At 34.9% G+C, this 288,358-nt stretch overlaps 1 protein-coding gene and 1 non-coding gene across 2 annotated transcripts; both read right to left on the bottom strand.

Annotated features, from left to right (window-relative positions):
- Window positions 1-62,632: 62,632 nt before the first annotated feature.
- On the bottom strand, window positions 62,633-287,800 carry Stpg2 (sperm tail PG-rich repeat containing 2). The gene is made up of 14 exons (XM_090356573.1): window positions 287,604-287,800; window positions 280,604-280,704; window positions 279,321-279,476; window positions 277,424-277,588; window positions 267,271-267,386; window positions 266,589-266,700; window positions 242,211-242,318; window positions 239,731-239,914; window positions 235,485-235,645; window positions 233,148-233,261; window positions 207,350-207,509; window positions 165,349-165,464; window positions 64,528-64,684; window positions 62,633-62,881 (listed from the first exon to the last, which is right to left on the bottom strand). The coding sequence occupies exons 1-14, from the start codon at window positions 287,710-287,712 to the stop codon at window positions 62,874-62,876; spliced, it is 1,767 nt and encodes a 588-aa protein (XP_090212699.1). The 5' UTR covers window positions 287,713-287,800; the 3' UTR covers window positions 62,633-62,873.
- Window positions 165,043-165,168, bottom strand: LOC150047374 (U6atac minor spliceosomal RNA). The gene has a single exon (XR_016539465.1). It is a non-coding gene; the product is annotated as a U6atac minor spliceosomal RNA (small nuclear RNA).
- Window positions 287,801-288,358: the final 558 nt, after the last annotated feature.

Raw genomic sequence — 288,358 nt, 5'->3', positions numbered from 1 at the left:
GACCCAAAGGAACATAGGCTCCATGGTTTCCCCCATTTTTAATAATTAGTACACATCAAAGACTCTCCTAGCAGAGGATTACAATAGCACAAAACCTAGATACATAGGTCATACAGGATGAGACTAAATGAGAGGGTCTCTAGGATATGGAAACAAGTGTGAATGTTGTTCTAGAGTGCTGTTATTTTTTCTATTTATTTGCCCTTATGGTTAATTTCTTATGGTTACTGTTTCTGACTTTGTTACCTGGTATATTCTGTATATGTTTATCTGTTTATTTGAAATAGGGAGGGGTAAAGGGAGTCAAATGGGGAAAAAAAAAACCTGAGAAGGGAAATGAAAAAACCTCCCATGTTCCTGGATTAGAAGAATCAACATCATGAAAATGGCAATCTTGCCAAGAGATATCTACAAATTCAAAGCAATACCCATCAATATCCCAATATCATTCTTTAAAGAAATAGAAGAGACAATCCAACATTTCATATGGAATAATAAAAGACCTCATATGGCAAAAACAATTCTTAGCAGAAAGAACAGCACAGGAGGAATTTCAATACCAAACTTTAGACTCTATTACAGAGATATAGTGACCAAAACAGCTTGGTACTAGCACAAGAACAGGGCTGAAGTCCAATGGAATTGAACTGAGGACCCAGATATTAAACCACAGACCTATGGCCACCTAATCTTTGACAAGGGAGCCAAAAAAATAGAATGGAAAAAAGACAGCCTCTACAACAAGTAGTGCTGGCAGAACTGGTTAAGCACCTGCAAAAAACTAAAGTTGGATCCTTCTTTATCACCCTGCACTAGGATTAACTCCAAATGGATCAATATCTCAAGATAAAAACCGACACACTGAAAACTTTACAAGAAGGAATAGGAGAAACACTAAGCCTCCTTGGCACAGGTCAAAACTTTCTCAGTAAGGACCAAGAAACACAACAAATCAGGGAAAGGCTGGAGAAGTGGGACTGCATTAAACTGCAGAGCTTCTGTATGGCAAAGAACATAGCTAGCAAGTTAACTAGAAAGCCCACAGAGTGGGGGAATATCTTCACTAACCATACAATGGACAAAGGCCTCATTTCTAAAAATATCAAGAGCCCAAAAACTTGAATCACTCCCAAAGTAAGCTCCAAAGAAACAACCATTCCATTAAAAGATGGGCCAAGGACGTAAAGAAAGTCTCTCTGAAGAAGACCTATAGGCAAATGAGGAAATGCTCAACAACTCTGGTCATAAAAGAAATGCAGATCAAAACAACTCTAAGATTCCACCTCACTCCAGCTAGAATGGCCAGGATCAGGAAAACGGATAATAACCGATGCTGGAGGGGATGTGGCCAGGAGGGATCACTACTACACTGTTGGTGGGAGTGCAAACTTATTCTACCACTATGGAAAGCAGTATGGCAGTTCCTCAAAAGACTAAACTTAAAGATCCCCTATGACCCAGCAATTCCACGACTTGGCATTTACCCAATCATCCAGAAACAAGGGCATACTAAATCCACTAGCACAATGATGTTCATTGCAGCACTATTTACCATAGCAAAGATATGGAACCAATCCAGATGCTCCTCAGTTGATGAGTGGATCAACAAGATGTGGTATTTATACACAATGGAATTCTATGCTCCTGTTAGAAAGAATGGCATCGCCCCATTGGTAAAGAAATGGAATCACCGCCATCTTCCACTGATCTTGTGAAGTTATTTCTTTTTTCTTATTTTCCCCCTACATTTTACCTTATGTTGTTACTATACTGACTTGATACAAGGTGTATTGTATATACATTTGTTTATTTGAAATAGGGGAGGGGAAAAAACAAGATGAATAGGAGGGGGTAGGAGGAGGGAGAGTGGAAGAAAAACATGAGTAGGGGTATCAATGTGCAATAATTAATGTACCTACTTCCTGATGAATCTAACTGTATCCCCTCTAGATATAACCCTGCCAATAAATTACACTTTTTTTAAAAAAACTCAAGGTTTCTTTTCTGACTAGGCCATCTATGAAGGTTTGTCGGTGTGATTTCTCTACCCTTTATTTTCATTTGAATGACATTTTTCTCATAAGTCTCATTCCACACAATATTTGAAGCTAAAACCAAATGTCATTATCAACTGTGATAGTTTATCTAACATTTAGAATTTGATTGCAATTTTATTAATGGTCAAATTGCAAATGACAATGTTTTCTCAGCACTGTTCCAGCTCAGCTGTTCCTATATCCATGACATTCTTGGATTACTGAAAGACAGTAATTCCCATTAATTCTACCAGGGAAGCAAATGTTTGGAGGCTCCCTCTTTACCTGTTCATGTGACATGGTCAACAACTTATTTTAACAGATTAAAATGCATCATGCTTTCAAATTCTGACAAATAGATGACTCAGTGTTATTGATGTAATTCCACCAAGGTTTGGTACATTCTTCAAACACAACTTCTAAGCATTTTTCTGTAAGATTGCTACATATGAAATATGTAAGTGTATGTAGCTAACCGATAACTGAGTCTGAATCATTCTCTGTTAAAAAAAATCTGTATAACTGAACTCTCAAGCATCTGGCTACTAAGGTAGAGCTATTTCAGCAGGTACCAACATCAAGAATACTTCTAAATGCAAGCCACACTTCATTGGTAATAAATTCTGTTAAGTTGGTATTAAAGAATGTATTTCCCTCAAGCAGTCTTTTAGATATGTAAAACCTGATATTTCATCTTGTTTGAAAATCTTATATGAATATAAATCAACTTGAGATGGCAGAACAATATTGAAGTGAACAGTCAGCTATTTGCCCTTCCAATGTCTCAGACAAAACCCAGTATCAAATAGTAGATTTGAAAGGAACAGTGGGAATTAAAGCTAGATAAACTCACCCCTCGATTCCAAACCTTGTGCCTTTGTAATCCTAAATCCTTCTTTCTTAATATGTATGTTGCTGGATTCTTTTTTTAAATTAAATGTGACATTTAATTTCTGAGGATTTTTTTATTGCTGAGTGTAATCTACATTCATGCATAGCAATTATTGTTTTGTTGGGATTTGTTTTTGCATCCTGTTTCATTTTTCCTATTTCCCTTTATTTTCTATCTTTCCCTTCCCCTTCTTTCTTTAGATATCTCACTGATCTATTCAATTTGACTTCCACATTTGTTATTGTTACAGTATTTAATGTTCCCTAGTTTTTTCATCTTTTTCTTCCTAACAATGTATTTTCAGACTATCACAACTTTCATGTTCCTAACTTCTATCAGATCAGCATCTGCCTTGTAAATTGTTACCCTGTTCTCCAAGAAGTCTTTTGCATGGATATTGACCCGCATCAACTTTATTCTCCACGTGTTTATACTTTCTATATTTTTTAAACTATTTATATTATTCCCAGGGCCTTCTGTGAGAATTCCTCTCCTAACCACTGAAATAACTTTTTATTATGTTACTAATTTTCATGGTACTTTATTTTAAAAATAATTGTGTGAAGAGATAACACACATACTACAAAAAGATAAAACTACACATACTGCATATGTAAAGATATGCACCTCCATAAGCTTATGGTTTATTCACAATTGTAGAAACATCATCCATTTCTGATTTTAGGACATTTTCACTATACCAAACAGAAACCTGTTATATATTTCTTAATCCCTTAACTCTAGACAATTTTGATACATTTTTGCCTCCATAATTTCATTATTCTAGCATTTCAAATAAATATAAATATTCAGCAATCTTTTATGACTGGCTTCTTTCAGTAAGCCTAAGGTTTTCAAGGTTCAGACATCAACCTATCAACTTATCAGTCATCAACATTCCGGATACATAAATATTCATGTATTAATAATATTATATGACATATGTAATAGGCTGCCCTTGGGTAGGATAACAGATTCAGCCACTGAATCTAGATCTTCATTGAGAAAGGGTATCAGGCAAGACTACAACAGAGATCCTAACTTGTAACGATCACAGCTTCTCAGATATGAGCCACAGGCATAGCACAGATATGTGTCAGGCTCTGCTGTGTCCTTTTTGATCTTTTCTTTTTATTCCTGACACTGTTCTTTGGGCTGAACCGCTTCTCTCACTGCCCCCCTCTCTTAGACAAGGAGTGAGGAGAAGAAAATTCAGGCATTTCCTGGCTCTACATGATAATTTCTCCCCAGTTCACAGGGACCCAACTCTTAGTTTTGCTTAGTGTTTGCCTCTATTTTGTTGCTGCAATAACTGGTTTTTCTGTTCACAATGGTCCAGATTTAGCAAGTACCTCCCCACTACCAGTACCACTGTGGTATGTAAGAGATATGAAAAAAAGAAAAGGTAAAGCTACTGTTTGTAGCTTTGTACTATAGTAGCTACTGTTTATAACTTTGATTTTCCACCAAGTTCAACTTCCAGTGTCTGCATTGTAGATTGAATAACAAAGAACTTTTTCCCTGGAACCTACTTGCCACTTACCCTAAGTGGAAATTATATTGGGGTCATTTTCTTTTCTATTCTGTTTTATATGTCAGAGGTAAGCCAGCTGCCAGGCTAGTTCATCTTATCAGAAATTGGAAACATTTCATCCCGGTAACTGTTATTGGAAATTTCATCATATTCAAAAGATTCTTAGTCTGTATCTATCACTTGAGTAGCCTTGTCATTTTCCCCTAATGGTTTAATGACATTAATGGTGGTCTAGAAATAACCTTTAAAACACTGTTTATGAAGATGTCACCAGGGATTCATGCTAGACTTACTACTTAAAATACTTCTACTAATAATGTAAGGAAGATGGTGAGATGGAATTTGGAGAAATGTGCAGTGTGAAAGAACAGACTTATCCATATTGTGAATAAAATCTTAAAAGATTTTATCTTCTGATCATATTTTAGGAGGAAATAAAAGAAAGACAATGCTTTAGAAAGGTTTGAGGGTAGGTTGTCTTTCTGGTGCAATGGCTTTCCCATGTTGAGTGTAGCTCAGTGCTGTTACTAGATTCAGGTGCCTTTTTCCTGGGGTCCTTAATGGATTATACAGTTGATTCTGTAGTCTTAACTCCTGGCCTTCCCTCGTTCTGTCCCAGAGTCTTACCCGTCCATCTGAATGAAGGGATATTTGCACAGGGTTTCTCAGTCATAAGACAATTTTCTCCATTTTAGCTGTATCCTCTGATTCCTACCCCCTAATGAAAACTGGAAGGGGAGGGGACACAAGAGTCTCTCTTTGTAAATCTGTTTGTCTTTGTGAACAATAACAACTATATTTATGGGATGCAAGGTAATGTTTTCATCTATATCCTTCTAGTATTTGGTCTGAGCTGTTGTAATACACGTATCACTTTCATTCGGATCACTGTCCTGACTATGGAGATAGCTAATTGCACGGCAGCCATAAACAAGACATTGTGACATTAAAGTTATCCTGAAAGTTGTAAATGAAAAGAACCTAATACTTCCTCTCTCCAACCATCACCAAACTGAAAATGAAAACTTCAACCATTATGTAAGAATTTCAGCACCGTCCAGGTTTCCTTTTAGCATCCATTGTTAGCCAAAGAGATGCAAATATTTGTATAACTAGTAAAAGATTTCCTTAAGTAAGAAATTTTTCCTTAACTAGGAAATCTTTCTAAGTCTTCACAGACAATCCCATCTATTCCCCTCCACTCTGAATTCATGTGATATTTGTAACCCACAACTGTGGCTAATACATAACTTACACACAAACTTACTCTCTTTGCCTCAGATTTCAACCATCATGTGTGTTGTTAACCGCCTTCCTTCTGGGTTCAGGTCTTTGTATCTCTTCACAGAGTGCTAGCTCCAAGAATACAATTTGATGCTCATTGTATCCCTCTCCAAAGTGCTGTAACTAACTGTTTGAAGTTCAGTCATTCATTTTGACTTGAGAATTGTAAGAAAAATACATCAATGGATCACATCGAAACCAAACTCTGTCCAAGAGGCAATGATTTGCTGATAGGGGAACCAGATAAAGCCTTGATTAAACTAATAATTATGTTTTGATATAATTATAATTATGCACATATTTATTAGAAATAGGACAAAGATGAGGCCCCTTCATCTACTTTCCTTCAAAGATACCACCAGCAAAATGGTACACCATTACAACAAGATCTTAATACTGATACTATGTAAGTTCTGTTTTTCACAAGAATTCCTTCTGTTGCACTTTTGTAGACATATCCAGTACCACTCTGAAAGCCACCAGTCTGTATCATTTCTATAAGATTGCCATTTCAAAACAGCATAGATAGATAGATAGATAGATAGATAGATAGATAGATAGATAGATATAGATAGACAGACAGATAGATACATCATACAATATATAGCCTCCTGTGATTGGCTTTTGTTACTCAAAATAATTTCCCAGAGATTCATGCATATCATTGCATGTTTTCATAGTTCCTTCTTTCCTGTTGACTAAGACACTAAGGTATGCATTTGCTCAGAGTCCTAATTCTTCATGTATCGAAGTAACCTGGCTGGTTTCTAGTTTGGAGATATTATCCATTTCAATAGAATGGGTATAAATATTGTTGTATAGATTTTATCTGTAAACAAGTCTGCATTTATCTGGGCTTTCTGTTTCCTACTGTAGTTGTTAAGGGTTATCATACTTATACTGTCAAATTGTTTAGAGAGAGGCAACAACATCATTTTATATTCTTCCCCACAAGCCTGAGTAATCTAGTTTCTCCACACTCTTGCCAATATTTAGTATGCTCATTTTTTAAGTTATTATTTTATCTTTTCTGGCATGTATTAGTGTTATCTCACTGTGGTTCTAATTTTCATTTTTCTACTGCCTAATTGTATTGGAATGTCTTTTTCTGTCTTTACTTACCATTTGTATATCATTTTTAGTAAAACAGCTCTTTGTGATGTTCCATTTGTAGTGTTTGGGAGTATTTCTTACCTTTCTTTGAGATTTTGAGGATTTAAAAAAATATTCTAAGTACAAGTTATTTCACAATAAATGTCTCACAAGTATTCTCACTGAAAAGGTAGCTTTTCCTTTTATCATCTCTAGAAAATCTGTTATGGAGCAAATGTTTATTAATTTAGAGGAAATTGAATGTACTATTTAGAAAAGAAAAGGAATACATCTCATTCACTTGGCTATAGTGAAAGGTTAAAATACATAATGATAGCATAGTTCCTGATATATAGTAATTTCCAAAAACACTAATGTTGGTTTATTATTTATTATCAAATATTAGTTTTATTGGGCAGATAACAGAGAAGTATGTATTCATGTTATCTTAGTACCCTTATTATAGGGTCACTATCTGTGCCTTGGGCTTTTTGTTGTTGTTGTTGTTGTTTTGCTTGCCGGTCCTACAACTTGAACTCAGGGCCTAGGCACTGACCTTAGACACATTTTGCTCAAGGTTAGTGCTCTTCCACTGAATCTCTTTGTTACATGGGATGGGGTTATGTGGCTATATGACTAAGTCATGTGTGCTCAAGTTATTAAATTAAAATGTAATGAAGTAAATTGCTGTGAAACATGAGAGAAGCCGATGACATCACAGTCTCCAAATGTTTCCCAAAAAGCAAAAAATGTTATATTCCTCTTTATCTTTCACCAGGGAGCCTGGACTCTCCTAATGCCATCTGCATTTCTCTCAGGCCAGTGGATTTTGGACAGGTTGTGAGTATTGTCTTTGAATGGGTCACAGCCCCAGTTAGGAACAAAATTAGCCACTACCTCAGAATGAATGGTTCTTTTCACAGAAGGCTCCTTCTGAGTAGATTTGAATTGCAAATGTCAAAACCCCTAAAGAAAATAAAAACAAAATAATAAATAGGACAAGTTTGCTTAAAAGCAGCAGTAATTTATTATCAAGCAATTAACCTTGTAGTAAGCTTCCATTTTTAATTTAGATTATTTCATTCAATATTGAAAATATAATTGCAATAAAGGTTGGGGACACTGTGCAGTACTCCAATGCTAACCATTTATAAACAATTTGTCTTTAATGACAGACAGGAGAGCCATCTAATTACACTTTGCATTTTAAGAAAGCTGACAATTTGCCAAATGGCACTCCATTTGATTGCTTTTAAAATGCAACCTTGGATTATTAAAGAGAACAGGATTTGGGGGTCCCAGGTAATTAAATTTCCTAGCATTCCTATTGAAAGCCTTCTGAAGTCTTTATTATAAAGCTCACCCTCCAAAAATATAATCATAATGCAGAGACTTAATTCCTCCAAATAACCATTTCCTTTATCATTCGAGGTCAACTCTTCTAGAAGGCTTATCCTAAGCAGTCAAAGGGCCAGGAAGTGATCTGGGAGACAGGAAGAGGAGAACCAAGAAAGGAATGGAATAAATGATTGGAGTAGGAAAGGTAAACTGCTTTAAAAATCTAGATTATTGCAACAAAGACTTATGCTTAAGGTTTGATGGAGAAACGCTTTTAAATGAATGTAAAAATGGGCCAAAAAAGAGACCTATCTTCAAATGCGTATGTGACATGATAGGTTCATGGCTGATTGTGAGTCAGTTCACACTTAGTGACATCTACCCTGAAACAGAAATAAAGCCTAAGTCAGCCAGCACTGGTCAGCAGCATTTCTCTCAGAGATCACTTGATATATTTCTAGCACTTCTTTTCCTCAGAAGAGTCTAGCATTTATAGTATCTGAAGAGAACTCTCAAGTATATAGCACCTCATCAATTCTTGAAAGCTGTCTGAATCATGTGTCATTGTACCCTGAATTTCCTCAAACCTTTGCTCTTACTCAGGTGCAAAAGCAGACTGGGAGTCATTGATTGCCTTTGTTACATTTCCTCTGTTCCACTTCTGCAGTGTCCTATTTGAGATAGTTTGCCTAGACCTGATAATGAGCTCTCTAATTCTGACACATTTTGGCATCTTCAAGTCCTTTATCTATTTCTGGATATTCAGAAAAGAACTAGCATCCATGGAGTATATTCTATGTGCCTCAAAGGTTTTCTTGCCTGGCTTTATTCTCTCAGAATAAAAAGAGAATTTTAATCAGTTAGTCCCTTACTGGTTTCAGTTCTACTTGTCTAAACCTGGTATTCCATCACCAAAAAATGCCAGTGCTTGCTTTTTCCCTTTGACACTCCATGCAAATAGGCTTCCATTAAAAGTATTAGGGGAAATTCAGCTCTCAAAGCCATCTAGCCCTCTGCATTCCATTCTGTAACTTACCCCATCAGTTTCATTCCAATCATGTTTCTTTACATTTGCCTATCTCAATCTAGAAACATTCCACAGCCCTTGTCATGTTTAATAAATCCTTGAAGTCCTGTCAGCATCTCCCTCTCTCTCTCTTAAAATTCTATAGCCCAGAAATGGTGTTATACAAGCTTTAGTTCTTGCCCTTTGTCTGATGAGCTCCCTGAAATTTGATGATCATGACTGACTTTGGAAGTCAGTCACAGATCTATTCTCTATTTGTTCCAGGTACTAACCTGGAACCCTACACATATCTTGCCAGGGCACCAAGATGCACTCTCTACCTGCTTTCTTACCTTGATGGCAGTTCCAGCTCAGTCTCTTCTGCAATCTTCTATGTCCCTTCATAGCTTGACTTTTCATATGATCTAAATGTAATGCTGAATTGTTTCTCTCCATACATTACCTTCTTCTTAGTAGTTCTCCTATGTTCCTTAATGGTATCTAATCATGGGTGAAGCCATGTCTCACTTTTGAGCTCAACATCGGCTTTGGACCTGAATTACAGACCTATTTTTCCTTTTTAGTCACCAACCTCATTAAAAAACATTCTTATCCACTCACAAGAAAAGCCAGATTATAAAGTTTGCTCACTTTTAACAAAATCCAGGGGGCCAGACAATGGTGGGTCACACCTGTCATCCTAGCTACTCAGGGATGCAGAGATCCAGGGATCACAGTTCAAAGCCAACCCAGGCAGGAAAATCTATGAGACTCTTATCACCAATAAACTATTCAGAAAAAGCCAGACATGACCCTGGGGCTCAAGTGATAGAGTGCTAGACCTGAGCAAAAGAAACTTGTGGACAACACCAACGCCCATAGCCAATCAATCAATCAATCAAACAATAAAATAAAAATAAAGCTAGAGGTAATAATCATTGAACTTGGTCCAGTGTACGTTGTCTGGTGTATTCATAAACTGACAATAGGAAATACAAAGGCTACAAGAGGTGGGCAGGGCCCTTTATCTCCTATTTTCTTGCTCTTTAAGCCATCAATGGAGAGACACCTTCAATTTTATCTAATAACCAGAGAATAATAGAGCTCTGGGCTTGCTGTTCTTTGTCTATTGCTACATTTGCTCTCTCAAGCAAACTACTATACAAGACTACTCTGATACATCAGTGCCTAGACCCTGAAATTCTCAGTGCCCCGACACTTCAAACAACCTATTTGATCTGTGCCCCACTCTGCTGCCATTTATGTGCTCCTAGAAGCTATTTACAGGCAAGCCTAGACATGTTCTAACCAAGTCAGAAAATCCAGAGTTGTCTTTACTTTCTTCCTCTCTGTCACAAGCCACACTTGACAAATGATTGTCTTCTCACTTCTGCACACAAAATATCTCCTACCTACCTATTCTCTGGTTTTAAAGTTATGATCACTCACCTCAAAAAGTGCCTAACCCAACCTCAGACCTCAAGCCCTATGATCTCTGCAGTTCATCGGACATTCATTGGTCCTCCTTTCCAATTCCTAAAGGATTTCAAGTTCTTCAAGTTCATAGTAAATGTAGTTCATTCTCAAGCTTTTATGCTTTCTAAACTGGTGTAGGATGTTGGGGGCCAAGTAGCGCCATTCTAATAACTTTCTGCTGAGATCTGTAGTAGGGGTAAACAAGTGGACCTCTTTATCCTGCCCACCTGTTGTGCTGATAGGCTCCCGCACCCAATACAAGGAGGGGAGTTTTAGAGAGATAGAGATTCCTGCCTTGATGAAGCTGCGTGGCATTTCTGTTCCTGTTCGTGCTCCGGAGAAGCAAGGCTGAGTGCGGGAGGACAGTGGGCCCTCTTCTTTTGGGGCTTGGACTGGTTGGGGTGTGTTTTTCCCATCCCTCCTCAAGAGGGACTGGGGATGAAGGACCCGGACATAGGATAGTTCCCATTTTTGACAGAAAGTGCACTAAAAACTCTGTGGTCTTCCCGTGGACCCAATCTGCAAACATCACAGATCCCATTTTCAAAGTATGTCCAGACTTCAGCCACTTTCTTAACAGCCTTGCTCCTTCCAACCAAATTCAAGTCATCACGACCTTTCAAATAGATTCCATTAATATCCATCTACCTATTCTGTTCATTTCTGCCCTCTCCCAAGCCAGATTATATGGCCTCTCCAATGTCCCTGGGGAAGACATTCTAAACACTCTTAGTACATCTGAACATAGAAAAGAGTACATGTCATACTTTCCCCCCCATACATAATGTAGTAAAACTTAATGTATAAATGAAACACAGTAAGAATATTTTAATGCCTGGGTGAAATAGAGCAATGATAAAAATGTATTATTATAAAAGCTATATGAAAGACTTTTATTCTCAAATATCTCATTATACTTCCATCCTTTTAATTTAAAAACAAGGCATTTTCTTTGTAATATATACAAATTGTCAGGCTCATTAATCTCATGCTTTGAGGCATGGTTAAATAGAATAAAAAAGTTAACTGAAACATAAGTGAAATACCATGGCCAGCAGTTCCACACAGAGTGGAAATGCAAGACAGAAAGACAGAAAGACAAACAGAAGAAAAAGAAGAACAAGGAGAAGGAGGAGGAAGAGGAGGAGGAGGAAGAGGAGGAGGAGGAGGAGGAGGAGGAGGAGGAGGAGGAGGAGGAGGAGGAGGAGGAGGAGGAGGGAAGGAAGAGAGAAAAGAGAAGAAAGCCCAAAGAAGTGAAGTTACAGTTCAAAGCTTACATATTAGGTTAAGCAAAGTAATAAATTGAGTAGTCAAAGGTCATTGGCTTGGGCCAGTACAGTTACTTGTGGAAAAGTGACAAAATAAGTGTCCACTTGACAAGGTTTCTACTGAGGGTTTGTATGTCATAGATGCATATTAATCTATGTAATAAAATATTATATCTATAGAGTCATAAGTTTTTATGTCTATGTAGTTGTGTTTATATTTCCAGTATCATGTCCATAGTATTGGGTATGCAAATATTGACTCCTCGCTCTTGTACTGTTTGGATCTAATAGCTACATATTAAGGATACATGTGCCTTTTCTTCTTCTTTTATCCTAGTATAAGTTGGGGACCTTTCACAAAAGAGTTTTACCTCCTGCATTCACAGGTCATAATACACAGGGTATTTGCTGCTTTCAAGTATCTTTATCTCAAAATACAATAACCATACATGGAATTGTTATGTTAGGGTTGCATAGTTTGAACCCCTACAAAACAAGAAACTGGGGCCAGGAGTTTGGCCTAGTGGTTAAAGTGCTTGCCTAGCATGCATGAAGACCCGGGTTCGATTCCTCGGTACCCCACATACATAGCAAAAAGCCAGAAGTGGTGCTGAGGCTCAAGTGGTAGAGCTCTAGCCTTGAGAAAGTCCAAGGACAGTGCTCAGGCCCTGAGCTCAAGCCCAGGACTGGCAAAAAAAAAAAAAAAAAAAAAAAAAAAAAAACCAAGAAACTACATAGATCTGGTTCATTCAGTCACTATATCGTGTCACTATGATACTTCATTTGATAATGGCAGTTGACAACCTCTCTAAATATTCTCTATCTTCTTTTCTATCCTTTTTATTAGGATCTTTTACTTATACAAAGGAATTGCCATTTAACAAAACAATTTATAGAAAACAATTTACGAATATAATCTTGATGAACATCATCCCTTTCAACATTCTTACCCATCCCTTCTCTACCTACTTTCCATTTTCTCATCGTATTTAATTTTTCCACAGCTTCATAAAAATCTGACTTAAATTTTTATTTTTTTCTGATCTATTCCAATAAATGGAATCTTCATGAAAAGCAATATTAAATCTTTTGATCATGCTGTACTGGTAAAACAAATGTGAGTAAATAAAGAATGGATAATTGGGTGCACAGGTGAATATAATATTCTCCTTTTTTTTCAAAATGGATCACTTTTCCTTTTATTATTTTATTATTAACTAATTTTTTTCTTTTTTTCTTGTATATGTATTTTATTGTAATTAAATTTTTCCTCTGCTATAAACCCCAGGAAAAGAAAACTAAAATCTCATCACATTTTTTGTGATTCTGAAGAGTGTTTTCTCCCAAAACAAAAATCATTTGAAACAAAAATTATCCATTCCACAAGTTGTGGAATGGATAATTTATTGGAGCTGATATTCCAGTGGGAATCCATGTTGGAAAACCACTCTCCTCATGCAGCTGTGGGCTTCCTGGTCTGAGGAAATCCTCAAATACCATATTTGCTTCTATTTTCCTGCCTATATCAATTTCTACTTTGAAATAACCTGGGAGTGAAGCAATGAAAATAAGATTGTTTATACTAGGTATATTGGTTTCTTAGTATCACCGTAAGAGTGCAACATAAACCAGTGGCTATAGACAAGCAAAACTTATCATAGCTCTGCAGGCTCTAAAGTCCAAAGTCATAATACTGGTGGGGTACTGATTTTCCTAAGGGTCATAGATCCTCTTTTTCTGTCACTTCCAGAATCTCTCAAACCCAGGTGTTCCTTGACCCAATCTCTGGCCTTGTTCTTACAAGGCCATCAACTCATTTTGTCTGTCTGTCACTTCTTATAAGGACAGCTGTCAAGCAGAATTACAAACGCAACCTCCTCAATTATAACCTCATTTTAAACAACCCCATTTTCAACAACCTAATTTCCAAATATCATGTCCTGAAATCCTGGGACCCAGAATTTCAACACAGTATTTTGGAAGACAAGCGTTCAACTGTACTCTGGGAAAACAAAATACATTTTCTCTCACAGAGCTTGATCCTTTATTCAGTGCCAAGTTACTCACCTGGCAATTCTATTAAAAATTATAATGCTGTTATTCCTAGTGATAAAACTGAAGTGGATTTATTTCTTACCCAAAAGGAAATAGAAAACCATAAATACTGAACATACTACATTTGTGTTTGATAATAGTGATATCAGCAGATAGGTATTCAGCACCGAGAAAGGTGTGATTAAAAAAAAACAGCCCTAGAGATGAAGCAAGATGAAACAAGATGATTTCTGCGTTAACAGGGATGGAATGTAAGAGGTAGGTAGGTGGAAAGATCAGAGGATATATGTCAGAAATAAGTCCATTCAGTATGCATATACTGGGCACCTGCGGTATGCTAAACATAAGAGTTAGGAGCTGGCTTACATACAGATACAAATTTTTGCTAGTGTCTGGGGATATAGACATTAAATGCTCCTGTCTTGATGGAATATTAATTTAATAAAGAAAACAAAAAATAATCTTCACAGAATGTGAGAGATACAAAGCTGGAACTAAAGAACAGCAGAGGGAGAGAAATAATTAACTTCCAATAGCATGTGAAGTGACATGCCAGTGTTAAAAAGACAATTATTTGGGGAAAGGAAATGATTAAGCATTCTGCTGAAAATATTTTTAAAAGATTCCTTATAGAGCACTCAGTTGCAGAATGCAACCTATGTCAGAGAATGCAATGCCAATCATTTTCTCATTGCACATCCAAATTTTCATACATCCATATCCCCGTGCCCTTTGCTAGATGTGGCTGGCATGTTCTTATTTTTATCATCCACCATAGATCAATCACCAAAAACAAATGTCTGATAAGAAACAAATAAAGAAAGCAAGCTTCTATCTTTCCTATAGGCCATCAAGCTACACAAAAATAGAACTGTCAACTCAAAAATTCTTTGTTAAGATGAACTGCAACTTAAAGTTTTTCTATGCATTTGAAATGTAATAATCTTCTTTGGAATCACTGGGTTTCTTGGTTTAAAAAAAGAAGATTAAGAGAAAAATTCTCATTTTCAAGAATGCGCAGGTTTTTTAATAAACACATTGTTTTCATCCAAATCCTTTTGTTTCAAAAGTGCCTCAACATAGCTTTCTATGAATAGATAGATATGAAATACGATGGCTGAATTATGTGTTCATATACCATGACTCCATTTATTTCTATACCAAAATGTATATATACAAAAGCTTGGAATCCAACTAAAAACTTAACATTTAGCAAAAATTGCTAAGTATAAGCATAAAACCCTGTAAGAGAAGACATTTTCTTCTTTACTCTTTCTTTCCTTGGTGTCCTGCATTGAACTGACAAAAAGAGAAGATGAGTAAGAGAAGAGGCACATTTTGCTCATGATTGCACATAGGGATTTCACAAAGCAAGGAGACTGAAAAAAGGAATGTTTGGAGGTTAGAGCTCTTAAAACTTCTCATTGAGTAAGAGGAAGGGGAGAGAGGCACTTTTGGAAAAGCAAAGGGCAGCACAGATGACAAGTGGAGAAAGGACATTCATACAGGAAAGCAGATCTGGCTTTTAGAAAGATAAATGGGTATTGAAGAAACGATGGAAGATTAAACCATGTTTCTGTATATACAATGGCTCCAGGAGATTCATCAGGAGAGGATTTAGGACAAGAGAATCTTGTTGACTTCTTTGTGAAGGTTCTACAACTCTTCCACTCAAACTAATTTTCTATTAGCATCTATAAATTGTATGGAGGGGTTGGTTTCATTGTTTTATACAAATATAGAATATACTTTGAGTATATTCATCTCCTTATTATGTTTCATGTAAATGTAGGATATACTTTGAGCATATTTAATTCCTTAGAGTCTTATCTCTGCTTTTAAAACAATTTTAATAAGCTTTGTTATTCTATTTTCATGTAGGCAACTAACCTACTATAATGTACCTGTCAAATCCCCCCTCTCTCAGCCTATCCTAAGGTAATAGAACCTTCATTTTGTATTGAGCAGCCAGAGATGCAAACAATGATCCCATCTTGTGATTCCCAAGTGGTGTTTCCATAGTTGCCAATGTGTTTTTGTGTTCATAAATAAATAATAAATAGCAAAACCTGCAGTCACGTGAACAGATCATTGTTGTTCAATAGTATAGCACAGGTCTACACATATAAGCCTTAGCATACACAAAGCCTTAGACTTGATTCTTTCAAAGACAGAGATGAAAGAGAGAGGGGGGGAGAGGGAAAGGAGGGAGGGAGGACTGGAGGGAGAAAAGAAGGTAAGGAGAAAGGGAAGAAAGGAGAGAGGAGGAAGGGAGGGAGGAAAGGAAGGAGAAAGGGACCAAGGGAAAACCAGCAGTGGATAAAACGTGAGTTTTCTTTAGCATTTAGAAATGTAAGCATGAGTACCTTCGTTGTGTAGGAGACAGGAGGGCATCTGGGTTGTCAGAGTGAGCCCAGGCAGAGGAATGAGTATGGACCCTCAAGTGAACAGTGGCTCTACCCTTTGAACACAGGAAGAAGGTGAGGCTCAAGCAATGGCTTGAGGGCCAGAGCAGGGGGAAGGCACCTTCCCTTCACCTCTGCACATGCCTTCACCACCAGCACACGTTCTGTTTCGTTGTCTGTACTACCCATGTGGAATGTACATGGAAATCAGGTGTAGTTTTTCTTTAAAAAAACATTTAAAATATATTTCCTGTTTTTTCGCAGGCTAATGCTGTCTATATTTCTGTCACAAATTATAGAGCTGTAGCTCCTATTTTTTTTGCTCACTTTTATATACAGATGAGAGGTTTTTAAATGCATTCTCATTTGCTGAATGTAAAAACTGAAGTGCAACTGAAATCCTTAAGAGTGCGAACTACATCTATCACACTCCATTACTTTCTACATTGTCTGTGATTACTGGGCATGAACTTAACAAAACGCTTCCTTAGAAAGCAAGGGCAAGATCTTACCTTTCTGTAAGAATCTATTAAACAAAACCAAACCCAAGAGATTTGGAGAGAAAAAAGGAAAACCATAAAAGCAAAAACAAAGAAATAAACTAGCCTTTTTTCCAGCATCGCAAAAACAAAGCACCAGCACCATCTATGAGATTTCAAATAATTAGGGGAGAACAAAAACTAAGTGAGAGAGTGATTTGCATTAAACAGTTGATATTCCTTGTAGCCTTTAATTAATTAAATGCTTAGCAATTATTGTCCAGTTTAATTGTAAAAGACATTGTTTGCATGCATGAAACATGCGTGCATATGTGCTTATGTGTAGATCTAGTTTTGTGCATGTTCAGTGAAGGAAAACATCACACACACACACACACACACACACACACACACACACACACACCCTGAAGACTTGTTAAAGTGAGTCTAAAAGACACAGTGCAAAAAGATTTTCTCACATATTAAATGTGGACTCTGATTGTTGGGGTCACATGGCCCAAGATTTATAAATCTGTATCAATCAATAACTCTGTATTATCTCCATTTTGAATAAACAAAATGACTTTTTAGAGCCTATTACTAATCAGATTATGATCAGACTTGTGCATCACCTCACACATCTAGCAGGTAAGGTACTGGGTCATAGAAGAAAGTAGTAGGAATAAAATGAAGAGCTGCGAAGTGTGGCCAAGAATACCCACGGTTTTCATCACAACTTCTACAACTCTCATGACTGCTTTCTGTAGGTGACTGACCTTTTAGAAGATTGGGTTTCATAAAAAGTGAACATGTAACACATACATACAAATAATTATTGGATTTATAATCCAGATTAAAACTTTTTTTGCATTTCTTACAACTAACCCTTTTTTGGTATTGTTTGCAATCATCTTTCTTGGCCAGCACTTATATCTCTAATTTATTCTTATCCAGCCCAGAGCTCACAGTACCAATGACATTATGTAGCATAGTGTTTAACCCAGTCTCTTATACATACTGGTCCAAGCTGGTGTTTTGAATAGGTGGTAATTAGGTGGTGAAACACAAGTGACGATTCTGCAACCCAAAGATAAAAACCTTCTCTTCGCTGTATGCATGACCTTTTTCTTATTAAAATAGTCCTCAGCATTTGAGAAAGAGGTGTAAATTAAGAGTATAATTCGCAGAGTTCTAGTGTGAGTATAAATAGTCTTCTAACTCCTTAACATTTGCTGTAGAAGCTCATTAGAATCAACACTGTTAGGTTTAGGGAAAACGCAAAGCACAGCTTTATTGTCTTGCTATCATTCTACATTAAAAATGAGGTGTTTTACTCAGCAATATTCCATCCAGTCAGGACACAATGGGAATCATGATGGGTGATGGACAGGTGGATGATTGAGTTGTTTTTGACGTAAGAACTGCTTAGCAGAAGAGTTATGGAACAACATGGCCAATAAAACCATCTACAAAGACTAATGGACAGTGATGGCAGAGTTATAAGCACAGCAGGAGACATTTTTAGCTCCCTCTCCTGTGGTGGGGCTGCCCTTTCCTCTGCATTAGCGAGGGTTGGGTCAACACCTGCAATGTAATGCATTTTAAATCTCCAAGTCAAGATCAACCCTGCAGAAGTGCAAAAGAAAAATGCTGTGTTAAGAGTTTCCCTTCAGCTTCTAGAGACCTTGTGTTTGTATAAACTCTCGAAGAAAACATATGGGGGCCAGGCATCACAGAAGAAAGCAGGCCAAATGGCAACCAGTTCTTAACATGATCATCTCCATGTCTCTACATACAGAGCTTTGACAAAGTTACCTAAGCAACATGATAGAGTCCCATCCCACCCAAAGCAAAAAGTGCTAACTGAACACTTCTTCTCTCCCTAATTCCTAATTTTAGTTTGCTTTCTACCATTATATCCCTATATGGATATGGTGGAAAAGAGAAACGGGAGGATAATAGAAAGTCTGGCTTGAATCTACACTGCTTGAATGTTTGGTCATAACTGGAGTATTTGAAGAAAGCTGAATTTTACACAAGACTAAAGTTGCCTGAGAAAGAATTCTGATTTAGAGACCAGTTATTATTTGAAGAACATGAACAGAGATACAGTCACTGTGATTACAACCAGTAAGAATAAAGCAAATTAAGTTTTCCCCAAAATCATCATATTATATATATGTAAATATTCATGTTACATATAAACATATATGTACATGCTTGCATAGGAACAGAATAGACATTTAAATGCTGACCAAGAAATATGATAGCAAATAATACCATTCTACCACTCAAGCCACAGCTCCACTTCTGCCTTAGTAGTAGATTACAGAGATAGCCTTACAAGCTGGGCCTGGTGGCTCACCCCTGTAATCCAAGCTACTCAGGAAGCTAAGATCTGAAGATTGTGGTTGAAAGCCAGCCTGGGCACTGAAGTCCATGAGACGCTTATCTCCAATTAACCACCAGAAAATGGGAAGCAGCACTGTGGCGCCAGGGGGAGGGAGGTAACCTTGAGCTGAGGAGCTCAGGGACAACCCCCAAGCCCAGAGTTCAAGCCCTATGACCCACACACACAAAAAAAAAGTCTTACAAACTTTTTGCCTGAGCTGTTTTGAACTTTGATCCTCAAATCTCAGCCTCCAGAGATCCAGTAGGATTATAGGAATGAGCCACTGTAGCTCAGCTCTGCTTTAATTGTTCATATGAGGACTATCCAGCTTTATGTTCTTCAGTTGGTCAAGGCCAATGTGTCACTTCTGTCTTTACTTGCTGTCAGGATTCACAGGGTAGGTGAATGGTTTCCTTTTGTAACTTACCTGTGTAAATGATCTGAATACCTACCGTGTGTGGATTCCTGAAAAGAGTATCTCAAGACTCAAACCCAGGAAATGTCTGTTAGGGAAGTCCATGTCACCATAAACTTTCCTTAATTCACTTCCATGACAATAAAGTTCAATAAGTGTACATCAAGGTCTTGTGTCTATTTCCTAATTAGCTTTAATTTTGAGGGGAGGAGAGAAAAATATTGGCCAAATTACAACCATAACACTTGGTTTTGCTACACTCAAAGCTCAAGGCCTTGCTCCCAGAACAGTAGTGAGCCAGGAATTCCAGGAGGGATATTGAAGTGAGAAAACCCAAACACTGTGGCTGGCATTTTGAAACTGACTGCAAATGCATGTGTGAATACGTGAGATGGAAGCTCACAAAAAATTCTCCCAACGAACTTTTCAGGAGCAGATGTGGTAAATGTGCAAACTGTAGATCAAAACACTTCAAGGCATTATTCTGAGTTCTCAGGCTCGTGTAGCTGGAGAAATACAGGTAGCCTGTGCATACATCTTGCTGTAATAAACAACTTAGTTGCTGAAGACATTTATTTATACTATGTAAGAATAAGGATGTATCTGAGAAATAGACGCAAATTTTTAATTCTTCATATAGGGAACTTAAGCGTAAGGACTTAGAATGAATTATCCATGTTAGATGGCTAGAAAGAGGTATAAAAGGATTGAAAAATATATTTGTTCTCTGATTCTGGACTGCTTTAGTCATGTGTTACTTAGAATTCCTCAAGCCTACAAATCCTTTCACAGGAGTCATTCACACTGTCCTGGGATATGTAGCCATTTATACATAATTGGATCCAAAATATTGTACAATCCTCTGAGGCTAATTGTGGAGGGCAGATCTAAAATATTCTAAGATTCTCTCTGCTTCTGTGGAAGCCCTTCCAGATGAGTTCTCCAAGAACACAGGACTTACTTTCCCCAACAGAATAAAACAGATGATATATGCCAAGTCCACTATTCTTACTACATGCTCTTGTAATTTCCTTTTTCTAGCCAATTCTTACACTGACTCTTGTTCGTAGTGGTATTAGTTAAAACATTAGTATCTAAAAAAACTACATGGCAAAAAAAAAAAAACCTGAAGGAGTCCATTAGCTAACATCCAGTAAGGAACCTAATCCTGCCTACAGCCATATGAACTGGGATCTAGCCTTGGTAAACAGCAAATCCCATGTAATGCAGGCACCTTGACCTAAGCCTGGTGAGAGGTCCTAGTACAGAACTCCCAGGCTCTAATTCCTGACCACAGAAACTGTTAAGTTCCTGGTATGTGTGCTTTAAGCCACAATATAAGGCAATGAAAAATTACTATGCTGTGAAAGATAACCAAACAATAATTCATTTGCCTTCTTTTCAATGAAACAACAGAAATCTAATGGAAGAAAAAGCTACCATCTGGCTTTACCATCCTCTTGTTCCAGTTTTGCCCTGAAACCTTAGCTTGCCCTGGGTTCTTTTCTATAGCAATTCATTTATGGCTGGTGGGTCTGCTGTGCAGACAGCAAATCTCAAATGTGTTCTCTTTTACCTTCCTGGCAAAATTTAATGCTCAATTGTCTATTACCAAGCCTGGCAAGGCCCAAATCATTCATTTCAGCATGTTAAAGAACATTTCTGTATTAACAAGTCCTTGTGACATAAACATTAATGGAAAGCATAATTCAATCTCAAGGTAACCTATGAAACATTTATCCTGAATTGCTTTACCAAGGCCTAAAAACAGGTGATGAACATTTTCCTTGGTGATACATGTAGTCCAGGACTATTGTGACAGGAGAAGGAAGGGAGGGATATGAAAGCTAACAACTTCCTTATAGGTTGCCAAGCAGATTTTCACTTCGAGGGTCTATTTTATTATCTTCTTTATTAATCATATTCCTTTGCAAGTTCTGAAAATGAGGAAGAACTTGTTTTAATCATTTTTTCTGAAAAATCAGCTAAATTCTAATGTTGCTTGATTATACCCAGTTGCAAAAATGTCAAGAGGATTTCCATTTAGAGTGCTTGCTTAAACATCCGTGCAAATGGTGAACACCCGAAAATCAGCATACATCATGAGAGTGTTCTGAAATTTTCCTTCAACCTACAGTTACATTAATCCACTCTCTTCCTCTTGAAAATAATGCATTTTTTCCAGCACATCATTCCTTAAATGAGGGTGATCCATCAGCACCGGAGATTCACCAGAGAGGCCCATTAATAAAACCAGACAGCTTCAGTTGTGTTTTCTTTGCAAAGGCTTGGTCCTCATGAGTGCAATGTATGGTTGCTTGTGCCAAAAAAAAAAATACAACCCAGATGTTTTTATAATTTCTGTTTTCCTTTCTAAGGCATTTCCCTAGAGGATAATGTATGACAACCCTCATTCCAGTCTTCATTAAGAAGCCGTTCATCGAAAAATATTCAATTTAATGTAGAGGCATGTGTGTGTGGGGGGGGAATTACTACTCTTTACTTGAAATTGGGAAATTAAAAATCATGATAGCAACTATCTCAGATAGCCTACTCTCCAGTTAGCTCAAGAGTATAATGTGGTTAAAATACGTGCATACTTTCAAATGTCCATTTGTATAATGACTGGGACTCACTACCTGGAATGCAGCCAAATTTCAAATTTTTAGCAAATGCCTTTTAAATCTCTTCTGTGTGGGAGAGGGTATGTGTATGTATTCAAATGTAAAATAATGAGATCTAAGGAAGAATTCTACATTTGAATTGGTATTTAGATTAAGAATCAAGATGAAGTTTACTCATAAATGGACATGTTAAATTGAAACCCTTTGTACAACTACTTAATAATGAAAATAAATGTAAAACTCCACATAAGAAAAGAATTTTCTAAATGGCATTTTATTGAGTGAAATTAAATGGGAATTTTTCTTCTGATCAACCACAGTTTATTTTACTCTAACATGTAAGCATATCACATGTTTAGAAGTAGCATTAGTGACTACATTTAGTTTAATCTCTAAATTCTGTTCCTGTATTTTAGAATCTGAACTTTTCTAATGTTTCAGTAAATGCTGCAATATAACATTTTAACTTTAATGAAAAACAGAATTCATCTTCTCATATTCAGTTTGACAACTCAACACTTTAAAGTATACTGAGAATAAAGTATATCTATGCTGTAGTGTTAAATTAAATATTGAATTGCCTCAATAATATTGAAAGTGAAAATGTGCTAGTCTGCAAGTCATCAAATTATCAGCACTCAACCACAAAATAAATTTACAAAATTTAGGGCAAGAAAAAATATACTATTTAGCTATTAAGATACTTCCTTAAAATATCTTTTTGTTGTAATTCTTGGCAGATAGAGGCAATGATCAAGTAAAACCAATAGTGAGAATGCAAGTTAATTAATTACAGCAACAATCTCATAGGATAGTCACCAGGGCCGTGAACTATAAAATATTATAGAAAAGAATCTGTGTAGAAACTGTGCTGATAATCCAATTGCCTGAAGCTGCCAAGATATGGAAAGCACTTTACAAGAGAATACTACAAAACCCAGATTTAAGATCAAAAAGAGTTACACATCATTATGTCGAAAGTATTTTTTAAAAAACTATCCTAAAGAAAACAAATTAATTCAAGTCAATTGAGGAAGTCAGCGCAAGAACTCATTATTGAATATGGAAAAGGAGCACTGTAAAGAACAGAAGAAGAGATTTGGAATGGACATATATGTTTGCTTTAGTATTTTTCTTGCAATTTCCTGAATTTCTATTCCTATGAATTTTATAGTGTCCAGAACACCAGAGTTCAAATTAATACTGACTGGTTCCATCCAAGAAAATCACCAACTGGAGTTAGTACTTTAAAAGTTCTAAGTAAATACTCCTCCATCCAAATAAATAGAATGACCCCAGGAAGTTGAAGAAACAAAAATTACCATTTAAGAGAAAAATCAGAGATCTGAAAATGAAAGTAAACCCCCATGAATGAAAAGATTCAGGAAGCATTGTTGGGGCAGGTGGTTTCAGCCCAACAGTGGAATGAGATAAGAGTTTCCTGAGACAAGAGCAAAGCCTGTGGAAACCTGACCAATACTTAGTGAACTTCCCAACAATGTGAGGGCTGGGAATGACAGGAGAATCTCATGGAGTTCTCACCATAGTCTCTGTACCCATTTACCGAGACTTTGCCCAGGCATTCACCATCAGGTAGACCTGAACCTGGGACAAAAAAAACTAACAGATATTTACAAAGGATCATGGGACCATATTCAAGGGCAAAGTGACTATTTCTAAAATTAGTTTACAGTAGAAGAAATGATACATTCATAGAGAAAGTCTGGGCTTTTGATGACACTGTAATCTGCTGAAGAGAACAGTTCTCTGGCCACAGAGAACAGAAAAGGCCATCTGAGAAGAGCTGGCCCTAACCCATGTCTTCAGTAGCAGTCTTCCAAGCCAGAAGGCCATGATGCAGGACAAAGAGATCTTTGTTAATCCAGCATTGTAGAAGGGAGGCATCCCATGTCCGTTTTCAAAGCATTTAACTAAAGCTGTAAGAATCCTCCGACGGAGGATTAGGCTCATTGAGCTCTCTCTCATCACCCTGAAAAAAGGGCAGTTCTGTTCTGGAGACAAATATCATTTACTTTGTTCTCCTACCTACAATGTCTGTCGTTTAAAAAATAATGATGAGAGGAAAAGAAACAAGCAATGTGCCCTTTGGTGAGGAAAGTATATAATCAATGGAAATAGGATTGGAATTGGCTGTGAGATGGGAATTATCAGACAGCGTTTTAAACAACAATGAGCAAAAATGTGCCTAGAAGCAGAAAACTTGTACTCACAGATGATTTTCAGCAGAGAGGTAAATACTACCGAAAAAGAATCAATACAAAAAATACAATATTGGAAATTCCTTTTATGAAATCAACACCTGATGAGTGACAATGGAAAGCATCTTTGAATGAGACAACCACTATTAAAAGAAATTATACAGGCTTAAGATGCTATGTATATACATGAAAGTGTAACTGGGAGAACTGAAGGGATTAACGGGGGTCAAAAGCGATGAGGGAGAATGATAAGAGGGGCAACATTGATCAAGACGCATCGTATGCATAAATAGCCGTGTTGAATTGAAACTTCTTTGCATAATTAAAGGTAACGAAATAAATTATACAAAGAAAGAAAGCAAAAACAACTATGGAACAATATCATATTTGGGTCATTGAAATTCTAGAAGGAACAGAAAATGAAAAATAGGTTTAAGGAAATATTTGAAGAAATTGAAGCTGATATTTTTCTCCAAAACAATAAACTGTATCACCCTATAATCTGAGATGTCTCAATAAACCACAGGGAGCATAAAAGCAAAAGAAAAAATTCTATTTTCATGACAAACTTGTAAAAAGAAAAAAAAGAAAGATAAAAGACGCTGGGGAAAAAAAAGAATGATTATGTAGAGCTTTGTTATAGCTGGCTTCTCACCAGAAACAAGGGCTAGTACAATTGAGTGACATCTCTAAAGGGCTAAACGAAAGAAAACAATAAAAGAACTGTGAAATCTTTTCATATCCAGTGAAAATATTCCTCAAAAACAAGGTGAAAGACAGTTTTGGGCTAACAGTAACTGATGTATTCCTAGCAGACCTGTGCTACATGCAATGCTGAGACATTCTTCAGCAATTGATAATATTTGGAAGAAATAGAAACAGATGAGCAAGAGAGAGGAAAAAAAACATAGTTATATGCAAATCTTTTAGTTTTATTTATATACACATACAAAAAAATTTTTTTGCCAGTCCTGGGCTTGAGCTCAGGGCCTGAGCACTGTCCTTAGACTTTCTCAAGGTTAGAGCTCTACCACTTGAGCCTCAGTACCATTTCCAGCTTTTTTCTATGTATGTGGTACCGAGGAATTGAACCCAGGTTTTCATGCATGCTAGGCAAGCACTCTACCACTAGGCCAAACTCCCAGCCCACAAATTTATATTTTTAAAAGAATCTTAACTCATTAAGTACCCCAAAGAATTATATGACAATAAGAGTGTATTACACTATTATACATTTTTATATTTCTAATGAAGTAGAATAGGATACTGTTCTTGCAAAAGAAGCAGTGTTTTACAAATACATATTTTCCAGGTACTGGTGGCTCAAATCTGTAATCCTAGCTATTCATCAGGCACAGTCTGAGGATCAAAGTTCAAAGCCAGCCTGAACAGTAAAGTATATATGACTCTTACCTCCAAGTAACCACACAATAAAGTCCAGAAGTGGAGTTATGGCTCAAGCAGTAGAGCATTAGCCTTGTGCAAAACTGATGAGGAGAAGCAGCCAAGCCCTGAGTTCATGATCCAGGAGTAGTAACAATATAATAGATATTATAACACAAAACTGTAGTTTTAATATTGATGGACCTGATAAACTACCATACCAAAACCTCCTGAATTATACTAAACAAGAATAAAAACAGGTGGTTTACAAAAAGCAGATAGGATAACCGAAAATAAATATGAAGGTGACTTGGACCGGGAGTTTGGCCTAGTGGTTAAAGTGCTTGCCTAGCATGCATGAAGACCCGGGTTCGATTCCTCGGTACCATATACATAGAAAAAAGCCGGAAGTGGTGCTGAGCCTCAAGTGGTAGAGCTCTAGCCTTGAGAAAACCCAAGGACAGTGCTCAGGCCCTGAGCTCAAGCCCAGGACTGGCAAAAAAAAGAAAATATGAAGGTGACAGGCAAACCCAATTACATATATAGATATACCAAATTACAATGGATTAATCAGAGAAGTCATATGCATAAAATAGTCATATACAAAAAATACATAAAAAGATTTTACTTTGTTATCTTACGAATACTTTATGGAAATTAGTGAGATATATGCAAATCAAAACATTTTATAACCGAGTGAAATAACTACATCTGCATACTTGGTCAGAAATATTTTCTGCTAAAATTTTAGTAAGTATTAAGACAAATTTTTTATCTAATTTAATTGTCTCCTCTATTAGCACAATGATTTATTCTCCAGACTATTTCTATAATGAAAGTAACCTTGTTGTTTGATTTATGAAACATATAGAAATGTTTAGAGATTATTAAACATACCCTATATTTAAAAAGTCTAAACTAAAGAAAAGTACGAAGGAGATAAGCTGCTCACCAAATTATACTAGACCACTATCTTTCACAGTCAGTAGCTATCAACTCAGATTTCTTAGGTATGTAAATAAAAACTCATAGATGTATGTATATATAGAAGTTTATTATACATATATGCAATTATAAAATATAGATATCTTTCTATAATCTCATTTATTCATATTTCTGACTCTACAGTGAAGCAATATTTTAATATCAATAATTAAATGTGACATCTATAGCAGCTGAACAGCTATATGCTGGGTATCTTTCTCAGCATTTGACTGAAATTAACTTGCTTTATTCCTTGTGATAATATGTTAATTATAATTATCTTCAGTTACAGATGAGGAAAATGATGTGCAAAGAAGTCAGATCTAAGTTGTTCAAGGTCACATCCGTAGGAAGAAAGTAACAGAGGCCCCATCCTCAGTTGCTTAGAAGTCTATTCTGTACCAATGTGCCCTGGCCGATTTAACTCATCCCATAGGGATATTCATTTAAGCCTCTTTTTAATAGAAGAATAATCAGTATTGCAGTATTTTTCTTCATTATCTGGCATTTGAGAGCTTTCTAGTCCCAGAAATGACTCCTCAGGAAAAGCTAATCCTAAATTTGGTAAAGAATTCCCAGGCCCAAACCCACTCTTTACTAATTCTCACTGTTGTATCTCCTTCCTGAGGTCTCCGTATCAGGGAACCAAAGACCACAACCACAGCCAAAGTGTGCCAGGAATTAGCAAAAAGTTTAACCTTGTCTGCTCAGCTTACCCTGCTGAATCTTCCCATGAAAATTCAAAAACAGATCTGTGCCTTTTCCTGGCACTTGTTTGCATTGTGTCCTCCTTGTCATCTGGTAGGAACTGTTTTCTGTGCCCTTTTCATATGTCAATGGCACTCAGTGAGGTCACTCAGTCACCTTTATAAATTAAAATCCTGAACATCCACGTAAGATTTCTTTTGATATTCCCTTAGAAATATTTTAGGGAAAAAAAGCTCTAGGTCAAAGCTCATTAGTATTACTATTATTAGTGTTTTTATGCATCTCTTCTTAGAGTTCATCAGCTATCCATATTTACCTTTTGCAGAGGAATATGTTTTTATTTGACTTCTGGGATGGGCAGAGGAAGCAAGGCTAGCATTCCTCGGTGGTTGGAGTTGGGTAACTGTACTTCCAGTACTTTGGACTCTCAAAAGGAGAGCACATGTGCCCCATAACTCATCAATTAAAGTGCTAGGAGTTGGCCTCTGTGGGAAGAACACCTGCCTGGAACAGGAGAAAAATAGACTCATAAGCCCCCAAGAGTGTTCTGCTTGCCTGTACTTGTAATGCAAAGTTTGTTAATAAGAACCACCTGTCTTACAAGAGGCAGAGTTCTCGTACAGATCATGTTTACTACAGGGCCTGCTCAAAACAACTAACTGGGCAAATATCCTCAAAGCTGTTTTTACATGAAATAAAAAAAAGAAAGGAAGATACATTTTTAATTAATTATTGTATTTTATTTTCAGGGTGATGTATAGAGAGATTACAGTTATATTTGCCTGGTAGTGGGTACATTACTTCTTGAACTTTGATACCCCTTTCCATGTTTTTCTCCCAGTTTCCCTCCCCCTACCTCTCCCAACCATCTTTGTTACAGCTAGAAATTTCCCAGCAAAAGATCAAAATCTCTCAAAATCTATGTGTATATAGCCATATAGAATGAGGCTAAGGGAATTGAACTCCGGGATTTGGAAACAAGAGGTCTAACTTTGTGATTGCTGTTCTTAATGTACTATATGGAAGTTATTGCTTTTCTCTTTTTTCCCCCCTTAGAGTTGTTGTTACTGTATCTGACTTTGGTACCTGGTATACTGTATATACGTTTACTTGTTTATAATTTGAAATAGGGAAGGCAAGGGCAGGGCAACAAGAAAGATACATTTAATAGAACTCCTGTTGAACAACTTCAGAAAGCTTTCCAATAAATTTAAGATGGTACTCAGTAAAGGAAAAAAGATAATTCTGTCTGGAAATTACTTCAAGAGCTTAGAAGAAGGCTGAGCAGTACTTAAGACTGGCTGTTGTTATACACTTTCATTTGGACCAATTCACTGATGCAGTTTTCAGCCAGGTAATCATTCAGAGGGCTCTACTTACTCAAATACATATCTGCAATCCACTTTTTCAGTCTCAAAGAAAATAATTTAAAGAGAGTTGATTCTGAGTTCTAAAACTGGATTTCTTTAAGGACTTTCTCAAAACAAAGTTGTCACTCTTATCTAATGAAAGTGGTGTTTGTCTTATCACTTAAAAGAATAGCCTACAATTTCTTTCTCACACATTTTTATTATCCTCAACTAGTTGTACAACTGGATTTCATTTTGGTATATCTCTACATGCATGCAATGTACTTTCATCAAGTTCAACCCTTCTTTCTTCAAGCTCTTTGAGCCTTCACCCACACCAATAGTTTCCTGGAAAAAAAATATGCATGAGATGCATATTCAGGGAAGGAACATTATGGAAAAGAAACTGAGTTATCTAATGCATGGGCTGTGATTTGGAATATCCTTAAAAGTAGATTCTAGTTAAGATACCCTTCACAAGGAATTTACATACTAAACCATGTCCTCTCCATAGTGCTTGAGTCTACTTGATGGCACAAATTCTGAACAGTGATTTCCATGACAAGAAAATCTTATTGACTTCAGTGGATAGACTGAGTTATTGCCCACCATGTAAGAAAACCAAAATGCAAACTAAAGTGTAGCAAAACAGAATTACAGATACCCATTCTAGGGGAATGGTTTTCTTTCTCTGCACCCATTAAGGAATTAAAAAGTAGGAAAATGTTTAAAGCAGGTATTCACACAGAAGCTCCCAAAAGGAGTCCTTTGGAGGGTGGGCTTTTTCCATTATCTCTTCCCCTTGCTGGATGGCTTTTCATCGCTTAAATGGACACACAGGGCATTATGGGAAGAAGCACATTTGAGCCTGAGACATTGTGGGAACAAGAAGCACCAGGATAGGTTATATCCTTCCACTTTCTATCTCTGTCTACCTAACAGTTCTCCTTTCTTGCCCTCACTATTAAAAGATTTCCCTCAGTACTTAAATATTTCTTTCAAATCTGTAAGAAAATAAAAAGCAGTCAAAGGAAAAATAAAATAGAGAAGAAAGATAGAAAACCAGCATCAAGGATATGAAACTTATTAATGTTTATGTTCAATGGGAGAGGCCAACGGTATAGTGCTAAGAAGAATGGTCCAGACTGAGAACCTCCTACGGCAACATGGTTAAGGCATTCTGAATCTCATTGTCTTTTTTTCCCATAAAAGGAAAACAGTGCTAACCTCCCAGGGTTCTGTGAGAATTATGAGATGCATATATTAGTAGCCGACATATGGCAAAAATTCAAAAAGTGCTAGCTAATGTAAAAAACACTAAAGCAACAATGTTAGCTTTATTATTAAATCAAAGATTTAAATGATGCCAGCATGATTTTAAGAAATAAGCACACCACATACTAGAGGAAGTCCTCAGTTACAAAAGCAATATACAGTCAGTAGAAACCATATGACCAGCTTTGAATTTTGACCTTTACCCACACTACTTCCTCCAAATACTGGAAAGATCAGAAACCCAGCTGCCACAGAATCTAGGGAACACTGTTGATCAAGCTGATGTCTGACAGATTACATGAATTGTTCAATACATGAATTGTTCAATCCATTGGACAGGTTCTACCACAGTTAATATGTGAAAATCCTGTTTATTCTTCAAGGAATGATACAGAAAGATAAATCACAGATCTTTCTGCTTATCATTACTATTTCTTCTATAACAACTGATTTGTTAGAAAATTATACACTGAAACAAAATATGAAAAATTCATACTGACAACAAATGCAAATGGGAATCAAGTTTAGAAATTATTTTGAGATTTTTTAAAATCTGACAAATCAACATCTGCTCCTAGAAAGTTACTCAAACATGCTAATAAATTAAGATGAAGTTATACATAAAACCATGAAGCTAAATGAGACTTCAGGATAAGTACACCTTTATTATTTTGTCTTCTTGGAAAGAATTATATACATTTTTCACATAAGATACTCAGGAACAATTTTATAAATTTTTCACACAAGATTCAGATAGTCCATTCTTGCTAATCCCCAAAAGAAGATTTAAAAATTTCTTTGACAAGAAATTATATAATAATACTTGTTGGTTTCTATGACAAACCATTTAATAATTATTTATGTGGTCAAAGCCAATGGTGCCTACCATTTAGTTGCCAACTTCCATATTTATTTCTAAATTTCCTTTTCACTTCCCAGATTACTTTTACCATTTTCCCATTTCTGGGATCTAACTACTCTTAAAACTATCCCACAGTTATTCTATATACAAAGTTTAAGAATCTAGAATTTGGCCTATATAAACATTTATAAATTCAAAATGCACATACATACAACAACCCACCCCAGGAATCCAAGATTTTTACGTACAGCTTTGTTCTGCCGATGGTTTATCTGAATTCTAGTCATCAATAAAGAAAACTAGTGGCATAACAGATACTTAGATGGGTCAGTTCTGTTAATGAGGCATCCATGAGTGGTGGTGAACAAGATGAGTGATCTCAAAAATCTCAAAAAGGAGCTTATAGAATCAATTCTTGACAACTCAATTGCTTCCTGCTCCTTTGCTGATGTGATTTAGAAAAGAAGATGGTTATCATGCAATATTGTATAGGAAATACCAATCACCAAAAGCTGTGCTTGATTTTAAAAAGGAGGTATGTAAGGAGGAATAAAGGGAGGAAGACTGAAGGGAGGGATTAAGATGAAGGAAGAAAGAAGGGGGAGGAAGAGAGGAAGGAAGGAATAAAGAAAGGTAGAAGAAAGGGAGGAAGGAGGAAGACAAAGGGAGGAAGGAGAAAGAGGAGGGAAATGAGGGAGGGAAAGGAGGGAGGGAGAGGAGGGAGGAAAAGGAGGGAGAAAGAGGAGAGAGAGATTATACAAAAACATCCCAGAAATAGAGGTACAATTCCCATTAAAGGGCTTAGATAAAGTGAAAATAAAACATTATTAGTCGATTTCGATGCTCTTTCTGTATTTGCTGGCCTCACAGTCAAAATACTACCTTCAGAGACAAAGTTGCCTTGTCATTTCTGGCAATCTTGTCACAAGTGCGGTCACAGCACTTTACTCCCATCTAATGCCACAAAAGACAAAGGGGGATCTCTAGCAGTATCAGGACATGAAGGGCTCATGCTTCAGTATGAAGAGCTATCTAATAAGAACTTCATCTACTGAGGAGAATAAGAACAACCATTGAGCCATTTTCAGTTACTTTTACTAGGTTAGAAATGCTTTTGGCAAAGATACTGTATATTCAGGGTTGCGGTCATAAAATGGGAACAAATCATTCGAAAATTAAATCATAAAAGGTATGATTAAATTTATATTTTAACAAGACCACCTGTTAGGATTTTTGCTCATGTGTTACACAACTCTGTTTGATATACGAAAACTCAAAAGAAACATATAAATGACCTTCTATTTCTACCTTTCAGCCCAAGTGACTATGATTCAGAAGTGCTACATTCAGAGTATAATTCACAGACAATTATGTCCCATATTTGTAAGAAATCTGGTCATAAATCTTTAAATGGAACAGTTTAACCAACTTTAAACGAATGAACAGCTGAATGAAGTTGTAATGATATAATGTAGAAGCATAAAAATTGAAGGAGTATAGTCACCTTGTAAATTTTCCCCATTTCATATTTATACTCTCTCCTCTATTTATTGTATCATATATCAAATGATTCTGCTTCCCGGAAAACCCATTATTATAGCAACAGCACCAGCAACACAGCCATGCAACACTGGAGAAGGCACTTACAGAAACGTCACCTCATCTAGGCGCCACGTGGCCTTGTGACTTCTTTCATCATTTTGAAATGCAAAGAATCTCGATGACATCAGTCAAAGGGTGACATTTCAATGTTCACTAACCTAAGGTTTTTGTGGGCAAAGAACAGCTCTGGACAAATGTGCACATTTAGAAAGCAATGGAGTCCTGGCTACTTCCCATGGCCTCTACCGGGAACCATGAATAATGGGGTAGCCTTCCAAACACAAGAAGTTACACTGTACCTGAACCGATCCCTCATTTTGAGGGGCAAATTAAGTTGGTTAATATTCTCATGGTCTTAGAAACAGCCTTGATAACTGTTGATAAGATTGGATTATTTAAATTGCCACTAAATTGCCTTCTACAACTACTTTCTCATGATCACTAAAAGATTCAGTGTGCTGCATATGATGGTGACTCATCCATTCCACAAGGAGACATTAGTGTACCTTGCTTAAAACGTAGTTATCAAGAAGGATTATTTTATCTTCCTCTTGGTTGCTAATAACTCCTGGAGGTTGCTCTGAGTAACCATTACAGAATCTTTTTACCCTTCTATCACAGATTTCTGGCCTTTTCAACATTTATCCACGTATATCCTTTTATTAGAGAAACAGAAAGCATCATTTGTTAGTGTCTCAGAGAAAGTCCTATTACCTATTGTCATATACTTAGAATGATCATTCAGATGTGGAAAATATCTATCATCTGTAAATCAGTTGCATATTCCAAGAAACCACAGGCTATAAAATTCTTGAAGACAAAGCCAATCATTGCATGATATCTGCTTTACTCAGAAGAGAATATGAAGCACTGTTATTAAAGCTAATGCAGTGTGGGGTAAATTTAAAAGTTACATACATTTTTTCATATAAAAACTAGTAAAAGAAATTGTGTTTACATGGCTGGTTCAGACTTATCACCTAATCTCAGAATTATGTGTGTATACCCATAGAGCCTTAAGACATATTAATGTAAGAACTCTTACGATACGTTAGTTATTTATATCCTTTTAATTATTCCAACAACTTTTGTTTGTAGGTAGGGCAGAGATTTGGCACCTCAATTTTTTTGGCAGTACTGTAGTTTGAACTTAGAGACTCACTCTTGGTCAGACACTTCTAGGTTGGGTGCTTTTACTGTCACTAGTCCAGATTTTGTTGGATATTCTGGAGACCTATATCACAGACTATTAATTTACTTTATTGTTATAATGCAGGTGATGTACAGTCAGGTGGTAAATACATCTCCTTTCCTACAGTGTCTTCTGGTCCCTCATTTTCTCCTGTCCCTTTCTCCTGTCTCCACCCATAAGTTGCATATTTCATTTTAACTAGTGTCCAGTGAGCTCAATCACTGTTTACACATTTTCCCTCTAGTTCTGTAAACTGCCTCCAATCCTTCAAGATACACATTTGAATATTCCATACATAAGGTAAAGAAGACAATCATCAAAAACTAAAAATGAAAGAGCTCTCTTGTTTCCATATCTTGGAGTTCATTCAATATGTATATTTCTATATATATATATATGACGAGGCACTTAGGCATTTTGCCTATGTGTTTCTCTCCTAAGAGTATCCTCTTTGGTCTCACTGTGTTAGAGAATCTAAAATACTTTATATCATATCCCAGGGAATTTTAATATAACTTCTGTATATCAGAGAGGAGATAGACCATTTCTGAAGATAGACTATTTCTATCTCTGAGTTTGGCTTACCTTACTTAACATGATTTATTCTAGTTCCATCTATTTCCCGGTGAATGACATTATTTTATTTGTTCTAATGGCTGTGTAAAATTCCATTGTGTATAGGCATCCCATTTTTTGGATCCATTCATCTATTGTGGAGCATCTGACTGTTCTGCCCTCGCTGGCTGTGAACCATCTTTATCCTCCTGAACAGTTTAAAGGCATGAGACAGTGATACCTGATTTCAAACATTTTTATAGAAGCAGCAGCTGAGAAAATAATTTCATGGTTACAATAAAATGAAAGATTATAATAAAATCCAGTCCCTGATCTTAGAAATGTTAGACCAAATCTCTTCGCTGAATTATACACTAGTTAAATAGTTGTCAGAAAGGACAAAGAGCTATCAAGGACAAATACAGTGATAATATAGACAAGAGAAAGAACTATCAAGGACAAATGCAGTGGTAATATAGGCAAGAGGATTTCAATCATCAAATCAGACAGCAAATTCCTTCCCTAATTCTAATATATACTTTTTCTACAAAAATGAGTGTTCATAAATTTCATTACTATGGAACTTTTGAAAATAATTATCACCAAAAAATACAGCACAAATGTCTTACAATAAATATCTGCCAGTCTGTCTACCTGCCAAACTACCTATCTGGTTATTTATATATCTACCACGAGTAAAATATAAGAATAAAAAGCTGAAGTTATTTTTTGTGTATAATCATGTCTATAATAAAACTTGTTCACTGGGTGACAGTGATGGCTTGCTGGAATGTGGACCAGATGCCCTAGTAGGATGAAATTCAGTATACTCGCAAAGGATCTGAGCAGTATTTATAGTCACTCATTGGCAAAAATAAATTCCACCAAAATATATAAAGTCATACCATGGACCAAGCCTTACACTTCCACAACTGATGTGAAACCAAATGGGGCCCACGTGGACTAAGGAAAATATGGTTATAAGAAAAATTAAGCCCCCATCCAACACTTGATCTGTATGTTTGTGAACTCCTGATGTCATGCATGAACAAAAAGTTTCTAAAGATACAGAAGTATAATTGTTCAGCGATGTGTTATTTTGTATATGTTAAATGAGAATTAAATCAGTATTAAAGCAAGAATAAAATCAATTTTAGAGGATAAAGATTTAAAATGTGACCAATAATTAGAACAATTTTAAAAGCAGGAATTTGCGAAACTCAATTTTCCAAGAACTTTCTGTTAAAGAATTTTTTAAATGACTTAAAATGAGATGTATATAGTTAGTAAAAAAAAAAATCTCTTAGCATAGTAAATATGGCATCTATTTGGCAGACTGGGTTTTTGCTACGGATACAAGAGAAAACCAGTATGATTTTGCCCAGAAAGTAATTTTGACTCTTGTATAAGAAATAAGAAAAACCACACTACTAAAACAAATATATGAAATCTTCATTTTTTCTCTTGTTTCACTTCACTAAATAGATTATAGTTATCATTCCATCATTTCATTCCCACAGAAAATATTAGTCAGTAGGTTTCAGATAGTTAAACAATTAGCTTAAAATCTCCCAAGAGAACAGGTACTCTATTCCAATCTCATGTTAGTCCACCCCAGCGATTCTAACCATTTGCTTTAGTGGTCTCTGAATGTATATAGGCACCTTTTTAAAAAGCAACCCACATGTAGTTTTTCTTTTTGAAGCATAGAGATGCAACATGAGCAGCTTACCATACAATTTTCAGCCACTGGCACTCCCACATGCATGACCTACCCCCTTCCCACCAGCTTCAGAGTGAGTCATACTATGACTTGTTTCTAATTCACAGGTATTGAACACGGGCAGGGATATAGCTACAGGGATGATCGCTCACAGTCTGAAAACCAGCCCACATGCTTTAAGTCTTAAGCTACTTGGAGAAAGTGGGTGGCCATGTTGAGATCCTCACATTTGGCCAGGAGCTGCTAATGTTGCTTCTCTACGTAAAGAATCCTACTCCATAGAACTTACCTTCAGCCTTCTGCTGCCGGAGGACACCCATAACACATGAAGGCCTTCAGTCATTTATCCACGAGGAAATGAATCCACAAACCTGACTGAGCTTGAGACACTTTCTCGGTTGAACTTCCACATAAGAAAAGCCACTTCTGAGAAGGTAGTTCCTGTATGCTGATTTTAATTACCAAGGTCAAGACTCTGGATTGAAACAGGGCTGGCAGGAGTATTTCAGACAGAAATGAAGGCATTTCTGTTTCAGTTTATTTCCATCTAAATCATCTTCAGAAATCTGGGGTTACTTCCAATTGTTTTGGACTTTAGATTGGATCAAATCCAAAAGTCAGTAGTGTTCAGAGTACTCGTGTGAAGTAGATAAAAGTTCTTTTGCTATTCAAGTTGTTAAAATGTTTTTATTCTGAATGTTAAAGAAAAATCATCTCCAGAGTCATTGTTATTCATCAAATGTGCAGTGCTTGAATTGAGACTTTGCTAATTTACTTGAAAAAATAACAGTATTTAAAAAAAAAGTTCTTATTGTCCATTGACTACTCAGATGACTTTTATAAAAAGTCAAAACATATCTGGGGGTGGAGGGGTAACCACTGAATTTCGGAGACGTTTGATTCACTTATTTTCAGAGACTGTAAATGCTAGAGAATAGTCAAAGATTTAAAAATGTTCATAAATGATGTTCTGTTTGGGTTGTTTGTTTGCTGTTCTTGGGACTTGAACTCAGGACCTGGATACTGTCCCTGATTCTTTGTGTTCAAGACTAGCACGCACCAGTTGTGCCACAGCTCTATTTGTTTTAGGATTTTGGTAATTAATCAGAGATAATTATCTGCCCAGGCTGGCTTTGAACTGCAATCCTTAGATCTCAGCCGCTTGAGTACCTAGGTTTACAGTCATGAACCACTAAGGTTCAAGCTCCACAACCAAATCAAAAATGAAAAACACTAGGAACTGTCACCCACTTGGTTCAAAGGACTGTAAGTTCAAATCTTAAGTGTAAGCTACCTCAGTGTCATAATTCCCCCTCCTGCCACCCAATACACTTATTGAGTTGTAACCAATTAACTCTTACCTCAGTAATGCTGTTAAAATATAAAGCAGAGCAAAGCAATCATCAGCTCAAATGTGGCAATTTCTTTCACTCAAGTTCTTCCTGGAACACATCAGGCACAGAGATCCCATGAAGAAACATACTTCTTTCTTTGGACATTGCTCTATCATCGTCTTTCCCCTCTCTTATGTGTCTACCCCCACACAGAGTGTTCCTGAAAGTTCAGTCTTCAAATGCCCCCTTCTATGGAATGTCATTAGTATATGAAGGGAATTTGGTCTTACTCTTCCATTGATATGTTTAATGGATCAAGTCATTACTGAATATAAACTGAGTTGAAGGGTAATTAATCACTGCTATTTACAAGAATGACTCTAAGGGCATAAAAATATCTTTGACTCATAAAAATTGAATTATATTTGGTATGGCATAATGACTAAAGCAAAAGAGTAACCCTTTAATTTTGACAAGACTTTCCGTTGTAGTTATGACTATAAAGAGAGAATAGGGATAATTTAGGAGTAAAAAGCAAAACAGTTTGAAATATCTTTCTTTTTATCTCCTTTAGTTCAAGTTACATGAAGATCATCATGTAAAGCTATGTCAGAATGGGTAAAATGGCTGCTTCTGTTTATCTTATGTATGCATGAACATTATCATGTCTAGGGTTTTGTGCTGGGAAGGAATGTGATTGTGAGCTCAAAGATACATTTTATCTTTGCTACCTTAGGAACTGACAATAAAAACAGAAAACATATACAAGGATGAACATATCAAACCTTTCAACAAGATAATTGAATAATGCATGCTTTTATGAAGAAGTCTAGAAACTAGAGGGTAACACACAGTGTTACAAAAAATGGCCTTTGATGTATGATGGAGGATAGGCTAAAATACAATTATCCTATGTCAAGGCTCATGTCCAGTGAATCCATAAGTGCTATCTGTTCCTTGTCTTCGATATATTTTTCTCTCTCCATCCCGGCACCAGCACCTTGAATTATGCCATCATCATTCTGAAGCCCTGCATGCTAACAATTTCCTAAATGGTTTTGAAGACTCTCATCTTGCCCCTTTAAGTTCACTTTTGACATTGTCACTGCAGTAATATTTCTTAGAATGAAAGTGAATCATGCAGTGAAACCATTCCCAGCTTAAAACCCTTTAATAGCTTTCTAGTGGCCTAAGGAAAATGAAAGTGTAAGCTCCAAGTCTGACATGTAGGCCTCTGATGATCTGGTCTCTCCTTCCATCTCCACCCACCACTTAAATTCCATTTGTTTGGAAGCATCCATTTTATTCCTTACTTCTGAAATTATCATTCTTTCTGTGAACCCACATCTTTGCTCTTTCTTCTGTGGGAACCTACAAAGGCATTGGAATTTGTTTACTATCCAGTTATTTTTCTATGAATAAATTGAGATTCGAGTATATAAGAAATTATGGGTAAGTCACTAGATCGTTCCAGACAAAGTGAGATGAAGAGAACTATTGTGAATGGCCATGAATAAGAAGAGTTGGGTTGGGAGAAAGCCCAGTAGTATGTTTTGCTGTACAATAGAACATCGGCTAAGTTTAGGCTGGATATTCACACTCTAGCTTTCAAGTGTTAGTCAGTGAATAGATTTGACATTAGTTTTCTTCCCTAATTTTCTTCCCTAGAAGTCAAGGATAGCCAAAATGCACATAAAGAATCCTTGTGAAATGCTGGGGGTTACAGTGAATTTGGTGCTGATAATTTAGGATTATTGCCTAGATAGATAGATAGATAGATAGATAGATAGATAGATAGATAGATAGATAGATAATTGGCCAGTAGACATGCTGACAAACAGCCATATTTCAAACTACTAAGGAGGAGGAGGTAGAAGGTTTGTACTCTAAGGCCAGCCCACAAGTATGAAATTCTATCTGAAAAACAAACTATACTCAAAAAAGTGAAAGCATGGTTCAAGTGGTAGAGTACCTGCCTTGCAAGCACAACACCCAGTTTCACCTCCAGGACCACAAACACCCACACAAAAAGAGACTGAGAAATGTGCAATAGATAATTCAAGTTTCAGAGGAGGGGTCAAGTAGGGGACAAGACATACCAGGATAAGAATACCTCTGTTTATCTATAAGAATGTGTGCTCTCAATATATACATTATTTTTTAACCCTGTCAATTAGACTGACATCCTATGATTGATGTTTTATCATTAGGTAGGAAGTTGTGTGTAAATTTTTCATAAATGCTCCAATCTCATTTATGGAAAGTTCTCATATGGATTCTGAATTTTATCAAATGTCAGTCCTGATTATTGTTGAGATTCTTTTAATACTATTTTCTTAGTACAGGGAATTCAGTTGACAAAAAAAATAGTACTCCTATTTACCATAGCAAAGATATGGTACCAACCTAGATGCCCCTCAGTTCATGAGTAGATCAACAAGATGTGGTATTTATACACAATGGAATTCTATGCTACTCTCAGAAAGAACGACATCTCCCCATTTTTAAGGAAATGGAAAGACTTAGAAAAAAAATCAAATTAAGTGAAGTAAGCCAGACTCAAAGAATATAGGCTCAGTGGTTTCCCTCATTTGTCATAATCAGTAGAAACCTTGGGCTCTCCTAGCAGAGATTTGCAATAGAGGAAAATCTAGATACATAAGGCCATATAGTATGACACTAAATAAAAGGACCTCCAGGATATAGAAACAAAGCCATATAGTGAGTGATTGTTATCTCTCATCTCTATTGCTATCTCTTGGTTATCTCATATTGTTACAGTATCTTACCTTGTTATTTGATATATTGTATATATGCTTATTTGGTTATTTGAAATTGGATAGGGAAGGGGGAAAACAAGATGAGGGGAGCTGGTGGGGGAAGGGAAATGGGGAACAAGACATGAGAAAGGGTTATCAATGTTTGTGAAGTAATGCAACCTTCTATCTGGTGAATATAACATAACCCTTCTATTAATTACAATAAAAATATATGAAAAAATAGTGCTCAACAAATTTTATCGTTGCAGGAATAAACTCTGGATCAGAATGTATTATTCTCTTTTATATGTGGCTTAATTTGATTTGCTAGTATTTTGTTGCGCACTTCTCTGTTCATGATCAGAGGTTTCTGACTTGTCAAGTACTCTGGGCCTCAGTCTGTCATCCCAGTCTGTACTGTCTCTACCCAGATTATATTGGTTTATCAAATAGATTTTTCAAGTTTTATGTCATTTCTTTTATTTGTAGGAATTGTGCTCCTTTACTTTCTATAGTTTTCCATCATTTTTTCCTAATGTCCTTTTTTGCTCCTTATAACCTTTCCTCTAAAACACATACCATATGTCTCATTATTATTCTAAATCTTTGTCTCTAAACTCTAACATCTGGATCATCTCTGAATCTGATTTCATTGACTCCATATCATTAATGCCTTTTTTTTTGGTTGGTCATTGGGCTTGAACTCTGGGCCTGGGCACTGTCCCTAAGCGCTTTGGCTCAAGGCTACTGCCCTACCCCTTGAGCCACAGCACCACTTCTGGTTTTCAGGTGGTTAATTAGAGATAAAAGTCACATGAACTTCAGTGCCTGGGCTGGCTTTGAACCACAATCCTCAAATCTCAGCCTCCGGAGTTATCTTTTTAAATCCTGTAGTGAGCATAGGCTAAGGCCCCATATGTGCCAAGCAAGCACTCTACTACGATCTGTATCCCTATTCTACACCTAATGTATAAGAAAGTGGATTTTGGTATGAGTCTTGTAGTGCTTTCAGTTGGATTTGGCTAATCATTGGCTTCAAATTAATTGGCAGCATCAGGATGAACTTTCCTTCAGAAGTTGAGCAGGAAGGAATGTGAGGCACTATTTCTGAAAAGAGCATTATGATCTGGGAATCATTTGTGTAGATTCAATATATACTTAAGACTCCAAGGCACAGATTCTTGACCCATAGGCTTATTGTTTTAACTTGTGGAAAACTGAGCTAATAGTGCATGAGGCCTTATTTGGAAAGAAAGTTTCTGGAGGTATAGCTTAGATGAGGACATTCTGGTTTAAGACTATCTCTTTTTTTTTAGAAATATTTAGTGAATTTACTCAAATATAAGCAGTTTAAAGTATACATAAATGAAAAATATTAGACATTTACGTACAAAAAAGTGAATATAAATTAGTCAGCTCTGGATATTCCAGTTAAACATTCATAGATATATACACATTCACCTTTTTCTTTATATAGATAAATACATACATGATAGGAAAATTCTGGGAAAAAAAATAGAAATACTAAAATACACTCTCAAGTTTAAAAATTGCGGGGAATATATTTCACAGAACACTCTCCATAAAGGCAAACCCTGATTTAATTCCATGATTTTCATCATGCCAGAAGCATGATTGGTTTTAATTTTTTAAAAAGATATTGGTATCATATCACATTGGCTTATTAATAATTAAGGCATTTTGTATACATAGTATCAGCATGGACAAAAAACTTTTAATATTGATTTCTTACTATGATGTTTCAAACTTTCAAAGTCTGTTCAACGTAAGAAAATAACTGCATCCATTAGTGTTTCTTATAAAACACAAAAATTAATGATTGGTCTTTGTAATTCTAATAGTAAGTCCTGTCTTATCTTCTCATATAGTATAGACGATATTCCTTGGTAGCACTGCAGTAAGTTCTTAAACAATGTTACCAAATAACCAAGCATCCCAAAGCAGCAGGTGAACAATCTTCACAGTGCACTTTCACCTCACTAAAGTTGGAGCTGCTCCTTTTGGATATTTTCCCACTTCAATGTGAAGTAGATTGCTAAGATTTTTATTAGTGGTTTCATATGTGGCTTTTTAAAGAAAAATGGTTTTGATTCCCACCCTCCCACAGTTCACAGGTCACAGTTCACAGAAGAGATCTGTTTAGGGAAATCATATAATCCAACCATGTTCAGAATAACCAGATGCACTTCAGTAGATGAAATCTCTCAATGCAACTGTAATAAATAAGCATCTATGTCCTTAGCTATATTACCAGTATATCCTGGAACCAAAGTAAGATGGTTTTCCTGTTCCCACAATCCACTTAATTGTTGTTTTAAAATTTTAATATTTCCATCATTTATAACTTCTGTTTTGGATGATAGTTCAGACCACCACCTTTTTATTACTGCTTGAAGCCAGTTTAGGCCAACTATAACATACTCTTCAAATTTGCTTTTAAGTAATGACTTTACTAGAGGCAACAAGTCTACACAACAGCCAAGTGAGACATACTGTTAAGACTAGCTCTTAATCTAATGTGTACTGTATTCATCAGGTGAAATCCAGACTCATGGGTGCACAGGAGAAAAGCTGATGCACCAAGGAATGTCAAGAATACAGAATATGGAGCAGTGCAGCTGCAAGGCAAGGAATGTCAAGGCTTGTCAGCAATTACCAGAAACTGGGAAGAACCAAGACAATTTTCTTCCCAGTTTTCAGAGAATATTTTTCTTTCAGCACCTTGGTTTTGGACATCTAAGCTGTGAGCAAATGACTTGTCATCATATTAACCCACCCATCTTGTAGTCATTGGTTACAGCAGCTCTAGGAAATGATTACAAGTTCAATGGGAATCATCTGCGGAATGTGCAAAACTATGCTTGCCAAATTTCTATGGCAAAAGCATAATGAATAAGAGACTAGATCTGCGACACACACACACAGACACACACACACACACACACACACACACACACACACACACACACACACACACATATATATATATATATATATATATATATATATGTTTCTCCAAAACTATTAACACCTAGTCAAGCTGGAAAATTATTGAACTATGTGATTTTGAAGTTTGGATTCTAAAATGCAATGGCTTCAAGTCCTAATGATATTTTTCAGTGTATGAATTTATAGTTCTGCCATAGTTATTTATACAAGTACATTAAAAAATTTGCAATTGTTTGCATGAATACATGCATAAAACTAATTCGCTGTTTTATACATTAGTGGTGTTGAGTTGTTCATATTAAATTGTTTTTTGGAGGCATTAATACCAATTTTAAAGACAAGTGCATTTAGATTTTAATATATGGATAGTTTTTCTAAAGAATGGCATATTGTTTCTCCTATAAGTGCTCCATGAAGGATATCTGCCTAGATATTGCTGCAAATTTGGGGATCATGTGATAAAGAGGAAAATGATCAGAATCTGCCTCTCCAGCTTTTACTAAAACAATTATTGCAAGAATTGAACAGATGCTAAATACAAAAAAATCATAAACTCAGGCGGCTCTCCTGTGGATTCCAGGCATCACTTAGGGGGGTGCACTTACAAAGAGCTCAGTACAATTATTTTGTACTTCCCCAGATTGAAGCAGTGAGGTGAATCCTTTCTCTGAAACACCATGGCAACATAAGAATCTGAATGTCGTCATTTTTATCTGGCACTCAAAGGGCAAAAAAGCTATTATTCCTGTACAATCAGAGACTGGGAAGTCTTAAATTACTTTCCAAATAATACTGCTCTTATTTTTCTGTTCTCTATCGTCAGAACCCAACGCAGAGAAAATAAAATTTTCCTACTGAAAAATAGAGATTCTCAAATGTCTCCCCATTACTTTTGAAGGTAGAATCAATACAGGAGGCTAAGATAGCAACCTCAACACATGGGGTGGCAAGAAAGATTCCATCATTGAATTGACCAAAGATAAACCGAACAAAGTATGTTATACACAGGGGTGGATTTAACTTCCTTAACCAATTAACTGACAGTTTAACCACAAAATGAATTGCAGAAGCAGCAACATTTTTTATCTAAGGGGTTAGGACACAACAAGAGGCAGGACAGCTAAAGGCAGCGAGAAATGGTGATGGTGGTCATTTGTGTACAAACAGTGCATTTGTGATGGGTAACTTGAGGGATGGATAGGGTTGCAAGGGGTTGAGGAGAAATTACCCAGATGCACTGTACTCAGAAATTGCATGTTTGTTGAATTAAAACCCTCTTGTACAATTACTTAGGTGTTAATGAAAACATACCAAAGCGAGAAATGGGCAATTGACAAGTAAATTGAATTTAGGACTGCTATCCGCACCACACTGAGTAATTCAAGTAGCCACAAAAAAAAGGCTCCATGTCTAAGATAAGTGTTTGCAAACATCACTGCTCAGAGGGCCACTCTGGTGATGCTGTTTTCTACATGTGCAGGCTGGAGTCAGCAAAATGAGAACACAGGAGTCACATGGCTTCAATTACAGCCATCCAAGAGCAGAAAGGGAACCAGATACAGGGCTACGAAGGTAATTAGAACTAGTTCTTAATGTTACTTAATTGACGATCTTTATTAGTAGCAGATGGTCATTGAGCAGGAATTTGGGGGGAAAGCTACCTTTTCTGACATTACCTCTAATTAAGAAAGCTATCCTATCAGGATATATTTTGAAATCATCCTATTTTTCCCAGGTCAATATTAACTCAAAAGGTATAATGAAGTCTGTTCTCCTTCTGCCTATCATTTACTTGGCTGCTTCCATCTGTTCTAAGGAGAAAAGATGAACTATTCACTGATTTTAGGCCAGGCTGCACACTCAGGGCCCCCAGTGACTCATGAACACTCCTACTCACTGGGTAATTTTTAGAGAGGAACCAGCCTAACAATTCCATCGAGACAGGCCTAGAAGATGGAAAATTGGGTTCAAGTTTGACAGACTGTTATTTTTATTTTAAAAAAAACTTGCTAGAAAAACAAAGGAACAAAATGCCACTATTCAGCATTCACCATGAATACATATCTCTTCAGAATAAAGGTAGCCAAACCCAGACCAGCACAAAAACCAGTGATGGCTACTGAAGACTTTTGTATACTTCCGCAGAAATCATATACTCAACAGGTTCTAGGTAAGATAATAATGGCCCCAAGTTTTCTAAAATGTATCTTATAAATGCATGTCATGAAAAACATTTTTTTTCACAGCATGGCTACATTTCTTTGAGAGCTTCTCATTTTTGTGGAGAACCATTTTTTTGTCATTCTATTGAAGAGATTTTCAACATCTGGTCATCAAGCTAGCAGCTTCATCCTAATGTAAGAAGTTACGAGAAAAGCAGATTTTCCAGCCTCATCCTAGATGTACTCATTCAGAAAATCTGAGTGAAATTTGTCTTAACAGATTTTACAGTGTCTCTTATTCCAGCCAAAGTTTGGCGTTATGATTTGAGGAATGAGTATCTGCTACTGACAGGTACCGTACTCCATACCTGACAAGCAATGTTACAGTTGATCACAGAGTTAGCCATGAATCTGTGGCTTGTCAGTATAAAGTTACTTGGTCAAACCCACACAGCTGAAAAATGGGGAACTAAGTTTACAACCACATTCTCACCAATCTAATGCTTATACTTTAAACCAATTAAGAATACCTAAGGACAAAAGAAAAGTATAGATACATCTATAATTTTCTGTAGAGAGCCTTTAGAAAGTATACAATAGTCAATCATAGATCCAAACTTTAAAAAAGGCTGCACAAAACTTTCCAAAACTGCAAGCAGCTGAGGTTCAACAATTGGCCTAGTGCTAAGACAAATTTTTTAAAAAGGACCTCCATTAAAGAAATGAAAACCTCTATGTAGTAAAATTAAAAATTGTATCCAATTTTAATGCATGTTTTCAAGCTCTGTGAATAAGCATTTCCCATAATCTTAGATAGTAAGCAACTAAACTAACATGAATGTAAGCAGCCATAATTTTATAAAATGCACATGGTGACTCCCGTATTCCATAGTTCAGCTTCCCTCAGGGTATTCACTGTGAAACACTCAGCTAGGAGACTGTGATAAACTGACTTTGTCAACATTTTTTTAAAAGCCACAGACCATTTGTTTTTGGAACTTCATAACAGAAATGCTGAATATACCATTCAATGCCCTTTAAGAACCACACTAAACAAAACTTTAACATGAGTTGTCCATAAAGACATTTCATGATACAACACTATTTCTGCATGAGTTTAAGTAAATCTTCCAGAAAATACTGTTGTCCTGTTTTGAAGAGGTGTGTAAATACTAGATTTCCCTGAAGCGTATTTACATTTTCCTTGTACTTCTCAGAGGCATTAACATGCAATTCGAATTTTCAAGGAAGTTGTAATTTAGGGAAGGAATTTCCTGATTTTTTTTGTATCCTTTATGGACAGTCATTGTGAGAAATCAGGTATATTCATTCATTTGTAAGTGCTATAATTTAAAAAATAAAAGGTAAAACAAATATATAAACTTATAAAAAGCTTATCTTACTTGGAGTTCTGAAGATTCAAGAGCAGGGATGGTCCACCCACTGGAGTACGGTGAGGATCTTGTCAGCAAACAGCCATCACAGCTGACAGCATGATGGGTGGCATCCAGCCAGGGAAGAGCCAGGATGGGGCTTTTATAACATCCCTCTCCTAAGAATTAACCAGGGCCCCAAGAGAAGTACTTGAGAGTCTTCTGAAGACACATCCCTAACGCTTCTTACTAGGCTCTGCCTTTTATATCTCCAAATACCACCCACCTGAGAACCTGCCTCAAACATAAGAGCTTTAGATGAGGACCGGTAACATGCAAATCATTGGACTAGGGTTCTCCCAAATAAATGCTAGGATAGGTCTATAGATCTGAAACATCAATTCATTCTCTTTGTCCATTATTTTAGAGCTTCGAAGCAACTCACATGTGGTTTAGAAGCAAAGGCATGAACTCCAAACTTTCTATCTGGCTTCAAGTTGTAGTTATCAGAGCCTGAGAGCCTCTTGAGATGGCTTTGGATAGAACATTTGAGGTATGTTTAGACTATCTGGAAAACAGTCAATGCTGAGTTAACATTACTTAAGCATATGTTAATTCTCATTGATAATATTGTTTGATACCTTTCCTGCTTGTAACTTGTCTTATTAACCTCATGCAACTAAGTTATTGAGGGGTGGCATACTTTTTGAGAGTATCTAGATAATATTATAAAATGAAGCAGGTAGGATAAGAAGCAGTATTCTAAGTAAGCATCAGCTGGGTTGCAGGGACAGCTGAGAGGAGCAAATGTTGTCAGTTTAATTTAAATGTTGTTAACGAAAGCTCTCTCAGGTGATCTGATTCTCAGTGGCACACACCAAGCTCTGCCACACTCCTCCAAACGTACCGTCTTTCACTCCAGTTGTTCTGAGTTCAAGTACATCACATCAGCAGGCTTTCTCAAGAAAACCTACTTACTGGACTAAGACCCATTGTAGAAATATTCTAATATGCCAAGCATAACTTGGTATATCTATTGTTTTTATTTTCCTAGATTGGGTTAGTATATGAGTTTCCCAGGGTGAAACAAGGGAATGCTTTTATACTGGAAAAATGTTGATAGAAGTTTTGAAGGAAGCAGAAGCAGGGCCCACAAGCTTTTCACGTGGTCTTCTTTCATCTGGTTTACCTGCTGTTCTGTAGCTGCAGCTCAGGACACAGACATCTACTCAGCCAGGTGGATGCTTCAACCTTCATCACATCCTGGCAGAGGGGAAGGGGAGGGGCTGATGCAGGAAGTGAATGATTACAGACACGATGATACAACTAAAATTACCTGATTTCCTGAGACCATGGCTGTAGAACAGCTCTCTATTTTAACTTACCAAGGACCACTCAACTCTTTTAGTCCTATGCCAGTACAGTTTTGCAGCCAGGGATTTGGTGATGAAAGTATTATGTGAAGAAAACAGGTGTTTTGCCATTTGACAAAAGTACAGTTATAGGACAATAATTAACTCAAGATGGAGACCATGGTTGGAACTTGCCAATGTTAATGAAGATTTATTTGCTGGTGACTTTTGATCGGATCATCTGGGTGGATTCTTGGTTTCATTAGTTAAAGACATAAAGCAGTCTGCCTGATTAAAGAGGGAAAAATCAGTAGAGAACACCCATAAATTACCATAGCTCAATTAGGTGCTGACAGTTTAGTGTGTTTATTATTAGTACAGGGGAAGATTTTCCAATTAGACTAAAAGGTTTTGAACACAACAGTTATAGGCCCACTGATTTAGACCAATTGTGAGAATAAAACATCGCGAGAAACTATTGATGAAAAAGTAAACCAGTAACTTATTTGTAGTGTTCATTGTTTATCAGGAGATCTCCTACTATGAAGTTCAATTTTCCTGCCAAGATCAATGAAAGAGGACTGGGCTAATTTCTTCTCACCCTGAAAATTGATAAGAATATAAAGGGCAGCTACATCACTGCTGAAAATACCAGCATGATTTATTCAGGTTAATCATTAAGAAAGTGGCATTGCATAAATCACCAGGGATGTACCTTGCCACACTGACCTCTTCAGGCTGGCTGCACTGCCATAAGCTGGGCCCCCGGAAGACAAAACAGACGCTGAGGATTTCATCAGAAAAGCCTGTGTCTAGCACAGCTGTCACCAGCTGTTGTAAAACCTAGAAATGGTAGGAAATCAAAAGGAACTGGCTTGGACACCTTCTCTGATAGCGACCACCAGAATTTATGAGATTTGTTGGTTGGAAGGAAGCATAGGATACAGATTGGTAGTTTCTGTCTGTCTTGTTGCATCTGAATGAATTCCAATTTTTTTTTGGTAGGACTTTTCTGACATTGTCAGTAAACTAGTACTTTCTCCCAAGGAGAAATAAAGAAATCTGAAAAGAAGGAAATAGAAATAATGGACAGCTGAGAATCCTTGGAGTTTACATATGCAAATAATGTTAGTTTATGTGACATAGATATTGCAGCATATTACAAAATTTAGGTTCAGTTAGATTATCTTTCCTTAATACTCTTTAAAGGGTCAATTGTGGATAAGTAGGATCCCTTTTTTTCACTTGCTTATTGAAGACTATCTTGAATGTGTTTTGGGGAGATATTCCTTTTATGATTTCTACCTTTTTCTTCATTGTTCCCCAACTTGGACTTTCCTCACTGAAATTTTGAAGCAGGAAATAGTAGTGTGAAACATCCAAAGGACAGAATAGAACAAACTAGCAGTCCATCTGCTGAGACATTTAGTATTTGCTTTTGGTTTTCCTGAGAAACTGCGAAGTGAATTATATTCCTGTTGGCATCAAGAAATTAAGATCTTAAACTGGGCACTGTGGCTCACACCTATAAACCTAGCTATTCAGGAGGCTGAGATCTGAGGATCAAGGTTCAAAGCCAGCTGGTGCACAAAAAGACCTGAGACTCTTATCTCCAATTAATGTGAAGTGGGGCTTGGCTCAAGGTTACAGTGGTAGCTTTGGCCAAGGCCAAGTTCAAGCCCCATGACCCACAAAATAAAAAGAAAGAAATTAAGATCTTAGTTTACATTTTTCTGTCTCCATCTCTCCCTCTCCTCTCTGTCTGTCACTCTGGTTGTCTCTTTCTCTCTGTCTCTGTCTCTGTCTCTGTCTCTCTGTCTCTCTCTCTGTCTCTGTCTCTGTCTGTCTGTCTGTCTCTCTCTCTCTCTCTCTCTCTCTCTCACACACACACACACACACACACGACTATCATCTCTGAATCTGGGATCTGACTACCTGGTCTGAATGCTAACATTACTTTTCTAAATGCAAGTGTAATATATGACATTAGATTTAAGTTTTTGATCTAACATTCAATTTGCTAGTCTGTAAAAATAAAGATAGTAGTCTTTAATACACGTTTTGAGAATCATTGAAGATATAATATAGATCGATATATAGAGATAGACTTGCAGTACCCCTTTCAATTCTCAGTTCCCAGGAAGTGTTCAGTAACTATAATTATTTATTTATGTTACACTTTCCTGTTTTCCATAGCTGCTTTGAATAGGAATCTATTGGTGCAACATAAACAGGTTCAAATGTTTCATATCTCTAAAACTGTCATCATTAGTAGAATTCTTGTGCCTTTTCTTGTGTACAAGAGAAAAGCGTGTGCAGGAATAGGAATTCACCTCTTATTACATATTCTTAAATGATGCAATATGCTCCCAATCTGAGCTACATTCAGGAGGTTAGAGATTTAGAAAAACAGCAATCAAGTCCTGAAAGGTACATCAGGAAAACAAAAGGTACCATGTCACCTTGTACCAGCCAAATAAACCCTTGAAACAGACAGAAATCAATGACCAGTAAAAGACATTAGTTAAACTAACTAGACTGCTTTGTTCGAATGTAAGCACAAGAATGGAAGCAGAATTAAGCTATGAACTCCAGCCAGTAAGATTGAGAGCCAAGGACCCTGAGTAGAGATCAGAGAAAGGGGCCATTATTCATTTGCTAAGTACAAGTAGGTCCTAAGTGAGTGATTGCTTCCCCTTACAAACTGTACGGAAACACTGAGAACTCTACCACTCGTTTCATGGCTCAGCTGGACAACCTACTGAGCATTTGGTTTCAATAAATTCTTTGGCTTTACTCCCCAGTAAGTCTTCAGGAAAATAAATGTATTAGAGTTTGAAATAGGCTGCATGTGCTTTCCACTGCTACTTAAAATATTTTTAATTAATGAAATACAAAAACAACACATTGATTCAATTTCTGGTCTGGATTAAATTTTTTTAGTTCCTATGTGCATCTAGCTGTGTATTATTTCCATTCATTCCTGCAAAACTTATACCAAAACTGGATGAAGCTGAAAGAGATACAGAAGTGGAAGTGCCCATTTTTCTGTAGCTATAGCAGTGAAGCTATAGCTTCCTGAGTCAAAAGCTTCCAAGGTGGCTTTGGGACATATATACATGTGTATATACACATATATGTGTAAACATATATGTACATATACATATATACACGTACATATACACATATGGCTTTGAGCCATACTCACACATACATACACAGCTATGTATACATATGTGTGTATATACATATACATATGTGCACATAGATACGTATATACGTGTGTATATCCATATGTTTATACAGGTATATGTATATATGCATATATGCATATATACACATATATATGCACATATGAATACATATATGTATAGACATATATACATCTGTATGTGTGTGTGTGTGTAACCAAGACTGCTTTTTCCCTTCAAATGTTTCCAAAATTATGTAAGATTTTAAAATTAGGGTCTCCATTCTTAAACTAGATAGCATGGATAACATTAATTGCTCAAGAGTAGTTTATAGACAAAAATATATCTTTTAAAGATAAGAATAAGTGATGGTTTGGGATTCAAAACCAGACAGAACTACCTAAGACCATGCTTTACCTAGTACTGTATAAAATTATACACTGTCAACATTCTGTCCTGTTCTCCCTTGACATTTCTTAAAATATTTTGTCACCCAAAAAAATCATTTTACTTTCATTTATCTCAAGATCTTGTCTTTGTTCCCTCTCTCTCCTCCCCAAATCATCCTGCACTTTAGGTTTTCTGAACTGACTCCTGGTATTGTCTGATTTTATTGCTCTCACCACTTACTTTTTTTTCCCAGTCAGTAACTTTCCTCTGTGAGTCACATGTGCCATCCCTGCGGCAAATACTTGAGGGTAATAGTCTAAAGAAGCACAGTCCCAGAGATTTCCTTCCCCAATTTGCCTCATGCCTGTGGGCCTATGGTGAGAGGCACAGCATCACGGCAAGTGGTAAAGCAGAGCTGCTCACCTCACAGGGGCTAAGAGAGGAAGAGAGAAGGGGACCCAAGTTCTTTCAAACCCATGTCCCCAATGACTCCTTCTTCCAGTTCAACCCCTCACTTCCCATTGGCTATTCAATTTTTGGATCCATTGTAGGTTATATCTCTGATTAGGGCAGAACTCTCTTGGTGTCCTTATCTCTGGAAATGCCCTACATTCACAACTAACTTCTTAGGTTTGTTTCCATCCAACCAAGTTGACAGAATTAACCATCCAATATCCCAAGTTCTATCCATGGTTTGATGAGTATTCTCAATGATTCCTCAGAGAAAATATATTGAAACTTCACCTTGATTTCCTTTACTTAAATATTCCATTAACAGTTAAATATATACTATCTTATAACTTCCTTGCAATTAGATTATTGAATTTTAATATTTGTGTCCATTTTCCTCTGTGAGGAGATTCACAGATTGTTGGTAAATGAAGGTGTGTTCATTAGATTCAGCATTTGCACACAGACAGATGTCTCGACACTTGCATCCTTTATTCATATAATAACTCAGGATTGATATTTTTTCTTGTATGATTACCTTCCCACCTTTATACTTACTTTATTTTCAAGCCCAGCAACTCTTTGTCTTCCATGTCATCTATTCTGCTGCAGAAGCTTTTAACTTCGTTTTTTTTTTTAAATCTGTTTCAATGTGATCACTTTTCAGGATAGAATTTTGTACTCAAAAAGTAGGGAGGATGGAGCTGTGAAAGGGATGTAGATGAGTGAAGAGAAGAAGTGGGGGATGCAGTCATAAAATTCAATGCATAACATCAACATTGGGCGGAGAAAACTGAGGGATGATGTAGGGTTGGGAGGGATGAGAGATAATACATATAAAAATATATAAAAATTATATAAAAATATAATTTTAGAAAAGATTGATGCTTTTAAACATAGCTAACACAATTATTCTCCGGATACAATTTTGAAATATATTCTTTACCTTACTCTTAATTTTTTTAACCAAGGAAACTAGGAGTCTGTATTATTAGTTTTCTTCTGGCTGAAGCAAATACTGTTGATGCTGCGGTTACTTTTGACATGGCAAGGAAAATGATTGCTATATCATTTCACTTTTTATTCCTCCAATACCACTTCATTTGACTTCCACAATAGCTCTGTCAGAATTCTACAATTGTTTCCATGTTAAGATGAGTTATGACGTGTATGAAATTCAAATGTTTCTACCTGCTCCAGTAGGACAGTACACTAACAAGATGGAAGGCCAACACATTGAGGCCAAGTAGGTCAGAGGACTTTCATATATGTATTAAAAGAGAGCAAAGAAACTTGTTGGAATTGTTCAAAGAAGGGAGAAGGATGTGTGAGGAAGATGGCAGTGGAGTTTGATAGGGTTACATTCTATGCACTATGGAAGTTTCACAGTGACAACCTGCCTTGCACAAATAATACTTGCTAATAAAAAGCATTTAAGAATTCAAAACTAAAAATGCATTGCTCTTGAAATTGAGTATGGACCAGGTATTACAGCAACCTAATGTAACAAAACACTGGCATTGACATTTTGTTGAAAATTTACATTAAGAGCTCCATAGCTTAATATATATATATGTATATATATATATAGTATACAGATAACACTAAGCTAGTTTGAATAATAAAATAAACACAGGTAAAAATGTCTAAGCACTGCTAAGTCATGAGCATTCTGTAAAATGGTTTCCTACATTATTTTCACTGTCTCTAAAACTCTATTAAAAGTATTAATCTCTTCACAGGTAAATAAACACACTTCCCTGAGGTTGCACATGAACTACTAAAGATTAAAGTCTTGGCACTAAGTATGTGGCTTTCAAGCGTTGAATTTGGAGTGAACATGCAATACTTACCACATGTATTTCAGAGGTAATCTGCCAATGGCAGAGCTGCAGAAATTATTCTACAAAGACTAGGAAAGAACATCTGTATGACACAAGTTAAAATCAACTGGAACATTATAAACTTAGGAAGCAAAAGTTGAAAGCTAAAAGGAAATGTGAGTGAAATCTGAATAGCTCTGAAGACTACGTGGGGGAAAAATGGACTCAAATATAGTGAGTTTGTCTTGTTCAAGCACATTTAATTTAGATTTAATAAGATTTTATTATGGGCTAAATTATGCTTCCCCTCTCTCCAATTTTCTAGTAAGTACCTCAGAATGTAGGTTTCTTATTTTGAAAATAGGATTAAAACAGCAATCATTCTAAAAGAGCCATGTAGACAGACTCAGACATAGAAACACAGCACGTGAAAATGAAGGCAGAGATCAAACGATGCAATCCAGGGAAACCCGAAGACTATGCAAATAGCAGAAGATGAGAGAGTGGGGGAGAGATTTCTCCTATATAAAACTGAGAGGGGTCAATCCTGTCAACAACATTTTCAATTTTCTAGTCTCCACAATCTAAAGAAAAAAGTTTCTTGTCATTTAAGCCCCCAGTTTGTGATACTTCCTGACAGCAGTCCTAGCAAATGCATACAAACTGATTATTAACTTAAAATACAGGATGCAAACTTAAAGAATATATGTCACTACAAAGCAAGGTGTGTGTGTGTGTGTGTGTGTGTGTGTGCTTGTATTGGAGCTTCAACTCAAAGTCTGCGCAATTTCACTCAAGGCTAGTGCTCTATCCACTGCATCCAGCTCCACTTCTGGCTGTATAATGATTAACTGTTGATAAGAGGCTAGGAGGCTTGTGTACTTGGGCTGGCCTCACACTATGATCCTCACAGCTCAGGCTCCTGAGTGGCTATGATTAAAGGCCTATCCCCCCCTGCACATAGCTAATAATTTCTTAACAAAATTAATTTATACACCCTAAAGCAATAATGAGCTGAAGGAAAAGTTGCAATATCATTTATGCTTCTGTTCTTCACTGCAGATTTCAGAGGACTGGCTAGGAAGCATATAAATATTTTAGGTTTTATTTTAAAAAAGATAAACACTGGATATTTGTTATTTTGATAATGATCTATAAGAGTTGGGTAATTTCCCAGATTTATTCTTTAAAGAATTTCCTGGAAATATCCAATACCTCCCTGTACATTTTTATTCACTTTTAAAAGACAGGCGTAGTACCTTGGCTTCTTGTGAAAATAGTATATTCTTTCATGCCTTCTAGCACTCAACTAAAAATGGTGTCCCAATGTCCAGAGAGTTAATTTATATCCCAGATGCCTAACTCACTCCCTAGGACTGGATTGCTCATTGGCAAGACAAGGTCATTCTTCATTTTCCCTATTACTGTAACATTTTATATTGTCAAGTGCTATGTGGTTTTGCAATCCATGAAATCCCCCAGTGAAGGAAAGGGGATGACAAACACAATTATGTCTGATTTACAGACTAGGGAACTGGGACACAGGCTAGAGACAAAGCCATCATTGGTAGGGGCTATCCCAAAAGGCAGGAGCTGTGGCTCAGGTCTCTGTTTATTATGTGAAGTGCAGGAATAAACCTGAGGGATATTAGCTATGCATACAAATTCTTATGTTTCTTGGAATTTTAGCTCCCACCCAAGCTGATTCTTGTCAGCAGCCATCTGTCAAAGACTGAAGGTTCAAAGAAAGTTAAGAACAAGTTATGTACAGCATGTTAAATTTTAGTTATTCAGAATCACAGAAACTTGTGAAACTAAAATGGAAGGTATAAGAATTCTGAGTAGATTCTCTAAGCTTATACAAGATGATTCAGGACAAAAATCATTCTATTTAGACAAATCCAGTTAAAAGCATCAGAACAGCAATGAGTGGTGGGGCAGGAATTTTTGTTTAGAAATAAATCTAAGACCAAAAGTCTCGATTTCTTAAAATTCATCCTAAACTCCACATGAATTTAAAAATAAAATCACAATTTCTATTTTTTTCACTGAATCATATCTAACATTAACTTAGAATTTCTTCCAATAAGCACACTATATTACTTTTCCAACATATGAACTCAGATATTGCTTGTAAAACAACACTGGGCCTTTGGTTTTGTGTGAATGGTTTTTGGAGAGTACTTTCAAATTCAAACCTAGATGGAAAGATCCAGCTCTTGAACACTGATAAAAATTTCAAATGAAATATCTACAAGAGCTCTTCAGAGTAAATCAATATTTGATTCTCTACTGGAATCTTCGGCATGAAGCTCTAAGGTCAGGTTGACTGACAGGATTTCAAACTTCTGGAGTTGAATGTTTAATATATCAAGCTAGATCCAAAGACACAAGCAGCCAGTGGAGAAATAAATTTTTGTATGACAATGTTTACTTGTCCTTATTTCAAAAAGTTTGAAATGTTCTAGTCGATTTTCTACTTTTCTAATCAGAGAGTAGACATTGCCCTGAAACCTAAAAGCAATGAAGGCTGTACAGAACACGATGCTGAATCCAAGCAGACTGGTGGGTAAAAGTAATCCTTTGGAAGTTGGTCAGTTTTTACCACTACAAGGCAGAAGATGTGATGATTTGGTTACAAGGATGGCACTCAAGGCTAGGGATGTATGTCAAAAAGGTTTTTAGACTGAATTTATAGCTTTATTAGTAACAAGTTTGTTAGCCACAAATCTCAGACACAGAATATACCAAACTTATTTTTAATAAGTTGAAAATTTAACAAAATAAATACATAACTATACTTAAATGTATAATTCAAGTCATTTTCTTTAATAAAACTATTGAACTTCTGGTTTGGTGGTGGTGATAGTATCTAGTAAGCAACAAACTTGCTGGTAGAATGAACAAATGCATTAACCGCTATATGATATCATATATCAGAAGAGCAGAATCTGCAGATATTTGGCTTGAATTTTAAGATATCATCCTGGTCATTACATATATATCTAGAAAGAAATTTCCTTTTTCCTTCCTTTTATTTTGTGCTAGTACTAGTGCTTGAACTCAGAATGTGATACTCTCTCTTAATTTTTTTTTACTCTAGGCTGGCACTCAACCACACGTGACACACCCTTACTTGGGACTTTATGCTGATTCACTGGAGGTAAGAGTCTCACAAACCTTCCAGCTCATACTGGCTTCAAACCAAGATCCCCAGGTCTCAGCCTCCTGAGTAGCTAGGATTGCAGGCATGAATGCCACCTGCCTCCAGCAAGAAGTTTTTATTTAAAGGAGAAAATAAACTTCAAAATAACATAAATGATCCATTTATTTGGTTAAGCATTTAACAATAATAAAGATTTTTATCTTCATTTCACTGTGTTAAAATTTGCACCAGCAAGCCACCTTGACACTGTAATGCAATATCATTGCCCTTAGGTACTAATTTCAATGCCTTAAGTGAAAGCAATAGCTTCAAACACAGAATCTGGGGAAGTGATCATTCCTCTGCTAAAAATTCATTCTGTGATGCCTTAGTAAACCAACATGCAACACATTATTCTAGTACAAATATAATAATGCTGTCTTTGATTTACTTGTTTATTAGTATTTTTTAAAGCTTAAGAATTAGGCAAGAAAGAATCACTCTTTGAGAAGATTGGTTTGAATGCCATGTTTCTCACAATCCCAGAGTTGACATTGATGCTTCTGATTCACTTTACAAGATTAAAATTTAACTGAGACAAGTTATATTTTTGGAACACAGTCTTTATCATCATTTTGTTACAAGATTTAAGACATGTTTAATCCCTGGGAAGAGAAGATAATCTTTAGTAATGAACTTCTCTCACCTATGACATCATCCACCAAGACAACAGCAGATTTTATTATTTGGCTCTAGAGAAAACTATGTGTAGATTCCACAGTTGCTCAGGAAGATCTACCTCATGTGATGATAAAAATGATTGTCCTCCAACTCCATATCTTCTGGATGCCTAAATTACTTAAAATAGATGATCTGTAACTGCAACCAATTAAAATGTTTCATTGTTCATAATGGATGCTTGTCTTTAAGTCCATCTCCCTTTTTTTCCTCCAGGCCTGGGGCTTGAACTTTGGACCTGGGCGCTGATTCTGAGCTTTCTCAAGGCTAGAGCTCTACCACTTGAGCTACAGCACCACTTCTGCCTTTTTCTATGTATGTGGTTTAGGAGCAATCAAACCCCGGTCTTTGTGCATGCTAACACAAGCACTCTTATCACTAGGCAACACTCCTGCCCCTCCATCTTAACTCTTTGCTGCCATGTTAAGTAAAGCTCTAATTAAACTTCCTTCTTGTTATTATGTAATGGAGTGAAATAATGATTGTGTTACTCTGAACTAGATGTAGATCCTGATTTGGGGGGTTTTGTTTATTTGTTTCAGTTCATTTTCTAATGACCTGTTGTCTCATTAGAGAACGTGCCTTGTGAAAAGCCTGGGTTTATATTGGTAAAACATTTATCATCATGTGGCTTTGATACTTTTCAAACTATCTTATGTTTTACTATCCTCATAGCCATTATTTGAAGTTGTGAACATCTCCAACAGAGAAAGATTACGTTTTCTCCTTTATTCAGTAACTTGATTTTGATTAAACCTGAATATACACCTCACCTCAAAGTTTAGCCAACCCTACCTGCACTGTCCCCAGAACACTTCCACATATATAGAGATGTTTAATTTGTGGGAATTTACTACTAATTCCTACGCAAAGTGCTCAATGCACTGTCCCTTTGTTTAGAATAGATCGTGAGGATACAAGATTTAAAACAATAGAAAATATAAAATACAGTATCAACGACGTCGAGCACTTGACTTCTTTTGGTAGCTGTGTTTTACTATTATATCTCCAATGATTAATTCTACGATGCATTTGTGGCAAGGAGGAGCCCGGGTGCCGTCCTTTAATCTTCCTCAAGGTGATGGTCTACAACTTGAGCCACAGCTCCCAATCACTTCTTAGTCGCTAGTTAATGAAGAAGAATCTCACTAACTTTTCTGCCTAAGCTGGATTGGAATTTCAGTCCACTGGCACTCGGGCAACAATGTTTAATGATTCGTTTTGGGTGGATCAAGTTCTCTAAAATCGAGCACCTGGAAAAGTTTCGAGGAGTACTGTAATCTTTTGAAGTTATGTTAATTTTATCTGCTTTGCATACGTCCATTCCCATCAATAAAGTTTCTACAGCTTTAACCAAAATTTCAGAGGTTCTTCTTAAACATGAGTCGCTAATCCCAATTCTTCTTTGTGACGGATTTGTTTTTCAAATCAACATTAGAAGTAGAACATTAGCCCTGAAGTATGCAGATTCAATATTGAAATGCACTATGGCTAAGATGCCTGCCCAGTGCTGCCTTGAGCATGGCTATATTACCAGGAATTTGGAAAAAGGGTAACAAAGGAAGAGCTGCATTTTTTGAGGACAGCAACTGCGGAAGAACTGTGGAAGTGACAGAAATCCTCAACATTAAAGATAGTTAGGAAGGCAACTTAGGGAAAAGAACAAAGTGAACTTAAATCCTGGTGCTCTGTGGTGGGGTCCCCTGTGTTGCCGGGAGAATCCCATGTCTGCGGATGCCTCCAGTCCAGTTTGAGTTTCCGTAGCTGGTTTAAGAGTCAACACCTCTGTTTGGGAAAAAAAATGAACTTATTATGGACTTTGTTAATCCCCCAGAACCCAATTGGCTACAAAAGCCACCACTAGGTATTGTCTTGATTTAAGGACTAGCAGCTGCCCTCAGATGTCAGAGGAGAAAATACAATTGTTTTTAATAAACAGTGGTGGTGAAATTTGATATTCATATGCAGAAGATTGAAACTAAGCATCTTTGTCACATTGTATACAAAATAAATAATAAAGTAAAAAAGGAACTAAAATCTAAATGTAAAGCCTGGCCTTATGAGATTGCTGCAATAGACCACAGGTTGAATCTTCAGGACACTGATGTAAGCACTGACTTTTACTAGTTCAAACTTCAAAAGTGCAGGCAACAAAAATAAAAATAGACAAATGGGATTATACAGCTAATTAGCTTCTTTGAAGAAGAGGAAATAATCTCTATACTTAAGAAAACACCTCCCAATGCAACAGCAATACTCACAAGACACTATATTGGAAATGAATTTTACAACTTGGGGGGGTGATACCAGAGGTGGGGGGAGAAAAAGTGGGAGAAAAATGAGAGAGGGCTAACAGTATTTGACAAGAAATGTACTCATTACCTTACCTGTGTAATCGCCACCTCTCTGAGCAACACATTTAAAATAAAATTGAATTAAAAAAAAAAGAGAGAAAACCTGCAGACTTGAAGAAAATTTTTTCAAATTCTTCTTCCAATGAATATATATCTTATACATATATATCCAGAATATATCAAAACCCTGAACTAATAATCTGATTTTTAAACAAGCTAACAAAATTAATTGCTTAACTGCTTCTTAAAGAAATGCAAATCAAAACAACTCTAAGATTCCACCTCACTCCAGTTACAATGGCCAGGATCAGGAAAACGAATAACAACAGTGGAGGGGATGTGGCCAGGAGGGATCACTACTACACTGTTGGTGGGAGTGCAAACTCTTTCAACCACTATGGAAAGCAATATGGCAGTTCCTCAAAAGGCTAAACATAGAAGTCCCCTATGACCCAGCAATTCCACTACTTGGCATTTACCCAACCATCCAGAAACTAAGGCATACTAAATCCACTAGCACAACAATGTTCATTGCAGCATTATTCACCATAGCAAAGATATGGAACCAACCTAGATGTCCCTCAGTTGATGAGTGGATCAACAAGTTGTGGTATTTGTACACAATGGAATTCTATGCTGCTGTCAGAAAAAACGACATCGCCCCATTTGTTAGGAAATGGAAAGTCTTAGAAAAATTCATATTAAGTGAAGTAAGCCAGACTCAAAGGAACTTAGGCTCAATGGTTTCCCTCATTTGTCATAATCAGTAGAAACCTTGGGCTCTCCTAGCAGAGATTTGCAATAGAGCAAAACCTTGATACAAAAGGCCACATAGTATGACACTAAATGAAAGGATCTCTAGGATATAGAAAAATAAGCCATATAATGAATGATTGTTGTTCTTAAGGTACTATGTTATCTCTCATCTCTTTTGCTGTCCTTTGGTTATCTCATATTGTTTCAGTATCTCATTTTGTTACCTGATATATTGGATATATTTGTATTTGGTTATTTGAAATCAGATAGGGAAGGGGGGAAAACAAGATGAGGAGTGTGGATGTGGGGGAGGGAAATGGGGACGAAGACAGGTGGAAGGGTATCAATGTGTGGGAATTAATGCACCTTCTGTCTGGCAAATATCATGTAACCCTTTTATTAATTACAATAAAAATATTTTTAAAAATATGAAAAAAGAAGACATACAAATGACTGACAAGCATGTATTAAAAAAATTGTCAATCTCTCTAATCACCAGGGAAATGCAAATCAAAACAATGAATATCATTTTGTGTCAGATTGTCTATCATCAAAAAGATAAAAAAATAACAAATGTTGGAGAGGATGTAAGAGCGGGAAACTCATGTAATGGTGAAGAGTATGCAAATGAGTACATCCATTAAGCTGATAACTGCAAAAAATAAAAATAAAATTACCCCATGACTCAGCAATCGCACTTCTGGGTATATGTCCAAATGAAATCATTGTACAAGTAAAGATGCTTGTACTTTCGTGTTTTCTGTAGCACTGTTAACAATAGCTACAATATGGAATCAGCCTGGACAACCAAGAGAGGATGAGCAGAGCAAGCAAATGTGCTGAAAGATACTATTGAATATTATCCAGCCATTAATTGAATGAAAGCCTGTGCTTTGCAGCAGCCTGAAGATCATTATATGAAGCAAAATAAGACAAACACTGATACAGAAAGGTCATTAGTGTCCACTAATTGTGGAACTAAAAAGTAAATGCTTTAGACAAAGGATAATGTAGTTGTGATCACTAGAAGGCAAGAAGACAGAAAGCAAGAAGACAGAAACACATTGAGTGAGGGGTGCCAGATCACAAGGAGAGGAGAATTCATTGCATTTGCTCCAATAGCACAGAAAGGCACTAATGACTCAAACACTCTGTAATGCATTTTAAAATTACTAGAAGGGCACAAAGTCCCAAAACATAGAAACAACCAATATTTGAAGAGACAGAAATACTTACTAGCTTGAATGATTATTTCATGTTGCACATGTTTCAAGTTACCATAATGTTACCATGAAGATAGACTGTCTCAAGAAATTTTTAAAAATAGCGTTAGAGGCACTTGTCTAGCATGTGTGAGGCCCTAGGTTTGATCCATAGCTCCACAAAATTGAGAAAATAAATAACCATACTGATCCAACAAATAACTAGCTGTGGAATAAAATGTGTTATGTTACCAGAATTTAATCACTTTTTACTTGCTTTCTCATTTGTAACAAAACAATATAAAATAAACAAACTGAACCATTAGATTTTAAAAAAAAACAGCATAATAGACAGGAGGATAGAACATTCACATAGGAACATCATTTACATTGTTTCGAAATGCCTAGGTTAGTGATTAAATGCATTCTCTGCTGAGAGAATGAGATTCTAATCAAGTAAATAAATACATAAAATAAAGGAAGTCTTTTCATCAGATGTCTTTATTCAGCATTGTAGCTTATATGGAAGCATGAAGATACGATGAGCATATATGTGTACATATATATACTCTAATAGGGAAGACTAATGGGGAAAAGAATTAAATGTCTTAGAAGACCAGTTTTCTGTTTCTTGGGCTTGGAAGAATTACGATCCCTCGGGCACAGAAGAGAGAACTGCACTGGATGTGCTTCTCTGTGAGAGCCATCAGCTTTGAGTACACGATATTACAGATCTAGAAGAAGAAACACTGTTTCATAAAATTTTCATAGACAAAGTTGAAAGATAGAAAATGACAAAAAATAGACAATATAAACAGGTCCAATCACAGCTGGAGTTATCTAATCATGAACTAATTGTCGATATTACCACACACAATTCTGAATATTAGCAAACATCAAGCACTATTGATGGAAGGAGAATAAAAAAAGCTAGGAACATTACAGTATACTACCTTTTTAATGTATAAAAACTATTGTCAGTGGAATTATATAAAGACATCATGTTCAAAAGCAAATAATTCATCACAAAGCATGTTAGTCAGAACAAAATGAAATGATGTCTTCAAACTGTTGGAAGAAAATCGATCCTGGAACTAATGGGACTTGGCTACTCAGGACAGTGAGACTTGAGAATCATATTTCTAAGACAGAGCAGGAATGTCTGTGAGACTTCATATCTACCATTAACCAGCCAAGTGCTATACTGGCAGAGTGGTAGAAAGCTAACTATGAGCAAGAAAGCCAAGTGAGAGCTCCAAGCCCTGAGATCAAATTTTAAAACTAGCATGGAAAAACAAAGAGAAAGCACATTCCTTTTTGAAATATTTTCTGAAAGAAAAATATCCTGAAAAAAAAAGAAAATCCCCAAAGGTATTGTTTTTCTGTAGAAAACACTAATAAATTCATCCTTCTGAAACATGCATAGTCTAGATAATCACTAATAAAAATGGAATCTTGAACCCAAGAGAAGATGAAAATAAATGCAGTATGAATCAGATATTTTATTTAACCCACTATATCTGAAAAATTATTTCAATATTTAACAAAAATATTATTACTGAAATATTTCCACCTTCCTTGTACAAAAAATGTATTAAATATCTTTTGGGCATTTCAGACATAGAGTACAATCTACTTAAAATTCTCACATTTCAAGTACTTAGTAGTGCTTTTGGTCTCCATTGTAGACAAATTCTTGTTTGTAGTAAGAATCTCCTTACGAATTTGATCTATAACTCAGTTCATTGGTATATTATTTATTGAATTTCACAATTAATAAATATTTTAGAATATACTTCTTTGTAATTTACATAGCTACAGTGTGTTTCTCAAGTAATACAATGGCATTTAATGACATGCATCCTGAAATGAAAAGCAAAAATGAACAACAAGGCTGGGTGCCAGTGGCTCACATCTGTAATCCTGACTACTCAGGAGGCTGAGATCTGAGGATTGTAGTTCAAAGCTATCCTGGGGATGAAAGTCTGTGAGACTCTTAACTCCAATTAACTTATAGGAAACTGGAGGTGATGTTAGCCTTGAGCATACAGAGCTCAGGGACAGCACCCAGGCCATGCTCAAGCCCCATGACCAACAAAAAAAAAAAAGAAAGGAAAGAAAATTAAAAACTGAATTTGTAAAACCCACATGATCACACAGGTATTATGTGCAGGCATGCAGTAGATCCACTATCAAGAACTCTTAATTACGCAGTGGAGCCAGAAAGATAACTAACAAAACCAGTCACTAGAAGCGCAATGAGCAAGGATAGCTTTGACAACAGGAAAAGTAAAATCTGACCAAGAGGTTGTGTTTTAACAGTTGATGAATGCATCATAAATATATAACACCACATGACTCTGAGGACAGGAACACTCACCATAGAACAGCTTCTCATTTGTCTCCTGGACCTTTTCACTTGTCTTTTGTTTGCCTTTTTCTTTGGCAATAGTATTCTTTCTCTTAGTCAGGGAAAAATTTGGCAAAGTGACATTAAATGTTTTCTTCAGAACAGAATGTCTTAAAAACGTACTGAGCTGTGGAGAATCAAACAATAAAGTAGTATGCTGTAATTATGTCATTCACAAACTGAAAAATTACTGCATATAAATAATAAATTCACTAAATAAATTAACCAGTATCTTCCATTAATATCTTACATGTTTGGATTCCTGGGGTTAATATCTCTAAATATGCTTTTATAATGCAAAAAGGTAATTAATCATGAGCTTAACTAAAGTGTGCTTAATATTCTTGACAAATGTCACAGTTAAAAATACATTGGGGTGTCATGTAAGAAATCAGGATATCAACTCAAAAGGAACTCCACAAGATAAAGTTTAATTCCGCAGAAAGGTACCCAGGTCTTCAGTCAAAACTCTGGCAAGGAAGAATACAGAGCAAGAAGGTTGCTCCCATTTTTTTTTCCAGTTGTGGGGCTTGAACACAGGGCCTGAGCACTGTCCTTGGACTTTTTCTCAAGGCTACCACTTGAGCCACAGCATCATTTCCAGCTTTTTTCTATGTATGTGGTACAGAGGAATCGAACCCGGGCCTTCTTGCATGCTAGGCAAGCACTCTACCACTAAACTAAACTCCTGGCCTTCAAGGAGGATGTTTTAATCAAAGTGCAGCAGGAAAAGAATGTATATTTTAAAAATGCAATTAACAAGGTCCAAGTCTCTTGGCTAATGCAGAAAGTTTTCAGAAAAACAATTCTTTCAACATTAACAGAAAGGAAGCAAACTATTTTGATTTAAAAAAACAAAAGGACACTGTTCTCACAACATATATTTGAAACAGAATAAGAGGGTGAAACCTGTAACTTAAAAAAAAGATGTGTATATATTTTAATATGTGTATTTTAAAAATATGCATATTTATAACTTTTACAATAACTTTTTTGCCAGTCCCAGGCTTGAACTCAGGGCCTGGGAACTGTCCTTGAGCTTTCTCATGGCCAGTGCTCTACCACTTGAGCCACAGCACCACTTCCAACTTTTTCTGGTTATGTGGTACCAAGGAATCAAACCCAGGGCAGGCACTCTACCACTAGGCCATACTCCTGGTCCAACTTCTATTATGAAAGTAAATTTTGCTTTCAAGGAGGGCAGATACTAATTTTCCACGTGTCTTCTAGTCAATATTTATCCTTCCACCCAATATTTACGGTATGCATATCCTCTGCCCAAGACCATTTTAGCACTAAGACAGAATCTACCTGCTGTGTCCAGGCAACCTACCAACAACCTACCAATGAAATCACTGATAACAACAGAAATTTGAAACCATTTCTAACCTGTCTTAAAAAATTTCTCAGGGGCTTTCAATTAATATGAGGAAAGTCTACTAAATCTCTTGTGAAAAGATTATTGAAAAGTAAATTAGTAAAATATTCATTTGACTAGTATTTGAGTGTGTCTTTTGTTACAGGCCCTCTCATACCTCTCATTTTTATTCTCGTCCCCTCCCATGAACATCAGACAAAAGGAAGCACTGAAGAGGTTGAGTGCTAAACCACTGAAGTAGGTTGTAGTTTCTGAACACAAGCTAAGAATGATGAGAATACTACACGCTTGGATTTGTACTTGTCTCTGACTTATTATTAAGAGACAAAATCATAACCCAGACTAGCTAGGCATAAAGTAAGATTTCACCTTTAAAGTAAGCAATGCAAACGGGACTAGGGATGTAGTGTGAGTGGTAGAACACTTGCCTAGTGATTTTGAGTCACTGAGTTCAAACCTAAGTACCAAAAAAAGAAACAGAAGTGGAGTATTTCAAAGTTTCTAGAAAAAAACTGAATTTCTTAAAAATTATCATTGACATAGACAAACACTACCACGATTATTTTATACCATTAACATATTTGATTCCAAAACATGGATACTGTTTAGTATCAATCAAATGGTATGTTTACTATAAGACTTCAAGACTTAGTTAGGAAGCTAAGCAATGAAGACAGTGAGTATGGTACTGGTGGAAGATCAATCAGGCCAATGGGACATATACAGAGCCCAGAAATAAACCCATGCAAATGCCATCCTGCTGCTTGACAAGGAAGCAAAGACAATGCAATGGAGCACCAAAGATAAACTTTGGGATACCATGATCAGGTATCATAAATAAACAAGGCTTACTGGCTAGAAAAAAAATGATAAAGATAAGGCAATGACTAAAAAGCTAAACCGTAGTCATTAGTACTTAGGGAAATACCAGGAGTAATGTGGAACCAGGCTAATCATCTAATTAACAACTTGCTTCTTTCTGACACATATGGAAGTGGGGGAAATAAAAATCCTTCCTTACAAGAGAGATGAAAGCAGTTATTTTGCATTCAAAGCGTTTTTCACCTGAATATAGGAATGAATGCAAGTTGGGTCTTATGTTACTTGAGCTGCATAGAAATCATGTTCAGATTGTAGCTTTCAGAATGCAAAATATCTGAAAGTACTTGTCTGCAGCAAACAGTAGTCTAATGCCCACTTAGGCTTTTATACTCTCAGTTGTATGGTTTACAAAATTGATTTAAAATTAATCTGAACTTAAGAACAATTTTATAAACCATTTCATTAAAATTATGTTGAATGTGTTTGAACTATGAATTACAACTGAGGAATGATCAATACAAAGTTATGTTTGGCTTAAATTTGTAATGAAATGAATTAGAATATGTATGCCGATATTTATAGTTTCCACTAAAATATTATTAATGCTGTATCTATAGTATGCTGAATATATATGAATGTTGAATATATATGAATGCTGAAAATAGTATGTTTTATATTCTTATGTGCAGTAAAATATAATGCTTAAACTACTTTAATCACCAGAGATTATTTTTATTCATTCGTTTGGTAGTATAAAAACTATATATATATATATATATATGTATATATATATATATATACTTTTTCCCTGTGAATAGTAAGATTGAATTTGATGTATTATAGATAGCCGGGTGCTAGTGGCTTATACATATAATCATAGCTACTCAAAAGACAGATCTGAGGATCCCATTTTGAAGCCAGCCTAGCGAAGAAAGTTCCAGAGTCTCTTATCCTCAATTACGCAGCAACAAAGTGGAAGAGGAGTAGTGACTCAACTGCTGAACAAAAAACTAAGGAAGAAAACCCAGTAATCACACACACACACACACACACACACACACACACACACACACTCACACTCACATCAATGTATGAATGTTATCCAAATAAATTTTGGAGTTGGGTATAATGAGAACACTGTAATCAGAACACAAGAGGTAGAGGCAGGAAGATTGCAAATTCTAGGCTGGATTGGGTTGTGATGCAAGTTCAAAGTGAGCTGCTTCAGTTACACAGTAAGACCCTTCTCTACAGAAGTAAGGGCTAGGAATGTAGCTCCATGTCAGAGCCGTGTGCCTTGCAAATGCAGTACTCCATACCATGAAAAACTTGAAACAAAATATAATCTCAGGACAAAGTCTTTTCTCTGAATTTTATGCAGTTCAACTGTTCTTTAGTTTCTATGGTTACAATTCACCTTCACCTAAAGAAACAGAAATCTTTTTGCAAGTGTCAGCTTTTTGTTGCAGACATTATTGTTTTGATGCTCAGACTTGAACCCACAGCCTCATACATGCTAGGCACATGATACACCACTAAGTCACACTGTCAGTCTAATTAGGATGGTTTTGTGTGTGTGTGTGTGTGTGTGTGTGTGTGTGTGTGTGTGTGTGTGAATCCTTTAGTGCTTTACTTATTTTTATTATCTTTAAATAATTGTACACAGGGTTTGGCATTTAGAAAAATAATTTCTGAATACAATATGTCTTGACCAACGTCACCCCTTTCAACCTTGTATACCAATCCTGTCTCTGCTCAACCCTTTCCCTTATTCTTCCTAATTCTGTAGGATATACATTAAATTCTCAACTGACTTCTCCCCCTCTGCTCTTCATTCTCCTACCCCACTAGCCTTGTCCTCTCTCTGCCCCCACCAAGTACCCATTTCCTGGTACATATCTGTTGGGCTTTGACTTTGCCTTTCTAAGGAATTCCAGTATTTGAGTTCTCCCTTAGATGTCTTCAATCTTGTTTTGTTTTTGTTTTTTTTAACCTAGAGTTTTGTAAAACCTATGTTAAATGGATGTTTGGATCCTTCAATCATCCAATCTTATTTATATCAATTCTATATACTGGGGAGGAGCATAGCCTCTTTATTTCTTTGGATCATGCATTTTCTTTTGACAGTTTACGCTTGCAAATAATTAGAGAATGATAGTGAAATCATCTCTATGCTTTAAGTAGCCTTGCACATAATGTGTCATTTTAAACATCATGGCATTTACACACAGCCAAGTAATGAGAATTAGCTACAGTATCGGTAGACATTTTTAATTTTCTTCTATCAGTCCTCTTACCACTTACCCATCTCTCTGCATCTGTACCTGTATATTCTGCCTTTTTACATTCAGTCAGTCAGGTTTTCTCTGAAAACCTCTTAAGATTTCAGGATTGCTCTGCAACCCAAAAAAGGACAACCTTTTCTATGTATCACACTTTCACTTTAAATATGGTATTTATATCTTTCTCTTTCTTTTTTTTTTTTACCTAGGTTAGTAGGCTACCAGAAAGCTGTCTTTGTCCTTTTGTTCTATAGCCCTTTGAACTATGCCTGACATAGACACTTGCAATTTTGTTTGTTTAATTCTGAGAACTTTAGGTCCTCACTGATTTCTTAGAAAATTCTCAGTTAACATTGTTTTGTGATTCATCTTATTTATTTCCTATTTTGGAACTGTTACTTTTACAGTTTAACTTCTTTAAAGTACTTGTCATGTTAGTTTTAGGTAAACATTTATTAAAAGTTTAACATACATAATCAAAGTATGCAAATCAGTAGGAAATTAGGAATTCTCAAAAAGTGAACAATCCTATATAAGCAGCATTCAGATCAAGAAATGAATGTTACCAGTACTCCAGAAAGTTTCTTTATCCCCTTCATAGTCATAGCTCGGCAGAACAACTCCAGAGCCTGCAAGAGTCACAAGTATCTTCTAACATTATTAGAAGAGCTTTGGCTGATTCTGAACTTTACCTAATGCAATCAAATAGACCATTTCCTTTTGAGCCTGGTTCATTCTACTGACATTATGCTTATGATATGGATCTGTGTGGTTGTGTATAACATTAATCCTCAGTTCTCTTTTGCATTCCATTTTGTAAGTGCATTACAAAGTATTTTGTCCATTCTATTTCTGGTGACCATTTATGGAAAGTTTCCAATTTCAGCTACTAAAATAGTGTTGCTGTCCACATTAGTATGTGTCTTTTGACACACACATGCTGACATTTCTTGGTTATAAAACTAGAAAAGTAACTACTGGATTATAAACAATCTGTACAGTTAGTTTTACAGAATCTACTAAGCAGCTTCCCAGAGTATATAAGAAATTCACTTTTTTCTCCATCTTTTCCAATACTTGGCTGCCTTTTCTATCCCTTTCTAATGCTCTATGTTAGCTATAGTAAATATGTACTGTATATGCACACATACATACACACAATAACACACTTAGCTATACTAGTGTATATACTTCAATTACATAGTATGTTTACTATAATCATGTTATATATCTGATATATAGATATTATAGACTAATTATTGTGTACTATACATTACATGTTATATAGTCTACAGCATATATAGTATACTATGCAGAATATAAGTACCACTATATGTAATATGTATACTATATAGAGTATATACTATACTACTGTATATTATGCAGTGTGCATGCTATATATTCAGCAAAGCTAAAATATCCAGTACTTCTGGAGATTTTGTTAGCTACTATTCAGGATGTACTTTTTTAAATTTTCCCTAAAATTGCCTTAATATAAACATCTTCAGTTTAACTGTCTCTGTAGTCAGACTTCTTCCTCAACCTGTTTATGAAATAAAGGAATCCTCACTGCATGTCAGCTGTTCTCTTCATCCATCACCATGAAATCTGCTGGTCGGAACTAGAAATTTTTGTCCCAGTGGGGTCCTACTGTGATTCTCAGAATGTCTGCCTCTCCTACTGTTAACATATGTCCCACTCTCACAGTACTTTATGGAGTTATTTTTCCTGCTAGCTCTTTTTGAAAAGAATTAATTATACCTCCTTTTCAGTGGTTAGGTTAAAAAAACTACTCAAAACAAAATATACTCATAATAATGTGAAAATGTTGTGTTGGCCTCTACAGAGTACAAGATTTTAAAATAATCTATTATATCCACTTATTACTCCAAAAGCAGTAAGAATGATATCCATATGTGTGTTTTATCAAGCATATCACTTAAATTCCCCCTGCTAAATTCTCAACCACATCTGACCTCCACTAACTAGCCATTATATCCTATATCTGAGGATAAAACTTTTTCTTTTTTTGTTTTTTTAATATATAGAGGGGTTACAGTTATATTCGCCAGATAGAAGATGCATTACTTTCTACAGATTGATACCCCTTCTCATGTTTTTGTACCCATTTCCCTCCCCCAATCCCTCCCCTCATTTCCCCCTCCTATTTCAAATAAACAAATAAACATATATATATATATATATAATATACTGGGTAACAAAGTAAGATACTGTAACAATATGAGATTTACCCTTTTGTATGATTTTACACCTTTATTTTAAGTAGCTCATTTTTCATTCTGCCCTTTTACTTCTTACATACTTTTTGGATGATTTTGTAAGAGAATAAATAATATAGCCATTACTGCAAATGGAAAATGCCCATAAAGTTTACAATACAAGATGGTTGTGGTGGCAACAAGAGAAGAGAAAAAAAACATAGTACATTAAGAACAATAGTCACTCATAATTAAGCTTTTGTTTCCCTGTCTTGAAAGTCCATTCATTTGGCCTCATCCTATATGACCTTATGTATCCTGGGGTTTGAGCTATTGCAATCTTCTGCAAAGAGAGTCCTAAGTTTGTACTAATTATTTGAAATGAGGGAAACCATTGAGCATATGTGGATAAAACTTTTATAAACTTATGCAGCTCTTCTGAGTATGTGATTGACACAAGCTTGGATTTAATATCTACTGATTTTGCTTATTAATATTGGAATATTTCCTAACAGTGTTATTTATTTTCCTGCAATACAGCAATGGTTACACTGTACATTTCTATAGCACAAGGCTTTCCCCCATGCTATCCCAGTCCTTTAAAAACCACAGTTTAGGGCCACAGAATAATCCAGTGTATGTTATGTTATGTTTTATTTGAACATTTAGTTGATATAATTAAATTATTTTCAAATTTTCACTTTTAACAGATAGTCATTGATAGAGATTGAGTCATAGAGCATCGTGTTAAGATGGCTGGTTCACTCTTTTCTACATACTACTTAATTGATTCTGAAAAACAATCTTTTGGTTAACATTAATAAAACAAAGTTTCTTCTAGTTCTTTTAATGAGTTTGATTTGATTACTAGTCATGGGCACACTTTATTTGTTTTGACTCGTAAGAAGAGTCATGTGGTTATCCCTAAGAAAAGTATGTTCCCTGGGACTACCATCTGTAGATTTAGAATCAAACAATGACTGTGATCAAGCTTATGAATGGGGCCAGTGCAGCCCTTAAAAGAGGGGTTGGTGCATACTTACTGACTTACATCTATTAGTTGTTTGTAGTGTGTGCTAATTATATTTTTCTACTTCTTTCTTAGATTTAAGTGTGTTTAATTTTTAAGCCCAATTTTTAACTAGTCAGATAAATGTATTGTAAAAAAATATTTTTTGGTTGTGGGGCTTGAACTCTGGGCCTGGGCATTGTCCCTGAGCTCTTCAGCTCAAAGCCACTACCCTACTCCTTGAGCCACAGTGCCACTTCCAGTTTTCTGGTCGTTAATTGGAGATAGCAGTCTCATGGACTTTTTAGTGCCCCGGCTGGCTTTGAATCATTATCCTTAGATCTCAGCCTCTAGTAGCTAGGATTACAGGCATGAGTCACCACACCCATCTTGTATTGTAAACTTTATGGGCATTTTCCATTTGCAGTAATGGCTATATTATTTATTCTCTTGTTTACAAAATCATCCAAAAAGTATGTAAGCAGTAAAAATGCAGAATGAAAAATGAGCTACTTAAAATAAAGGTGTAATAATATTAGTAAATATAGAAAAAGGAAATTTGTAACCTTTTTCCATGTCCTTGCAGATGACTACATTATAGATTACTTCATGTCATAAATCATGCATTCAAGTATGAAATAAGATCAGCTACCTGTTTAAGTTCAGAAATAGCTGCAGAGTTTGTTAAAGATATTTGTAATAGACTTTCTGGTCCCCATGCTAGTATAGTCAAAACCCACAAAAGTGTGAAGAAAAAAAAATAGTTAACATTTTAGTGACATTTTTAAAAAGTTCACAACATTCAACAGAAATACTATCACTGGGAAATGGAAAATGACTAACTTATCTCTAGTATCTAAAAAAGGTCATGGGAATCACACAGCCACTGCATTAACCCCATGTTTCAGGGAAGCCTTACTTAACCGTGAAGAAGTTTGACATTCTGACGGGATATAAGTCAGATTCACTGATTATGATCAAAATCTTACACAAGGATCATGGATTGATTTTCATGGCAACTATAAAAGAAAATTTTCATTTCTTAAATTAAAATCCTGAAATATAATATTTTACTCTAATGATCTTAATATTTTAAATTTGATAAAAGCATATAAATTCTTAATTATATATTACCATAATCAAATACTCTTCTTCCTTTATTCATATTAAAAACCCAAAAGCATCATCATTCAATACTAATAGCAACAGTAAAACAGAATAACCAGAGAATGATTCACCAAGAGAAGTATTCAACTTAAAAAATAAAATCTATTACATGTATAATGAGTTCATTAATTTCACATTCATACAGTATTCATGTCATATGAACCACAAAGCATATTAATAATAAAGAGATTCTTCAAACCTATTCAAAGGAGACTAGTCCATGAAGAGATTATTCTACAAATGGAATTAGAAAGCAAATGAAAATGCAGGCAAATAGGTTTAAAAAGTTTAGACTGCTTTGTTGCTTTAGTCAAGAGATAAATGCAAACTCAGAGTAGACTAATGTAAAATAATCAGATTGTAAGCAGGAAACACTACCAGGAAATCTAGTATAAAGCAAAGTCATCTTGTAGTTTGAATAAGAATTTGGGTGATAGAGTCATTGAAACTGCTGTGCAATATTTTAAGAATAGGTCTTTCATACATTGCCATTAAGAATGGATTCTCTACAAAGCGTCTCTGTAAAATACTATGGTATGTAGAGAATAAACATTAGACTGTCTAAGAAATGCTAAGACAATGGAGAAAAGAGCAGTAGTGCCATGTTTAAATCATGTTTCTACATTCCTTCTTAAAAATCAATCCTATAGTCCAATTTTACTTTAACAGGCTGTCATTTCTCTCTTGCCTTATCAAGGGCAAGTAAAGGAAAAACTTCTACCTCTAGAAAAATGGCTACAAGACTCAAAGAATATATTTAGTGCCCAAACTACTTCTGACAAATTTATTTTTTTCTGGCTTTTCAAAAATTGCTTTTTTATTGTCTTTAAGTGATTGTACAAAGGAGTTAACATTCAAAGATCATTTTATGAACGTAATGCATCTTGATTAATGTTCCTCTTTTGATCCTTTTTCCTGATCCTCTCATTCCAACTGTTCTCCTTAATATGAGTTGGATATTATGACTCTATTCTCTTCGCCTTCCTCTCTTTATTCATTTTCTCTCCTCCCCTTGATATTCTCCCATTAGTTTTCTGGCATTCATTTTGTTGGACCATGAGTTAGTTTTCCTAAAGAATGATACTATTTGAATTTTCCCTTGAAAATCCCATATTTGGGTTAACATATTTGTGTACACTTGCATACAAGACCACTGTGTTTACTTCTCTATGCATAAATTATTTCTAGCTATCATATATGAGAGAAAACATGCACTCTTTGTATAGGTATGTCCAGTTCTTTGCAAATGAAGTAATATCATTATTGAAGTAATATTATTTTTCCTAATAGATGAGTACAATTCCATTCTGTATACATAATACATTTTTTTAATTTTTTTCCCATCCATTGAGAAGAATCTGAGACGTGTCTGGGGTAAATGGAATAGCAATAAATATGTTTGTATCAGCAGCTTTATTGTATCTATATACTATATACTCTATAAACATGTTTTATTAGATATATCAATATGTATCCATGGCATACAAACCCTCAGCTTAATTTTAATTATGTTCTAAAATCTATGTGCCAGTGATTGTATCTTGTATATTAAAGTTCAATAATATTTGAAACTGAAACAAGAAAGTTATTTCTTGGGGTTTGAAAAATTCATGTTTATATGCAATCAAGTGTGTTTCTTCGTTGTTTTTTTTTAACCAAGAATAAGCACTCTTTTTTCTGATGGACTATAGGGAAGAAAGCAAAGTTTAGACACTTTGGGTGTCTAGAGAAAGAATTTAATTGGGGAGGTTGCTACTGTTGATGTCTGTTAGAATGGAAATTCACTGGAGCATGTCTTCTTTAGTGCCACACTATTTTCCTCTCTCCAGTTTCTAAACCTATAGCATGCACTACTATATGAAAGTTCTATTTCTGGCACTTTTGAGCTTTGTAGAAGAGAAGGGCTCTCAAAAGAGTAATAAATAGTTCAAACAGTTTCTCTGGAGGTGGTCATTAGACACAGGATTTGGGGACTGTTCAGGTTTTCCTTCTGCCCTATAAATACTACAGAGAAGCAAATCACACCTTTCCAAGTTCAACTGCATCCCATTTGCTCCCCCATAGGCAGACAAAGTTCTTCTGTACATCACATAGCCTCGAGCTAATTTGGCCCATAGAATGAAATTGGGGATTGAAGAAAAAATATTTGAGAAAAGTATTTTATTTAGTCAAGTGAGTTTCAAGTTTCTCACAGAGAAATAAAAACTCTAAACAGCCTTCACTCTACCATCTAGCTTCTCCTCTGACAGAGGAATTAAAACTGTAACAGAACCAAAGTAAAAACGACATATGAAGAAAAGTTAGAGTTTTCAAACTACTGTAGAACACCAATCAAGTAATTGAATTAAATGCTAATTTTTCTAAGAAATAGTTAGCAGAAATGCAAACTTTGGAAACAAAAGTTTCCACACATCAGGAAACACTCTTTAACTCAGGAAAACAAAGCATCATGATATACCCAAACCTTTCTATGAAAAATCTACCTCCTTCTTGGCTTAAAATAACATTTGATTTTTCAATCATAAAAACCTATTAACATAAAATGTTTTAAAGTACAACTGTGTATTAAGATCCTGAGGTGATTCTAAAGAGTTTTGATTGCAAACAGCTGTGGTCATTCCCCATATCTACTGGAATAAAATGCAACCCTGAAACAAAGTAATATTGATCAGGATGAACTGTTGTAAAAGCTGAAAGTGTGGGAATAGCCTTGAGAACACAGGGCTGTCAAATTAGACATGACCGTGCCATAGAGGACTGATGAAACCTAACTAATGTATCTGTAACCCACTAACGGAGACAGCACAGCAAGAGAGAATCTTGAGGAAGAGAGTACTCTGTTCTATACATTTTGACTATGAGATGTCAACATACTAAATGTTATGATTTGATGAGGATTTTTTTACTTAATTTACTTAAATGCTTTAGAAAACAAAAATTTTTAATTTTTTTAACTACTGAGATAGATTATGATGGTGTTTCTTCCATTTTATTGCACCCTGGAAAGCAATGGTCAATACTGAGCCAAGAATGTGGAAGAGTGTTGAAAGTAGAAGTTGGGAGTGAACAGTGAACCTTCTGATTATTTATAAACATATTTATCCTTCTATCACATCTTGACCTTCCTCCCCATCAAGATAATCATCATAGTTTCAAGTCTTTCAAAACAATCTAGATTTCCCCATGTGAGAGAAAATGTGGTGCTTATCTTTTTGAGATTGACATATTTCACTTAACATGTCTATCTGCAGTTCCAACCATTTCCATCTAAATGACATAGTTTCACAGTTTATGAATGCACAATGCCCTAGTGTGTATGTTCTTTATACACATATCACCTGATGGGCACATGGATAATTCCATATGTTGGCTCTTATAAATAGTGTGACAATAAACATACTATTCAGGTATTTCTCAAGCACCGATTTTGAGTTCTTTGATACCAAAGGAGATACATCAGGAAAATATAGTATTTGTATTTCCAGGAACCTCCAAACTGATTTGCACAGTAAGTGCACTAACTTATATTCTTACCAACAATGTATACAGGTTCCCTTTCCCCTTGCAGTGTTTGTTATTGTTTTCTTGATGCCAGTCTTTCTGATTGTGGAATCTTAATGTAATTTACATTTGCATTTTCTTGTTAGATAAAAATATTGAGTAATTTTCTTGTGAATTTATTGTCCATTTGTCATTATTTGCATTATTTGTTATTGCTCTTCTATACCATTTACATTACTCTAACACATGTTTGTAAGTCATGTGATATATAATCTAAAAGGTACTTTGGATAAACATCAATGAAGTAAACACCAGTATGGCTTTTAAAAAAAGTACAGTCTCGTTATAGGATGAAATCATCACATAAATAATTTTTAAATGGCAGAAAGTAATATATTTATAATATAGAAGGCTCATCTAGTTAAGTAGATATTCAACAGAGGCCAGTATTTCTGCTTGAAGTATTGTACAAGTTAAAATCTAAAATGGACTTTGAAACATTAAATTGACTTTGGAAATGGAAACAAGACTAATACAGAAAACGTGAATGGAATGAGTAGAGTAAACAGAGAAAGAATACTGGGTCACATGCTATGGAAAATGGCAAGTGAGTTTGTTAACATGAAATTATGAAATGAGTTAGTAGGTAGTATACAAAAATATACTAAAATTCGTGTAGGAGCCAAAGAAAAAGAAAAAAAATCACAGAACAAACCTGTTATAATAAAACTTCTTTACAATAAAAAAGGAAATTTTCTTTATTGGTATCATTAATAACATTTTACTATTCTAAACTTGAGAAAAAAACTCTTTAAAGAAGCTCTTTATGTATCCCCACAAATGAAAAATATTTTCAGGAGATCTAGTATAACAAGAGTAGCAAAAATAATTTGCAACTTTTCATTAGATTTTCACGAGTGTAAGTCTTGCCTAGATGGGTATGGAGTTTTCACATTTAAACAGGATATCTTTTGTATCTCTAGGCAAACAAAACATAGCTACCTGGGGGAAAAAATTATTAAACACGCCCCCAAGACACACGCTGAACTCAGAATTACACAGCATGCATTTAGTTTCAAAGATTGTGATTTGCTTTTCAGTCAAATGTTTCCTGCTGCTAGAACAAATGTACCCTTTGTTTCATGAAAAGCTTTAACCTGAGAGTTACACTGCGTCTCCATGGTTCCCCAGTGGAATAAACTGCATAATGTAGAAAGTAGTGAGAAAACGGGTTTGGAAAATAAAATGTTCTTGTGGTGGCAAGTCATCAGATAGCCCCTATGCTAACGTAGAACGGGCGCCGTGAACACATACTCTCAGTAGCATCCTAAGTTCAAGGAAGTTCCCACAGAGCAGCCACCCAAGGCTCGCAGCAGCGACTGCATCATTTCTCTTATCTAATAATCTCCTGCAAATACACCTTTGCTTGCTGCTTCACTTCCTGAAAGGTAAGACCCACCATGGGGCATTCATTTTGTCTGCCAAATATGTCTTCAGAAGTTGTTTGTTTTGCTGCTGTTACACTCTAAGTAGAAGTTCCTGGATCCATGAAAGGAGACAAAGCAATATTCTTATGAAGATGCAAGGAAAAATAATTAAACAGATTTTTCATGTTTTGTCGCCCTTCCCCCCAAAGTAGAAGTTCCTGTGACTTTCATGTAAGACAAAAGAATTGTTATTGAAAATGAGGTGTACAGGAGAAATAAGCATTACTTAAAATAAAGAATAAGGTTTCATTTTGAAATTTTTCCTGGTTTTTATTTCTTCTCAGGTACCAAAGAGAATCAAAATAGAAATAGAATAGAATCAAAATAGAAAACATTTAGGCAGCCAGCATACACAATGAGCCAGTGGTTAATGCAAACTGGAAAAGTTAGATTTTACTTACACAAAACTGTTAACAGACATTCTCTACCATATTTCTCTATAGTATTTATGGAAACTAGAAAGGTGATGATGGGCAGTTATTCAACCATGTGGAATGGGCTGTATGAAATAGCAATATAAATGTTCCCATTGAGATCTATTACAAGAAAACACAATGCTATCCTGTTCTCACATATGATTTTCAAATTAATTTTTAATTTGAAGAATAACCTGCCAATAACAATATTCTTAAGTAGGCTGAGGATCTCAGGGGTAGCACCCAAGCCCAAAGTTCAAGTTCCATGATCAACCAATGATAAATAAATAGTAAGTAAATAAATAAATACTCCAGTTTTAACACTAAAATTACACTTCTGCCTTTATAGACACTAGGATAGAGAAAGAATGGGAGTGGGAAGCATTGGAAAAAGAGAGTGATTAAAATTATATCCATGGGAAATTATGAGAAACATTAAAACCCTTACAGTTTAAACTTTTCTGTTTTTGCCAGTCCTCGGGATTTCTCTACCCTTTGAGCCACAGCACCACTTCCAACTTTTTCATGAATGCTAGGCAAGCATTCTACCACTAGGCCAAGCTTCCAGCCCTAGTTGAAAATGTTTAAGCTACATTTTTACATTTAAAAAAAAAAAAAGATATATCCTTGTATTAAACTGTTCACTCAGTAGAGTGAATGTTAAAGTGTTCTATTTTACAGAGCCCCAACAGAGTTGAAGATTGAACTCAGGCCTTGCTTGCCAGCTAAATGCTCTTCCACTGAGCTAAATCTCCAACCCCAGCCTTGAAATCTTATCTCCAATAATCTTCTAAGAAAATTTAAAAGCAGGGCTGTGTCTCAAGTGGTAGAATGTTAACATTGGGCAAAAGAAGTCTAGAGATAGTCGTCAGGCTATGAGTTCAAGCCCCAGAACCAGAAAAAAAAAAAAGGTTAAAGAAGAATACTGATACAAAAAGATGTAAAAGAAAGAAAGATCCCATTATTATAGAATATAAAAGGTCCTAAATTATCTTTTGACTACTGTGTTTGACTAATGTGTATTAAAATTATGCCCTGATGAATATCTTCATGAATTATCCTGTGTGAATAAGCAATTTTATATCCTGATATGTAACTGTTGCACATATTTTAAATACTCCACTTTATATTTCTTATTCTTCTCACAGAGTATATAAGCAACCTTACCATAAGTGAGTAGCACTACAATTTTGAAACTTCTTCAACATATACCTAAGTGGTTCCCCTATAGGAAGGAAGTGAAGGACATATACTTACTAGTGGATTTGTTAATTAATAATTAATTCTGATATTTAGCTGTGTAATGAATATTTTTGTTCATTTTTAAAGATTTTTAAAATTGGCTGGCTACTGTTTTTTAGACTTTTTCTTACTATAATTATTAGAATGGTAATAAATTTTAAAGGAAATATATTCAATGCATATGTTTAAATAACTCTCTAACACCTGAGATATATATATGAATGTATTCATGAATGTGCATATACGTATATTCTCTCTACAGAATCTACATTTATTCAATGGTATTTTTAACCCCTGGTATGCTTAATGACATCTGAATAAGGAATAGGGCTCCCCACCGTCCTTAAAAGCATTTTAACTTCAGTCTATCAAAGTTCAAATCACATAACTAATTTAACCTACTGTGATTATATCCTCAGAAAGCAAGATTTCAATTAGAATGTAGTTTCTTTCATTGTACTTAGGAGGGAAATGTGTTTATTTAGAACACTCAAGTACTTGGTGCCTTAATATTTTATTTCTCACTTGTAGATTTTATAAACCATCACCTTGATTATGATTACATTTCTCTGGTAGCTTGGATTATTTGGAACATTTAGCAATGGTTAAAATGAAATTTTTAAAAGTTTAATGAAATTGTTTTTATCATTATGAGCACTGGATTCTCAATCTATAAAAAAATGGGAAAATGGGAAGTGATATTCTAAATTTCAATTAGGTTGAGAAAAATCTTACAAGAAATAGTAATCATGTCTTGTCTTATAAAGAACCATGAGAATTCATTAACACATTGTTGAGGGTATCATAGAAAATAACAAATATGAAAGAAAATGTGATAACAAATACCTCAATAAAGACATGTGGTATACAATAGGAAAAATTAAAATCAAAGTTTTTTAGGTGTTAACACTAGAAAGTTACTGATAAAATTTTAATTTATATGAATGAAAACTTTTATAAAACCAAAGTAGTAATAATTCACTACCATTCTTTTCTATTTATTTACATAGTCATACTGTGTTCCAACTCAGGTTTCATACATGTGTCAAGTACTCTACCACTTGATCCACACACTCCTGGCCCTTTTATTTTAGTTTATTATTCAAATAGGATGTCATGTGTCCCTTGCCTGAGCTGGCTTCAATCTGCAAGCCTACAATCTCTGCCTCTAAGCAGTTGTGATAATTCCCTGTTGATTTTCACTGTAAAGAGATGAGATGTTATACACTGTGAGGGGAGGAAAATTACAATCAGAATTGTAGATATCCTAAGTTGTAGATATCATAAATACTTGTTATTCCAGTTAACAAATATTATATACCTGGTAACTGGAATTATTTTTTGAAAACTGAAGGACATTGAATTACATATATCATCAAGTATCCACTGAGAACAAAGCACTCTGCTGAGTACCACAGAAGGTGCAATGAAATAAAAGCACCGAAATTCCATAATTGGGGATTAATTATATAGTAGTATGGACAAGTAATATTCCCTGAAAAGTTTCCAATAGCCACTTCAAATATTTCCAGCAAAAGTTGATAAGGCTTACACTGAAGCCATGCAGATTGAAAGTCGAAAAAGAATGGAGACCTTGTTTCTGGACGATTGGGTAAAGCCACTACCACAATGATGTTCATTGCAGCACTATTTACCATAGCAAAGATATGGAATCAACTCAGATGCCCCTCTATTGATGAGTGGATCAACAAGATGTAGTATTTATGCACTATGGAATTCTATGCTGCTGTCAGAAAGAATGACATCACCTTATTTGTAAGGAAATGGATAGACTTAGAAAAAATCATATTAAGTGAAGTAAGCCAGACTCAAAGGAAGATAGGCTCAATGGTTTCCCTCATTTGTCACAATCAGTAGAAACCTTGGGCTCGCCTAGCAGAGATTCACAATAGAACAAAATCTAGATACATAAGGCTATATAGTATGACGGTAAATGTAAGGACCTCCAGGATATAGAAACAAAAGCCATATAATGAATGATTGTTGTCTTTAATGTACTATGTTATTTCTCATCTCTCTTGCTGTCCCTTGGTTATCTCATATTGTTACAATATTTTACCTTGTTATCTGATACATTTTATCTATGCTTAATTGGTTATTTGAAATAGGAGAGGGAAGGGGGGAATCAAGTTGTGTGTGGGGGCAGGAGGAGGGAAATAGGGACTATGACATGGGAAAGGGTATCAATATTTGTGAAGTAATATACCTTCTATCTGATGAATATAATGTAACCCTTCTATTATTTACAATAAAAATATATGAAAAAAATAAAAAAAAGAAGAATGGAGGCCAAGTACTGACTTCTGACTATCTGTGAGCCAGTAAGGAATGACTGCTAAGTGTTGTTTCATTCCATGTGCTTGCCTCACATTTCATGCCCCACAGCCATAGTAGTTATGACACTGGCTCTAGAAATTCCACAATCTAGAGGCACAGAGAAAACCCAGCAACACAATCAAAACCCCAAGCCCTAGCTAGTGTGTGCACATGTACGCAACCTCACACATACAGGATCGTGAGCAAATGGACAAAGATCTAGGGCAAGGATGAGCACAGATGGTCACAGTGTTACAATCACCTTAGGAAACCACAAACACAGGCTTTAGAAAAGTGTGGATGGTGTTGAACATCAGTTTCTGCACAGGATTAAGTAAATCACAGACAATGGTATTTGTACTCCAGCAATTCAAAATATGGATAATTTGAAAAGCTGTCTCTTTTTGGAGATATCGGGTAGCTAAACTAAACTTTCCAGGAGACCTGATAATCACTTTCTGATTTAATTCCCTAAAGGCATTTGATAATGGGTGTGATCTGAGAATTAGAGCACAATCCCAGAAAATATTACTGTAATAAAGAAGAAGCTAAAGAATTGGCGTATGGATCCAGTGTCAGTATGCAGATACTAGATGAGCCACTAGTAGGGTGACCAAAATTATCTATGGGTAACAGTGACATACCTAAGCAGACAAGGATAAAACTAGTCTTGAAAGAATGACATTTATCATTTCTTGTTGTGTTCATGAAACAAAGGGTCTTACTAAATATACAAATTTGACATATTTTGAAACCTAGTGGTGCCAACAACCAAAGCCAAATCCTCCAGTCTTTCAGTGAAAAATGAGACAAAGATACTACGAAGGTCAGCAGTATCATAGCCCAGGGCCAGGGCTAGACCAAAGGCGATATCTAAAGTGGTAGAAGCAACACACCAGGGAGCATAGCAGAACCTGAAATGCTTCTGTCCTGAGCTGGGACGGAATGACTAGTCTCTCATGGGAAAATCCTCCCCTCTGCCAGATGAATTCTAGAGCTGGAGCTTTTCTAATTGTTTTATACAGAGGGTCTGCCATACAATCAAAAGTTACTAGTTATACAAAGAGGCAGGAAAATGTGTCCATCGATCAACACAGGAGGTGAGCAGTGAGGACACATGAACAAATGACCCAGACACAAGAACTCTCCAAGAAGAACACTACAGAAGCTCAGATCAGTATGTCATTAGATTTTAAAGACTAGCAAAACTGACAGAAAAATTAAAATTTTCCATGATGAATTGGAATCTACAAAGTAAGCACTGAGCAAACATTTAGAAATTTAAAAGTCATTGCACTTTTATATATAGTATAAATACAATGTAAATTTATTGGGTGATGAAAGCAGTTAACTAGACAGAGAAGTATTAACAGTATTAAATTAGCAGAACTAAAAGTCAGGGTCATCCAGAAAAAAAGGCCATACTAAACCTACTAGCACAACTATGTTCATTGCAGCATTATTAGCACAGCTAAGATATGGAACCAACTCAGATGCCCCTCAATAGATGAATGGATCATGAAGATGTGGTATATTTACACCATGGAATTCTATGCTGCCATCAGAAAGAATGGCCTTGCCCTATTTGTAAGAAAATGGAAAGACTTGGAAAAAATCATATTAAGAGAAATAAGCCAGACCCAAAGAAACATAGACCCCATGGTTTCCCTCATTTGTAATAATTAGTATATGTTTAGGATTCGCCTAAGAGAGGATCATAATAGCTCAAAAGCTATGTGCATATATACATATAGGGAGGGGCTATACAAAATGAACTGCAGCATATGGAAACAAAGTTCATTTTTGTGATTGTTGGTCTTAATGTACTATGTGAAGCTATTTTTTTTCTTTTCTCCTTAAAGCTTATCCTATGTTGTTACTGTATCTGATTTTAGTATCTGGTATACGCATATACATTTATTTGAAAAAAAGTTAGAGTCAAATGCACCCTAAAACATACGAAGAAAATATGGAGAGAACAAACTGGAGTGCAAGAGAAATAAGGGGAACAGTGAAATGCTAACATGTTTGTAATTAAGACTATCCAAAGAAGACAACACAGAGTGAATGTGGCAAAACTAACCTTGGAACACAGAGTGATCAAAGATTATCTAAAACTTGGAGGTATCAGCTCTCATATTCTACAAGATCAATGAACTACAGCAGGTTAAATAAAATGAAGACTACAACTAATCCTAGGAAGGGTAAGCTCTTGAAATCGAGACACAAATTGCAACAGTAAGAGCAAAGTTATGGCCGGCTTATCAGCAGAAACATGTAAAGTCAGTATAAAATATGATGAGTTGTGAAAGCTTTTAAAGAGCTTTTAAACAATATAAACAGTACATATTTTTAATCAAATGAAAACACTTTTCAAAGATAAATGGATAACAAAAAATATTCTCAGATAAAAATAAAGCATTAGTCAGCAGCTGATATAACTGCTACAAAAGAAATACTACAGGAGGTGTTTGGTCCAAAGAAAATTTCTTCCAAATGGGAAAATACAAAGCTGCAAAAAGGTCTCAAGAATGCTCGTTTGCTTAAAAGGTGGTATTATTTCTGTCACATGGCAATATAACATGTTAGAAAAAAATATGATAGTGTAAAAACAGGAGGAAGCTAAATGAGTCAAAATATTATACAGTTTTAATATCATTTAGAAAACACGAATTAAACTAACCTAGAATGACTCTAACAGATCAAAGTATACATTGAGATCTCAAGGGAGGAGAATCTGGAAAAGACTACCATACAGAAAGAAGAAGCTACAGCACTATAAAATTAAAGGTTACAGGAACAAGTAATGAAAATACTAAATTCCAATGGGGACCAAGACATGAGAAAAGATATCAATGTTTGTGAAGTAATGCACCTTCTATCTGGTGAATATAATGTAACTCTTCTATTACAATAAAAAATATATGAAAAAATTAAAAAAAAAGAAAATACTAAATTAAAAGATAAGTGAGTACTACTCAGGAGGCTGAGATTTGAGGATCCAGGTTTAAAGCCAGCCCAGGCACCAAAGAACTTGAGACTCATCTCCAATTAATCAGGGAGTGGGACTGTGGCTTAGGGATAGGGTGGTAGCCTTAAGCTGAAGAGTTCAGGACAGCACCCAGGCCCAAAGTTAAGCCCCATGACCCACAAAATAAAAGGTAAGTGAGTAAAAATACAGCAACATGTATACTGAAGACATAGAAAATGTACAAAAAGATGGTAAATTTAAACACAATATGATTACAAAAATCTAAAAGTGCCAAGTACTAATATTAAAAGATGAAGATTTTCAGAATAGATTTCAAAAGATAAAACTACATACAATTTATAAGAAACAAATTATGAGGAAACAAGGAAAGAGAGGATTTGGCCAAAAAAAAGAGAGAGAAAATACTGTAGCACACTGTAAAGGCAAGATTAATGGCTATGTTCTTATGTAACTAAGAAAATGTTAAGGTAAGAAAACTTACTAGGAATTAAAGTAGGATAATTCATTATGTGAATAGCTCCAATATGGAAAGAAAATAACTTTAATTTTTATGCAAGTTAAATCCCAAACTATATATAGTAAATATGAAAGAGGAGTAAGGAGAAATATGTATTTCTTCAATCCAAGTAAATTTAATACACCTCTCTCAGAAACTGATAGAATAATAGGACAAAAACTTAATGGTACTACAGGTATAAATAAGATGGACCCACTTGAATTCACTGATACCAATAAAACATTGTGCATAATGCTTGCAGATATAATTATTATCAAGCTCATATAGAACATTTAGCAACACATATGACTAGAAGGTTATTTGTTCCAAGTACACAGTGATTATCAAAATAAATGCAGAGAGGAAACCAAGCAATTAATAACATGATTGTTATCCAACATAAAGTAGGACTTAGCAGAGAAGAAAAACAAGAAGAACATGGCAGGTATAAAGAGGAGCCTGTGAAAAGCATGCTGTGGGGCAGTGAATCACTGTCTATATCCTGAACCACTGCACTAGGAAAGGCTCTGTGTTCCTTGCTAGATTCTTTCCTGATTTATGAAATTGTATAGGGGTATAATTTATATATATGTATATATACATAAAGCTAATGAGGTATATAGAAAATCAGCTTAGCATTAAAAGTGTCAAATGGTCACCAGTTTGGAAATTAGATGAGATATGTGCAAGACCATATAGGCCATGTGGTACTCTACTGTATAATCTATGGGAAAAACTGGAATTCTTCTTAAGAGAGAAGAGTGGGTATGGGAAAAGTACAATATATGACATAGTAAAGTGAAAGAATCACCAGGACTAAATAATTGACACCAATTATCAAAAAAATTGTTGCTGGTCAGGTGCTGGTGGCTCATGCCTGTAATCCTAGCTACTCAGGAGGCTGAGATCTGAGGATCACAGTTCAAAAGCTAGCCCAGGCAGATAAGTCAGTGAGACACTTATCTCCAATTAACCACCAGAAAACCTGAAGTGACACTATGGCTCAAAGTGGTAGAGTGCTAGCCTTCAGTGAAAAAGCTCAGAGACAGTTCCCAGGCCTGGAGTTTATACCCCATGACCACAAAGAAAAAAATCAGTAACAGATGTAAAATGAAGAATGAAATAGGTTTCCCTCACATTGGAAGATACTATTTTTGAGGTGTCCATGGAAATCCCTAGCTCAATATGTTTAGCAAACCTCAATATAATTGAATATGGAGTTTGGAAGCATTTGGGGAAAATGTTGACTCGATTTTGGATGTGTCAATATATAAGAAAGTCATGATTATAGTATAGTTTGAGAATATGAAGGTGCTAAGGAGAGGAGACACTAAGTAGACATGAGAACAAAGGAATAAAGCAGATGAGAGGTAAGAAGAGAAAGAGAAAAGGAAAAAAGGAAAGGAATGATAGAGACAGGAGGAAGTTTCTTCACAGTCAAACAAAATAGTAACAGGACTCATGACCTATTAGGGATTCAGCATGCACCAGACAGTATATATACTAAAAGAAAGTCTTTTTCTCCTATTATTCTATCATACCACTGAATACCTCTGTGACCACGGAAAACCCACCCTCATACTCCAAGCATTTCTGCAAACGATTCTCCCCAGATACCAAACTGGCTGCCCCCTAATCCAGATTCCATGGGTTGATGGCCCACTCTAACAAGACTGCATCTTCCCCATCCCTTCTCCAGATGTTGAGGGGTGGGTCTAAAAGTCACAGGCTTATAATCATGTTTGGTCTTTCCCGTGACCAGCATCAATTCCGAAATTATCTAGAAACCCCTCTTATAACATCACTCACAGGATGCCAAAGGTTTCAGGAGCAATAGAACAAGATTCAGGACAAACACCAAAGTGCCACATAGCACACAATATTGCAATACACTTTAACATTTCCTATGAAAATGTAATACTATCAACTCTAGCAGGTATGAGGTGGCTGCTAACCATTTTTGCTTCAAATAAAGAAAACTAAACTTGGAGAAATAAGATTTTTTAAATAAACATGGGTATTTAAGCACAATATATCTATAAAATCAAGTCAAGCACAAAATAAACCTTAGGGGGTTGGAAAACATATCTGGATCATGATCTTCCTAAGAAGATCTGAGACATGACTAATAAGTGCTATAAAGATATACAGTTATAATTAAGTGGACTACAAATCTGTTTTGTTGTGGTGTGGAGCACTTTCAGAGATGAAAGCCTTACTTATAGGAATTTGCACATCCGTAAATCATGACCTTAGTAAATCTATAAGGTTGCATTATTACAAGTAGTTAAGGATATTACAAACAAGTCATTTTTCCTTCTAGCTTTTCAGATTTAGAGTCTTGTATTCATCCATGCATAACCATTTGGGACAGAGCATTCTAAGATTTTTAACAAGGTATAAAATTTCATTTTTCCTGAAAGACAACCTTACTGGAAAGAACACATATCAAGTAAATGAGAAAATAGACATACGTGTGTTTGTAGGTGCTTAAAAGGGAAATGCAGAAAAGGGAATTGAAAGGAAAAAGAACTGGAAAATTATAACCTCATAAAAAGCCAGCCACTGTCTCCCGAGTAATAAATTATAAGTACAGGGAACAATTTAAAATAGGAAGTTGGGATCGCATGCATAGTTTTATAGGTAAAATATTGTAAGTTTAGAATAAGAAATTTTACAATGACTTTGTTAAAACTTTTGGAACAATGCCATACTGGTTGATTTTTTTCACCTACTTTCCTAAGTTCTGTAACAGAGTGTCAGCTTCCCCATGAATTTAACCCAGTAAGATAAACACATAAGAAAAATATTTTTATCTCTTGATATGCACATATTATTTGTTGTTGACACCTAAGTGTAAAAGTTAGATATTTCATGTATTTTGCTACTATGTTGGGATACTATACTTCCAGCCTGATTAAACACAATGCTTCAGAAAGGCTGTATTTTCAACCCTTAATGAAAAAAGAATGTAAATTACAAAATAAAATTTATAAAGCAAGTTACTTTTTGTCTAGTATCATCCATGTATACTCCAGAAATTTTTCTGTATCTTTGAAATCCTACCTTCCTTTCCTTTCACTTATAATGACATAAAACCCTTACACCACAAAAAAATTGCTACATTCTGAGCTTTATTTTTCTACTTAGGAGTTTCAAAATATCAGTTTTTGGCAGCAACACTGTATGTGTCTGCATTAACTCTGACCATGAATTCAGACAGTTGGTCACAAAATAATGTCTTGTTCATTTGAGGTACAAATTTGAATGTCAACAGCAGTGCACTGTTCATTTTATTTTAAATAGCTATCCACTTCACAAGTTTTGGGACATTTGAGACAACGTCTCTGTAACTAGTGTTGCCTTTCTATGCTATTCTTGTGACACTTATTTTTCTTATAATGCCTTGTATTTATATTAGGTTGGTACTTAATACAACATGCAATTATTTGGTGAAAAATAAGGAGTTCCTAATTTGCTCTAGACCTGGAATAATCCTGGCTACAACGAGGAGAGTAAGAGATGCATATGACCAAATGGGCTTCCCAGGAAACAAGGAAGTTAATCCTAACAGTAGCAATTTAGGGTCATAAGCGTCTTTGACCATCCAAAGAACAATACCAGTTAAGTTTTGATTCATTACTCACACAATTCTATTGGGTCATTTGGTTTTGAGTTTTTTGTGCTCTTGGTGTATATAGAGATACACCATATATAGAGTAGATAGATGATAGATAGATGACAAGATAGATAGATAGATAGATAGATAGATAGATAGATAGATAGATAGATAGATAGATAGATAGAAATAGGTAGATAGCTACATGAATATATGCTGATATATACAGTTTTAATACTAAAGCCAGTACATATCATTATATTTCTATTACATTATTTACTTTATTCTTCAAGTATTTTGCTCTGCATTTCTGTGTCAAGAAGCTATTAGTTTGACAAGCTGTATCACCACATCCATTTCTCTTAACCACAGAAAGATAATTTAAAAGGCTGGACCCATGATTAGATTGTGGTTTAAATGTTAACAACTGAATTAACTTTAATATGCTGCTACCTTGTTAGTTTTCCTACTTGGAACTTTCTATTACTGCTTTCACAAGAAAAGAACATCAGCTATGTTGTTCACTTATTCAAATAGCTATTACTCATATACTAAAAATAAGGTGAATAATAGAACAAGGCTTTCTGAAACTATATATCAAGTAGAGAGTTTTATAGCTTTAGTATTGCTTACAAATCAATTCTTTAGAGTTGGTGTGCCATTAGAAGCTTTTAAGACTGCCTAAGAGCTGTGTCATTCACTGCTATTTTGACACATTAATGCACTAATGGTATGTGCAGTCTGACATAACTTCTCCCAAGTTCTATTACAATAATTATCAGGACCCTTCTATGAGACACACCAAGTTAAGCAAGGTGACAAAGAGTATGTAAATACTCAAGTATTCCTGAAGCATCCATTTAAAATGACAGTGAATAATTAAGAAACTATAAAAACATCACGATAAAAACTGTCTGCTAAAAACCTCATCAGAGGAAACAACCATGAATAACAGGCATTCACTTAGAAACAAGGAAGGAAACTTCAATTATTCATTTTCTTTTTATAAAGCAGGGCTAAAAGTTCTAGTGTGATAACCCATATTAAAAATCTGTTAGCTATTGACAGTTTAAATTAATTGAGTATACATTTAAGGTCTACAAATACAGTGAAAATGGAATTTCCCTTTAAAATCATTCACCTTTCAGAAAAAGTTAGATTCTTTTGAGGAGCAAGTCAAATTTCTCAATATGATCCATTCATGTGGGAATACTGGCTGTCAATGAAGTACTTAGCAATCTACCTTTTCTATTTTCCCTCTTTCATTTTAACATATCATAGGCTTAAGAGAACAAAATTTCTCTAAATCCAAAATAAATTTATTTAGTGACTTCTGGGGAAGAATAGTAAAAGCTGTCCTATTATCTTATCACATTAAAACAATCTTTTGAATATCCTAGATCTCTACCAGCTCAGCAATTTAAGTTTTGCTTCTAAGTTAGTGACATGTGAGGAAGGTGATGTCATTAACCTCCCAGCAGAGGATTTTTGATCACAACTTTCTTCAGGTGTTCCATGCATGTCCCCACGCCTGTGAATCTGTGGCACTCCAAGGAGCAGTGAAACCCAACTCTGAGACATTAAGGTCTCTACTTTTCAAAGTTTAGAACCGATAACACTAATTAATACAGCAGGTTAGGCTTGGGCATATAATTTTTAGGTGTTTCTGTTTTGGTTTTACATATGATTTTATAAGTACACCAGTTCTAAGACACACACACACACATATACATACAAATATATATATACTTATGTATATATTATTGACGGGTGAATCCTTTACAATTATACCTATTATTATGCATACCTGACAATCTGTCCTGTGGGGGATATAGTCTTAATCTAATCTAATTAGGATTGGTTGTAGCTCAATAACAGGGCTGATTTATACACACACAGACACACAGACACACACATACACACATACATACACATATTAGGAACTTTTCCTACATATGTACAATACAAAGCAGAAGTTCTAGATGGACATATGAAGAATAAATGAAATGCTGATATAAGTTAGAGGGTCATAATACTTAAGAACAATGGTTTATAATGAACTAAAAAACACTCTAATGTATCGAGGAAGAGGACTAGAAGGAATAATCAATCATTCATAAAACTCTCCACTAGGATATTACAATTTTAATTTGTTTAAATATCCTGTACATTTATACCTCATAAGATCCCTGCTGCATGTGAATGGGTGAGTTTCCTCTACTACAGGGAAATAGATCCCGAAAGGCCAGTAATCAAACAATTTAAAATGTCATACTGCTTTAAAGTTACAACTTTAATGTAATTCAAAGCATTTTCATCCACAGTATAAATAGCACATGGTACTTGACATTTCCCTACTATTTTATGGCTTCGGGCACATAACCTAAAATTCTCTACAAAGTTTTAGTTTGCTGTGCTGGAAGAGTGGACACAGCAGTCAGGAGCTTTGATGTCAAACAGATTTGGATTCTAATTTAGGTCTCTTCTCTATGTCAGCAGTATAAGCATTTAAAATATTCAGTTTCATGTAATCTTTTATAGAAGTGGAAACTGGCTATGCATTCTAGGATAGTTGTAATTATTAAGTGAAATATACTACATAAAATCTTAAACAAGAATAAAATAGATGCTCAATAAGTAGGATTCATTTTAATGCAACACATGGATATTTAAGGTGCAAGTTGTGATTCTCAATAAGTTAAAGGTAAGATAAAGAATGGGTAATCAAATACTGCTTATTTAGATTTGAAAAACTTCAAAGGAATGATAACCAGAGAAACTATTTATTAAATAATAATGTATTTGACTGTGAAATTATTTCATTTCCCCCAGATTCTAGTGTAAAACTAGAGCTCAGAAAATTATTGTTCAATAATATTATTTAAATATTATTTAATATTTAGAAGAAAATAGGCAATGATTATATCTTCTCTAGGCTGAAATATTTCCTTTATTTCACCTAAGTCAAAATTACCTTCACCCATTTACTACTCACTTATATCTAGTCCTACTATCTGGCAGAAACTATACTCCATGCTGGCAAAACTGAGACAAATACAGATACAGGTCCTGATGTCAGAGGACTTATAGTTAAGTGAGGGGCATAAACAAGATCATAAATAATCACAATCATGAGCATATAATTAAAATCTCATGTAAGAAATCTGAGTACATGAAGAATAAGACCTGGGTACTGGAGACTTCACAAATGGATACTTTTGTGAGTTGGGCATCCAGAAAAGTAAGAAAGTTTAGTAACTGGGGCTAGATGCTGGTGAATCATACCTACACTCCTGGCTACCTGGGATGTAGAGACTGGGAGCGTCACAATTTGCTGTCGACTTTGGCCAAATTTTTGCCCCCCATTCAACAATTAAAAAACTGGGCACAGTGGCATGCCTCTGCCATCCCAATGATGTGACAGTGTAAATAGGAGGATCAGTCCATGCCAGCCCAAGTATAAAGGCAAAGCTCTTTAAGAAAAAAATGCAAGCAAAGAGGGCTGAGGATGTGGCTCCAGAAGCATTGCAAGGCTCTGAGTTCAAACATCAGTATTGCACCGAAACAAAACAAAACAAATAGTAACTGGAGTAGAAGGCAGATGCTCCAGGTAAATATCACAGCAAACTAGAAAAGTTGAACCATGGTAAAAGAGCTATGAGGTCTATTTATTTCCTCAATAGAAAACCCAGAAAAATATGAAGCAAAGAAAATTAAAATACACTTAACTACCTACTATTTAATATGCCAAGTTTATAACAGTATTATTTCTCTGTAGGAACACTGCTTTAATTAATCTTATATTTGGAAGACCAGTTAAAATAGACTTGTTCCTTTTTTGGTTGGAGATATGAACCTTATAGTGCAAAGTATTTTTTTTTAATTTACAAAATTTTACAGTAGCAATTTTTTGACAGAAAAAAATTTAAAAATCTCTTTAATGACCAAGAACCATTGAGTATTATAATTATTTTTCACTACACTGCTTATTTTATCTTTTTAAAATTTCTTATTGTTTCTTGCAATTTACTATATTGTTGAAATGCAAATATTCAATAATGTTCTTATTCTTATGGGATTCAAAGTATGCAAATTACTATGTTTCTGTTATTTAAATGGAAAGCCTAACATGCCCCTCATCCTACAGCAACTGAGGTTTTTCTTAGTGCGAGCTCTCTATTACATCACTAAGTTTCTCTTTTGAAAATCTTATTTATACCCAATTACTGGGCTTCTGTGCAAAGCAAACTATCCTTATGAGACTAATTCTTCATGCAGAATTATTTCTGTGGGGGGGATGGGCAAGGATGCTGGTGATTGAACTCAGTGCCTTGTGTTTGCTGGGCAAGTATTCTACTTGAACATTTGCTTTCCTTTAATGGTAGCCTGTGATCATGTTTTTCTTTTGCCTTACACAATAATAAACTGACTTTCTAATTATAAAACTGTCTTAAAATAGAACTTGTACACTGAATAAAAATGACTCATGTAACAATTAGAAACAAGCTACATTTTATTAGTGATCTTCCCATATTCCTAAACATTATTGAAAGGATATCTTTTTCTCTAAATAATGACAGTGATTCTTTGAAGATATTAATTATATAAAGATAAATGTTTGGACCATGCTAGCTAGCTTTTTGTTCTAAGTACCCTGAGATATTCTTTAGAGAATCCAACTAGAAATATTAAATCTGTCTGTACTTTAATATGACTATTTTTGAATTTAGTGTAATCTGCTTCCATTTAAAAGTACCCAAATCTCACAGCCTTCTAAAAAACTGAAATTGCATTGGGATTAAACATTTGAAACACTCCGAGTCAGGAATTATCCCTAGAGTTTATAGTTCACAAAGTAGAATAAATTTTACAAAAATTGCATCTTCAATAGCCAATACATTTATAAATCATTTTCCTTATAAAACAATGATTATACTTAATCTAATGTTGGTTTAATGTCAATATATAAATTCTAGTAACTATCATTCAGACATACATAATGGAATCAAAAATGAATTATAAGCTTGATATTTTATTTATGAGAAAGAAAATATATATATACTGTAATACAACTTCTCAGATTTTCTGTATAGATGTAATCAAATAAAAATACAATGATAGCTAACTTGGTACCAGACTAGTTCTACTGAGATAAACAACTAAAACTGAGGAGGGAAATATACAGTTAACTCTTTGTAAACATCAACAAAGGAGCAAAAGACAATTGTGACATTTTCTGAGAGAAAGGAAACAAGCAAGTTGAGAAGCGTGGAGGTGCATTTAGTGGACTGGAGCACAGGCTCATTGGGCTGGGAATGCTGGCAGTCCAATGAGAAGAATCAAGTACAACTAGAAAGTGAGCATCAGATAACTGATAAAGAACTCTGAAAGTTAAAAAGGGTTCCTTCCCGTCCTCCTGTCTAAAGTGGAAGCTGTGTATGAATATGGAAAGACTCCATGATGGAAGAAAAGTTACAGCTATCACCCGGAGAGCTCCCCATACTCCACATAGTCAAGGAGCAGTTTAAGGCTGGACAAGGCAGACAGAGTGTGGACACGGTTACTGAGCAACTGAGGATTTCCTAGAAGAGGTGTTCAGAAGGAAAAGGCATGGTAACCAGAGAGTAAAAACTTTTCTGGTTGATAAAAGTCTTCAAAAATGTTCTTTTAAAAAAGGCTGATACACTGATTTTGGTATCTGATGTATTATATATACACGTTTATTTATTTATTTGAATTAGACAAAGGAAGGGGAACAACAAGCTGATGAGACAAAATGTAAGACAGTGTAACAGCGATATTCACAGGACAACATGTTGGAAATGAACTTTACAAATCAGGAGAGGGTGGGGAAGGGAAAGTGGGAGACAAACATGGAAAGGGGTAACAATGTTCAAGAAATAATGTACTCACTCTCTTACAAATGTAACTGAAACCCTTTATACATCACCCTGACAATAAAATTTCTTTTTTTCATATATTTTTATTGTAACTAATAGAAGGGTTACATTATATTCAGTAGATAGAAGGTGAATTAGTTCACAAACATTGATACCCTTTCTTATGGCTTGGTTCCCATTTCCCTCCCCCCACCCTTGCCCCTCATCTTGTTTTTCTCCCTTCCCTATCCGACTTCAAATAACCAAATATCCATATATACAATATATCAGATAACCAGGTGAAATACTGTAACAATATGAGATAACTAAGGGACAGCAAAAGAGATGAGAGATAACATAGTACATTAAGGACAACAATCACTCATTATATGGCTTTTGTTTCTATATCCTGGAGGTCCTTTCATTTACCGTGGTTCTATATGGCCTTATGTATCTAGGTTTTGTTCTATTGTAAATCTCTGCTAGAAGAGCCAAGGTTTCTACTGATTATGACAAATGAGGGAAACCATTGAGCCTATGTTCCTTTGAGTCTGGCTTACTTCACTTAATACGATTTTTTCTAAGTCTATCCATTTCCTTACAAATGGGGTGATGTCACTCTTTTTGACAGCAGCATAGAATTCCATTGTGTATAAATACCACTCATCAACTGAGGGGCATCTGAGTTGGTTCCATATCTTTGCTATGGTAAATAGTTCTGCAATGAACACTAGTGGATTTAGTATGTCCTTGTTTCTGGACGATTGGGTAAATGCCAAGTAGTGGAATTGCTGGGTCATAGGGGAGTTCTATGTTTAGTCTTTTGAGGAACTGCCATACTGCTTTCCATAGTGGTTGAATGAGTTTGCACTCCTACCAACAATGAAGTAGTGTTCCCTTCTGGCCACATCCCCTCCAGCATCTGTTGTTATTAGATTTCTTGATCCTGGCCATTCTGAGTGGAGTGAAGTGGAATCTTAGAGTTGTTTTGATTTGCATTTCTTTTATGGCCAGAGATGTCGAGAATTTATTCGTGTGTCTCTAGGCCATTCTTATTTCTTCTTCAGAGAAGAACCTCTTTAAGTCTGTGGCCCATCTTTTAATGGGATGGTTGTTTCTTTGGAGATTATTAGTTTTGGAGTGATTCAATTTTTTGAACCATTGATATATTTTAGATATGAAGCCTTTGTCCATTATATGGTTAGTGAAGACCTTCTCCCACTCTGTAGGCTTTCTAGTTAATTTGCTTACAATTTCTTAAAGATAAATTAGCTGCTCACCTGAATCAATCTAGTCTTTGAAGACAATAGCAATACCAATGTGTTAAACTAAGTAATACCCTTACCTCTGAATATGCAGGTAAGAATTACTGTAGATGTGTTTAAATAAGAGAATTATAACTCTGCTAAGTCCGTCTAAGGGGTGGGGGGAGAGCAGTCTGTACTAGGAAACTGGGCGGGTGGTCACACAGCAGTCAGCAGGGTGGGAAAGGGATGCAGAGTTCAAAGCTATGTGGGATGAACACAGCAAGACTCTGCCTCCAAGAAAAAGAAGAAATCAGTAACAGACAAGCTGACAAGGGAAATTTGTCATAAAGGATATTTAAACATTTATCAGAATTATATCCAAGGATGTAAAGAAATGAAGTTAAGTATATCAAGAAATCCTAAAATGAAGAAAGTTTTAAAAAAAAACTTCAATAATTAATGGTCAATTATTTTTCTAATTTGGATAAATAAAAATATCCACAGATCAACAATTCTAAGGCCTTCTTTGTAAGCATGAAGGTATTATTAGAGGAGATCAGTAACTCTAAAGACAGATCGATAAGTATTATTCAACTAAATCCCAGAGAGAAGAAAAATAGATGCTGAAAAGTAACAGTGTTCTAGCGGCCTGAACAACAATATTTGGAGTTCTATGACCAAAATTTCAGGAAAAAAAGCAGTGGAGAGACACAGAAACAGTACAGTAAATAAGCACAAATGCATGGTGGATCCAAGGAGGGCAATATTCCTGACGTAAAATGGACAAAATATATCACCAGTTCTAATTTATTTAAAAGAAAAGATCTACAATCATTCAGGATAAAAAAAGTACATGTTACATATAAGTAAAAGGAAAAATTAAATATCCGCTTCAGAAGGGGCATAAACTAGAACTCAATCCTCTGATTTCTGTTTCCCAAGTAGCTAAAATTAAGGCTTGAGCCACTGAAGCTGGCTTAAAATTAGTGTTTTCAAACAATTGTTGAAATGTCAAGCACACACTCTTTAGCATTGTAAGTGTTTACATGTTTAGTCTCTATAGAAAACTGAACTTGGCCTAAGCCATTGTTTTAGTCCTTGATGCATATACAATCACATCTAACCCAGTGCAAACACATTGTATTGAAAACTTTTATCACCTTTTTAAGGCCAGTTCTATTCCCTCCCCACCCCTGCACTGTAATGACTATAATTAATCTATATTACATTTCAACATGTCTTTCAAGAAGTACTCTTTCCTATGGGTTTTCTTAATTTGAGAAAAGCACATTTTCAGTGTGGATATGTGGCTGGAGCCATTCACTTCTGTGTATTATGTATGCTGCTTTGTATTATCAAGCATAGCATGGCTACTTTCTGCTTCCTTTTTGTTGAAAGGATATCATCATATTTTAAAACAGTTAGGCAAGTAAATTTATTTAAAATGAATATGATATGAAATAAAGCCAAGTAAACTAGCGTATTTCAATTCCTTTATAGATGTTAGAAGCATTTTAATTAAACATAGGTACAATGAAATTTAATAAATGTACTATATGTACAGTATATAAATATAATCCCTATATATTTAAATCATGAAATTTGATTCACTAAAACCACTAAATATGCTTCCATACTTATTGCTTTATTACTAATTGATTCAAATGTTATAAAAGTCTGTTTAACTTTTAAGAATAGGATTTCTATACCAAAGCTATCTATGAAATGATTACAAAATTAATAATTTTCCTAATGAATCTAAATTCTATAAAGTAGTTATAGTTTTGCTATTTCTTTCTTCTCCAAATATTAATGGTGTAAAAACATGGGCTTTTTTTGTATGTACCTCTACTCGAGTTTGAACTCAGGGCCTTACAATGGCACTTGGCTTTTTCACTTAAGGATGGCACTCTACCACTTAAATCATACCTCAACTTTCAACTTTATGTTGCTTAATTAGAGATAAGAGTCTCACAGAATTTTCTGCCTAGGCTGGCTTTGAACAGCAATCCTAAAATTGTAGCCTCCAGAGTAGCTACGATTACAGACATGAGCAACCAGTGTCTAGCTAAAAGCAAATTTCACTTTCATTTATCAACTGGCCTTCTTTTTCTGTCTTATGAAGTATAGTCTTTCCTTCCTATAATTATGAAAAATAACACGTACATAACATAATTCTTATTTCCCTAAACCACTTAATATAAAATGGAAAAAGGGATTGTCACAAACTATTTTTGAGATTGTATAATGCTATCCAACAGAAGATTCTACATACTAGCAAAGTGGCAGTGTCTAGATCTCCTATCGCCACAGGTAAGGCCTCTTCTCACACAGAAACAGCACACTGCAATGTTAGAAAACCAAAAACTGCATTATTTAATTTCCATTTTGTGAGGCATTATACTATTTGTAATTTACTTTATAAAATTTTATTGATAGCTAGTGCTGGTAGCTCATATCTGTTATAATAGCTACTCGGGAGGCTAAGATCTGAGGATTGTGGTTCAAAAGCCAGGCTGGGCAGGAAAGTTTATGAAACTCTTATCTCCAATTAGTTTCACACAAAAAGCCAGAAATGGAGCTGTGGTTTTAAGTAGTAGAGTAGTAGCCTGGAGCAAAACAGCTTTGGGACAATGTGTAAGCCCTGAGTTCAAACTCCGTGAAACACACACACACACACACACACACACACACACACACACGCACACGCACGTGCACGCACAGACACACATACATATCCATTAGTAAATGTGCTGTTATATATATTAAGTCAACAGAAATAAATAAATGAATGAATGGAAAATATAGTAAATTAATAAGGTATTAGTATAGTGAATAAAATGCTATATATGGGGTGGCATTAGTAAATAGTTTAGTCTTAAATTGAAAAGTCTTAAGGAAATGATGGTTGAAAAAACACACTAAAGACATGAAGAAACCAGCAAAGTTCCTAGGGTGAGGCTAAGCATAAGTAGGTAGGCCCAATCCCTACCTGTGGCTAGAGCACAGTCAGCAGGAAAGAGAATAGTCCTATTATGACACGATAGCATGCTATAATGGTTGGCAACTTCACCATGTCTCCTTAGACACTGGCCTAGCCCTACATACACAATTTCCTTTCATATATTGACTGAAGTGTCCCACCACAGCAATCTTCTATCTTAAATGTCTCCTCACTTAGTAGGAACTATACCCACTTTAAAAGGCTTTGGAAAGAATGAAGGCTGCCTTGCTCCACCTTCTCTTCTGAGGACATTTATTCCTGGGTGTTCCATTCATAAGCATCAGTTGCTGGCCTCTGCTTTCCTAGAAGACCCACTGAGAATTCATGCAAATGTATTTCCTAGAAGTTCATTCTGAAAACCAACTTGTCAGATTTAGTACTCTTCATTATCAGAAATTGATAAATCTCATACATCAGTGGTTTGGGGTTTTGGTATAACCACTTGAGATGTCACCTGGAAAAGAAATTAGATGTATAAAGAAGAAATTCCCTTTGGCAGAAACATGTAAAAAATAAATCAAGGTTTATAACTTGTTAGTAGAGGGAAAGACTGATTGCTTCAAGCTTACAGGTGGATGCCTGAGGATAGAAAGGCACAGAAATCCACAAAGTCAACTTTCCTACCTAAAGCATCTCCAGATTAAACTCAAAAGTAGTCTTTAGCAATAACATTCAGTTAAAGGAATTTTAGATTAGAAAGTCATATAATCCTAATGATTAATGAAGAAAATACCAAGCAACTATACAAACCATCATTTTGCCTGGTTTTTTTCTTATTTAGTCTTCTAACAAATAGTAAATTTCTGACAAAATATCTTGCTTAGATTTCCATGAATTATGACTTCTCAAAGATACCATTATGAACCCTGCTGCCTGCTGCCTGTGCTTCACACATACACACTCAGTGACACAAGCAGTCTGGAGCCTGGAGCAAGTGGGTCGTGTCTCAGGACACCATCGGCTGATGGTCTCATTCAGGGAGGTCCCTATTTGATGACGTGGCAGCCACTACTCGATCTGTATTTAGCGAGCACGTTTTGTAAAATAAAGTTAGATCTGCACCGAGAGTCTGGTCTCCAGAGTCTGTGTTCCCGGGATTATTCTTACCCCCCTCCTAGACGTCAGAGAAGCACCCCAACACCATTATTTTCATAATCTCAGATAAACATGATTACCCAATTTTCTTCTGCAACAGCATAAAGTAATCATATAACGTTCTGTCTTAATCCAGACTCCACAAAAGCAAAAGTCGAGGCTTTCAAAATTTACTGCATTTTACTATGAAGAACCTAGAAAAATTATGAAACACAGATGGCTAGCTTCAGTGCATTCTGATGTCGTTCAAGTATTTTCTTGATTAGCAACCCCTCAGTATATGTATGTGATCAATTGTTCATACATTAGTATTGGAAAGTGAGAAACACAGAAATATTTAAAAATTGAAAGCATTCCCAGTAATCGTAATATAAAACCATAAAAGAAGCTGCAAACAGGTCAGGGGGAGTTTAACCAAAATTAAATATATTTGTGAAATAGCTTCCTAATAAACTTAACTAAGCAAATACATTTCAGCAGGAAATAAACTGTGAAAGAGCTCTGTGAATACAAAATTAGGCAGAGATAATTCCAATAAATTACACTTCAAATCATATCTCAAAATGCTCAATCCCAAAGTCAACAGCACCTACCTCTGTGCCATAAAAGCATACAATTCAAGTTCAAGTAACAGTGCCCCTGTGCAGATTACATCTGCATGCTATGGTGTTTATTCTTATCATCATAGAAAATCAGGATACCTAGATGAGATAATTTTTAAAACCTATAATAGAAATAGTATTAAATATCCAAACATTCAAAGTGTATTTATGAAGGAAGCGCAACAATCATTTACACTACTTCAGAAGACCAGAAAAACTAAAAATTGTAAGAAAGGAAATGATATGAAATAAGTAGCCTGAAGCAATTAGAACTATCTGATAGAACTGTACCATGTGAATTTTTTTTAAGACAAGAGGACCAGCCAGATGATGGATTTGAAATACTCGCACATTTCTTCTGCTGTATGTGCCCTATAAGGAGAGGTCCATGTTTTACAAAGTCAGAGAAAAGACCAGTGAAGTAGAAACAGACCAAGGATAATCAACTACCATAAGGAAACAAAAGATCCTAACATAGAGACACAGCTAAAATGACATCTGACCCTCTGCACTTCTACAACCTCCCAGATTAAAACTGAGTCTTCTAACATTTGGACTACTTTGAAAAAGTTTGGACAATTGGGATTTATGCAAGTGATTTTAAAGCTAAAGAGAGTCAATCAACAATGTTAGATTCTGCTTCCTGATATCTAAGGAGAGGCATGTGAATCTACATTTCTAACATGCTTCTCTAGGGAATTTTTGTGAATTCTAACTTTGGGAGATATGAGTTTATAAACACAAGGCAGGAAGAGGGCTTGGGAAAGGATTCACTACTTATGAACACATAAGCCTTCTCTACATATAGCTCTTAGGAGCTGAACACTTTAAGGTTGTCCTTGATGTTAACTTTCACAGGATTTCATATGAATTAAAATGCTAAGCAAGGAGATTGCAAAATGATTTGCTCAGGGCCCTCTACCCCCCAGGGAATGGCCCTAAGCCATTAAAAACAAGTTAAGTGGTAGAAATGGAGTGGAAATAAGTTTCAAATCCTCAGGAAGCAAAAAGGTTAATTAGCAGGGCTAGTCTAGGATCCAGAACCTTGTGTCTTTTATTCAATACTTTTGTTAATGATCTGGAAAAGGTGAAGTTTTAAAATTTGCATGAAATTTTTATTTTAATTTTGTTAAGATTAGGGAAATCAGTTGAATTCCAAAGGACCTAACAACATAAAGTAATTAAGAAACACAAAGGTTGATACAATCTATTTAAAATACGTATAAACAAAGCAAATTGCACATTTGAGAAATAAATTCAAATTACTCATACACATTGATGAGCTCCAAACTAAATGTAATTTTCTCAGGAATAAGATTTATGTATCTCTGTGTGCAGTTCAATGAAGACATTTTGTTCACTACCTAGAGGCAATAAAAGTGGAATGAGGTATTAAGCCACATTAAAAGAGGCCAGAAATAGGACACACATAGTATAACGCCTCAATTTTTAAATCGATAATATCTCTTCATCTTAACTATAGTAATATAGTGGTCATCTTAGTCTTCTTAGCTTGCTGAAGCCATATAAAATAACAGAGAACTAGGAAAGCAATGAGAAACTATTATATTCATGAGGAAAATGAGCTACTATTTATGATAAAAAATTGAAACACACTTAGTTGACAAAAGGATAAATTAAAAGGAAATGTAATAGTATATAAGTTAATGAATACTAATGCCCAAATCAATTGAACACTCACTCCAATTTACCCATTTTTCTAAAGACCATTTTCTACTAATAGAAAAAACATAATCCAACTATGTTAGAATACAGAAAAATATTACAGACAAAGAGGGCACAGTGGTTGTTAACAATGCTGCTTTTCTATGAAAGTCCATTTAAAGGGCTCTGTATTATTCAGGTAAATAAAATGACAGAATAAGATGAGCAGAAATTGCTTAATAGTAATGGCCCACAGCTATATCTGAAGATGATATGAAATATATTAAGTAATATCATTTAGTAGTGGGAAGATAATTTTTTCTTTGTTCTTGTATTTGTATTTGTATTATATAGTGCAGGAAAGGAATGGAGAGGAAATGAGGTTACTGTGTTCAGCCTGACAAAGTGGATCTAATTTTTGTTCCTAAATATCTATCTATAATATATATATATGCTTTTAGAAATTCATTTACCAAGTTCTATAAAGGGTGTATATTTAAAGCTAAGTAGATATCACTGGGAAAGGCTAATTCCAAAGACTCAAATCACTCACTGACCATAACATATATATTGTTCCTGGTAGTTATACTAGATGCTAGAAATACATTAATGAATAGGAAAGATATTATCTCTAAATTCATTGAGCTTAGCCTATAACCAGTGGTAATAAAACTGTGTGAAGCAGAAAACACAGAAAGTATATGACAATGTGAGACAATAAAAGCTTATGTAACAGGCACATATCCCAGATTTAGGGTATCCCGTAAAGCTTTCTGGAACACATGATTCCTAGTATGATGAGTCTTGAAAGGCATTATGCAGATGAAGTACAATAAGGCAACTTAGTTCAACAGAAGCAAATGCAAACTGCTTTCTTATAAATGAACTCCAAAAAATGGAAGCAAGATGTTTTTCATAGTACTGTTTGTGGTTCTCTTCTTCCTCCTCCTCCTCCTCCTCTTCCCTGTTTTTTTTGGTTTATTCCCTTCTGTCACTGTTTTTATTATTTCTGTACCCTTTGTCTTATATATAAGTTTATATTATTTGGGGGTGGGGAAGGGATGGACAAAGGATGAACCAATTCAGCAATGAAACCCACTAGACACTACGTTGAAATCAAACTATATGACTGTAGGAAGGAGGAATGAGGGGAGTCAGATAGAGAAGAAATGTGAAAGAATGAGGGAAAGGGGGGAACTATTAAAAAGAGGAACTGTACTCATTACCTGAATCATATGACTGTAACACCTCTATACATAACAGTTACAATCAAATTTTAAAAATCTAAAACGAAAATAAACTAATACATAAACAAGAAATGGAAACAAGAGATACTTTTGTCTTTAAAACACAAACTAGTCCGGGAGTTTGGCCTAGGAGTAAAGTGCTTGCACAAAGACTCAAGTTGGATTCCTCGGTACCACATACATAGAAAAAGCCAGAAGTGGTGCCGTGGCTCAAGTGGTAGAGCTCTAGCCTTGAGAAAGCCCAAGGACAGTGCTCAGGCCCTGAGCTCAAGCCCAGGACTGGCAAAAAATAAAAATAAAAACCTATTATTTCATTATGTCCAAACTAAAACTGAGAAGTAAGAAAGACCTAGGGAGATAAACCAAGGTCTGCTCATAAATGTCATAATAAAGAGTTGTATTATATTCTGAAAGAATGAGAAGCTCTCATCATTGTGGAGGGGTGAATTTTAATTTTACAAAGTACTCTTGTCTGTTGTGCAGGATATAGACTGAGAGTAGAGATAGGTAAAAGGACAAAAGGTGAGGAGCTCAAGTAGGAGCTTATTTCTTTGGGATAAATGATTATAGGTAGAACTGATTTTGTGCATGATTAAACAAAAATAAATTAAGGAAAATATTTCAAAGGAGAATCGGCTACTTTCTTATTGACTGAATGATAAACCTGTTAAGGTGACAATAGCACAACTAATTCCTTGCCTTAAGTCTTGCACAATTTGCTTAAATAGAAAACCAAAGTAGAGGATATAAATTGGGAAAGAGAAAAGGTATGAAGGTACATTTAGTAAGAGTTGCCTACAATTATGTAATACAAGAGATCTTTAATAGGTGTTTAATAGGTGGTACTATAATCCGAAGAAAGGCATTCCTTTAGTAACATTTAGCTCTACAATAAAATATGAATAACTGGTTATTTCCTTTCCTTAGGAAAATCTGTTTAATGAGAGAAGAAATCCTTCAAAATAGCTCTGAGAAGCATCAAGCTTTAGAGTATAAAGTGAAAACAATAGACTAAGGAAAAAGATCTAGATTGGAGAAAACCTGACAGAACATGGTGCTGATGTAATAGAAGCAAAAAGTCAAAATATTGAAAAGGGCATCATCATGATAATGATAAAAATATGAATGTCCTTCCACCACAATATCAGCTCCAATGTGTAGATATTTAGTCCACTTTGTTCACTATTACATTCCAAATGTTTTAAACCAAACCTAATAGTAATCACTGACTTATTCTTATAGAATAAACACCAAAATTTATGCGTCTTTGGCTTGTAATGCAAACTTGATTCTGAATGATGATTTAGAACTTAAACTTTTACTATCATAGAAATATGGCTTCTACAAAGAAAAAAATGATTGATAAATCTGCTGATAATTTGAAGATATTATTTCTCAATCAAAACATATCTCAAGTTCTACTGATACTAAAAGAAACATAAGGAGGTTAATATTTTATAGTTTTAATTTTATCATATCTGAGACTGAGAACTACATTTGTAGTTGAGAACATTTTTATTGAAAACATTCATAAAATGAAGTTGTCTATCTCATATTATAGAAGATACTTGAATTAAACACCTGAAAACTTACCTGTTTAGTTTGTGAGGCTCTACATCAGTCACAATATATCTACCCCAGTAATGTTGACTGATATGGTAATGTTACTTTCCTTCTATCGTGAGAATGCAAGAAACTTCTGCTTCTACTAGAAACAAAATACAGAAGAATAGGTACTGAAAATGGATTGTTGTAAGAGGAGCATGAGCACAAAGAAAATGAAAGAGAACTTCTAGATAGAGTATAAAAATTACGAAACTAGATGAACCACACAAGAAGAAAGAACCACTATAAAACTTCCAGTTGATTTAGAGAGAATTATCCATTTAGACAAGTTGACTTTGAGAGGTTTAAAAACATCTAGCTGACTACACTCAAGATAGGAAATGAAAGAAAATAAGTTCAGAAATGGTATTGTGGGTGACTTTCATGGTGAACAGTTCAGGCTCAAATTGAATCACTGCTCTTTACCAACTTGTGGCTTGTATGTCACACAGTCAAGTTGAAACTCCATGTATCTATCTGCAGTTAGAAGAGAGTGTACCTAGGCTGGGCGAGGTAGCTCATGCCTATAATCTTAGCTACTCAGGAGGTTGGGTTCTGAGGATCTCGGTTCAAAGCCCACCTGGGAACTACAAAGCCTTTGAGACTCTTATCCCTAATTAATCACCAGAAAACCTGAAGTGGTGATATCCTCATGGAGTAGGGTGGTAGCTTTGAGCCGAACATCTCACGGACAGTGCCCAGTTCCAGAGTTCAAGCCCCACAACTGACAAAAAAAAGAATACAGTGTACCTTACTTTACTGTTATGAGAATTAAATGTAGCCTTTGTAAAGGCATATATATGTGTGTGTGTGTGTGTGTGTGTGTGTATTCACACACATGTCCACATATGTCTGTGTACAGTCCATATGTATATACATACATGTATATTTACTTCATTTATAAAATGATTAAACTTAGAACTAAATAAAAACAAGAATAACACTATGTGTATTCTCTGACTAGACCAAAATTACTTCTACCATAACTAAGTGGATGAAAGAACCTGCAAATATCCTATTCAACATCTTAAATATTTCCCAGAGCCTATATTTGATTAAAGAGCACTAGAAGGAAAATGGCTACACACTTACAATGTGTCATCTAATAACATAGCATGCCATATAATGTATACATGTAATAAGTTGTCTTCCCTACTCCTGCCACACACACATTAAAAAAAAAAGATAGGTCCCTGAAGAACCTTTAAAATGACCTTAATTGGGAAAAGGTGCTCGCAGATATAATTAAGGATCTCAAGATGAAATAATCTTGTGTTAAGATGGCTCCTAAATCAAATAAGTGACTTAACAGAAATGAAGGCTGTTTAAAGACAGACAGACAAGAGACACAGACATAGAGGGAAAGGCTGGAATTCAGTTTCCATAAGTCAAAGGTACTATTAAAAGCTAAGGAAACAAGGAAATCAGAAACGGAAGAAATAGTTGCCTGTTCTCAGGACAGAGCCTTCCTGATCTCTTGATCTCAGATTTCTGGCCTGTCAAACTGTGAAAGAATATATTTCTGTTGTTCTAAGCCACCATTTTGTGGTAATTTATTATGTCAACTCTAGAAAACTAATGTGGTATATTTATGACTTGGACCAAGCAATTTAACCTATATGAGCTTTAATTTTCTTCTCCATAAAGTAATAAAATTATATCCTGTCACATAAGGTTGTTGTGTTGAAATACAAAAATACTTTGGCCAATAATCCTAAAGATTTATAATGTTTTCTAATCTGTGGTATCTGGTCTTTAAGAATTGGGTGGGATAAAAGGATATGAGCAAAATGAGGAAAAACTGTTTTAACATTTATAGAAAAATAGACAAGGATATGTATGCCTAAGAAATAAGTAAAGAAAAGGATAAAGAAATAAGGATTTAACATAGTATTAGAATTCCTACCCACAGCAATAAGGCAAGAAGCAAGAATAAAGGGGATCCACATAGGGAAAGAGGAAGTGAAACTTTCCCTCTTTGCAGATGACATGATTCTGTATTTAAAGAACACTATAGACTCTACTCTCAAATGGCTTGAGCTGATTCAAAACTTTGGCAAGATAGCACAGTATAAAATTAACCCTCTACGGCAACAATGAGAGGAACAAGGCAATAATCAGGAAAGTGACTCCGCTTGTAATAGCCTCAAAGAAAATAAAGTACCTACGAACTAACTAAGAATGTAAAGGACCTTTTTGATGAAAACTTTAAAACCCTGAAAAAGGAAATTAAAGCAGAACTAAGGAAATGGAAAAACCTCCCATGCTCCTGGATTGGAAGACTTAACAGCGTGAAAATGGTAATCTTGCCAAGGGCTATCTACAAATTCAACGCAATACCCATCAATACCCCCAATGTCATTCTTTAAAGAAATAGAAGAGGCAATACAAAATTTCACATGGAATATTAAAAGATCCCGTATAGCAAAAAAACACTTCTTAGCAGAAAGAATAACGCAGGAGGAATTTCAATACCAAACTTTCGACTCTATTACAGAGCTATAGTGACCAAAACAGCTTGGTACTGGCACAAGAACAGGCCTGAAGACCAGTGGAATAGAACTGAAGACTCAGATATTAACCCACAGACGTATGACCACCTAATCTTTGATAAGGGAGCTAAAAAAATAGAATAGAAAAAAGACAGCCTCTTCAATAGTGGTGCTGCTAGAACTGGTTAAGCACCTGCAGAAAACTAAAGTTGGATTCTTCTTTGTCACCCTGCATCAGGATTAACTCCAAATGGATCAAAGATCTTGCAGTAAAGGCAGATACACTGAAAACTTTACAAGAAGGAAAAGGAGATACACTAGGTCTCCTTGGCACAGATCGAAACTTTAAAGGACCAAGAGAAAGTCTGGATAAATGGCAAAGGACATAGCTAGCAAATTATCTAGAAAGCCTAGAGTGGGAGAAGGTCTTCCCTAACCATACAATGGACAAAGGCCTCATATCTAAAATGTATCAACAGCTCAAAATATTGAGTCATTCCAAAACTAATCTCCAAAGAAACAACCATCCCATTAAAAGATGGGCCAAAGACTTTCAAGGAGAGTCTTCTCTGAAGAAGAAACAAAAATGGCCTATAGACACATGAAGAAATGCTCGACATCTCTGGCCATAGAAGAAATGCAAATCAAAACTACTCTAAGATTCCACCTCACTCCAGTTAGAATGGCCAGGATCAAGAAATCTAATAACAACAGATGCTGGAGGGGATGTGGTCAGGAAGGAATCACTACTACACTGTTGGTGGGAGTGCAAACTTGTTCAACCGCTATGGAAAGCAGTATAGCAGTTCCTCAAAAGACTGAACATAGAACTCCCCTATGACCCAGCAATTCCACTAGTAGGCATTTGCCCAGTCATCCAGAAACAAGGACATACTAAATCCACTAGCACAGCGCTGTTCATTGCAGCACTATTTACCATAGCAAAGATATGGAACCAACTCAGATGCCCCTCAGTTGATGAGTGGTATTTATACACAGTGGAATTCTATGCTGCTGTCAGAAAGAATGACATGGCCCCATTTGTAAGGAAATGGAAAGATTTAGAAATAATCATATTAAGTGAAGTAACCCAGACTCAAAGAAACCTAGGCTCAATTGTTTCCCTCATTTGTTAGAATCAGTAGAAACCTTGGGCTCTCCTAGCAGAGATTTACAATAGAACAAAACCTAAATACATAAGGCCATATAAAATGGCTAAATGAAAGGACCTCCAGGATATAGAAATAAAGCCATATAATGAGTGATTGTTGTCCTTAATGTACTATGTTATCTCTCATCTCTTTTGCTGTCCCTTGGTTATCTCATATTGTTAAAGTATTTCATCTGGTTATCTGATATTTTGTATATATGGGTATTTGGTTATTTGAAGTCAGATAGGGAAAGGAAGAAAACAAGATGAGGGGCGGGAGTGGGGGGAGGGAAATGGGGATCAAACATGAGAAACAGTATCAATATATGTGAAGTAATGCAACTTCTATCTGGTGAATATAATATAACCCTTCTATTAATAAAATAAAAATATATGAAAAAAATAAATGAGGAAAACTCCATAGAACACTTACACTATTGATTTTACATATAGACTCAGTGCCATATATGGAGTAGAAAGTAAACAGATAATAGCTGAATCTCAGAATAGCTTAGTGGAGTTAGCTTAGTTTAGAAAAATCCTTTGATGAATCTCTATTTATTTACTATCATGTATACAATGCTGTAACACTCAGCATTGTGAATCCTATGTAGTTCAGGCTACTCACTACAGAGATAAACATATCCCTTACAATTTCTGAAAAAATCAGTCATTTCATTTCAAAGTTAATAAAAATTCAAGCACTTAACTAACAATTATAAGTAGCAAAAAAGTGATTTCAAAACAATCACTCTTATCAAATTCTTTCAATATGATATGGATTTCCATTCATCTAACTATTACCATAAGTAAATAAACTATGTTCTGTGATACTTCTGAGGGTTTTCCACTTAAAAGTTTTTTCTTTAAATGTGGCTCCATAACTTTTGATCAATATCTGTTGATTTCTTCTATTTGCTAAATTAGATCTAAATTCTAGACTCTGTTCTCTCATTGATAGCTTTGCAGCTGTAGTTTTATTATGCAGATTATAATTTCAAACTGAGGCCTTTCTAATATAGACCTAGATGAGATACAATTATTGCTGTCATTTTTTCCAGATATTCTTGGTAATTGTCAGGGACATAGAAATGGATTTAAGTAATCATCCCAGAAAGGTTATTTTTTCATCCTAGTATTTGTTTGGGGGCACTTTTATAATTGGAGATTAAGGCATATCTTAATACGTCCATTAAATGTATTTCAGAGATGGTTGAGAACTGAGAGGCCTAGTCAACGTTAAATAAAATTGTTTAGATTTTATTTTGCTGAGACAGGATGTCCCCTATGTAGTCTAGATCCTCCTATCAATTTCTGGAGTACTAGTATGACAGGGGTCACCCACGTGACCAACATGAAAGAGACATTCTGAAATCAAATGGTGATACCTTTAAACACGTATTACAAATAAGCCCAAATCTTTAAATTTAATTCATCCCGAAAATACTTCAGTCTGGATTGTCTACAAACCCTACTGATGCTTAAAGTGGCTGGGTCATATAAGAAAGATAACTTGATCTTATTACACAGCAGAAACATTGTGTAATAAATATTCAAATCATGACCTTGAGCATTCTATGCTATCCTATTCTGTGTAGCATAGACCATATCAGAAGAACCTAAACATGTATAGTAAAATCATTTACTCCATGAAGTTTTGAGAAGTGGGTAAATACGAGAAGCATTTAGAATAGCTCTTACTTGGGAAAATTATTGAAGACATATGTTTATGCTAAAGAAGGACATTAACACTTAGAACCATAAATTAAAATGAGAAATTCATGAGTTGCTGAATAACTATCCTAACTAATTGGTACTTCTTTCCATCTCCTGCCACATTTGGGCAGCTAGTATTTTGATTTCTAAGTAATCCTATTTTTCTGTGATTACAAATATTATCAAGCCCAGTGTTTATGGCTCATGCCTTTAATACTAGTTATTCGGGAGGCTGAGATCTGATGATCATGGTTCAAAGCCAGACCAGGCAGGAAAGTTCATGACACTCTTATCCCCAATATACTACTCAGTAAGAGCCAGAACTGGTGCTGTGGCTCAAGGTGGGAAAGTGCTTAGCATTGGACACAAAGATACTCAGGAACAGTGCCCAGGCCTTGAATTCAAGATCTAGGACCAGCAACAACAAAAAAAGGTAAAATAAAAAAGAAAAGGAGAGAAGGGAGGGGATTTTAAGAAAGGAAAAATTAGTAATCAAAATGTGGAAATTTTTTCTGTTATTCAATCTATAAAATGAATTTAACTATCAAGTAAAAGGAACAAAACAAATCTGTGAAAATCTGGAGTATTTTAAGAATTTTGATTTTTAAATTCATGAAAATTATGAATTAAAACTTCATAATTTGAAGACAAACCAATGTAAAGAATAAAAGGTATTGGGCTTTCAGATATGAATACAAGAAACAGCGAACATATAAAACATTTTGCAAATTCTGGAAAGCAGGTACTTTTCATAAAAGTAGTTTGGTTAAAACTATTTGAACACCATATCTCGAGAGTGATTAAGCCATGGTAAGAGTTATGTTCTAAAGCAAATCAAACCAGACTGAGTCTCAACACTTAATCATTTCTGTTACACTATTAACTTGTTCTCTCAAGACTCTTTTCCAGGGACCCTTTTTCTGAACGATCTAGCTCCATTATGGAAGTAGATAGCAATGCTCCACTTTCCTGTTCTCAAATGTATCTCCAATTTTCTCTTATACAGAGAAGTTAATGGTTTACATTCCATTTATTTGTGGCACGAATGCTAACAACAAGAGTCTGGGAGGTAAGTGATGACATGTGAAGTGAGTGGCTTTGTTGCAAATATGCACCTTCCTGGCAAAACATGAAAATGTTTTCTTCTTTCTACCATATTGATATATCACAACCATCTCTTTTTTTTATAGGAAATTAAGTGATGCTATAAATGTTCAGGAAAATAAACAGACTATTGTAGATGTACTTAGGTCAAGCTATCCTTTTTTATTTATCATTATAGAATAATGTTAAATTTGTTCATGAGAAACTTAGGGATGAGTAAGCACACTGTTTTAGAATTTTTCCTCTAAATCCTCACAATCATCTCTAAGCTCCTTTTCAGTTACAAGTTCTCATTAATTATGAAGTAGTAAAATAAATATGATTCTGGGCAATGGACTGAATGTGTGCTAGGTAGATTCACCTTTGCTAATCAAGATCTACAACATCTTTAACAAAAAAAATTCTCTCCTCTTTTCTTGACAATCTCTCCTAGAGCATTTTGTCTTAGCACTACATCTTTCTGGAAAAGGCAGCTCTGACCAGTGAGGTATATAACATCTTTGGTTTAGTTTTTCCTGTTCTTCATTGACCCCACCTGTGTGACAGCATTTACTAAACAAACTTACAAAAGGATTGATAACAGGCCAGTTTTATTATTACTGTCTCTATTTCAACTTTATGGGCTTCGGTTACTTAAAAACTTGGGATAGGACTTATTTTACATGATCAACTTCCAATTTGAACCCCCTATATCCTAATAGTTTTACTGCCAGTGTTTAACCTATATACTCTATCTCTTCTAAAATATAACTTCTAACTACACAGGATTTTTAAAAATTATCTATAGACAGCCCTGTTAAAGACAAAGATCAACTCTTTCTCCAGGAAGAAGCTGAGAGTGGAATGTTTTAAACTGATTATTATGTGTTCATTGCTAAGAGGATTTATATTGTATCTTAGTCCAAAACTGTTCCATCTTTCCAGCAGAGCTCCATAAATGGCAAAAACAAAGGCCAAGACTGGAAGTCTCCTTAGAAAATGTGGGATGCTAGACTTAAACTAAATCCTTTGCTCCACTGGTAAAGGATTAGAAGTCCAGATTTCTTTACCCAATTTTACAGTGATGGGGATGTAGAGGAATTCTGCTGTAAAGCTGTTCTGTATGTCACTACAAGCTTCCATGATTCTGATTTTGTGTCCATAGGAAGTTTAGGAGCCTTTATGTTAGTTTAGAGGTTTCTTGAAATGGACTTTAGCCATGAATTATTCATTCTTTGTGTTTGGCAGAGCAGGAAGAAAATGGTTTCTTGTCAACATCACTCAGTTGTCTGTTCTTGTACCTAAAGTTCTTAATTTTGGTTGTCATTCAACAAAATGGTGGATAAACAAAACTTTCTGAGATGCAGATACTGTTCACTTGTAAAGTTATGAGTCCTGGGACTTCAGGAAAGTTCAAGTTTAAAACTCCACGAGTAACAGTACTATAACTAGACACATTGTGCATCTGAAGAACTGAAAGAGGACCTATTTGTTAAGGATTGTGTCACTTTTTTCTCAAACAGCCATGATGGAAAACTTTCACATCTGACTCCACCTCATTAAAAGACACTGGCTAATGTATAATATCAGAATATGTCACCCCAATACACCTCTTCAACTTATTTTTAGAAACAAAAGACACAAGAGAAGCTATGAAAGGTTTAGCTTTCTGTAAGACAAATATTCATCTCTAAAGGAACTATCCATTTGTTCTTGGGTCTTTGTAATAGAAACAGAAGGGATAACTACATCAGTAGAGACTCTACTGAATGGAAAACTCAACCATGTAAATTTTAAAATAATCTTTATCCTTGTGTCATCTCTCTTTTAATCCCAACCAGGTCTTTCCTCATACTCTTCTTTCTTTATCTCAGATGACTATGGCAATTACCTAAAGCTGAAGACAAATTTTTGAGGTTGGCTCTAGAGATTTACTCATTTGTCTGAGTGATTTCACTTAGTACACAGGAAATATATATGTGTGTGTATATGTGTGTGTAATTAAACTGATGTTTGTATTACTATAGTTAATCTGTCTTGCCCGTAATAATGTTAAAAGATAAAATAGCTGGGTACTGGTGGCTCATGCCTGTAATCCTAGATACTCAGGAGGCTGAGATCTCAGTATCATGGTTCAAAGCAAGCCTGGTCAGGAATGTCCATGAGACTTATCTCCAGTAAACCACCAGGAAACCAGAAGTAGCACTGTATTTCAAAATGATAGAACACTAGCTTTGAGTATAAAGTGATCAGGGACAGAACCCAGGATCTAAGTTCAAGCTCCATGACTGCCATAAAAAAGGTGGGTGGGGCAAAGAGGAGACAGTCATTTTCTTCCCCCACACTAAGTAACGTGATCCTGAGAACATTAGAAGTCTGCATAAGTAACTGATTTTTGATAAATTTAATTATATTTGTTGGGTTTTCTTCTTTGTAAAAGCAAAAGTACTATAAAAGAAATAGTGAGAAAGGAGGTAATAACATATCAGCACTAATACTTCAATGCTATTTCTGTTCTTCTAAAAAATATCTAAGAACAATTGCTTGTGGTATAGTCTTATAAAAAAGGAAAATTATAATTTCATAAAATCAACATTTATTAATTATTCACATATGCTTAACCCACATTCAACATATACTAGAATATGCCTAAGTAGATTTCAAAATAGATAAAACTGATTGGGAAAGGCACAAAAAAGTAGTTTCCCAGAAACCCATGGATAAACAGAACACTCTTTTTCATAAATAAAAGACAGCAAAGACAAACTCTGGCTTTGTATAAATCTATTCTTTTCTGCCAATTCACTCCACCAGCCACATACATTTATTATTCAACAAAAGTCTTTATCATTCTATACACTGTTTAACAAGACTCCAATGCTTTTCCTTAACATTTTTAAATCACAGTAGTTTTTATCTTGCTTTAGACTGCAGTATAATTTTTTTAGATATCTGAAAACATGGAGTCATTATTGTATATCCTTAAGAAGTGCTACTTTGAGTGCTAAAAATAATTTTTATGAAGAATAGTGGGAACATCTCCTATGTACATCTAGAGAAATACAGAGACATTACTGTATAAATATTAGACAAAGTACTCTTAATTTACTAATAGATAAGCAAGAAGTGGTCATTAGGGTAAATGGTGAACTTACTTAGGTTTACATCAATAATGCATGGAATTAACCGTAGTTAATGAAGTTGGATATGAATAAGCCCTGTTCTTAATCATAATAATCTTGATTTCATTCTATCGTTCAGAAATTTTAATTTATCTAACTTAAAAGAATATGTGTTAAACAAAAGCACTTCACAGTATTAGTGCAATTTGCATCAAATGCACTAGAGAAAATTACCTAATACAATTTTCTAAGCCATTTAGTATTATGAACTTGGCTCTAAAAGGAGAAAATTGCACTTTATGATTTGTAGGCTACTGAAAACATCACACACCTGAATTCACACAATCTGCATATTTTATGCAGTTCTCAAAAAACCAAGTCTTTAGTAAATAGGAACGTTAGTGTAAAAATTTTACAAGATTTAACTAAAACAAAAAGGCAGGAAATATACCTGTACTTAATAAGCAAACCATTAAAACATTCTGTTGTTGCTCTCTTACTTTTAGAATAAAATCTTAAGTATTCCCTGCCTCTCTTGCTACATTTTGTAAAATAGAAGGAATAAGATTATGACATTGACTTAACATTTTATATATGTTTATTGCTAAATTCATATTCTTTTGAAATAAATATTACTAAATAGTAGAACTAAAGAGAAAATACATAACTGTGGAGCACACTTTATTAAGGAAGTATTAAACTAAATATATATCTAAATTATATTAGCTGGATACCATTATTCATTTACAACATTAAATATGAAGCTTTTTAGATTTACAATTTTCTAGTTGGCTATCAGAGAAATAAATGGAATCAAATTTAATGAAAGATTTGCTATAATAATAAATGTTCCAAAATACTTAAAATGAGATGAGATGAACATAGCAGTTCTTTATCTCTTAGCATCAAAATATTGTTGAACAAACAATGAAATACTAAAAACACAGCAGCATCACATTTCAACACCATCTCTCCTGAACTGATTCATCTTGCCAAAGGCAACAAAATGTAAAACATCTTCTTAACCTCAGCCTCTGAGAGAGAAATATGATGGCAGAAAAGACACAAGGGAAGACACACAGATTTTTTTCAGGCAAGAGAAGGAGCTCCGGGGGCAACTAAACAGACAAAAGTCATTCCTGAGGTTAACAGCTAACATGTACACAAACACTTTGCAGGGTGGGTCATAGCATGGGAAGGAAAAGTCTGCAGAAATCAATTGAGAAAAGACTATATTTTTGGTGACCTTTGAGCAATCACATTAGCAGAGACTGAGAATTTCTTGCAAATAGAACAATGGTCCTGTTACAGAGACATCAACACCAGAAAAAGAAAGGCACAGGAAAGAAAAAGACAAAAATGAGAAATCTGAATACAAATATAATGGAGATTATTTCCTAAACCAAAAAATTCTTTCTTGCATTTTCTTAATGAAGTATAGTCATCATTGTGTCCAAGTATATCTGTTCTCGGTAAACCCATATTCCATACATGCGTGTATACACACAAACACATGAGCCTATATGAAAAAAGTCATATTGTCATTCCATAGTGGGACTTCAGATTTTCTTAGTAAATATTCATAAAATGGATAACTAACGTACTAGTCTGGAAGATATGTACTTCACAGAAATCCTATCATGTACTTGGTTAACTAGCACAGTGTAGCTAACTAATGTGGGGGTAAGGTACCACATATCCAAAATTGGGGGGACATATCATCTCAAGCTGTAGTAAAAACACTGATTTCGGCATAGAGAGCATACTTGCATGGCTGCCTTTAATCTCAAAGGCCTAAATTCCATCTTCATATTAATATGGAGTTTATGTTTTCAGCTCACGATCTTTGAGCCAGAGCCAGGGGAACTTTCTGGACAGCTCGGAGGCATGGTGATGTGAAGAGGCGAGAGGACATGTCCTGATGGTGACAGACCAGGTGAATTAAGAGCACCTGTTTGCTAGTTTCTGGATGACATGCCACCCCTTTCTCCGTTCAGGTGGATTAGAGGAGAAAGTCATGGAAAGGTCAGAACTCGACACTCCTGGGATTTAGGACCTGCTTTCCCAAGTCAGGGAATTATCATTGCTATGGCCCATTTCGGGGGGCAGGGGGAGGGAATAAGAAACTCAGAACTTCCTACTTCTTTGCTTTTTTTTTGAGGGGCTTGAACTCTGGGCATGGGTGTTGTCCCTGAGCTCTCCAGCTCAAGACTACCGTCCTATCCCTGGAGCCACAGAGCCACTTCCGGTTTTCTGGTGGTTAATCGGAGATCAGAGTCTCACAGACTTTAGTGCATGGGGTGTATTTGAACTGCGATCCTCAGATCTCAACTTCCTGAGTAGCTAGGATTAAAAGTATGAGCCACCACACCCCACTACATCTTTGCTTCTGTGAAACAGTTTCTTCAGCTTAAAATCCTCAGAAGGCCACATTACCTTATTTTAGAATAGTCTCTTCCAATTTTCACCTTCTTAAGAAATCTAAAAGGTTTCCAAAATACTTTCATTTTTTTGTTTAAAAGTTATTTGTCCTTTTTAAACCTAGGAACTTGGAAAGCTTTTCTGTAAAACTTCATTGTAAATATCTGATTAGGCTGTATACTTACCTATTTCAAAGCACCACTTAGTAATATGCAAAATCAGTAACAACAATATACACAACTCACATGACATTAAAGGTCCTCAAGAAAATTACATTAAACATAAACATACTACATCAGATATAAGACTATTTTCAAAACCAGAATCTGTAATCAGATTCTACAGAGGCAGAGGGAATGGGTGTATCAGAATGTGGTCTGAGATCAGCCCCAGGCAAAATGTAAAAAACCTAATCTAAAATACTAAGCTAAAATTAAATGGACAAGAGGTAGGCCTCAACTGAGAACGCCTTTGTCTAGCAAGCACGTGGTCCTAAGTTCAAATCCAAGTACTACCAAGAAAAATCATAATTTATAGATTTGGGTTAATAATAAGTGGCCTTGGTCATATCATAATTCCTATTATAATAGATTAGTACCTCTGTTAAATTTGCCAGAGAAAGGAAATTTAACATAGGCAACCGGACACACACTGAAGTAGATTTTGTATAACTTTCAAGGGATTTCCTTTGCCTGTATTTCCTTAGTGACTGATACGTGCTTGCTGTACTCATCAGCTAACATCACTCTTCACTTCAGTTTTTCTTTGTTTGGTTTCTGTTTTGTATTTTGGAGGAGATTTGAAAAAGTGTAGTTAGGTTGTTCTGGAATTCCCTATGTAGACAAGATGGGCCTGGAATTTCAGTTCTGCTGTCAGATTCTCAAGTATAGAGAGTATAGACAGGCATGCATCATCACACCTGACATGCATAGAACATTCTTTAGTTGAATTATGCCTATAGTCATTGATTTTATGCATGAGTCTTCAGAAATGAAGCTTGGTCTTCTTTCATTTAATCAGATTTGCACAAATTTTGCTCAGTAAGTACAGTAAACTGTGTAAATAAAAAAATTATTATGCTAGGTGTAGTAGCATAATACCTGTCATCCCAGCACTTTGGAAGCTAAAGCTAGAAAATCTTGAGTTGAAGACCAACCTAGACAAAAATCAAGGCAATGTCTTAAAAGGAAAATAAGAAGAAATGAAAATAAAAATGGCTTCATAACTGACCAAAACTTTTATTGAAGCTATAATTCCCCATAAGTTAATTTATACATATGTAGCCATTAAAATAGTTTTATATATGAATAACTTATAAGCAATCATAATTGTCAAGTCAGTCACATTGGGCAAATAGACATGAGGAAAACAAATATGAATTGGAGCATACTGTCAAGTATGCTTTTTTCCTATGCCTATCTTATACACTAGGATACAATATAATACACAAAGTAACTGAAGAACTGAAAATCAAAATAATTGTTGTCTGGACTTACTTTTCTATTCTGGAATACAAACACACCACACTGTGAAAAGAAGATGAACTTCTATAATAGGAGAACACCTAATAAAAGGAGTAGAACTCTGGAAACAATAAAAACTTGATATTCCAGTTTGTCTACTATTAATCAGTTTTCATAAAAATCAACATCGTAACACCTCCCACAGTCTTATCCAGGTCAACTCATCGATAACTCACTGGACTTTTGAAACAAAAGGAAAGAAAGTTTTAGCCATTTGGAAAAACTCTTGTAGCTATAAATGTCTGGTATACTTTTTGGATAACCCGATTCTTCCACAGATCATCACCCTTGAAGATGAAAAATGATGTGAAGTGAGAGATAAGGGGATAAAGTTCTGAACAATGTACCTTTTCATTTCTTTCGAGCACATGTGGAACCCCAGTCTGCCATGGTTCACTGCAACCAAATTGGTTTTCTCTCCTTGTATCAATATCCAAATCATGGTTTTCTCAGAAGGCCTACGCTAACCTTCTCATTAATCCTGTGAATGTCATCAGTCAGGAGGGTGGTAGCTATCCATGCTGCCTTCACACGAGATGGGCCTGAGCATTTCCAGAAAACAAGTCTTAAAAAATGCTTGAAAATATTAGTTTAAGTAGATGATATTGGCTTATGCTTTAAAACATTCCCAGAGCATACACCTCAGGGTATGAAAATTATATAACTTAAATAAACTCAATCAAAGTGAACAGGAGAAAAAGAAAATACATTAAAATAGGTTCTTTTATGGAATCGATTCTATTGAGTGTAAGTTCAGAGGAAATAGCAATTGAAAAACAACAATAATTTGAATAAATGTAATTACACCTCAAATAATATAAAAATTTACAACAAATTTTAAGTAAACATATTGAGAATTGAGAAGATTTATATCATCAGCTTATTTTACTGAGATATGGACAGCAAATATAAAAATATAAGTAGGAAACCAAGTATAGATGCATACTTTAACTTTACTCAATGGTGTTAGTAGACTCAAGAAATGGTTACACATTTATCTTTTTTACACATAGGTCCATGCCTGTGACATGTAAATTCAGATACTTAGATAATTGCAAATATTAAGTCATTGCAGTTATAAAGACCATTTCATCCTAGATCTTATATGCTTGTAAATATATTTTAAAATAAAAATGTTAAGCAAACTTTTAGCACTTAAAAGTAGTGAACCTTTTGGAGTTTTTAATTAAGAAGCAAGGGAGTCATATACTTGACTAAAGTTTAAAGGAATGATGAGACAAAATCTATACATTTGTGCTCACTTGGAATACTGAGTACCATAATATACCTATAATAGTAATGAAAGTAATTTCCTTGCTATCCTAGAAAATTTTCATTGCAGTCCCTAGTTACATCTTTCTACATCTTTTTGTCATCTTCAGATCAACACTCCAGGCCAGCCACTAGAATGACCAAGAATGGATTCATTTCCTGTTCATTCAGGAAAAGGAGTTCAAATGCCAGCGAAAGATGGAAGAGATGAATGACAACTAGGATATATAGCACTGTACTACTTGGGGTGTATCATTGAGTATCATCGTTAGACTAACAAATCCTACCTTTGTAGGGAAAAAACCAACAGTATGATTCCCCAGCTTATATGGGCATTTGTTTTATGCATCTGTCACCAGAATGTTTATAAAGCCTTAAAAAGTGCATTTGGGACTGGGATGTACCTCAGTGACAAAGTGCTTGCCTACCAAGTACAATGTCCTAGATTTCATTCACAGTACCAGAAGAAAATACAGAAGAATTACATTTGAAAACCAAACAAAAAGTGCATTCAGAATGATGGGAGATCAGGGAGACTGATCGGAATAAATGGTAAATATGTATAGAAATAAAACAATGAAATCCCTCACTGTAATCTAAGTTAATTTTTAAAGTGCATTTAATTTTCATATATTACTAAATTAAAATTCAATTTTGGTCATCTAATTAATTGATTACTAAAATTTAGAGAACTGAAAGTATAATTCAAATATAATTCAAATTAGGTCACACTATAATTTATAATTAAGCAAATTTTATTTATATATTGAATCAATTTTATAGCCAAAATATCTATTTTCATTATATTAAGGACTGTAAATAAAATTTTCACATCCTGATTCACCATCACAGCAAAATGAAAATGTCTATAAAATCTGCTTAGTTTTCTTATTAAATACATGTACACATATACAATAAGACTACTTATGATTCATTTGGGAAAATATCCTTCAGCTGAAAAAAACTTTTTCCTGAAGTTTAAATGAGTTAAGGAGTCCCAAATTCTTACCCAGTTATTCTATATATAAACCTTAAAACAAATGAAGGAAACAAAGCTACCAAAGCAATGCGATGAGCATGAATGGGCAGGCAGCTGCCTGGCTTCAGAGGGAATTCATAATAACTAAAGGGTAGATGGAGCCATTAAGTGGAATCACTTAGGAAAGGGAAAATAAATTATGTCCATCAAATCTTAATGTCTATTCTTACCACAGAGACATGGTATCATCAGACAGTACAGGAAAAAAAAATCACTGTTAATGAGCATAGGCTGTGTTCTAAGCAACTCAAAGACATGTTCTGTTGCCCTCCGCTGCTACAACTGAGACTACAAATCCAATAATCAACAGAATCCACAACAGAATTGGACTGAAAATAATGAATTATACCCCAGAAAGAAGGCGGCGGCAGAGAAATGAGATGAGAATAATTATGAAAATAGTGCATACTCTCAGGGCGACGGTTTTCATGACTGATTCAAATTATCTCAAATTAATTCCTACCTATACAATCACATAGATGATCAGATAGTAGAAGCAGCATTCTACCCAAACCAGCAAAACTCATTAAATTAATGGCTAACCAGAAGAAGGTTTTCATACTAGATCTGGAAGGAAGGCTCAAAAAGCATTTGGTATTAATTAGTGAGGTAGAATAAGTAAGATTAATGTATCTGTTGATTGGCAAGTAGAATTGTTTTCACGTAATTTTGAGACCAAAAACAATATGCCAGCTTGGATACAAAAGAACTATCCACTGCTACACTGCAGGAAATAAAATACTCTTCTTAAATAACTAAAAGCTATTAGTTTTTAAAAAGTAAAACTTATAATTCATGTAAAATTTTCTATAGTTGTAAGGTAATAATATTTATACATCCATATCAAAAATTTTAAAACAAAGCAAATAGTATGTTATAGGAAAAAAAGTTGCCAAATAAAACTTAAAAAATTCATTATACATGTTTAATGTCATCCAATTCCTGCTTTCACAATGGATCTGGAATAGAAGAATATTAGGCATGAGATAAAAGAAATGCAAATCAAAACAATTCTAAGATTCCACCTCACTCCAGTCAGAATGGCCAGGATCAAGAAATCTAATAACAACAGATGCTGGAGGGGATGTGGCCAGGAGGAATCACTACTACACTGTTGGTGGGAGTGCAAACCTGTTCAACCACTATGGAAAGCAGTATGGCAGTTCCTCAAAAGACTAAACATAGAAGTCCCCTATGACCCAGCAATTCCACTACTTGGCATTTACCCAATCATCCAGAAACAAGGGCATAATAAATCTACTAGCACAACAATGTTCATTGCAGCATTATTTACCATATTAAAGATATGGAACCAACCCAGATGCCCCTCAGTTGATGAGTGGATCAACAAGATGTGGTATTTATACACAATGGAATTCTGTGCTGCTGTCAGAAAGAAAGACATCACCCCATTTGTTAGGAAATGGAAAGATTTAGAAATAATCATATTAAATGAAGTAAGCCAGACTCAAAGGAACATAGGCTCAATGGTTTCCCTCATTTGTCATAATCAGTAGAACTTGGGCTCTCCTAGCAGAGATTTACAATAGAACAAAACTTAGATACATAAGGCCATATGTTAAATGAAAGAACCTCCAGGATATAGAAACAAAAGCACATAATGAGTGATTGTTGTCCTTAATGTACTATGTTATCTCTCATCACTTTTGTTGTCCCTTGGTTATCTCATATTGTTACAGTATTACTCCTGGTTATCTGATATATTGTATATATGCATATTTGGTTATTTGAAGTCGGATAAGGAAGGGAGGAAATGGGGTGAGGGGAGGGAAATAGGGACCAAGACATGAGACAGGGTATCAATGTATGTGAAGTAACGCACCTTCTTTCTGGTGACTATAATGTAACCCTTCTATTAATTACAATAAAAATAATATGGGAAAAAAGGAAGATTCGTAGAGGCCTGAGGTAACCAAAGAAAATATAAATGATTTTTGCAGTCACAATTTTATTAGGTGTGCCATTTTAACTATTGTCTGAGAGAATAAACAAGAGATATTACTCTTAAAAAAAGAATATTAGGCATGACTGTTTTAATTTGTCAAGTAGGAGGTAAAGCGCAAGATACTGATTTCAAGCCCCAATACCAGCACAAGAAAATGTATCTAGAAATCAGGATCTATGTCTCAGTCTATCTTTATTTATCCCTACAATTAACAAAGGCTTGCTGCTGATGTTTATGCCTGACAAGAAATGAAACACTGATAATAATTCCTTAGCTTGAAATTAGTGTACAATGTATGTATGTTTTTCTAAAGAAAAAGGATTAATCCTTGATTTCATAATATGATGTAAATTCCTTTGATTATAAATTACCATATTATTTCTTATTTGATATTCTAATATCCAACCATTTCACAGAACATGTGGTAATGTTTTTAATTTTACTGCTATGTAGAGATTGTGGTGACATATTAAAGAAAGATATGTTATGTTGTATTTATTTGATTATTGTGCCAGTATGGGCATGAACTCAGGCCATCTCAATCTTACTTGGCTTTTTTTTTTTTTCTCAATGCTGGCATTCTACCACTTGAGCCGTATTTTCACATATGGCCTTTTGTTTGTTAACTAGAAAAAAGGAATCTCAGAGATTTTTCTGCCCAGACTGACTTCAAACTGTGATCCTCAGATCTCAGCCTCCTGAGTTAGTCAGTTAGGATTATAGGTATGTGCCACTAGCGCCTGTCAAAGAAGGGTTTAATATCTAATTATACAATGGCATTGCTTATACCACTGAGTTGACTAAAAAGGAAGATTGAACATTCTCTTAGCAAGATGAAATCATCTATTTTAGGTGAAGCTTTAGTGGAGGATGATAAAAGATCTTTTGGAAAACTAGAAATACATAAAGTTTCCTTTAAAATTTAGAGCAATTAAAACATCCAGTTAATGTTTTGCTTCTGGAAATACTTCATGTTATTCCCTATATCCTTTTAGGTAAGATCAAGATGAAAAAATACTAGAATGTAACCCTAATTAGTAAGGTATAATTCATCTCCATTCATGCTAAAGCAGAAAGTACAGGAGAGACATGATTATTTAGATTAAAGGTGTCATATATTAATTTTATAATATATCATATTATTTTACACACTCAAGTTGATCTCTCAGTTTTACTCTCTACTTCATGAGACAAGAATTTTGGTTTTATTTACAATTGTATTCTCCAAGCTTGGTGTTACATAAATCCACACATGACCAGTAATTTAGGTAATTAATTTAATATTAGAATTTAATTTTTTGAATTTTGATTTTATACCAAAAAAATCTCAGGACCTGAGATTTAAAATTATTTATTCTTATGGGCAAGCATTTTGTTAGAAATCATCAACATCTCCTAAAAACAAACAAACAAAGTAGGGCTGGTATTCATCAGGAAGTCTATGGAAATGTTTTACATACTGAATTTCATCCTTTTGAAAATGTATACTATGCATATTGTTAGCCTTAGAGGCTTGATAGAGAATAGTTCAGAGTGCAACTAAATAACCCCTACCATCTTTTGAACTAATCTCTTTCAAACACTTTGCCTCCCCTATATGGAGTATGGGATATGTGAGAATATGCCATACCCACAGTCATATGTGAATACACAGAGACTGTACCTTTCCATTTTCTGAGCCATGGAAGTCCCATCAAGTAATAAAGAAAACAGAGCATCTAGCGAAGAGATGAGATACCACAAGAGACTATGACCCAAGCAGTGATTTAAAAAAAGAAAGTAAATGAAAAGATGATGACAAGAGATTGTAGAACCCCACACTGGATTATGATGATACCACATTACAGTTTAAAAGAATCTGATTAGATGGGTCTCTACTACCACTCGATATTGTTTAAGCAGCATTAGTAACGAGAAATCATTAACTCTAGACTTTCTTATTAAACCATAGTAAGTAAAGCTATGTAATTCTAGAAGACAGTATTTTCTAAAGAGAATCTTTTGTATTCTACAATGTAAGCTCACTGTTTCTCCAACATGTCTGATTATCTTGCCTTTAAACCAAGGCTAGCTTTCCTGCCTTGCTTTGTTAACAGAACAAGACTGGATGATCATCTGATACTTCCATGCCTGATTACTAAGAATCCTACAGTTTTGTCTAGGTCTCTTGGAACGCTTCTTTGTTGTGCAACTCGCTTTGGTAACTCAGTTCTCAACTATGAGAAACAAATGTCAACTCACAGTCACAAGAAAAATCTCTCCTGCAACTCCAGTTCCATTAAATGTTTATAGATTATGGTAACTGTAGTTCCCAACCTATTACAGCTGGAGAGTAGAACTCAACTGAATACTTCCCAGCTCAACACAGTCAACTCTCAACAGTTATAGAGATTATAAATTTGTTGTAAAGCCACTACATATCTAGATAGCTTGATGAATCACAAAAAATTATAGATATGGGAACAAGTGCTTTTAACTCATTAAGAATGTGAAGTATTTCAGGGTGTGAGGAAGGCTTGAATAAATGAGAATACTCATGGTTCCAGCTCATTCAGATAACAGCTCACCCATAAAATGCTAATGCCATCTGGTGGGTGACCTGAATGTAAATGCACAATGCACTGGGTTATTCCATAGAAGGCTGTTTTCTTGTTAATCAATTGGTTCTCATTCACCACCAGGAGCTTACTTGCTAGAATCAATTTGAGGACTCATGCTGTGGTGGCTGTTTTACTGTGCACTTTATATTCTCATTTGTTGTCAGGTAAGTGGAAAAGAGCAATGGCATTTGTTAATAGTAAAGTCTTTTATTATCACAAGTTGCTATTTGAGATCCATCAACACAGTGGTGTTAGATATGAGCAATGCATAAATTCTGACTTCCTACATATGAAATACGGAGAATCACTACTACTGTATGCCTAATTCTAATGACATATAAATTGAAACAGGATATAACTTTTCCCTTTTTCCTCGATCACAAATTGCATGTAATTCTTCAATTGAGGGTGAAAAACCAAATTCTAATGATGATTTATGAAGCTAATTTTACATAAAGTACAGAATCATCTCACTGCTATCTTTTAAATAACAAACAATGAATGATACTTAAAAAGAAGAAAATGTGGCGTGAATGTGTGTGTGTGTGTGTGTGTGTGTGTGTCTGTGTCTCTGTCCGTGTCTGTGTTTGTATGTGTATTTGATGTAGGGTATGGTTTGAATGTGTCCTTTTTTAGTTGCCTATGTAAGAGTATGAAGTTGGAGCTTTGTGATGAGCCTTTTAGTCCTTTTTCCTCATGAATGGGACTAGAGGCCCTATGAAAACTCACACTGCTTCACCAGCTTCCACTGCCCTCTTCCCTGACCACACTGTCTTCCCCTCTAGAATAGGCAAACCCTCACCAGACAGCAGATGCTGATTTTTGACTTCCTGGCCTCCATAACTGTGAAAAATAAATTTCAAATCTTTATAAGTGCTCAGTCTTAGATATTTGTTAAAGCACAAAATTTGTTAAAATACAAAATGTTCTGATGATTATTTATCTGATTCTCTGAAGGTCAATCTCATTATTACCAAAACTCAAGTGGAAAATTCCTTTCACTTTTGTCCAAAAGGAAATATAGAAGAGCATGGTCTGGTGATCTCTTTGAAGAGAGACTAAACACACACACACACACACACACACACACACACACACACACACTCACACATGCTCACACACAAACACTCACTATAGGAAGCATGATAAAAATAAAACATGATAAATATAATAGGTAGGAATGGCTTTGTTTCTACAATTACTTTGATGTTAGTTTTAAACATGGACTTATGAGAATGCATTACTCATATCAAGTGACAAAGACAAATCCAAGTATAATCTAAGCATGTGCAATGAATAAATCAGAAATAGAATTTATAAAAGAATATCAATTTGGGAACACTGTGCTTATTAATCAATAGATAAAATCAAACTGTTAATCAGACAGCAAATCTATCTTCCCAACACTGAATTGTGATTCAATAGTTTTCCACATATTAAGCATGGTTGTTTGATCTGTAATCCAACAAATATATGAGCTTTCCCAGACAAAACTAATTCAGTTTAATCAATATGAAAGAAAAAGGACTTAATGAGTAATTAAAAATAATTTGCAGTTTTCAGAGGATTATGAAATAGAATATGCAATTTTGTTTCAGAACTACACATTTATACTTACTTATTTAATATATGATATTACAAGAACTCTATTTGATTGACTTAAATTCCTATACTAAAATCCGACAATAAAATTTTACTTAAAAATGTGTATCAAGTATAGAAACAATTTTAACTACTGCCTTAAAATTTTCTTCATGTTAAGAAGCATTATTTCCCACAATTTAATAATGAAAAATCCATTTAGTTCTTCAAATAAATAAATTATTTTAAAACATGTTTTCATCTGATTGTACTCCTTAGTCTAAAATTTTATACTTTGTGTGTGTATGTGTGTGTGTGTGTGTGTGTGTGTGTGTGTGTGTGTGTGTGTGTGTTAGTCACGGGTCTTTAACTCAGAAACTGGGCAATGCCTCTGTGCTTTTGTGCTCAAGGCTAGCTCCATAGCACTTGAGCTATGGCTCTACTTCTGGCATTTTGGTGAATAAAATCAGATACATTCTCAGGTACTATCCTTACCAGGCTAACTTTGAACTGCAATCCTCAGATCTCAGCCTCCTAAAAGCTAGGATTACAGGTGTGAGCAACCAATTCCTGGTTTCATTACTAATTATAAGAAATAACTATCTACTATCTGTTATTATTCATTTATTTATTTATACCAAAACTGAATTTTTGTATATAATACTACACAAGCCTAAAAATTCATATTAGAAAAACTAAGGAATATTTCCATTAGCAAGAATAAATATTAGCTTTCTCCATAATACAAGTGGAATAAAAGCAGAAATATTGACATAATTAAGTATATCATAAAATAACGTAGCTTTGAGTGACCTATGAAAGGGCACATTCAAACTCAAATGTAGGTTGCTGTTTTGCAACCTACATTACATTTATCTTCCCAAAATATCTTTTCCAATTTGAAAAATTACCATAAAATATAGGAAAAATAACATGATACTGAACAAAATGCAACTTTTACAGTGCTGATGAAAATTTAAATATGAACACATTTGTAAAACTGACACAAACCAACACAAAATCGGATTGAATGCATTCTGTGATCAGACAAGAGATAAATACCTTTTGAACTATAATTTTAATATATTTTAGAATAAAAACCTATCCTGAATATAATAGCAGGATATACATATATATTAATGTAAACACTGTTCCCAAAACAAAAACATTGCTTATTCTTCTGAGTAAGAAAAATAAATCTCATAAAATCAAGGCAATAAGAAACAGAAGAAAATATTGCAGTCTCTATTTTAATACAATTACTTCCTTGATAGAGAAGAAATGAAGTATCAAATTCAGAGCAAAAAAATTAAGTTTTAGAGTTATTTGACTGTCATTGATTATTTAAATTTCTATCATCACCATAAAAACATATGAATCAGATACTCAAATTCACTAATCAAATGGTCTAGACAAATGACTGCAAGACTTCATATCAATTCTGATGTTAAAATAGTTTGGGAGGTATGCAAAATAATTTAATAAAATTTAATTATTTTCTCAAGCAAAAATATAAAGTTAAAATGCATTGTATAATTTTTAATCTACCAGATGTTTAAGTTTCTGTACTCTTTTATAATCATTAGGTAACAGAAATCCAAAAACTACTCTTTTAATTTAGAATTCTGAGATACCTTTCCATTAATGGATCCTAAAGACATCTGAAGCCAAAAAGTTGGCATAGAAAGTTGCTGCACAATGAATGCTCTTCTATCCACCATATTAAAGGAACAAAGGCCGAGAATGTCACCTGGTCTAGGAAGAATGTTTTTGTTAGATTGTGCTAGGTTGGTTGACTTGTCAGAATAAGATAAATGGAACTGAGCCGTACCATTAACCTGTGACATTTTTGACAGGAAGGCTATGTGCTGTGAGAAAAGTCGACTTTTTTCTTTGCTATCTTCCAATTTATAATAGAAATAAGAAAAGAGATGAAATGTGTTCGTGACGAAAGAAACAGATTAGACCAACTCTATCTTGAATAATAGATGATTTTTTTCTATTACATTCAAAAATGCATTCTCAATCAGAAAACATTAACAAAGAATATCAGATCCATTTAGCCTATATGTAAAAGATAAGAATTAAAAATTTCTTTTTGGAACAAATGTATTTGAAAACATCAAAACCTGCCATTTTGTAGATAAGATGATGTGTACTATCTAAAATAATTTAAAATAATAAAATTAAGTTATGCATTTAGGACAGTCCTATTCTATTCTTAAATCACTATTATGTTTCAAATATATAAGTAATAATGGCATTTTCTTTTGTCTTTTATTTGCTCACCAAAATGTCACGGTAGTTTTATCAGGATTATTTTGTGTTTTTGTTTGTGAATTTCCTACTTACATGAAAATAGTAAAATATATAAAGGACTTATGTTGAAAAAGTAAACAGCAAGACCGAATAAAACCTATGTACCATTTAATGTTCATAATAATAGTAAAAAAAACTTAATAAAATCATGAATTAGTGTTGATATTTAATGTTTACTTGGCAAAGAATTCTAATTACCATGATACGTTTTACATGATATGTCAATAAAAATGACATTTTTATGATGATAATTCCCTCCTCTGAAATGCATTGAGCATATCCACAAAATTCAGCTTTCAATGGCAAGGAAGTAACCCATTTATTGAGTTACAGCAAATAGAATGAACCAACAAACTATGTTATATCAATTAATCACCATGTTCAGAGTGAAATACAGGAGTCTGTGAGAGTCATATCATGTGCTAAATATGCCTATGCCTAGGAAAGAACATAAAAGTAGGATCAATTCCTCAAATCAATAATATAGTGTTAATATGCTTGAGCAAACGAGAGAATAAAAAAAACTACTGTATTCTCTAATTATATGCCATGAAACACAGACATTACCAATTACTAATTCAACGGAAACTAATTATGGGATATAAGCTATAAATTAGGCACTGTTCTGATTATATTTACAAAGGAAATGGATAAAAGGTGGCGGTACATAGGTAAGCATTTCTCTCAATTAGGAAAATAATATAAAAAATACTACTCTAGGGCCAGGAGTGTGGCCTAGTGGTAGAGTGCTTGAGTTTGATTGCTCAGTACTACATACATAGAAAAAGCTGGAAGTGGTGCTGTAGCTCAAGTGGTAGAGCTTCTGTCCTTGAGAAAGCCCAAGGACAGTGCTCAGGCCCTGAGTTCAAGCCCCAAGACTGTCAAAAAAAACCCTACTCTATAGGTTCACATATCAATTTGCATTGGTATCTCCCCTATTAACAGGTACTTAAAATTATACATTATTTGAATTAATTGAAAAAGTACAGAAAGACATTGCATTGGATACATAAGACTTTGTTGGTTTAAAATTTTGTATAAAAAGGGTTGCATGCTCTACTAACTTTACTTTTGTTATTCAGCTAATTCTAAATACAATCCAAAAGTTACAATACTTTTTTGTACAATAATCTCCTAGAGGAAAATTTTATTCTTATTATCATGTAACAATTTATGTGAAAGATTTCAAAAAACTAATTAGGAATCAAACTTTTACCCAAACGATATAAACTTACTTGTAAATCTTGTCTATAAAAATAATACAATTCTATTTATGATGGGCATTATTCAGAAGAATCAACACTACAAAATGCATGATGGGCCATAAATGAGTGTCTGTATATGCACACAAATACATACAAACATTGATGTGTGTCTACAGAACCTGCCAGTTCTACAATAAATAGTGATGCTGGGAATTTGTGGTTGGACATATTATATCAAACAAAATCAATGTAGCGAATTCCCTAATTCATTATGGTTTAACTATTAATCCTTTCACTTTTTCATAGACCAAGACAGAAGAAGCATTAAAAGAATCTTTAAAAATGTATAAGTCTGGACCAGGGTGTGGCCTAGTGGTAGAGTGCTTGCCTAGCATGCACGAAGACCCAGGTTCGATTCTCCAGTACCACATACATAGAAAAAAGCAGGAAGTGTTGTAAGGCTCAGGTGGTAGTGTTCTAGTCTTGAGTAAGCCCAAGGACAGTGCTCAGGCCCTGAGCTTAAGCCCAGGACTGGAAAACAAAAAAAAATGTATAACTATTTAGTACCAGTGTCTCAAGCCCATAATACTAGCTACTCAGGAGACTGCGATCTCAGTTATGGCTCTGAACCAGCCTGGGAAAACAAACAAGAGATTCTTACCACCAGTAACAAGCAAAAAATCAGAATGGGAATTTGGTTCAAGTAATAGAGCACCAGTTATGAGCAAAAAAGCCCTATTACTAATGCAATGCACAGATACACACACACATACACACACACACACACACACACACACACCACATACAAGTACATACTACTGAAATAAGTTTTTTAAATTATTCATCATATTGTTCTTTGGTTTTTATTTTCTCTAAAATAAGCAATAGTTAATTAAAGATGAGGTGCTTACTAAAAAAATTACCTTGCTTAACAATACACTTAGGACCTAGTATAATCTTAAAAATTATAGGCACAGTTATTTTTATTTTTTTCATATATTTTATTGTAATTAATAGAAGGGTTACATTCATAAGATATACTACATACATAAGACTTTATTTTTTAATTATTTGTTATTTTACTTATGGTAACATAAGGTAGGAAATGAGTACATTTCTGTCCAACATACCATCCTCTTTTATTGGCAATAATGTCCTATAGAAAGTGTCTTGTCATGACTTTTTTTTTTGCCAGCCCTGGGGCTTGAACTCGTTTTGCATACTGTCTCTGAGATTTTTCAAGGCTACTATTCTACCAATTGATCCACAGCACCACTACTGGATTTTTCTGTTTATGTGGTATCAAGGAATCAAACCCAGGGCTTTGTGCATGATAGGAAAGTACTCTATCACTAGGTCACACTCCTTGTCCCATTGCAATGACTTTTACTGCTCAATATAAACACTCATAAAAAATACATTATTTCCTCCTTTCTTGGTGGTTTAGAGAAGTGCAAAGGGCAAATAGGGGAAATAAAAGTTACTCTCTTATTTTGTTATTTCCTTGGTGTCATCTCAATAATCCTCACTAACATTCAACATCTTGGTGATGCCATTTAAAATGCTTATGAAAATATAGTAGCACTTTAATATTCAATAATTTGTGATGAATAATCTGTATTTAACATTCAGAAAGTACCATAATAGTCTCTATTATAAGTAGTAATTGACAAGAAATATAAATATACCTAATGATAAACTTTCTCCTGTAAGTACTACAACAAACAAAATGAAAAATATTTTTTGAAGAAATATTTTATTATCCTATCAATTTCTCAGAAGAAAAGAAGTAAATTGTTTTAAAAATCATTTGTAATCATTAGTATATGTCTAGGATAGTTCCACCAGAGGATCACAATAGCTCAATAGCTATGTGTATATATATATATATGTATATATATATGATTTTATAAAATGATGCTAATTTAAATGAACTACAAGATGGAAACAAGAGGTTGGAGAGGTTGTTTTTGTTTTATTCTTAGTGTACTCTATGTGGTTATTTCTTTCTTCTTTCACCCCCCCCCTTTGGTTTACCTCCTATTATCCCTTTTTTTATTTTGGTACCTTCTATATTATCTATGACTTTATGTGATTGGGGATGGGAAGGGGAATCACAGAAATGATGAGACAAAGGACAAAGGGTAAACTAATGCAACAGACACAATGTTGGAAATGAACTCTACAACTTGGTGGTGGCGGGGGAGGAAGAGTGTGAAGAGGGAGAAGGAAAGCCAGAGAAAATGAGAGTAGATAACAATGTTTGAAAAGAAATGTACTCATTACCTTACTTATGTAACTGGAACCCCTATGTATCACTTTTACAATTAAAAAATAAAATGATACATAACTTGTTTTCATGAAAATTATGATATAATTAAAATTATTTTATTGAATGTAATAAAATTATTTGACTGAATTCAGTTATTACAGTTAATGTACATATAAATTTAATTCTCCATTTCTCAATGTGGAATTCAAAATATCATAGTCAATAAAAAAATAAGATAATTCACATTCTATATGAAGCTTTCTTGTGATATATGCTGTTTTTACACCTTAGGATACAGTGAAATATATTAACTGAAAGTTTGGTGACACCAAAATAATCAAAATGGGAAGATAAAAGCAAACTTTAGAGAGTTAACTTTAAAATAAACTTACAAGTTGAACAACAGAACTTTTCAAAATCAAGCAATATTTAACCATCACTTTGAAAAATACTGAATCAGTGGTACAAAATTATCTGCTGAATGAGTGAATCAATCAGTACCTGCAATTGTACCTCTCTCACTGGGACTAATAAAAGAAAATCTACCTTATTATTTGCTGAAAGCCTATTATGTGTCCAAAATACTGGAATGTTGTCTTATAAAGTTTATAGTCCTGTAGACATTTCAATGACACAATTTTTAAAAATGATGTTGTTCAAGTTAAATATGCCAGTTTTTCAAGATAAGGCCAAAATGTCACTATTCTCTGCTCGGGCTACTAAAAATTTTAAAGGTAATTTAATTTGGTTCTGCTTTTACAGTGAATGACATAGTTTAATTAAGAGTCTTTACATGCATTTTAGGCATTAATAGCTTTCATTGTACAGCCACATTTTTAATCACACCAGGGTTTCTAGGGGCACATTATCCTCATTTCCATCTAAGCAGTTGAAAGAACAGCACTTCCACAAACAAATATTTACATTGGGAAGGCAATTTGGGGGTGGGGAGGGAAGAGAGGGGAAGGCAAATTTTAACCCAAGCCACAATTACATTACAATTAATTTTTTTTTTTTGCCAGTCCTTGGGGCTTAAGCTCAGGGCCTGAGCACTGTCCTTGGATTTTCTCAAGGCTAGAACTCTACCACTTAGACCTCAGCACCACTTCCGGCTTTTTTCTATGTATGTGGTACCAAGGAATCAAACCCTTGTCTTCGTGCATGGTAGGCAAGCACTCTACCACTAGGCCAAACTCCAGGCCCAATTAAATAATATTTTAACCTGCATTTATTCTGTTCTTATCCATAAGTAATCTTCACAATGTAATTATTTACCTGTTTGGTTTTTTAAGGTTTTTGTTTCGTTTGCTTGTTTGTCTATTTTGGAAATGAGGATTTTACCCAGGCTGTGACTTTCTAGGCAAGGGTTCTTGTCACTTAAGCCACACTTCCCTATCCTTTTGTGATGAGGGCTTTTCCAATAGAATCTCCCGGTAACTTTGTCCTGGCTGGTTTGCAACTGCAATCCTCCTGTCTCTGCCTCCTATGTAGATGAGATTACAGATTTATACTGTTATCTACAGCCTGAAGTTACTTTCAAGAGCTTGTTTACAAATATATGCAATCACAAATGTGATTAACATATAATCACATGAAATTCTATTTCTAGACATCTAATATTAAATGTACTTACCTTGTAAAGGATTCTTTAATGAGACTTTTCCAAACACAACTTTGTTTATGTTTCTATAATATAAAAACCATTTGAGATAACCCTCTCTATAAAGATAATTTTGGTAAAATTTGTCCTATCTTCATGAAGAATTACTTTTCTGTCAGCTGAAAACTGGGACACACAAACTGGGAATGAGCAGAAAGTAAGAAGGAATGAATTTAACTCATACAATGCACAGTGACTTTTAAAAGTATATTCAGTCTTTCCAATCTCAAAGATTTATAATTCTGAATAGATTTTCTAACCCTGTGATTTAAAAAAGTGAACTGAAAGTGTGTAAAGTACACATAACGCTATGACCTTTGGTCTCTTCTTTTCAATTATTTATGGAATGTAAATATAGCTTTTGTAAAATGCTGTCATTTTAATATGAGCACACTTATACATTATTTAAAAGCAGCACCTGACTCACTTATCTGTTTTGACAATAAAATGAGAAAATGTTCGCAAAGCATCTCAAATACCTACGGCATCTCAATGTATTAGATCCTTTCCATTCCCAAGATAATAAAGTCAAATTGTCACAGAACTCATGGGAAAAATAAGCATTCTGTCTCTCCAGTGTCACTACTTTTGATGAGAGTTGACCAGCCAAACAAATATGCACCTTAAAAGGAACAAATAAACACTCTTCAATTGAACCACTTTCTGGAAGAAACTAAGTAGACAATGTGCTGTGGAATTGTGTAATTTCTGATCAAAGAAGATTTGATGAGTCCCATTACTTAATACAAATCGAGAGAATAAGAACAGGCAAAGATCACATAACTGCAAACATGCATGGAAATTACAGGATAAAGTTGACACTTAGAAGTGTGGGAACCATTAACATAATTTCTTTAATCTTTCTTTTTTCTTTACTGTACCCCTCCCAGAGTTTAAACTGGGGGGCCTGGGTTCTTTAACTAGCACTTTTTTAGGAAAGCACTCCACCACTTGTGCCACAGCCTCACTTCTGGGGTTGCTGGGGAGAGCAAGGGTACTTATCTGGAGATAAGAGTCTCAAGGACTTTCCTACCCTGGCTAGCATGAAACCCAATCCTCAGATCTGAGCCTCCAGAGTAGTTAGGATTACAGGCATGAGTAACCAGCTTCTGGCAACATGATAACCTTTCAACCCAGCAGATCTCATTCTGGAAGAGTGCAGTAATTGCAATGCTCTTAAATTTCCGGAGCCACCAGTGTGATGTACCAGAGCACAACTAATGGATGTGTGAATCACTGGTATTCTATGTTCTTTAGAGCATCTGTATTTTTAAATTTTTAGTCAAGAAAGGTAAGTTCATTCTGCTTCCCTCCTCTCAAGCACAAGTTTATGAGACAGTGGGCTTTTATCAGTGACAACAGTAGATTTTGGATGAAGTGTCATCTTCTCTTCCCCACAATGTCATGTTCAAAGTCAAGTCTACAAGCAAATCTCATGGTTCAGCAGTATTTTGAAACTTACTGGGTACTGAAATGTGTTTTTCTTTGTATTCTGAATACACAGTTACGTAATTTCTAAGATAACTTTAAAATTAGTCTTTGTCAAATAATTTGGAATTAATAAGTAAACCTACCTCTTAAAGCAATCCAGAGGAACACAAAAGACAGATGGGAAAAGTGAGTATAATCTATTTTTTATACCTAGTGTTTACAAAAGAAAAGACTCTCTTCTTGTAAGGAAAATTCTCTGCTACATGGCAGCTATTGAATAGAGTGGAAAGAAAGCATCTTGTTGGAAAACAATAGAAGTAGAAATTCAACCATATGACAACTAAGCTCTAGAGGACATAAGCCTGAGCTTCTAGTCATAAAAAAATCAAATCAAGGAGTCTTTTAATTTAGCTATTGGTATCCATTATGCTGCTGCCATCAGAGTGTCAAATATTCTAAAATACTTACTCACTAGCTGCATATTAAATATGGAAGGTGAATGGGGCTTGGTTGGTGAGTTTTATGATATAATTAATAGGCATTGTCAGAAACTCTCAGTGTGATCATGGGGGGTTGGCAACTCTTTGTTAGTTTCATTCCAGACTCTGAGAAATTGGCCAGATGGCATGTCCTACCACCAAAGTACATAGTTGTAGAAGACAGCCTTTTTCAGGATTTCAAATCCTTTTTGTTTTGCCAACTTCAAGGCTCCTGCATTACTTCACTTTGGTATAGTTTAACTATAATTATTAAAGCCACATAGACGATTTTAAGAGTCTTTGCTGGTATAAAATTCCACTGGTATAAAAAAAACTATTAGTATAAATAATGCTTCTCTTACATATACCTCATTGAAAAGACAACATAAAAAAAGTAGGAAAAATGTTCCATTATACATACTAATCCACAATGTGCCATAAACACATGTGAGTTTTTTTTTCTGACAACACTAGGAGTTTGAACTGAGAGTCTGATGCAAACACTTGCTTCCTAGGCAAGTATTATATCAATTGCTCGACTCGTTTTGTAGACAGGATTTGGTGCTTTTGCCTGAAATTGTACTTGTATCTTGATTCCCCTACATCTGCTTCCTGTGCATCCAGGATTCTAGTCCAGTATCAGCACACCTGGCTCATTCTTTGAAACAGACTTCATCAACATTTTTCTCAGGCTGGTCATAAGCCATTATCCTCTTACCACTTCTTCCTGAGCATCTGAGCTGACAGGTTTGACTATCACTACCAAAAGCTTTTAGAGCTCTGGTCACTCTCTCAGTGACCTGAGTCTCTGCCTCAAAGTCACAGAATGGGGGAAGGACAGAGGATGCAAGTCAGTGGTCAAGCATACACTTGGCATACAAGAATCTAAATAAATAAAACCCAAAATAAGCAAATAAAAAGGAAGGGAAAATAAAAGATTTGCAGGCTGAATGATCTGGTATTTTCTGACTGCAAAATCCACATTGTATGAATCTTTCTATGTGCAATCATTCATAAGCTTTATAGTTCTCCAAGCAGACCCTAGCTGAGCTTTCACAATTAAAATATATGGCCTTAAAAACTTGCTAGAGTCCTTGAGGTTCTATGAGAGTAATAATTTTTAATTTTGCTGAAGAACAAATTTTATTTGCGCACACTGCAAGAATATATGGAAGAAACGATTCAGATTTATTATAAGGAAATCTAGCCCTCTGTCTCCTATTTGTATCTCAATGAATTCATGTTATATTCAGCCACACAAGTGTCCTAAAGGGTCTACTTATTTTTCCCCTCATTTTAGGGAAGATATCAATAATGTACTATATTTGATTTCTTTGAAAAATTTGGTGTTTTATAGAAAACTTGAAATATCTTGTTTTCCCCCCTGAGGGGCAGGTTTGGGGGAGAGGGAAATGGGGACCAAAACATGAGAAAGGGTGTCAATGTTTGTAAAGTAATGCACCTTCTATCTGGTAAATATAATGTAACCCGTCTATTAATTACAATAAAAAATATATGAAAAAAGAAAACTTGAATTATGCTAGATGTTAACTAAATGTGACTGTACAATAAAAACTAGAAACAGGAAACCTATGGAAATGCCCAACATACCTTCAATTTATATAAGCATCTCCTACCTCCTCCACCTAATCACTCATCAAAAAATTTGATATGTAAACCAATATATGCATGTTAATTAAAATACTTTCCTTCTCTAAATTAATATATAGTATAAAACTTTATAATTAAAATAAATAACCATGCAAGTTATTCAAAAATTATTTAAATAATTTTATTTATTTAACTTTGGGGTATATTTGGCACATGTGTTGTTGAGGTATCTTGATAAACAGAGAATTTCTCAACAATAGTTGTTTGTGGTAATAACAGTTATTAGTACTGACTCCTTTTTCAGCTTCCATTAGATTAACAGAAATACCATTTAATTATTTCCTACTTCAAGTCTGGGATGCTTTTATATATTTAAATTGCTGCTACCAATTAAAACACACTGATAATGCCTGTGAAATACAAAACATTTAATAGGACTAAACTAATTCAGGTCAGATGAGAAGCGGTCAATAACTGGTGAGTGAATGGATGAGTGTACTGACCAAATTAAAGTCCTGAGCCTGCCATTCAAGTTGTATCTATGTGTTTAAGTTATCTTATTGAATAAGAAAAAATAAAATGTCCTAAAATTATATCTGACCATCAATGACTGATGGATTTATTGAGACAGGGTCATGCCATGTAGCCCTCAATGACTTTGAATTTGTGATCCCTCCTAAGTACCAGGACTACAGATATACACATGGGTGCACATTTAGCTCACAGGATAAATCAATACTTCAAAAAAATCAATCTCAATTATAAAATATCTCCAAATTTAAAATCATAACAAAAAATTTAAATATACTTATTAAGTCATCTGGGACATTTAAAATTAGTATCATCAAGATCAAATTTGAATTGAATATAAATACCTAGATGATACTGATCCCAATAATTTAAAACATACATTTTAACTTTGGTGGAAATTCTTATTTTCCAACCAACAAAAAGCACATTCCCTCTCATTTATTGTTTTATAAGTAACAGATAAAAACAAAGACAGGAAACAGAACAATGAAAGAGGAAAAAGAGATAATCTGATAAAAGTTGTATATACTATGGAAGTTGTTTGAATGTAAAAAGTAAATAGAAAAGAAATATTTATTCTATGAACTTGTAGTCAGCTATGTGGGAAATCAAAATGACTTTGGAGAAGAGTTTCAGGGACAGAGAAATAGATACTGGAAATCAAAAGTTATCTAGAAATATTGAAATAGTATACATCAATAAAAATGGCAGAGTACCTCTACTGCTACACGAAGCCAATATTAACTGGTAGTTTACATTTAGAATACAAAATGTTTGATAGGCATGAAAAACTAAAGACTGATAATTAAGAAATGCAAATTTTAAATTTGGTGGGGGGTTGCATATGCATAATTACATTCTTAAAAGCTTTTTTAAGCAAGAAAAAAATACTCTTAAACTCTGAAACAGAATATACCTCGTAAAGGTTTTCTGAGAAATAATTGCTAATGTGTTTCACAATATTTGATGAATATTGATCCAGCATCTCCAATGCCTAACCATACTGCTCACAAGTGAAACTCTATCCTATGAATCTCAGATTCTCTTCCACAGTTTCTGTTTCTCTGTATGACATAACACTATGGAATAATGACATGTTTGTTACTTATTTTATTTAATTATCTATGATATGATAAATGTCACATGTCTTTTATTTACAACCACATAAAGACAAGCAGAGTGGCACCAAAATAGTAAGTAGTTGATTCCCATAATTACATCATTAGTCAAACTAAGTATATTTAAATAATTTTGTTAATTTTGTCTATGATATTGATTACTCAAAAATAATATCACTGAAGGCTCATGTACATATGTATTTTAAACAGATCATAGTGATGTGAGTGTCTGTACTGAACATGAAAACATTGTGTACAATGAATTATCAAGTTATCATGGCAGTTTAACAAACAGTATATTCAATATAACTCAATTTTGAGTTACAAATACAAACAGTACAAATCTGAACCTGGAAAAATACACTACATATAAGTATCCTGGTTATCTCTAACTAGTAAAATCATTGGTGACTTATACTATTTTCTGACATGAATTCATAGATTATGTATATTTTATTCAAACTAAAATTCTAAAACTATATTTATCAGAAAACGTGGAAAATCCAAAGGAAAAAGGTTAGAATAGACAAAAGGCCCAATCTTTAGTTTAAATGTAGTGAATTACCAAACACCAAGCAAACTTTTGAAAAAAAGGTTTATTATTTAAAGTTTTACAATAGAGGGGCAGAATTGGTACCATTACTCTTGCTGCCAATGTACTTGCATCAAATAAAGCTCTATAGTAGGATCTAGTCATTGTATTTGTAGAGGGGGGAAAAAACAAAAATAAAGTCAAACATTTGTTTTTGCCCTTTTAGAGATCTAACGAAACCAACTACTAAACCAAAGCACAACTCTTCACTTTAGTTAGTGTCTTGATTCATATTAACATCAGCTTCTTATATTACTACTTTAGATAAAGCAAGAAAATCAAATCCCCAAAGTAGGAAACATTTCTTTTGTTTGCATAGAAATATCAACAATGTATAAAACCAATTCTAACTGTATTTCAACAGTGCCTGAGGCAGTAGACTTTAGAAATTCACTTGGAGTAGCTAGGAGAATTCTTTTCATTTCCAACTTCACTTTTAGCCACATATCCATCACTGATATTGCTGCAGTGTTGCAAACTAACCCTTTTACAAGAAGCCAAAAGTATGCTATTCTTCACATCAGTGTGGTCTTCTAATTCCTTATCAAACGTACATACACACACACACACACACACACACACACTTTTAGAATCAAGTAGTGATGCAAAGCCATGATTTAATTAGGGGCACGGCCATTTTCTCTATCATTAAACAGTAGCTATTATTATTACATGTACTGAAAATGACCCACAACAGCTATCTATTAATTGGAAAACCTATTGTGAGATCAGTTGTCTATAACTTGGATTAAATAATGATGAAGTACAAAGCTTTAGGACTCACTCCAGCAGCATATGCAAGAGGATCTATGACTGAGGCCTTGTGCCTGGAGACCCTGCATATTCCAAGCTCACAAGGGTAAATGCACTAGTGAATATATAGTATCTCTGTCACTTGTGATACAGTGTTCAGTATAGACTACGGTGAACCAGAACATTGCAAATACAATTTGTCTCTATGAATCTCCTCAGCATGTCCTTAAAATAAATGATAGTTCTCTCCCGATGTCATATGAGAGTGTGACAAGTGCTACTGCCAACCATGGACAACAATCCACTTCACAATGAGGGGAGGTTTGGGGTAGTGACTTGCTTCAGTAAGAGAGAAGATGTATTGACTGCTAGAACCTTCCTCTCAGAAAGACTGACTGTACTGAGCATCCCTTTCGTTGCTTCTCTGTGAGCATCACAAATTAGCATCACCTTCCTAATATTTGTACATCATGCAGTGACTCAGGTCGTTAAAGCATATCACCTTTAACTATGAGGCTGTACATCATAACATGAATGCAGTCTGAAATGATTTCATTAAGTTGGCTAGTAGATGCACAGTGAATGCTGATATGGGTATTTCATATTTCATTTTAGTGAAAACATGATAAGTCTTCATGTGAAATGTCAAATAAGATTTTCAACTTCATCTATTTCATTTTCTGTATTAATTACTTACAAATTACGTTTGTGATTTGATTTTAATAAGACAAATTATTTAAGAAAAGTCCCTTGGTTATCTCATATTGTTACACTATTTCACCTTGTTATTTGATATATTGTATACATGCTTATTTGGTTATTTGAAATAGGATAGGGAAGGGGGGAAAAGAAGGTGACGGGGGGGGGGGGGGGGGGGGGGGGAGGAGGGAAATGAGGACCAAGACATGGGAAAGGGTATCAATGTTTGTGAAGTAATGCACCTTCTATCTGGTGAATATAACGTAACCCTTCTATTTTTTTTGGGGGGGGGGCAGTCCTGGGCTTGAGCTCAGGGCCTGAGCACTGTCCTTGGACTTTCTCAAGGCTAGAGCTCTACCACTTGACCCTTAGCACCACTTCCAGCTTTTTTCTACATATGTGACACCGAGGAATTGAACCTGGGTCTTCATGCATGCTAGGCAAGCACTTTAACCACTAGGCCAAACTCCCGGCCCCCCTTCTATTAATTACAATAAAAATATGTGGAAAAAATCCTGGTTCAAAAAAAAAGAAAAGCAAAATTTTTCAAATGCACATGAAAAGTAATTTTTAATAAATTTTCAACCTTAATTTAAAATTTTAAATGAATACTCATTTTGGTGTGTTTTGAATACATTTTTGTTTACCTTATTTATTTTGTCAATAGGGCAAAGTTGTATGTCTTTTAATATAACATAATTACTAATGAAATTAAGAAAAATAAGCTAATGGTGTAAACAATTTGATCACTTTTATTTATATAGCTACTTCATTACTCAGGCAAAACACTAATAACCAATCTCGGTATTTCTCCCTAAATTTTTAGACTATGCCTGTCATATAGTAGTTAAGTTCCAACACCTTTCCTTACCAATAGTGTAAAATAGAACTCACTCTATACATAAGTTTTCTTAGTTTCAAGAGATTAACGAATGTTTCTACAAATATACCACTTTGGTAGAATGATTACTTTTGTGAACCGGGAAGAAAATCGAGTTCTTCCTGTTTTCTTAGATGTAGAATCTCTAAAGACTCAACTGTCATGAATCCCCTGCTCAGGGGATTATTAACCAAGAACTGGGTGAGATCATGGTGAGGAGAGGGTGGTGATGGCAGGCCAGATATTGACGCTGTAGCTAAGCTACCACTGATTCTCCTTTGAACCCACTCATCTTTCCTCCTCATTAATTCTCCTCTAATTAACATACATGCCTTCTTGTCCTCTCCATTATACAAGAGCATATAAATATTTAGATGTCATTTGTGGGGACTGGAGTATTCAGTTGAACATGTGATGCCTTCATGAATGAAATAAATGTATATTCTATTGTGTATGTGTGTACTGTTAGTATATTGCATGTACTCAATTACAAAATTCTTGTAATAGACAGGCACCAGTGGTTCATGCCTATAATTATTTTCTTAGGAGTCTGTCTGTGAGACTTTTATCTCCATGCAATCACCAGAAAACTGAAACTAGAGCTGTGGCTCCAAGGGATAGAGTGCTAGCCTTGAGTAAAAAGCTCAGAGATGGCACCCAGATCAGGCATTCAAGTCCATGAACCAACTCCCCCCCCCAAAAAAAAATTACTATGAGGCAGGTATAAAGTTTTCTCTTCCTTTATGCAGTTAAGGTGTTAAGGTCATTTGTTAACATGGCATTTCATGAATGCTAAACTATACCTAAAACCTGTCCACTGCATATTTTTTATAAAGAGTACTGTGTAAAAACATAATCTCAGAACCAGCCAACAAAAATAATGAAAGTCACATGTAACATGGCTATGAACATCTGTTAGTTTTTAATTGGTATTTTGGGAACAGAGCAAAGGGTTACATATTATGTTAGAAATGTAGTTCAATCTTCAGATTACTCACTATACTTATTGCAATATACCTACCATACAGTGAAGATACACTATATTATGTTGCTTATGGCATTAGTTTATTTTTCTTATTTTCACTTAAAATATAATTATAGTGTAGTCACAATTGTACACAATTTTTCTATTGACAAAATAAACAAAAATATACTCAAAATGTAGCAAAATGTTAGGCATTTCTGGAACCTATTCATTACATCCGAACACTGTTAGACTTGTCACTGTAGGCCTGCTGCTTCGTGGAACTTATCATTTGATGGTACTTCAAACAGCCAAGTTGAAACAGTAAGAGACTCCTTACAACACACACAATTAATTTGTATTTTCAAAAGCTGACACTAATCTCCCAGTTAATAATCAAAATATCTCAGTAATATTTAAATTATTGATATAATGTATCCTACATAAAATTTTTCCTTCTGTTATTATCCAAACAGTTCACCAGGAATGATATAAACTTATCAATGTGAGTATACATAATTTGACAACATAATATGCGTATCTATGGCTTTGTATATTCACATAGCAAATCAAGAAATAATAGTAATTTTACTGTTCTTACATATAACTAAGTACTTTCTATAAAGTATTTTAAGTATTTTTGCATCCTTGATTTACTCTTCAAATATCATAACATGTTGCTATAAATATTATTCACATCCCATAAAAAAAACCTAGCCAGGCATTGGTGACTCATGCCTGTAATCCTAGCTACTCAGGAGGCTGAGAGCTGAGGATCAAGGTTCAAAGCCAGCCTAGGCACTAAAGTCTGTGAGACTCTTATCTTGGATAAACCACCAGAAAACCCAAACTGCTGTTGTGCCTCAAGGGGCTGGGTGGTAATCTTGAGATGAAGAGTTCAGGGACAGTACACAGGCCCAAAGTTCAAGTCACATGACTGACAAAAAGAAAAAGGAAAAAAGAAAGAAAGAAACTTGGATATAGCTACCTTTGGTACTGTTTAGTCACTGAGTTCAGTAATGGTTGAAAAGTCTGACTCCAGTTAGCACATTGTCTTCCTTCCACAAACAAATAAAATTAATGACATTCTAATATGAGCCAGTCACCACACATATTCTCTCATTCTACAGATAGAGCAGAACAGTACTGGTTATAAATACAAGGTAATAAGTTTTATAATAAATATCCCCAAAAGAACTGCAACAGAGTTCTCCACAGTAGAAATGAAAAACAAATACCTGAACACATTCTATTCCCTAGATCTTCTTACACAGAGTGAAAGGGCCATTATAAGATGTAGTGGTACTATAGTATATATGAAATTTTTAATTACTAATATAGTTTATTATTACTACAAATATATTAATAAAAAGATTAAATTGGACCATATTTTAAGTATATATGAATTTGCTTATTTTTTATTTTGTGGCATTTCAGACAGTGTTATTTAGTATAATTTCCAGACAAAATATACAGTGGGTTTCAAAGTAAAATTGAATAATTTATTTCCATAATTTAGAACAAAGAAAACAATACAATACAAACTGGCTTTTCAAAATCTGCATTTCTGTTTGCAGGTAAGGCATGTTAATGAGAAACTTATTAGATGAAATAATAATCACATTTTGACAAGGCACAGAAGAAAACTTCTATTAAGAGATTTTGTTCACACTTTCCTTTCCTCCAAGCATATCATACTTCATACAAGGACGCTTCAAGTAGAGAAATTTTGGGAAATGATGGCAGGTGTCTACACATAAGCACCCTCTCATTACTCTTCCCAGGTCCCCAGATTAGCCATTGAAAACGAATTCATTAATTACTTAATGAATTGTGCACATATGTTCAAAGATACAGTGAAGATATTCCTCACTGACTCATTCTTTATGCAAAAGGAAAAAGTAATAATAACAATCTGCTTGACCTGGAGTAGCTGGGAAAGGGGTGCTTTATTTATACAACAGAATACTGCCAGAACTGAAAACCAAGAGCTTCAAATTTTGATATAGACATAGCTCAAAAAGAAGTGGGATCAAAGCCTCAACAGGAAAAGACTATAAATACTATGAGACAATTCATGTAAATAAATATGTTCCCATGTATATATATATATATATACATATGCATATATACATAGACATGATAGAACAATACATGCTATGCATTTGGGAAATGGATTTAAGAATGTGAAAGTGTGCATCAGGCCAAAAATACAAAACAAATAAAAATAAAACCTATGTAAAGCATCAAGACAGTAATCAAAGAAAACAGCTCTATCTATGCAGCAACCAAAAGGTAGAAACATACATAAAAAGCAGATTGTGAAACATCATAATGGTTGTGCCGAGCAGACATTATGTAGGCCAAAAAAAATCCTTTACCATAGTGAAACTGCAGAGCCAGGAAAATGATTCAGTAGGAAAATGGAATGATCAGATCTATGGCATAGGAAGGTAGCTGTGACTGTGGGTGATTTGGTAACAGGATTAGAAACTGGCTGTGATAATCCAGGTAAGAGACAACAAATCTTCTAGCCCTCTGAGAGAAGAGAAAAGACAGACGATTTCAAAAACAGCTATGAAGATCAAATCCATGGTTCAAATGAGGGGAAAGATGCGAAATAAATTTTTTTTAAGTATTGCTGAGAATTGATGGTTCACCTTCCTCATGACCTAGAAAGCTGATACTGGGAGAATTTCAATTCAGGGCCAGTCAGTGTGGAAAGTATCTGAGACCCCTTCTCAATGAAGATCTGGGTGCAGTTAGCCAAATACATTTTGAAGGATCTTTCCAAAATATGAATAGCTAAGTGAAATTGTAGTTTTGTGCATAGTTTTATGGCTTTTAAAGGTCAGTTGGAAACCATATGCTCTGGTCTCATGCTCAGTGCATTAACAGGTATATATCTGAAGGTGGTAATTATTAATTTTTCAAGAAAGATAAATCTTTTGGAATCAAATAGCATATAGTTGAGAGAATAAGGAAATCAGAAATACATTGTAAAATGTAATTTTGATTCCCATCAACACTCATGTCCTATTCTGATTTTATTGAAACTTTTCCTTTAGAAACTTGCTGCATCAAGTTTCAGCATGAAGTCATTATAATGCTAATTAGGTTATACATATTAAAAGAGTTATACTACAGCAACTCTACATGTGCAATAGCCAAACTTAATACATAACAAATTGGATTTTTTCCCAATATGGAGAGTTTCTCATTACAGATAATTACTCTGAAAAGTACATTTTTTATCATTGCTATATTCCTAACAACCATAAAGGAAAAAATGTATCCATTAAAACATTTTTAAGAGTCTAGTCAAGAAAAACAAAGTTCATTAAATTTTTGGTATCATCTTCGAATGACTAATAAAAGTCCTGTCTTCAGGATTCATATTAGAAATTTTAATATCCATTTATTATAATAATATATAAGTTGTACCTCAGTTACATATAGTGATTCTCCTTTAAAAATTTCCAGATGTATAACACTGATGAATTAATAAGTAATTATAAAATAAACCTAAATATATAATTAAACTCAAATGCATTCCAGTGATTCATGAAAGATTCAATAATTTTGAAACTATTGTTAAGATGGAATCAAGAGTGGTTAGTCATGATTAGAACATTCAGTTAATTTGTTTAGTAATTTAAATAATCCACTCAAATGAGCTATGTAATTTGTTTCTTGAAACAGAACTTTGAAATATGATCTAAACAGTACGGCTTTAAAAAGCACATAAGTAAAGAGGACGAGCATTAGACTACAAAGCATTCTTCTACAGCAAATTGAGAGCTCAAATTATACTATTTCTCGTACTCTTATAAATTTATTCTTGACCTTGCCTATCATTACATAAGAAACCACTGCTGAGAGTTGCGGTTAACACAGCTATGAAACTTTAATATCATCTTCCCTTTTTACAAGTGCTGTGATTTTCTGTCATTACTAGGATAGCTTAGATTGAGATATGAAAGCAGATGTACTGACACATTAGATAACCAGACACTGTTTAAAGGACACAGAACTAGCTTCAAAGAAAAGGAAAGGAGCTTCACAACAGGTCCCATGTCATGTCATCAATTACAGACCTGTCACACTAATGACTAAGGAAATGCAGGGAGCAGTGACAATGGGAACATTCATCTTGTTCTTCCCTGGAAGAGATGCACCTGTATCCCACTGCACTCTGTCTTTTGCCACCTCCCGCTTTCCTGACTTTTGTTCTCCATGACAGTGAATGTGATCATGAGACCATAGCCTATCCATCATCCTTTCTTCCTGAAAGGCACCTTGGCTGCGGTTAATGACTGTAATAAGACCAAACAATAGGTACCAAACTTCAACCTCTTGTATTCAGACTTTCTTTAAAAAAAAAAAAAAGTGGGGGGAGGGGGAGAGTAGGGGCTCAATTGATACATAAAAGGGAGGAGATCAAAGGGTTCTAACAGAAAGGCAAATAATATTTTGTACTAACTCACATATTTTACTCTCTTAGTTTGTGTCATAAATATCTACCAATATTTTGATAGCAGATGGGACTGAAAAGTAAAGGAACTGATGTTCTTGTATGAATTAGACAAAAAGCAGAAAGACATGGTAAGAATGCAGATACTTACAGACTTATGCATGCAACCCTTGTGTTTACCAACAAATGTTTCATTTTAGATTGCATATTACTGATTTCCCAACAATAAAGCAACAATGCCTTTTAACAGTCAATTTGCATCTAGCAATGACTTTATCTTCTCCACACCACATTTATATAAGATGGCAGACATATTCATAGTCAGAGAAAATTTTTTTTAAAAACAAAACAGATAATTTGATATACATCATATAAAGATCAACCACTTAACACATATTTATTGCATACCTAGAATTGTGACAGATGGCCTCCACAGAAACTGAGCTGCGTGAAGCTAGATTCTTGTTTCCTCACTTACCACCTATGTGGACTTGGAAAAATTGCTTAAACTCTCTGGATTTTAGATTTACCATCTTTTTAAGAGAGTAGAATGATGGATCTCAGAGATGAGATTTTTTTTTTAGATTTCTAAAATCTAAAATGAGAAAAGTACATTCTCACCACTAAAAATAAAAATCCTATCAAAGAGTGATTGCTATTTGCTACTGCTAGCATTGTTTGTATGATTATTACCAATACTATTGATTTTCTTAAATCAACACTGTTTTTGTCTCTGCCTGCTATGTTTACATGACAGGCACTGGAAAGAACTTTCAATGATTCTGATTACCATAGAAAATTCATTTCTATTTTCTACAGTAAATCTGGAAGAGTAAATTACTTGAACAGTTGGGAATTCTAAAGCCTTTTTCTTACTCAATACTAAGAACTCCAAGGGATAAGAAAATTAATGCAATCTGTTTTCTAACAACGAAGACTTTTAAAATATAGTAAGAGGACCAAGCCTTATAAAATATAGCCATCAATGTTTCTGACATAAAGTGGTAATACATCTGGTGATCATTTTTCCAAAGTGCTTGGGACTGGGAGAGTCTTCAATTTGGGAATGTCTGCATGTACATATTAAGATATTTTATGGATGAAATTCAGATTCCTTTATAATTAATGTACACCTTATACCCAAAATCTAAAGGTAATTTTACATAATATTTTCAGTGCACCTGATTTTTACTGGGGCTGGTATTGTGAAGTCGGATATAATTTTCCATTTGTAGAGTCATGAAGACTTTAAGATTTAGGAGCATTTTGTATTAGAGATGTTCATAGCATAAAAATGTGCAAGCCCGTTACTCATGACCTGATTCATATAATTGTAACTCCTCTGTATATCAACTTGACAATAACAATAGAAAAAGAGTTCTGAGAGGAGTATAAGGCACATAGAATGCAAGAAAAGGAAAGCTAGGAGCAGATACAGAGGGCCCTAATGGATTGTATCCTAAGGAAGTCAGTTTACATTTGACTGCCTACAGATGAGGGAACAGTCCTCTGCTCTACTTACAGTAAGGTAGGAACTAACGGTTGATACTAGAAAATTATCTAATTTACACTAGATAACAATGTTCTATAAAACTGTGTTAAAATCTACTGAGGGTAGGGAGGAATGAGAGGTGGAGGATGCCTGCTAACATGGTTTATGTGCTGATTTTCAAATCTTGGAAATGGCTTCCTTTTAAAATTTTTTCCAGTTTCCCTTACATTGGCAAGCAGTTTCAGAACCTGAACTTTTGAGTAAGGATCTACATTGGGACAAAACAGTGTGATAGTTGCAGAACTTTTACTTTTGATAAGTTCCAGAGGTTAATATATTTGAGTCATTGTATTTATTTTGAGTGATCTCTTAGGAAGCCTACCCTAGCAACTTAACTAATGAACAGGAACCAATTACCCACTGAAAATTATAGGGAAAGTAGTAGTGATTATAGGATTGTTATTACAGGTGTGATGGACAAAGTCAGCATCTAATAATGGAATATCCAGTGAAAGGACATGTTTTCTACAACTCCAGCAGATAGTCTTCTATTGTGCCTCTATATGGTTCACAACTGCCACCATGAATTTTATGGTAAATGTTTCAATATTACTTGTATATCAGTTTGAAGAAAAATTCAAATCCACGATAAACAGATTTTTTAAATAAAGCTATATTTAACTTAAATATTTTGGCTTCTGGCACATAAATATTCACTAATCTTTCCTTTCCTTTCTAAAAAGATGTAATGACTAATGGGATTTATCTTCCCAAAGCACCCACAGTCTCCATTGGTTCAAGTCTTCATTAAATTTTCTAGTGAGGCTTGTAGCCTCTGGCTTCAATGATATTTTCCATTAGATTTACATTTAAGAATATGAGGTTTTATATTGTTTTTCTTTCTACACAGACAAGATCCCGTAATTAAGAACAAAAAGAATAAAGATGCAGGAACACAAGATTCTTGTCACATCCTGTCTCTTTACTGAATAAAATATTTCTGGCATTTTATTATAAATATACACATACTTCAGATACAACCTTTTGTAATTGGTTTATATCAGTTGAATGAAATTTCTCATTTTAAATTTGAGTAAAAATGATTTATTTCATAAAACTGTCAAGAAGGTTACTATAAATTTATTCTAAACACCCATCAGGATTTAATACTTGCCCAAGGGACTTAACAAAATTTATGCACATTATGATATACTCTGATTAAATCTTTCAAATCTAGGGTAAAATAGGTATTGGTCTCTTAAAAGTGGTATTCATTCTATTTCTTATTATTTAGAATATTTTTTAATAACTCTCCAAAACAAAGATAGGTCCTGTCCCTCAATCATACACAAAGTTTGCTTATTAATTCTGGCATCCCAGGGCTACAAGCTTGTGAGGCAGGCACTCCACCACTGAGCGGGACCCCCAGTACTTCAGACCAGTAGTATTTTGAGGACGAGTGTTTTATTATTTTTTAATCCACGGGTTGGAAATCAAAATAGGTCATTAACACCACAAAAGTCCGTAGTTTTTTTTCTGTATATGCTGGTGAAGGACTTGAAATCAAAGCATGGAGCTATCTCTGAGCTTTTTCCACTACAGGTTTACCATTCTACCATTTGAGCCACAACTCTACTTATGGTTTTTTGAGTGGTAAACTGGAGATAGAAGTCTCCTAAGCTTTCTGCCCAGGCTGGCTTTGAACCATTATCATCAGGTCATGGTTTCCTGATAAGCTATGATTACAGGTTATAGGCATGAGTCATTGATGCCCAGTGCAATACAATTTTAGATAACTGTAATGAAAAGAAGTAAGAGGAATTGGCATATAAATGGCAAAACCAGTAATTTAGGAAATGTGTGATTCTAGGATTCAATGAGGATATGAGAAAAGTAGGACTTCCCTAAGTTATTTAAAAATCTGATATGAGAAAATAGCAAATTTGTTGAAAACAGTCAATATATAAATATATATATATGACATATCCCATATGCAATTTTCTGGAATCCAGATTGAGTATTACACATTGGTAAACAATACTATAATTTAAAAAAATAGTTCTGAACCCTTTTCTATCAGTCCTTTAAATATGTCTATGGTTTCTCACAGTGGTGAAAACTCAAATTTCCCTGTTTAAAATAATCAATTCTTTCCTGGTAATATGATTTGCCTTAAACCACAAAGCATTACAGTGCTATTAATGACTTTATTTACAGTTTAAAAAGATATTAACCAAGCAACAATTTATCCTCATGTGTGAACATATATTTCCCAACATATATTTCTAAATTCTGAACTAAAATATACCATAAAATATCCAGCATATCAAGGATGATGATGATGCACTTAGTGGGGTGAAGGTACTAGAAAGGTATTAGAGAGAAGAAATACTTAGCTTTATCATAGGCACTGCCCCCAAACCATTACCACCTATGGTAGAGGCATTCATCCTATTTTTCCCTCAGTCATCCCAAGTACAAATTGAAAGCACAAAGATGTACTCTCTCTAAAGTTTCTATGAGGTTAAATTCCTAGTATTTTATGATTGCATTCTTTTGCAATCCTGAAAGTAACTACAACCCTTTCAACCATATTATGAGCAAACTTAGTCTTTGTATTAAATTATTTTGCAAAAATAACTGACTTACTGTTTTCTGAATAAGATCTTTGTATGATAAAAAAAGTTTTAATGCTAGGGCTATTAAGACAGTTAAAAGAACTACAGGAGAGAGAGTACAAGGCAGAGTACAATAGAGAGAAGGAGGGAAAGAAAGGAGGAGAGGAACAGAATGGAAACACCCATCCTGATGTCAGCATTTCTGCTAAGTTGTGAATGGAAGATGTCCAACTCATGTATACTTTCTAGAACTCAGTACCTCCATGATAATATAATAATAATAATAATAACAATAACAATAGTAATCATAACAACAGAGGCAGGCATTGATGACTCACACCTGTAATCCAGGCTCCACAGGAGGATGAGATATGAGGATCAAGGTTTGATGCCAGACTAGGCAACAAAGTATACACTTTTATCAATTAACTACTGGGGAAAAAAGGCAGAAATGGAACTGTGGCTCAAGTAATAGAGTTCCAGCCTTGAGCAAAGAAGCTCAGAGACAGCACCCAGCCCCTAAGCTCAAGACCCAAGACAGAAGCCAAATGCTAAATAAGTAAATAACATGGTAGACATTTTCCCAATGACTTTCATAAATTTTTAAATATACATTGGTAAATTAATTACATATAAATCTTTAGTTATATTGCCAAAGGTTCCCTTAACCAGGACAGACAAAATTTACATTTTAATTCTGTAGTGACTCACATCTTAATACATTCATCTCAGACTAGTGACACTAGAATATTATATTAACAACTTTCTGAATTAGATTTCTATTCCAAATTAAACCCTTAACAAATGAAGATTAATAATGTTTTCATTTTTGCATTCTTTTCACGATTAAAAGCATGAAATCAACTCTTTCCTTTGAAGTATTTCCTTTGAACGATTTGATTCACTCTGAATATTGTTCTAAAGCAATATTCCTAATGGAGAGTCAGGTACTGTTCAGAAACCATTACATGTTCTTTGCAACTGAAGACTGTTGGCTCCTCAGTGAAAATGCATCCAAGGAATGCTAAAAGGTTTGCTGTATTGAACATTTGAGTTGTATGACAGAGCATATTTTGTTTTTTAATAACTCTACAATTTTCTTAGTAGATGATGTAGAAACAATTATTGCCATTATAATAATTTAATGGTAAAAATGACATGTTGGTTGTAATAGTCTAATCAGTCTTTGTAGTTTATAAAGCCAGGTTTAATAGCTGTCCTTAACATTTTCAACAATGTATCTTTATTTTTCAAAAGGTGGCCAAGACGGCTAAGTGGTTTTAATAGCTCAATGTTTCATAGGTCTTTAACTGCTAGAGGTATTGATTAATAACAAATATGGAAAATTATCAGTTAAAAATATAAGATTTTTGCAACAAATTTAAGATCATTTCCTTCAAAAAGAAAAAGGATAGTCTCTCCTTTTATTCTTTCCTAGCACTTGGAACTGTTACTGTATATGCTTAAGTTTACAATAAAAATAATATACTCAATTATAAAATGTTATCTGGTAGTTGGATATGGTAATGGTGACCCTGGCAAACTGAAGATTCAATGGCTTGGTGAAAAGAACAAGTGTTAGATATCTCAGTCCAACTGAAACATATAGAGGTGCACTGAGTTAGGGTTTCACTTCACTGTACTTACAAGCTAGTGAGTTCACAAGCTACTAGTTCATGACACCGGCAAATGACAGGAAGCTCCAGGATGAGACACAAAGAACTTATTTACTCAAAGAACAGCATGAGTAACCACTTGAGTATATTTATACCCGTTCTTTTTCCTTGCCACATTTTGAGGAGCCATGACCCAGACAAAATATATGTGGTTTCTAAATGACTGGGCACAGACTTACACACACAGAACACACACACAGCATATACACACAACATACACACACAAGACACACACACACACACATAATATTTACTCATCAAGGATCTGCATTTTCTACTCTTATAATTGTATTAAGTGTGATTTCTAGAGTTATTCTTCATAAACCATTAAGCAATTGATTCATATACAATTAGCCACACTGAAAAATCATGTAGACCTTGTGTATGAAAGTATTCCACAGATGAGGACTCTACCATCAGGAAATAACATTAGTGTGCTTGCAAGGTAACCTGTCACATACATGTTTTTTGTGTGTTTTTTTTGCCAGTCTTGGGACTGAACTCAGGGCCTGAGCAGTATCTTTGGGTTTTCCTCAAGGCTAGAGCTCTACCACTTGAGCCATAGCACCACTTCCAGCTTTTCTATGTATGTGGTGCCGAGGAATTGAACCCGGGTCTTCGTGCATGCTAGACAAGCACTCTACAACTAGGCCAAAATCCTGGCCCTACACACATATTTTTAAGAAGATCTGCCCAGAAAAAAACAATACCCAATCATTTCCACAATGAAAAAAAGAAAACAAAAAAAGCATTAAAAAAATTTAAGATCCACTCAAAATCCGCAAAATAGGAATAACTGGCAAGTTCTTAAATAATAAAGAACATCTGCAAAAATTCTATAGCTTACATCCCAGAATGAATGGCAATAAAACTAAATACTTTTTCTTTAAAGAACACAAGATGTTAGGCTGGGAGTTTGGCCTAGTGGTAGAGTGCTAGCCTAGCATGCAGGAAGACCCAAGTTTAATTCCTTGGTACCACACACACAGACAAAGCCACAAGTGGTGATGTGACTCCAGTGGAAGACCACCAGCCTTGGGAAAGGGCCTTGAGAAAGCCCAAAGACAGTGCTCAGGTCCTGAGTTCAAGCCCCAGGACTGGGAAAAAAAAAAACATAATGTCCCAACTCATCAGTCCTACTTAAAATTATAGTGGAAACCCTACTTAATGAATTAAAAAGGTAAGTGAATAAAATGATACAATTGAGAAGGAAGCAATATGACTGTGTCTGTTGAAGGATGCTATCTATGACTGCCTAGTTTTAAAAAAATCCAATATATCAGTGAAAGCCTTCTGAAAACAATGCATAACTACAATGCATGACATAAAGCTTACATGTCAAAGCCACTTGCTCTTCTACATACTGGGAGTAAACAACTAAATAGACAAAATAATTAGACTTAAAAATTAAAAACAATGCCATCTCTCAAAATGCAAATCTTATTAAACTCAATAAAAATATGCACGAGATTTACAAAAGGGAAATTCTAAGGCTTTCATGAGAGAGATTTTTAAAAGAAACATAAAAATAAGTAAATGTTCCAAGTTCATACATAGCAATCATTTAAAAAAATTATTATTTCTCAACTTGATCTATTGTTTAATACTTTCCCAATTAAAATTCCCAAAGTTGTTACATTATATACATATATATATATTAACAAACTGAATCTAAATTTATGTGGAAGGCTAAAAACTCAGACAAGAACACAAAATGTACTAATAAAGAACAAAGACATGATAAACACTATCTAACATTGAAGCCAATTATAAGGCTACAGTAACCACGACAGTGTGATATTGACTAACTGAGACATAAATAGATCAATGCAACAGAATAAAGTTTCAAGTTGAACTAATACAACTGATCTTTTGCAAGGAAGCCAATAAAATGAGAACTAATTCTCAATAAATAGTGGTATAACAAATAGAAATTCATATGCTAAAAACAGGATAAAAACAATACAAAGCTTATGTATTCTATAAATGTTAATCTAAAATCGGTCACGAACATAAATATAAAATGCATAAGTAAAATATATAATTAATATGGAAGAAATATATGTGACTTTTTATTTGCAATGAACTTTTAGATAATCATAAAAGCAAGATCAGGAAGGAAAAAAAATGACAGGTCATATTTCTTTTTTTTTTCTTTTTTTTTTCCAGTCCTGGGCTTGAGCTCAGGGCCTGAGCACTGTTCTTGGACTTTCTCAAGGCTAGAGCTCTACCACTTGAGCATCAGCACCATTTCTGGCTCTCTTTTTTTTTTTTTTTTTGGTGGGTCCTGGGGCTTGAACTCAGCCTGGGTGTTGTCCCTGAGCTCTTCAGCTCCAGGATACCACTGTACCCTTGAGTCAAGCCCCACTTCCCCTTTTACTAGAGGTCAATTGGAGATAAGAAACCCAGGTCCTCTTGTACCTGGGCTGGCTTTCAACCTTGATCCTCAGACCTCAGCTTCCTGAGTAACTAGTGAGCTACCGCGCCCAGCTGGATTTCATTCTTTTAAAAGACCAGGAAGCTAATAAGAGACTATAGCAAAAAATATATATTCAATCATTTTATTTTAAAATTTTTAAATGGGAAAAGCTAAACATACATCACACAAAATAAGATATGTAGATGTCAAATAAATATACAAAAATACTTAGAATCATGGTTGTCATCAGAAAAGTACTAAGTCAAAAAACAACATAAATGAAACCTCAAATACAATAAGAAAGAAATACCATTGAGAATATGGGACAACAGAAATTCTTTTATTGCTGAAGGAAATGCCTAACAACAATCTCTTTGAAAGCAAGCACCAATTTCTTGCAGAAACCTATATATTCTACTTCTGCAAATGATACATAATTTCAATCCAAAAAATCTGCATAGGAATACTTATGGAAATTTTATTCATCCTGGATAAGAATTGGAGGCCCCACACTGTTCTTTGGAAGGTGGATCATCATAGTACAGAACACCAGACAACAGAGTATTATTCAAAGAAAGAAATGGGTAAATCAAGCTATCAGAAAATACAAGGGAAAATTATATGACCTATAAGTAAAAGAACGTAGTCTAAAAAACTACATACCATGTGACTCAAAAGCATAGATTATTTACAAGAAAATAAAAGTAGGAAAATAGCAAAAAAAGAGTATGATACTAAATGAAAGGACCTCTAGGATATAGAAACAAAAGCCATATAATGAGTGATTGTTGTCCTTAATGTACTATGTTATCTCTCATCTCTTTTGCTATCCCTTGGTTATCTCATATTGTTACAGTATCTCACTTTGTTATCTGATATATTGGATATATTTGTATTTGGTTATTTGAAATTGGATAGGGAAAGGGGGAAAACAAGATGAGGAGTGGGGGTGGGAGGAGGGAAACGGGGACCAAGACATGAGAAAGGGTATCAATGTATGTGAATTAGAGCACCTTCTATCTGGCGAATATAATGTAACCCTTCTATTAATTACAGTAAAAAATATATGAAAAAAAGAAATGTACTTTAGAACTTGGGTGGGGGAGATGAGTAGGGGAGGGAAAGTGAGAGAAAAACAAGGGAGCAGGTAATAATATACAACAAGGAATATATTGATAGGTAATAATATACAACAAGGAATATATTGATTGCTCTCATTATGTAATGGAAACCCTTTTGTACATCATCTATACAATAAAATAAAATAATTTTTTTTAAAAATAACAAAATGATCAAAGATTTTAGCAATAACAATTCTGCAAACCTATCAATGTGATTTTTTTTCATATTCTGGTACCTTCTACAATTTCTTCAGTGCTTTTTGCAGAATTCTTTAACATTTTTAGTTAAGATAATGCCTGGGTACCAAAAGCAATATAGATTCACTTTTTACTAAGATGTCACTGACTTTCTTCAAAGAAACATCTTTGTATGCAAAGATGTTTAAATCAATAAAGCAGTTACTGAAGAAATATCATGATATCCAGGCCAGCACTTTTTAAATGTAACTTCCAATAATTAGGAGCACAAAGTAGCACTTTGCTTTTACAAGGTGAATATTTTCTTCTTCATTTTCCCTAGTAAATTAGATAAATTGATTTTTTTTACATTTTACTGACAATGGCTACTCAAAATAAGATGTATTTCAGACCCAGGATAATTAAGTTTGAGTTATTATATTAGTCAATTATCATGAAATTAATGTTTTCCAGAACAAAAGAAAAAATGGATTCCCAAGAATTCAGGATGTAGCTGGTGAGTTTATGCTAGTCCTCAAGACAAAATCTTCAGATGCCTTGAGAAACTCAGCACTAATCTAGGACTGCCAAGGGTAGATGATAGTCATACTTGTAAAAACCAAGGATCGATTCTGATACATAATGATTACACAAGCTGAAAGAGAAAGTCTGCCTCACACCCAGTATCCTAAACCAGTGTTGAGGAAAAGTCACCTATTGTGGTACATAGACAGATCCCTGTAAAGAAGACAGAGCCCACATCCTCCCATGAGTTTAAACAGAGTTGTTATCTGCTTCAATTTGTATCTATTGAATTTTAAGATCCCATTAGTATCTCTTTATTCCAACTGGCTCTAGAGTTTGGGAAAAAATGTACAAAATAGGAAAAAGCTCAAACTATCAAAACTTGAGAGACAGAAAAAATTGTGACTTCAGTCCCATTCTTCTTAAAGAATAGAATCCCTGATCATGGGCATTAATGGGTCAAAATCAACTGCCCCAGAAAGGGTCAGTATCGCTGACAAGCATCAGTGAGATGAAGCATTGCTGCACCAAGAGCCACTGTCCCATCAGAATGTCAGTAGTTCCACAAAGGCAAAGGAAGGACCACATTAAGATGGAGTGGGGTGGAGGGCATCCTGGATCCAAGCGGGTCCTGTCAGGAGAGAGGTGCTTTGATATTTGTCAGCAAGTTGATTGTTGACTAGGAGAATAATCTCTAACTTTTTGAAGGAGAAAATCTAATGGTTCCACTGTTGAGAATTCACACCAAAACTTATTTTCCTTCCAACAGTTGCTAGCTGTAGCCTCCTTCTAACAATGTTTCTAATCCAACTATAAGGAAGATATGTGGCCTAATAAGCCTTATTTTTCATTTTAAGGGAATATAAACATTAAAGTATGAATTATTATTTTAGAAACGGGGAAAAATGTATCAGTTAGAAATATTTTGTGGTTACAAGACATTCAAAAGCAGGAATACTACATACTATAATGAAACTGATGCACTGCAGCAAGAACAAAGAAGAAAATAGTGTCTTTGGACACAATTTTTTGTTTGTGGCCTTTATTAAGGTGACTACTTCTGATGAAAAAGTATGTTTTGGTAATAAGAATAGTGATGCCTTAGATAACATTTTATTATAGAAACACAAAATGAAACACATGTGCATTTAGGGTCACAAGTGTGGCCTAGTGGTAGAGTGCTTGCCTAGCATGCATAAATCCCTGGGTTGGATTCCTCAGTACCACAAAAAAGCCAAAAGTGGTGCTGTGGCTCAAATGGTAGAGTGCTGGCCTTGAGGAAGGCCCAAGGACAGTGCTCAGCCCTGAGTCCAAGCCTCAGGACTGGTACAAAAAAAAATACATGGGCATTTAACATATTGCATTAAAATAACACTGTACCAAAACAAAAGTAATTTAAAGAGGCAGATAACTGATATCTATCCACTATCTCTATTCTGGGTATAGTTGGATTCAAATTATCACCAATGATACTGGAAAATACCATAATTCTTTGACAACAGTATCACCTGTCAATGCAACTTGCCTAGTTTTAAAATTATGTCAGATAGATTATTGTTAACTCGTGTACATACACAGAATAGCAATGTTAGTACTTATAAAGGTATACAGTCAGGACAGCAGGCACAGCCCAGGCTGCTCTTTTGCATCTTGTAAAGTAGGGACTGTGATTCTCTCCTTTTGCTCTAAGAAGTCATCTTTTGTTAAAAGCAGTGGTTTATAAATTTATTTTTCTCTGAAGGGGCTGCTTACAATTTCTCTTGACAATGTTATGAAAACCATCCCTGAATAGATACACATTTATGTAAACATACAAATTGTGCATCCTTAAAATAATTTCACTGATTCTGTAAAAATCATAATACATAATCACACTATCGTCACCTTCTAAGTTGAGTCTGTCCTCAGGTACAAATTCCCATCTCAGTTCTAAAAGAAACTACTACCATATTAGCCTAGAATCTTATCAACACAGTTTGGAACATAACTTACCTCAGTCAAAAATCCCAACGCTTAATACGATAGGCAAAAATAGAATCTCCCAGGGCAAAATTTAACAAATCTCTCAAAATTTAGTAGAGAATACAATGGTCTCAGTAAGCAGAAAGAAGAATTAATCTAAGACTGTAGTCCTTGAAGAGTCCAAGACCTTCTTCTAAGAATGGCAAATGAAAGGTAGCTTTTAAGCCCTCATGTGGGGGTATTATTATACCCTTTACAATTCAGGTACAAAACCAATGTCTTAAAACAAAAGTTTAAACCATGTTTCCTGAAATTATAAAACTTTAAAACAAAGATATAAGGTTGATTTTTTAAAGCAGAATTTTAAATCATGCTTTGAAATCAATATACGATGACCAAAATTTTGTGCACATATCTCAACATTTAGAAACAAATTTGAGAGTTATCACTAACATATTAATAGAACACTACTTAAATCATCTATAATCACACTTTATTACAAATTTATTAGAGAATATGAAAAGGTATTTGAAAATACCAAAAATGAAAATTTGGGTTTTACTTGATTTATATTAATGTGAAGATTATTGTAAATTGGGGGGAGGGGATGGGGACAAAAACATGAGAAGGGGTATCAATGTGTGAGAAGTAATGCACCTACTACCTGACAAAAGTAACTGTATCCCCTCTATAAATTATTGTGACAATAAAAAAGAACATTATAAATCTACTAAGATATCTAAAAATCTACCTAAAATATTTTGCAGAAATTTTAATGTTAACCTACAACTCAGTGTAACATTAAAAACTGAATTTTAGCTGGACCATAGGGGCTTGCTTGAGATATAAGGATTACAATTGAAAGCCAGCCTAGACAGGAAAGTCCATAAAAATCCTATTTTCAATGAACTACCAAAAAGCAAAAAATGGTACTGTGACACAAAATGATAGAACAATAACTTTGAGCATAACAACTCAAAGACAGTACTCAGGCCCTGAGTTCAAACCCTTAAACCTGTATTTAATTGTATTTTAATATGTTACTATTTAACATTTACACATGACTAACACCATCTCTCCCATTTTTCATTTTAGTACTACTAATAGTGAAAGCTGATCAATGAGAGTCTAGTCTTCAGAGCCTCTCTGCATTTACATATATCACTTTCTTTATCTAGACCAGGTTTTTTGACTAGTCTAAGCAAAAACTTTCTTTACTTTTCATATTTTATATGAAACACTAAGTGAAAATTTTTGTTTCTAATATTCTAATATATTCATAAATTGTTCATTATTATAATTTATTATTTTTTCACCTTAACAGATTTCTATATGCTAGAAAACAGAGACTTTTCATTTTTGTTTCTCAGAATCTAGACAAAACTGAACCAATTTCCTACTTCTTTATGATTAAGTAATACTCCACTATATTTATAAGTGTATGTGTTTATGTATGCATGTGCATTTCTTTAGCCATTTATCTACTGATAGGTATCACAGCTGATTTCATGACTTGGCCATCACCTATATGGAAAATCCTAAAGCCTTGTATCTTTGTTTGACTTCTAGAAAGAGGCTAACAAATCCTCTGCCTCTGAAGTTAAATCTAGTAATAAAATTAGCTCTGCTTGGCAATGGAAACAATCCAGATGCCCTACTGCAGATTAATGGATACAGAAAATGTGATATATATATATATATATACAATGGAATTCTACATAGCCAACAAACAAGATAAAACAATGGCATTTGCAGGGAAGTGGATGAATCTAGAGCGAATCATGTTGAGTGAGACAAGTCAAGACCTAAGGAACAAAAGGCACATGGTATCCTTAATATGCGGCTATTAAATCCAAAGAGTACAATAGCGAGGACTCAATAACTGCATACCCAAAGCTATGGACATGGTAATGGAAATACAAACATAACTATATAGACATAAAAACCTATGATTCTATAGACATAATGTTTTATTTCATAAATTGATATGTTTCTATGACATACAAACCCTTAGCCTAATTTTGATTAAGTTCTAAATACTAAGTCCCAGAGATTGTAATTAGAGATTCCCTCATCGAACACTTGTTTGTTAAACTTGTCATTTAAAATATGATGTAAACATAAGCCATATAGTGAATGATTGTTGTTCTTAAGGTACTATGTTATCTCTCATCTCTTTTGCTGTCCCTTGGTTATCTCATATTGTTACACTATCTCACTTTGTTACCTGATATATCAGATATATTTGTATTTGGTTATCTGAAATTGGATAGGGAACGGGGGAAAACAAGATAAGGGGTGAGGGTGGGGGGGAGGGAAATGGGGACCAAGACATGTGAAAGGGTATCAATGTATGGGAATTAATGCACCATCTATCTGGAAAATATCATGTAATCCTTCTATAAATTACAATAAAAAAATATATGGAAGAAAAAAAAGTTGCATACCCAATAATATGGACATGGTACTGGAAATACAAACACAACTACATAGGCATAAAAACTTATGACTCTATAGACATAATGTTTTATTACATAGATTAATATGTACCTATGACATACAAACCTTCAGCCTAATTTTGATTATGTTCTAAAATCTAAGTGCCAGTGATTGCATATAGAGATTCCCTTCTTGAATACTTGCTTGTTAAACACGTCATTTGAAATATGATATAAAAATCAATGTTAATAAAATTTTTAATTAAAAAATTAGCTCTGCTTAATCAGTAAATATTACTCATAATGAAATCAATAAGCAATAGCTAAAATATCAACAATCAATAACTAAAACATGAATTATTTGTATTCTTTTTTGTGATAACTACAAATCTACCTTTTACTGAATACTAAATATGTAGGTACATTTTAAATAAAGTTGAATACATACATTACATAAAGTTTTGCTACTAATTCCAAAAGGAACATTCCTTTTCTTTTGTACTCAAAATTAACTCTTAAATTAATTGCTACAAATACTGTAAATATTTCAGTTTTGATATTTAGCAAGTCAGGAACAAAAGAGATTTCACTCTGATTTTTGAAAGGGTAATAAAGAGCTATAAAAACAAAATGTCTAAAACTCTGTAGTTTGCTGGATGCCAATGGGTCATGCCTATAATTCTAGCTACTCAGGTGGCTGAGATATGAGGATCGCAATTCAAAGCCAGCCCTGGCACTGAAGTCTGTGAGACTCATATCTCCAATTAACCACCAGTAATCCAAAGGTGGTGTTGTTGCTCAAGTAGTAGAGCAGTAAGTAGTCTTGATCTGAAGAGCTCAGGGATGGCACCCAGGTCCAGAATTCAAGCCCTATCCCCCAAAAAAAACAGACAACAAAAAAACTGTAGTTTTATGAGGCTTCCTTTCTTGCACTCTAAATTCTCAGAACTCAGGAAAGACATATTTCATGACAATCAAAACTATAACATCTGCATTTTGAAATTATAAAACATAAATTTTCAAGTCTATTGTATCTACAAACTGTCCTGAGTTGTCTAATAAATTCAAAACTGCAGTAAATACTCAATTTCCATATTCATATTTTAAAGTATTTTCATGAATATAAATAAAATTTGGGTAAATATATAATAAACTATTGAAATTAAATAAGTTTTTTTCAATAATTCTTCAGGGTTTTTTTGGGGGGGGGGTTGTTACTGTTTTTTGCTTTTTTTTTTTTTTTTTTTTGCCCATCCTGGGCTTGAGTTCAGGGCCTGAGCACTGTCCTTGGATTTTCTCAAGGCTAGAGATCTACCACTTGAGCACGATTTCTGGCTTTTTCTATGTATGTGGTATCGAGGAATTGAATCCGGGCCTTGGTGCATGCTTGGCAAACACTCTACCAGTAGGCCAAACCCTTGGCCTCTTCAGGTTTTATTTTTGTTTTATCTTGTTTTGTTTTTGTCTACTGTGGGGCTTTAACTCACAGCCCGGGCACTATCTCTGAACTCTTCTTACTCAATGCTAGTTAGTGCACCACCACTTTGAGCCGCAGCCCCACTTGTAATTTTTAAGTGGTTAACTGGAGGTAAGAGTACCATGTTGATTTTGCTGCCCCGGCTAGCATCAAATGCAATTCTCTGATTTGTCTCCTGAGTAGTTAGGATTATAGACAGGAGCCACTGGTGCCTAGATTCCTAATGTGCTTTTTTAAAAAAATAAACATTAAATACTTTATTTCAAATTATAATGAGTTTTTTGTTGTTAAAACAGTCACATTCTTTTTTTTTCCTAAAAACAAATGGTTAGATGCCACGAATTAGGTGACAATGCCTTGACCTTATGCATGTTGTCAGGCCCAAGGGCCTCTTCCATCCTTGTCAAGGGCAGTGCTAACCTTCTCTCCTTTCATACAACACAATATAATGTGCTTTTTAAATATCAAACTATATCTTTGAAATTTCTCCCTTAAGAGATTTTTAATTAGTTAATAGTATAACTAAGACATTTTGAAAGAAGTTAGTGAACATGTTGTCAGTACTTTTTGCAAATCATTTGTTTCTCATGTCATTGATGTAAGAGTTGTATTATTGACAAACCTCATATGTTGTTGGGCCAGGAGAATCCTCTTTGACATCTTGAAAACGTTTTGGGGCCTTAAAAAATAAGGTAATGGGACAAGATTTCTTTAAAACAGGATTGTATTCTCCAGGCCCTAAGAGAAATAAAATACAGAAAACATTATTTAAGTAAGTTTTCACAATTACTGATTTGGTCACATGAATTTTTCTTTTACGTTTATGTTCATAAAATGTAATATTAGCAACAGTCTCAGGTCTACTTTCTCTGAATGTTGTTAAAACTATTCCATTCAGGGATGTGAAATGTACGCAGAACATGATGAGAGTCATGTTCTTGATGATGAAATGTACTATAGCAATGACTTCTAAAACTAAGAAAATGATACTTCTCAAGATACATTCCTATGGATGCATTGATGGTTTCATATGAGTCATTTTTATGCCTTTGCTCCACTGTCATAGGATGTCTTAAATGTTTTAAATAGAAGATGACATTTAGGTTTTAGGCCAATCATTCCAATATCAATTAAATTGATGCTACAGAAATCCCATTACAAAGCACTTGGAGGAAGCTAATATGTTCTGATCTACCAAGTGAGAAGTAAAGTATTTTAGCTAATGTAATCTTTCTATAAAGTCATAACAGTAATGATATTAGAATCATATAACTTATAATTAGAGCATGGAGAGATGATGTATCTACATGTATACACAATATACTAACAGACTTTCACACATTTACCAAATATGTATGAAAGACTGAATTCATTATTGCAATATCCAAAAAAAAACAGACTATCATATTCAATAAATTATGCCAGTCTGTTAATTGAAAACTGTAACATCATCCAGATGCCAGTAGTTCACACCTGTAATCCTAGCTACTCAGGAGACCTACTCAGGAGGCCTTGAGGTACAAAACCAGCATGAACACAAAGTCTACAAGTTTCATTCTCTGATTAACCAGCAAAATTCTGAGTGGCCCAACAGGACATGCACTAGCTGAGCAAGTAAGACAAGAATGAGACTCTGAGTTTGAATGGTATTGACACATCACAAAAAAAAAAGAGAAAGAAAAACAATCTCAACTTTAACTACAAAGATTTACAAAGGTTACTACAATCAATAAGGTTATTATCTAAACATGATTATGATTATAATTTCCATTAACTGTGAAGAACTAAAAGTCTATCATCTGCCACTTACTATCATGCTATAGTAACTGATATGCACATTGTTATCATTTATTACCATCATGTTATTTCGTGTAGTTGATTTTTTATATTAGAATACCTTTAAAAAGTATTAAGTGAGGCAAAACTTTTATTTACATGCATCTTGCTGCAATTTAGAACTCAGCCTAATTTATGAATATTTTTAAAGCATTATTTCACATAATATTGAAATATATTTTCAATTACATATACTACTGTTTCTGTCGTGCGGGTCAAAGACTTACATTGCTTCATCAGTTTTGATGCACAACTGGATTATGCAGAATCTACCTCCTATTTACACACCAAAATGCCACATTTTAATCCTGGTCTGTGGAGGAAGACAACTTTTCATTCCAAATCAAACACCTATGAAAAGTCTGCCTGAATCATGACTGGTATGTAATGGAAAATTCAAGAGCAGGTGATTCTTATAATTACATATTTTCAGGCCCTATACCAACTCAGTCTCTCTGAAATGTCACCTAATGCTACAGGGCAAAAACAGAGGGGAACCGGAACAACGAGTAATTTAAAATAAAAATCTTTGCTGTTCTTCCTCTAACATGATCATTCTGTTACATTAGAGTGGACTCAGAAAAACTTACTTCTATAAATAAAGCTAAAAATATCAGACTAAAAAAATGACTGTCTTCATAATGTATTAATATTCACAGGTAAATATTAGCAGTACTGAACTGTTTTCAAGCAGACAAAAATCTACTGAAAAGTAAATATCCTATATGTAAGCATAACTATAGTGATTAAAAAGAATTCAGGAAATTGTTTTTTAGTGGTGTGACTTTAAAATGCAATCTAGAAAGTTAATATTTTTAGAACAAATATTCACACTGATTTTATTCTTCAGTTTTATAAATGGAGTGGTAAAAAAGACAAAAGATCAGTAGACGAAGACGCATCATGAAGGTCAGGGCCACACATGCAGGTTTAAGACTCTTCTATAGCTTCTAACACTACATGTCATTGAATGACAATTCATGATCATCATAGCATTACAGTCCATGAAAGTGAACCTGTAGGTCATGAAGGGGGAAAATGGAGTTCAGAACTATATTATTTTAACCAAACTTCCATGTATTATTTTACCATCCCATTAACTTCCTTCTTCAAAAACAAAATGGTATTATATATATTTTTTTAAATTGCTTTTCTTTTTTATCATATATTTTTATTGTAATGAATAGAAGGGTTATATGATATTTGCCAGATAGATGGTGCATTAATTCCCATACATTGATACCCTTCCACATGTCTTGGTCCCCATTTCCCTTTCCCCAACCCCCACTCCTCATCTTGTTTTCCCCCCTTCCCTATCCAATTTCAAATAACCAAATACAAATATATCCGATATATCAGGTAACAAAGTGAGATACTGTAACAATATGAGATAACCAAGGGACAGCAAAAGAGATGAGAGATAACATAGTACCTTAAGAACAACAATTATTCATTATATGGCTTATGTTTCTATATCCTAGAGATCCTTTCATTTAGCATCCTACCATAAGGCCTTTTGTATCAAGGTTTTGCTCTATTGCAAATCTCTGTTAGGAGAGCCCAAGGTTTCTACTAATTATGACAAATGAGGGAACCCATTGATCCCATGTTCCTTTGGGTCTGGCTTACTTCACTTAATATGATTTTTTCTAAGTCTTTCCATTTCCTAACAAATGGGACAATGTCCTTCTTTCTGACAGCAGCATAGAATTCCACTGTGTACAAATACCACATCCTGCCGATCCACTCATCAATTGAGGGACATCTGGGTTGGTTCCATATCTTTGCTATGGTAAATAGTGCTGCAATGAACATTGTTGTGCTAGTGGATTTAGTATGCCCTTATTTCTGGATGATTGGGTAAATGCCAAGTAGTGGAATTGCTCGGTCACAGGAGAGCTCTGTGTTTAGTCTTTTGAGGAACTGCCATACTGCTTTCCATAGTGGTTGAACAAGTTTGCACTCCCACCAACAGTGTAGTAGTGATCCCTCCTGGCCACATCCCCTCCAGCATCTGTTGTTATTAGTTTTCTTGATCCTGGCCATTCTAACTGGAGTGAGGTGGAATCTTAGAGTTGTTTTGATTTGCATTTCCTCTATGACCAGAGATGTTGAGCTTTTCTTCATGTGTCTATAGGCTATTTTTGTTTCTTCTTCAGAGAAGACTCTCTTTAAGTCTTTGGCCCATCTTTTAATGGGATGGTTGTTACTTTGGAGTGATTCAATTTTTTGAGCTGTTGATATATTTTAGATATGAGGCCTTTGTCCGTTGTATGGCTGGTGAAGATCTTCTCCCACTCTGTAGGCTTCCTGATTAGTTTACTAGCTATGTCCTTTGCCATACAAAAGCTCCGCAGTTTAATGCAGTCCCACTTATCCAGACTTTCTCTGATTTGTTGTGATTCTTGGTCCTTATTAAGAAAGTTTCTACCTGTGCCAAGGAGGCCTAGTGTATCTCCTCTTCCTTCTTGTAAAGTATTCAGTGTGTCGGCTTTTACCTCCAGGTCTTTGATCCATTTGGAGTTAATTCTAGTGCAGGGTGACAAAGAAGGATCCAACTTTAGTTTTCTGCAGGTGCTTAACCAGTTCTGCCAGCACAACTTGTTGAAGGGGCTATCTTTCTTCTATTCTATATTTTTGGCTCCCTTGTCAAAGATTAGGTAGCCATAGGTCTGTGGTTTAATATCTGGGTCCTCAGTTCTATTCAATTGGTCTTCAGGGCTGTTCTTATGTCAGTACCAAGCTGTTTTGATAATTATAGCTCTGTAATAGTCTAAAGTTTGGTATTGAAATTCCTCCTGCGCTGTTCTTTCTGCTAAAAAGTGTTTTTGCTATACGGGGTCTTTTATTATTCCATATGAAATTTTGGATTATCTCTTCTATTTCTAAAGAATGACACTGGAATATTGATGGGCATTGCATTGAATTTGTAAATAGCCTTTGGCAAGATTGTCATTTTCACGATATTGATTCTTCCAATCCAGGAGCATGGGAAGTTTTTCCATTTCCTCAGTTCTGCTTTGATTTCCTTTTTCAGGATTTTAAAGGTTTCATCAAAAAGGTCCTTTACTTTCTTGGTTAAGGTAATTTCTAGGTACTTTATTTTCTTTGAGGCCAATGCAAAAGGAGTTGCTTTCCTGATTGTTGCCTTGTTCCTCTCACTGTTGGCATAAAGGAAGGCAGTTGATTTTTGAGGGTTAATTTTATACCCTGCTACCCTTCCAAAGTTTTGAATCAGCTCAAGGAGCTTGGGAGTAGAGTCTATAGGATTCTTTAAATACAGGATCATGTCATCTGCAAAGAGGGAAAGTTTTACTTCCTCTTTCCCTATTTGGATCCCCTTTATGCTTGCTTCTTGCCTTATTGCACTGGCTAGGAATTCTAGTACTATGTTAAAGAGGAGTGGAAAGAGTGGGCATCCTTGTCTCGTTCCTGATTTTAGAGGGAATGGCTTTAGCTTTTCGCTGTTAAGTATAATACTGGCTGTGGGTTTGTCATACACAGCCTTTATTATATTGAGGAATGTTCCATGGATTCCTAGTTTCTCCAGAGCTTTTAACATAAAGGGGTGTTGGATCTTGTCAAATGCCTTTTATTTTTTAAAAATGAAAAATTTTCCTACTTCTTTAAATAGTTACTCATTTAATTCTTAAAGTTTATATCTTAGTTACTAAAGAATATGTAGAAATTATTTCTAATATAGCAAATGGACTATTGCGATGTGCTCCAAAGTAAGTAGACTGATAAACATATCTGTTAGACACTACATAAACCATGAACCTGATGAAACAAGTTCCTAGTACTGATTGAGCTATAGAGCTGTCATTATTACGACTTATAAACATAAAATCACATGGATTTGGCTTGAATGAAATGTTGCCCCTCGGGCGATGTCTACCTGTGCATACTTATAGTGATTATTTGTCATTTTCTCAGCATCTTAAAAACTATAGGACACCTTAGTATAACTAGGTATGACTCCTCTGCTGACATCTTTCATTTCCACTTTAAAATTGTAAAAGATGGGGGTGGATGGCTACAACACAGAGAATAGGTTTAGGGTATTGAAAGCTTTCTTTATGAGACTACAGTGGTCAACAGTTTCTGAAAACACTAGCACTGTTCTATAAAATGTACAGCAGCAAGAATGACCCTAATGTAAACTACAGACTTTTGGTAAGTACAATGTACAGGCAAGAGCCTGCTCTGTGGGGGATAGAGATTGTGAAAAAGACTGCACCTGTGAGAAGACATGGGGACATAGGAAATCTCTGTGAATCTAACATTTACTTGAAAAAACTCAGTTTCAGAACAGTACCCAAGCATGCAAAGGTGTTCTAACTGAAATATGGTAGATTCAGGGGAGAACTCAAAGGAGAGAATTCATCCTTTGAAACGTTAACTCACAGTCCCAACAACAATAAAAAAAATAAATAAAAGCACCAGGAAATGGATACTGACTATGAGGGTAGAGTAGTCAAGGGGAGGGAGTAGATGAGTGAAGGAAGGAAGAGAAGGAGAATGTAGTTATGAAATTTGATGCATATCCTACAAAAGTAAGAAAAGTGGGGGAAAAAGAAGGCTGGGAGCGATGGTTGACAATGTTCTAAGGGATGACATTGACTTAAGTACATTGTATTCATAAATTGCTCTGTTGAATGCCAACTCCTATGTGTACTAATGATAATATTTTTTTGCCAATCCTGGGCTTGAGCTCAGGGCCTAAGCACTGCCCTTGGACTTTCTCAAGGTTAGAGCTCTACCACTTGAGCCTCAGCACCACTTCTGGCTTTTTTCTATGTATGTGGTTCTAAGGAATCGAACCCGGGCCTTCGTGCATGCTAGGCAAGCACTTTAACCACTAGGCCATCTCCCGGCCCCTAATGATAATATTTTTTAAATGTAAAGGCAACTGAGTGAAATTACAAATATTTGATGCAGCTATATGATTTTAGCAAATGTTTATATTACTTCATGTTGCCTCCTTAACCTCTAGGGCCTCCAAAAACATCCAACATTTTTACTTAAGACATGTTATATTTCTTACATGAAAAGTTTATGTTTCTAGCTGAACATGCCATTTCTCTAAGGTTGAGTTGGGATCTAGGAGGTGGAATCACTTAACGTATAACAGATATAGAGATCTTTTTTTGTTTAGGTTACTAATGCATTAATGTACTAAAGTGAATTTTATTTTTATTTTACACCTATGTTTTTAAAAGGTGTATGGACAAATCCCTGAGGTCACATGAAACCTAAAAATCAAATTGACTTCAAGTCTCCTTCATACTTCTAGATGTCTGGTCAAGGCTACCACACTCCCACTCTCTGTACTTGTTCTAGACAGTAATGAAGAACATCTGGGGCTGATGGCTATTTTCCTAGCTAGAATCCAATAGTCCTCCATCACATCTTTTGGGGAAGGCTGCCTCTCTGTGGCAGAATGCGACATTTCATGTTTTCTTAGGGAACATTTTATGTCATTAAAAAAAAAAAAAAAGCTGGTGAGATACAGCTGCCTAATGCCCAGATTCAAGAACGGTTTTTAGCCACTTCTTTTTAGGGTCTCATTTGAGACTTCAAACATCATTCAACATCCTCCATCCCCCACCCCTACCACTTAGTCAAGTAAGTATAACAAGAGGAAAATAGAATAAGTAATAGAAATCAAGTAAAACTGAATTGCTCAATAGAATGGTAATGTTTGCTGTCCCTTTTGAAAGTTGAAGTCATTATTCACTTTACCGCGAGTGACCTCTGCTGGTCAGAAAGACGTATTAATACACAGTGTACCTAACAGACAGCAGCTGTTATCTTAATTTCCTCAAGGAATTACTCATTTACACTGTATGTTATAAAATGATGCAGACTATTCACTTACAGGCCAAGAATAAAGGGGCATACCATATATATTTCAAACACTAAAAATCAAGAAGGAAATATCAAATGGATAACTTTAAATATACTGAATTATCTTCATTAATGGCCATTAATGAAGTTATTATAAAAACTTTATTTAGGAAGGAAATATAGTAAGTTTTTAATGTTTTTATTGTGAACTATATGTCAAGTGAAAGTTAGCATATACATGCTTTTAACTAAAATGAGCAATATTTATCTCCATCATAAGCATAATGACTTTAAAAGCATATTCATAAAGGACTTATGTAATTAAAGAATATCATCACATAAATGGCATTTGACTTCTCCAAAACAGCACACACTACCTTATCAAAAATAATAAGAACTAATTAGAAAGCTATAACTGAAGCATTATACTAAACCTTTTAATAGCCAAATCACTGATATACCAAAAAACATCAGTAAGAAATGTAGATTTTTTCTTTTGTAATTTTAATAAAGGTCAAGACTTATGTCTTGTAATACAACAATAAAACACCAAAATTTGCCTACAAAAAATGTGATGGAGCAAATTATTATAAGCCATGATTGCTTATTATTATAAAATCTCCTCTTCTTTATTTTTTTCTTTTTAACAATGTCCAGAGGGAAAAAAGAGAAACATATTTGGTCCTGCTTCAGCAAATGCTGAAATCTATTTATATGCAAATTAGCTATCCATTATTAGTATGAGAAGAGACTTGTGCATAAAGGGAAAAATAAATTATCACTAGAAGCCATTAATGAAATCTATTTCAAAACATAACATTTTACAAGAGCTCTCACTCATGTAATATTTGTTTAAGCCTCAAGGGGAAATGGTGAATTCTACACATAGATGAAACCTGATACTACATCATTTCCCATGCCAATTTGTTTTATAAAACACATTTATCCTTTCCTTAGAAATGACAAGGGGATCTCCAGTGAGTCTTTTTAGAGAACTTCATCTTTGAAATCAAAATCCCATGTGCTTATCACATAATTGCCAGAATTGAGGAAGGAAGGTAATTTTACTCTGTTTAATAAGTATTATTCCTTGAGGTTTAAAACACTAGTGTTCTTTTTATAAGCTCTAATAGTAATAATGTATAAATACATGACTTTTAAGAACAAAACATGACTCAGGGATAAGGTGAATTTCCATAGAGGAAAAATAAGCCATATTCGATAAATCTACACAATAATTTCATGCCTTATCACTTTTCCTTTGGAATATTATTTTCTTTGTTATCCAGTTCATTTATACCATGTTTGGTCCTGATTTGAGCTTCTGTCCATTTTAAACATAGACACATTTTCATCCTGCTAGCTACTTACTTTTGCTTAGAATGCTCAATGAATTCAAATAGTTGACTTTGATGCAATCATACCCAGACTTTGTCATGTTTTAAACTTTTGAAATTTTTAACCTTCATACACTTTTTGAATTGTATGCCAATCTGTAATATTTTTTCTAATAACTTTGAAGTTTTACAATAGTTTTTTTTTTACAATACTAGAGTTTGAGCTTAAGAGCTTCATGCAGGATTCTACCACTTGAGCCATAACTTCAGCCCTTTTCTAACCACAGTTATTTTTTAAATGTCATGCTTTTTTTTTGCCAAAACCAGCCAAGCCCAGGATCTTCCCATTTATACTTCGCACATATCTAAGAGGACAGGCAAATAGCACCCCTATTGGCTTAAACAGTGAGTCTTGCACACTAAAACTTGAATTACTAAGCATTGAGCAATATTCCCCTAGGTTTTTCTTCAGAATAAATATTTTCACAATATGGCTACCACACACACAAAGTATTCTGTGGACAAATAAATTTGTGGAAAACATATTAAATGAGATTAAAACAAGCTTTATTGTTGTAGATAACTTTAAAAGACCATGGTATGCTAATTTATGCCAAAAGATTTTATCACAAGTCAATGGCATTGTCTATAATTGACTCAGCTACAAGAAATTTATTCATTTATATATATGTAATATATAATGAATATCAGAATATATATATTCTTTTCAACCAATTACCCTTTTAATCAAAAAAGGAAGAAAATGACTATGTCTATAAAGTACCTGACAGAATTATATCATATACCTTAAAAGAATATATGAATAATCAGATGAATTGGTGATTTTTAATTTCTAGAAATTTATTTATAAACGGTGGTAAATATTTTAATTCCTTTGTTATTGTTATTAATTTTATTTACTGTTATTTCATGATGCAAAAATCACCTAAGTAGGTATAAATCATTTGATTTTAGTCTCAAAATCTACACATAAAAGTATTTTCCAATATGCAATTACCTTAACAATTTAATTATTCCTCTTTTGTATATCCTGACCAACAGGATCTGGCAAAAGCCAGATTTGGTCCAGGAAAGAATTACTTTCAAATCTCAGCACATCTATTGAAACAACTCAAACTGAACTATGTATAACAAAACTGAATTTGGAGTTATAAAAGCCTATTTGATAACTTTGAATCAACCTTTCAGCATATCCTATAGAAATACTCCATCAGCAATACGCTATGGAAATATCATATTTTGTGACTCATATATGCCTATGTAATTAATATAAATACCTATGGAACACATTTATTAGCAAAAAAGTCTAATTAAAAAAGGATAAAGTACCTGAATAAATAATTGCTCAACTGAAGAAAATAAGTACATGAAAAATATTTAGGATCATTAATTAAATAAAAATATAACATAATATTACCCCATGCATTGCAGAATAGTTATTACAAAATATAAAAGGCACACCTGAGGAGAAATGAGGATTCATGTATACTGTTGGCAGGGTGTATATTGGTGTAGTCATTATAGAGAATGATGTACGGATTCATCAAAAACTTTAATGTAGAACCACCATAAAACCAAACAATTTCTGTTCTGATTCATTTATAAAAAAAAAAAAACAAAATCAGCACCTCAAAGAGATGTCTGAACATACTTGTTCAATTTGGAACTATTTACAGAGGCCAAGCTAAGCATCTGAGCTTCTGAACAATTTTTTATTTATTTATTTTGCCAGTTGTGGGGCTTAAACTCAGGGACTGAGCACTGTCCATGGACTTTTCTCAAGGCTAGAGCTCTACCACTTTAGCCACAGCTCCACTTCCAGTTTTTTTCTAGGTATGTGTTTACCGAGGAATCGAACCAAGGTCTTCGTGCATGCTAGGCAAGCACTCTACCACTAGGCCAAACTCCCGGCTTTTGAACAATTTAATTAATGAATATCAGATGCTGAAATAAAATTGCAAAGGGGGAGGGGCTCGTAAGAGGAGGGTAGAGGGATGAAAACAGGAACAGGGACAAATACAGCCAGAGTATTCAATGTACATATATGACAAAGGATGTGGGGGAGCAAACAGATCTAATGAGGGAATGTGATGGAAGGGCTGACTCTGAGCAGGAAGTATTAAACACTTAGATGGACACCTTCTACATGGAATATTTTTAAAATCCAAAAAAGTCAAATTTATAGAAAAAGAACTCAGAAAGATGAATAGCAGAGTAGGATAAAGGAAGAGAGGAAGAGAGGAGTGAGCCCCAGGGCATGTATATCAAATGTAAAATGTTGCAATGTTGCCAGCTGAGAAATCTAAGATACCATGCTAAGACTATAGTTAAGAATATCAGTTTGCATACTGAAAGCTTAATTAGAGATTTTATATGAGCTCTTATCACAAAAATGTGCAACTATACAAAATGTAGGATATCCTAACTAGATTGAATGGAGTATTAACCAATGTAGGTGTGTGTGGGGGGGGGGTGTATGTGTGTGAAAGTTTCATGTTGTAAACTTAAATATCAAGTATAATTTCCTGTAAATGAGCCATATTATTCAGAATACACAATATATACAAGTCTACATATTGTAGAGTCAGCTGTGATAGGAATAAGCATAATAATGTAACATTATAAGGTCTCAATCTGATGTCAAAGATCTCTAATTGTTGGGAAGAAATACAGTAGGGATGAGGATTATTAAGACTCCCTTTATCCATGTGTATTGTTTCCATAAATATTTAAATAGGGGTATTTCAATTATATTAAACCCTACCTAAATAGCTAGTCTTATTTTAATAATAGTATTGAATGAGATACTTACTCCTGTTAAGTTTCCATTGCTATGCTCAGAAAATTAAATCAAATTGTAAGGTTCAAATAGGAGATGCCAGGAAACTATTCTTTTTTGTCTTTATTGTCTGCCTTTGATATTAAATCATTACCAATGAGATTTCCCTAATTTCTCGTTATGCTGGGTGGCTTTTCTCAAAGCAGCTGATTATAAAATTACCTATTCTGTCAATTTAGAATAAGACTAGCAATAGTTTAAAAGAAGATCCAAGATTGTTGTCCTTAATGTACTATGTTGTCTCTCATCTCCTTTGCTGTCCCTTGGTTATCTCATATTGTTATAGTATCTCACTTTGTTATCTGATCTATTGAATTTATTTGTATTTGGTTATTTGAAATTTGATAGGGAAGGGGGGAAAACCAAGACGGGTGGGGAGTGTGGGGGGGAGGGAAATGGGTACCAAGACATGTGAAAGGGTATCAATGTATGTGAATTAATGCACCTTCTATCTGGCAAATATCATGTAACCCTTTTACTAATTACAATAAAAAATACAAAAAAAAAGAAGATCCAAGAAAAGTGCCTGCAGTGAGGTCTGATTTATCATTGACACATCAACACATGGGCCTAAGCCAGAACTACTTCAAGTCAAATTTAAGTCATCCTTACCTTCTCTTTCAGAGATCATTCCTCTAAACTGAAAGTAAAACTTACAGAAAAGCACTCTTAATTGGACCAATAAATCAACTTAACATCAGAAAAAAGCAATTATGGAATATTTGACTTGATTCCATTTAATATCAATCTATGAAATTCTGTGTTAATCTCGGCAGCAAAGATTTTTTTTTAACTAAAGGTATTTTCCTACTTCATTTTCCCCCTTAAGTCTATTGATTTTGTGAGAAATGTCACACTAATTCATGAGTACTTTAAACTATGTTACAATTATAAAATATCACAATCAGATGTCATTAAAATAAATGTGTTAATCACATAAGATGCTAGTAAAATTAACAGAACCATAAACAAAATGTCAAAATAGCTGTTATCTTAACATCTATGGGAAAACAAATAGAGAATTTAATGAAATCATTCTGGGTTAAAATAGCCTGCTTTTTTTCTTATTTTTAAGTAATTGTTCAAAGCAGTTTACAAATACAATGTGTCTTGATCACTGTCACCCCTTTCAACATTCTCACCCATCCCTCCTCTATCCATCTTGCTCATCTTCTTTTTGAAGGACATACATTGGTTTCTTAACTGCATTCTCCCCTTCTTCTCTGCTTTTAACTTCATGTCTCCAACTCATCTCCTTCATGTACCTACTTCCGGTATTTATTATTCTTATACTGATAGATACAAGACTATATTGCTTAATGAACCAAGAGTAACATTCAGTTGACAAAATCAGGAGAGAGTTTATACTCTATGTTCATTTTTTTTGTTGTTCCAGACTGGAACTCAAACTTGATATTTGATTCACTAACTTTCTGGTATTTTAGTCTATATAATTTTACCGCCACAAAAACACTTATCTATTAAGTACAAAACAATTTAAAAGAGTAACAAAATTAAGGTTTTCAAAAATCTCACTGCATTTTAATACACCTGTAACCCTAGCTACTCAGGAGACTGAAATCTGATTGCAGTTCAAAGCCAGCAAGCCAGACTGGGCACTGAAGAACGTGAGACTCTTATTTCCAATTAATCACTAGAAAACAGGAAGTGGGGCTGTGGCTCAAAGGTAGAGCAGTAGCCTTGAGCTTAAGAGCTCAGTAACAGCACCAAGGCCCAGAGGTCAAGCCAATGATCAACAACAAAAAAGAAAGAAAGAAAGAAAGAAAGAAAGAAAGAAAGAAAGAAAGAAAGAAAGAAAGAAAGAAAGAAAGAAAGAAGGAAGGAAGGAAGGAAGGAAGGAAGGAAGGAAGGAAGGAAGGAAGGAAGGAAGGAAGGAAGGGAGAAAGAGAGAAAGAGAGAGAGAGAGAGAGAGAAAGAAAGAAAGAAAGAAAGAAAGAAAGAAAGAAAGAGAGAGAGAGAGAGAGAGAGAGAGAAAGGAAGGAAGGAAGGAAGGAAGGAAGGAAGGAAGGAAGGAAGGAAGGAAGGAAGGAAGGAAGGGAGAAAGGGAGAAAGAGAGAAAGAGAGAAAGAGAGAAAGAGAGAAAGAGAGAAAGAAAGAAAGAAAGAAAGAAAGAAAGAAAGAAAGAAAGAAAGAAAGAGGGGGGAAGGGAGGGAGGGAGGAAAGGAAAGAAGGAAGGAAGGAAGGAAGGAAGGAAGGAAGGAAGGAAGGAAGGAAGGAAGGAAGGATAAAGAAATAAAAGAAAAGAGTTAATCTTTCAAGAAGATGAGGTATTTACACACAATGGAATTTTATGCTGTCATCAGAAAGAATGACATCACCCTGTTCATAAGGAAAAGGAACTACTTAGAAAAAAAAATCATATTAAGTGAAGTAAACCAGACCCATAAGCTCCATGGTTTCCCTAATTTGTAATAATTAGTCCACATCTAGTCTTCTCCTAGCAAAAGCTATGAACATTTAGCTATAGGATGAGGCTAAGCTAAATGAACTCCGGGATATGGAAACAAGAGGTTTATCTTTGTGGTTGTTGTTCTGAATGTACTATTTGAAGTTGTTTCATTTTTCTCTCTTTCCTTCCCTCATGATTTGTCCCCTGTTACTGTATCTGACTTTAGTACCTTTGGTTTATTTATTTGAAATAGGGACAGGAAGGGGAAAAACAAGATAATTCAGGGGGAGGGAAGAGTGGAACAAAAACATGAGTATCAATGTTCAAAAAGTACTGCATCCATTACCTGACAAATGTAGCTGTAACCCCTTTATATGTTATCCTGACCATAAAATACAATTTTAAAAAAGAGTTAATCTTTACATCTGGATTCCTAATCTTCTATTTGAGATATGGTAAGAGAAGATGACAGTCCTTTGAGCTCATTCATCTTTGGGGTTTAAGCTCCTCGTGCACTATCATTGGATATTCCAATAACTAGTTCCTGGGTAATCATATAACCTTTATACTGAGTTTACTTTTCACTACACATATGGATAGTTAATGACAAATGACATATGGCTGAAGGAAAAGCTATAAAACAGTCAAACCAGTACGAGTCACAGGAAGTATTATTACTTTATCCCTATTTCTTACACGTGTAGGGGGGTTTTTCCGTGGACATACATAAACCTAAATCCATTTGAATCTTTACCATTCTAAATTAAAGGTGATCATTTAAAAGTTTGTAAAGATACATATTACTAGGCTGCACAATGCTCACAATTCAATATCTCACATGTTTTAAAGCATGTGAGAGAAAGAGAGGGAGGAAAGGAGGGAGGGAGGGAGGGAGGGAGGAAGGAAAGAAGGAAGAGAGAAAAGGAGAGAAAGAAGAAAAATTCTATTTGTCCCCACGCTCTGTCCAATGGGACTGAATAAGTTCTACTGACAGAACGCCAAAAAATGAATTTTTTTCCATAAACAAAAATACTGAGAAGTATTTTGGGTCATCCACAAATTATGTATAAAAATAGCAAAGTCTTTGTTGTCCTTAAGGTACTCTGTTATCTCTCATCTCTTTTGCTTTCCCTTGGTTATCTCATATTGTTACAGTATTTTTACCTTGTTGTCTGATATATTGTATATATGCTTATTTGATTATTTGAAATAGGATAGGGAAGGGGGGAAAACAAGATGAGGGCGGGGGGGTGGAGGAAGGGAAATGGAGACGAAGATATGACATGAGAAAGTGTATCAATGTTTGTGAAGTAATTTACTTTCTATCTGGTGAATATAATGTAACCCTTCTAATACTTACAATAAAATATATGAAAAAACAACAAATTCTTGCATGTGGTCATGCTAGGATTTAATAGAAAGCAAATAAGTGTGAAATAATCGGAAAATCGGTCCTTAAATCTTAAGTATCAATGACTAGCACCATATTAAAAATGAGTTTAAAGGGGCTTATTTTATATAACTTTCTTCTTTATCATGGCAAATGATACCAAATATGCAATTATATGTGCAATTTTTAGGCATCCTTCCAACTATAGGAATAAGGAACTCAATTCCTAAAATACTCATTGCATGTTTGAATTCCTCTGTCTACTTTGTGAAAGAGAGTCGGCCTCATAGTAGGTTCTCAACCTAGATTTGCAAAATACATGAGAAGCCATAGAGGAATGTTCTGGTCTAAGAAGCATGAGAAATGGCACATTCCTGATTGTCATAGGAAATAGAGTTAAAGATCAGGATTCAGGTACAAGGAGTCTGGCATTTGGTTTTGAACAAACTGTTCTTTCTTTTTGTTTTTTGAAACAAGCATCATCTTTTTTTATTGTATTTTATTGTCAGGATAATACATAGAGGGGCCTGTGTTTTGATTTGTCTTTGAAAGGAGAGGAATAGTATGATTCACTAAAATGTTTACTTAGAAAGCATGTAGAAGTCTGGAGTTTAGGAAATATATATAGGTTGAATATATACATTTGAATTTGAAAGCTAACAGTAGGAATGCCATATAGTTCTGATTCAGCTTTAGTGATGGGGTCAAGTTGGCCATTTAACCTTGAAGAAGTGAATACAATGAATGATAGTCATTCATAGTACCATAGCATCTGGCATTATGACCATACATGCTGCCATTATTTCCTGTCAGCAGCAAAACTACAGGGAAAACAAAGCATCAGATAACCATGCTGGTTTAATCAGCAATTGAGTATTATCTTGAATAACCATTATAATTTTTAATGTTTATTGAACAAACTTCTTTTTATTATATTTTAATATCAGGGTAATGTATAGAGAGTTACAGTTACATTCATCAAGTGGTGGGTACATTACTTCTCAAACACTGATATGCCTTCTCATGTTAAAGAAACTTCTTAATATCGAATAAAACAACTATTTAAGCATACACATTCTGTAGTCACTTAATTTTATTCCGGATATAAGTCTTAAAGGAAAAAGTTCTATTTGGTAATTACAACAATTAAAACTATGAATTAAATCCAGAATATTAACTTGGCCATCTTAACTCAAAAATAAGTACATTTTAACTTCCTTCTCCTCACAAAGGGTTATAAACATATAAAAATAGGAATATAGTGATAATTTTGTACTTACGAAGCCTATTTAATTGTGAAATTTTTACATCTAAGAGTAAAAAGATTAAAGACAATTTCCTCTCAAGTGTCTCTGTGAAGTAACTGGTGTATTCATTAATGGCAACAATTTTCAATTGTCCTTGAAAAATATCCAGAAAGAAACATGATTCATTCATTAATAAAAGTCTACCCTTGTTATGGCTTTTATATAAAGTCAACAAACATTTGTTTTACATGCGTTTTCTGTTCTATGCTTTCTTGGTTTCAAGCTCTGATTGACTTGCCTTTCAGAATAATATCCTACTTTGTATTTTAGAACACAGATTTTCATGATGGAGAGAAAAACACTGTAACTCATACATTTGATAATAAAACCGCAGTTGATGTCATTTCTAACAATGACATTGAACAAACTATATTGCTATTATAAGCCTGAATACCAATAAAGTTGATTTTATAAATAACTGATCACATGAATAAAGAAACTTAAGCCTGAGAGATAAAATTATGTAATAATAAGCAAAATCTTTCATACATGTGTCATTCCATTCACATAGATCTGATTATACAATGGTCACAGGGTGATGTAATCTTTGCCTCTACAGAATTCATGTCTAGCATTATTCGAGTTATAAACTCACAATGGATCTAAATGTTTGGCTAGAAGGCCAGCCACACAGTTGTAAAATATCTTTCAATATATTTATTACTTAAAACAAAATAAATCTTCAATCTCACTAAGCTTCAGCAAAAGAAGATACTTTAAAATTATTAATGAGTAAAATACAGTAAAGAAATACAAACTGATTATTAATCTAAAGTATAAATTGTATATATTTATACTTTAATTTTGGAAAGTTTTTATTTTAAAATAATTTTAATTTTTTATCTTATATACATATGTGTATAGATTCAAACATGTTCGTGCATGCATGTATAGAATTTACTATAAATATTTTCTAAATTAATTGTATAAAGTAGATAATATTATTATCATCCCATTTTACAAAAAAGAAACTTGAGTAAAAAATTATTATACAACAAATCATGTGACTAAGCAAGTAGCAGAGCTGATATTACATTCTTGGATGCCAGTTCCAAAAACTATGTTCTTAGTTCATTAAGTATCCCCTGTATTTTTTATTCACTATCCTTAACCTTATTCCCCACTTTCATTAATCTTAATTTGTTACTATAAACTAGCAACTAGCAACTATAAACTGGCCAATCTCTAAACAAAAAACTAAAGAGAACTGAATGTGTAGATAAAGAAAGAAGGAGAATAATGTTGTATTTGTCAAGTATTTGGAGGAAGCAGAAATTAGTATTTTTAATAATAAATGATATTTCAATAGGAAATGTGGGTCATAGGAAAGAACATTTTTACATCATGGAAGCCATTAATATCTAACACTTTAATAAAATTAAAAAGATTAATCAGACATAAAAAAGCATATCTGGAATATCTCCAAGAGATAAATATCCTTACTGTTATTGGTGCTATTTTTCAATATAACAGAATTTATGAAGCAACACTGAAACCAAAAAGCATTTCACAACAGGACCCTCTAACATTAGAAGCAATAGAATAATATCAACCTGTGCTGACTACCTGACACATTTGTTATCAATATTAAAGAAAACTATGTTAAGTATTTTGGCAACTATTAATTCTACAAGAACAAAAGTTTGGATCAAGTATGAGTAATTACTGTAATTATACATCTTTAACAAATAAAGGTTAATGAATGGTCACTAAACCCTTAGTAACAAAAATTGATCCAAGAATAATACCACCAAGACTTAGAAAAAATCATAGTAAATGAATTAAGCCAGACTCAAAGGAACATAGGCTCAATGGTTTCCCTCATTTGTTATAATCAGTAGAAACCTTAGGCTCTCCTAGCACAGATTTGCAATAGAACAAAACCTACATACATAAGGCCATATAGTATGACGTTAAATGAAAGGACCTCCAGAAAATAGAAACAAAAGCCATATAACAAGTGTTTGTTGTCCTTAATGTACTATGTTATCCCTCATCTCTTTTGCTGTCCTTTGGTTATCTCATATTGTTACAGTAGTTCACCTTATTATCTGATATATTGGATATATGCATATTTGGTTATTTGAAATCGGATAGGGAAGGGAGGAAAACAACATGAGGGGTGGGGGTGGGGGAAGGGAAATGGGGACCAAGACATGAGAAAGGGTATCAATGTATATGAAGTAATGCAACTTCCATCTGGTGAATATAATATAAACCTTCTATTAATTACAATAAAAAGTATATAAAAAATAATAATTCCAGATAAATGTAGTACTAGACATTCCTACTTAAATGAAGAGAAACTGCTGAGCCTTCTGCTTATAGTTAAATTGTAACAATAACATCTTATAATTGATCGTCAATTTTCCCCGTCAGATCTAATAAAAATAATATAAGATATTCTCACTTAAAGGACGAAAAGTCTGTCTTTTAAATCAGTTTTAAAGATCCTATTTAGAGACTACTTTTTAAAAAACAAAATCAGAGCTAAGGAATAATTTAATTGTACTTCTCAGATCGCATAAATGTGATCGAAAAGATTCTGTATCCTCTGGGGGATCTTTTATATGGACATTCTGCAATAAGAAAAAGAGTGTACTTTTATGGTTCACATTAAGGTCTTTGGACTCACGTTGCTATACTTTAAGTATGAAAAATTGTCTCTTAAATTCTTTAGCTCATGGTGGACAAACGATTTTCCTATTTCTCATATTATATTGTAAGACCGCAATCTAAGATATCAAACTACTAATTATCAAATGTATACTTTCAGAAGCTATCCCTGAAAATGAAAATTATAATCTCTACCTATAGCCTATTCCCTGATTGTAAAAATTAAAATTTTATTACATAAAGTTGGGACTAACAGAATAACTCTATACTTTGACATTTTCTGTGTGTCAGTTCAGTTTTTACTGAAGGACTATATGCTACATTTTTGAAACAAACTTTTCTTGATTCACTTTTAAATTGCCTCTGCCAGTTATGTATGGTAATAACATTTTACTGTTATATATTTAAATAATGATGTTTATCTTTCTACTGTAAGGCTGTGGTACTACATACAAAAATAATCACTAGGAGAACCAGAACATCAATATATACTAGCAGTAAAATGTATTCATCACCTCTGAATATTTTTGTCTCAAATGAAACAACTATAAATGGTAGTGGGGAAGAAAGTAAAGAAAGAATAAGGGGGCTGGGAATTTGGCCTAGTGGTAGAGTGCTTGCCTAGCATGCATGAAGACCCGGGTTTGATTCCTCGGTACCCCACATACATAGCAAAAAGCCAGAAGTGGCACTGAGGCTCAAGTGGTAAAGTACTAGCCTTGAGAAAGTCCAAGGACAGTGCTCAAGCCCTGAGCCCAAGCCCAGGACTGGCAAAAAAAAAAGAAAGAAAGAAAGAATAAGGAAAACAAGAAATGGGCAGAAAGAGGAAAGAAGGAGGGAAGTAAAGATGACTAGTTGGAACACACTGATACAGCAGGAATATAGCAAAGCCTCCACCCTGGAAAATGCTTCCACATTACTCAATGATTCATGTTGTCAATGTAATGAAGACCCATAAAAACATTACAAAGAAATACTTTCTAGTTCAAATAACCTTGAACTTATGCAATTAGTAGACTATGATTAAAGCAAATTATACAGGAATTAATAATCTGGGAACAAGTCCTCACTACTTGTTTTACAAAAATATTTCCTTAAAATAAAACATATGAATAATGATATACTGTTATAGTATTGGTATCTCCGCATCTTATTCTATTGAAAGAAAAACTGTATAAATATCAATATATGTGTCTATACATATGTATGTGGCTAGAGAGAAGAGCCATTAGACTGAATACTAGAACACCTACAATTCAGCTTGATTCTCCTCAAAAGGTATAAAACAGTAATTTAAATAGGCCTTAACCATAAGCTCTTAAAATCCTAAATAAGAGGAGATTCACTCAAGTGAAAATCCTGTCTGCCTACAGAAATCTACAATTTCACAAAATGTAAATTAATATGGCCAAATTCTTTTTGCTTCTCAGATAAAATTCACATGACGCATCTCTTTTTACTTCATTTTGATCAAAGATGAGTAAAACTGGTAGAAGCATAAAAGCAATTTGTTCAATTCTTCATCATGACAAGGCATTCCATCAACTCTGACCCAGATGCCTATCAAATACAACTTCTGATTTAACAGTCCACCAGTTTCACCCGTATCCACCAGAAAGGGGCCATGAATGAAAAATTTATTTCCACCCTTTCCACTTTGTATATCCTTAGAACTTTAATCTTAATACAGCCATAATAGGATTCTATTGTAACTTTAGAACAAATTTTGTAAATATTTTCAATGATAACATTTGAAGAAATCCATATTACCAACTTTTCTATCAGTTTATTTGGAAGTTATTTTCCAAATTTGAATAATTTATTTTTGCCCCTACCTTCTTACAATTGACCTTTAGTATGGAATATGGGGGAAAATGAGGTATCTCAGCAATGGTATTCATAGAATTAATCTCAATAAATATCAGAGAAAGATTGATTGAAAAGATAGTAAAATCAGGCTCGTTTTGTTACAAGAGCTACTTAAGCATGAGACAACATTATACTAGAGGAAAATGTTATTTTTCAAAGTTACAAATAGCATTGTGGAACAACAAAGCAAAGTAAAATATATGAGAAGTCATGAAAACTGCATCTGTAAATTCTGACATTTATTCTAATTTAATATTTCTGTCTTCAACAGGAAACTCAACTATAAAAATGGTTTTATATTTAAAAAAAAACTTAGAGCTCTAAAGCATCTTAGGAACTTTCTGATCATAAATAAAAGAAAAGGGCTGCATAAGAAAGTCTTACCAGGACCAAGAGTTTGGCTTAGTGGTAGAGTGCTTGCCTAGCATATACAGAGACCCGGGTTCAATTCCTCCATATCACATACATAGACAAAAGCTGGAAGTGGTACTGTGGCTCAAGTGATAGAGCTCTAGCCTTAAGACAGCTCAAGGACAATGCTCAAGCCCTGAGTTCAAGCCCCAGGACTAGGAAAAAAAAGAAAGTCTTACAATTTGCTATAACTTGCCCAGATAACAAATTTGTATATGTCTGTCTGTTTACATATTATATATAGTTATGCTTGTATATTATATATTTATATACAAGTTGCTTATTATATGTATAGCATAATTTTACTAGTCTTTCAAGTAGATAATTACATACATCATATAATACTTTTATAATCTGAAAGTTCCTAATTAGTAGAAATGACAAACAAAATTTGGCATATATTTTATGTTGCTCATAAAAAAATACATAGCAGCACAGAGGTATTATGAGGGGCAAGTAATTTGTTCATTATAATATAGATGCAGCTGGGTACCAGTGGCTCACACCAGTAGCTACTCAGGAGCTAAGATTTGAGAATATAATTGGAAGCCAGTACAGGCAGGAAAGTAAATAGGACTCCAATCTCCACTAATGACCAAATTCAAGCCACAGGAGACACACACACACACACACACACACACACACACACACACACACTGTAATACACTAGTGCCCAGGAATAACTACTCTGTTTCCATGAGAACATGTAGATTTTTATATCATAGAAATTTTCTCAAGCATTTTCTATTTCAAAGTATGCTGCAATACATAGTTTCACAAATGTTTATAGTATATGTTCATACAAGTGAAGAAGTTGATGCCTGGAATAAAAGAACATATAACTTCCAAATGTTTAATGTTATTATGGTTATGATCCCAAGAAGAGAGTCACCATTCCTGGCTAGAAAAAGCAATGTTTTACCACAATCCGTTATAGCACTCAAAATATTCTAAACTCAATTACAGTTAATCAGTTTGACTCAAGTTTTAGAGGTTCTCTACATAACCCTAGAAGTACACTTTCTACATTTAACATAAAAAAAAAAAAAGATATTGGAGGGTTTATTTTCATTATTTCTTACTGACATAGATTCATTTCAATTTCTATTTAATAAAACCTTATGGGGCTGAGATAGGAGAACTGTTCTGAAAAGGTGCAATGAGATGGAAAACTGTCTTTCTGAACTTTTTCCCACCAAAAAAAAAGAAAAAGAAAAACCACTGTATAGTTCAAACAATAGGCATTGTTACACTCTCTAAAAGCACAGCCCTGCTATGACTTTAATTTAATCTTTACAAAATAACTTGACTGGAAAACAGTTCAGGAGGGTCACACTGAACAATGAATTTCATTTATTGCAAAATAAAATGGCTAAGAGAACAACGGTAATCTCTCCTTCATGTACCACACGAGTGCTATGACTTAATAGAACACCATTTTCCTAACACTGAATGCAACTTAAAGTTGTCAAAGCCCAAAACACTTGATACTAATACTTTTCAATGCAAATAAGCTCTGTGTAATAGTTTAAATCATATTAAAGTCTCAAGCTGATAGCTCTCCTTCAAATTTTTCCAATATGCGATCTCACTGTTTCTTCTTACATTCAATTTCAATTAGTAAAGATTAGTCAAACTTTAAAATGTCTCATTTATCCAGTATTATAAAATCACATAGGAAAATTGTAAAAATCATGGGAGGATAATTACAGGCAAACTATTTTGCAGGTGATCTCAATATACAGCACCCCACTTTTCACTACAAAGAGAGATGGCATTAAAGAGATGTAAAGATAGAGAAAGATATATGAGAAATACAGATAAGTTATTTTATACATATTACTATAATTTCTGAGTTCTTAATAAGAAGACTTGTAATCAAAATCTACAATTTGTTCTGGTCTTTAAATAAACAAACTAAAAAATCTTTTTGCCATCAGGACTTGAACTCAAGCACTGTCGTGGAGTTTTCTCAAGGGCAGCGCTCTACCACTTGAGCCACAACACCATTTCTGGATTATTCTGTGTATGTGGAATTGAACACAGGGCTTCATGTATGCTAGGCAAGCACTCTACTACTACACCACAAACACAGCCCAAAATATTCAATGCCATAATGGAGATATACATATAAGGATGAGGAAACTTGAGATTAAATAAATTGAGAAATTCAGGAAAACTATCACTGAAGATAGTCATAATTTCTGATTATACAAAAGATTATAAACAAAATAATAAACCTATAGCTAGGTTTATACTACTCTTGCAAATGAATGAGATTAAAAGTGGGCTCACTATACGTCAAAAATTTTACAAGAGTAGACAGAATTGAAAGTTATTGAGAGGAAAGACAATCTGAGCCTTGAAGTCTGGAAAGGCAATAAAGAAACAAAATACTGCTAAGAACTTCCAAAAATACATTTACTTCTGAGACCTTCATCCTAAACCTAGCAATCACTTAATTCATTATTACTACTGTCTAGTTTTCCAGATGCTTAGTTCTCTGTTAAATTTCTTATGTTCTTACTCACTGTAGTCCTCCTATTATGTAAAATTAACTTGAATTTTAAGATATATAATCTTCACAAAAGTAGCAAAATTAACTCTTTCAAGGATTATGAACTACTACTATACAAATATAGATATATATTTTAAATAGTACTATTATAATTTTCTGAGAGAAGACACATATTCAGAGATGAGGAAGGCCAATCTAGAGCCAAGCTGGAAAAATAAACAAAAGAACATGCAAATAAACCCTTATACTAAACCAAGTAATAAGTATTAAGAAAATATAAATACCAAATATGGTGGCATAGCCAACAAAAATTACATTGTAAGAATAAGGATGAAGTTAAAATACTTTTATGTTTTAAAGGTATTTAACACATACATTCAAATTTCATTTCAAATTTAAAATTTTCCCAAATTAGCCAAAATTAGGATGGAAGAAAGACAGCCTCTTCAATAAGTGGTGCTGGCAGAACTGGATAAGCACCTGCCAAAAACTAAAGTTAGATCCTTCTTTGTCACCCTGCACCAGGATTAACTTCAAATGGATCAAAGACCTCAAGGTAAAAGCAGATACACTGAAAACTTTACAAGAAGGAATAGGAGATACAGTAGGTCTCCTTGGTATAGGTCAAAACTTTCTAAATAAGGACCAAGAAACACAATAAGTCAAAGAAAGTCTGGATGAGTGGGACTGCATTAAACTGCAGAGCTTCTGTATGGCAAAGGACATAGTTAGCAAACTCACTAGAAAGCCTACAGAGTGGGAGAAAATATTCACTAATCATACAATGGATAAGGCCTCATATCTAAAATATATCAACAGCTGAAAAAATTGAATCACTCCAAAACTAATCTCCAAGGAAACAACCATCCCATTAAAGGATGGGCCAAAGACTTAAAGAGAGTCTTATCTGAAGAAGAAATAAGAATGGTCTTATGGACACATGAAATGCTCGACATCTCTGGCCATAAAAGAAATGCAAGGCAAGACAGCTCTTAGATCCCACCTCACTCCAGTTAGAATGGTCAGGATCAAGAAGTCTAATAACAACAGATGCTGGCAGGGATGTGGCCAGGAGGGATCACCACTACACTCTTGATGGGAGTGCAAACTCATTCAATCACTATGGAAAGCAGTATGGTGGTTCCTCAAAAGACTAAACATAAAGCTCCCCTATGACCCAGAAATTCCACTACTTGGCATTTACCCAATCATCCAGAAACAAAGATATACTAAATCCACTAGCACAACAATGTTCATTGCAGCACTATTTACCATAGCAAAGGTATGGAACCAACCCAGATTTCGCTCAGTTGATGAGTGGATCAACAAGATGTGGTATTTATACACTATGGAATTCTATGCTGCTGCCAGAAAGAATGACATCGCCCCATTTGTAAGAAAATGGAAAGACTTAGAAAAAATCATATTAAGTGAAGTAAGCCAGACTCAAAGGAACTTAGGCTCAATGTTTCCCTCATTTGTCATAATCAGTAGAAATTGGGCTCTCCTAGCAGAGATTTACAATAGAACAAAACCTAGATCATAAGGCCATATAAATGAAAGGACTTTCAGGATATAGAAACAAAAGCCATATAATGAATGATTGTTGTCCTTAATGTACTATGTTATCTCTCATCTCTTCTGCTGTCCCTTGGTTATCTCATATTGTTACGGTATTTTACCTTGTTATCTGATATATTGCATATATGCTTATTTGGTTATTTGAAATGGGATAAGAAAGAGGGAAAAACAAGATGAGAGGCAGGAGTTAGGGGAGGGAAATGGGAACCAAGACATGAGAAAGGGTATCAATGTTTGTGAAGTAATCTACTTCCTATCTGGTGAATATAATGTAACCCTTCTGTTAATTACAATAAAAATATATGGAAAAAAATTATCCCAAATTAGTCTCTCCAAGTGCACCACCTAAAATCTTCATTTCTTCCATTTGTATCTCATCTAATGGAAAATCGCCCCTGCTAGCTGGACCACCTAACATCACTGACATTATGACAATAACTTATTGCTTTTGTTTACTCTTGATTCCTCCCAGTTCCACCATATTGTGTTAGCTGAAATATAAATTAAATCCTAACAATTATCTATTTAAAACCTGTGAAGTATGACCTACCAAACCATCATTTCTAGATGCAATTGCTATTCTCTAAACCTTCTTTCTGCTGTAGCCTTCCTGCTTTGTGATAAAGTTGTCGCATTTTCTCGTAGTACCCATTACCCTTCTTGCAATTCCCTCCATCCCCTCAATTTTTTTTCTGTTCTTTATGCAGAAGACACCAACCCACAAGGCTGCCTTCAATGACCCTATCTAAAATCTCACATCACAATTCTCTGCACTTTTTTCCTATTAACCACTGAGTAACATGTGTGTTTGACATTTTACTTGTCTTCCACCTTTACTAGAATTTTAGTTCCATTAAATCATGCTTTTTTTACACACATAATTACTTGAGACCTAGTATACAATATGTATTGCTTTAAATAAAAATTGAAAGTACTTTTTACCAAAAGTCTCTCAATCAAGGAATGTTGAAAAGACATGTAAGATTACTAAGAGATACTTTTTTCCTTCAGATAAAAGGAAAATAATGTAATATAAATAATGTAAAGGTGCTTTATAAGAAGAAAACAAAATGGCAAACAAGTACATGAAAAAACTAAGCTTTCATTAGGAAAATTAATAGTAAAGACACAATGAAATACTATAAAACCAAATTCAACAAAAATAAAAAAGGATTACTATAACTTTATTCATAAAATACCAATTTGAAAAATAAACCAAATTTCCATAGAACTAAACTGGATAAGGACATTGTGATATATAATTACATTGAGATGAACTAAATTATTGTTTCTGGTAGCTTATAGAACACAAAGTACAACACTGAGTGAAAAATCAGACCAATAACAGTACACACTACATGGTTCAACTTACACAGAAACTGAACAACCAACAGGAACCAAAGCCATGCCTTGGAGCAATAGTAGTTACTAGGACATGAAAGGCTGGGAAGATGGGTGCTTGGGGTTTTTTTTCATCTTTAATTATTTGTTGCCATTTAACAAAGTAGTTTATGAATACAATATATCTCAATCAATGGAACCCTTTCAACTTTCTCACCCATCTCTTTTGTAACCACTTCTTCCCTCGCTCATGTTAATTTTCAGGACATACCTTCATGACTGTATTCTCCCATCTTCTCTTCATTTGTCAACTCCTTTCCCCTTGACTCCACTCTACAGCTTCCAAATACCACTTTCCTGGTGCTTTATTTTGCTGAACTTCGACTTTGTCTTTCTAAGAATTGCACTATCTGAGATCTCCCTTGAATCTACCATATTACAGTTAATACATTTGTATGCACTTCCATACCAACCAGTGTATTTACTTGTAAGCTAAATCTAGCTTTCACATATAGAAGAAAACACTGATACTTTGTATCTCTGGGCCTAACTACACTGAATATAAATTTATCCAGGTCTTTCCATTTCTTTACAAATGCCTAAAGAGTTTATTTTCTGCTCTTGATAGAGATTACATGGGTGGTTTACTGAGATACACCGAAAAGTAGAAAAAAAATTCACCATACCTTCCTAAATATACTTTGTTATTTTTTATTTGAAAACATATATGGTTTAGTGGTTGCTGGTTATAGTTAGACACAGACATGGGGCTTTATAGTTAGTAATATATTTTATGTTTTCTCTAATTGTTTTATAATGTATTTCATAATGGAACTTACATATACAACATCCTTCCCAAAATACAACTTCTTAACTTTTATCTACTTCACAGGTTTTTCAAATAAGTATCTTAACATTGCTTAGAATTCTACATTTCAATCAGTAGAGACCTTGGGCTCTCCTAGCAAAGATTTACAATAGAACAAAACCTAGATAAGTAAGGCCACATAGTATGACACTAAACAAAAGGACCTCCAGGAACAAACCATATAATTAGTGATTGTTGTCCTTGATGTACTGTTATCTGTCATCTCTTTTGCTGTTCCTTGGTTATCTCATTTTGTTACAGTATTTCACCTTGTTATCTGATATATTGTATATATGCTTATTTGGTTATTTGAAATAGGATAGGGAAGGGGGGAAAACAAGATGAGGGCTGGGGGGAGGGAAATGAGGAACAAGACAGAGAAAGGGTACCAATGTTTGTGAAGTAATGTACCTTCTATCTGGTGAATACAATGTAACCCCTCTAACAATTACAATAAAAAATAGGTTTCCTCTAAATGCCAATATCCCTCAGTGAAATATAAACTGCCCGTGAAAATCTTAAATTCAGATAATGGGAAGTTGTGCTATAGATCAAGTGGTAGAGAGCCTTGAGCTGAAGAGCTCAGGACAGCACCAGACCAGAATTCAAGCCCCTCAACCAAAAACAACAATAAAGTTCAGACAATGAATGCTACTAACAACATAGTATAGTGTTCTAAGTTACCGGATATGTAATGTATTCAGGTAACCAATGCTGACTCTACAAAGTGGGCAAGTAAAATCAATTTTTATCACTTGAAATCTATTGCAATTAGAGAGCAATGCCAAGTCACTGACACACTAATGGATGTGAAAATATTTCAAAAAGAACAAGAAAATTGCCAAGTGTTTTAATTGAAATTCAGTTCCAATAATTGTAACAAATTGTATGTGTAAAGCTAACATAAAGCCATCATAAGACAGTGATGAGTTTAAATATATACCCAGTATTGTGTAGCTACATCTTAATAAAATTTTATCACACTGAACTATTTGGTGCACCACTGGGGGGGAGGGTAGGTACACACACACACATGTACGTGCCAGACCTGGAGCTTGAAGTTAGGGCCTGGGTGCTGTCCCTGAGGATTTTTTGCTCAAAGCTAGTGCTCTATCATTTAATCCACAGCACCACGCACCATGTGTGTGTATGTGTGTGTGTTATGTGTGTGTGTGGGTTGAGTACTCTGTTGGAGATAGATAAGAATCTTACCACCTTCCTTACCTAGGACGGCTTCAAACAACAATTCTCAGATCTCAACTCCCTGAGTAAGAAGGATTACAGGTGTGAGCCACCAGTGTCTGGCAACACTGAACTATATGGACTGGATTTGTGGCAATTTGTTAAGAAACGAAACTTTAAATGTGTTTGATTAGTTATTATGAACTAGAAGTTACAAAGTCGCTAGTATAAACAATAGTATATCTTAAGACTGTCTGAATGCATAGTATATTTAATGTATAGCATTGTTGGTCAAATAAAAACTAATTTCTAATTCAAAAAATGCAACACTTGAATTACAGATGCTAGGTCTTATTTTTGGAATAACCAAAACACTCTTATTACTATCCACAGAATGGATTATATTCTCACATAAAGAATTAAATTGAAATCAATATTCACATTAAACAAATAGGAAAAAGTATCTGAGTACATGCATACAAAATATTTTCTATTTCCCCAACTCCATAGCCCCATAGGTCAGGCTCTGGAATACACAGATGAACTTTCAAGACCTTACTTTCAAGTAACAAACTCTGTATGATAAGGTACAAGGTATGCAATAAACCTATGTTGACTTGATGAATCTATCTAAATAAAATGTAACATTAAAACACACTCATCTCAGAATGACATGGTAAGAAATGCACTAAAGTACATACTATGTCATTATTCCATCTTTAAATGAAGTGATCCAGAAAGCTATTTTTCTGTTAAAAAGTATGACAGAACAATTCATCTCAAAAAAATAAAAATAAAAAAGCTGTGGGTACGGTATACGTAGTAAAGTATCTCCTAGCATGAGCAAGGCCATGGGTTCAATTTCCATTTACTTAAAAAAAATATGTTGTAGAAGAAAAACAAAGCACTTTTATTTCTTTTTAAAAAAAACAGAAAACTTAGATGAGAACTGACAGCTCACGCCTGAAATCCTGCATACTCTGGGGTGGAGATCTGAGGATCACAGTTCAAAGCCAGCCCATGCAGGAAAGTCTATGACGCTTATCTCCAATAAACCACTCAGAAAAAGCTAGAAGTGGTCCTGTGGCTCAAATGGTAGAGTGCAAGCTTTGAGGACAAAGAGGCTCAGGGATAGTACATAGGACCTGAGTTTAAGCCCCAGGACTGGAAAAAAAAAAAGCTTAAGTTCATAAAAATACATATATTACAATTATCATTAAAAGGTGCTGCAACAACAGCAATTTTTCCCCATGAGCAATTATCAACAGTAAAGCATCAGTTTATATATTCATTTGTTTTATCCTTAAAATAGCATGCTTCTTTTTTTTTTTTTTAGATGAGGGGTAGGGGGTAGGGAAATTGGGACCAAGACATGTGAAAGGGCATCAATGTATGTGAATTAATGCACCTTCTATCTGGCAAATATCATGTAACCCTTCTATTAATTACAATAAAAATATATGAAAAAATAGCATGCTTCTTTTAGGATTAAAGAAAGATAAATGAAAATTACTAATCTGGAATGAAACACTGAAAACAGTATTACCAAGAAATGTTACAGTCCTATATAATTAAATGCAGTGTGAAAATGCAAAAATAACACCCATTCCATTAAAAGTTAGGCTAAAGACTTAAAGAGAGACTTCTTTGAAAAGGAAATAAGAATAGCCAATAGACACAAGAAGAAATGCTCGACATCTCTGGCCATAAAAGAAATACAAATCAAAACAGCTTTGAAACTCCACATCACCCCAGTTAGAATGGCCATTAGGGGGCAGGGAGTTTGGCCTACTGTAGAGTACTTGCCTGGCATGCACAAAGACCTGGGTTTCATTCCTTGGTACCACATACAGAGAAAAGCCAGAAGTGTTGCTGTGGCTCAAGTGATAGAGCTCTAGTCTTGAGGAAAGCCCAAGGACAGTGCCCAGGCCCTGAGTTCAGTCCCCAGGACTGGCCAAAAAAAAAAAAAGGATGGACATTACCAAGAAATCTAGTAACAACAGATGCTGGCTAGGATGTGGCCAGAAGGGAACGCTACTACACTGTTGGTGGGAGTGTAAACTTATCCAACCACTCTGGAAAGCAGTATGGCAGTTCCTCAAAAGACTAAACATAGAGCTCCCCTATGACCCAGAAATCCCACTCTTGGGCATTTAACCAAATGTCCACAAACAAACCTAACATAACAATGTCTACAAACATATCCAAATAACCACATACTAAACCTACCAGCATAACCATGTTCACAGCAGCATTATTCACCATAGCTAAGATAAAGAACCAACCCAGATGTCCCTCAGGAGAGGAATGGATCAAGAAGATATGGTGTTGGAATGGAATTCTACGCTGCTATCAGAAAAAAACGACATTACCCTAACACATTTAAAAAATTGGGATTGTCATTTTCCAGAACAAAATTTCTATCATTTTAAATGAAGATTTATTTTCTTTTAATGAAAAAATTCCCCCATTAACCTGGTCATTTTGGTCTCTACTGGCCTTTGAATGGCTAAGAAACATTTCTGCATTATATAGAAAAAAACTAAAAATTACACATTTATTGAAAACAAAAAACAGCATACCAGAAGAATGTGCTGCATTCTGATAAGCTTTATGGTAGTGCAGAAGTGAGAATAGTACAAGTCACTAAGAAAATCAAAGAAATAATTAGTTTTCACACTACAATGATTTTATATCAAAGGTATAAAAGAAGTTTATGAAAGAAGTGAACAAACTGTCTTCGTGTGATATGTTCAATTAACTTCTAAGATAAATTATACTTGTTTCCTAAAATAATTTCTTATGGGAATCTGACACAGAAATCACAATATTATTTTCATGAGAAATGATCTATACTCTCAGAGTAAAATAAGTCTCAGAATGTTGTTGTCTTACATGCAGTCCGTGTTGAAACTATCAATCATCTTTGGTATCTAATAAAAATGTGCTTCTAAACTTTGTCTTTGCTCAAAAATTTAAAAATACTACCACTGAAATATATTCCCTCTGCCCACTCTGTAAATTGGTGTTAATCTTTAAAGATCAATTTAACAATATATGTTCATATAAAACTGTATTTACTGTTTGACATATCAACTCTATTTCTAGAAATTTTACTGATTTCATCCACATCAGTAACCAAACCATGATAATAGATTGTTAAGCTACATCTGAAATAGCATGGCATAAACAAACCTATAAAAACAGTAAAAAAAAAAAGAAAGAAAGAAAGATAATCTAATCTTGTAAATGTATATATTTTATTTGGAAAATAGTGTTACTTATATACATCTTATCTACTGTATGGCAATGTGTGTTCATAAAGAGCAAACAATTTTACAACAGAAAAGCAAAATCAAAATAGTCATTAATAAACCTTACATTGTTGCCTAGATATTGTATTTTTCAATAAACCTTTCCCTGATAATTCAATTTTTCTAATATTCTCCATGGCATTTTTGTTTTTATCTTTAAATACTCTACCAAGGAGTTGGCATTCACCAAAGCAGATTATGAATATGATACATCTAGATCAATGTCACCCCTTTCAACATTCTCATCTACCCCACCAACCCACCCTTTCCCTCACTTTCCTGAATTTTAGGTAATATATTGAATTTTTGCCATTTAACCAAGTAGTTGATCTATACAACACATCTTGATCTGTATCATTAGTTCAACATCTTCACTCCCCCTTCCTTCAGCCTACTCATTCCCTTGTATTTCTCAGTTCTACAATATATACAATTAATTCTCCTCTCTTTCGTCTTTGCTTGTATCCCTCTCCTTTTAGTCTCACCATCACTCCCTTGCAAGTACCCATTTGAGGTATCTGTTGGGCTTTGACTCCATGGCATTTTTAAATACCTAATTTCTTATCTGCCTTCTTCTGTCTTTTATCTGTTAATTTCTCCACATAGTTTTTTAGTTATTTATTGAATGTATCTTACACCTAAAGTTAAACTCCAAGGAATAAATTTTATGTCTAGTTCACTGTGGAGTAGCATATCATTAAAAGAGTACTTAAAATGAAAGGGCTCTCTAAATATTTGTGAATTACTTGAATAGATGAATCCTTTTTATCTATATTTCACAGTCTAAAATACATAGTAGTGATAAGGATTGACGTATCAAAATAAACTGTTTTACTTTCCATTTAGGATGCTTTAAACTTTCATTATTAGTGTTTTTGAGGTAAATCCTTAATGTTTAACTCTAGAGAATATGATTAATGTCGATAATCCTAAAAAGTAAAATTTTGTGGTCAAGTGACATGCATGTTTGAAACATTCATAAATGTACCTTCAAGAAATATTGACATAAATTTATACTTTGACCTTAGTATTTGCAAGTCCCCAATTTTCCACATTTTTTTTCTTTTATTTTGGTCAAGGGGCTTGAACTCTGGGCCGGGGCGTTATCCTGAGCTCCTCAGTTCAAGGCTACTGCTCTATCACTTTAAGTCATAGCTTCACTCTGGTTTTCTGATGGTTTACTGGAGTCACACAGACTTTTGTGCCCAGGCTGATTTTGAATCACGATCCTCGGATCTCAGCTTCCTCAGTAGCCAAGATTACAGGTGTGAGCCATCAGTACGCATTAGTCTGTTTGCTTTTGATATTGATTGAATGTTTTTCCCTCTAAATATCAAAAAAAAGGACAGTGTATATCAAGAAATCTGATAACAAGACAGGGACAGGGACAGAAGGAAATGCTACTACATATACTACATATACTGTTGGTGGGAGTATAAACTTGTTCAACCACTATGGAAAGCAATGTGGCACTTCCTCAAAAGATTAAACATAGAGTTCCCCAATGACCCAGCAATCCCACTCCTTCTATTTACCCAAATGTCCACAAACAAGGCCATACTAAACCTACCAGCACAACCAGGTTCACTGCAGCATTATTCACCATAGCTAAAAGATATGGATTGAACCAACCCAGATGCCCCTCAGTAGATTAATGGATCAAGGAAATGTGATATATATATAATATATAGTATATATTTTACATTATATAATTAAAATTTTATTAATAATTATAATTAAATATTATACAATATATATAATGGCATTCTATGCTGCCATCAGAAAGGATGAAATTGTCCCAATGGTAAGGTACTTGAAAGACCTAGAAAAACTATATTAAGTGAAGTAAACCAGACCCAAAGGAACATAGGTTCCATGGTTTCCCCAATTTGTAATAATTAGTATGCGTCTAGGATTTTCCTAGCAGAGGAGTGCAATAGCTCAAAAGCTATGTACATATGGTCACACAGGATGAGCCTAAGCAAAATGAACTCCAAGATATGGAAACAAGAAATTTTCCTTGAAATTATTTTTAATGTACTATGTGAAATTATTTCTTTACTCTTTGGGGATTTTTTTCTGTTGTTTTTTTCCCCTTATGGTTTAATCCCTTGTTGTTCTTGTAGCTGACTTTGATACCTGGTGAACTGTACATACCTTTATTTGTTTATTTGAATCATGGAAGGGAAAGAGAAAAACAAGATGATGAGACAACAGACAAAAGATAAACCAGTGTAACAACGATATTCACAAGAAAATATGTTGGAAATAAACTTTACAACTTGGGAGGAGTGAGGGGAGGGGAACTGGAAGAAAAACGTGGGAAGAGGTAACAATATTCAAGAAGTTATGTACTCAGTACCTTAAAAATATAACTGTAACCCCTCTATACATCACCCTGGCAATAAAATAAAATAAAATAAAATAAAGAAAAAAAGAGCAATGTAAGAGATGTGTAAGTACTCTTCCACTTAACAATTTCACTTTACCTGAGTTGGATCATTCACAATATCATTTACATATCCATGAATTAAAAGTTGGTGTAATAAAAGGAGATTACTTTATAATGTGATACACTTCATTTAATCATTTCTTCATTAAATGATTCTAATGTGTTCTTATTGGTTACACAACATTTAATAGTATGCAACATACTGATTGCAAATATACTTTTTCCCTCTTTAATTTAGACTAATGAAAATGAGTTTTATTTTGGTCCTTTATACAAACACAAAAGTCAAAGAAAAATCTTCCTTTGTAAATGAAACAAAACTGCATTTGTTAACAGTTCTAAACTGGAAATAAAATGTTTTCAAAAAATAATAAAATGTTGAACAACTAAATAAATAACATATAAGTGAATCTTATAAAAAGATGTTCTTATTTTTATCAACTTCTCTTTTAACCACATGCCAATGATTCATATCTGGATAGAAATAACAAAATATAATTTCTTTAAATTCTATTTAGTAAAAGACTTAAATAAGAAGTACATATACAATAATATGTAAATTAAGTCTTAGATTTTCATATATCTGTGTGTACATACAAAGTACTACAAAATAATTTTATTTGCTTCGAGGAATTTTACAATTAACAGAAAAAGGTGTTTTGATTGGTATTAAAGTGAAGCAAAATTACCAATGGTAAAATGACAAATATGGTAGACTGTTCCTTTTTTATTTCTAATTCTTTCATAAGCACTGCACAGAAAATGTCACAAATCAATTCATTATTAATAATTATTTTTAATCAAGCAACTTTAAATACTAACAAACTAGATATTAAAAACTGAAAATATTTTCACTTTTGAGAATAAAACTTTATTCGTACATACATTAAAAAGAATAAAATCTAACATACTGATCAGTAACAAAATTTATTAACCTAAGTAAAAAATGTCAATTAAAATTATGAAGTTATAAATAAGAGAAAGTATGGATAAGTGGGACTACATTAAATTGCAGAGCTTCTGTATGGCAAAAGACATAGCTAGCAAACTAACTAGAAAGCCTACAGAGTGGGAGAAGATCTTCACTAACAATACAACAGACAAAGGCCTCATATCCAACATATATCAACAGCTCAAAAAATTGAATCACTCCAAAACTAATCTCTAAAGAAACAACTATCCCACTAAAAGATGGGCCAAAGACAAAGAGAAACTTTTCTGAAGAAGAAATTAAAATGGCCTACAGAATCATGAAGAAATGCTCGACATCTCTGGTCATAAAAGAAATGCAAATCAAAACAACTCTTAGATTCCACCTCATTCCAGTTAGAATGGCCAGGATCAAGAAATCTAATAACAACAGATGCTGGCAGGGATGTGGCCAGGAGGGATTACTACTATACTGTGGGTGGGAGTACAAACTCATTCAACCACTATGGAAAGCAGTGTATGGTGGTTCCTCAAAAGACTAAACATAGTGCTCCCAAGAATTCCACTACTTGGCATTTTCCCAATCCTCCAGAAATAAGGACATACTAAATCCACTAGCACAACGATGTTCACTGCAACACTATTTACTATAGCAAAGGGCTGGAACCAACCCAGATTTCCCTCAGTTGATGAGTGGATCAACAAGATGTGGTATTTATACACTATGGAATTCTATGCTGCTGTCAGAAAGAATGACATCGCCCCACTTGTAAGAAAATGGAAAGACTTAGAAAAAATCATATAAAGTGAAGTAAGCCAGACTCAAAGGAACATAGGCTTCATTGTTTCCCTCATTTGTAATAAGTATTACACATCTAGGACTCTCCTGGCAGAAGATTACAATAGCGCAAAACCTAGATACATAAGGTCATATAGGATGAGACTAAATGAAAGTATCTCTAGAATATGAAAACAGGAGCTTTATCTTGAATGACTGTTATTCTTAATGCACTATGTTATTTCTCATCTCTTTTGCTGTCCCTTGGTTATCTCATATTGTTACAGTATCTTACCTTGTTATCTGATATATTGTATATATGCTTATTTGGTTATTTGAAATTGGATAGGGAAGGGGGAAAACAAGATGAGGGGTGGAGGTGAGGGGAGGGAAATGGGAACCAAGACATGGGAAAAGGTATCAATGTTTGTGAAGTAATGTACCTTCTATCTGGTCAATATAATGTAACCCTTCTATTAATTACAATAAAATATATATATAAAATATGAAGTTATTTAGAAGAGGCAATCCAAAATTTCATATGGAATAATAAAAGACCATGCATAGCAAAAACAGTTCTTAGCAGAAAGAACACCACAGGAGGAATATCAGTATCAAACTTTAGACTCTATTACAGAGCTATATAACCAAAATAGCTTGGTACTGGCACAAGAACAGGCCTGAGGACCAATGGAATAGAACTGAAGAACCAGAAATTGACCCATAGACTATGACCATCTAATCTTTGATAAGGGAGCCAAAAAACAGAATGGAAGGAATACAGCCTCTTCAACAAGTGGTGCTGGCAGAACAGGTTAAGCATCTGTAAAAAACTAAAGTTGGATCCTTCTATGTCACCCTGCACCAGGATTAACTCCAAATGGATCAAAGACCTCGAGGTAAAAGCAGATACTCTGAAAACTTTACAAGAAGGAAAAGGAGATACAGTAGGTCTCCTTGGCACAGATCATAACTTTCTTAATAAAGACCCAGAAACACCACAAATTAAAGAAAGTTTGGAAAAATGGGACTACATTAAACTCAGAGCTTCTGTATGGCAAAGGATATAGCTAGCAAGTTAAATAGAAAGCCCACAGACTGGGAGAAAAATCTTTACTAACCATACAACAGACAAAGGCCTTAAAAAAATTGAATCTCTCCAAAACAAATCTTCAAAGAAACAACTACCCCATTAAAAGACAGCCCAGAGACTTAAAGGAAGATTTCCCTAAAGAAGATATGAGAATGGCCTATAGATACATGAAGAAATGCTAGACATCTCTGGCGATAAAGAAAATGCAAATCAAAACAACTTTGAGATTCCACCTCACTCCAGACAGAATGGCCATGATCAAAAAAATCTAATAACAACAGATGCTGGCAGGGATGTGGCCAGGAGGGATTGCTACTACACTGTTGGTGGAGTGTAAGCTCATTCAACCGCTATGGAAAGCAGTATGGTGGTTCCTCAAAAGACTTAACATAGAACACCCCTATGACGCAGCAATTCCACTACTTGGCATTTACCCAATTGTCCAGAAACAAGAACATACTAAATCCACTAGCACAACGATGTTCATTGCAACACTATTTACCATAGCAAAGGTATGGAACTAACCCAAATGCCCCTCTGTAGATGACTGGATCAAGAAGATGTGGAACTTATACACAATGGAATTCTATGCTGCCATCAGAAAGAATGACATTGCCCCATCTGGAAGGAAATGGAAAGACTTGGAAAAAAATCATATTAAGTGAAATAAGACAGACCCAAAGGAACATAGGCTTATTGTTTCCCTCATTTGTAATAATTAGTACACATCTAGGACTCTCCTGGCAGAAGAATACAATAGCACAAAACCTAGATACATAAGGTCATATAGGATGAGACTAAATTAAAGTATCTCTAGAATATGAAAACAAGAGCTTTATCTTGAGTGACTGCTATTCTTAATGTACTATGTTATTTCTCTTCTCCTTTGTTGCCCTTTGTATCTGACTTTGTGACCTGGTATATTGTATATATGTTTATTTGTTTATTTGAAATAGGAAAGGAATTGGGGGAAAACAATATTTTTGGGAAGGATAGAGGAGGGAAATGGGGACAAAAACATAAGAAGTGTATCAATGTGTAAGAAGTAATGCACCTACTATTGGGCAAATGTAACTCTAACCTTTCTATATAGTACCTCGATAATAAAAACTGAGGAAAAAAAGATTTAAAAATTAGGAATTTATTTAGACAGTGTATATTATCACATTTCAATATTCTCCTTCGATAGAACTGACTTAACAGAGGTAGTACAAATGAAAGTTAATTTTTAGTTACGAAAATGAAATCTAAATACTAATTAAATTTCCCTAGACATGTATTAAGTCTATGTTAAAGCTATATTTTGGACTAAATACATTAAATGGTAGATTAAATTTAAAACAATGAGCAATTTTATAACTACTGTAATATCTGCATATGTCAGGTGAAATCAAATTTCATTCATCATAGTATCAAATAATAGCATAAGAAATCCTTATGGTTTTTCTAATGTGTTGGTTATAGAGGCATGTGGGATTTCCATTACCATTCCTTTGCAGTTTAGATGATCTTAAGATGCAAGATGACAAATCTGATAATTTACTGCTATTAACCATAACCATTGGTTAATAAATGTTAATTATCTCTTTATTTAGCAGGCCATTCTTCTATATTTGAAAATTACTTTGACAGTCACTTGTCTTTAATTTCAAATAATTACTGTCTATAATGAAAACATTCCCCTCACCTACTTAAATATTCTTGAATGTAACACTGCTTAGCAAAAACAGACACATTTCACATTACATTTGTACTTCTAAGGAGTTTTAGGGATTCTGAAAATGATTTGAATATATACTGTTATTCAATTTTTGCTTTCTTATGAGAGGTAGAAAGAAAGTTAACATTACTTCATCTTTGGAAAGCAGAAACTAATGAAACAATTAACAAATGTACTTGCCCTGAGCTAAATACTGAAATAGTAAAATATTATAACACGAATTATATATTCTGTTTACCCAACTTTTTTACCTAGAGGAGAATAAAGACAGAGAAAGCAAACTTCAGGAAACAACTGCAAAAAATCTATTTGAAGGGCCTCTGATATGGATGCTCTTTTCTTATTTAATTGGTTTTGTGTGGGAATACTGATAGTACTACAACTTCAAAAGGGTAATTTCCCTATGCCACTTCTCAGTGACCACAGACTGAGGTATGTTCACAAGCACACTACGTCATCTTAAATTCCAGTTTATAAAGCTCCAAGATAAATCAGTAGTGGGAGAATAGTACAAGAGAAGAAAATGAAAATAAGCTGAATCAAATTTCAACTGAAAATGAATTTTATGCTGAAAATTCTAACCTATTCTTAAAAGACAATAAAAAATAAAGCAAGTCTTTATGAGTCTCAGGCTCTCCAAATCATATTATTTACTCTTGACAGGTGTAATCTTCTGTTCTGGTGTTCTTTTTTCATTTAAAACTCTGGGGGAAAGTTTGTTTCTCTCATGTTTCACTGTTTTTCTTCAGATTCTCATAAAAATTTATTTCAGCAATTTGGTTGCTTAATAGTAACACATTTGCAAATGGCTGTTGCAAACTATTTTGTCCCTCTTCTCTATCTGTTCCATGTACCATACTAACTGATTTATCTTCATTAACAGAGAAAATCATTGCACTTCCTTTTTAGACCAAGAATACTAATAGTTGACTCAATCTTAACTTGAAAAATCAAAATTACTTGCAGAATTTTAGATCCTCAAGTATTTTGAGTCTTTATGCGTGCCAGACATAGGGCTTAAACTCAAGGCCTGAGCACTGTCTCTGAATCCTATTCCTGGGCCACAAATAGCCATAAACAAGATCATGCTAAAGCTACCAGCATAACCATGCTCACTGAAGCATTATCTACCATACCTGAAATATAATCAGCCCAGATGACCCTCAGTAGAAAATGGAAATAAACTGTTATTCAATTTTTGCATTCTTATGAGAGGCAGAAAGAAAGTAAATATTACTTCATCTTTGGAAAGTAGAAACTAATGAAACAATTAGTGAATGCACTTGCCATCAGAAATGTATGCTGCCATCAGAAAGAATGATATTGCGCCATTTGTAAAGAAATGGAAAGACTTGGAGGAAAAATTATATTAAGTGAAGTAAGCCAAAGAAAAGTAGGATGCATGATTTCTCTCATTTGTAAGAACTAGAACATGTCTATGATATCTCTTGTTTTTTGTCAGTCCTGGGGCTTGAACTCAGGGCCTGGGCAATGTCCTTGGGCACATTTTTGGTCAAGGCCAATGCTTGAACCATAGCTTTTTCTGTGTATGTGGTACCAAGAATTCAAACCCAGGGCTTCGTGCATGGTAGGCAAACACTCTACCACTAGGTTAAGCTTTTGTCCCAAATGTCTATGTTATTCTTTTTTTTATTATTAAGTTGTAGGAATTTATTTTAAATAACCTACAGTTGATTAAAAGGAAATTCATGATAAAAATAGAAGATACTTGAGGAAAGATGTGGAAAATTGACTCTGCACACACTAAATTAACAATGTCTCTAAAACTAATGTTTATACCAAAAAAATGTTTTCACATTAAAATTCTGCTTTTTATGGGTTTTTTTCCTCCATTTTTTACACAATTACAAAAGAAAAAAATAAAAGCCCTAAAATCTTGATTATTCTTTCTTTTTTGAGGGGACCAAATACTCATTTTTCTCTAAATTTACTGACTTGTGGAACATTTTATACAATAAAATTTCTCAAGTGAATGTCTGGCTTTTAAAAAGAAAAAGATGGATGTCTTAAAGGGTACAGAGAATGCTCAGAACAAAGGATGATGGGAAAATGGTTTCAGTCACTGATTATTTCATTATCTTTAGACTCACTCGCCCTTCATCCCTCATTTATGTTATTCTTAATAGGGGGATCTCAATAAATAATTACTTACTGCACAGGACCACCTATCATGAAATGTATCAACATGAATTCCAGAACATGGAGCAGATGTTTTTGTTCATTTTGAATGTAGTTTTTCTTGTTTGTGTGTGTGTGTGTGTGTGTGTGTGTGTGTGTGTGTGTGTGTGTTTGCTGTTGCTTCTTTTAGTTTTCTGTACAATGTGTTATGTATATAAAATCATTTGATATGTAGAAGGGAAAGGGAACCATAGAAACAGAAGGACAAAGGATAAACTAATGCAACATTGATACTCACTTAAGCAGGAGAAAATAAGCGGTGGGGTAACAGTGTTTAAAAACTAATGTACTCTTCCTTGGTACCATATACTTAGAAAAAGCCAGAAGTGGTGCTAAGGCTCAAGTGGTAGAGTTCTAGCCTTGAGAAAGTCCAAGGACAGTCCTCAGGCCCTGAACTTAAGCCCAGGACTGGCAAAAAAAAAAAACCCTAATGTACTCATTACCTTGTTTATGTAACTGTAAAACCCTGCTTATCACTTTGCAATAAAAAAGAAAGAAAATTCTGGCTACTTCCCTAATAGAATAAATGCTACACATCTTTAGTATTTTTAGTAAAACTAGTAAAATTGTTTTGGGTCAGAATAAGAAAGAACATATTAAATCTTTCATAAACTACCTTGCTTCACATGTTTGGGACTTTTTGTTTTGTTTGTACTATTCACTTAGAGAGATGTGAACTATGTAACTATTTCTAATAATTTATTTTAATATGGATACCCTGGACTGTTCCCAATGAAGTTCAAAGAGTAATCCACACTTACCTGGCCCCTCCATTATTTTTTCTCGGTATCGAGGAGTTCCACTAAGAAATGAGGATTGCTTTTTTTCAGCCAGGATGCTTCGAGGTGGCATGTATTTACATTTAGTGTGTGACATCTCATATGATTTATGAACTTCATAACTGCCAGGGGCTGGGAGAACCTAAAAAATGTTACCAGATAAATATAAATATATTATTCTTGACAATTATCCAAGTAGATACTGCACAGACATTCACAGTTAACAATGGTTTAAGTAGAAAAAACAAAAATGTCTTTAATTAATCATCATCATAAAAATTTTAATGAAAATCACCCAAATCTATGTTCTCATGAAAAAGGCCTAACTTCATTTGTCCAAAGTTAAAAATGAACAGAAGTATGAAATCCAGGACCAAAGTCTTTAAAGATTTGTTTTAAAGCTTTACTGATGAGAAACTGGTGCGTGTTGGCTCATGCCTATGACTCCAGTTACTCAGGAAGCTGAGATGTGAAGATCAAGATTCTAAGCCACCCCAAAATTTTGAGACTCTTAACTACAACTAACAAAAAGCTAGAAGTGAAAGTATTGCTCAAATAGGAGAGCACCATCTGTAAGAAGAAAGACAATGCAAGATCATGAATTAAGCCCCACTATCAGCATTTAAAGAAAAATGACTTCATAATATAGAGACCAAAGATTCACATTCAGGTTAAATAAAACAAACCTGAGAATCTGGAAGAAAGAGAAGACTTTCTAGCAATAATGATACAACCAAACTAAACCAAGAAGATCTAAGCTAACTAAAGAAACCCATTTCTTTTTTTTGTGGATTTGTTTTTTTATTGTAATTAATAAAAGGGTTACATGATATTTGCCAGATAGAAGGTGCATTAATTCACATATATTGATACCCTTTCCCATTACCCTCCCCTCCACCGCCCCCCCCCCCGTCTTGGTTGTCCCCAACCATTTCAAGTAATGAAATAGAAATGGCAATCAAAGACCTTCCATCCAAGAAAAGCCCAGGACCTGATGGATTTGCAGCTGAATTCTATAAAGTCTTTAAAGAAAAACTCACACCAATAATCCTCAAACTTATCAATGAAATTGAAAGTGAAAGTTTTCTACCAAACTCATTCTATGAAGCCAGCATAACTCTCATCCCAAAACTTGACAGGGACTCAGCAAAGAAAGAGAACTGTAGACTCATTTCTTTGATGAATATCAATGTAAAACTTCTCAACAAAATACTGGCCAATCGATTTCAACAACTCATCAAAAAAATTAAACACTATGATCAAACAGGATTCATCTCACGGAAGCAAAGCTGATTCAATCTATACACAAGTCAATTAAATAATTCGTCATATCAAAGGAGCAAAGACAAGAACCACATGATCATGTCAATAGATGCAGGAAAATCATTTGACAAGATCCAACACCCCTTTATACTAAAAGATCTGGAGAAACTAAGAATCCATGGGAACCTTCCTCAGTGTAATAAAGGCTATGTATGACAAACCTACAGCTAGCATTATACTTAATGGCGAAAAGCTAAAGCCATTTTCTCTAAAATCAGGAACAAGACAAGGATGTCTGCTCTCCACTTCTCTTCAGTATAGTATTAGGATTTCTAGTCAGAGCAATAAGGCAAGAAACAAACATAAAGAGGATCCAAATAGGGAAAGATGAAGTAAAACTATGTCTCTTTGTAGATGACATTATTTTAGCAAAGCTAAAATCAAGAAAAACAACTCCCTTTGCAATAGCCACAAAAACAAAATAAAATATTTAGGAATTAACTTAACTAAAAAAGTGAAAATGACAGTTCTTACAGGAATAAGAGCCACAATTGTTTTCTTCATCATAAGCAGCTAACTATACTTGCTTTTCTGTTCCAGAATAGCACTGTTTATTCTACAAAAGGAGACTTGTTATTTCATTTTTAGTAAGTTCCAATTAGATTAAAAGAGATATTTTTTCATCACTTATAGTATTTAGATGGTCTCTAATTATTTACATTTTAATCAACAAGAACCAGCATGGATAGTAAGTATAATAATAATTCTAAATTAAATTAAATACAATGCTACATATTTATTACACAATTTATGCCTTCAACCATTAGCTACTTAGCATTAGCCAATTATCTCAAAAATTTTAAGTTCTGTTTTCTCATTATTTTAAAAACTATTTACTTATATTATGTGTAATGATCAAAACTGTATAAATTTTAATTATTTCATAGTAGACTGGAGAATATTATGGCTCACCATGCACTATCTAGAACACCTTAGTCAAACTACTTAATTTTTTTAATCCTTGGTTTTTGTAGAGTGGATAAAATTATAATTATTATATGATAGGGTTATTATACTAATTAAAAGAGTTAAAATAAGTGCCTGATTTGGCTATACCTAATTCTATGGAACTGTTAAGTAAATCTTACTGTTGTAAAAAATAAAAAGCTAATTTCTTAACATTTTCTACTTTTGTATTACCTCTAAGTAACTGTACAAAGTAGTTTCAATTCAACATATCATTCTATGTGTACAGTATATCTTAACGTGACCCATTTTTCTTATTCTTTCACTGAGATTCCATCTCACTCCAGTAAGAATGCCCAACAAGAATCCAAACAATAACTAATGTTTTGGGAAATGTGAGGGGAAAAGGTCCCTTATTATACTATTGATGGAAATGTAAACTAGTACAATCATTATGGAGGGATATTTGGAGAGTCCTCAAAAATCTACATAGAACTACCCTATGATGCATCAATTCCACTCTTGAGCATGTATCCAGAAAATGCTAATTAGGATACAGTAAGGAACTTTTACACACATGTTCATTCCTGCATTATTCACCACAGAAAATCTGTGGAAACAACACAGTTGCCCTACAATGGATAAATATATTAAGAAAATATGATAGATACATACAGGTGAGAGAAAGAGAGAACGGAATTTTACTCAACTATCTGAAAGAATAGTATATCACTTATAAGGAGATGGATGGGCATGGAAAAAATATGCTGAGTGAAGTAAGGCTCAGAGGCAAATGGACCATGGTATCACTCATTGTGGAAGTTAGATCTAAATTATAAATGTACATGAGACATACTGAGGGCCATATGTACACGCACACACGTGTGCGCGCGCACACACACACACACACACACACACACACACACACACTGACTAAAGTGTATCTACTTTGAACAACTTAACAAATAAAGAATTTGTTAAACTTAATACATTAACAAAATGAATACCAGGAAGCTGAAGTCTGTTTGGTGGACAGTATAAGAAGATTGGTCAGATGAATGGAGAGAGGAAGGATACACAAATACTGTCATAATTTTCAATGTACATATGTGAAAATGAAGCCAGGTAACTTGATGACATAGGTGAGGTTGCAATAGAATTATTTGAATTTATTCAAATTTATTTTATTTCAATGCAAATAAAAACTGGGACTAAACAATCAAGACTAAGACTAATAAAAAAGTACTTCAAAGTTTCTATTAGAGACAAATACTGGTGACTAAGGCCTGTAATTGTAGCTGCTCATATTAAGACACTCTTCACAGTTCAAAGTCAGCCTGGGCAGAAAAGTTCTGGAGACTAGATCAATTTAATCAACAAAATGACAGAATGAAAACATATCTCAGGTGGTAGAGCATAAGCTGTGAGCAAACAAACTGAGCAAGAAGAAAAAAGTCTTTGAGGGCTGGGAGTTTGGCCTAGTGGTAGAGTGCTTGCTGAGCATGTAAGAAGACCCGGCTTCAATTCCTAGATACTACATGCATTTAAAAAAAAGCCAGAAGTGGTGCTGTGACTCAAGTGGTAGAGTTCTAGCCTTGAAAAATTCCAAGAACAGTGCTCAGGACCTGAGTTCAAGTCCCAGGACTAGCAAAACAAAAAAAAAAAAGAAAAGGAAAAGGTCATTAGTTGAAGCTCTGATACCTATACACAAGAAGAAAAAAAGAAAAAGCAAGAGAGAGAGAGAGAGAGAGAGAGAGAGAGAGAGAGAGAGAGAGAGAGAGAGAGAGAGAGAGAGAACAGAGAGACCAAATGATTCAAGCAAGACTGATTCGAGTCAGTTCAACAAATGTGATACTGAAAAAAACATACTGATAACTCTGTAGGAGATATCCTTCATAAAACATACTTTCTCTTCTTCCCTACATATTGGCATCAAGCTTATGCCATGTTGTCTTCTGTTCTCAAAGCACTACTAGATGAAGTAAAAGTCCTGATCATGTTTGGTAAGAGATTCTTATATGAGCTCTCTCATTTCTACTTCCAGTGTCAAACACCAAATGTCACTAAGAAATCCCAGCAGTTGTTTTCTTACCTAGATTGAACTAAAGGGCAAGCTAAGGGATAAATAATAGTGACAGCATTTCCCATAGATGCCTTCTGTGTCTTTTGGAGCTGCTTTTATGGTAAATGGGAAAGGAAAATTAAAAGGTACAAAAGTCCAAATAAACCATGAGTATCCCTGCCTCAGCCTTCTTTCTGACTACATAAAATTATGATTGACAGCTGACATAAAGGTTTCAAAATGCTTTGAAGCGAAAACAAGATCACATCAGTATTCACTTTTCTTCAATAATAATTTGTTCCTACTTCGAAAAGTTTGTTAGCACTTAACTTGAATTCAAATGCATTAGCTAGCTCACCTTTCTTTTGTGTAAATACCATCGTTGTTCATGAACATCTTTCTATGTGCTTGTGCTATCCTTAAAATTCATTCACTGCTTGTCTACTTGATATTATTGATTTCTTACTTACCTTCCATTTATATTTTATCTGACCAATGGACTAATATTTTAAGTAATAATTCTAGGTTAATGGTTAATATGATCAAGATTAAATTTCTTCTACTAGAAAGAAACTCAAATGATGCTTATAAATCACCTATAGGCACTTATATTTATATATGTGTATATATAGCCATGTAACTATAGACATTACATAAATAACTATATACATTATCCTAAATGAGCTGAGTACCATGAAAAGAAAATACAATATGTACAGGTAAGAGCAGCAACTCTTGCCATCCTTTTATACATCACAGAAGATAAGAAAGAAGTATTATGCATGGATACAATAGACATTTTCCATGTATTTTTTCTTATCACCAGTATTTGAATCCTATTGCTATTATGGGAAGTTCTACATATTATACTGTAGATTCTGGGTCTCAACACAAAAGCCAAAAATATCTGATTCTCCCCTTCTTGATCTCATTTTTAACTAAAACAGGAATCTAGGTCATGGGTGCAAATGCTGGCCTTTAACTTGGCAACTCATTACTCAAAGAAACATAGCACATTTAAAATTGCATGTCACTGAGAGGAGAAGTGTTAGCAGGCATGTTTCTTTCTCAGACGTAACAGTGGGGGGGAAAACAGAACAAGGCATTAACACAAGGAAAACAGTGACAGCAAATGTTTTATTGAAATGATGCCTCAGTGCAAAGTGAAAGTAAATATAAGGAATCTTAACTTTCTCATCAGAATTTGGGATAATATAGAAGTTCTTTAAAGATTCAAATCAAAGCTAGGTGCTTCTAACCCAACTTTAAAACCAGGATTCTACACAAAAATGGTACAATTAATATTTGTAAAATTCTTAGCATGGTTTCTGACATATACGAGCCCTGGAGTTAGCTTTCAGCACTGTTAATCTTCTCATTATTCTGGGACCATGTGAAACCTTACATGAAAACATATCTTGTATGTCTGAATGGAGATAATAACTAGCTTGTGCCAAAGGAACAAATAGGGAAATCAAAAGTAGGGAAGGTACTGTGAGTCACAGTGTGTGCTAAGCAGTTAAAAAAACAAATGCACTGCTTTCATTCAACTTGAAAGGCAAAAAACATTTCACATGCTTAATGATTTTGTTCAATTCTGTCTGATCAAATTCCCTGTAAAATTCATCATGTTCAGTTTCCTTATATGAACCCTCTTTAAACCTAAACTTGACATAATCTACAGGAAAGTGCTTTTTGATTTTTGCCTAAATTTAGAATTTTTCAAAATCCATCCAATGTTTCCTACTACTTAAACATGTAAAATACATACATCTCTGAACTCAGAAATAGGATTGTACAAGCATGCATGTTTTCCCAAAACTCGTATCCCAGAACACTGACAATTAAAAACACTCAGTTACAATAAAGAATGGAGCAATCAGTATTTGAGTTGGGTCTCATTTTCTAACATACTGGAAATTAAAATTAAGTTTTAGGCCAAAGTACCATTCTTTCGCAGTTGATTTTTTTGTTCTGTTTTTGCAATGCTAGGAGTTTGAACTCTGAGTTTATGCTTGCTCAACTAGTGCTCTAACACTTAAACTATACTTCCAGTTCTGTTTTTGGCTGGTTACTTTGGAGATGGAATCTCAGACTTTTCCATCTAGGCTGGCTTCAACTGCAATCCTCTATATTTTAGCCACTTGAACATCTAGAATTACAGATGGATGCCTGCTTTACATTTTTGTTTTATTGGTGACAGTTCTGAGGCTTAAACTTAGGGCCTGGACACTCCTGAGCTTTTTTGCTCAAGGCTTTTCTGCTCTACCACAAGTAGAGCCACAGTTCCTCTTACAGCTTTTGTTTGTGTATGTGGGCTTAAAGGGAGATGGGTCTCACAGACTTTTCTTCTTTCAACCAAGATCCTCAAATCTCAGCTTCCTGAATAGCTAGGATTATAGGCCTAAGTAACTGGCTTCTTTTTTATTTTTCTTATTTTCTCCAGTTCCCCCTACCATTCAGCCCACAGGTTGCAGAGTTCATTTTCCACAGAGTGTGTACTAAATACCATCCTTCCCTTTTTGGGCTTTATTGCTAATGACTGCTTTACAAAATATTGAATTCTTGCTTCATTCTCCTTTAGAATTATGAGTACTTTACTGCACAAAATTCTGCTCTCCATTGTTTCCAAAGTTGTTGTTTTTTTTCTTTCAGGATGTCCTCTATGTCTTTCACCAGTTTTATCAAGATGTGTCTTAAGTGTAAATTCCACTTACAGTTATCCTTGGACTTTATTAAGCTTTCTGGATCCATGTTACTTGTTATATTGGTTAAGTTTTCCCAAATACTATTTTTCCAAATACTATTCATCCTCATATTATTTTCTGGAATTCCCATTACACATATGCTAGAATACTTGACACGAGACCATAGCATTCAGAAACCACGCAGAAGTAAATTTTATGGGAATAAATGAAAAAAAACATTGACAATTAGTTGTAACATTAAATACTAGTAGAAACTATGTGCAAATGGAGGAGGAAATCATTCTAGGTTCTGTCACAGAACCTAGAAAGATGACCAACATCTCTTATTCCTAAAGGTTATCACAGTGATTAGACTACAGTAAGATTATAACAGTCTTTGTTCAAGACCTTTACGTACAGATACGTGAGTGTAGGAGATTAGTAGACAGAAACTAGAACAATTATGCAAAATATTTAAAACTTAAATGGAAAAAATATTTTAATTACAATTGAGCTTCCATGTAATTTTTACTACTGTTTCCCAGCATTAACTCTTCTAATCAATATTATTTCATCATTATTTTGTTTCATAAATGTTCAACAAAGTGTTATTCAAGAATCTGAGAAATGACATATTAGAACAGATAGTGATAACTGGGGGGAGGAAGGATGCTTTGAGAAACAATCTGTTAGCAATAGCGTTTATTTATATAGGAATCCTAAAGGTGAAAAGTTAACTTCATTGAAAATTTAGTTGGTACACAGTTCATTTATTTCACTGTGGCAAGCCATCAAAACAGTTATAATTCTGTAAAGCAATCCAATCTCAAGTGAATGATAAAAAGTTTGTCTTCCAATTAGCACATTAGTGGGACTTGCCTAATTAAATCAATTGAATGCTAAAAGAAGAAAAACCTCCTAAGTGTGTACCCTGAGACTCATATGAAGAAACAGATGGAATCATGTAATACATTTCACATTAGGAAATTATTGGCAAGGGTTTCACATGTGCATATTTTTGGATATAGCAAATCAAAGGTCTACAAAAGGTCTTAAACCCTGCCAGAAATGCTCAAATGTGAAAATTCTGGTTTTCAAATCCATTCTGTTGATGCGTTCTTACAATTAACTAATGTTGTCTTCAAGACATATTTATAGAATGAATGTTGGTCCATAAAATGAGCAACTTAATCTTCTAAAGATAAATGACTTATTAGAATGTAATTAGAAAGTCTTTGGAGATATTTGTCAGGAAATTACAATGCTGCTTCCTTTTTTTGTTAGTGTTGAGGGAAATGCTTTACATTTCCTTCAACATTTTTTTCTTTATTACTTATAGCATACACTTGGAAGTGGAGAATATTTTACTACATATATATTGTAAAAGATTTTGTTTAAACTGTTTTGGGAGCTGTACATGACACTGCCACATTCCTGTAATACCAGTACATGCAAGGCTGGTGCACGGGATTTGAAGTTTGAGGCCACATGGGCTAGGAAAAGTCTAAATTTTTTTTAAAAAAAGCCTGATTTTTGAAAGTTTTTTTAAACAGAAAATGAAGTAATAAAGTCTCCATTTTCATTTTTATTATTATCGTTTAAGTAGTATCTCATACAAGCTTATATTTTCACAAAGAATTCTAAATATATCTCTTGTAAGTAGATGTCACTGTTCTTTTAGCTTGGAAATAAGCAAGACAGGATGAAAAATTCTGAACAAGGTTGTACAGCAGAATTTTAATACAAGCACAAAATGTTCATAAAAGATCATTTTAGAAATGAAGAGGTTTGGAGGATCTATAATTATGCTAAATGAGATGTCAGACAGAAAAATAAATACTGCATGATCTCATTTTATATGTGTAATATCATTAAAAAATTTACATTTCATGCTAATGGCATAGACTCAATGAGAGCCTCCCTTTCTCTTTTAAATTTAAGAAAAGAAAAAGCCAAGCAGGCAAAAGACCAACTAATAAAAGTCCAAAGAAATGTAGCCAAAGAAATGGGAATTAGCACAGGATTCAAGATTGTCTTGGCGGGGAGTTTGGTCTCGTGGTGGAGTGCTTGCCTCGCTTTCACTAAGATCTGGGTTGGATTCTTCCATACCACACACATAGAAAAAAAGCCGGAAATGGTGCTGTGGCTCAAGTGGTAGAGCTCTAGCCTTGAGAAAGCCCAAGGACAGAGCTCAGGCCCTAAGTTCAAGTCCCAGGACTGGCAAAAAAGAAAGAAAGATTGTCTTCACATATCAGGGAAAAAATGGTGAGGTTTGTTTCATTTGGAAATAGAATTGTACAGAAAATAGGCCTTGAAAACTCCTGCTTTCAGGTTCAGAGTCTGTTTTAATTGCAACACTAGAAAAATTCCAAAAATCAGCTACTACTAGACCAGAAATGAACTCAGTGGTGATGACGACAAATCCCTTCCACGCAAATCACCTATGATGTTGATAAAGAAGGGGCCGACCCTGGCTATACGGGCTCTAAGAGACACGGCCTTCCTACTGTTCTTCAATGTTTTTCTTTCCAAAATAGCTTTACATTTTTGCATTGCTGGAAAGAAAGATCTTTGAGGGGAAAAGCAATGTACTAAAGTTGAAAGGCAGGTATGAGTACAGGGTACTTTAAGTATTTCTGAAAAGAAGAAAATATGTTTCGATTGCTCAGGGATTAAAATTGTCTTTTTCTTGAAGCTACCTTCTAATTCTGTTCCTATAAATTAGTCTTAATGTGGAAAAAAGCTAATTTAATTTTTTAACAAAAAGAAAAACTGAAAACAAGCATCACAGCATTTTACCTTGTTATCTGATATATTGTATATATGTTTGTCTGGTTATTTGAAATAGGATAGGGAAGGGGGGAAAACATGATGAGGGGTGGGGTGGGGGAGAGAAATAGGGACCAAGACATGAGATAGGGTATCAATGTTTGTGAAGTAATGCACCCGCTATCTGGTGAATATAATGTAACTCTTCTATTAATTACAATAAAAATATATGAAAAAAACAACAAGCATAACAAATACTAGCTGGGTCTATGGCTCTACTGATTAGACTAGCCATAAGCAAAAAAACCCAAGTGAGAGCACAACGTTTTGAGTGCAAGTCCTAACACCAATTTGAGTCATCCATTAATTAATTTTAAAAACTTGCCAAAACCAAAATTTTAAACTGTACTGTTTTTAACTATTTCATATTAATTTTTTTTGCCAGTCCTAGGGCTTGAACTCAGGGCCTAAGCACTGTCCGTGGGCTTTTTCAAGGCTTAGCACTCCTACTTGAGCCACAGCACCACTTCTAACTTTTTTTTCCTCTGTATGTGTTATGGCGGAATCGAACCCAGGGCTTTGTGCATGCTAGGCAAGCACTCTACCACTAGGCCAGACTCCTGGCCCATTATTTTTAAGAGTTAAAAGCATCTCAACAAAGAGCATGCCATTGTGTTTTTTCTGAAGGCCAACACTACCAAATTCTGTGGCAATAAATGTTTACTCGGCCTTTTGATGATTATGAAGAAACACAAAATTGAAGAGATAAAATTAGATTGAAAGGCAGGGGATTTTTACATAAAGATACAAATGCATAATTTACAGTTACTTTCTCTTAATGATATCCATGCAGATAGTCAACCTCAGCATTGCCAGAGCCATAGCTTATTCGTGTATTTATCACAGAACAGTTCAGTGGTTGCACATCAACATTCCTGTTAAGTTGGCACTTCCGAAGGAAGAGAAATTGCACTGAAATTGCCTGCATCTGATTTGGGTGAGGGGTATAATGTAGATATTAGTTTACTAGCTATTACTTGAAGCTTTCTCATGGAGATAATAGATGCATTCACATGCTAGCTACTTCAACATCATGCTGATTTTCATTAAATTTGGCAAAGGGTGGTCAACATGGAAACTACTTTCAAGCCACATAACTAAAAATTTTTCCCTGTTTATGACTATTATATTGGCTCTTAATAGTGGTACTCATGAAAAATTAGACAAGTTAACCAGTCATTCCCCTACAAAATAACAATATATTCCTTTTCCAGTGTTAGTACCTAAGTAATAAAAAGATCCTTTAATATATTTTAAGTTTATATTAACATGATACAAACATATAAAATTAGTTTCACAAATGAATCTCGCAAATAAAAATAATTTAAAGTACATTAATTGCATAGCCAAAAGATTATACTAACATTCAAAATCAATCACTTAAGCCAGCTCATTGATGGCTCAAACCTGTAATTCAGGAGGTTGAGATCTGAAGATCAGAGTTTGAAGCCAACACAGGCAGAGAAGTCCATGAGATTCCATTGCTAATTACTTTACTGGAAACATGACTCAAGGGGTATAGTACCCAGCAATTGTTAGATCCTGAGTATAAGTCACATACTAGAAAAAAAAATTCTAATAATCTATAAAAGTCAAGTCTCTTACTCTGTTTTATACAATAAGTCTCTAACCCTTCCCAAGTCCCCATCATTTTCTAATTCTTTCTTTCCTTTTTAACCATGTTTAAAGACACTAGTTCAAAGTACTATAAAACTAAAGAATATACAACTTAAGATATATGCACACCAAGATATATATTGATATATTTTCTGAGTTTCTAGAAATCTAAGTGTGTATGAAGTAACCTAAAATTACTAAAGTAAGATTTTCTTTGTAAGTACTTAATTATACCCACCATGATTTGAAGTTTTCCTCTAAATTTCAGCCTGCTGAAATTCAAGTATGAACCATTGGTGCCAGATTCCTTTTTATTTTAAAATAATGATTTAAAAATTAGAGGTCCAGCCAGGCACTGATGGCTTATCCTAGCTACTCAGGGAGCTGAGATTTGAGGGCTACAGTACTCAAAAAAATTAGAAATGGAGCTATAGACATGGTAATGGAAATATAAACGTAACTATATAGACATAAAAACCTATGACTCTATAGACATAATGTTTTATTTCTTAAATTAACATGTTTCTATGACATACAAACCCTTAGCCTAATTTTGATTAAGTTCTAAATACTAAGTCCCAGTGATTGTAAATAGAGATTCCCTCTTTGAACACTTGTTTGTTAAACTTGTCATTTAAAATATGATGTAAAAATCAACATTAATAAATTCTTTAAAAAATTATAAGTGGACCTGTGGTTCCACTTTAAGATCAATTTCCAAGTTCTAGACCCACAACCATATATACGTCTATGTATACATGATCTGTGGGATCTTTAAATATGGGAAAGCATGTGGTGCCATTTATAAAGCAAATACATATATATTACTAAGAGCTTGCTTTTTAAAAAATTTTGCAGATTTGTGCAAATAACTGAAATTTTTTTCGGTGCTCTGGGGACAAGGAAGGAACTTTGCAAAGATTCGGGTTCTAACAAAAGTTAGCTCTAAATAACAACAAAGTCCCCATAGAATTCTAAGGGCAGAGTTTGTAAAGGGGTTTTATGAAGTTTTAAGTAACCAGTTTCCCTCAGAGACATAGAAACACCGCAAATAACAAAATACTACCACTGCAATACAATTAGTTTCCAATTGTGCAAATCAAATGTCAGTGTTATGAGACAATGCAGAAAATGCTGTACTTTAAAATAACTAGTAATTCTGTTTTCTAGTGTATATTTCTTAAAGCACAGGAACCATTTTTTTTTTGAGGTTAGGGTCCCTAGGCACCAAATGGACATTCAAAGTAAACTGACAGAATTCCTATTTTAAAAGGAATAATCTCCCTTCCATAGGTAAAGAGCTATGCAGTGTGAGTTACATGCCACAATTTATGGATAATGCCATTAATCATCCAATTACTGAATTTTAAGTTGATTATTTAATCTCATTGCAGGGTTATCTGCACATAAGTTCTCATTGGGTGCAAGCAGCTCATGCTTGAAATCCAAGCTACCCAGAGACTGAGATCTGAAGAACATTCAACATCAGCCCAATCCAGAAAATTTGTAGAACTCCTTGTCTCTAGTTAATCAGCAAAAAGACAGAAGTAGAGGTGTGTCTCAAGTGGTAGAGCACCACCATGAGCAAAGATTCTAAAGCAAAGATTCCTGAGTTCAGCACAGAAAAAAAAATGAAAGAATATAGAGTCACAAAAACAAGTAAATAAACTGGGAGTGATGGCTCACACCTGTAATCCTAGCTACTCAGGAGGCAGAGATTTGAGGATCAAGGTTCAAAGCCAGCCCTGGCAATGCAAAATTAATACTAGAAAATGAGAAGTGGGGCTTGGCTCAAGGGCAGGGCAGTAGCCTTGAGCTGAAGAGCACTGCGACAGCACCCAGGCCCAGAGGTAGGGCAGTAGCCTTGAGCTGAATAGCTCAGGGACAGTGCCCAGGCCAGAGTTCGAGCCCATGACCCAAAACAACAACAAAAAAGGTAAATAAATGATGTTTATGAAAAAAAGGGTGAGAAACTCAAATATCTGAAAGCTAAAACATATGCCAAATCTTCTCAAGCTATAAAACTATGCATTTTTAAGAAGTTACACTGATTATTAACATGCATTGTATACATTCATATATTGTTGTGTAAAATGGAAACTCCATTTTATAACTTCTTGAAGACAATACACTATCTTTTAAAGAATAGTAATAGCTCTTTCACTGTAGTTCACATAATCTCTTCAGATCAATGGTGCAATTAAAAAAAATAAAGGTAGGAATTAGCTTAACTAAGAATGTAAAGGACCTTTTTGATAAAACTTTAAAACCCTAAAAAAGGAAATTAAAGCAGAACTAAGGAAATGGAAAAACCTCCCATGCTCCTGGATTGGAAGAATTAACAGCGTGAAAATGGCAATCTTGCCAAGGGCTATCTACTAATTCAAAGCAATACCCATCAATACCCCAATGGCATTCTTTAAAGAAATAGAAGAGGCAATCCAAAATTTCATATGGAATAATAAAGGACCACATATAGCAAAAAGACTTCTTAGCAGAAAGAACTGCGCAGGAGAAATTTCAATTCTAAACTTTAGACTCTATTACAGAGCTATAATTCTCAAAACAGCTTGGTACTGGCACAGGAACAGGCCTGAAGACCAATGCAATAGAACAGAGGACCCAGAAATTATACCACAGACCTATAGCCACCTAATCTTTGACAAGGGAGCCAAAAAAATAGAATGGAAGAAAGACAGCCTCTTCAAGTTGTGCTGGCAGAACTGGTTAAGCACTTGCAGAAAACTAAAGTTGGATCCTTCTTTGTCACCTGCACTAGAATTAACTTCAAATGGATCAAAGACCTGGAGGTAAAAGTTGACACACTGAAAACTTTACAAGAAGGAATAGGAGATATACTAGGCCTCCTTAGCACAGGTCGAAACTTTCTTAATAAGGACCAAGAATCACAGCAAATCAGAGAAAGGCTGGATAAGGGGGACTGCATTAAACTGCAGAGCTTTTGTATGGCAAAGGACATAGCTAGTAAACTAATCAGGAAGCCTACAGAGTGGGAGAAGATCTTCACCAACCAAACAACGGACAAAGGCCTCATATCTAAAATATATCAACAGCTCAAAAAATTGAATCACTCCAAAACTAGTCTCCAAAGTAACAACCATCCCATTAAAAGATGGGCCAAAGATTTAAAGAGAGCCTTCTCTGAAGAAGAAACAAAAATAGCCTATAGACACATGAAGAAATGCTCAACATCTCTGGTCATAGAGGAAATGCAAATCAAAACAACTCTAAGATTCCACCTCACTCCAGTTACAATGGCCAGGATCAAGAAATCTAATAACACCAGATGCTGGAGGGGATGTGGCCAGGAGGGATCACTACTGCACTGTTGGTGGGAGTGCAAACTCGTTCAGCCACTATGGAAAGCAGTATGGCAGTGCCTCAAAAGGCTAAACATAGAGCTCCCCTATGACCCAGCAATTCCACTACTTGGCATTTACCCAACCATCCAGAAACAAGGACATACTAAATCCACTAGCACAACAATGTTCATTGCAGCACTATTCACCATAGCAAAGATATGGAACCAACCTAGACGTCCCTCGATTGATGAGTGGATCAACAAGTTGTGGTATTTGTACACAATGGAATTCTATGCTGCTGTCAGAAAAAACAACATAGCCCCATTTGTTAGGAAATGGAAAGTCTTAGAAAAAAAATCATATTAAGTGAAGTAAGCCAGACTCAAAGGAACTTAGGCTCAATGGTTTCCCTCATTTGTCATAATCAGTAGAAACCTTGGGCTCTACTAGCAGAGATCTGCAATAGAGCAAAACCTTGATACATAAGGCCATATAGTATGAAGCTAATTGAAAAGACCTCCAGGATATTGAAACAAAAGCCATATAACGAACGATTGTTGTCCTTAATGTACTATGTTATCTCTCATCTCTTTTGCTGTCCCTTGGTTATCTCATATTGTCACAGTATCTCACTTTGTTATCTGATATATTGGATTTATTTGTATTTGGTTATTTGAAATTGGATAAGGAAGGGGGGAAAACCAAGATGGGGGGTGGAGGGGAGGGTAATGGGGACTAAGACATGTGAAAGGGTATCAATATATGTGAATTAATGCACCTTCTATCTGGCAAACATCATGTAACCCTTTTATTAATTACAATAAAAATATTTTAAAAAAATAATAATTTACAACATTGTAATCTATTTTGCTGTATAGTCACTTCCATTTTGTTCCACTTCTTAACTTCTTTACCCTTAGTAGTAACAGTATGTTCTTTTATCTAAATAAAATATAGAGGAGAGCCATTTTCTAAAGGTTCAGCTATTTTCTGTGAACAGTCTTTGACATGGAATTATAAACATATTTTATACCTCTTTGATCATATTGTACTATTTTAATAAATTTTTTCTCTATTCATAATTCCAAAAAAATAAAGGTTTATTTAACCAAGTAGGAGAGTGAAAAAATGAGTTATCTAAATGTCAAAAAATGTTATTTATGAAAATTAGAAACCTATTGCTTATTATTTAGCATTAAAGTTGCTTTAAGTATTACTTTTAGTCCTCTCTGAAAAGCAAATAATACATATTTATCTTACCTATTTTTATTCTCTTAAGAAAAAAAAATACCTTCCAAGATAGACAAAAAAAGATTTGCATGCACTCCATTACTTAGAAGTGTTTTTGAATGAAGAGAATGAATTTTGTGAATTGAGGTTAACTAGCTCTCTGGAGGAAGAATAAACAATAATCTAGCAATATTTCATTCAAACAAAGAGAACAATAAATTTAATTGCAAAGCCAAAGAATTGCTAAGTTCTATGAGGCCAAAGACTATAAGATCTGTTTTTTCACTACATCAGCCGTTCCCCAAGCTGGCTACTGGGTAAGTGATGGAGGCTTCCTCTGCCCAAGCTATATTCCCATCTCCATGGCAACCAGTCCCCTTCACTGCCAGAAATTATCCAAATAACTCCCACTCAGGTATTTACTTCCTTCAAAAATTTCCTGTGCCAAAAAAACTGATCACATTCTGCCATTATCTTTCTGTTATAAAACATGGAGTTATAGAATCAGATAGGCGCAAGCTTAGCCTCCCAACTAAGTCACTGACTAGCAAAAATTGCTGAGCCCTATGTGCCTACAGAAAAACAAAAAGAAACAAGAAACTTCAAAAAAAAAGAGGTGTGGTTAGAAGAATTAAATAAGAAAATACAACTGGTGGCAAGATAGATTATTGGTGCTTGGAGTTTTTCAGCTCTACTCCTCCTTGTGCAGAAGAGGAATATTACCTGGGCGATGAGACTCAAATCTATAACCAAATTTATGTTGCAGATATACTTTGCATATAGCTTCATATGCTAATTTTAGAGCACCTGCATTCTAACTGTGATTCAAGCCCATCAGGTCAGCTGTAGCAGTTTCCACTTGTGGCATTAGTCCAGCACTCAAAAGCTCCAAATTATTGGAACAGTTTTATTTTAGGATGCTCATGTTAAGAGTTAAGCAAAAAGCTCACACTTCATTTAAAACATTCTGTGCCTCAAATGTAGATTTACCTTTGAGCTATATTTTACAATAACTAGATTTTTTCTGGAGTTAGAGCAAATGAAGAATGTAAAAAAAACTAACATTTGAAACTCCTGGTTTGCATACATTACAGTTAGAAATAGCAGATACAAAACAGTGAGAAAAATCAAAACGTAGTTGCTAATACATCTGGCATCCACCTGGGCAGGTTGCAGACATAAATAACCTTCCAGGTCCTCACGAATAAAAGTGCTCACCCTTGGAATTATAACCATTTCAGACGTGGCAAAATAGTAACATTCCTATCACACAGAATTCAGAAAGCTGAGTAAAGAAATCAACAGTTTAAAACCAGCTTGAGTTACATAGGGAGACCCGTGTCAAAAAACACACAAAAATAAATTGTCATCATTTAATTATATAAGTAAAATAATTTGTCATCTTATGCAAATAAAAATAATTACCATGTAATCTTATTTTAATATTATTTGAAACCCTGTGTCTTCAAGAAAGATTTAACTAAAAACAAGATTACCTGGTGATATTTAATTCCAAGTTTGGCAATATTCCCAAGGATCAATAATTCTGGACCACACACTTAACATTACAGTAAAGGGACTTCATCATGTTACTAAATATAACAAATACCAGACGAATCAACAGGTTTCAGTTTTAAGACTTTCTAGTGCATAAGTGCCAAACCATTCTCTACAACCTGAAACTAAATCTGAAATTTAAGTCTGAATATTTTAAATTTAATAAGGAAATTTAATGAGTTGAAGAAAAAGTTTAACATTTACAATAATATTATTTTTAGGTTACTTCCTGATTTTGAGTGTTTATTTTAATCAGAAATAACAAAAATTATAATTGCAAATCCTAAGAATGCTAAAGCTCAAATCAAGGCTGTACTTTTAGAGTAAGGTACTAAAAATAAAATTTCCAAAACCTAACAGTTAAGAATGCAGATATACACATGTCAGAAAATCAAGTCTTTGAAATGATTTATCTGAATTGCATGAGCTTAAGAAAAATCTCTTTCTCTAGAGCTGTTTTCAGAATAATATTTGACTGAAGGAAAATTCTTATTCAGGTTAAATTAATGCTCACCATACACACCTAGAAATTCCTCTGAAAGCAAACACAATCCATGTGAGGAGTCCCTGTCACCCAATTAGAAACATCAAATAATGGTTTCCCCTTACTCCGTTATAGCTCAAAAATCAAATTAGAAAAGTAGGAAAAAGATAAAAATGCAAAATTCTGATATTTATTAAGGGCATAGAGCCTATCATTTTTAAAAATCCAATAAAGAACATCTAAAGCTCAGAAGCTTTATAAGAAAAATTTTAACAAGCATTTCAGGAGAACAATTCAATCTTAATTAAACAAACAAATCTCTCCCTATGAAGGAGGAAAGTATCTCATTTTTCTTAAGAATTCAACTCAGCTTTTACTCACACCTCTTTACAGATGGCGATAAGGAAGAACACCTGCCTTCTTTACCAATAATTTTTGTCCAACATTCCTCAATTACAGAATAATTTGTGACCACCATGCTTTTCTAGATGTTATTTCTGATCTGGAACTCATGTCATAGCAAAAGAAGTATAGTAATGGGCATGTGTCCACACAATAGGGAAGAGAGTTTCACACATCCACCATATTCAGACAGCACTAGATGAAAGAAATATCTCTCCTTAAAAAAGAAGGAAACAGAAGTCAGCATATAACTGCCACAATCAGCTGCACAATGCAATCAACCAGAACCTAATATACCTGGCTCATCCTACAGAGAAACCTGCCCAACCCCTCTGAGCTCCAGGAAGTCCTAATTATAGGCTCACTACTCAGGCCTGGCCTAGCCTCAAAACACAGTACGACAAAGAATTCAAAATGGCATCTTAAAGAAATACAGTGAGCTACATGGGCACATTGACAGTTAAACAAAAAGTCAGAGAAACAATAGTCAAATAAAAGTAGAAGTTCAACAAAAAGTTCACTTATTTGGTTTTTTAAATAAAGCCTCACAAGGGTCAAGCAGGCCCGTAACTCACTATGTTTTGCTCCTCCTAAATGTCCTCCTCATGCCCTGAAATATAGTTGTGTGCCACCATGCCAAGCTTCAATGTCTGTTCCTTATAAATTACCTAGTGTCAGATACTGTGTTATAAATAATAATCTACTACTTAGGTAACAAGAGCTATAAATTTTAAACTGCAATTTAATATGGAAGCAAAAAAATATTTAGATTGTCTCAGACTAATTTTTCCCAGAGATGAAGAAAATGATTGCTGAAAACATGTCTCCTCATTTTGGAGAGCTTTTGTACAAGCATTCCTTGTACAAATGATTTCTATATCTCATTAAACACAAGAAACATTTATTTGCAATGTTTTATACAAGTTTAAATGTGTGTAGAAAGATGTAACTATATGGTAACTATCTAAAGGCATGAAATGTAGTAGCTTTTACATTACTGCCTTTCAGCTCTAAACTGCGGCATTTACAAAGAGTTCTGCTTTGCTACACACTATTATTGCTAAGAACATATATCTTCAATATTCTCACTACAAAACAGAAAACAAATCTATGTAAAGTGTTGTGTCCTTGTTGGGCACTGCCACCAGGGGCTGCTAGAGAACATCCTCAAGGCTGGTGAAAGGCTGGACTTCCGCAGTCCCATCTGCTTCTTCAGTCCAGAATACTTTCCATCCATCTGCAGTTTTCTCAGTATGCTTCTGCTTTATATTTTTCTAATGTAATTATGTATATCCTATCAAACTTTTTAACATGAGTATATTCTCTCAGTATTTCTTTTTTGTTCCATATATTTTTATTGTAATTAATAGAAGGGTTACATTATGTTCATCAGATAGAAGGTGAATTACTTCACATACATTGATACCCTTTCTCATGTCTTGGTCCCCATTTCCCTCCCCCAACCCCGCCCTTCATCTTGTTTTCCCCCCTTCCCTATCCAATTTCAAATAACCAAATACGTATATATACAAATATATCAGATAACAAGGTGAACTACTGTAACAATTTGAGATAACCAAGGGACAGCAATAAGACTTCCTATCTTTGCATTTGTGCTTTCCTCTGAATTCTCTATCTGTATCACTTTATTTTTCTAGCAATGTTATTTTAACTCTATGAACCTGTGACTACTATGCTAGTAATTTTTTTCACATTTTTAAATATTTTAGGGTAAAATCTGTTGTGATGCAGTGGAACATTTATCTGTTTTTAAAAACTTCTGAACAGAAGACCCATTAGCATGTACTTTTTATACAATGATGAGCCATTAGCATGTACTTTTTATACAATGATGAGCACACAATTTCATATTCCAAATTGGTCCAAGGATGACTGTTAGTCTCATCAGTGACATATTTCTATACATGAATGAAGAATTGAAACTTTCTTAACAATTATAGGACATTGTGAGAAGATATAAATTCCCAAATAGTTAAATATACTGAGATAAAGTGACTCCTTATGAATATGTTCATCTTAAATTAAGGTAATTAGACACTTGAGCATTTCAAAATGTCATGTTTCATTAGTCATGGATTTTTTTTTATAAAGAGGGCCTAATTGTATTAATAACATCTTACGCCATGTGGAGAGGTGACATATATAGTTTCTTTGGTATCAAAGACCTTAAATGGTGAAGTTAAAGGTCTTGAGTAAAGATTTCAAAACTGTTTGAACAGATTGTCCTTCTTTTAACTCCCACTTGCGTGACTAAATAATGACTGGTTAACATAAGATACAGGAGTTGGATGCTCTCCATACATGACAAGTTAGATCTCAGATATTATTTAGAGCACAAATCATTTTAGGGTGTTCATTTGAAGTTACTATAACATTTTTAAAACTGGGAAGATTTCTCAACATACACTAAAGTGCAAAAACAAATGTTATCAACCTGAGAGTAATACAAAATCATTTCTTCATAAACGTACAATTAACCTCTGAGGTTTATATAAGGGAGATGCAATTAAGTAAAACACACACAATTAGAACACTGATCTAGAACCAGAGAATTCTGTTGCTTTTACAATTCCTATACAATGCACTGAGTACCACCAGGAATCAGGAAGCTGCTCCGCAAATCTGGATCATGAAAGTGCATCCTGCTCGCTCAGCAGTTGTCTTCACTCTTCCTCCCCACCAACAGCACTCAGATTTCTTATTTGCTTATGAAAACCATTTCATGAACGAGTGAAATTGGGAAAAATGAAAACCTGACAGACTTTAAAACAGAATGGAAGTACAGGATGTCTATCAGTCCATTTCGAACAGTTCTCTCACCAGGGTGTCAGAAAACAATTCCCTAAAACCTTTACCTTATATTGCTGTGCTTGTGGTAAGAAAATGCATCCTAACATTAGGTGTGTGCTACACCAATGGTTTAGGTGCATGATGAAATACGAACCACCAGGTAGCCAATCCACAGAACAAAAGCAAACTGCCAGAATCTAATCATTGCTACAAATATTTTGATGGCATAGGGTTGAGGTTATAGCTCAAGTAGTACTACCAAATATTCTAGTGGGAAGGTAAAGAAAGGAGGAGGGTAGTAGAACAATTTATATAGCAGTGTTGATAATTATGACATGGCGCAGTTGAAATCTATCTCTAACTATCTTCAAGGTCCTGATGGTGTAAGCTGAAGACCCAAAGGATCTTTATTTTGAACTCCTAAAACGTATAATCAATTTACCCATGACCCCTCTTCATAGGTCTGAACCCTCACTCTACACAACACTCAGCTCTCAAAGTTTTAAAGTTTCATTTCTAACCCATATATTCTGTTCCTCAGCCTAAAGAGGATAGCACCGTTGTGTTAACATTTCCCTAAAACCACAATGTTCCTGCAGCCTTTCCAGTTCTCTAAGATCCGTTTTTCCTTATATTACTTTATTTCAAAAATAACTCATAACCTTGTGAGTAAATATGACATTTTGTTGTGGATACAGACTTTGTTTTGACTTTGCTTACTGTTTAACAATAGCTAATCAAATCAGAAGTAGGCACCCATAGCCAACTTCTGCTTCAAGAACACTTAGAAGTAAGCATTTGTAATTAGCAAACACTTTCACTCTTTGTACAAAGGCCGATGATAAAGCCTTCCAACACACATCTCTTGTCTTTGAAATGAGCTAGCCACGTTTCTTATCCAACCCTTGGACAATCTTATTCTGTGAGACAAAGTGTCAAGTTAGAATAGAAACTAAACAAACTGATCTGCTCCAACTCCCTTCTGGTTCTATTCTGATAGAAATTCCTTCAAGAGGAATTGGATCAATGGGGATTTTGTTGGAAGAGAATTGTTTGTCTGTTCTTCATATTCACCACTGCATGTTTAATATAAGGATTAAGACTCAGGGAGATTTTTGTCTTTTTCTTTTTTTATTTGTGTGTGTGTGTGTGTGTGTGTGTGTGTGTGTGTGTGTGTGTGTGTCCCTTTGGGCACAGACAAGTATACCAATCCTAAGGCTTGAACTCAGGGCCTGGGCACTGTTCCTAAGATTTTTTTTTTTGCCAGTTGTGTGGCTTGAACTCAGGGCCCGAGCACTGTTCTTGGACTTTTTTCAAGATTAGAGCTTTTCCAGGCCCTGTTCCTGAGCTTTTATTGTTAAGGCTAGCCTTGACCACTTGAGCCATTGCTCAACTCAGGATGGTTTTTTTTGTTTGGGTTTTTTTTTTAATAGTTTGTAGGAGAGAGTCTCTCACAGACTTTCTTGCCCATGCTGGCTCAAAATGAGATCCTAAGATCTCAGACTGCTAAATTACTAGGATTATAAGGTATCATTTCTACTACCACCACACACACACACACACACACACACACACACACACACACACACACACGGGGGGGGGAGGGGGAGAGAGAGAGAGAGGGAGGGAGAGGGAGAGAGAGAAAAACTGTTAAATAAACATCTGTTAAATTTTTTACAATAAAATGAGAACTTTTGCACATATGTTGCCATTCAATCTCTTCGTTTGTTATTTTATTGTTACTGGTCTCTAATATTTAAATTATGCTCTATTTAGTGAAATACTTTGAGATTTGTAGTAAGCTGGCTGTGATTATCATTGTTATTCCCTATTACACCAAATAGTATGACTAAAGGCAAAGAGATAAATAAAATTCTGTCATCAAATTCCCATCCTTTGTATCAGTGGGCAAGAAGTAATGTATCTACTATCTGACGATTGTAACTATAACCCCTCTATACATTACCCTGACAATAAAAGGAAAAATAAACTCCTACCCCTTAAGAATGGCTGAAGTATAAGCTTCAATACATACTTCAGTAATGGGCTTTTGTTCTTCATTAATTTTCTATTCTCTTTACTTTAGTTCCCCTAAGTTTTACTAATAAAGGCACTAAACTTACTGAGCTCTTGCATGCTCAGCTAAAAATATTTTTAGTCAATTAATTAATATTTTAGGTGCATATACAATTCTATATACAAAACCATTTCCTCAGAAATCTAAGAACATATTACTCCATCATCTCCAGGCCTAAATACGTTGCTAACACTGCTAAGCAAGTAGCTGATATCCATTACTTTTATATCTCCACAAACAAATGACTCATGTGTTTACTCAACCTGAATAATGGCCTATTTTTCACATCAAATACTCTATGTCTTGCGTTCTGCTTCTAGTCTGCCTAATAAACATACCTGTTTGCATCCATCCTCCATTTATCCTATTTGTAATACTTTTATCTTTTTATTCAACTAATGCTGATACTTACAAAATTTTAAAAAGAAAAGTATTTCACAGAGACCTTGTAAAATAAAGGTGTACATGTTGCTTCTTTCTGTGGAACCAGAAGTCTGAGCAGTGTTTCTAATGTGAAAACATTTGGAAAATTAAAGTACATATTCTTTAAGATATCATGTACATATTCATTTACATAATACCTACGAGACAAACTTCCTAATACCCTTATTCAAAGTGTAAATTATAAAAATATTACATTACTTCATACATTTGAGGGATTATTTAAATTTTAGTTTGATATTAAAATCTGTTTTCATTAAATATATAGTAAACATCCACCTGTTTGAAGGGTCTTATGGTTTCCAAAAGGAATTTAAAATAAAGGGAAAAGGCCGGGAGTTTGGCCTAGTGGTTAAAGTGCTTGCCTAGCATGCATGAAGACCCGGGTTCGATTCCTCGGTACCACATACATAGAAAAAAGCTGGAAGTGGTGCTGAGGCTCAAGTGGTAGAGCTCTAGCCTTGAGAAAGTCCAAGGACAGTGCTCAGGCCCTGAGCTCAAGCCCAGGACTGGCAAAAAATAAAATAAAATAAAATAAAATAAAGGGAAAATAAAAAAGGACAAAGCAATTAAACTCTCTCTTTAGAACAGACCTACACTTTCTTTTCCAACTACAGACAAAGTATATACACACACTTTCTTGCCCCGTAGTACTTTTAAATCCAGTCTGGTCTAAAAATATGTTTATTGGAAAAATATTACCCTTAGTATATTTGGTCTAAAATGAATTATGATGTGTGTATAGTAATGAAGTATCAAACAAATAAAACCCAGCCCTAAAATATCCTAAGATAAAGAAATGACCTATTAGAAGGCACATTTATTAACAATTACTGAAAATATATTACATGTCAAGAACACTGATAGATAATTTTAAGCAAATGTCTTTTGTTTATTTTGTGGTACTTGGATCTGAACTCAAGACCTCAGACTTGCTGGGAAGATGTCCAACTACTGAGATACACCTCCATCCCTGTTTTCACTGGTTATCTTTGAGACAGGGTCCCGTTTCCTGTCAAGGCATACATCTTAGCATGATCCACCAGCTCCTAATTTTGAAACCAATCTGCTTTGTTTTCAATTTACTCAATATAAGCTAATAATAAAATGTCTTTGTTACCTTTAAATCAGATATCAATACAGGTTAAAGTAGAGGCTTATAGCACTGAAATACATCACTAAGGAATCCTGAGTTTTAAGACAGATGCACATTAAAAAGAAAAAAATTATACTATGAATAAATTGAGTTGAAGCTAAAGTTGAATCTTCTATTCCCAATTCAATACAGTAAGTTCAACTGTTTTTGGTTTTTTTTTTTTGTTTGGTTGGGGTTTTTTTGCCAGTCCAGGGGCTTGAACTTAGGGCCTGGGCACTGTCCTTGAGCTTTCTCAAGGCTAGCACTTTACCTTTTGAGACATAACATTACTTCCAGCTTTTTCTGTGTATGTGGTACTGAGGTATCTAACCCAAGGCTTTATGCATCCTAGGCGACCACTCTACCACTGGGCCATACCTGGACCTAGTTCAGCTTTCATGTGTGTCCCGAGAATGAATATGTGTGACAAAATGGGAAGATTCAAGTAACCACTTTCATTAGGCAATGCTGGACTTTTGTTTAGGTTCAAGAATTTTGTTCCATTTTAAAAATATGGAAGTATTAGATTAGCTAAAGGCTGTATACAGAGCCGGGCAAGGTTGCTCACTCCTGTAATTTTAGCTACTCTTCGAGGCTGAGATCTGAGGATCAAGGTTCAAAGCCAGCCTAGGCACTAAAGACCTTGAGACACAAAAGAACCTGAGACTCTTATCTCCAATTAACCCCTCTGAAAACGGGAAGTGAGGCTTGGCTCAAAGGGTAGAGTGGTAGCCTTGAGCTGAAGAGCTCAGGGACAGTGCCCAGGCTGAGTTCAAGCCCCATGACCCACAAAAAAAAAAAAAAAAAAAAGACTGTACACAGGCTACTCAAGTACCTCTCAGATCCCACACTTCAGGTTAATTAGATTATGAATGGATTTGATAATGTCTTCTTACCTTATGTACCACATTGCTGGTTTTCTTTTTTGTTCTTGACAAGTAAACAGCATAGTTGTTTTTCAAGTGAGGTAATTCTTCTGGAGTTGTAGAAATTGATGAATTCCAACCTCTCTGTTGAAAGGAAGGATTTTAAAAGTATTAAAAACTTTGTTAAAGGACAATTCTTATAGGGTGATTGAGTATTCATTATAAGTAATATTCCTGGGAAAAATAATTCAGTCTTGTTTTATTTGTTTGCCTGTTCATTTATAGAGGAAGTTATAAATGAAAAATCCTCATGTTAAAAAAAAAAAAAACTTTATTTTTGAGTTGGACACCGGTGGTTAACATCTGTAAATCCTAGCTACTCAAGAGGCTGAGATCTGAAGATTGAAGTTCAAGGCCAGCCCAGGCAGAAAAGTCCCTTCGACTATTATCTCCAATTAATTATTCAAAAACCAAAAGTGGTGCTATAGCTCAAGTAGAGCACTGCCTTGAGCACAAAATGTTCAGGGACAGCACTCAGGCCCTCCCTGAGTTCAAGCCTACAATTGACAAAAAAAAAGAAAAAAAATCTTTATTTTATAAATGCATGTAAGATAAGTTCACAGCTAAGCACACACAAATGTTGCTCATTCATTAGAAATAGACACATGCTCAGAAAGATTTTAACATTTACAAAGAATATTGACTTATAAAACCTAATAAAGTAGAAGCAGTTGGCTATTTGAAATCTAAAGTAAGGTTGGTGGATTTTATAGATGTATTAGGCACACTGAAGGTACAATGTCATAAAACTCACTCATCAATTCTGCTTGTATTTTATAATCAATAGGCTGAAATCTCAATATGTATAAAGTATGTGCTCAATTATATGTTATTTTTTAATCATTATTAATACATAAAATAAAATCCCTGGGCACCAGTGCCTCACCCCTGTAACCCTAGCTGTGCAGGAGGCTGAGATCTGAGGATTGTGGTTCCAGGTCAGCCCAGGTAAGAAAGTCCATGAGACTCTTTACCTCCAGCTAACTACTAAAAGAACTGTGGCTCAAGTGGAAAATGCTAGCCTTGAGCAGAAAAGCACAGGGACAGCACACAGGCCCTGAGTTTAAGCACCAGGACCAGAAACAATAATACAAACACACATAAAATCTAGTAGCCATAACTTGACTTAACAATGTGGAAATTTTTCACTAATATATTTTTCTAAGCAAAATGAACACTTAGACATAATTTCATTGACAGCATAAAATAAAGAGACTAACAGAGGCCAGCAATCTAAAATTTTAATTTGCAATTAATCCTTGTGATATTGTACTCTTCTTGAGTACAATATGTAATTTATTTATTTGCATGCATTTAATAATTTAGATTGTATAAATGACAGCACCACACTTTGCTGATACAAAGGGGTAAGGATTTATATTCCCTCTTTCATACACTTCACTTTTATTTCATTTTATTGATAGCTGCTGTTCCAAAATCTGACACATACTAGAAAATTGCTGTGAGCTTTCCTACTTTCTTAATTTTAATTAACTAAAAAAAAAAAAGATAATGCTCCACAAGTTCTAGCTATCTCATGACACTACATGCTTCTCTACCCCTAATGCTGAAGCTGGCATTCTTCACCTTTCCCCAGGATGGTATTTCTTTTTGGGGGGGGTGGCGGGGGAGAGGTACAGTCCTGGGCCTTGAAATCAGGGTCTGAGCACTGTCCTTGGGCTTTCTCAAGGCTGGAGCTCTATCACTTGAGCCACAGTACCACTTCCAGCTTTTTTTCTACGTACTGAGGAATCCAACCCAGGTCTTCACACATGCTAGGCAAGCACTCTACTACTAGGCCAAACTCCTGGCCACAGGATAGTATTTCTACCCAGTAGTTCAAAAGAAAGTATGTAGATTCCATCAACTTCCAAATAGAATTATCACAATTACATCATGTAAAAATGCAAGAGCCTTGAAATACAGAGCATACGAGCCAGCATTGTTATTGTATCATTTCCAGATTGTGAACCTAAGAAATAATTTACTAGCAGTGGTTCATTCTTCTTACACTTTCTCATATCTCCATCAAATATCTTTATTTGTTGGGTCAAATTTACAGGCTTTTACCATTCTGCTTATCCTGAGAGAACACATGCCCAGTGTACACTTTTTTCAAGTGTTATATTTTACATCTCTAGAACTTTAATTTGTTCAATCTTTCTCCTGATTTTCCTAAACTATTGAATGTAGTCACAATAACTATCACATCTTTGTCTACCAATTCTGTTTGCACATGCAACTTTAAAAGAACCCTATGAGCTTGGCATTGTATAAAAGAATATTTTGTTGCTATTAGCATATTACCTGGTAATCTGAAGGCCCAGGTGTATTTCTAGCTTCTTTTGGAATCTCAAAAAAGCTTCGAGGAGTAGAAGAACCAAATGCACATTTGCTTTGTTTGTTCATGCAGAGATTTTTAATGTTGTCAATTATATTGTTGTGTAGGATATTATAAAACCCTGGACCTAAAATTGTAAAGAACATTATATATTAAAATAAACATGGTTTTAATTCCTTTTGTGGACTCAATAGTTGGTTGGATTTTTTTAAAGAAAAAGTACTCATATTTAGCAAGTCCCCATGTCAACCAATAAGCCAAGAATAATAGTAGGCACCTGTCATACCAGATATACAGGAAGAGATAAAGAGGAGGATTGTGGTTCAAGCTGAGCCAGATATAAATATGAGACCCTATTTGAAAAATAATGAAAATGGAAAAGCCTAAGGCTGTAGCTTAAGAGGTAAAGCACCTGCCTAGTAAACATAAGACCCTGAGTATAAACCCTAGCATAAATAAACACATAAATACATCTATACATATACAAATATATAATTATAGGCCATGTCTATAATCCTTTATACTCAGGAGGCTTAGACCTGAAGCTTTTGGTTTAAAGCTCAGCCTGGACAAGAAAGTCCATGAGACTCTTTCATCTAATCATCTATCAAAATAATCTGAAAGTGAAGTTGTGGCTCAAGTAGTAGAGCTCTAGCCTTTGGGCAAAGAAGTTTAGGAACAGTGCTCAGGCCCAGAGTTCAAGTCCTAAGAACAGCACAAAAATATAAATAAATAAATAATAAATAACTTCTATCCTGTTTAGTATTTACTGAGTCAGTATACAAAACAAATACTTGACTTAAATATGTGACTTATTTGAATTAAGTTTTTCTAAAAAAAAAACCCAACATGTAAATAGTACTATCCACTGCATGAAATACAATACTACTAAAAAGAAATACTAATGTTCTGTGGATTCCACTAAATTAGCTCCACAATTTAATTGCTAGAAAACTTCATTTAAAGCTCACTGTTCTTCTGTGCCTTCAGTTCTTCAACTAAAAATCACAGGAACTGATTCAATCAGCATTCCACAGAGCATAGTTTATGGACTGCTGCCTGTGTAAGAAGATTCTGAAAGATGAGGAAAACATGTAACTACATGCAAACTGACCTTTTCACCACCCATGTTGTAACCTAACGGCAAAGATGTGTCATTCCAATGTTTCTTCCTCTGATAAGATTTAGGAATAATATATAGAAATTGTAATCTAAAAAAATTGAGCCATTCTGTCATGTATCACTGTTTCTTTTCTGGCACAAGAGTACAATGCAACACTTTTCATGTAAGTTTAAGTACATGCTCACTTCAGAACTAGGGACTCCCATGCAAATACATGTCTGGCACTACCTCTAACTTTCTTTTCTAAAAAGCCATTCTGAATACATGATTCATTCATACAAGTCTCTCATATTAGTTCTTTGATTATTAAATGGGAAAAATGCACAAGAATCTGTTCAAATCTGCTATGGGAGAATTAGGAGGATGGGGAGGATCTAACAGTAACTTGTAACTGCTCATTAGGTGAGCAGCTTTGCTCTATGGTTGGCTGATAAGTTAATTCATTAGTGTCCCCTAATTGCTACTTAGAAACATTTTTTACATGAGAGCTATAAATTTTAATCTTCAAACTATGTAAGATTCCAAATTCTACTTTCAAATTCTTTTTAATTAAACTTATCCTGCAGAAACAAATAATAGATTTAAAAATTGTAAGTTACCCAGTGGGAAATTTCTAATATATTGGACCACCAAATTGAGAGACTTGATCTTTAAGGAATTAAGTTGCTTACAACTTTGTCTCAGTAATGTTACGTTACTTCTACTGCAGGCACTGGTCAAGAAAGCCACCAAGGCCAAACATCAGAAGTTGAGTGAGACTCAACCTCACAATCAAATGTTTAGCCAATAGTTGTTCCAGGATTAGAGTATTACTACAACAACACTCTAAAATTTATAGCAAGAACATTGGAATCAGGGAATGAACTGAAAGCACACACAACATCAACAATTAGTCCAATCATCTTATAGGGACTACTGGTAATGACTTGAGACAAACAAATGCCATCAGAACGTGGAAACACACCCACTTTTATTATGTCACACAGAAATTTTCACTAAACTAATGCTGGAAGTAATACAGAATATACCTATTGAGCTGCCAAAATCTAAGAAAATTTCCACACTGAATGTAAAGTGTTAAAGATTGTTTTATCTATATGGCAAAAAGTATTCATAGAAAGAAATTATTTTAAAACAGTCACTTGCAAGGATAAAGAAAATTACAGAAAGAACTGTTTTCTGGATTTAAAAACTATTTTTCATTCCAGTGTATCCATAACTATTAATTAATTAAAACCTCTGGATGTGAAGAGACAAAGGACAAAGGAAAAAGGCAAGACTTGTCCCTAAGCGCTTTTGTTAATTTTTTTCAGAAACATTTAGGATAGTGTTTCACAAGAAAATAAAAATTACTATTTTAATTAATCTTATAATCCAAGTAGTTGTACAAAGGAGTTATCATTCAATGAATCAGTTTACAAGCACAGTGTTATTTTTTTAAATTCTATTGTAGGGTTAGCTACATGCATCAGGTAGTAGGTGCATTAATTCTCACACACTGATACACCTTCTCATGTTTTTGTCCCCGTTTCCCTCCCCTCACACTCTTCCAATCATCTCATTTCCCCCCTTCCCTTCCCTATTTCAAATAAACAAATAAACATATATACAATGTACCAGGTAACAAAGTCAGATACAGTAACCACATGAGATTAACCATAGTGGAAAAAAGAGAAGCGAAATAATATACTACATTAAGAACAACAATCACACAAGCTAAAGCTCTTATTTCCATATCCTAGAGATCCTTTCAATTTACTCTCATCCTATATGACCTTATGTACCTAGGTTTACAATGCATCTTAATTGATGTCAATACAAATTATTTCATCCCTGGCTTCCTTTCCTTCTTTTCTTTTACTCCCCCTCCACTGGTCTCCCTGGGTTCCCCTGGCACTGGTAATAATCAGCTTCCAGTAGGTTGTGATAATAAACTCTAATGTTCAGTACTAGAACTATAGGAGACTAGATAGCTTCTTGAATTAAACATGGGGTCTTTTAAGAGTTCTAGGGTCGAAAATCCTAGACACTTTTCATCAGGATGTTATTGAGCCTAAGAATTAAAGGAGGTTACAACCAGTAGATCTAAAGGTTATTCAAATTAAGAGGTTTTCTAAGAAGAAAATGTCACTGTGGCTTTTATCTAAACTAACACAAAATTGGGCTCTGGTGGCTCACACCTGTAATCCTAGCTACTAAGGAGACTGAGTTCTAAGGACAGACATTCAAACCCAGCCTGGGCAGAACAGTCCCATGAGATTTATGTGGCTCCAGTGGTAGAATGCCAGCTTTGAATACAAAGAGGCTCAGGGACAGCACCCAGACCCTTAGTTCAAATCCCTCAACTGACAAAAAAAAAGAATAAAAATTTTTAAATAAATTGATAAGAAACTCTAAACATTGTCATCAATAATTTTACCAAGCTGAGACAAAAGGAACAGCAACAGTACAAAAATGAAAATGAGCTTATAGCCCTCCTCAATCTACAGGTAAGAAGCTGAATTCAAACTGCAGAATTTCAAAAAAAAAAAAAAAAGCTACGTAACAAGTCAAAATTAGGACCTTACTGAAACAGTACCTTAAACTTTATTTTTATGTTTACTGCATAGTTAATGTTTTAAAGAAAATTTGTCTTAAAATAATATCACAAATCAAAAGGTTTAAAAAATATATGTTCTCCAAGGCCAAGCTAGCCATTTTATTAGTTGCAGATGTAATATACTCAATAGTAAAATATTTAAGTGCAAAAAAAGAAAATACATTCTCATAATTGACTAATCCTAGCTACTCAGAAAGCTGAAATCTGAAGATCACAGTTTGAATCCACGCCATCAGGGAAAGGAAAGGTCTGGGAGACTCTTATCTCCAATTAACCATTAAAGAAAAAAGCTGGAAGTAGAGCTGTGACTCAAGGGGTAGAATACAAGCCTTCTGAGACAGCACTCAGGCCTAGAATTCAAGTACCATTACCAGAGCACACGCACACACACATGCACGCACACACACACACACCACATTCTGGCACATACAGCTTAAGAATATTAAAACATATAAAAATAGGAATAGAAATGTGTGAATTAATTGCCTACCTGGTACCTCCTCTTTCTTGCCAATTTGTGTGAATCGAGCAGCACTTTGACCAAATGGGGTACTTTTCACTGGTGTGCTTTTCACTGGTGTCCTCACTTGTGGTTTTTTTGAAGACTTGAGAATCGTTTGAGTTTCATTATATGCACCAGGGGCAGGGGTGACTGATTTGATAGGTACAAATCTCTAGAGAAGAATAAGAAAATGTGAAGAGAGAATGATAATACATCACAAGAGTCTAAATGTTAGACATTCTGGGAGTTGTTGGGCTCTAGTGGTTTAGAAGAATGAAATCTGAGGATTATGGTTCCAAACCAGCCCAAAAAGGAAATCTGAAAGATTTTATGTCCAAGTAAGCAGAAAAATGGCGGTAGCTCAAGTGATAAAGTGTCAGCCTTGAACAGAAAAGCTCCAGGACAGTGCCAAAGCTCTAGAGTTCAAGCCCCAAGACCAACACACACATATGTACATACACACATCAAGAAGTTATATGTACGTTTCCTATTTTCCATTCTTTTATACACAAAAGGTAGTATCACTCTTCTGAACTTCATACAATAGGTGAATATTAACATTACCCAAAAAACCTGATTTATTACTAGAAGCAGTAAAAATCAACTCCCTAAATGTTTGCCTAAAAATCATCTTATTGAGATGCCAGGAATGATGTTGAAAATGATGGTTCTGAACCCTAACTAGATCATTTGAGGAGTTAAATAATCTACTGAGACCTATTCAGTTAAGTAATCTACCAACATCTATTGATCCCACACCTATTGAACCAATCCCTAAGAGGAAAAAAATTATAGGGCAAATTAGAATCTGGGTGTACAAATAAGTTTTTTTTAAATTCCCTTAGATAATTCTAATGTGTGTCTGGTACTGACAAGTATTGTCATGAACAAAATATTATGTTTTGAAATTTTTAAATTAGTAGTTCAAGCTATAAAGCAAGTCAATACATTTAGATTAACATAAATAAAAACCATGCAGCTCCTGAAATCAATAATTACCCTATCCCTCTTTCAATAAACTGGAAATTCTGTGTTCTAAGTCTATCTCTTTAGTTGTATTACTCCTTTTTCGATCACAACCATTAACATATCTGTTCGTATGCAACTGAACACTAATACCCTTGATCCAGTGCCTATGCCTATTTCAAGCTTTCTATACCTTTGACCTCAGAACCATTACTTATTCACTTCATCACCACTTTCAATAAAACCAACATCTTCCCTCCTCTCAGATGTTTATTAACATACATTAATTGTACAAAGGAGTTTTATTATGCTATTTCCATACATGCATAAAATGTACTGTGATTATATACACCACTATATTGCCATTTCTTACCCCTACTCGCTTTCTCATTTTTCAATTTTAATGAATTTTATGACTCTATTTTCATACATGTGTGTAATGTACACAAATCCAATTCTTTTTCATTTCTGAAACAATATTAAAAATGGGATTGGTACTTTGTGATATAAAATTAGGTCTGTATATCAGATGAGCATAAATAACATAAAATATGATTTAGTTGTGAAACTGTATTTAAAGCATTCAAGGGCTTGCAATGCACTCGCATGTGCACATGTACACACACACACACACACAAATCCTATCCTCTACACATCCATCCATCCATCTTGTGCACTGCTTTAAATACCATTAAGCTGATCAAGGCAGAAACCTAGTATCCATTTCTGACTCTTCTCAGTCCCTTGTGATAGCATCTAGCCCATTAAAAAGTAATCTTAATTATATCTACAAAGTATACTTGCAGAACATGTCTCCAAGGAGGTGTCCCTTAGGTATAATGAAACTAAAGTAGTCATCTGTAGTCACCTGAAGGTTAATAACTTTTCCAAGTTAAATAAAATAACCAGAGATATACATAGCACTTGTGGATAAATATCACAACTATCCGGAGATTGCAGCATTGTAACCATTGGCCAGTCCTTTAAACTGTCTTACCTTAAAAATGTTTAAACTCCTTCAAGTTCCTAACTATGTTCCATGGAAATAGTTTCATAATCTCCATGAACTCCAGCATCCCTGAGGAAGGTGGCAGTGAGAGCTGTAGAGCTGACCTATTGCAGCCTCTGTGGGCCACCTTGAAAAACTTCTCTAAAAGATACTTAACCCTCTACAACAAGGCAGAGTGAACTTTAAAATTCAGTCTGAATTTGACATTCCCCTTCATCTGAACTAAATGTTCACATATGCCAATTTGGTTAAAAGAAAATGTTTAATAGATGGTACAAATGCAAATATTCACCCATGTTATTGCTGATATTCTAACTTTATTTCATTTCACTCACATTTTTGGCAATATGTTTTTTCCAGGCCATCTCCATTCTAATTTTCATCTCCATTTCTAATTTTCCTTTTATAATCCTCTTAAACACCATTGGCTTTGTAGCTGGCCTCATATTATGCCTATTAAGATTCTCTATATGAAAATGGCTAAAACCATTACCTGGGATTGAGAAAGAAAAGCAGGGGACCCATAATTTACATTCAGTGCTGTACTTTCAGTCTTCTGAAATTGACTTTTAATTTCATATTTTCCAGGCCCTGGTACTCCCTAAATTACAGAGAGAAAGAAGTACATGTTCTCATTAGGAAACAATATATAGCTCATAGGGGAAGAGATGGCTAAACATCTGAACAAAATCTATAGGGTTTTTAAAGAAAATTTCTATATGATATTAAGAAAGCATTTCATTAAAAGCCAAACCAGAGTAAACTTTAAAGAAAATTTTATTTTCTTTAGCAAATAGCTCTTGAACCTGAGAACACACTACCTGAATCTTTGCTGCCATCTATTGGTGAGCTCAGAAATAAATTACCCAATTCTTCACATGATGAAAAAATAGACAATTTTTGTAGTTCTATGCAAGAGTACACATCTATCTTTTTTTATTACAAAAAAGTATAGACTGTCTGTCCTGGGATGCCACAAAAATAAATAAATAAGTGTATTTTCCTTTCAAATTTTCATTAATAAACTACCTTCCTAATGTTTTCAAAAAATTAAAATTCAGGAAATATTTTCATTAACTACAAATACAAATACTAAATGTAAGACACTAGGCCTAGTTAGGTTATGTTTCATGGGTATAATCATTAACTACAGCTACTAAATGTAAGACACTAGGCCTAGATAAGTTATGTTTCATGGGTATAAGCCATTGGTACCAGGTCATTCTTTTTACAGCTATTTAGAGAATTATCTAATGTGTCAGTCATAGACTAGGTTATTGGAAAGAACTCTGCCCTTCTGAAAAGTTTTGCAGTTGAAAAGACAAATAATGAATCAGATTATCAAATCACAGTCATGAAGGATACAAATTGCTAAACAGAAAACAATAGCAGAGGACAGGGTAGGAAAACTATTAATATTGAAATCTAAACACAAAAAGCAGCTTAACTTGTAAGGAAGGATGAAATAGCATTCCTAGTTTAGATGCATATGCAAAGGCCATGTGTATCAACTTTCCTAGTAGAATTACAAGCATATATCAAGTCTCTAAGGAAATTTTCTAGCAAGGATTGGCTTGGCCAGGTCATATGACAATTTTATATTTAACTATTTCAACAGCCATCAACTTACTTTTGATAGAGGCATGATATCTTGGATCCAACACCTATGTAAATTGGAATGACATTTCTAGTATCTACACATTCTCACCTTTGTTTTTAATTATTATAGTTTCCTGGTACAGTTTCAATATTACATGTCTCCCCAAAACTCATTTGTTAAAAGCTTAGTCACCCATTAAATGTCCCCCACCAGTTCATATATTAAAAACTGGATTCCCAGCTGACAGGCAATTGCATCACAAGGATGCTGAATCCCTTGAAAGGAAAATAAGACATAGTCATAAAAACATGTAAATATGCAAACATGTAAATACTTTAAATAAATCACCTCAAACCCCAAATGAAAACAGCCAAGAGATCAAACCGAACCTACTCAGTAAACTAGCTGATCCCAGTGGACTCAGAGAATCATTATGTTGTGATAGTTCATTTCAGAAGGCTTGAAATCATCATGAATGATTTTGCTAAATCACGTACAAGATACTAATCACTGGTTGAAGGATTAACAATCTTGCTTGTAATTATGGGCCCAGTGAGTTTTGGAGTGGTTTGTATCCATTTGTAAGCACTGTTAATTGACAACTGAGAAATTGATTTTTTTGTACATGGTCTCTGGAAGACACAAAGAAGGGTTCTACTGTGCTCCTTTTGTAACAACACATGGCCAAGAGAGTCCATTTGGTATTCATGTACATGTTAGAGAATACTAATAAACCAAAGAGAAGATACAAATCACAGTTCCCTTATGATTTCAATTTCAGGCTTTCATCATGGAGAACAGCCTTTACTTTAAAGCTGTTGTTATTTGTATTCTTTGTCTTCAGTGAGCTTTAGGAATTGTCACTTTGCTTTAGTAACTGAGCCCTGTCTACCACTGTTAGCACCATCACGAAAATTAATGTATTGTTGTTGTTCTAATGCAATACATTTTGGGGTCATTGACTAAGCAGCAACAAGTAACTAGAACTATAGCTTGTTAGGTCCAACTGGAAGAAATGACTTCTTCCCTTGGCTCTCTCCCCCTGAAGCCTGGAAATCCCTGCCCAGCACCTGTAACCCTGGCAACTGGCATGCCTGGGGGCAGTGGGAGGTCCCCACTGAGGTATTTCCCCATCCTCTGAGATCACATCCACTTCCACTGTGTCTATATAATCCCTATATAATCTCTCTCTTCCCGCCCTAAGCTCTCTTGCTCAAACAACTCCATCTTGGGCGGCAGGAGTTTGCTCTTTCTTCATGCAATAAACCCTCTTCTCCTGAACTGCTTGGAGTTTCCTTTCAACAGACCTTACATAGCTAACATTTACTAAACACGTATTAGCCAAGCAGAAATTTCCATTCATGGGTTAAAAAAAAAAAGTAGGACATGAAAAAGCTGAACATAGCTTATACAGTGACTGGGCCAGATAGTATTGGTCAGTAGCCCAATCCCAATTGCCAACTTCCCTTTTCCAGCCATGGATGCTGTTCTAATCAGTCCTGGCAAATGAACATAAACAGTGTCAGAGAAATTAGAAGCCAGAGCATGGCTAGGAGAAAGGGTACTTAAAACATCAAAGTTATGCTATTATATGCACAATAAAACACAGAGACCTGCTTGCAGAAGTCACACAGGGGAAGCGATGGGATTGAAGACACACACAGAAAGTGATGGGTAACTGAAGGGAGGAGTCACAGTGTTTAAAATCAAATGTAGGGTAGAGAGTGTGACCTAGTGATAGAGTACTTGCCTAGTAGCACAAAGCCCTAGGTTCAATTCTTTGGTGTCATATTCATAGAAAAAGCTGAAAGTGGGGCTATGGCTCAAGTGGTAGAGTGCTAGCCTTGAGAAAGCTCCAAGACAGTGTCCAGGCCCTAAAGTCTAAGCCCCAGGGCTGGCAAAATTAAAATGTACTCATTACCTTACTTATATAACTGTACACCACCCCCCCTCACTCATCACCTTCTCCGTAAGGAAGGAAGGGAAGGAAGGAGGGAGGGAGGGGAGAGAGAGGGAAGGAGGGAAGGAAGGAAGGAAGGAAGGAAGGAAGGAAGGAAGGAAGGAAGGAAGGAAGGAAGGAAGGAAGGAAGGGAGAGAGAGAGAAAGGGAGGGGGAAGGGAGGGAGGGAGAGAGAAAGGGAGGGGGAAGGGAGGGAGGGAGGGAGAAAGGGAGGGGGAAGGAAGGAAGGAAGGAAGGAAGGAAGGAAGGAAGGAAGGAAGGAAGGAAGGAAGGAAGGAAAGGAGGAAGGGAGGAAGGAAAGGAGGAAGGGAGGAAGGAAGGAAGGAAAGGAGGAAGGGAGGGAGGGAGGGAGGGAGGAATATGGAAGGGGTAGGTAGCACCTGAAACCATGAAACTAGATGTGATTTCTAGGAAAATTACATGGAGAAAGGTAAGAAAAGGGGCTAATATTATGTGGTATTTGTATGAGTCTCAGTTATCACATTTGTAATAACTGTTTTCATTTAAAATGAAATATATTTTAAATGTATGTCTCAGATTCCGTTACTGCTCTGACTGTATCCTCATGATTGACTGAACAAAATAATACATGATCTGGGACTATAGAACATGTGTCTGTCCACATCTGTTTGCATCATTGTAATATTAATTTTGGTTCGCTCAGAAGCATAATGTATTCTTTGTTTTTGATATTAGAAAACAAATCTACTCTGTGGACTTTTCAAAGTTAAATAAATTTAAACAGAACTGGACAAAATAAGCATGGTAAAGAAAGGTCTTAAAAGAACAAGCTATTTGAAAAATAAGTTGATAATTAATCATCAGTAACACTGCACATGTTTCTGCGTCACAGACGCCACACTTCAGCTACATGACAAACAAATGAGGAAACTTAATTAGCAACAGGAAGTGCTTGGTATTAAGGAAAAATCATCTATGGTTAGTGGCAGAAAATAGAATTAGTCTTTAATATACGCCTCGGCAAGTAAATTAGAAAAAGCAACAGTTAAATGTAAGCTGCTAAGTTTGGTTATTCATTGTCTAAAGTATACAGTTGTCATGTATAGTATGAAACAGACAAACATGAAATTTAGAAAAGCTGATAAAGAATCCCATGTTTGATGAATAATATTCATATAAACATTGGTTTTAGTGACTCCATGAAGTCAGAAATTGAATACAGCAACCCTGGAACCACGCTGCCCAATTCTAAGGTAAAGTTAAGAGTGATTAAATAGGAACAGCCTGGAAATTTCACCACCACAATCAAGAATTATAAAAGAGCTTCAGTTGACAGAAAAAACATACACAAGTAGAATATATAGTTTCCCTATAATTGCTATATGCTATGTGTGAATTATCTAGTAGCAGTCAAGATTTATTATGCCCACTTTGGCAAATTAGTGCTATGTAAATGTTCAGAGTTCATTAACATTCATTACTGTATGATGCAACATGAACTTCCACACAGAGTTACTTAATGTGATGATATTCTTCCTGCTCTTTACAACCTAAATTCCCCTTTCAGAGGAAAAAGAAATGTTATCATTTAATAAATAATACACAGACAGTTGAACACATCCAAATGAAGTAATGTTAAGGGTTATAAATCTTAAATTAACTTAAAGAATCAGTATAAGATCAATTAATATTATACTCACAAAGACAGAGGATTCGAATGCTTACTGGGGCCAAGCAAGCAAATAAGTGTTGAGTGCAAAATGAGATACAGGAAATCACTCACCCTTATGCCCAGGGGCAGCTTTTAATCAGTTCCAATCGATTGACTGATTGCTGTTGTTTTTCTTCTTTTTTAAAAAAAGAGTGAAAATTTGGATTTGTATATGAAATTATATAACCTAAAAATGTAAATAATTAACTCACTTTTTAATCAATTAATTCAATTTTAATAAAATATATACCTATGGAGGCAGACACTGACTCATACCTATAGTTCTACCTAGTCAGGAAACTGAGATCTGAGGATCATGGCACACAGCTAGCCTTGGCAGATGAATCCATAAGACTTCTATCTTCAATTAACATAAAAAGCTAGATATGGAAGTGTGGCCCCAATAGTAGAGTCCCAAACAGAAAGATGCACCAAAAAAATAATAATGAAAAGCTGAGCACAGCACAAGGCCCTAAATTCAAGTTCCAGTAACAGCACAAATATACATATATATTTTTAACTTCCACATGTAAATGTCTGCACATATCTGAGATTTTATAAAACCCCAAGTGTAAAAAGTATGATAAAAAGTATGATTTAGCTGGGAGTTTGGCCTAGTGGTAGAGCGCTTGCTTAGCATCACAAAGACCCGGGTCTGATTCCTCAGTACCACATACATAGAAAAAAGCCAGAAGTGGTGCTGAGGCTCAAGTGGTAGAGCTCTAACCTTGAGAAATTCCAAGGACAGTACTCAGGTCATGAGCTCAAACCCAGGACTGGCAAAAAAAAAAGTATGAGTTAGAGTACCTGTACTCAGTTATAATTTTATCATGGTAATATGCATAATTGTAAGTGGACAGCAGAGACTCGGTCTTCACAGTTCTATGAATAGTCTTGTCTATGACTAGGTTTTCTGGATCTAAAGCAACCTCTAAAATACTGTGTAGTGTCCAGACACAATTACTAATATCTGTCCATGAGATAAATTATATAATATATAATTATATATAATTTATGTACAGAAAGTAAGCTAACAGCAGTTTAAGTATTTGAGATTAAAGGAAATTCCTTGTCTATAGTTACAATAATAGTTTTTCATGAAATAAGGTATCTGTATACTCTAATATGTAATCAGTAAACATTAAGATCATTAACATTAGGTAATTTTTATATGATTCTTAATGTTCAATAAATATCTATCATATATTTTACTTGGTAATGAATTAAGTTTTATCTCCTGTGAAAGGTAATACTGCTCATAATCTTTCACTAAGGCTGTGATATATAACTCCACATGGGTAGCTTAACTTATCATTTATGTTACATTTCCCAAGGATTCCTCACACTGGCTTCTATTAAATTTGAAATCTGAAACTCACAGTCATAGATCATTGTAAATAGTACCAAGAGCATAGTGGTTTTCAGGTATGTCTATTCATATTAAACACAAATGGTCCAGAAATTATGGAGAGATGACTCAGTAAAGGCAACTGTCAGCTCTCTAGCTGATGATGACTTGTAACTTTTATAGGGAGAAGCTAGTGGGGTGAGTGTTTCAATTTGGAAAACAACATTTGAATGCATTTATAATTCACTTTAAAGTGGTATTCAATTCTGGAAATTATTTCCTCAAGCTCTGTTGCAACATTTGGAAATGGTTTATGTATTTACTAAATAATATATCATTCATTTCTTTTCCTAAAGATTAAAAAAAGAAAGATACTAAACTGGGAAAAAGTCCAAATCTCAGACACCAACTACTTGTACTTTCATTTCATTATCTTCAAAAATTGCGAGAACAACTTCTGCTTTATAAAAAGCACAATGGAGAGGAAGAGTTGAGGCCACTGTAGATACTAAGATGAAAAAGGTCATGTGAAATCACTATGGTCTTTACCATCATTAGCTTTATTAATTGATTTCATGAGGCTATGTGTTCCCGTAACAGCATTCATACTTTAGTATAGTCAAATGATTGTATCAATCACTTATGTCTTCATTATCTATAATTGATGATACTTTTCAACAGATGTAAGCTTTTATTTTACTTCCAAGACAATTTAAAATTGGAGACATGAAGATTTAGGAATTGGGAATTGGGAATTTTATCCTTACGTGTTTCTCACTTTATGGAAGTGTAATTGACAAATGTAAATTCTATTCCTTGGAGGTATGTAAGTCTGATGCTATAGTGTCCCCACATGTTGTGAAATGACTGAAACAATCCACTTACTATATCCATCACCTCACAAAGTGAGTATGTTAAAAAAAAAATCTAAGATCTACTACTCTCTTAGCAACTTGAAAGTGTTAAAGTTTAAATTATTAACTATAGGTAAGTGTGCTGAACAAAAGCTTCCTTGACCAAAATCCTACCTAAAACAGAACATGTACGTTCTGACTAATACCTGCCTCCCCATCCCCAGCTATATCTGGTAGTCCTCGCTCTCCTCCTAAGCAACATTTAAGACTCCCTATATGGTAAAAGCATGCCATGTTTGTGCTGTGTTTGTGTGCATGTATGCTTGTATATATCTGACTTATTTCACATAACACAATTTCCTCCAAGTTTATCAGTGTTGTTCTAAATAACAGCATTTCCTTCTTTTTGTGGCTAAATAACACTCCCCATTGAATAATAGGTATAACACATTTTCTTTGCTTATCTGTCCATGGTTGGTATGTAGGCTGATTCTGTAGCTTAACTTTTGTGTATAACACTGCAATGCAATGAAAAGAATGATGGATCACATGGAATTCTCTTTTCAACTTTCTGGGGAAATTCTATACTATTTTCACAACGACTGCACCAATTTATAATCTCACTAACAGTGCACATAGGTTACCTTTAATCTACAGCTTCACCAACGCCTACTTATTTGGGTTTCCTTTTTAAGAATACCATTTCTTTTTCTTTTTTTTTTTTGCCAGTCCTGGGCTTGAGCTCAGGGCCTGAGCACTGTCCTTGGACTTTCTCAAGGATAGAGCTCTACCACTTGAGCCTCAGCACCACTTCCAGCTTTTTTTCTATGTATGTGGTACCGAGGAATCGAACCTGGGTCTTCGCGCATGCTAGGCAAGCACTTTAACCACTAGGCCAAAATCCAGGCCCAAGAATACCATTTCTAACTGGAAATAAGTAATAGTTCATTGTGGTTTTGATTTTCATGTCCCCAGTAATTAGTGATCTTAAGTATCTTTTTTTGTTTATAGTAACCGTTTACTATTTGCATGTCTCCCTTGGAGAAATATTTATTTATGTCTTTTACCAGTTTTTAAATAGGTTACTTTCCTGCTAGAACGTTTTGTATGCTTTCTACATTTTGTATATTTACTTCTCCAGATCCAGCAGTCAAATAAACCTCTGTTTTTTCTGATTTTCACAGTCTGAGATATTCACAGAGGACACAGTCCTGTCTATCACATGTATCATTTTCAGGACTGCATAACTGCCAGGCCAATGGTTTGTAACATGTATCAAGAATCTTAACCCAAAATCATTATCACATAGATTAGAAGTTGGCAAATATTTCTCTGTCAACAGCCAAAATATAAATATCTTAGGTTTTGTAGATCATATGTAGACATGTTTAATTTACTGAGCATCCTTTTGTCTTACTTTACAACCCTTCAAACACTGTAAAAAAAAATCCACTGCTAGTTCATACATCTGAAAAAAAGAATCACAGATCCACAGATCCATGGCCCATGGTTTGGTTCATGGACCACAGTCTGTAATCTGCTAAAGACTGTCTGTGACATATTCAGGTTTAAAGCTGATATACTGTGCTGTACAAGGTAACTGAGAATTGTAAAATTTAAAAGGATTTCATTAGGGATGCAGATGAAATAGCCATGACTTAACAGAAGGTGGGGGGGGGAGGCTTTCCTGTAGGCACCAAGTCCACTTAGTACTATTCTTTAAATATCATTACAGACCAGAAATCACTATGTCCCTTTGGAATGTGTAAATGCTGGTCCCATGTTGTCCTTGTGCAGGCCTACCACAGTTCCCTGGAACTTTGGAGAAAAGAATAGTCCATGGATAAGTGAATCCTATTTAAAGTCCTATTCTTTGCCTGATTAATGAAAGACCCCTCCTCTGTTAGGTACCTTAGAGATGCTGGGAAAGTCAGTTGCTACCCTATCAAAGATGAAATTATTTCTATGAAATATATAGATGAATTTACCAAACTAGGTTATCCAACTGATCTATACTGTTATTAAGTTAAATACATATAACTACTGAACTGTAAAAGTTGACTAGTAATTCAAAATGTATTCAGATCAGAAAATTCTGTCACCAAGATATTTGAAGCAGTTATTGTTTATTTTATGCAATAAGTAACTTCAGTGCCATAATCTGAGATGTCCATTATCACTATAGATTTAATTTTGCAAGTACAAAAATCCAAATAAAGCATAAGATTAAAATAATTAATGAAAACATCATTAATTCTTTCTTTAAAATTACATATTTTGTGCTAAATGTCAACAATATGATAAAACCCCTTTACTATAACTCAGTGCACTTTACATCACATCTACAGTTGAACTGATAAGGTCCCCAAACTAAATGTAGAATATGCCTACATACTTTTCTATGTATCTTTTATTTAAAGCTTTGTACTGTGTTGCATTTAGAGAATGTGAACTTTGTGACATTAATGTATTCATAAGCACTAGGCATTCTCTACTGTGAAAACATTAACCTGGGATATATTTTCTGAGATTGATGCATACTTACAAAACTGATTCAGAATTACATTGAGAAAACTGTCTAAGATCTTTCAGAAATTCAAGAATGGCTTAATATTGACTTTGTTTCAATTAACCAGAGTCAGAGTCACTCTCTTTCTGTTACATCTGAACAAAAAGATATCCTAAGTTTATCATCGCAACATCTTGCCACTGTTTGATTCAGTTTTATCTGTGACCAAAACAAGTCTAGAAGAGGGGCCCGGAGTTTGGCCTAGTGGTAGGGTGCTTGCCTAGCATGCACGAAGACCCGGTTGGATTCCTCGGTACCACATATATAGAAAAAAGCTGGAAATGGTGCTGAGGCTCAAGTGGTAGAGCTCTAGCCTTGAGAAAGTCCAAGGACAGTGCTCAGGCCCTGAGCTCAAGCCCAGGACTCACAGGGGAAAAAAAGCAACAACAACAAAAAAAGTCTAGAAGAAAGGATTTCCAGATGTACATGTGAGAAACTAGCCAGGTCCTGATGACATAATTGAAGCCAAAACAGTGCAGCACCACACTTATTGCAAGCCTTGCCAATAAATACCCTTTCTACTTAAGATAGGCACTTCATCCATCCACCAAGAAAAGCATACATTTAGAAGAAACACCTGAAGTAAAAAAAAATGTTTTATTTGAAGAATTTCAGCCAACAATAGAGATAAATCAATGTTCTCTTCCACCCAGTACTTCCTTTCAACTGCAGAGAGCTACTTTCCCTGCTGTCTCTCAAGCCTGTTTCTGCTGTTCAATCACTAGGCAATGCAGAGTGTAAACAAGAATATAACCAGATCACTGCTTTTTATGATACTGACTTAGACCACTTAAGGGTCTACGCTATATGTGTTTATGAAATACAACCATCTCATACATATGTTCACATGACAGCGTGCTTACCTGTCCTCCACAGAGTATTATATTATAATCATCTGTAAGCAAAGATATAGATCTGCCATTTTATTTAGTATTTTTATTGGATTAAACTATGACTTGAATATAAATCAACAATCTGATGCCTCAGAGTCTTTGGCTTTTCAGACTTAAAATGATATGAATTTTAACATATCTATCAAAGCTGAAGGAAGCTAACTCATATGAAAAAATATATTGCTTATAATTAAATATGTAATTGAACCTAACTATATAACTTATTCTAATAGCTAAGACTTTTACAAAATTGCACATTTTGTGGGAAATTAAACCCAACCTGACTCTCAGAAAAGACATAGCATGAGATATAGTATATATTAATGCAAAAGTTATTTGTCAAAACCTACAGAGAAACTCACATTTTAATATTTACGCCAATAGGAAAAGAGCTTATCTCACATTCCCTTACCCATATCTAAACAAGAAAAATAGGAACACTAACAAAATCCAGTAGAAATGGTAGCAAATTCATATTCCTTTCCACTAGAGCAACCATTAATGTTACTATTCATGAGTTCAAAAGATGTGATATCTATAAATCATTTTTACTCTTCTGTGTACCACAAGTAATGCAAATTGCCTAATTCATTCTCTCTACCTATAGGTGTATAAGTGACTGCTTTATTTATTCATAAGTTGATTGCTTCTGACAATATCAGTTATAGTTCTTTTATTAAATGCATAATATGTATTCAGAAACATGACAAAATCCAATTCCTTTTGTGGAGGTTAGCATTTATAGATGTCAGAAAACTCAACATTCAAACATGGTACCATCAATCCTAACAACACACTGAGGAAATGTTCCTCCTAACTTCTCTCTTCAGAAATTCAAACTGTCTGTCCAGGTTTCTAAGAAGACTATCCTTCCTTCAAGTGAAAAGAATAGCATAGAAGAAGACTAAAATAGTATATCTGGTTACAAGGTAGAGTCTATCTGGTTACAAGGTAGAGTAGACTATTTACAAAGGGAAATTCTAGAACTGTATTTCAAATGACTGTTTTGTCTGAAATTCCATGATGCAAATATGATAGAACATGAGCTTACAATGAACATTCGTTAAGATTACTGACGGGGCCGTGAGTTTGGCCTAGTGGTAGAGTACTTGCCTAGAATGCATGAAGACCCAGGTTCAATTCCTTGGTACCACATACATAAAAAAAAGCCAGAAGTGGTGCTGAGGCTCAAGTGGTAGAGCTCTAGCCTTGAGCAAGTCCAAGGACAGTGCTCAGGCCCTGAGATCAAGCCAGGACTGGCAAAAAAAAAAAATTACTGATATCACTGTTACAATACCCAATTTTAAAGAATATTTCAATCCAATGAGCCAATTGGGCATACATAGTAGTTGAAAACAAATAATTAAATGATTTAACTTTTTAATAGCACTTCTTATGGTTATACATCCAGAAGCCAGAAAGCCTGTACTTTTGTCACTAAATCAATAAAGGTTGTGGCTCAGTGGTAGTATAGACCTGACAATAAAATTAACTCAAAATGGATTAAAGATTCAAATCTAATAACTAAAGCTACAAAACTACTAGAAGGAAACATGTGATATATATACACAACATAATTCTATGCTGCCATCAGAAAGAATGGCATTGCCCCATTTGCAAGGAAATGGAAAGACTTGGGAAAAAAGCATATTAAGTGAAGTAAGCCAGACCCAAAGGAACATTGGCTCCATGGTTTCCCTCATTTTTAATAATATGCATCTAGGATTTTCCTAGCAGAGGAGGCCAATAGCTCAAAAGCTACATACCTAAAGCAATATAGGAAGAGCCTAAGTGAATTGAACTCCAGGATAGGGAAACAAGAGATTTATTCTTGTGATTATTGTTTTTAATGTACTATGTGAAGTTACAATCTTTACTCTTTTTTTTCTTTTTTCCCTTTTCCTTTTTTCTTTCCCTTAGGGTTTATCCCCTGTTAGTGCTGTATCTGACTTTGGTACCTGGTGTATTGTACATACATTTATTTATTTGAATCAGGGAAGGTAAGGGGAAAAAACAAGATGATAAGACAAAGGACAAAGGATGAATCAGTGTTACAGTGATATATGTAAGACAACATATTGGAAATGAACTTTACAACTTGGGAAGGGGTGGAGGGAAGTGGGAGAAAAACATGGAAAGGGGTAACAATGTTCAAAACAAAATGAACTCACTACTTGATGAATGTAACTGTAACCCCTCTACACATCACCCTGAGAGTAAAATTTAAAAAAAGACAGAAAACATAAAGGGAAAAAGATGCCAAATAATCCAATTTTAAAATGGAAAAAAAAGGACAAACATACATTTTCTAAAACAATACATACAAATGGGTCACCAGTATTTGTGAAAACACACAACTTCACGAATCATCAAAGAAATGCAAATGAAACCATTATACTGTATCAACTCTACTAGAATGTCTTATATCAAAAACACAAACAATAAGTGTAGATAATGATACCGAGAAAGGAAACCCTGATGAAGGACAGAAATATAAATTAGTACAGCCATTATAGAAAGCTATGTTGATGATGTGGTAATATTAAAAATAGAACTATATTTTGAGCCAGCAATCTCATTATAGAGAGCAAAGGAAAATTAAATCAGTACATTAAAAAAATCTGCATTCACCCCACTATACATTACCCAACAATAAAAAAATAAAGAAATAATTTAAAATCTGCATTCCCCTGTTTATTGCAGCACTATTCACAAGTGATAACATATAAATCAACTTACATGTCTGTTAATGGATGAGTAGCTAAGTAAAATACTTATAGATGACTAGTATTCAGTCATAAAAAATAATGAAATCCTGTCATTTACAAAAGTGTAGATAAGCCTAAAGGACATGATTCTAAATGATAAGCCAGGCATATGAAGAACAAATACTGTATGATTTCACTTTTAAGATGAATGTACAAAGCTGATAGAAAGAAAGTAGATTGGTAACTACAGAAATACTGTAAAAAGGTGGGGGAAGGTGGAAATTTTGATCCAAGGGTACACATTTTTAGTTAAGCAGGAAGAATGTCTTCATGATTTCTTTTGTAAAGCATGATGACTATCATTGATGACATATTTTATTCTTAGAAAATGCGAGGAGAGTAGATTCTAAGTGTTTTTATTTCTATAATGATAACTATAAGGTAATACATTTGTTAATTACCTAGATTTAACTATTCTACAATGTACAAATTCCTCAAAACATCACTTTACACAGCAAACAAATACAATTTTAGATGTCAATTTTAAATAAGTTGGAAGGGATAAAAGATGCTCCTGAAAGTGATAATTTTGAAATTTTGGAAGGATGATAAAAATAAATTTAAAATAAATGAGAATAGCCATGTGTGATTTTTTTGACATTAAAAGTAGTTATGGATATTTCAAAGTTTATGTCTTTTCCTAAGACTGCCATTTCAAACTAGTCAATTCTCATGTTCCCTGCTGACAATAAAATGTTAGAAGACATTTGATATAAGAGTTGCAAATGCCATCATATCTCTAAAGGTCACTGTAACTCTAACAGGTATAGTTAAAAAAAAAACCTATTCTCAGTCCAAATTACAACACCACTGTATGTTCACACCACATTTTTACTTTTAAAATAAAAAATGGAAGGAAGGCCAGGAGTTTTGCCTAGTGGTAGAATGCTTACATAGCATGCACAAAGACTGAGGTTTGATTCTTCAGTACCACATACATAGAAAAAAGTAACAACAGATGCTGGAGGGGATGTGGCCAGGAGGGATCATTACTACACTGTTGGTGGAAGTGCAAACTCGTTCAACCACTATGGAAAGCAGTGTGGCAGTGCCTCAAAAGACTAAACATAGAACTCCCCTATGACCCAGCAATTCCACTACTTGGCATTTACCCAACCGTCCAGAAACAAGGGCATACTAAATCCACTAGCACAATGATGTTCATTGCAGCACTATTTACCATAGCAAAGATATGGAACCAACCCAGATGTCCCTCAGTTGATGAGTGGATCAACAAGATGTGGTATTTATACACAATGGAATTCTATGCTGCTGTCAGAAAGAACGAAGGAAATCATATTAAGTGAACTAAGCCAGACTCAGAGGAACATAGGCCCAATAGTCTCCCTCATTTGTCATAATCAGTAGAAACCTTGGGCTCTCCTAGCAGAGATTTACAATAGAACAAAATCTAGAGACATAAGGCCAAATAGTATGACACTAAATGTAAGGACCTCCAGGATAAGGAAACAAAAGCCATATAATGAATGACTGTTGTTGTTCTTAATGTATTATGTTATCTCTCATTTCTTTTGCCATCCCTCGGTTATCTCATATTGTTACAATATTTCACCTTGTTATCTGATATATTTTATATGTGCTTAATTGGTTATTTGAAATTGGATAGGGAAGGGGGGAAATCAAGTTAAGCGGGGGGGAAAGGGGGAGGGAAATGGGGACCATGTCATGAGAAAGAATATCAGTGTTTGTGAAGTTATGCACCTTTTATCTGGTGAATATAATGTAACCCTTCTATTAATCACAATAAAAAATTATTTAATAAAAAAAGAATTGAGAAGATCACAATGAATCAGACACAATATCTGTGTATTTTGAGAACAATTTTTTAGTTTTTGATGTCTTATATCTATGATATTAAATAAAAGTGGTTAAAAATCTTTAAAAAATTCTCATTTAAAGAAAAAAAAAAGTGGTGCTGTGGCTCAAGTGGAGAGCACTAGGACTTGAAAAAGCCCAAGGACAGTGCCCAATCCCTGAATTCAAGCCTCAGGACTGGCAAGAAAAGAAAAAAAATGGAACCTGATACCAGTGGCTCAGGCCTGTAATTCTAGCTACTCAGAAGGCTGAGATCTGAGGATGGTGGTTCAAAGCCAGACCTGGGCACTAAGACTCTTTTCTCCAATTAGCCAACAGAAAACCGAAAGTGGCACTGTGGCTCAAGTGGTTGAGCGATAGCCTTGTGCTGAAGAGTTCAGGGACAGTACCCAGGCCCAGAGTTCAGGGCCCCATGACTGACAAAAAGCAAATTAATTAATTAATTAATTAATAAAAATGGTCCTATTTAAAAGATATAATTATGCTATGTATAGCAGGATATTTGCTATGAATTACTAGCTAACATGTATTTAACTGCCTCGTCTAAGAATTTAATAAGCAAACAAATTAGTGCTACTTCTAATTAAAAAACCTATAGGGGCTGGAAGTTTGGCCTAGTGGTAGAGTGCTTGCCTAGCATGCATGAAGACCTGGGTTCGATTCCTCGGTACCACATGCATAGCAAAAAGCCGGAAGTGGTGCTGAGGCTCAAGTGGTAGAGTGCTAGCCTTGAGAAAGTCCAAGGACAGTGCTCAAGCCCTGAGCCCAAGCCCAGGACTGGCAAAAAAAAAAACACTACAATGGGCCAGATGTTTGGCCTAGTGGTAGAGTGCTTGCCTAGCATGCACGAAGACCTGGGTTCAATTTCTCGGTACCACATACTTAGAAAAAAGCCAGAAATGGTGCTGTGGCTCAAGTGGTAGAGCTCTAGCCTTGAGAAAGCCCAAAGGACTGGCAAAAAAAAAAAGAAACAAAAAACACTACAGTCATGGTTCCTGAAGTTTGCTTCAGTGGCATTCTTTTTGATAGTCTTTCAGAAAACCCTCCAGACAAAAATTATTTTCACAAAGATTTTTGCACATGCACGCCTCTCCCACACACCCACATACACACTACACACACTGATACTGAGGCTTAACCACTAAGCCTTGTAGCTTATGCTTGACTTTTTTCTCTCAAGATTGGCATGCTACCACTTGTATCACATCTCCATGTCTGGATTTTGCTAGTATAGAACTATTTTGCCAAAAAAAAAATGTCTTCTTATAAACTCTTAATGCCTTAATGTCTAGAACCAACAATTAAACATAATAAAAGTTAAATCAGAGAACAAAGTTCAATAGTATTTAAATTCTTCTAGGACAAAAGAGTATCATGTTACTGATGGGTTCTATGTCACTTGTAACTGTTCTGTGAGAATTATATTAGCATAAAGAAATGTATTGTGCAAGATGCTGTAATCATGCCTGTAATCCTAACTACCAGGAAGCTGAGATCTGAGGATAGCTATTTGAAACCAGTCCAAGCAGGAAAGTCTGTAAGACTTGTACATCCTAATAATTAACCACCAAAAAACCAGAAGTGAAGCCGTGGGGTATGGGGGGAAACTTGGGTCACTACCCAACCACCCAAGCCATGAGATCAAACCCCAGGATTGTTACACACACACACACACACACACACACACACACACACACACACACACAATATTGCACAAGTGCCTCATAAACTATTCTTTGACCCCTGGATATATGAAGATTCAATGAAAGGATAGCTTTCCCCAAAGAAAATGATCTTGACCTAAGACAGAGAACTTGAATTTCTTATCAGATATGATCCTGTTTTGCTCAACTGTAAAGCACCTTGACAGCTCCAAAAGGAAATACTTCTATTAAAAAATGTTCCCAGGTGTGGGGCACGTCACATTAAGGGTAAAAGGCCTACCTCATGGCCCAGTGCTCACTTCCTGGTTTTGGAGATCCAACCTGCCTGTCTCCTGGTTGGGAGGTTTGGCTGTGGTTTGTGATGTAAAATAAGGCTACCTTGAACCCATGGATTGGCCCCGCTGCCCTATCTGACCGCACCTACCTCCCCCTGTCCTACCTACTCTTATACTAACAGACTACTGCTTCTTACTTTAGCCCCTGGTTTTTTCCCATTAAACGAGTCTGCCTTGACATTCTCCCTGGCGCGTCTGTGTCTTCCCTCTGGAGAGGGAGGGCTGGGTGAAGGCGGCCAGCCGGCCCTATCCTTTCTCGGTCTCGTCTTAGTCAGGGTGTTCTCTTTGCCCTTCCTGCTGGTCTGGAGGCAAAGAATGCTAAAAACCCCGACACCTGGGGGCAGTGAGTTTGGCCTAGTGGTAGAGTGCTTGCCTAGCATGCATGAAGACCCGGGTTCTATTCCTCAGTATCCCACATACATAGCAAAAAAAGCCGGAAGTGGTGCTGAGGTTCAAGTGGTAGAGCTTTAGCCTTGAGAAAGTCCAAAGACAGTGCTCAAGCCCTGAGCTTAAGCCCAGGACTGGCAAAAAATAAAAAAAAAAAAAAATGTTCCCGGCTGGGAATGTGTGGCTCAGTGCTATAGTGCTTGCCTAGCACGCATGAAGCCCTGGGATTATTCCTCAGTACCACATACACAGAGAAAAACAGAAGTGGTGCTGTGGCTCAGTGATTAGAACGCTAGCCTTGAGCAAGCCCAAGGACAGCACATGCACTGGAACCGGCAAAAAAAAAAAAAAGAAAGAAAGAAAGAACAGCATTCCTTTAGTATTATCATAAAATCTGAAAGTTTTCATGATATATTTCTCTTAGAAAATTATATGAAAGAAAATAAATTCCTACTAGCTGTATTTAAGAAAAGATTTAATTCCTGGGATTGCTAAGTACTCTCATTGTCAGGACTCTAGACTCCAAATTTCTAAATATAAAAGGATAGATTTAAAATAATGTTTATATTCTTATGGGAAGAGTATTTTTCATTTCAATGTTCTAAATATATACAGGTAACATGCCCTTGTAATAACCCTCAATGTTAACGAACAAAAGCCTCTCTGTAGATTAAAGAAATGGGAGGGAAGAGGAGATACAAACAGCAGTGCAAAGATAAATGTACAGTCAATATCATCTCATCATTTACACTCAGTATTTACACAGAATATAATTAATCTGCTCTTACAAAAGTGCTAGCTACCACTGGGGAAAAGTCTATACTTCAATAGTAAAAAGGGCACAAGCATGATTTTATTTAAATGAGACTGACAATAAAACAGATGATAGACAGACAGATGATAGATAGATAAGATAGATTTATAACAGTATCATGCTAACTACAAGGTATAGTCCTAATTGATGTCCAAGAGATCTTTCAGAGGAAACTTTGAAATACATAGTTTTTTTATTATAGAAGCATCTATTAAGTCCTTCAATTCAAATATTTTGAATAAACTTATACCAACCTACAACTAAATTTTAACTCAAGTATAGCATAGCTTGCCCAGATATCAATAGTGGTCATATTTAAAATATGCATTTAAATAATTCCCTTCTCCAAAACAGTAGTTTTGTACAAATTGCTCATAAACATGAATCTCCTAGAACAGCCTCTTGGATCAGAGTAGCGTAATCCCCACTCCTCCAAATGCTTTTCTTCCACGATAAGGAGGTAAATGTGGCTATGTGTTGTGGGAGATGACTTTTTGTGTCCTCCAGGTAAGCCCAGAGGGCAGTGTGGGCAATAATGACCCATCTGTTCACAACTGGCAACTGGGAAACTTCTAATGAAGACGGATGTGAGTCTCTCTGTACAAGCAGGCTGCAGAGTGCTAATGAGTCCACCTAATGGTCACTACCTGCCACTCTTGACTGATGAATGATCTAACAGGTTCAGTTTGAAAAGCGTGGATGAGTGTTTCATACGGTCATCGGGATTACCCTGGCGTTGCTCTCACTTCCTCTTACACACTTTTTATGGCTTGTCTTCATCAATTCCCAGGAAATAATAGCTACTTACTAGACCCAGCCTTTAAAAACAACCTTGCGGGGCTGGGAGTTTAGCCTAGTGGTAGAGTGCTTGCCTAGCATGCACAAAGACCCAGGCTCGATTCCTCGGTACCACATACCTAGAAAAAAGCCAGAAATGGTGCTGTGGTAGAGCTCTAAACTTGAGAAGAAGAACCCAAGGACAGTGCTCAGGCCCTGAGTCCAAGCCCAGGACTGGCAAAAAAAAAAAAAAAAAAAAAAAAACATTTGGCTGGGAGTTTGGCCTAGTGGTCAAAGTGCATGCCTAGCATGCACCAAGACCTGGGTTCAATTCCTTGGTACCACACACATACAAAAAAGCCGGAAGTGGTGCAGAGGCTCAAGTGGTAGAGCTCTAGCCTTGAGAAAGTCCAAGGACAGTGCTCAGGCCCTGAGCTCAAGCCCAGGACTGGAAAAAAAAAAAAAAAAACACAACCTTGCCACTACTTTTGAGAAATTAGTTCCCCTAAATTAGTTCCCCTAAATTAGTTCACCTACAATGCTCTACTCTAGTAGATGAAAGTCTAATTGTCCTTCAAAATGACATTCAAACATATATCAGAACCCTTTATTGACTTCTGCCATCCACAAAGCAAGAGTCTCTGTATCTCCTCTGATGTTCTACTTCAATTTATTTGGATCTAACTGAATACTTATTTAAACACTTGCACTTTCCTGTGAAGAATGTGAAGGGATTCCTTAACCTAAGAAAACTTTCCCTATTGTCATTTCTATACACAGCATATATCAAGTCCTCAACTGTTTATTAAATGATAAATATCATTTACTAATCATTCATACACATCATACAGCATTTTAGGTGGTTTATGTATATATGTTTGCTTATATCTGACTGAAGAACCTTTCATTGATATTATTACTTATGTCTTAGAGGACTAGAATGTAAAAGTAACTCAGTGTCACAGAGTTAGTATGTGACAGAGCAAGAGACTAAATGCAATATGATCCTAAAACCTGAATTCTTCATCACTAAACTATAAATAAATCCAACAGAGCTTTATTCTTTTCATAACATTTCACCATGAGCGAATGTGACTTCTGTATTAAAAAAAAAATTCACTGATAATAGTATGGCATAGGATACTCTTCCAAACTATCTCAAAAGAAACTGAGTCAATATGCAATGTTTAATGTTGAAGCAATTACTATTTTCAACTTCATTCTTCTCACACATAATTTTATACAATTACTTTTTTAAATAATTCAACCTTTTTCTTCTATCTCACTTGAATTTTTTTATCTTTTTTGAAAACTAACATACGTTTTTTTAAAGGATTTCATAGGAAACTAGAAATGCACTCAGTCCTTTGGGTACAGTAACACTTCCATGAAAAATTATTTTCTGCTGGACACGGTGGCTCACACCTGTAATCCCCGGGCACTAAAGAACGTGAGGCTCTTATCTCCAGTTAACCCCTAGAAAACAGGAAGTGGGGCTGAGGCTTAGGGTTAGGTCAGTAGCCTTGAGCTGGGGAGCGCAGGCCCAGAGTTCAAGCCCCATGACCCATCCCCCAAAGAAAGAAAACTTATTTTGTGGTGGGGTGAAAGCATACAATTGTGAATAAGTCTTAGTTAATTCTTTGGCCATCTTCAAGGCAAGCTCTTTCAAGATCATCATCATATATTAATTGCTTCAGGTGCTTGTTATAAACCCAAGAATTCAGGTAACTTAGCTGAAGTTTTGCATCAGAAATAATAGAACAGGGGCCGGGACTGGCCTAGTGGTTGAGTGCTTGCCTAGCATGCACAAAGACCCGGGTTCAATTTCTCGGTATCACATACATAGAAAAAAGCCAGAAGTGGTGCTGAGGCTCAAGTGGTAGAGCTCTAGCCTTGAGAAAATCCAAGGACAGTGCTCAGGCCCTGAGCTCAAGCCCAGGACTGGAAAAAAAAAAAAAAAAAAAAAAAGAAATAATAGAACAATTTACTGAAAAGTGAAACCTGAAAATGTTAAGAAGACTGTTTTTTTCTGTCCTTATAAACACACACACATGCACGCGCACACACACACACACACACACACACACACGCATACTGTTATCACTTTTCATTGAGTTTTCATACTTGGTAGACAGGTAGTCTGCACCCATGTCTCAAGCCTTTTGAACTCTTATTATTTTCAAATTAGAGTCTCACTTTCTGCCAAGTCCAGCATGAACCTTTATCCTATTTATATGTCTCACTTTTCTTGAATGAAAGATCTGAACCACCTTGACCAGCTGTTGTTACAGATGAGGTATCACAATTTTTTTTTTTTTACCAGTAATGACCTACAAAGTGACTAGGATTATAGACATGAACCACCATGACCCAGCCCTAGTAACTATGCTTTTTAAAGCATAATTTTAATTACATGAAATTAACACTTTCCACTTAGAATCTACTTTGACATTAGTAAATTATTTTTATGTAATCTTAGGCTGATCCAGAGAATAATTTCTTCTCTAAAATCACATTTTAAAATGCAAAATTTATGATCCTAACAAATATCATGGATTTATATAGATAAATGAATAGAAATAACTTTATTTGCAGCTAAAAAACTTGAATAAAAATTTTAAATATACGGGCCAGGAGTTTGGCCTAGTGGTTAAAGTGCTTGCCTAGCATGCACGAAGACCCGGGTTCAATTCCTCGGTACCACATACGTAGAAAAAAGCCAGAAATGGTGCTGAGGCTCAAGTGGTAGAGCTCTAACCTTGCGAAAGTCCAAGGACAGTGCTCAGGCCCTGAGCTCAAGCCCATGACTGGCAAAAAAAAAAAAAAAAAAATTTAAATATATAGTTACACACTATCTACATAGGGAAGAACTTTAAAACTAAAATTCCTAATTCATATATGTTCAAATATACCACCAGGCAAATTTTTATATACGGTCACATAATTTTTAAAGATTTATGTTAATAAACATGAGAAATGAGGGCGTTATGTCAGTAAAGCTCCAATGAATTGGCGCCACCTAGTGGAATTTTACTGTTTTTTGTTTTTTTTTTATTAAATTTTTTTTATTGTAATTAGTAAAAGGGTTACATGATATTTGCCAGATAGAAGGTGCATTAATTCACATACATTGATGCCCTTTCACATGTCTTGGTACCCATTTCCCTCCCCCCCCACACCCCCCACCCGTCTTGGTTTTCCCCCCTTCCCTATCAAATTTCAAATATCCAAATACAAATAAATTCAATATATCAGATAACAAAGTGAGATACTATACCAATATGAGATAACCAAGGGACAGCAAAGGAGATGAGAGAAAACATAGTACATTAAGGACAACAATCATTCATTATATGGCTTTTGTTTCAATATCCTGGAGGTCCTTTCAATTGGCTTCACATTATATGGCCTTATATATCAAGATTACTGTTTTTCTTAAAGACAAAAAAATTTCACATGTTTTATATTACCAATCAGAATGTTCCTTGTAGGGGCCAGTTTGGCTTAGTGGTAGAGTGCTTGCCTAGCATGCACGAAGACCTGGGTTCAATTCCTTGGTACCACATACTTAGAAAAAGCCAGAAGTGGTGCTGAGGCTCAAGCCTTGAGAAAAATCCAAGGACAGTTCTCAGGCCCTAACCTAAGCCCAAGACTGGCAAAAAAAAGAATGTTTCTTGTAGTAACAACTGTCAAATATTTTTACACACTCATGAGTCCTCATAGATTTCATTAATATTATGAAAGATACTATAATAATTTTTCACTATCAAAAGAAAACACATTCCTGAAAAACAAGTTCAAGTTGAATAAATGTTAATAATTATGTATTTAGCAGAAGTTCTTAGTAGATTAGAATGACATATATGCTCAAATTGTATATAAAATAACACTGTAACATATGTATTAGGCTGTAAATGGAAAATAACCTAAGAGGAAATAAAAATAGTGTTGGTATAGGTATCTGAAGATGAGGAAAAATCTGTCAAATCCATGGTGTTTCAAGTGTATAATCTGGGATATTTAGAAGGCAGTAGACAGGATGGTATGGTTAAGAGGCGGGCTGAGGGATAAGGTTCTCAAGATTCCATCTAAAACAATGACAGTATACAATGATGACCATGCTACAGAAAAAAAAAATACCAGAAGTTTTTGGCTTTACGTTCTAAGGAATAAACTGAGATGAAGCTACAATTTTTAAGAAAGGAACCTATGTTTAAATTGTCATGTACTAATAAATAACCTATTAAACACCACAAAAGTCCACTATGAAAATTCTACAGTCAGACTATTCTCAGATTACTATTCTTAGTTTTAGATAACCTATGTCAAAACAAGAAGATTCACAAATGGAAGAAATCCCTATGACTTCAAAGGAAAATAAATTATCTTGGATTTTACATAAAAGTACAAATGTTTAACTCTACAAGGAGAGAAAAAAGATTTTTTAAAGAAAGGAGAATAAATGTTTGACAACTGAAGAGAAATTTAGGTGAGATTAAGAAGGGCCTCTTGTTATCTCTCATCTCTTTTGCTGTCCCTTGGTTATCTCATATTGTTACAGTATCTCACCTTGTTATCTGATATATTGTATATATGCATATTTGGTAATTTGAAGTCGGATAGGGAAGGGAGGAAATCAAGATGAGGGGCAGGGGTGGGAGGAGGGAAATGGGGACCAAGACATGAGAAAGGGTATCAAAGTATGTGAAGTAATGCACCTTCTATCTGGTGAATATAATGTAACCCTTCTATTAATTACAATAAAAATATATGAAAAAAAGAAGGGCCTCTTAAGAAAGAAGAGCTGGGCTGGGAAGCATGGCCTGGTGGTAGCATATTCACCTAGCATGCATGAAGCCCAGGGTTTGATTCCCCAGAACCACATAGACAAAAAAAGCCAGAAGTAGCATTCTGGCTCAAATGGCAGAGTGTTAGCCTTAGGCAAAAATTGTCCAACGATAGTGCCCAGGCCCTGAGTTCAAGCCCCAGGACTGGCAAGAAAGAAAGAGAAAGAAAGAAAGAAAAGAAAGAAAGAGAGAAATAGAGAAAGAGAGAACGAGGGAGGGAGGGAGGGAGGGAGGGAGGGAGGGAGGGAGGGAGGGAGGGAGGGAGGAAAGAAGGAAGGAAGGAAGGAAGGAAGGAAGGAAGGAAGGAAGGAAGGAAGGAAATAAAGAAGGAGTGAAGGAAGGAGAGCTGTCTACTGCTGAAACAACAAAACTTCAGAGTATGGCAGTGAGTTCATTATGATAAGAAATGTTCAAAAAGACACAGGGACCCCTTCTGCAACACTTACTGAGTGGCCCAGCAACTAGACTAAGTCAATCTAAAGGAACTTCATTGCAATGAACTTGATGTTAGAATCTGGAAAAATAAAAATAGTCACTTTTCAACTTACCCTTTTTTTCTCCTGCAATGTTATTAATTCATAAAATCGTGGAAGAAATAAGGCATAGCTTTGTTGGTTATCTTTCTTGACATTAACATTTTCATAATGTAGCGTCTTTTCCCTTTAGAAAAATTAGATAGAAATGGAAAGTTCTGAATTTTGAATATGTAAACATTTATTTAAGCAAAAAGAACATTTACAGCAATATTTCCTGCTTTAGAAGTATGTAATAGTATCAGTATGGTAGACTAATAGATTCAGATTTTTATAAAAATGCATTTACTTTAGTTAGCTGCTCTTTTACCAGTTCAGAGCATTATTATAAAACTGTTCAAAAATCTGTCCAAACTATGACATATCATGAATTGATATTATAAGGCAACAAAAGTTTTCCTTGTACTCTATTCACCAGAGAAAATCTATTTAGGCTATTGTAACTGATGATTTCCCCTTTAGACATGTTTTTATAATTATTATAAAGATGATGTATACATAAATGTTACAGTTTACATAAGTGAAGAGTACATTTCTTTTTGGAAAATATTATCCCTTCCTTTTCTCCCAGACATCAAGTGCATATAAACAGCAATGTCTGTCATACAGATTGCTCTGTATGTGTTTTTATATGAATATTCCTTTCTTAACTGGATAGTCTAGTCTGCATTAACAAAATAGGAAGAACATTACTTACTGGTCGACATCATACTGCCCCGGCCCAGGACCTGACTGTCCAGGTAAAAACTGTCCACTTCTGGAAGATGTCCCAAAATGTATACCTTTGTATTTTAGAGTTGCTTTGGATGCATCCTTAAACAAAAAGGAAAAATAAAATATAGGTTTGATAAGTTATGAAACAGTGTCTGAAGTCAAAAAATAAAGTATAGATAAATATGGATTCATGGGTACCACTGATGAATGCTATGTTCATTGACAGATCACCAAATAATAAATAAGCACCATAAAACATGAGTGTGCTTTATTAAACTAAAATAGTGAAGGCTAACACTGTAAAAACAATAGTTTCTCTTGTAGGAATTCTCTTAATCCGAATCATTCTTAACTCAGAAATCATTTAAAAAGTTCTTTTTAAAATAAATAATTTTTGAAAGTGGCGCTGTGGCTCAAATAGTAGAGCGCTAGCCTGGAGCTGAAGAGCCCAGTGACAGTGCCCAGACCCAGGGTTCAAGTCCCATGACAGACAAAAATATAAATAAATAAATAATGTTTAACTAATGTTAGAAAATAAATTATATAGTTACCTTAATTCATTTGAAAGACTGTTAATAAATTATATTCTAAAGTAAGTTTTAAAACAATTACTATACATTGACTAAAATCCCCCTAACATAAACTCATAATTTAACAGTGTAGAAAGTGCTCTATACGGCTATAAACTATTTAAAAGGAGTATAACAGATCATCATTCTAATCAAATGAATGTGATAAATAGCAATGTTAGTCACAAAAGCCTATCAGTTCCAACCCATATGTGCCACTGCTTCGCCCAAACATTCCAAAAGAGGTGTATAAAATAGACACAATAATCAGTGTCAGAAACCAAAAGGAATCATTCACATGATAAACACTAACAAACTTTAAGCAGACATAGCACAGTAGGCTCCCGCACCAGCTGAGAAGAGCTGCCACTGGAATGGTTAGCATCCCTGGAAAGACAATAATCATCCCTGGAAATCAGCATGACTCTTCAGTACTGAGGTGGCAGCAATATCTAGTTGGATAGGAGCCCCTTCCTAAATATTTTGGGATGCCATAATCATATCAAAAAAAGAAAGCTAGCAGAACTAGATACAGAGCTGAGCATAGAGAAGTAGTCACGGGCAGGGCTGTTTGGCTGTTTCAGAGTAAAGCAAACCAATTAGAAGATGGATGGGAAAACTAATTCTATGGGAAGCAGCTGGTTATGATGGCCCTTAGTGTCACAAGAGGGGCAATAACAAATACTACAGATTTTTCTGTTGAACAAAGTTTCCTACTAAAACAGATGATTCTGACTGGGCTTTCTCTTCTATCTAGTGACATGCAAAGTAGCTATGATGAGGCTAAGAGAACTGTTTTGCTGAAAGCATGGATAAAAGTCCACTGCTCTTGGAGCCTTGTAATCCAGCATAGTGGGTTGCTATGTGGTATTATACTGGTGGGAATGCCCGGCAAAGAGCACCACCTAGCAAAAGATGTCTGGCCCAGCAGCAGCTGTACTCCAGGGAAACAGACTTGTCCTAGGCATGGCTGACATGGGCCCTCAGAACTTCTAGAAGTACCTGGCAAAGGAAATTGTGCAGAAGGTGTGAGGGCCTCTACCTGACTAGGCAGAGGTGAGTGATACTGATATTTTGGCTTTTAACATCCTCATTTATTGTTATTATTGGTTTTGGTACCTATAATCGAATTAAAGCCTGAGCAAAGTTGTGTGACACGGTACAAAGGATTGATCATCATTATCATCTAGAAATTTTTTCAGCATTGGACATGGTTTCAATGTGCTTGGGTTATTGGTCTCTATTGATCCCTTCTACTGAATTAACACAAAGAACAGAATGTTATGTCCCTTTCCTCACTGTGAACATTCAGCTTGAACATCAGGAATGATGCGTATTTTCAGTCTCACAAAACAACATGTCAACATAATGCATTACTGTTACATGTAGGAAAGCTACTTGATACATGATTCTGAAGTCCAGCTCATTATCAGACTAAGAATAAAAAATAAAATAGCTGTTCAAAAGCTTTGTAACACATAATGGTAGCATCAGCAGAAATCACAAACACACACACACACACACACACACACACACACACACACACAATCACTTTTTGAGACTCCTAAGCATAACACAAAAGAAAATAATACAGACCCTCTAAAAGTTTTATGTCTGGGAGTTCAGAGACAAATGCTATAATACCAAACAGAACAGCATAGACACCTGGCACAGCCTGACATGCCCAGCAAAGCAGCTGATGCTAGTAGAGGAGCACTGAAACAAGCCTGGACCTCCACCAGCATGGTCGAAAAGTAGCTTTTCTTAAAGAGTCAGTGTAACTCCATATACTGCATCCAACGGGGCTGAGGACAAGAGGCAGAGTCTCACCACGCAATCCCTCCTTTTGATAAAGTTTCATGGATTTTTTAATACATGGATAATTTCAATAGCAGAAAGAACAAATATTCCTTGAATGCTATATTTTTACTTTTACTTAAAAACAAAGCAAAATTCTGTAATTATACAGATTTCTTTATGACATATTGATCTACAATATAGCTATGTTGAATACATGAGCTGTTTTATGTACTTCAAACAAGAACATATCTAATATAATTACCATAACATGTCAAAAATCAATATTTTAAGAGTACCTTGAAATAGAGAAAGAGAGACTGATGGAAGGGCTGACATTGATCAAGATACATTGTACTTTTAAATTAACACGTTAAATTTAAACCCCCTTGTACAACTACTTAAAGATAACAGGACTGGGAGTTTGGCCTAGTGGTAGAGTGTTTGCCTAGCATGCATGAAGACCTAGAGTTGATTCCTCAGTACCACATACATAGAAAAAAAAACAGAAGTGGTGCTGTGGCTCAAGTGGTAGAGCTCTAGCCTTGAGACAGCCCAAGGACAGTGCTCAGGCCCTGAATTCAAGCCCAAGGACTGGCAAAAAAAAAGATAATAACAAAAAGTAAATTTTGATAAGATTGCCCTTATGTCACATCTTTTGGCCTTAAAAAAGATGCTTATTTGGTTATTTGAAATTGGATAGGGAAGGGAGGAAAACAAGATGAGGGGAAGGGGTAGGAGGAGGTAAATGGGGACCAAGACATCAGAAAGGGTTTCAATGTTTGTGAAGTAATGAACCTTCTATCTAGTGAATATAATGTAACCCTTCTATTAATTACAATGAAAAATATATGGAAAAAGAAATAAGCCTAGGCTCTTGTGGATGATAGGCAACTACTGCTTTATTCTATCCCTTTAAGCTTTTATAGTAGAGTATGTATGTATGTGTGCACATGTGCATGCAAACATATAAACTAGTGCTTAAGTACTGGTACTGGGGCTTGAACTCAGGGCCTAGAATTCTCACTCCACTTTTTCTGCTCATAGCTAAAGTTCTACTACTTGAGTCTCGGATCACATCTCCAGTTTCTTGCTAGTTAACCAGCTACAACAGAGTCTTGGCTTTGTCTTTCTGGACTGGCTTCAAACCATATCTCATCTTCCTGAGTAGCTAGGATTATTGGTACAAGATTGATGTCAAGCTATAATAACCGTGTTAAATACAGAGATTCAAAACCTTGACAAGAGTTGGGCCTAAGAAGCTTTCCTCAGATAAATTCACATTACTGAGATTTTATAGTTCAACTATAAAGTAACTCAAAATGAAATCCCATAAGAGAAAAAATTATAGATATGGATGCCTAAACACACAAATTCAAAACCTTAGCAAAACCCTTTCCCAGATTACACAATAAAATGTATTTCATTTATTTAATATGTTAGCAATAATCAATGACTTCTGTAGTATTCAGATGAATGTGCAATGTGAAATGAAATTTATCTTTTAAAAACATAGAAACAAAACAAAGAATAAATGAATGCACTAAATTCTAAATCACATTTGCTTCTGTCTCAGAAGTATTGACAGTACCAACTTCAAGGTCACTGTCAACTTGGAAAGTTATTAGCAAATAAAATATGACTTAATTGAAGCATAACCAGCATGGAGCTACATCATTTTAAGTGAATGCTGCAATAAAATTTGAAGAAGAATTATGAACTGCTACTTTCATTGACATTTAAATGAATGAAGAAGGAACTAGGCAACTTTTACCCCACATGGTTCCATAATTAAATATGGAAATGGAATTTGTGAAGAATTAACAGCCCAATGTGCATTCATTTAAACACTAATGGACTGCATTCCAGTGTGGCAGTGCACAGGTAGCTTCCCACATGCCATCATTTTCAAAGAGCACAGTGTCATCATTCCCATCCAAAGTTTATTGTGAAGCCCATCTTTGAAAATACTGTATTTCTGACAGTTACTTGGGCTCTTCTAAAACATGGAGAAGCTAAGTTTTACCTTTCAAAATGTTACACAAATTAACTTACGTAGTGAATTATTCTTTGCAGATTAAATTTACCTGAAGTATATCAGTTGCTGGCCTCGGTCTTATAGCTCTTGATTCTATATTTCAGCTTTTTCAGATATCTTCAGTAGATGTGCCTTGACCATTCAGGAAGAATCCCAATAACTACCCACCCATTGCTTTCCTAATCTCTACTAAAACTCACATCAAAAAGCTGGGCACACACACAGTACTGTCTCACTTTGTAGCTCAAGAGTGACAAAGAATTACCTGAGAAAGGTACAATGCCTCACACCTAAAATTCTAGCTACTGAGGAGGTTGAGATCTGAGCATTGTGGTTCAAAGCCTGCCTGGGCAGAAAGTCTGTGAGACTTTTATCTCCAATTAATCACGAAAAAAAGCCTGCAGTGGTGTTATAGCTCAAGTGGTAGTGTTAGCCTCGAGCAAAAAGAGCTCAGGGACAGACCCCAGGCCCAGAGTTCAAGCCCCAAGACTGACAAACAGAAGAAGAAAGAAGGAAGAAGAAGAGAGTTACTATTATTACTATTATTAGAATACTATTGGATTGAATGTTATTAGAGAATCAGTTATGCAGTAACCTGTGAAGAATCCATCCTTCTTTGGGAAAACAGAAGAAAATAATGTGTTCAGTTACTAAGCTTTGCCACTCAATCTGAAAAGCTCAAATTCAAGATGAGGATTTCTTAAAAAAAAAATCACAACTCAATTCCAATTAAACTTCACTGAATCTTTTTGAATACTAAGAACGATGCCTTTAATTTATATGTAAATCTGTACTTTATAAAACTTGTTTTCATAAATTACATTTAGATTTTTATTATACTGAGTACAAGCTGAACTGACTCAGTAATTACTAAGACAGGTTATCAAAGAAATTGAACCTATTGTGAAATAATTTTTTTCCTTTTCTCTATCTTCTATGAATAATTTATACAGAAGGAAATAACATTTACATGTTAAACTAATGCTTTTTCATATGAGAAAAATACTTCATATATCAAGGAAAGCTTGGAGACATTATTCTAGACTTAAGATAGATGATACATTTTTCCAAAACAGAAAGAGTTCACATTAAAAAAAAAAAAAAAAAACATATTAGGCCGGGAGTATGGCCTCGTGGTAGAGTGCTTGCCTAGCATGCACAAGACTAGGGTTTGATTCCTCTTGATTCCTCAGTACCATACACATAGAAAAAATTCAGAAGTGGGGCCAGGAGTTTGGCCTAGTGGTAGAGTGCTTGCCTAGCATGCACGAAGACCCGGGTTTGATTCCTCAGTACCACATACTTAGAAAAAGCCAGAAGTGGTGCGAAGGCTCAAGTGGTAGAGCTCTAGTTTTGAGAAAAATCCAAGGACAGTGCTCAGGCCCTGAGCTTAAGCCCAGGACTGGCCAAAAGAAAAAAGAAAAAAAGAAAAATTCTGGAAGTAGTGCTGTGGCTCAAGTGGTAGAGTACTAGCCTTGAGGAAAGCCCAAGCAAAGTGCTCAGGCCTTGAGTTCAAGCCCCAGAATTGGCAAAAATAAAACATATTAAATCAAAAATTATACTTGAGATTTAAGAATAATCAAGGCATTATTTATATTAATGCCAAAGAACTATGACTATTGTGAAAAATAAATGTTTACTATATTTGAGTATAGCTTTCCCCAAGGTATTTTCATATAAGACACTAAGCACAAAAAGGTTAAATAATTTGCAAAAAAAAACTATTAAATGACAGAAACAATCTATCTCCATATACTGAACCACATACTTTGTCTTTCACTTTGCAGAGAATATCCTGGTATCAGACCATACAACTTCTATAAAGTTCATCATAATCTTTGCAAAAATGATCTCTGCTGTTAAACTATATACATGTATGTACTGTATATATTAACAAATGTCTAAATTACATGCCTCTATTGATGAAGACTAATTATTAGCTTCTTATTAAAATATGTTAGGACAAATAAGACCTGAAAACCAAGCATCTAATAGAGAAAAAAGTAAAATATTCTTGAGACAGAAGTCTCCATGGCCAGACAAAAGTAGAGATTATCAGAAAGAAAACAGAATGCACATACTTTTTAGAGAGACAACAGAAAACATAAGATTTTATCAAAGTTATTGACATTTTAGATACTGTTTCTTGAAATATTCTTACTACCCCTCTCCCCTTGCCTCTCCTTCTAGGTTTGTCATCATGCATGTGTTGGTAAGTTTGGCCGCCTCTCTCAAGTCTCTGAAACTATATAAACACTAGAAATGAAACCTTTGGTGCTAAAAAAAAAAAACTAAAATAATTTACAATAGTAGAAATGAAAATTTTACTATGTGAGGCTATTTCTTTTTCCTTCTATTCCCCTGAAGGTTTATCTCATGTTGTTATTGTAGCTGACAGTGCTACTTAGTATATTGTATATACATTTATTTGTGTGTTTGAAAATGGGAAGGTATATGAATGGTAAGGGGTTGGGGGAGGAAAAGTGGGAGAAAAACATAGGAAGGGGTAACAATGTTCAAGAAGTAATGTACCCACTACCTAATGAATGTAACTATAACCCCTCTGTACATCACCCAACAATAAAATATTTATAAAAGAAATGAAAATTTTACTAAAGGAATCCAACAATACATTTGAACTATAGAAAAAAGTAGCAGCAAACTTGAAGATGAGTTGATTATTTCAATCTGATGAAGCTGGGTATCCACTTTGTCTTAAATTAACTCTCCAAAAATATAAATTAAACAAACAGAAATGTTAAAGGAACTGAAAACCAAAAAAGACCACCCTAGTAACCATCACCAACTACAGGATAGACAAATACCACCAGTACTCCTGCCAAAATATGTAACTTGTATCTAGTCAAAATAAAATAGATACAAACCCAAAAGTGAAGCATTTTCCCACACAACAATTCTGAGCCTTGCAAGATTCAAGGTTGAAAAAGCAAAAAACAAATGAAGAAAAGTTCCATATTAAAGGAATCTAAACAGACATGACCACCAAACATAATTTGAAATATTAAACTGGAGCCTAAGCCAATCCTTTTTTTCTATGTAAGATATAACTGACATAATTAAGAGAAATATTCTAAGATATCTGTTAACTAGATAATAGTATCACATGTATGGAATTTCCTGACTATGATAATTGCATTGTGTTCACAGAAAGACTGCTCTGCACTGGAGTCTATAGGGGACAATGAGGCATCATGTCCAAAATGTATTTTGAAATGGTTTAGTAAATAATATAAATATATGAGGAGAAAAATTATTAAGAACATGTAGTAGGACCTGTGTGATTGACATATTGCTATTATTTTTATTATTGCAACTTTTCTATAAATCTTAAGGAATTTTAAGTTTTTGTTTCTTACTTTGATTATACAAGTGAGAATGAAACAATGAGGTTTGTTGAAATTGGTTTAGGAAGAGGGGAGACAGGATGACAGAGTGACTGGAAGTTGAATAAAGTTATATTGTATATATACAGAAATGTGAAAATGAAATCCATCCCCCTTGATGCTAATAAAACACAGAGTGGGATGGGATCTAAAATAAAATAAATTGATGTCTTTTTAATAAAAAAAGAGAAAGAAGAAGAAAAAACAAAAACATTTATGTGGGAAATACATTCATAGATTTCACGTGCTATATGATGATATCTTTACATTTAAGTTGAAAAGGAAAAGCAAGACCAGGTGTCAATGGCTCACGCCTATAATTCTAACTACTGAGGAGGTTGAGATTTGAGGAGGGTGATTCAAAGCCAGCCAGGGGAAGGAAACTCCATGAGACTCCTATCTCTAACAACCAAAAGGCTGGAAGTGGAGCTGTGGCTCAAAGAGTAAAGCACTAGACTTGAGCAAAAGAGCTCAGGAACAATGTCCAGGCCCTGAGTTCAAGCCCCAGGACTGGCATCAAAAGGAAAAATAAAGAAGAACAGACATAAAAGCTTGAATTAAACTTAGCTTAATTAAAAAACATAAACGAAACGTCACAGAACGACCCAATGATATAGCAATTTATCTGAGAGATTACAAGGATGCAGTAAAGACATCTGCCAACCCATGGTCACTGCTGCACTGCTGAGGTAACAACCCACACATTCTACAGTGCTGAGTGTATCAAGGACACGCAGTGATCTGTCCACAGTTGTAGATTATGAAGCTCAGCCTATACAGCTACAAGAATACAAACTGTTTTATATATTGGAAAATCAAATAAAATTCTTTAAAAGATGCAGAATAAATTGATTTTTAAAGAGGATTATAAGTGGAGAAAATATATGAATTTGGTTTAATACATATGATTAATCCAGAAAATGAAAAAGAAAGCATCACATATACTGATAACATTTATTTAAATGGTTTTTTTAAGCAGCTATTATCTGGGCACCAGTGGCTAACACCTGTACTCATCAGAGGTCTAAGATCTGAGGATCATGATTCAGAGCCAGTCCAGAGAGAAATGTCTATGAGATTCTTACCTCCAATAAACTACCTCAAATGGCTCAAGTGGTAGAGGGCTAGCCTTGAGCAAAAAACATAAGGAGCAGGGGAGCATCCAGGCCTTGAGTTCAGGCCTTGAGTTCAAGCCCCAGAAGTGACACAGAAAAAAGAAAAAACAGAGCAGATATTATTTGTATGAGAATAGTAATAAAAACTAAAAATAGCATAATAAAAATTTAGAAAAAGGTTGAAGTAATAACTAGCAACATTTCTTAAACATATTTTAAAATACAGCTACCTCAAGTATAGCAAATTGTTATATGGATTTTATATGTACATTCATATATACATATATAAGTATATATATGTATACTATGTACGTATGTGTATATTGTGTATACATATGGGTGATGAACACATGTATATCCATTATTATTTATACTGTGTATTCAATTAATTATGTAAGTAACAATAAAAATATTTTAGGAAAAAGGGGCTAATAATTCAATTTTAGGTCAAAAGATCTAAAACTCCCAAGATTACCAATCACCACAAACCTTCTTCTAATGGTTTAAATGTAAGTCCAAAGACAAGGATTCCTACTAACAAACAACTAAAGTACACTAGGAATGAAGATCAAGCTAAATCCTGAGAACATATTTATTACAGATGTCTCTTTAGAATTTCCTTAACTCTATGCTTAATCATTGCCATTTACTTTATTAGGATTGCTTCTTCCAGATCTCATAAAAGTATTTTTTAAATCTACTACATAAGTCAGGTGCCAGTGCCTCATGCCTGTAACCTAGCTACTCAAGAGGCTGAGATCTAAGGCCAACCCAGTTCAAAGCCAACCCAGGCACTAAAAAATCCCTGAGACTTATCTCCAGTTAAGCACCAGAAAACCAGAAGTGGCACTGAGGCCCAAAGGGTAGGGTGGTAGCCTTAAGCTGAAAAGCTCAGGGACAACGCCCAGGACCAGAGTTCAAGTCCCAGGACCAACAAAAAAAAAAAGTGTCCGTGAGACTCTTATCTCCAACTAACCACAGGAAACCAAAAGTAGCACTGTGGCTCAAGTGGAAAAGTGCTAGCCTTGAGTTAAAGAGCTCAGGAATAGCACCTAAGCCCAGAGTTCAAGCCACACAACCAATAAGGAAAAAAAAATCTACAGCATAAGCCACTGAAATTTGAAAGTCTATTTCTTATTGCATTTAGTATCTCATGAATTAAAACAGTCATAAGTAATCTTCCAACTATCACCATAAAATACATTATACTTACAAATTGAGGTCTGTAATAGGCAGGACCTAGTGTGCTATCAATATTTGGTGGAGAGAGCCTCTTGATACTGCCATCATCATTAATTTCATAACCATGTGACTGTCTATAGGAAGGAATTGAAGGGATATCGAGACTTCTGTTAACTGCAGAGGATCTTGAACCTTTCTTCAAAGATAAAATATTTTACAAAGATGAAAAAATATTTTGTTATTTATTCAAAAGGTAAAAGGAAAGAGAACTAAAATGAAATATCAAAATTGACTAAAAGGCAACTATTAAATATTCTTAATAGATTCCATAATATGAACCAAAATGTATTTTTTTGTAAATGTAGTTTTAAGGAATGAATTCACAATTTAACTCACATACTAAGAGCACCATTCAAGCCCTGAGTTCAATTCCTCAGTACCACATAAATAAAAAAAAAGGCCAGAAGTGGTGCTGTAGTTCACAGAGTGCTAGCTTTGAGTAAAAAAGAAGTTTAGGGACAATGCTCAGGCCCTGAGTTCAAGCCCCAAGACAGGCAAAAGAGAGAGAGTGGGGGGAGAGAGAAAGGATTTGATCTCATTTAGGTCAGCTATTTATCTTTCTTGGTAAAGCCAATGTTTCTGACTCTACTTTGGGCAAATAGTAAACACTTTGTTTTGACTCTAAAATATCATTTCAACTGTGTTGTACCATATTTCATTCATTAGTTCTCAGTTAAAAAGCATAAACTTCAAGAAGCAATGATTGTCTTCTATGTGTCACCAGCATCTAGCATTATTTCTACCATGCATATGTACTCAGCACAAGTCTGATAAACCTTTAACCTGAGTGAGTATTTATTCCTATACATAAAATATCTGATGTTTAAGCTGGGTAAAGTGACTCACACCTGTAATTCTAGCTACTCAGGAAGCTGATCTCTGAGGATCTCAGTTTAAAGCCAGCCCAGGCACTCAAGTCCATGACACTCCTATCTCCAACTAACTACTAGAAAACCAGAAGTGGTGCTGTGATGCAAAGGGTAGGGCAGTAGCCTTGTGCTGAAGAGCTCAGGGATAGCACCTAGGCCCACAGTTCAAGTCCCATGACCGGTGGGGGGGAATATATATATACATATATATATGATGTCTAAATACAGATTATTAAACTTAAACTTCACTATCACCATACTAAGATTACCCAGCTAAGGACTTAGCCCTAAAATATAAATTCCTAAACAGTGAATGTATTAAAATATTCTTAACATGGGCTCTGTTAAGATATTATCACAAAAGAGAACCACTATAAATAAGGTAGGACCACTCCACTAAGTAATATTATTTATTTTGAAGTATTTCAACTATTTTGATTAATCCTTTCTAAATGATGTCTTTCCATAAAACAGTAGTCCTCCCTAAAATCTTATGTCATTGAATTCTATGATCATTAATTTATTACTTTTCACACTTGTCTTAAATAACAAGCTACCTATATGTCTCTCCCAGCTAAATTTCTAACTTCCTTATTTCAGTTGTCTTATTTCACGGAAATTTGGTCTTATGGTTTGGTTTGATAGGGGGTTTTTGTTGTTGCTATTGTTGTTTGTGGTGCTAGGGTTAACTGCAGAACATCATAATGCTAGGCAAGTACTCTACTACCTACACCCTAGCCCACAGAATAACTGTTTTTAATTTCTCTGTTTCATTAACAGTACTTGGAACAGTCTCTAAACTTCTGTAAGCTACATACCATATGGACAGACAGCTTTTGAAATTATCCTTACATCTTGAACACAGTAGACACCGGAAGTTGTTACAGACTTACCAAGAACAGATACGTAACCAGGAATACAGATATGTAATACTATTTTCCTATTTAACTTCAGTTAAGAGGTACATTATTGCAAGCATAACTTAAAATGTCAACATACCAACTGAAGATGCTCCTTAGCTTCTAGTAATTTCTGGTTCATATCTAATGAACCAGGATAACATTGATCATAGCCTGCAGGTCCGGGATTGTCTGAAATAATCTTCTTAAAACGTATTTCTCGGTTCTGCAGACTCTTGCCTCCCTTTATATTACTCTAAGTTAAACAGAAAAAAATACAAAATAATTAAGTGTTTTATAACAAATTATTATTTCATAAATGTTCAATATTAATAAAAGTTTTATAATGAATCTAAAGAAGATTAGACTATGAACAGAAAACAGTTCTAGTAAGAAGATAATAAGACAACAATTACAACGTTCAGTTTTAACTTTGAAATTGAACTATAATTTACTGTAGCTCTACAAAAATACCAGGAATCTAAGATAGCAGCTCCGAAAGCTATGAAACACAGAGGAAACCTGCATGTTTTGCAAACCATTGAAAAATACATACTTCTAACGATATTTTCAAATGCTGGAATTCATATTCCAATGAAAAAGTAAACTTTTCAAGCTTGATTCATTATTTTCATAAGTAACACATTAGATATTTCCAGGGAAGTTCATGTGTACTTATCAGAAAAACGTCATTTTCTGCTAGGATTATTTTTAAGCATATCAATAGATAGCGCACACTGGAAGAAATCTTCCACATCTCATCACTCCACACACCTTGATTCTAAAGAATCTAAAAACTGTCAAGTGACTGGTAATCGCTTAAGTCAAATAAAATTCCAAAAGGATAAAACACAATATTCATTGTTATGAGAATATTGGCATTAGTGTATCTACTATTTATTCAGTCTAATGCTCTTATAACTGAGTTCTTTTGGCTCCACTATATCTACTGTTATGTCTCAGCATCAGTGGGTAGTCCTATGCAAAATACTCTAGCCACAGACCCTTAGGACTATGCAGAAACAAGACACAGATAAAACAAATGGCCTGAACATTGACACCAAACCAGCAACTTCACTCTAATGCCACTCCTTTTGTACATACCTGGACCATTCATACAACTTTGAGGAATGCTAATTTATCCAAAAACCATTCCCCATTCTGTTCACTATCTTGCAATATTTTATCTTTTACAGTATAGAGAATAATCAGGCAATCAACAGCAAATGCATTTAATTTCCGTTATCTGAATTACAAAATGTAGACTGAACAGAGTAAGAAGATGACAAAAACAGAACCTAAATATAACAAATGGTATTTCAGAGTATGAAAGGAAAATATGGTTTTTAATTGACTTAGATGATCATAAATTTATAAATGTACCTGTGATTTTGAAATATTATAGTGTCCTGGACCTGGAACAGATTTTTCAAGGTTGGAAGCAACACTCCTGGTGCTCCAGGAGAGAAATGGTGCATAGCCACCTGGTAAAATAAAATCATACCACTGGCAGGTGAGATAGGATTCCAAAGATATCAGAGAAAAGACACTTGAAACACATGTAATTGCATAGTAACTCAATGTTAAGACTATAGTTTTAGAACTAGTGGCTAATCACATGAGTTAATGCATTAAAATTTTCTAATGTAAAAATCATAAATATATGCATATATATGTATGTATATATGTGTGTGTATATGTACAGTGGGCATAAGAAACCTGTAGAAATAAACTTACAGAATAATAGAAAAAAGTACCTAAAGGAAACAAAAGACAAAGTATCTTTTTTATTCTAAGCAAACTTGCTTTGGATAAAAATAATGTTTATAGGGGCCAGGAGCATAGCCTACTGGTAGAGTGCTCACCTAGCATGCACAAAGCCCTGGGTTCAGTTCCTTGGTACCACATACACAGAAAATGCTGGAAGTGGCAGAGCGCTAGCCTTGAGCAAAAAGTGTCCAAGGACAGTGCCCAAGCCCTGAGTTCAAGCACCAGGACTAGTTTTAAAAAAATAACGCTTATATTTAGCTAATGAAAAATACTTCCTCCTCAGAAGACCTATGCTTTATCATTTAAAACATGTAGGGGCTGGGAGTTTGGCCTAGTGGTAGAGTGCTTGCCTAAAATGCACAAAGACCAGGGTTCAATTCCTCAGTACCATATACATAGAAAAAAAAAGCAGGAAATGGTGCTGAGGCTCAAGTGACAGAGCTCTAGCCTTGAGAAAGTCCAAGGACAGTGCTCAGGTCGTGAGCTCAAGCCCAAAAACTGGCAATTAATTAATTAATTAATTAAAACAGCATATATTATTTGCTGAAAATAGTGACTATGAATTTACAGAGACAATCTAGATGAAAAGAAGTTGAAGTAGATATACAGAAGATAATTGCCTAGATAATATAAAGTTAATGTGACTCTTCTATAGAAGTACTGTTACATTTCCACAGAGAAATTTTTTTTGGGTGGTCGTGGAGCTTAAATTATGGGCATGGGCACTCTCCCTGAGCTCTTCAGGTCAAGGTTACTGCCCTACCCCTTGAGCCACAGCGCCACTTCTGGTTTTTTGTTGGTTAATTGGAGATAAGAGTGTCACAGACTTTAGTGCCCAGGCTGGCTTGGAACTGCGATCCTTAGATCTCAGCCTCCTGAGTAGCTAGGATTATAGGTGTGAGCCACCTAGCCCAGCTTCCACAGGGAAATTTAAATGAGTATAATGATAGTCCCACAAAAGGAACTTTTCCTCTTATTTGTAGCTAAATACCAAACTTAAAAGTTAAAGTGATCAACTATGCAAGTTTCCAAGACATGGAACTTGAGTACTTAAATGAGGGTAAGTCCTAGATAAATCAGTATAGTTGGTCACCTTAGAATTGTGCTCTACATAGTAAATAATAAATGATTGTCAGATATTCTAAATTACACTTCAAGCATTTGTTCAACAATATTGAGTGCTTTGTTACGAATAGCCTATCCATGTATGACAGGGAGGGCACATTAATGAGTAAGATAAAAAAAAACTGGCTTCCGTATAATGAATGATTGTTGTCCTTAATGTACTATGTTGTCTCTCATCTCCTTTGCTGTCCCTTGGTTATCTCATATTGGTATAGTATCTCACTTTGTTATCTGATATATTGAATTTATTTGTATTTGGATATTTGAAACTTGATAGGGAAGGGGGGAAAACCAAGACGGGTGGGGGGTGTGGGGGGGGAGGGAAACGGGTACCAAGACATGTGAAAGGGTATCAATGTATGTGAATTAATGCACCTTCTATCTGGCAAATATCATGTAACCCTTTTACTAATTACAATAAAAATAAAAAAATAAATAAAAAAATAAAAAAACTGGCTTCAAATAGTGGAGAAATAAGGCAACTAAATATGCTTCAAAAATGCCACCAATAACTGAGTTACAAAACACCAATGAAGATTCTGGAGAATTGGAGCTCGTGGGGTTGGATTTGGAACATCAAGATAAATTGACATGTGAGGTACCAAATACAAACAATAAATCAAATTGACAGAGAGAAGGATTTAAGAACATAAGGGATAAAAAGAGGAAAGAAATGAGTTCAGTTTGGCAGATACTAAGTTTGAAGTGCTAGACAGCAAAAGATAAATCAAACTGGCATGAAGCAATAAAAGCCATTCTGTTGTGAGAAAGAAGGACTGGGCTTAAAAGATGTTTCACAGCTGCAGTGATAGACACACAACACAGAATTCTCTACATAGAAGAAAAAACAACTAGGCCTCTAAAACAGGTACTCATCTTCAGTGGCAATAAGCATGGCAATCATACACATACACACATGCACACACACAGGAATCATTTTTTTCATTGAATGTATTTTTATTTTGTTTGTCTCTATTATTTTCCAGACATTGTGATACATGCTTGGGCAAACAATTTTTTTTACATGGTTACTATTGGAGACAACCATTTAAATACTTCGAATAGCAATATATACACAGGCTTATAGAAACACAGAATAGTAAATGTCTAAGTCTAAAAGAAGTCTAGTCGGATAAAGATAACATTGAATTGAATCCAAAGGAGTTCCCATGAAAAATAATGGCAATGGTTTAGGAGCATGGCCTAATGCTACAATGCTTGTTAGCATGCATGAAGCCCTAAGTTCAATTCCTTAATACCACATATACAGAAAAAGGCAGAAGTGGTACTATGGCTCAAGTGGTAGATTGCTAGCCTTGGGAAAGCCCAAGGACATTGCCCAGGCCCTGAGTTCAAGCCACAGGATCAGCAAAAAAAAAAAAAAAAAAAACAGGAAAGAAAGAAAGGAAGGAAAGAAAGAAAAAGAAAGAAGAAATAGAAAGGAGGGAGGGAGGGAGGGAGGGAGGGAGGGAAGGAAGGAAGGAAGGAAGGAAGGAAGGAAGGAAGGAAGGAAGGAAGGAAAAAGAAAACAAAGTGGGTGAGTTAGTTCAGAGTAATGATGCTGCAAAGCCAGTAACAGGAATGTAATGTCAGCTCAGGGAGCTGATGTGAGTCTCATTGGACAGCCTTAGAGACATATCAGTTCCATGCAGGCCCAATCAGAGGATTCGTGAATCTTGTATGAGCTTTCCACGAGTCCTTTAGGCTCTCTGATGGGGTGTCCATTCTGGCACAAAACTCTGGGACTCAATTAGTCCACACAGGAATCATTTTAACTTCAATAAGGATATGCTGCATTTCCTGATGTGGCCTGCCAGTATTAGCAGATGTCATCTTTGTTACACAGCACACACACTTATGTTTAGGCACTTGGACCCTTAATGTTTCTGAGGCAGTGAAAGCTCCTCCATTAAAGAACGAATCTGGGAAAGATATTGTCACCTTATTTAAATGTTGATTTAGAATGAACATAGAGAAATAATATTAAGCTAATGGGGAGTCCTGATTATTCTGTAAATAAACTTAATTTAATAGTACAATAGTATCAAGTTCAGTCACATTATGAGAGGAATATGTTTTATTACAGTATACTAGGTCAGTTGTCTCTGGGGAATTTTTACTTTGATAATTGTGAGATCAAGCACTATTCTCAGTAGTGCTGAATCCAGCATCACTCCTCCTCATGAAAGCACAGCAGCTCAGTCCTGTCCCTTCTAGGTTACAAATCCTACATAGAACAGATTCTCCCTGGTCATCTTAAACCAAGAAGCTACATATTAATGTAGAAAGAATAAGAGGACTGACCAAGTAGCTAAAGGTAAGAGAAAGAGTTGAGAGAGCAATGTTGGAACCAACATCTATATTCAGATCTCCAAGTTCAATGAAACGTGTATATGTGTGATATAAAGTCCCAATATCTGCTTTTGTGACATCATACTCAGTAAAATCTACCTACTACTTCATTAAAATGAATATGTATACTTCTGCATAGCACAAACAGAGGTCTAAAAGACAGGTGAGGGCAGAATATACTTAAGAGATGGTAGCTGCTTGTAAATTATCTGGCTGAGTTGTCCAACATTCAGCTGACAAAAGTTACCTATACTTTTTATATCGATTACCAAAATAGTATCCCTGAGTCTCATTTTAAAAAAGAATGGCTGGGCTGGGAGTTTAGCCTAGTGGTAGAGTGCTTGCCTAGCATGCACAAAGACCCGGATTCAATTCCTTGGTACTACATACATAGAAAAAAGCCAGAAGTGGTGCTGAGGCTCAAGTGGTAGAGCTCTAGCCTTGAGAAAGTCCAAGGACAGTGCTCAGGTCCTGAGCTCAAGCCCAGGATTGGCAAAAAAAAAAAAAAAAAAAAATGGCTGTTCAGAGTTCAGAGTTCCCATACATGGAGTTTTCTAGTTGTTTTCATAGGTCAATGGAGTAGTTTAAAGGCCCGATTACACATTTGCAGTGTTCTAAGGGAGTGAGCAATCAATTATGAATGTTCAGTTGTGCTATCGTGGTTCATAAATCTTAATTTTATTTCAAGCTTTTTTTTTTGTATTTGAGATCTTTATGTTATGCAACTGGGTTAACAACTGAGAATAATGGAGTAAAGATCATGATTTCTCTCCTAAAGCAGTTCATATTAAGTTGGGCTTCAGGTATTTTAACAGTAATTACAACTTAGAATCAAAGTGCTTATAAAAAGTCATTAAGAAGAGAGAACAAAAATCGGAATACAAGTAGAGTCAGGAAGTTCATTAACATTGATTCTCAAATAAATAGAAGAAGAAAGGGCCTTCTGGGCAAATGTATCAACAGGTAGAAAGGCACAAAAATGAGAGAGCCAAGATTTATAAATGCTAAAATGGAAGTCAAGTGGAGGAGAAAGTGTGGGTCCCTAAACATATTTGGATAAATGGGAGACCAAGTCAGAAATAAGAACAAAAACTTTATCATGTAAAGGAGTTCAAGCTTTTGATCCTGATTTACAGAAGTTTCTTTTTCTTTCTTACAAAGAACATCATTATCTTATAAGGATCATTCTAGCTACAAGCAGTAGATGTGCAGACTAAAACTGAAGAAGTCACATTTTTTTGGTTGGTTCAGAAAAAAAAAATTAGGACTTGAACTAATTCCGGGGCAGTTAAATAGACAAAGAGAACCAATTTCAGGATGACTGTGATGATCACTGGTTCTTAAGGATCCACCAGAATGGTTTGGCAGGGCTATTTAAAATAGTTCCTTAGCTTAAACCACCCGAGTACAGGTGTCCAAAATAATAATAGTAACAACAAATGGCAATGCTGAAGACCTTCTGGTCAAGAGAAAAATTATCTTAGAGACAGGAAAAAAAATCACTCACATCTCCAAAGATATCCATCTAAGAGTGATCAGAACCAGAATCAATACTAGTTGAAGAAAGAGATCAATGATAAATGTGTAATAAGCAATAAGTGAAAAATGGACAACACAGCATCAGTTAAAACAAGAATTAAAGCCAAATGCCAATGGCTCACACCTATAATCTTAGGAGGCAGAGATCAGAGGATCAAGGGTGGAAGCCAACCTGGTCAGGAAAGTCCATGTAACACCTTACTTAACTACCCAAAAAACTCCCTAAGTGGAGCTGTAGCTGATTTCAGCAGTATGCCTAGACTCTGAGTCCAAGCCCCAGGACTGACACACACTGACACACACACACAGAGAGAGAGAGAGAGAGAAGAGAGAGAGAGAGAGAGAGAGAGAGAGAGAGAGAGAGAGAGAGAGAGAGAGAGAGAGAGAGAGAGAGAGAGAATAAATTAAAATAATCACAAACCAGGTGAGAGCACTCAAGCTTGTAATTCTAGCTACCAGAGAGACAGGATTAGGAAGATTTTAGTTGAAGGCAAAAAAAAAAAAAAAAGTTCTAGAGACTCCATCTCAGTAGTTGTATACACTTGACATCCCAGCTACAGCAAGACAGGCTTGTGGTCTAAGCACAAGACTTGAGCAAAAATCAAGACACTATTTCAAAATAGTCAGTGAAAAAATGTTGGAGGCATGCTTTACCACTGAACACCTGCCTAAAAAGTAGAAGGCCCTCAACTCAAACACCAGTACCACAAAAAAAAAAAAAAAAAAAAAACTTAAGTGTAATCATTTTAGGTAGTCGTTGGTGGCTACTAAGTTTATTGGAGGGTAAATGCTTACCACAGCATTAAAATAAATCCAGCCATACCTGACATCATAATATTGAGATCAGATGAAGAAAAGCAGTAAACATCAAGATTTAAAAAAAAAAAAAAAAACTTTTACTACACTACAAGAAATCAAAAACCAAGGGCCCGGAGTTTGGCCTAGTGGTTAAAGTGCTTGCCTAGCATGCATGAAGAGCAGGGTTCGATTCCTTGGTACCACATACATAGAAAAAAAACAGAAGTGGAGCTGAGGCTCAAGTGGTAGAGCTCTAACCTTGAGAAAGTCCAAGGACAGTGCTCAGGCCCTGAGCTCAAGCCCAGGACTGGCAAAAAAAAAATCAAAAACCAATCGTAACCTCATTCTTGAGGTCAACTGAATACCCCACTTATTTAAAAAAAAATCATGAGGTGGAGTTCTAGTGGAAATGAGGGTTATCAAGGAACTGTTTTGTTGTGGGTTTTTTTTTTTAAGAACCCTATAGCATTAAGTTCATGAAAACCAGAAAAAAAAATCAAAACTAAAGATATTAAACATGCAACCCAAGTCTCTTAACTGCAAACAAATGAAAACAGATGCTTAAATGATCCGCCTTTCAAGAATGTAACTTTTCTTTATATAAGGTGCAAAGGAAAGAGTTCTCCCTGAAGTATGCCTGAAGAGATGGGGATGGTGAGGATAAATTACTGTACCAAAAAAAAGGGGGGGGGAAAGGTGTGTGAAACACACTGATGTACACCAACAGCCGGGGCAAGGCGCTCGGTCCCTTGGCGCCGGGCGAGCGGGCTGCGCGGGCGAGGCGCCTTCTGCACCTTACCTGTGCCCTGCTCCTTGGGGAAAGGCACCTGGTAGGACCCAGGGCCCACGTGCGCCTCAGTGCAGCCCCCTCCGGCCAACCTGAGCAGGCGGGGCGCCCGGTCGTACATCGCGGCGGTGGGCGGGGCCAAGCGGTGGGCGGGGCCGGGAGGGGGGGCGGATTCACCCCCGGCCGCTAGGGGCGCTGCGGCGCCACCACAGGCCGCGTCTGCGAGGAGGGAACGCCCAGGCCCGAGGAGGAACCGCGGACACCCGACAGCCGGCGTAGACCCCAGCTGCCCCCCTACATCCTGCGGTCACATGGTCCCCAGGGCGACTTGTAGCCCGACCGTAAAAAATGGGTGAGGCAGGGAGGGTCGGCAGATACCCAGAGAGACTACGAGACCTCCGCCCCGACCACCTGAGACTGCAGGTCCCGCCTCCCGGGAGGGACTTCAGGAAGCCGGACCACACCGGACTGGCTGCTTCCGGCCTTGGCTCCGCCCATTCCTCCCCAGCCCCGGAAGTCTGAGGATGCCTCCTCCTCGCTTCCCCCCAGCCCCCTCCACCCCAAGTCTGCCTTTCCCGGCCCAGCTGTGGGCGGGTGCTCATGGCGCATGCGCGCCCAGGTTGTCCACTAGGCCTCATCTCCCTCCAGGCACCTGCCCTCCTGGACGGTGCAGGGACGTGCGCTTGGCTCCCCGCACTGCTTTACCATGCATCATCAGCCCTAAAACACACTGTGGGGGAAGTGGCTCAAGGTGGCAGAGCTCTAGC

Source organism: Megascapheus bottae, chromosome 23, assembly GCF_031878675.1.
Source record: "Megascapheus bottae isolate mThoBot1 chromosome 23, mThoBot2.hap1, whole genome shotgun sequence".
In the NCBI taxonomy this organism is placed as follows: Eukaryota; Metazoa; Chordata; class Mammalia; order Rodentia; family Geomyidae; genus Megascapheus; species Megascapheus bottae.
This window is presented reverse-complemented; position numbering and strand designations above follow the sequence as displayed.

What these genes read in the sequence shown, in the direction of transcription:
- Stpg2 (XM_090356573.1), bottom strand. Translation starts at nt 287,712, where the DNA reads ATGTACGACCGGGCGCCCCGCCTGCTCAGGTTGGCCGGAGGGGGCTGC. An exon ending in CATTGCAGGAGAAAAAAAGG is followed by an intron (nt 242,319 to 266,588) that starts GTAAGTTGAAAA and finishes TCTGTAATTTAG; the next exon opens with GGAGTACCAGGGCCTGGAAA. An exon ending in CAAGAAAGAGGAGGTACCAG is followed by an intron (nt 235,646 to 239,730) that starts GTAGGCAATTAA and finishes TTACAATTTTAG; the next exon opens with GTCCAGGGTTTTATAATATC.